Source organism: Aythya fuligula, chromosome 1 (genome assembly GCF_009819795.1).
Source record: "Aythya fuligula isolate bAytFul2 chromosome 1, bAytFul2.pri, whole genome shotgun sequence".
NCBI classification, from domain to species: Eukaryota; Metazoa; Chordata; class Aves; order Anseriformes; family Anatidae; genus Aythya; species Aythya fuligula.
In genome coordinates, this window is record NC_045559.1 from 188684904 (window position 1) to 188973261 (window position 288358).

General features: G+C 38.5%; 5 protein-coding genes and 1 long non-coding RNA gene across 7 annotated transcripts; 3 read left to right on the forward strand and 3 right to left on the reverse strand.

Moving 5' to 3' along the window:
* Positions 1 to 5510: 5510 nt before the first annotated feature.
* On the forward strand, positions 5511 to 47150 carry PSPC1 (paraspeckle component 1). Its single transcript, XM_032188067.1, has 9 exons — positions 5511 to 5981; positions 7817 to 8118; positions 10585 to 10680; positions 13040 to 13236; positions 18273 to 18357; positions 19258 to 19366; positions 37873 to 37930; positions 41990 to 42159; positions 45453 to 47150. The coding sequence occupies exons 1-9, from the start codon at positions 5598 to 5600 to the stop codon at positions 45636 to 45638; spliced, it is 1587 nt and encodes a 528-aa protein (XP_032043958.1). The 5' UTR covers positions 5511 to 5597; the 3' UTR covers positions 45639 to 47150.
* A 17067-nt stretch (positions 47151 to 64217) lies between these two features.
* LOC116497103 lies at positions 64218 to 68518 on the forward strand. The gene is made up of 3 exons (XR_004254081.1): positions 64218 to 64334; positions 68191 to 68302; positions 68426 to 68518. It is a non-coding gene; the product is annotated as an uncharacterized LOC116497103 (long non-coding RNA).
* A 1592-nt stretch (positions 68519 to 70110) lies between these two features.
* MPHOSPH8 (M-phase phosphoprotein 8) lies at positions 70111 to 95152 on the reverse strand. The gene is made up of 14 exons (XM_032207397.1): positions 94895 to 95152; positions 90637 to 90792; positions 88874 to 89725; positions 85448 to 85544; positions 84102 to 84353; positions 83544 to 83669; positions 83369 to 83457; positions 82159 to 82299; positions 81621 to 81707; positions 79544 to 79698; positions 75571 to 75725; positions 73986 to 74113; positions 73154 to 73237; positions 70111 to 72485 (listed from the first exon to the last, which is right to left on the reverse strand). The coding sequence occupies exons 1-14, from the start codon at positions 95150 to 95152 to the stop codon at positions 72444 to 72446; spliced, it is 2622 nt and encodes an 873-aa protein (XP_032063288.1). The 3' UTR covers positions 70111 to 72443.
* A 1758-nt stretch (positions 95153 to 96910) lies between these two features.
* On the reverse strand, positions 96911 to 144674 carry PARP4 (poly(ADP-ribose) polymerase family member 4). Its single transcript, XM_032195875.1, has 35 exons — positions 144528 to 144674; positions 140913 to 141045; positions 138171 to 138366; positions 137125 to 137245; positions 135965 to 136043; positions 135294 to 135407; positions 134387 to 134536; positions 132983 to 133120; positions 130769 to 130942; positions 129111 to 129271; positions 126057 to 126194; positions 125167 to 125265; positions 124769 to 124952; positions 123833 to 123995; positions 123179 to 123303; positions 121333 to 121464; positions 121006 to 121092; positions 120334 to 120498; positions 119407 to 119453; positions 117672 to 117753; positions 117095 to 117232; positions 115215 to 115410; positions 114908 to 114978; positions 113257 to 113444; positions 110600 to 110699; positions 109290 to 109460; positions 108793 to 108873; positions 106900 to 106980; positions 106041 to 106136; positions 104908 to 105048; positions 102464 to 103138; positions 101812 to 101913; positions 99802 to 99904; positions 98764 to 98896; positions 96911 to 97484 (listed from the first exon to the last, which is right to left on the reverse strand). The coding sequence occupies exons 2-35, from the start codon at positions 141036 to 141038 to the stop codon at positions 97334 to 97336; spliced, it is 4908 nt and encodes a 1635-aa protein (XP_032051766.1). The 5' UTR covers positions 141039 to 141045; positions 144528 to 144674; the 3' UTR covers positions 96911 to 97333.
* Positions 144675 to 146047: 1373 nt separating this feature from the next.
* CENPJ (centromere protein J) lies at positions 146048 to 162007 on the forward strand. Of its 2 annotated transcripts, none has more exons than XM_032180561.1 (17): positions 146048 to 146071; positions 146279 to 146422; positions 146927 to 147446; positions 148972 to 149095; positions 150847 to 150994; positions 152463 to 152568; positions 152904 to 154524; positions 155703 to 155835; positions 156707 to 156872; positions 157887 to 158129; positions 158877 to 158976; positions 159659 to 159753; positions 160436 to 160534; positions 160643 to 160783; positions 160876 to 160960; positions 161059 to 161179; positions 161755 to 162007. In XM_032180561.1, exons 3-17 carry the CDS (start codon positions 147012 to 147014, stop codon positions 161945 to 161947), a joined length of 3810 nt encoding a protein of 1269 aa, XP_032036452.1. In that variant the 5' UTR covers positions 146048 to 146071; positions 146279 to 146422; positions 146927 to 147011; the 3' UTR covers positions 161948 to 162007. The 2 variants fall into 2 exon arrangements, with proteins under 2 accessions (XP_032036452.1, XP_032036453.1); XM_032180562.1 differs by having other exon boundaries at positions 159659 to 159750.
* A 2663-nt stretch (positions 162008 to 164670) lies between these two features.
* Positions 164671 to 207866, reverse strand: RNF17 (ring finger protein 17). The gene is made up of 37 exons (XM_032207409.1): positions 207799 to 207866; positions 207017 to 207096; positions 206443 to 206495; positions 205399 to 205454; positions 203916 to 204006; positions 201735 to 201815; positions 200221 to 200321; positions 199212 to 199383; positions 197945 to 198021; positions 197221 to 197295; positions 196062 to 196336; positions 192059 to 192121; positions 190692 to 190853; positions 189364 to 189553; positions 189075 to 189240; positions 188414 to 188604; positions 187328 to 187467; positions 186705 to 186854; positions 185885 to 186000; positions 183858 to 183978; positions 183048 to 183165; positions 180193 to 180417; positions 179120 to 179270; positions 176452 to 176570; positions 175584 to 175674; positions 174666 to 174781; positions 174023 to 174330; positions 173329 to 173492; positions 172455 to 172574; positions 171440 to 171520; positions 170542 to 170667; positions 169932 to 170042; positions 168066 to 168216; positions 167121 to 167256; positions 165591 to 165780; positions 165096 to 165197; positions 164671 to 164724 (listed from the first exon to the last, which is right to left on the reverse strand). The coding sequence occupies exons 1-36, from the start codon at positions 207864 to 207866 to the stop codon at positions 165099 to 165101; spliced, it is 4734 nt and encodes a 1577-aa protein (XP_032063300.1). The 3' UTR covers positions 164671 to 164724; positions 165096 to 165098.
* Between the last annotated feature and the right edge of the window lie 80492 nt (positions 207867 to 288358).

A 288358-nucleotide genomic window follows, 5' to 3' on the forward strand; every position in this document is an offset into this window, starting at 1 on the left:
CGTTGTCCGATCAGATGTAGAGGAAACAAGAGAACAGAGAACGGACTACATACAACATAGTCACACAGAAAAATACTAACAGAAATCCGAACATTGTGACTAGCAGTATGTTAGTTGTAAATACTTTAATCAATTCTACTGTTGTCTCTACCTTCGAGCCCCACATTGGGCGCCAAAAAGGACTGTGGTGGTTTTACTCGGGTGGGCAACCGAGCTCCACCACAACCGCTTTCTCACTCCCCCTCTCCTCAGAGAGGAAGGGGGAGAAAACACAACACAGAGAGCTCGAGGTTTGAGATGAGAATGGTTTAATTAAAGGGAAAGGGAATGGGGAGAAAAAGAAACAAAAGAAACAATAAGGCTGCAGGGAAGCACAGAGAGAAGGAAAAAAAAAATATTATCTACTTCCCATCAACAAGCGATATTCGGCCACGTCCTAGGAAGGAGGGCCTCAAAACGTGTAGTGGTTGCTCAGGAGGAACAGCCCCCTCCCCCACGAGAGCCCCCCTTTTTATTGCTGAGTGTGACATCAGGTGTTATGGAATATCCCTTTGGGGTTGGTTTAGATCAGCTGCCCTGGCAATATCCCTCCCCATCACTTGCCCACCCCCAGCCTGCTGGCTCTTGGGGGCTTGGAAGGAGTCCTGATGCTGTGCCAGCACTATGCAGCAATAGACACAACACTGGAGAGATACCAGTGCTGTTCCAGCTATGAGTGCAGAGCACAGCACTGTGTGGGCTGCTGCAGGGAAAGGTGACTCCGTTCCGGACAGACCCAACACAGGTACTCAGAGAGCTGGCTGATGTCATCGTCATGAAACCTCACCCAATTATTCTTCAATAGTCTTGGGAATCTGGAGAGGTCTCAGTTGAACAGAAACTGGCAAATGTTTTTTCCACTTTTCAGGAAGGGCAAGAAAGAAGACCCTGGTGATTACAGGCCTGTTGGTCTCTCTTCAGTGCCTGGTAAAATTATGGAGAAAATTTTTCTGGGAGTTATTGGAAAGCACCTGAAAGACAACGCAGTCATCAGTCAAAGTCAACGTGTTCATGAGGGGAAAGTCCTGTTTAATGAAATCAATTTCCTTTTATGACAAGGTTATCCAACTGGTTGACCAAGGGAAGCCAGCTGATGTAAACTTTTTGGATCTCGGCAAAGCTTTCGGTACTGTTTCTCACAGTACCCTTCAGGACAGAATGTCCATCATAGAGCTAGACAAGTACTTGATGTGATGGGCGAATAACTGGCTGATAGGTCAGGCTCAAAGGTTTTAGTAAATGGGGTTACATCAGGCTAGCAGCCAGCGGGGTGCTGCAGGGCTCCATTTTAGGCCCAGTTCTCTTTAATGTTTTCATAAATGACAGAATCCTAGAATGGTTGAGGTTGGAAGAGACCTCTGAAGATCATCTAGTCCAACTTCCCTGCCAAGCAGGATCACCTAGAGCACATTACACAGGATGGCATTAAGGCGAGTTTTGAATATCTCCAGAGAAGGAGACTCTAAAGCCTCTCTGGGCAACCTGTCTCAGTGCTCTGTCACCCTCACTGTAAAGAAATGCCCTGTCATATTCAGATGGAACTTTCTGTGCTTCAGTTTGTGCCCATTGCCTCTCATCCTGTTGCTGGGCACAACTGAAAAGAGACCAGCTCCATCCCCTTGACACCCTCCCTTCAGATGTTTATATACATCTGAGGGATGAGAGGCTGGAGAACAGCCCCACGGCAAGGGATCTGGGGGTTCTAGTTGATGGCAAGTTGAATCTGAGTCAGCAGTGTGCCCTGGCAGCCAGGACGGCCAACTTGGAGCACATCAAGCACAGCACAGCCAGCCGGTTGAGGGAAGGGATTGTCCTGCTCTGCTCTGTGCTGGTGCAGCCTCACCTCAAGTAGTGCAGGCAGTTCTGGGCACCACAGTATAAGAAGGGCATAAAAGTATTAAAGAGCATCCAAAGGAGGGCTACAAAGATGGCGAAGGGTCTGGAGGCCAAGACAGGGCCAGTTCTCATCAATGTTTTTATCAGTGACCTTGACACGAGTTGAGTGCACACTAAGTAAATTTGTGGATGTTACTAAATCAGGAGGAGCCATCGATTCCCTTGAGGTCAGAGACATGTTACAGATAGATTTTCATAGATTAGAGTGCTGGAAAATCACCAACCATATGAAATTTAGCAAGAACAAATTTTGGATTCTACACTTGGGATAGTGTAATCCTGGATGTACGTATAGGCTACAGGACAAGTGGCTGGAGTGCAGCCCTTCCGGGGAGGACATGGAGCGTTTGTTTGATGGTAAACTCAGTGTGAGTCAGCAAAGAGCTAACCATATTGCTGGACTGCACTAAGCACAGCACAGCTGACCGGTTAAAATAAGTGATTGTCCCACTATACTTAGCATCTTTGCAGCCTCACCTCAAGTACTGCCTGCAGTTTTGGGCTCCACTATGTAAGAAGGATATAAAAATAATGAGCGTGTCCAAAGGAGGGCAATAAAGGTAGTGAAGGGTCCAGAAGTAAGACATATGAGGGGTGGCTGAGGTCCCTTGGTTTGCTCAGCCCCGAGCAGAGCAGGCTGAGGGGAGGCCTCATGGCGGCCTGCAGCTCCCTCATGAGGGGAGCGGAGGGGCAGGCGCTGAGCTCTGCTCTCTGGGGACAGTGACAGGACCCGAGGGAACGGCATGGAGCTGGGACAGGGGAGGGTCAGGCTGGGGGTTAGGGAAAGGTTCTGCACCTAGAGGGTGCTCGGGCACTGGGACAGGCTCCCTGGGGCAGTGAAGATGGCACTGAGTCTGACAGAGTTCAAGAAGCATTTGGACAACGCTCTCAGACAAAATAGTTTGGGTTTTGGGTGGTCCTGCATGGAGCCCGAAGTTGGACACAGTGATCCTAGTGAGTCCATTCCAACTCAGGATATTCTGTGATTCTATGATTTTATGATTCTAGGAAGTAAAAATAAATAAACCTGTGAGTCCAGAAATGTGTTGAGTAGTAAGCTACTACTAATCACCTGATCCAGGGCAATTGCTTCTGTTGAGAAGATGACTTTACCGTTAATGCAGCTGTCACCACTGAGGTGCTGTTATCACAGCAATCACTTTGAAATTGTCTCAGGGGTAAGTACATGTAGTTTGAGATTTTTATTTGAAGGTCAACTTGTATAACTCTTTGACTTTCATCAGGAAATGCTGAGATATATGAAATGAAAACTAGAACAGTTGCTTCTGACCAAGTCTCATATGGCACAGCTCTGGATGGTGCATATCTTGGAAATACATTCAAGCCTCTTGTTAGTGTTAAAACTTCAGCATACACCATGGAGATAAAATGAAAAGTACTGGTGATTTTCACAATTTTGCTTCTGTTTTCTGCAATTGAAATGTTCTTGTCATCAAAGGAATACCAATTGTACTATAGACAATATTTTTAGACAACAATTGTACTACTATAGACAGTAGTGCATATGCAGAATATTGTATTTCTGTTAAAAAAAAAAATACAGAACCATTCACGAAATCATAATATAAAGCTTCAGAAAAGGGAGCCTAGTAGATGTAAGGGCAGTATATTACTAATACAAGATGTTGTAAACTTTTTATAGTCTTAAATAAATTCCATGCCAAAACCAACTTTGTTAGTACAAAATCAGGTCTGCTCTGTCCTTTTGAATGTCAAGCTGAATAAACTTAGGCTTACAAAAAAAATCTGAAGACTTACAGAGGGAAAACAAACTGCCATGTAATCATAACTATTACTCCTCCATTCCTCTGAAATGACCTTCATGTAGTTCATCTGTATTCAGCATATTAAATATATTAATACCTAATTTACAGAGAGTGGCTGGAAGAGTTTGGCAGAACTCACATTTTACAAGCTGCACCTACTAAGTCATAAAAATGTTAACGAATGTTTATAACAGAAGGAAAACATTGGAACAAGAACTTCTAGGGATCCATTCTGTCACTTTCAAAATGTTTTTGGTTAAGTGGTGTCAGTGCCAAAGTGTAGCATTAATCTTGCCACAAAGACTCTAGACCATTAGGTACCAGATGAACTATTTAGGGTTGTCCTGATGAATGAGCAAATTGTTAAATGATACAGTGTAACACTGAGTAAAGAGATGAGTCAACACAGAAGAAATTGTCCTGTTTTTGTACATCACTCTACAACATTTGACTGTAGGGCATGTGCAAACAGCTCCTCGTCAATAAAGTCTTAAAAACAACACGAATATATGTGTTATAGTTGTACTGTGACTAACAAAAGCAGGCTATGGATGCCCGAGCATATTAAATCCATGCATATATTGAAGATATATTTATCATTTTCTTGTTTCTGGAACTTGGAATGTTATTGAGCTATTTCGTTAGACTATGATTTACTGTTGAGAGCTACTGTTGTTGTAGCTAGGGAAAGGTAAGAATAGCATGGAACTTGTAAACATGTCTTGTTCCTCCTATTGATTTTTTTATAGTGAAATCATTGATGTGTATTTAAATGGTTGAAGCCTGTGTTACTAAAGTGATTCATAAAACTCTGAAAATCATGGCAATTTTACTATACAGTGTTGGCAATAACAAGTAATTACTACATTATCTTATTTTTTCCTATCTATTGAGCTTTCACTGTCTACAATGCATTGTCATATCATTTCTAACATATGTTCCATTCCCTTTACACAATTATCCGTTTTTTAAATATATTTTGTTTTGCTACGAGTAGTTCCTTATTTCGACTCAGCATTTTTATTGAATGCTAAATACACTACAAACCATACCTCTTTGGATCCCCCATTGATACTCTCCCCTCGTGTTCCTACACTGCTCAACTTCCTGCCTTAGCTGGGAGTAGATACCCTCCTCCAGTCTGTAGTTTCTGATTTTCAGAGCTTTAAACCTGGGTTCATTTCAATGCTCTGTACCCAAGATTCTGCTTCAGAAACAGGTGGGCTGAGAAAGTGATTCCTGATGTTTGGGAACTCATGGGTTTTTGTTTGGTTGGTTGCTTGTTTTGTTCCAGATTTCTGGTACATGCTTAGAGGTACCTCAAATGGAAAAAAACAGATAGAATGTTCCCATCTAACATGGAAATCCCTCTGAAATTGGTTTGTGCTTCTCTGCAATACCACGCAGCGGTTGGATTCCTGGCTGAAGCGCACACATCAAACTAAACAACTGGCAAACCAGACGCACAGGCATCTGATAGACAATTAGGGGGGTTAAAATACACCCCTGTGCTGCAGCCCTAGCTACAAGGAGTGCCCCAACAATACAACGTGTGCCTTCATACCACGAGAATCAAGCCACCACCTTTATTTACAACAAAAGCCCTCCCCTCACCCCCCTGCTCCCTTCCCCTCCCGCCCCGCCTCGGCGGCCATTACAGCCGCCCCCTTACTCCCCGCCGCGCCCCACGGCGCATGCGCGGCCCCCTCCGGGCGCGCGGCGGCGGGGGGCGGGGCTCCCCTCAGGGACGCTGCAACTCGCCGAGGGCGGCCGCGGCGCCATTTTGAATCGGCTGCGGGTGGGAGGCGGCGGCGGAGCGGGGAGGCTCCGCGTCCCCCGGGAATCAGCCGGCCAGGAGGGAGCGAGGCCCCGGAGATGGCCGCGAATCGCAACCTGAAGCAAGTGAGGATCGAGAACAGCTCGCCGGCGGCGCCGCTGGGTATGGTGGGGGGCGGCGGCGGCGGCGGCCTGAAGGGCTTGCGAGGCCTGGAAGCGGAGAGCGAGGCGGCGGCGGCGGCCGCCATGGCGCTGGTGCCGGGGAAAGAGGCTGGGGACGAGGAGCAGGAGGGCGGCTTCACCATCGACATCAAGAGCTTCCTCAAGCCGGGCGAGAAGAGCTACACGCAGCGCTGCCGGCTCTTCGTGGGCAACCTGCCCACCGACATCACCGAGGAGGATTTCAAGCGGCTCTTCGAGCGCTACGGGGAGCCCAGCGAGGTCTTCATCAACCGGGACCGCGGCTTCGGCTTCATCCGCCTGGTGAGGCTTCGCGTGAGCCCCCGCGGGTCGCTTCGTGACCCGGCCTCTGCAGCTGGGAGCCCCCAGTCCCCCGCTCCCCGCCCTCCGCTCGCCGCTAGGAGAAGGCAGCAGCTGCCCCCCCCTCTCTTTTTTCCTTTGCTGCTCATGCTGCTCCCTCAGCTTCCTCTGGTTTCTCCTCCTGTTCCCTTTTTACCTCCATCCATCCAAGCCAGAGGCCTGCATTGTGAGCAGCCTCCCCTGCCCCTTGCCTTGGGGTTTCCAGGGCACTGCTGGGAACCCCCGCTGGTTTTGGGGCTGGTCTCAGGGTTTTTCCACCAGTTTGCAGTTTATGTGCTGCTACGGGTGCTCCCGCAGCCTGTAACTCTTCCAGACAGGAAGATATGGTTGTGAAAAATACATTTTTCATGTAATATTTGTAAAGATTTTCTTTATTTAATTGGGAGAACTTAGCATACTTCAGGACTGGAAATGTTACCTCTTTGTGTCACACCAAATTTCAATCTGTGCAGCTCACTACGAGGATAGGTTTGGCCTATGAAAACACAGTTAACTTTAAAGACTGGACTGGTTTGTTTTGAAATAATACTCTTTGCACATCTTGAATGCTACAAATACACAATTTCAATATTGCAAAGAATTGGGAATGTCGTTTGTCTGAATTGTGTCCAGATAAGACTAGATTTTAGGGTTCATACAATTCAATCAGTATTGTCTCGAGCATGCAGAAAAAGCATCCTAAAAGCTTGTGATCCTGCATTTAAAATTTTCAATTTAATGTGTAGGATTAGTTTTAATGACTCCGTGCTTAGAAGGCTGTTTCATCTAGTTCTGAGAAAAGAACTATAAAGTTTATAAACACTTAAAGTGTTTTGGGTTAACCTGGTTATGATTTTTCTGTATATTTTACTGGTTAGGATTTTGTATCTTTTTGGTTGTTCTAGATAAGTGCAAAGATAAGTAGCATTCTGCTATATGCTTTTGACCACGACAAAATCTCCCAACCTGAAATATTTTTCTGGAGGAAGTGTGATAGATTTGCATATATTACCCAATTTTGTATGTAAGGTAAATTAAATATAGTATTTATCCGAATGTCCCTTTTCTGTTATATTTAGGGAATATACTATTTTCTAACATTTCATAGTAGGTTGAACTGGAAAATTGCCTGTGATCTAAAGAGTTCTTTAAATACAAGGCTTTTGGGGTATAATATTTGGTAAGAATTTCTGGAATGAGGAAAAAAAGCAGCTATTGAGACAGATTTTTGTTGTGGATATGGGTGCAGAAAGGCCATAAATGCAAGAGGAGTGAATATATGAGCAAAGAAGGTAATTTTGTTTCTTGATGAACTTTGAATCTATTTAGAGTTCATCCAACAAGAGTAATGAGCATGTGTGATATTTTCATTCAAATAATATTTTCATTTATTAAAAAAGTAAGAAAAAACATTTTAGATTCTCTAGTATCATTTCTGAAAATATTGTTAACTAATATATGGATATAAAGACTTCAGTAGGCATATGTGAAAAACTGTGAAGTTTTCAATTCTACTGAAAGCCTTTACCGAAGCAGCACGTAAGTCCTCTAATGTGCAACAAAAATTTACATCCAAGTCATGTTTTAGATTAAACCACAGGGAATGAAAAATGCATGTTCTTTCATTCCGTGGTTAGGAAATTTTGGGTAAAAAAGAATGCTGAATGACCCTAATGCAAATGTGCTCAAATTAAGGGAAGAAAAATTGCTACTTTTCTGGGGGAAAAATAACCAATGCAAAAGCAATGTCTGTTGTCTTTGCAAATAAAATATATAAAATATTTTATATCTTGAAAAAGGAATCTAGGACACTGGCTGAAATAGCAAAGGCAGAACTTGATGGTACAATTTTGAAGAGCAGACCACTTCGAATTCGATTTGCTACACATGGAGCTGCCCTAACAGTCAAGAATCTTTCACCTGTGGTTTCTAATGAGCTACTGGAACAAGCTTTCTCTCAATTTGGGCCAGTGGAAAGAGCTGTTGTTGTAGTAGATGATCGTGGCAGAGCTACAGGAAAAGGTTTCGTAGAGTTTGCAGCAAAACCTCCAGCACGGAAAGCTCTAGAAAGATGCAGTGATGGGGCATTCTTGCTAACAACGTAAGTTCACAGGTTTTTGTTTGAATTTGTGTTGAGTATGTATTTCTTATGTGAAAGAAAAAAAAAACTTAGGCATTCCCTACATCTTATTATCAAATGATGAAAGTAATGAGGTGAGAAATTAAAGTGATTTACACGAATACTTGAAAATACACTCTTTTTTTTTTTTTTGTTTTAGTGTGGAGAACCACATTTTTCTGCTGACTATTTAGACATCTTTTAACTACCATATTTCAGTCCAATAGCAATGTTTTGTGTCCCCCCCCTTGTTTAGTAGGTCTTTTCCTAATGAGGCTTTATTTCCACTGATTGAGCTTTCTGATCCCAGTAACAATACGACAAAATATTCTTTTGTTTCTTGGCAAATGAATACACTACATTGCTGATATTTCTGTAAACTCAGGAAAATGTTTTTGTGTTTATTTCCATCAACAACTTTTATTTGTGGCTTGCTAAGCCATAAGTAATTATTATTTTTTAAATAAATTTTGAACAAGTTGATGGCAGTTTCTGGAAATCTTTGAAGAGCAAGCAAGCTTGCATATTGCATCACTTCTCTCTAACATCTCTTATTTCTGTACTTGATGAGGAGAGTTGTTAACGGCTGTACTTTCACACGTTAACTTGTGACATTTTCAAATGTTTTCTTAGAGACAGTGTGAAGTGATAGATTAACATTCCCCCTTATCATTTGGGAAAGTAAGGCTGTGATTCCACAGCATTGAAGCTTGCTGCCATCAAATCAGGGAATGTGTGGTTGCTTCTCTTCCTGCCCTGACTGTGCTGTTGATCTCTTAACTGCTGGAGGACTGTTTTTGATGCTTATATAAGCCATTTGTGCTTGCTGAAAAAACATAAAATATTCAGTTGTTTTTGTTAAGTTCATTTTTGACCGTTTCAGAAAGTGAAGAGATTGTGGATGGGGGGAAAAAAAGTTTGGAACTCCTCTTTCTGGTGATAATCTCATAAATCTTGTCGCTTAACCAAATCCTGATAATCCGACCCAAGTAGATGCGTAGTAAATTCAATCTCAGGAAGTCTTTGTTATCAGTGGGCACCAGCAATTGATTCCTTTTTGTTCTTGTCTGGATTTTCTTGGCACTAGTGGTTGAGTGGAAGCCTGGTGAGCCAAACCAGGCAACTAATCTAGTTCAGTGAATGCTATAGAGTTACATGAGTACTATTCTGGGTGTGAGAGATGTGGCAGGGAAAAAGAAGCTAGGATACAAGGGAGGGTAGTCTTGATTTAGTAGCTGCTGGATAGTTTTGTTTGATGGACGTGATCATCTAACCATGGCCCGAGTGAGGAAAAAGTACTTGATCTTTGTCTTGCTTAAGTGGCTGACATGTCCCTTAATGCACAGTTGCAATCATAATTAGTATGTGTCTGCTGCCATGCTATTTTTTTAACGTTTTGCTTCAGAATCAGGAATTTCACATTTTAGGTGAGATTCCTTTGCCTGAATAGATATAATTTTTTTTCAAATCATGGGCCAAATGCATCAAAATGAGGCATTTGAAATGTGAATTTAGAGATTTAAAATTGTTCTTTTAAATCATCAGCTTGTTACCCCCACAGATCACTTGCATTTAAATGCTAGAACAGCCAGCAATTGTCATGCAGATAATTTTAGGAAAAATAGTTGCTAAGTTGTGCTCTGTGATTAGACTTTTTTTTTGAATTGCCTCAATACCCAAAGGTTTCTTTTCCAGCTGTCCATGTTGTTAAAACACATTTTTTTTCCCTCCCTGAAAAGATCCATACATGAAAGTGTGGAACAAAATGTTACGAGCTGGTGTTCTGAAAATAGCAGCTTTGTAGCTCTTTTGTTACAATTTTAAGGTCTTGTTTGGGTGTTTCCAAAAATGGTACAGAGTTGTTTTTTTTTTTTTTTTATTATACAGTTCAGGATTTTATTCTGCTATCCTTGCATTAGCTAACACTTGCCTCTGATCACTTATGCTGATACTGAGAATTCAAAGAACGAGCTTTAAATAATTTATGCAGAAGTCATTTTCTAATTATCATTGGAAAAATAATGCCAAATTACCAAGCCTATTTAATTGCAGAGTAACTTTCAAAAGTAAAATTGGTAAATATGAATAGGGTGAGTGCTCTGATTTGGGTTTGGTCATTTCCAAATGTAATCATGCCTTTCTGATGAAAATGTTTTTGAGATTTTAAGAAATATTTAAATATTCCTATACTTCATAATTAACATAACTACATAATGTAAATTGTATTTTATAGGTAGAATAGCTAGTTTTGTGTGTAGAACCAATAATCACTTTCAAAGATAAAATTCCAACAAATCCTGATTTTAAAAATTATTATGTAAAGGTTTGTAAAACTTAGGACTTAAAGATAACATGCTATTTTTCTAGAGAGCATCTTCAAAATACCAAAATAAGATCTTAAACAGTTTCTTTTATGGTTTTAATTACTGAACTGAAATTCTCTTCCAGAACACCTCGACCTGTTGTTGTAGAACCAATGGAGCAATTTGATGATGAAGATGGGCTTCCAGAGAAGCTAATGCAAAAAACACAACAATATCACAAGTAAGTTGTGTTTAACCTTATTTTAAAAATTTATTTAATTACTTTGTTAGCTTAGTAAATATACACTCTCTTTAATTCAAGTTTGTGTAATTGGAAGCAATATTTTGTATGCATATTTTATACAGCCAAGAGCAAAGGCAGACTTAGGTCAATTAACTTCCCACAAAAAGGTGCCATGTAATTTTGTATTCAGAATTAGAATAGTTCAGTTGGAAGGGGGCTGCAAGGATCATCACATTCAACCACCTGACCTGTTCAGGGCTAACCAAAAGTTAAAGCAGATCATTGAGGGTGTTGTCCAAATGCCTCTTGAACACTGACAGACACGTGGCATTAACCATCTCTCTATGAAGCCTGTTCCAGTGTCTCACTACCCGCATGGTGCAGAGACTTTTCCTAATGCCCAGTTTGGACCTCTCATGACACAGCCTCGTGCTGTTCCTGTGCGTCCTGCCATCGATTCCCAGGGAGCAGAGACCGTCACCTCCCTCTGCACTTCCCTGCTCAGGGAGCTTCATGGAGCAATGAGGCCACGTCTTCTCTTCTCCAGACTGGACAACCCAAGTGTCCTCAGCCTCCCTTCACAGGACATGCTTTCCTGCCCTTTTACCAGTTTTGTTGCCCTCTTCTGTATGCTTTCAAGTACCTTAATGTCCTTTTAATGTTGTGGGGCCACCCATGCTCAATATAGCAGGAGAATCACCTCTCTTGACCATTTCAGGCAGTTGCAGAGAGCAATGAGGTCTCCCCTGAGCCTCCTCTTCCCCAGACCAAACACCCCCAGTTCCCTCAGTCACTCCTCACAGGCCTTGTGTCCCAGGCCCTTCACCAGCTCCGTAGCCCTGCTCTGGACACGCTCCAGGGCCTCGATGCCCTTCTTGTGAGGGGCCCAAAGCTGAACACAGCACTCGAGGTGCAGCCTCACCAGAGCTGAGTACAGGGGGACGATCACCTCCCTGCTCCTGCTGGCCGCACTATTCCTGATGCAAGCCAGGATCCCTCTGCAAGGTCCTACGTTCCCTAAATAGAGTCAGCAGCACCTCCCTGTTTAGTGTCATCAGCCAACTTGTAGAGGATGCATTCCACTCCTGCATCCAGATCACTGATAACAGTGTTGAACAGAACTGGCCCTAGAACTGAGCCCTGGGGGGAACACCACTAGTGACACCAGCCAGGTACGGCCCCATTCACTACAACCCTTTGAGCTCTACCGTTCAGGCAGTTTGTCACCGGGTGTAGTGTGCACCTGTTGGACTCTGCAGTCTTTGTAGGTCTCTTCCAGCTGAACTGTTCTTTCACACAAAACATTGTAACATTTAGGATTGAATAGGACCTTTCTAAGTTCTCCTAATTATAGTAAAATTGAGACTTGAATCCTTAGTTTAACTTTTTGTGGTTTTATTAAAGTCAGTGGTTTTCTGGTCTCCACTGAAACCAACTGGAAATTATTGATAGTCAGTGTACATTCTTTTGTGGACTTTCTCCAGAGAAGCTGTGGATGCCTCGTCCCTGGAAGTGTTTAAGGCCAGGTTGGATGGGGCCCTGGGTGACCTGGGTGGCATCCCTGCCCATGGCAGAGGGGTTGGAACTGGGCGGTCTTTAAGGTCCCGTCCAAACCACTCTGATTCTGTGACTTGGGGTGTGATCTGATTCTGCAGATTTGTACACCCACAGACATTATGTCCTCTGATTAGCCCTTTAACTGTTTGTAAAGTCAGTGGAATGTAAATCTTGGCAGCTTCTATGCTTCAGATAAAATTTTGAGCATAAAAGGAAGTCTTGAGCACAAGGTGAAAGAAGAGTTCCATCATCTCATTAAAAAATAATTGTTGATTTTGAGATTTGATTACCATTTAGAAATCATGTTGCTTGAAACTGAAACCCTTACTCTATTAAGCAGGTAAGCCTGCAGAATAACACTTAAAAATACAGCAGTGTTACAGTGTTCGCTGCTAGAATGTAAGATAAAATGTTGGCTCCTTTATTAAAGATTCTTGCTGATATTCTGATCTGTTCAGTAAGCCTTTGTATGCACTTAATTGCTTGTGTGAATTGACCACTTTAGAAAGCTGAACAGTTAATCTAGTATCACAGCTTAATATTTGGTACCATTATAAATACGATTTTTTACCTTCAAATTTGATAAATTGAACAGATTTTTATTTAGACAGTTTCTCTGCTCAGGTTAGTTATATTACCTTAACAGCTGAATTAAACATTGTCAAACTGGTTTACATTATAATAATCTGATTTAAAGTCAGGTCTACACTTGAAGTGATTCTTCAGAAATTCTTTGGCTGTTACAGCTGTTGATGGAAATGTGTCCTTCTGTACATTTTAACTGCAAAATTTTTATTAGGGAAAGAGAACAGCCTCCGCGTTTTGCTCAACCTGGAACATTTGAGTTTGAGTATGCTTCACGTTGGAAGGCTCTTGATGAGATGGAAAAGCAACAGCGTGAACAGGTTGACAGGAACATTAGAGAAGCCAAAGAGAAACTAGAGGCAGAAATGGAAGCAGCTAGACATGAGCATCAGCTAATGCTGATGAGGCAAGGTAAAAACCAGATAATCTACTAGTATTAATTTTTTTTCCTCAGATTTTCTTTCTGTAGCATATTGAGCTATATGTTAAATGCAGAGATTTTTGCTAGGCACTATTTAATTAAATGCATTGAAATGAGAAAAAGGAAGACGTTTTTCCCCTTACACATGCTTCTTGATGACTGGCACTGATGGATTAAGAAACTGAAAAGGGAGATTGCCTGGGTCTGTGTCTTCACTTAAGTTTGTCAAATGTAAGTAGTTTGTGTAAAGAGAATGAATGGTAGCTTCACGTTCATCAGTAAAATTATTGTTCTGGTTTTGGTGTTGCTTATGGTACAAAGAAGGACTAAGCACTGTTTTTGGGCCCTGTGCAGGAAGAAATTCAAATGATCCCTCCTATTTATTTGGACTGTCCTGTACACCTCTGATACAATTTCAAATGTTCTAATAGCTAATTTTATTTTTTTTCTTTTGAAACCCAACCAAGTAGTCTTATGTATGATCCTACAGGTAACCATTGCAACCCAACCATTCTTAAAGTCATTCTTGAAATCCTGAAATCATGTGTCCCTCTTCTGTAATTATGTGGGCTGGCTTTCTCCCTGGTCTTGCAGGAAAGAAAGCCCTTCAGCAATTGTTTACAAGCCCTACCTTTCAGAATGGAGTTGGGTGAAAATGGCAGTAGGAGGGCAAGTACCTGGTACTTTCTGCTTATTAGCCTTCTCTCCAAAACACTTCCCAAAATGTTGTAGACATGCAATTGCTACTTTTTGTATTGCTTTTCAGCTGAGGTCTTTTGAAAACCATTTGATTTTAGTTCACATTACAAGACTTCTGAGTCCTGATTTTTGATTTTGCAAAGACTTTAGATTTTGAATTCAGTTTCTCAAGGTTCTTTGCACAAATGCAACGCTGAAGTATTTTAACTTGTTAAAAAGTCTTAAATGAAGGGAGATCGTGGCTGACTAAAAAGATTCTTATCCTTAGCCTTAAATCATGACTGTTCAATAACTAACTTGAAAGTCTGAATAGGCTTTGTCATTATAAAGGTATTTGAAGTTCTTGAGATTTTAAGTAGTAATGTTTCAAAATTTAAACCCAGGTAACTCATGCAAACTTTCTGTTGCAATTATTTGGTGTTACTTAGAACTTTACTCTTAACATTTTTTTTGTTGATAGTGCAGCATCTCTCTGTGAGAATTGTTCATCTTATTTTTTTTTCTGCTGACTTGAATGGCATTAAAAATACCTGCATGAGGTGGACAAAGATATTCACTAGATTGGTGGCATTAAAGTCACCTACATTCTTTGTTTGCTTGGTTACATTGAATATAAATTCATAGTCTCTTAAAATCAATTTTAAAACATTATCTTAACTGGAAGAGAGTTTAAAGAAGCGTATTGTGTTTTCTTATTTAGTATTCCACTATTCAAGTTCTGCTGCAAATGGAAATTGTCATTAGGAAAAAGTTTATCTAGCCTGTTTTTTCTAAACCAGTGTGCTGGTATTTAATAAGAATGCATGTTTTTATGAGAACTTGTACTGAAATACAGAGCATAATAAAATCAAAACCAGTTTTAAAATGCCAAATAGTTGTCATAGCACCTGAAATTGTCATATTTTAGATAAGGAATATTAATGTGATATAACAATGCACATAATACATGGTGCTCCCCCATCCTTTTTTAATCAAGCCTGCATTTATTAGATACTTTTTTTTTTTTTTAATTTTGTGTGTGACTATTTGATACTGGTGAAGATGATTCAGTGCTGAAATTCAGTTTAGATATGTTTATCATTGGCTTCACTAATTGTTAGTTGGCAGTGCTAATGATCCAGTTCGAGAGTTATTACTCATAACTTATTTTCAGTATTCATCTACCTGTTGCCTGTAATTGAGGGCAAGGTTAGGGATATCTTTCTTAAATATCATGCCTGAATCATGTTCTAAACTGAGATAAGACAGTGGCTTGTTATTAATACAGATCTTAATGGTAAAAATCAGGAGAAAAAGGTTTGGTGTGTTCCATGGATAATAGGGTTCCTTTTAGAGACAATGAAGGAAAAATTGTTTCATTTTTTGAATAGATATTAAGATCCACTTCTTTATATGGAAAAGAAAAAAAATTACTCCTCCTGCTAAGGCGCCACTAGAATACAAATAGTTTTGGTGCTAATATTCCAGTGAGGAAATGTGCTTTTTCTTACTGTGGGAAGAGTTTTTTTCCGTCCTCCTTGATTAGCAGAGTGCTTCTGCTTCATACTAAACAACTTGGAATTTTGCTAAGATACTTAGATTTCTGCTTATTGACATGCAGGTATATGGCTTGCCAAGCTCTAGTGGTTAGCAAACATTAGTTCCATTTCTTTTTCTCTTACCAGCTTCAGGGTATATGAAAATCAGCTATTTTTTCCTGTATTTTTACATTAGCTGCTTCTGAAACTTGCTGGTCTGAACTGTCTCTGGGAGTAGGTGGTTCAGACCATAACAAGAATATTTATTAGCAATGAGATAATTTTAAGAAAGGCACTTAAACAAAGATACAGTGAGACTTGAGGCATCAAAACCTAGAATTAATGTTTTTGTATTGATTTCAAAGTGTGTTGAAACAGTTATTCTGAAATATGAGACGTAAAGCTGCAGTATAGTAGTTGTCAGGAGCGAGAAGGATGAGTTTACTCCAGTCCATATACTTCTGCAGATGAAGGGAAAAGTTTTATAAAAATTGCTTTATGAAAGCTATGAGGACTTGCACTAGAATGTGCTGGCTTAAATACTTGGGTTTTCATGGTGTGGTATTAACGCTGGAGAGGGAGACTTCATTCTTTTGATATGTGTAATTTTTCACTTTTAAGTGTCATGTTTTGACAGACTGAGTCAGAAGTGGTTTGTAAAGCAGAGTACATGTTTCCATGTGTAAGTAAATTGGCATGATGTTTCAGATCTACATATTGCTGGCATGCTTCAGGCTTTTGTAAATACTACAATGGTGGTTAAGTAGTTCATCAAAATAATGGAAATCTTGACTAAATGTAACAAGAAACTTCATTCTTTGTTGGCTATATGGAAATCAGACATTTGTTTTCAATTCTTAGAATCTGAAAAAATAGCTAAAACAACCTAATCTGTTTGGATTTGTTATTCTTGCTTGCAGGATTAATTCCTCAGGTGAAAGTACACTTTAACCTTTCTATAACCTTCAGTCCTATGCTCTGCAGGAAGTTGAATATTGAAGACTTTTTTTTTTTTTTTTTTTTTTTTTTTTTTTTTAGCACAAGAAGGTACTGAAGCTAATAGTCATGCTTTCTGGCTCTTCTATCACAGCTATCTGCTTTAGTGCAGGTTTATTTCTGTTCAGGGAAAGGGCCCGTCCCCAACATATGTCAGCTCAGAATTACCAGCATTGCAGATCTTCTAATATGAGTGGCTCTGTGCACAGCCTGAACATCCACATCTGGATTTTCATTTGGCTAGTAAAGCTTTGTGCCAAGATTCTGCTGTTGACAAATGGTACTGAATCCAATTGTTCTGCTGACCTTTAAAGTACAAACAATTTTGGGGACGGCAATAATCATAATTATGCCTTGAAAAAAATTTAGAGACTGGGAAAACTAGGACTATTCAACTTAAAGTAAAGGGAATTAAATAATAAATTCATAGCAATTAGTGATAGAAGGCAAAAAATCTAGTTTCAGTGTATTAATGTAAAAAAAGAAAAAAAAAAGAATGCTACATGAATAGGAAAGAAAGTAAAGACAACTTACAAGGAAATAATCTTTTTCCATGGTGGGCAATATTGAATGCAGGACAGGACAGATGGATTCTTGATCTTAGTTAAATCATGAAACAATCTAAAAATTAACTAAAAAAAAAATCAGTTGTATTCCGAAACAATCTGAAGGTTATTTTAAAAAGTTTGTGTCACTCCTTGAATACAACATTGGCCAAGTCTGCTGTGGCATGTGCTGTTCAAAAGACACAGCCCTCAGGCTTTGTGATATGAGTGAATCTTCATTCTCTGTTGATTTTTCAGAAGAAATGGGAGAAAAGCAAGCCTGCAAAATTTGCATGAGAGAAAGGACTTCTATTGTCAATAAGGATATTATCTAGTAAAAATCGGGTAATCTTTGTTAAAAGAAAACAAGTAATATTTTGGTAAAGTACTGGTGTGAAAGATTAAATTGTAATATATGCTGCTGCAAGTTTGAAAATGATTTGTATAGCTAATAAAGGTGCTTTAGTTAATGTAGTGAAGAAAAACATAGAAATATGTGGAGTATTTGATCTGAAGCATAAAAAACATGTAATAGGTGGTAGGGTGGAATTTTCATCATGGTGTCCGTAAATATTGTGGCCAGTGTTGTATGAAGATAGAAAAAGCAAGCAACTGCTTTTATTGTAATGAGTGGTAGAACTAATAGTCATTGAAGAATGTGTGAATTTCCAGGGAGAAATCAGTATTACCTTTAGCTGGGACCTGCTTTTTAGACCATATAGCTATTCTCTCTGGTGGCGTTAAAGATCAGGCATTTGTAAGTCAGTATAAGCATGGTCAAGTGATTAATCTCTATGGAGGCTCAGATCCCATGCACCTGACATACACTTCATTTTTTTTTTGATGTGCCATGCAGTTGTTTGCAATGGATAGTGGAGAGCATGTACTGTATTTGTTTTCTTGCTAGTGTGACTTTAGCAGTGCACAGCATTGATGCCTTGCCAAAGATGTAAAAGCAGGACATCTTCTAAGTGATTCATTTTTCCTACTGTTTGCTTTGTTTGAGGGCTTCAAATTTCTGTTTCCATAATCTGCTTTGGAAGCATTCCCAGTCCTCTACTTTTCCATGATTCTGTGAGACTTGAGTCTGGTGTGGTTTTTCATATGCTAAACTTAATTTTATGGGAAGGAACTAGTTAAATACACCGAGAAACTCCTTTTGTTTTAAAATTGAATACAACAAGGATAATCTGATGGCAGTAGTGTTTTTTAAGTTTCCATATGGTAGATTAAGAGCTTTCATCTTGATTACATTTTTGATCCTGTTAGATCTCATGCGACGCCAAGAAGAATTGAGGCGTTTGGAAGAACTTCGGAATCAAGAACTTCAAAAACGCAAGCAGATACAATTGAGGTATTCTGTCTTGTACTGTGTGAAGTTGTGGCAGTAATTTAAAGGACACAGCTGATGTCAGCCTGCATGAATTTAGATACTGTAGAGTGTAGAACTTCTAATATGAAATACAAACATTTCTGCTATTTAAAAGTGTTTCAAAAGCATGATGTGGTACGTTTCCGTTGATGTTCTACCACAGAAAAGTGGTGATTTATGCTAATATGAAAGAATGATTGCAACTATTTCTAGTACTTTTCATTTCATTTCAGCTCTGCTAGTTCTGTTGTAAATATCCGAGCCTAACTAGCTTGGAAATGTTTTCACATAAATGTTTCATATCATTATTTGCTTTGAACATCTGATGGAAGAAGCATAGCTGTGTAGTAGAACACACTTGTAAGATCTAGCGGTGTTCATGTGTATGTGGAACAGTAGCATTGCAAATTTATAACATTTTTAAATTCATAAAATTTAAGAAAATATATTAATTGAACATGTGTGTTTGGATTTCTACTTAAGCACTTCTTATATTAAATATCAGAAATATAGATGAGAGAAGAACAAAACGCTTTACAGAGTTAAAAAATACGGCTTCCAGCAGTATTGAAATAATTTAATTTGTAGTAACTTGTTAGGGGGCTGGGAAGGAAGGGACGTGTTTTAACCTGCTTAACAGTTAGAACAGGTAAGCTGTAGCTGGAAGAACGGTTATAGAATATACTGGTATTGTGAATACCTGTAAACCAGCTGAACAAAAATATTTCAATAATAAGCCTATCAGGCGGACTGGATTAGTTCCTTACACTGAATAAAAAAGTAAATAATGACTAGTTTTGTTTGTGCTCGATGTTAGCTCCTGAGACTGAGTGTGAACAGGTCATGAGTCTGAGTTGACATAGTTTTTGAAAAATATTCTAGGCATGAGGAAGAACATCGACGACGTGAAGAAGAGATGCTACGGCAGAGGGAACAGGAGGAACTGAGACGACAGCAGGAGGGAGGATTTAAGACAAATTTCATGGATAATGTAAGTAAATTTTACCTGACTAAAGTCAAATTTGAAAATACATTGTACTTTTTTATATTCAGTCTATCTTATCAAGCTGCCCTCTTACTTACAGTCTTTCCTTCACTATTCCATCATTCTCATGAATGGAATGGTACAAATTTAGCAATGTAGTTACTTTCTTGTATGATGACACCACACTTTTCCTACAATCTGGTGAAGCAACATTTCAGTTAAGTGAAGGTATTCAGATAATCATTTGCCTTTTTTATTCAGGAAACTATTTTTTCTTGTAAAATTACTGAATTTAAGTGGGAGTCATGGGAATACCTAATGCTTCCATGAGGGGGTGCCCTATTTGGACTGAAGATTTTAAATTTTAAAGCAGTTCAAACTGTTAGTTTGTTTGAATTGCTTATTTTGTTTTATGCTGAATTTATTAAGTATAATACACTTCAGAAATAAATTGGGCGATGTTAACTTCATAAGGAGCCTGAAATCCCTCTCCCCTTTGACCCTACTGTAAGACTGAAGATGAAAATATGAAGATCTTTACCAAAGGAGACCAAAAGATCGTTTAAGAATGTTCTTCGCTATAATTTCTACATTACTTATATTAGTAATTTAGGTCTGTTCTGCCTTTGAAGATTCATCCTGAAGGACTAGCAAAATAGGGATATCAAAGTAGTCAGTTTCTAAATATTCAGGATGATCTATATTGGGCAAGGGTATGATTTCTATCAACCAAAGCAATTAAATAAGCACAACCTGTATTAGGAATGCTTTAGTTTCATGTAGGAGGGATACCTTTTACTGCTAAAGCTACTTTTAGAGAGGAAGCAACGAATAAGTGATCCACATAATACTTGTTTATACTATTTTAATTATAGTCACTGGGAGAATTCTGCTCCTCTTTACAGGTACAACTTGATGCATAAAACAAAGTGCTAGTTTCTCAGCTACTTTCTGATTTTGGGCTTTGTAGAAGAACTAATTGTTCTACTTTTTGTACAGTAACACTTCCTGTAGGACTGAGAAGACTATATTAAATATGTTCTGAGGCATTCTAAGAGAAGTAGTTAGAAAAGATGATTTCCTGTTTTCTGCAGGACTTCTTTTCTTAGCGTTTTTAGTAAAGATAGTGGGGAAACAAAAGTGTTCCTTTGTGATATTACTAACTTACCACTTGATTTTACTGATTGTGTTTGAGAAACCTGCAGTAGAAAAATAGTCAATCTTCTCTTTCCGTATGTGCTCACATTGTAAAAAAAGAAAATCGCTTTCAAGTATGCAATTCCTTTGGGGGTGATGAAGATCAAGAATTCAATACTTACGTCCCTTAGTGCGTTCCAACCTAATAGTAAACTGTCATATTTTGTGAAATAGCGTGTAATGATCATCTGATGTAATTTACAAGTGATACTCTGTGATCCCGACTTCTGCAGTGCCAAGTATGAGATTTCATGGCATGTTAATATTCTAATATAACATCTTCTGGGGTAGTACAACTTCCTGACCATATAAACTGTGTGTCAAAATCGTCCTGTGCCAGAGCCAGGAGATCCATGTTGCTCACTGCAGAGAGCTGCAGGAAGAGGAAGCTGGGGAGCCATCCCACAGGGATGAGATGGGATTAGCTCCCTTGGATTCTTTTGTTGTCAGGAGGTAGTGGCCTAAACCCTGCAGTTTAAGGCACTGGGAGAAGCAGGTAACATTGGCCACAGCAAGTGCTCTGCTGGTTTGCTTCTTGCAGCTGAGATAAGGTTACATGGTTTCTGTGCTTGGATTGCTTGCTACAGGTTGGCCATCCTTCAGCTGGTGCATTTTTAAATTCCTAAGTCTGCATGAATAGAAACTGTTGAAGTTTTTGTGCCTAGATGGGGCAAAAATGTAGCATAAGTAGGGAAGAGGAATGGTTCAGATGGAAAGCACTTCAACCACTATGCATAATTTTTGTGACTTTTACCTGATGAAATTTTTGAGCAGAGAAGTAAAGGTGGAAGAAAGCTTTGGAAGAGTGTGTGCAACTCTCCCACAGAGTTGATTACTGAAATCCTTCATCTGGAATTAATGCACTGCAAGAACATATAGATGCAGCGGTGCAGTGAAAAGCTTACTAGAAGTGGTACAAGTTGTATACAAGAATATAGAGTTAGCTGTTTTATTTTTAACATAATGCAAACTTGAAGTGGCATATACAATAAGTATTCTGGTCTTGTATTAACTTCTACTTTACATGTAGTGTCCTTTAAACCTTAAGATGAGGAATTAAAATTGGAAGTGATATATTTTTACTTTAACAATTATTTCTAACAAGGACGGCCTATCATTCTACAAGCATTCATTCTAACATATCTTTAGACAACCATACTTAAGTCGTAATGTATGAATGGGAGTTTGAAAAAGCCTTTGTGTTTTGAAACAGATAAGAATTTTAAACCAGTTCTGAGATTGCACAATGATACTTTTTTTTTTTTTTGATTTAGTAGAATTTCTAATACAGCTGAAGTTTTTGATGTATTCTTAACTTTATTTACTGTAAACAGACTTCATCTGGTAGTTTCTCCTAGTCCCATTGTTACCATTGTGCATACAGTGAAAAAATTATTCTCTGTTTTAAGGGTTTAAAAATTGTTTCTTTCTTAGCAGTGCATTTTATGATACTGGTGGAATGGTTTTTACCGTATTGGATCTCAAACTCTTTTGGCATAACTTCCATAACGTATTAGAATCTTCTGCCAACCATGTATTTAGAAAGAAAATGATAACTTGCTAATGCTTGTTTTTATCTCTTAAAAGCTTTGAAAAGTAAGCTTCCTTCACTTATATCCTATCCCTTTTTACTGTTCAGTATGAAAGGAGGACACATGGTAAGTGCAATGGCAAACAGATGTGGAACTTGTCATATAAGGCTGCTGTATTAGGCTTTCCTGTTTAAAGTTTCTTTCTGTATCTTTTTTCTAATTTTTTAAACTTTTATTTTCAGTATTACCTCTTTTGAAAAATGTCTTGTGGTCAGCTAAGCCAGTTACTTGGTTTAGTTAGTTGATTCAAAGAAAAGAGTTTTTTTTTTTTTTTTTTTTTTTAAGTGTTTTCAGTTGCTAAAGCATTCTTTATCATGTTGTATATTAAAAAATACACTATTACTGTATAGTGAACAGCCTAGTGATGCCCAGGCAATTTATCAAGCTAGTTGAGTGATCACTAGTAGGTAAGTTACTTAAAAACTCTTCCATATTGTTTAGGGTTTTCCACCCCGCTTTCTAAAGTTTTGTTAGTTGAAATCTGCTGCTAAAGCTCTCTCTATATCCATTCTAATTCCATGATAGCTTAGTCAGGAAACTTTTCCTGCAGTATTTTGTCAAATTTTATTTTGCATATGTATTTCTTGCTAAAAGAGGAGCTTGCTGATAGAGATTAGAAACGATATTTTATTTTTCAGCAGCAGAAATATATTTTAAATTAAAACACAGTACTTGTAAATGCTGTTATTATGGTTAGCAAATCATGAATGGCTTATGGAGATATTGTTAATTCTGAATCAGAGCCTTTTCACTAAATAATTCCAGTACCAGGAATTATTTTTAGTTGATGCCACTGATTTAGAGTGAAAAGGGAATGATCTATTTTAGTGTATTGAAATAGTTTTCAAGTCTTTACAAAAAGAGAACAAAATATGTAGAAGTTATAGTCTTAGAGTTTTTATGTAGCTCATATTTATTTCCCTGGTAATACTGCAAAATATTGTAAAGGTGGGTATTTTATGTGATGAAACAGTAGCTAGACTACTGCCTGACAGCTTACAGCTGTTCCTACTGATGGTTTGAAGAGAGTGGTGAGATTTTTTTTTTCTTTCCTCTTTGCTCCCACCCCCACAAGGAAACTTCCCCCTTTTCAAGTGTAACTTGCGTAGGTAAGAAACTGTTGCAGGGTTATCAGTTTTAACTTCTAAAAGCTTACTGCTCTTTTGTGTAAGACTTCGTATATGCATAATTCATTTTTTACTCATCTAGTTTTTGCAAACTCTAGAAGATTGGTTTGCTTTCCTTTTATTTTCTTCGAAGCTTCACTGCTCAGGTATGTAGCAAGTACGAGCATAAAGTGGCAGATGCTGAAGCAGTGGAGGTTGTTTCAACAGCAAAGACGAGTGGAGAAACAAAAGCTGCAAGGTCATGGAAAACATAGAGATAAAAAAACACATCTTAAAACGGCATTCAAGTTCGTAGCTTCAGCCATGCAAGAAACTTGATTGATGTAGTTCGATGCATTTGATGTATTTAGTCTAAGAATTTTGTCCTCCTTCGCAGGAGTTCACAAATGAAGCTTCCCTTTTATTTATTTTTTCCAACTACTTTGAGCCTACAGTGATACATCTTAGGGATGCCCCATACAAGTATTAGATACTTTTGAGAGGAGAAGAGATTAGATTTCCTTAGTCTTCCATAATACAGCAATAAGTTTTTGTTCCTGGGGACTCCTTAATGAATCAAACTGTGTTTTTTCCATCTTCTGATTCCGTTATGCTCCAAAGTCCCAGTTATATAGGAAATCTGAATTCCCACTGTATGCAGAATTCTTTCTTTGTTAAAAACAAAACAAAGGCAGATTTCCAGTAATAAATTCACTGATAACAATTTCCACACGTCTTTTCAATTTTGATCTGTTCCCTACTAATAAATTTATTTTGTCTTGACAGCCTAGTGTACTTGGTGAAACTAAGGGTGGTGAAATTTTGTCAGGTTATGTGATTATAATCTGTTTCTAAACGAACTGCTATAGAATTAAGCTGCATTATAAAAAGAAAAAAAAAACTCTTTTATAAAGTTTGTTTGGGAGAGCTGAATTGCCTCTTTTGCAATCCAGCATACATACACTTGTGGAAAAAGAAAGCAGTTCATTTGGCACCTTAAAAATATTATAAGGTGAAAGAAACTAGCTTGGAGAAAGACAAATCCTTAGAACTAAGAAAAAAAGCTGACAAGTGATTCCTGCTTTCTTGGCAGTGATTTTACTTCAGTGATCAAGTTTCTTCCTGTGCACAAGGCAGCATAGGCCATTCAGCAAGCAGTTTATAAAAATACAGCTTGTGTTTTTGTGGGTGGTCTTGGTTTTGGCAGTAACACTTTTTTTTTTTTTTCCAGGCTGGCAATGATACGTATTCTTAGATAGATAACACAATTTTGCATTCCTTCTGCCCCTTGGTGTTTTAGATACATATTTTGTTGCCTTAGGTAGGAATTACAATTCACACATTCTGAAAAATTATTTCCAGCCTTTAATTATAATGTTGGTATGGAAACTATTTAACTGTGATATCTGCTTTTAGTACAAAAAGACATTGCATAAAAAATCAATGCAGAACTTCAGTCATCTTAATGTAGTATACTATGTGCTTATGTACATATACCAAAGCTGTTTGTGGAATAAGTTATTTTTTGATTTTAACTGGCATTTATTTTATGACCGTTTTAGGATGGTTCATAATTGACTTTCTAGATCGATTTGTATGAAGGATACCACTAAGGTAGTTTTCCAGCAATGGAGCAAAAAATCATTGCAGTGTTCCATTTCATTTGTAACTTTATATTTCAGTAAGTGTGAACTATGAGTATTTTGGGTAATGTGGTAACCTTAACTGTGCTGAGTTGTGTTATAGATTTTTAGGAAACTAAAGTTTTTATCTTCTACTCAGTTGCAGTCAGCTTACCATGCTTGCACAAATCACTTTAGAACATACTAATGATTACTCCAAGTGAACTTGCAAACAAAACAAATGACCATTCTTAATTTTTGCTCTTTAATGTGCTGTCAAATGTGCATAAATCTCCAGTGCAAATTCAGGTGTTGTGGTACTATTCCTTGTAAGCATTCCCAGTTTTGTTCTCTTCTGCAGTAATTGATATGGACTTTTTTCTGATTTATAGATTTTTGTTTATAAACTTTCTTTCAGTAAGACTGATGGATCAAGAAACTTAAAATATCTTCAGAAAAACATCTTTTTTATACAACAGCAAAATTCTCATCAGTCTTAGTTTGTCATGAGGCCTTAGAGCAGATGCTTTTTTTTTTTTTTTGATGATTCACTAATGGAAGGACTCCAGTTGCGTTCACACATGCTTATTTGTACAATACTCCATTTGTTTACCTAGTTTCTCCCTATGTCATGGTTTTTACAGATGAATATGGAAAAGATCTTTTAAAAAGAAAATTTAATAAGACTATAATCCATGTATTTAATGTAGTTTCTGAAAACTGTCACAGCTCACAAGTTTAAAAAAAACTACCTAACAAAGTTTCCTAAATACTGCATTGTTCTTCAGTTTTCTGACATATCAGAATGAGGCTTTGGTAAATATTTTTTTTAAAGTCATGCATTAACATAATTGTTTTGTTGATAAATGTACATATTTTGAAGAAACTAAAATTAATATTTGCCTTAATCATTTTCATTTTCTTTTCCTCAGCTACTGGATTTAAGTTTAACTCGGAGCTTGTACATGTATTTATACAGACTAAGAAGAGATTAACTATCACTTTCAATTGTCTACTCAGTACCTATTTTGGACTCATCCACCTGTGTGAATCCTGAGATTCTACTTTGTGGCATTGGGACTTGCAGCCAAAATAAGTTCCTGTGCATAGAAAAGTTGGTCTTTATGCAAAGGGTCTGTATTAAAGGAAGAGCAAAACACCAAAGGAGTGAGAAGTGAGTCTGTAGAAATAGTGTATTTTGATGTGAGGAAACCTATTAATGCATCTGATTGCTGAGTCTGAGGAGAGATCATGTATAAGAGATGATTTTTCTCTCTCAAAGTGCAGTGCCTTCTGAGTAGCTTTTTTCTGTCTTAGTGTGAGCAGAAAGCCTCTGACCGGCTTAGCCTCTAAGGCTTTGGTTCAGTAGCTGGCAGAGCAGCGGACTGTAACAATGGTAATTCAGTAAACTGAGACCTGGAAAAGTGCTCACCTTGGTGAGGTTGCCTGTCTTTTGATATCAGGCTGAATGCCTTTTTTTTTTTTGTTTTAAAACATGTACGGTTTCTCTAATGAATCCTTGACAAGTTTCATTTCTAAAGTATAGGCATTGAGTTGGTTTACCTCATTACCTAATGCTTGTTTTGGATTACTAAATCTTCCATGAGGAATATGGAATCTAAGTAATATTTCTGTCTTCTATCAAAGAAGTTCAAAGTTTTATCAAAGTTTTTCTTAAAGTTCTACTTCAGTTTTCCATAGATCTGTTGTAATAATGTTAGATGAGTTAGCTTTTTTTTTTTTTTAAGTAGCGGTGTTTTTTGGAAAACAAGAGACAAGCACATTTTCAACTAACAGTTACCATCTTGGTTAATGGAAACTAACTTTTCATGGTTTTAAAAGGGTGTTGATGAAATTTTCTTTAAGTGATAAACCTTAAATAATTTTTTCCAAACACAGTTTCCTGCAACAGGTAATGAAGGACTCTCTAACTTAGCTGTAGTGTTGTGTAAGATGAAAGAGCATTTGTATTAGCTGTGTTTTGTACATGACAAGAAGCACATTGCCTTTTCTAGTGGTGCTGAAGGCGGTTCTGGTGATGGCTACGCCTGTGACAAGTTAGCTTGTGTCTCTTCTGTGATGAAGAAACCTACGTTCTGAATTATTAAACATCAATTTGAGAACTCGTATATTGCTTAGGCAAGAACCAGCCATTTTTGTTTGTCCCCATTATAATGGCATTCCTATTGTTTCTTACATGATTTTGAACTCTAGGTCTGTAGTACGTATTAACAAAACTTTTGATGAAAGCAGACTCCGTAGCTCAAGGGTTACTGTATATGGAACTAGAAGGCAATATTTTTCATAATCCATTTTGATTTGTTCAAGTGAATAGTTTCTTAAACTTTTGATTAAAATACTAGAATTGTCAGGTACCAAGTATTTAGATTTATTCAATCAGAACCTTCTTTATTCAGATGATTAGACTACCTCATCTTCCTCTAGTTTCACAGTAAAGGCTTCCAGGTAATAAAAAGAGAAAAAAAAAAAAAAAAAAAAAGCTCACTGGGAAGCTGTGGAGGGATATGGAGCCTGGTTTCATGCCAGGAAGTTTCATTGATGCTTTTTTGTTTGTGTTTAATATACCTTAAGTGCTGTATATGTGAATTGGCCAGAACTTTGGTGATAAGATCTTCAATATTTAACTATCCTGAATGTAAGGAACATTGATAATACATACAAAAGATGTGCATGTGTTTTTTAGAAGTTTGTCCTACAGGATCTTTTTCTAGTGATGAGAACATGCTTTTGTCTTGGTTTAAAACCTTGCCATTCTACTTTTGTTTTGTAATTATTTGCATATCCTAGTCACCTGGTAACTCAGATCAGTTACTGAATAGCATCTACAATTGGACTTTGATTTAATCACAATTTAGTTGGTGAGGAAAAACACGTTAATACGTAAGTCCAGAAAAGAATAATAGTTAGAAAAATCTATGGCTATAACTAGTACTGCTTTGGAAGTGTTTTAAGGTGATTTTCCAATGTTGTATTTCAAATTCAAAGTAAAAAATAGTTGTTTTTACATTGAACACATACTTCATGATACAAGTATGTTCTTGGCAGGTTAATTTTTCTTCTAAGTAATCTTTGGCTTCATCTTATAATTCATCTTGCAATTAGGAAGAATTGCCATTTTGGGACATTCCAGTATTCATTCTGATAATTTGGCTGGTTTTGTTTCATGTGCAACAAAAACTCGATATATGGGAAAAGTAAAATATAGCATTGGCTTAGAACACCCAACTTTTGGTTAAATGCTTGTGGATTTTTGCATGATGGTACAGTTAGCCCAGACTTTGTTACTGGTTAGACAGCCCTCCAACTCCACACCTGCCAGGGTGAGTTGTGGAGTACTTGTTAAATGTAACTGGTTCTGTAAAAGTAAGTGATCTTTCATGTTTCCATGGATGTATCGTAGTCTGTTTTGATATTTACCTACTCACATGCAATTTCTTTAGCTAAAAAAGAGAGTAACTCAAAGACAAGCTGCACCATAGAATTCTTTAATAAGGCTCTGGAACCGTTAATATTTTGTGAAGTGATTACATGTAACAATTGTAAACTGGGAGGTACTGGTCGATATTGCTTACAGAAGGTAAGTAAATAGTTAAGTGCCTTTAAAAATAATAATAGTAAATTGTTGATGTTGAAATGTATTTCATGTTTTCATTTCATTACTATTCAAAAAATGAATGTAATAGAAAAAGGAAACGTTTTAAGATATTAGTTCAGTGGAACTGAAGTGGTTCTTAGCTCCCATGAAACCAAAGTAATCAACAGAGTTGTAATGAGGAAGTTGATATCAGGTGTAATATATAGATTTAGATAGATGTCTTCCCTTTTTTCATGGGGGTGGGGAAGGATTTCCAAACCTGCTGAAGCAGTTACCTTCTCTTAGCATCTCTGTTTTGTGAAAAGTATTTCTGAACTTTACCTTTAAATGCTGAGAAGCAGAATTTTACCTTCCTTGTGAGTGTTAGTTAGATCAAGGGCAGAATACCTCTATTCCTGCTTGTTCTCAAATAGTTTACAGATCTAAAAAGAAATCTCTTTGCCGTTATGCCTTCAGCACTTCATCTGTGTAGCCATAGACAGTGAAGGGATTTGGTAAGCTTTCCCCTAACTGAACAGATAAGGCGATGGTGATTGATTAGAGCATGTAATTAAACTCTTTAGATTTTCTTCCTAGCTATTCTTGTTTACATGCAATTTGTTTGGTGCCAGATTTTGCCATCTGTATACATTTTTTTAGTTGCTGAATAACACTTTCCACAGGTTGTGAGAAAATGAGGAACTACAGTCAACTTTTTATTTTGTGATGCTGTTTAGACAGTATTTTATTGTATAACAAATGGAAGTGGGTGTGGGCAGATCTGGGAAATAATGATATATCAATGCAATGTTTTAAATACAGTATTAAAATGCAGAGAAGCAGCAAGTAACTACAAGACAAGCAGATAAGACATCTCAATTTGGAACGAAGCTGTAGAATCAGAATACGTTCTGTTGTACATCTTTGCTAGTTTTGGACTATTTCCTGGTTTTGGTAACAAGTTCAGTTTATCACTTGAAATTTTTGGCCTGTAATAAAGCTTTCTGAAAATATGAGTTTCGTGTGAAGCAAAGTTGCAGAACTTATGTTTATAAAATATAAATATGTAAATACTTCCTTCAGATATTTTATAATATATCTTATAAAACAATCATATTTAAAATATGATTATTTTATCATATAAGATATCTTATATGATAAAATACCTAAAGGAAAAACAGCACAAGCTTTTTAATGAACATTGTTGCTTTATTTATATTATATTTATTGGTGCTTTTATTCAAATTATTGAAACTTTGATTGGTAAAAGATTGCAGTTCTCAAGTTTAGTGTGTAAGATCACAAGATAAAGACATTAAAAAAAGGTATAGGAACGTAGACAACTTCTGTAATCGTGATTTATGACCAGTTTTTAATATCAAAGATGTGTGAATATCTCAGCATCCAAATCAGTGCCTGAATTATCTGAATTATCAGCTGTCTTCATGACAAACTCCAATAAATGTCTTAGGAAAAAAAAGTCTCTTAAAAATCTTCTGAGCCTTTTCTGTTTCAGAAGCTAAGTATTCTTTTTCTTGCTCTGAGATGGAAAAACAACTATTCATTTTTTTTTACTTCATTTTTTTTTCTGCTTCATTTGCCTTATTTCACATAGTTCAGGGCAGTGGTTATTTTCTGCTTCTCGTGACGTAGGAGTGAGAAAACTTCTCCTTTGTGTAACAGTTGCAAGTATTTTTGTCTCTTTCGTAATCTGGTTTTTAACTTTCTCCCCCAAACTTAAATTTTGAAAAAAATCACTTTCTGACAGTAATTTATCTAATAATTTACTGACAATGACTCTTTACTGCAGACATGTTTCAGTCTAAGATGTTATCCATTTTCAGTTGACTTTTCTGAAACAACTTCAGCTCCTGGGTTGCCTTCTTGCATCAATATTTCTTTATAAGCTATCTGAGTTTTCCTTTCTGTAATTGTGTAGTAGTAGCTGAAAAACTTTTCCAGTCTGGAACAGACCCAGTGTGCCATATGGAGGTTGTTGAATAGCAGGAGTGCTGGGGGAGTTCTTGGTGTTGAGGGGGAAAAAAAAATCCCCTTTTTATGGTGGTGTTTTCATCCATGTTTTTGATACATTTATGTATTTGCTTTATAATATAGTTATTTGAATTTTACTTTTGATTGTATAAGTGTATATACTCATGTTCTGTAAGCTATCACAGGTTTGCTTTCTTAGAGATGGGATTAACTAGAAAATTTTGGATTTAAAAAGAATCAAATGAGAGAAAGGGACACCTGAAATGTAAGTAAAATCTAGTAGATAAAGTATTGTCTCTTCTGCATTATAAATTAAAGAATATGTTTTCTGCCGCATCTTATAAATAGCAGGTGTATTTGGAAAGTATGAAAAATTTCCTTGGCTGAGGAAAAAAATCTTACAAGTCACGTTGAAACTAGTCTTACATTTTCTTGCAGCAGTATCTGAGATCTGATAGAATGTAATGGTTGTGCATTCTTGAATATTTTCAACACTTAGCAGATTGCACTCATAACTTTGAAGCTGCTATAGGTGACAGTCTTTGAGCGTTAACGTGTACAGTGAGATTTTCATTATAGTGTCTAGTAAAACATTACTATATTTTTCCAGTCTCCTCAGTGCTTACATATTTGAGGGACTTTTCAGCTAGTTTGTGGACCAGCTAAACCTGTTTTAAATTAGCTAGTGGCTGTGTCCTTTTTATTAAATAGTGGTTTATTTCAGGGGTTTATTTATTAAATGTGATTATTAAATGGGTAATTTGTCCCATAAATGTCATAATGTGGGTAACATTAGTGACATTAAACTCTCTTCTAATGTAGGCCTGACTTTAACATCACGTAAAGATTGATGATTGAAGGAAGTGGACTTCAGATTTAGTTTTGAGCCCAGCTGTAGGGGGGTGGCTTAAAAAACAAAGAAACTGGGAGGATCAAAGTGACTTAACACCGTAAGTCCTGACCAAAATAAATAAACTGTGTGGTTTGGAGAGTAGGAGCTAACAAAGGAAGGTCTTGTTACCTAGACAAAGGAAGACCTTAAACAGTCTTTCATCATCTTCTTGTAAAGATCAGATGTTAAAATAAAGGTGGATTTACAAGAACATGTAACATTTTATTTTAAAACATTTTTTTCTGAATCTGAACCATAGAGGCATGTGTGCTTGAACAATTCTTCCCATTTCTGTCTTCAGTTTTTCAGCCAGCGCTAATGTATATGTTACAGAGGTAATGAGGTTCCGTGATAAACTACTGTCCTATCCACTTCAATCCCATATAAAATGTTCTAGTATACGTTACAAGGTATGTTAAGGCTGGCAATTTTCATATTATGCTGTTAGCCTTTCTGCACATTTTGTAACATAATTTCAAGAGCATTCATTAAATACCCAATATTTAACTAGGAAGTAATTTAAAAAGTTGTTAGAAATAAAACATTTGAACACTTTTTTAAAGAAAAGCTTCATCTTAAAAAGCAGTAAATATTTTTAGCTTACTTCAAGTGCTTTTGTTGTTTCTGTGGGATTTAAATGCTGAGAGATGCCCTCAGATACTCAGTGTTGTGTGAGAGATGTAGAAGGGAAGCAAGGGAAGGTCATGCAGAAGTTGAAAACCTCTCGTTTGTTCCCAAAAGAGAAAAGAGAGAAAGATGTAGAGCATGGAACTTTTTTCCTATGTGAATACTTAGTAGAGAATCGATCAGATTGTAAAAATGCTGGTTTAAATGACTTATTCCTATCCTTTTGCTGTTCATTAGTTCTTAAAGAAATTCCCCTGTTTTAATAACACTTCACAATATTACTGAAATAATGGAAGTACTTAAAAATGCACTGAATTAACCATGTATCTTTTTTTTCCATAAGGGAAATTGTAATTTTTTGCTCAACAGCCAAATACTCATTTTTGCTATCATTAGGAATGTTTTTCCAACTTGCAGCCTTTACTGGAATAACATGTTTGCATTTATTTCATGCAGAGCACGTTACTGTTTTTACTGATTCTTGCAGTACATATTCTTTAATAGTTTAACCTAATGAGTCATCTCCATTAACTCTATTTATGACTTGACTTGCCAAGGAGGAAATTGGTTTTAATCACCTGCTCTAGCACTGTTGCTTTGTTTTTCACAAAGACCAAGTCCTGTTGACAATTGTTAAACGTGATGAAAATTCTTTTCATTAGATTCTGTATTTAAAAATTACTTTTTGTGGTGTTTTTTTTTTTTGATGTAGCTTCATGTATACTGTATGCTTTGCAGCTGCATAGACTTTTCTTGTTATCTAGTTTAATGTATTTACATGTATAATTCTGTGTAATGGAAGGGAGCTTTTTTATTATTATTATTACTATTATTTTCAATTGCCTGGGTGGGAGCTGTTTGTAGAAATGCCGAGTTGTTCAGGCTCCATGCAATCACCCAGTACAGCTCCCATCTCAGAGGAAGGACTAGCTCTGGATTTAGGCCACACTGCTGAGGAACACACAAAAGTCTTGCGTTTTGAAATAAGATCGTTTTTCATGTGATAGAATAAAGTGCAATATTTTGTGATATTATAAATTCCAGAATCTTGTGCATAAGTCTTAATTGATGGATAAACCTCAGAGGGAAAGGTTATAGGGGTTGGATGTGGGAGAAAGCTTTTCTTTCTTTAATTCCTCATTGGCAATATTACTTCCAGTGAGCTGAACATTGGAATCACTGGCTTGAAGTGGCAAAACATTCTGAGGAATGGGTGAATAGTGTATAGTCAAAAAGTGTTCCATATGCTCTTATTTTTGAGTGCCTATCCAGTGCTGTTAATCACTTAAATAATTTGTGTTTAAAATATGTCTTTGTATAAATTATGATTTTGTGTAAGGGTTAAGGAAAATTATTCCAAAATTACTTATGCTTCCTGGTGAAGACTTTGGAAATCATTTTTGGAAATGAAAGTTTTTCTTAAACTAGAAAAAATTTAATGAAAGAAGAAACTATAAAAGAAAATTATTTATAGGAAGGTACAGAAATGTCTTACCTGGTTTGTCAGATAAAGTTTGTTAGGGAGATGAATTCAGTTTCCACTTCAGTGAGAACAGATAGCAACATCGGTGTGAATTATATTTTGCTGTGTGCACTCGGAACTTGGATAACTGTGTATTAGGTTAATGATTATAATATGCAAACCTAAGTTGATGTGGTAAGTGTTCTTTTTTTGATAAGGCATTGTTTTGATGCTGTGCCTTACTGTTACTTTGGTTACCATTCCTTAGCCCCTAGCTGAAAGGTGAGTGCATACCTCTACCCGAATTTGGAAGTGTTTGGCCACTTCTTAATATTTATGTTGATACCTTGCTTTTTGCTATTTTGTAATATTCAACCGTACAGACATACATTTTTGACAATTTGTTACCATGAGTATTGCTTCATTTGGAGAAAAAGTCTAATTTCTTTAGTCTGGCATAATTGAAAGTCATGTTTCCAGAAAAACAGAAGTAACAGTTTATCAGTTAAGTTTAATATGTATATTATTTTTTATAACTACTAGTGGTTTTATTTTCAGTGTGGGAAAGGAATTGTATTTGGTACATTCTACTGTATCTCATCACAGGTGTCTTTCCAAAACTGTTAGTTTTGTGTTCTTATAGTCTATTTAAGGCTATACTAATATCTTTTAAAAAACTGAAGCATCATCTTGGCAATTTTCTATATGCTTCTGACTGCTGCTGTCAGTGGTTATTGGGGTGCAGGAACATTGCACGTGATAAACATTAAGTGCTCAAGAAAATCTTGTTTATAATACCTAGAAAAAAAACAAATTTTATACTATATTGAATGCACAATGTGTATGTAATTTGAAAAAGGTATTCAGTATTTTTGTTTGGGTGTAGTTAATGTTTAAAGGAGTTGGAAAAAAGGAAATACAAATTTTAATGCTTGCATCTGAAGTAATTGGAAAGTATGGTGCTCTAGTTGCCATCATTTTTACTAAAAGCCAATTATTCAGATGAATGGGACCCTTTTGAGGTTTGTTTACATTAGTTGTGTAATATGAGAATCATGCAACAGGCTTGGAAAACTTTGTTTTGAGTTAAAGAAAAGGTAAAAAGGGTTTATAAAGGATACTATAAAGAATTGTAATTTGAAAACAGGGTATTACTCATTGTTTTAAAGGCTATTTGTAAAGATTGCTGTACCTCACTACACATCTGTTGTAGAACTGTTGCCCTCGTAACTGTATGTCACCCATTTTTCTTGTTCTCTTCCAGTTTAAGTTGTTTTCCCAGGTACCTGCTGACTTCAGAGGTTAACTGCTTCCCTATGGATTTCTCTAGTAAAAAATTAACTCTCCTTTCTCTTGCTGCTCAATTTTAACTCCCTGTAATGGGTGGTTGGGGGTTGGCTTCAGGGGAGGGGCTGAAGCAGGCTGCTACTAAACAAGACGAGTAGTCGTGGGGAGGAAAAGAAGCCCTACGAAGAAAATTCCGTTCTAAAACTCTGTTCTCATTGTAACATTCAACAATATCAGCCAGCAGTGGTTCAGCTACTCTGTCAAAACCACCTGTTGGCATTTATTTCTCTGTTAGTTTAGGCAAATACCAGAGAACAGCTGACCAGGCTTACCTGCACTCCTTCATACTCGCATGTTAAAAAACTGTTAGGTCACATTTTGTGTGGGATAGGGCTGTATTTTCTGTTACAGGGATTCCTTCAAATAAAAGCTTTAGTAAATGTAAAAGTACATGTTTTAACAGTTAGCATGTAAGCATTTAATCACATTCTTGATATGTTCTGTCAGTTACTGTATTTTCTCTAACAGGAGATTTATCTTAAATGTGCTAATTCTGTGATAACTACGTAATAACTTCCCCATGCTGAAAACGTACAAAAATGCTGTGAATTGTGAACATAAAACAACAGAAATAATACTTATTGTAGGCATGTTGATAGGTAGCAGAGACCATAAGGCATGTTCATAGAAACATATTTGTCTATAGTCTACCATTGAAATATTTTTATATGGTAAAACACCAAAGTTAAAACTACAAAACACCAAAGTTAAAGCTACAAATGGCAAGTAATAACTTTGTGGGTTTTGTTACAAAGGTCACACGAGAGTAACAACAAAACGTGAGTGTCAATTCCACCCTTCTTGCTTTTTTATTTTACTGCTAACTGAAGACCTTCAGAATTTCAAGCTAAGAAAAAAGTGGTTTATTGTGTGGAGGAATCTTAGTATATATTATAGCTTGCTCGTGCTTTTATTCTTTGCAAAGAAAACTAGTTAAATTTTAGCAAGTAGTAGAGTTTTCTAGCTCTGTACTTAAAAAAAAAAAAAAAAAAAAAAAAATCCTTTAAGTGGCTTTGTACTTGGCCCTGCCTTGTATGGCATGTTTCGCTTTAGGGGGGAAAAAAAAAAGCACACAAACAAACAAAAAACCCCTGAATCTTCTAGTGGCATCAGTCCTGACTTTGCATTGCAAGAATTGGAAGCCCCCCCAAAGTAGGTTATGTGCAATAATTCAAAATCCAGTGCATTACTCATAGCTAAATAATATTTCTCAGCTTTTTGTGTTTTATCTGAAATCTGTTTTCACCCACATTTATGGCCATGCACATGTGCATGCACAATCCAACTGATATAAACTGGTAGCTATGGTGTCTTTCTGCCATGCTGGTTGAGTGATTGACATTAGGGATGAAATCCCACTTTTTCCTTTTGCCTCTTGATGTCAGGGCTGAGGTGTAGTAACAGACTAATATCACATACGACCCTGTTGATTCTGCAGCTGCCTATGTGACTGATCCAAGTCCAACAGACATTAAGTGAAATCATCTATGTGACTGATCCTAGTAGGATCAAGTGAAATCAGATGATTTCACTTCATGTCGGTTGACGTTGGAGTGAAGGATCTGACAAAGTCATTGCATGTTCTTTTATAAATGAAATCTACCATAGGTTCTAGTGTCAGAAGTCCTGATTAAAGTGTTCAACAACTGCCTTTTGTAGCTGGACCTTGAATTCAACTCATGTCTTTTAGTTACAAGGCCTTATGTTTCTTCATTTTCATCTCCACGCTAAAGCATAATCCTTCCAAAAATCTTAAGTACATTTCCTAGGTTAATACAAGTTCCCAGAGACAAAGTCACTGACTCAAGATCCTTTTGTCATACATCTTATGATAATTTCCTATACCAGCATATTTTTGCAAAACTATTGACCCTGTGCTTTCAAATGTTGGATATTGTTGCTTTAGATGTGCAGTTACAGAGGACCTTCAATTTTTGACATCCCAAAACACGTTTCAACTAAAACAAGTTTTGTGAAATTGATTTTTTTAAACAAACAACAATAACAAAAATATGAATGCAGTTTGACATGACTAATATTCAGTGCAAAAATTCAGTTGGGATAACAGAACAGTTTCCAAAATGTGTCTGAACTTGTAAATCGCAAGTGGAAAAATTTTCAGAATCAGGTAAATTTATTTTGTATACGCTTGTTCTTAATGTGTGTATATTCATTTGATGATGGAATATACTTTAACATTCTTACAGAAAATTCATTACAACCTCTTTTTGGTGCATCATTGTTTTTCACAAGCTGTGAAATTTCTATTTCATCCTTCTGATAGAAAGAGTAATACCAAACTTCCTTGGAATTATCTGTGCTGGGTGTGCTTTGTTTTCCCTTAAGTGATAACTTTTGCATATTGTTTCACAGCAGGACATGGCTCATGATAGTAATGTCAGAACTTTTTTGCTGTTGGATAATTGAGCATTGATTAAATCTGGATCAATTTCACATGTTAATTGTCTATTTAGTTTAAATGCATGATATGCTGTAAGTTCTTATGCTAGTTTCAAAAACACGGCCAGTGTCTGTACTGAGACAGCAAAAATGTACCACAATTGAGTTAAGTCAAAATTTTTTGAACAAAGTTGAATTGGCAGATTGAATTTATATACCGTAACACATCAGAGCTTGGTTTGCAGTCAACACCATCAATTTTGAGTCATAAAGACAGATTTGACTGTATTATTAAACCACAGCCTCTAGGCAACAGTGTAGTAAGATGTCTTTATTGATAATATAAATATACTGCTGATTATTGAAGAACATTGAATGAAGATGGATTGATTTTCAGTTGGTTACATAACTTTAATGAAACTTTAGATTGTATCTGATAAGTGAAACTTGTGATATTTAACCTTTAGCATTATGCAAAAAAAATGTACTGCATTGTAATATTGAACTTCTACATTTGATATTTATGAAAATAGGGCAGTATATTTAACTTTATTCCTTGCACAGTTCTGTAATTAACGGGAACTTTAGAAACTTGAGATTTTTTATTTTCATGGAATATATGGGAATGTTTTAAGTTCTAAGAATGATAGGTTGATCATGAAAACTATGTTTACTTTCAGAGAGAACAGGAAATGAGAATGGGTGATATGGGTCCTCGTGGAGCAATAAACATGGGAGGTAGGGATCTGAAGGAAAAGGCTTCTGTAATGTAAAATTTGTTTTTCTTTGGGACTGTACATGTTACTCAAGCACTATTCATTGGTGACAACTACTGGTAAAATCGAGTAAATAGTATTAGGAAATAAGAAAAAAAATGATACATTTTTATTCAAAACAGTTGTTTTTCTCTGAAAAGTATGTTTTGAAAATTGGTAAGAGAAAGAAAATGATCTTAAAGTCAAGAGAAACCATTAGGCAGGGTAATGCTCTAGAAATTATATGATGCAATACAGTAATGTTCAGTTGTGAAAGTGCTCAGTGTTCTTCTGGAGGGACTACATGATCAGAAAAGTTGGGACTGTAAGCGTAAGCAGTAAAATGATTTACACCTTAAAATAGGTCAGTTCCTGGTGACGTACTTCACAGAAGTTTAGCAAATAAGGTGGTTGGTGTCCTGTTTGCTTACTGCAAGTCTCTATTTGCAAATATTCTCAGTTCATTTTCGTGGTTTAGAGTACTGTCACTGCTAAAAACTGCTACTGTGAAATCTAAAAAAGTATGTTCTTCATCATCAGTATTTGTTCTGTATCTGCAGACTGAAACTATTTGAAATATTACTAAATCAGAATATCTGCTTTTAAACAAGACTGAAATTAAGAATGTTTAAAAAATGAAACTATTAACTATCAATATATATCTATAGGAGGCTCCCTGATTTATTATAAAAAAAATAATAAATTAGTATTTTGTGTATTTTAAACTTGAAAGTGTATATAAAGCTCACTAAATGCTGCAGCATGACTTTGAGTAATGTAAATTTATAGACTAAAGTACTTTTTCAGTCCCCATTTCAAATACGTTATCCACCACTTGCATTCACTGACTGAGAAACATTCATAGCCACAAAATGGCAATAGGCTGTTTCATTTGCAGAAAATGAAGAGGCTAAAATAATTCTAACAGAAATTCTTGTAAAGATAAAATTATCTAGAAATAGTAATCTGAAGCATAAATTGCATTTATTTGATAGCTGCATTTTTACATTTTTTTTTACATATTGTTTCAGCGCATTCTACTTGAAAATTTCAATTAGGAGGCTTTGTAATTATTGATATTGTGGAAACTGCTAACACCAGTTTTCCAGATTCATAGGGTATGCTTTTATTATACAGATTTAAAATATGTATTTTTAGTAAAATAAGTATTTATAGCAGTCGTCAGTTCCCAGCCCCTTACTTTTCTTGTCAGGTTTTCATAGAATCACAGAAAGGTTTGGATTGGAAGGGACCTTACAGATCATCTAATTCCATCTCCCCCTGCCATGGGCAGGGACACCTCCCACTAGAAGGAAGTTTAAATGCTTAACTATGATATCCGTCATTGTTTTGGTTTGTAGGTTTCTTGCTATGACTTCAGATTTTAAACTTGTTAGAAATAAATATGTAGGTTCAGAAGGAATTGCCATAACAACTAGCAGCTATTTTAAAAAGGGAGAAATAACCCGTACTGAATAGGTGAAGTGTATAGTTTTACAGTAGCTGGATTTTAGGAAAACTCTGCATAGAGACTTTTTTTCCAGACCATTAGCAACCCAACCACCAAAAAACCCCAAACTCAAAACAAATGAATAATTACAAAGCAAAACAAAGCAACCTTTGAATAATGGATGTTTAATCTCTGATCTTAACTTCCTTCCTCACGTAACATTTCTGTTGGACCTGTAACTTAATTTTAACTGGTCTTTCCATGTGCCACTTAAACCTTTTCATAATGTGGGACAGTGGCGAACTGGAGTATCTTTAGTAATGGAAAAACCTACATGATAGCGTTATTAGAAAGCAAGATACCTCTGAGATGGGTTTAACTAGTGTTGGGTTGATCTGTGCAGGACCACTCAGTTTTACATCATCTGCAGCAAACAAGTTCTGAGAGGCTCTGTGAAGCCACAGCACAGCACTTAACTAGATCTGCAGTGCTGGGAGTAGTTAATAAATCTCTCTCTAACCTGCAAAAAATAGCTTTTTGGGAACTATTTCTGCATTGCTGAGGGCTATTGACTGTGACTTATTGCCAGCTGTGCCAAACCTTGGCACATCTGAAGATCAAGGTGCTCTAACAGCCTCTTCTGAACTTGTGCAGGACCCTGCTCTCTCCCTGTATTTACACTCCCAGCCTTCCTTCTGACAGAACTTACAGCTTGAAAATGGCTTAATAGTGCAGTGAGGCTTACTGTTATAACAGTATTGTGAACTTGATGTCACCCTGGAAGAGGTATGGATATGTTTGTGTGGTATAGAGGGTAAAAACACTTGCAGTTGAAGGCTAGTGAACATCATCTACATATGTAGCTGGCTGGCTAAGTTTAATTAGCAGGCTGGTAAGCCATAAAAGGTAATTGAGCATTGACTGTCTCTAGTCATTTTTCACTACCAGCACTGAGTACTGCCAACATGACAGTCATATTAGGGCACTTCTAGCCTTTGAATATAGACGTTTCTCCTTATTTTAGCAATTTAGATTCCTTTTCCTTCCATGTGAGGTCCTTGAATGGTTGATGCTGAAAAATAGTTTTATTGGCTATTCAGCTATAATTTCGTCTTGTATTACAGCACAATATTTACTTGCTAAATGAACTGTTCACATTTGTGGGTAGTTAACGATCTGGGTTGAATATGCTGGTATTTTGGCTCCATGTTGTAGGGAGAGGTCTTGATGTATTTAGGACTAAGCTCAGGCAAGTACTGCTTTTTAAAATACTTTTCCCTATTGCTTCTAATAAACTTGTGCAGCACTTTCTGCAGCACTTTCTGATATAAGTGTATGATAGAGTCTAAGTTTATGATTTTAGCAGCAGTATCTTGATGTAGTGATCTCAGTGACTGCTGCGATGGGTGCTCAGTGCTGGTAATACAGCTGCAGTTTTGCGTAAGTGCAGATAATCCTGGTACTGTGTTTGTGCTCAGTGACCAGCTTACAGTGGTGGACATGTATATACATTACTGAAGAAGTTATGAACAGAGGTGAGAGGCTGATTTTTGAAATAAAATGACAATTTTTTTTTAGTCTGGCAAACACGTTTGATTTCTTGATTTATTTTTTTTATGTATGCATTATCATGACTTGAAATATACTCTAGATTCCAAAGGCATGGTTTCTTTTATTATCAAATTTCAGATGCGCACTTCTGGTTGAAGAGTGTGCATAACCATTGTGGGGACAAAAGAGTGCATCGCCACCAGTCTTAAAGATTGACATCTCATAGTAGCAGGCATAAATGATTTATATAATCAGACTTTTTCTTACAGCATGAAAAAACGTTTTGAATGCAGTTCACTTAAGTGTGTTAGTGGGTGCTGGCAGTGGTGGTTTCTAGCTCAGTGTTGTGACCAAATGACCTCTCCAGAAGAGCCAAAAAGGTTTTTAAGCTTTTCTGCTCCCTCCTCCAGCGAATCAGAATTTTCAAGGAATTTTATCTGTGACTTTAAATTCCAACAAAACTTCCTTTATTTCTGGTACTTTTACTATAATAACATGCATTTAAATGCAAGATTTCTTTATATCATGTTACAAATATTTCATTATAAAGTTGAGTGCCACCATTGATATCACTTTTATATGGTATTGCAGTGTATTAGTCTAGCATCAGCATGTAACATTAATACTGGTAGAACAGTTCTTGTATATTTACTGTTAAAATCCTGAAAGGGCCGAGTTGCCTTACAGCTATTAATTACTGCAAAATCACTTGAGATTTTTTCTAATTTGTGGTGTGTATAGTGCATATATATGTGCTATATGAACAGTTAAATTCCTGCACAGAAACAGTACAGCTATATTTAGCTGCAAAGTTCAGGCTTCTCAACTATGGAAGGCAGATTATGCAATGTGATAACAGGGAGTAATTAATCTGTTTAAAAGCAGATGATTGAGGTAAATGTACAGTCTCAAAGAATATATATCTTTTATATTTCAAGTATTGGAAGTCTTGTACATTTGGCTTTTTAAATATTGTAAATTGTTTGTTTATTCTTGTAAAATTCAGATAGGACAGCTCTAAGTATAGATTGTTTTGCATAGATGCGTTTAGCCCAGCACCTGCTGGTAACCAAGGCCCTCCTCCAATGATGGGTATGAATATGAACAACAGAGGAACTTTACCTGGCCCTGCAATGGGTCCTGGTCCTTCCATGGGACCAGAAGGAGCTGCAAATATGGGAACACCAATGATGCCAGATAATGGAACAGTGGTAACGTATCACAAATTTAATTCCTTTGAATAGATGTCATGTCTCATGGCACATATTCGTTACCAAAGATATTTTCACACTGAATAAGAGCATGCTAAATGGTTTTGAGTCTGTTAAAAGTAATTGATAAGACTTGTCCATGAACAACACGCAGAGAAAACCACTATTTGGTCTTAGAAGACCATTATGAAAATCCCACTTCCAGAAGGGTGACTTCTTTGTTCCATAACCAGACTTTTAGAATTGGGATTAGGTTTCATATTATTCATGGTAAAACTTTTCACATGTAACCTGTCTTGAAAAACTTGCTGATAACTTCTCAAAAGTGTTTTCTTTTTAAGAGGAAACCACATACCGGAGTAATCTGTAAACTTTAACGTTTGCTATTTTTTTGTTTTATGAAACTAAATCATATGTATTAGTTTGATTTTCCATAATCAGATGAAAAACTAAATGTTGGAAGTTATGCATAGTGTGAAGATATCTTTGTGTAAACTAGATTTTTTTTTAAAGTGACTTCAGTGTTTTTGTACTACTTTTCTAATGGTATTGAAAAAACAAGATTGACAGTAAACACAGAATAGGTATGTCAACAGCTGCTAGTCATAACTGTCATGTCAACACGGGAAAATAGTCTTGCCCAGTTGCCAAGGGTACTAGGAATGAATGTAGGGTATACATCTGGAATTTTTTTTATCAATAGAGGATATGCTATTGGGCTCCAATTAAAACACTGTCCATTTTTGCTCTGTTCTTAACAGCCAGTCATTTTTCCTAGCTGTAATGTCTTTTGTAGAGAAACAATTATAGCATTTTAAACCTGAAATTTATGTATGTTTAAGTATTCTTTTGTAAGCAGATGTTCTGGCAGTGGTGTGATATAAAGGAGTATGAGGTATAAGCAGTGATTCCATTATAGTTTTATTGGAACACTGAGGCACTTTGTAGCTGTAAATTTTATCTATGCCTTCTCAATAGCATCAGTCTCTGAGCTATTCTATAAAGAAATTTTGACAAAATTCTTTGATCCTTAAAGGAAAAGACGATTTTGATTAAGTGCTAAATGCAGAATGAGTCCGGTCTTCACCAGTGCAAGAAGACGACCTTATTTCATGTCATAGTGACCAGCTCATTTTGTGTGACTTCTCACAAGGATGGGGATGTGTCCGCTCAAAACTGGTGTTACTGACTGGTCACCTCTGGAACATACTTTTGTGATTTTATAGACACTGAAAAAAGAGGTGTGTGTGTGTAGGGGGGAAAGCATGCTGTCTTGATATCATGATATCAATCTCAAATTGTTTTTCTACAAAAAGTCATTCCAGTTATGGAAATGTAGAGAACGGAATCTACTGACACTTCAAAATGTGCTTTTTAAAAACAAAAATTTAACTTGCATTTTCTACTGCACACCACTAAAGGGATGAATTAATTGCTTCTCTTTTTTCATTTTGTAGTTTCAAGGTTTTTAATTTGGGGGCAGGCCCCTACAGAAAGGCATGCCCTTCTTGAGTTTTTGTTGCTGCTAGAAAGACACTTCAAAGAGTCTGTGAGGGCTGTCTACTGAAACACAGTTAATTTCCATTTCTGTTAAGAGAAATGGAGAATACAACTTACAGACCAGAAAGGTGGTTTTCATCTTTTAAAAATTAAGCGTTTTTATAAATTATATAGGGAAAAATGGAGTAAACTGCTTTTTTTGTTCTAGTTTTACTGCCATATTTTGAAATATATGTGAACATAATGTTTTTAAAATAGCTTTGTTTTCCTCATATCTTATTGTAGGTAGTTTACTACAGCAGATTTCTCTTTAACTGGATAGAGGAGTCTTGTTGGAAAGAGTTGTTTTTGTCCAAAAGTTAAATGGTAAAATTTAACAGGAGTATGCGATGAGCTATTTTTTAAATTTCATATCCATCACTAGCAAGCTGTAAGCATTTAAGACACTAAAAAATACGTATTTCTAACCAGTGCTGCAGATTTTAAGGTTCTTTGAGGGCAGTAGTAGATCTTTATACAGCTGTTGAATAACTGTTTTTCTTATACAATGTGAACTTTTAAATAAGCACATATATATATATATATATATATATATATATATATATATAAGTTCTAAATTCTATAGAACTTCATTTATATAGATAAAATACTGCTTTTAAATAAAAATATGCATATATACTTATGAATTAGGTGACTTCTGGAACTCTTGAGCTCTACTACTATTCCTGAAGTTAGACTTCTGAAGAACTATCTGATTCAGGCATATAAATAGCGAGACAGTCTTTAATGTGCCTTTTCAACTCTGAATACCTGGGCAGTTATGTAGCACTCTGCTCAGAAGGAATTTCTACTGAAAGTAACTGTCCTCAACAGCTGAAAGATGAGTTATTTAAAGATCTGCTTGTACCATACATCCATGCTTTTAATGATTTAACTTACGTTGAGGTAATGTTTTAAATTTCATTGTGTAGGGTTCTGTTTTTAGACACACAAATGCTGAATTATTAAGTATTCAGATGTATGTTTTCAGTTTTGAGTCTGAATTGTTAATAGTCAAGACTGTTTAAGCACATACACCTTAATGTTGAGTATGGAAATAAGGAACGTGTGCAACATTAACTGGATTTTCATCTTCTATTGATGCTTCAGGTTAAATTTCACTTTTAAACTAAGCATAGTCCAACTATGCATTGTATCACTAGTTACACTAGTTTATTTGAATTGGGATTTAAAAGTCTGTTTAAAGATCCCTGAAGTGCCATACAAAAGGCTGACACCAGGTAGTATGGACTGAAATGCATTTAATCTACACATTTGTGGAAATGTAAGCCTTCAGGTTATTTCACTGTTAAAAGAATAAACCTGCAGTCTCCAGAAATACAAAAGCTCAACTTTTTTTCTAGTTTGACAATATTTCTGTGTCTAACTCCTTTAACAGAGAAGCATTGTAGTCGGTATGTTAGGACTCGGGTATGAAATCACTGTTTGCTCTTCTGTTACGTAGAGAATATGTATTGTTCAGATGTGCTTGAAAGGATGAAGTTACATTCAGCACCAGAGTTGGTTTGCATACTTAAATTTCTAATTTTTCATTTACTTTACAAAGTTGGAGGGTAGCATTAGCAGTCTTTAATTTCCAGCTCCTTTTTGATAATAACTAATTGAATTGCTCCTTTCTTCCCCTCTATGTGTGATCCTGATTCTGCTGGACTATCTGCTGACCTTCCTGCCAACATCACTTGTGGGTTTTGTTGTAACTTACATTTGGCACGTTCCAAATGGACTTGTATTAGCATAATGAGAGATTCCCTCAAGGAGGTCCATCACAGATGGGTTCACCTCTGGTTAGTAGAACGGGCTCTGAAACTCCTCAGCCGCCAATGAGTGGTGTAGGTGCCGTGAGTGGTGGACCTGGTGGCTTTGGTAGAGGAAACCCAGGGGGCAACTTTGAAGGACCTAACAAGCGTCGCAGATACTAAAACTTATTTCATTCCTTACTGTTAAGAAATTCCGGTAAAAATATACGGTGATATGCCTTTATAATTTTAGCTGTTATCTGGAAACGGTTTTATTGTTATTGTAGTCTTTAAAACGGTTTCTTTTGTAAAACTTTTTTGTATTCAGTCATAGGCTTTGTAGTATAGAGCAGAAATGATGCAGATCATAATGTAAGGCAATGTGTTTGTGACTAGCAAAATACAATGTGTGACTATGCTGTAAAACATGCAGTTATCTGATTACAATAAAATATAAAAATCACTTGAAAGGATTTTGGGAATGTTATTACTAATACTGGGTGAGAATAATTTTATGCTTAATTATAAGTGGCATTTTCATTCTTAGTATGTAGCTTCTACTGTGTGTCAAAAAAATCTATTAATAGTGAACGTATTCAGCTAGAAGTGCATGTTGCAGTACATACTATGAGAACTTACATTGCAACTGCTTACCTTTGCTTCAACTTTTAGAGCATCAAGTTTTATACAAAGTGTTTTCTTAAGGACACTGTGTCCTCTTTTGTTTCAGTCTCCCTCTGCAAACTTAGTCACAGCAGACTTACAGTGTATCTGTCATTCAAATCACTGAAAAAAATAACTTCGGAGGAAAGAAAAACTAAACGAAAAACATAAAACCTCTGGAAAAGGAATCTGTATGTTTACTTTATTCATGATGGTATGAATGAATTTACCTAAACTATACTTGTGCAGAAGAAAAATTGTTGTGACATGAGTGTGTTGTACTGATTGTTAAAGTATCCTGTCATCGAAGGGAGGAAACACTTGTTCAAGCTGGTTTAAAGCCTTCCACTGATGTACGATGCATTATTATAGATATATATTTCCCCCACTGGTTGCATTGAAACAAATCTGTTATCATCAATTAACTGTTTAATTCAGAGGCAAATAGGGGTTTTCTAGTTAAAATGGTTGTTTGCTTATAGCAGAGGATTCATATGCATCTAGAAGGACTTGCACATAAGTATTCTTGAAAAATGTTTTGCAGAATGATAAATTTGGAAAATATCCATTCCCAACACAACACACACTAGTTTTGCAGAATGAGTATTGAGATTGGAACTAATGATAAAGCTGCTTAAGAAGCTTATGTTCAGATTTCAGCAGTCATGGAAGATGATGGAAAAGGCCTATTGGTTCTATTCCTGTAATGGCAAGAAAGTAGGGATATGTTTGGTTACTATGGCTTTTTTTTTTTCCTGTGAAAGTGTTTTGTTTTGCATCTGTTCTTATGTTTTCTCAAGTAGAAATAATTAAAATTTATATGCATGAATAGTGATACTAAATTGCTTCAGAACTGATTTAAGATAACATTGTGCCCTAATTATATTGGAATGGTATGTATGTAGCTCAAAGCATGGGATGCAAGCAGCAGAGAGCATGTATGTGTTACTCTTTAATATAGCAGTGATGGTCTTGGTGAATTTAACTGTGAGTAAATGAGTAAAATTTAAAAAAAAAAAAAAAAAAAAAAAAGAGGCATTGCTAACATTTTGGAAGAATACTGTTTGAATTGCCAATGTTGTATGGCCAAAGGTAATGCGAGATCGTTTTCTTAGAATTCAAGAGTTACCATATGAATAAGTCCTCACTTGTGACATCTCTAATTACTAAACATTTTCTTCTTGACTATCTTTAATACTGCCTTTTTTGCTCGGAGACGCATGCCACGTTATGCAATAGCGAGTTAGGTTTAAAGTCTGACATACTGTTCCCTCCTTGATACACGTATCACGTTACAGCACTCATTCTTCCAGAAAAAACACCTGCAACTGCTTTTCTTGAGCATACTGGTCCTGGAAATCTAACATTTGGGAAAATCGCTGCTTTTTCACTAGGTATAAATTAGTATTTAGAGCAATTACTTAAGATTTCTGCTTTCATGTTCTGCATTCAGTTGAAAATGCAGTTTACATTAGTGTGTATTAAGGTGTGTAAATACTATTTTGTCCCATCTTTTCAGGCCTTGTTTTGAACATAGCATTTTTATGGGGATTGAGAAAGATAGGTGAGGTTATTAATTCCAAACTGCAAAGCTGTGAGGGGAACATGTTTTAAACAATGTAACCTGAACTAGGTTCAGGAGGCTTGTTCCTTTTTTTTTTTTTTTTTTTTTTTTTTCCCCAAGGAGAAGGCTGTGTCACTTGGCCCTTTTGGCCAACTCCTGTGTATTCAGGTAGATAAGCTAGTATCTCTGTAGTATCTAAATGTGTTTCAGAAGTTCATTAAGCATACCTAATCTGCAAGAAGTGCTTCCTTCTTCCCCAGCCAGCCTCAGACTGTCTTAAGTGCATATGTTTGCACTGCATTTTTTTTTTTTGCTAACAAACCAAGCTATGTATTTACTTGAAAGTTCCTGTATACTTTAAGTGTAACACTGGTGATTTTCACTCCATACTTAATAGCCACCATCAATATTAAAACTTTTGGTCATAAATGGCTCTGCTGCATGCTAGAATGCATGTTTATCTGCTGTCCTTACTACAGAAAATCATCTAGTCTTTAAATATCCATGTAACAAGCCTTTAAGTCTGGAAAGAAATATAGAAATGTTGAATTTGGATGCACTTTAAACATTTTATGAATTCCTTTTGTAGCTAATGACAGGCTGCTAAGTTCTGCTCTGAATAAAATTTTTCTTAGGACTGTCTGGCCATGTTGATTGTATGCAGCTCAATGGTAAAGGCAGTGCTTTTCATTTTGCCATATGTGGTAGTAACTGGCTAGCTCTTCAGCAAACAATTTTGTTAAAAAAGGATTGGTCCTAATTAAATTGTTAAAAATGGTAGGGAGATATGGCCGACCAGTGTTTTTGCTTGAAGATACAGCCCATATGCTGGAAGTGATTTATTTTTCTTGTTCCTCATCAAGCTTAGTAGTAGTTTATCAGCTTTTCTTGTTCCTCATCAAGCTTAGTAGTAGTTTATCAGCTTTTCTGTGCACACATATACTGAAGTTCTGAACTCTTACCATTTTTGCTGGGGCAGTGCAAATGATCTTGCAAAGGATATGAGATTGTAATGGAATTACTTCTGGTATTTTCTGAGTTTTTAGATTATTCTTGAAATCTTGATATAAATTGCTTAATTTTTTTATGAGATACAACTTCAGTACTTGAATATAGTAAAGCTTAAATATTTGTATTACTATTCCATATAAGTAAAAAGCAAAGCTGACCTTAAGTTGTTTATTGTCTACATCTATATTTTATCCAGTTCAATCTAAAGATACACCAGACTGGTGACTCCTATTAGAAAAGGGGTTATAACAGATGGCAAAGACACAATATAAACTGAATATTATATGAACTTAATTTTAACCATGCTCAACAGGATTTTGTAGTCTGCACTCATTGAGATCCATAGTATATTGTCATAGGTTAAAATTTATACCAAACTCATTGTTCCCTCTTTAGTGTCTTTTCTCAAAGTTTAAAAAAAAATTACGTATTCTTTTAACAAATGATGACACAAAAATGCATCAACTCCATGAAGTACTGATTGATAAACAGTTGCAATCTGCCTAGAGATAACTTGGCCCAAAAAACCATGAAGTAATTGATCTAAAGGAACATTCTGAAGTAAAAAAATAAAACCACAACAACAGCCTTATGTTTTGATGAGAGATGCTCAGCAAATAAATGGTGTGCTCTGAAGGCATGAAGGTCATTTTACTTAAGCATATTGAGGGAACAAATTTTTTTGGCATACGATTTCCAATAAAGAAAAAATGTATATTAGATAAGTCTTTTCTCCAATTAATATACAGCAATGGAGCTATTAAAATAGCAGGGAAGGCCAGGTGGTGACTAATGGGGTCAATTTCCATTGGGCCATAGGTGTGGATGGACGCTCAGTGCCATTCCTAGGCGTGGAGTGGTGCCAATCCATACGTAATCTCACACAGCCTGCATCCAGAGTGTCTCGTTAGCTCATGCTTTGGGCTAGGACTGGGGGACTTGATAGCATATTTTCCAAATGCTCTTTAACTGTTTCCTTAGGTGCCCTGAATTTATTGATTTGGGCACTGTGCTGCCATTAACGTGAAAAATTATTTTGGGATTTGGTGCTTTCCTTGGGGTGTTAGCTTAGCTCTAACATGAGGGAGTATCAGTCCAACCTGCCTCATCCTTCAGTAGTGGGGAGGCAGCGAGTGTGGCCTGGGAAAATACAGGGGTCGGACATTGCTCTGTTAAGTTGTTGGTTATTTCTTTCATGCTCTTTTGGCAGCAAACACAGGACTGCCTCATCCCCAAAGTATTTGTTTTCATTAAAATCAATTTGATGAAATGTGAGAATTTAATAACAGTAGAATGATTGAGTTGCATTATTTAGTCATGTATAATGTTTTTTTCCCATAGGATTGCCTTTTTGCTGCCTTTTAGGATACACCATAAAATATACTTAGGTGGCCTCTCAGTTTGGCCTTTTGCTGAAGAAATTTGTTGTGTAAATTTGTATTTTTTCCCCATAGAATGTTTTTAAAATCATAGCTGAAGACTTTTTTTTCTAAAAATTTAAGTTGTAGAATAGACTGAATATCCAATTTTCACAAAACAATACTTTCATCTTAAATACACATGAAACAAGCCTTCTGTGTGTTCATTTTTCATGGGATAGATTTAATAGGTCTTTTCCATCTTGAACTTCCTTAAGCTGTGATTAATTGGAATTTGGAGGTATTCATATTAATTACTTTAGCCTGATGTCTAAAAGTGGCAGGAGGATGACTTTCTTCAGAAAAGCAATTAACAGCAACCTTTTTTTCTCATTGAAGGAAAAAAAAAAAGAAAAATCGTTTGGAGATAAAAACAGCATACATATTGGTAAAGTAATTTAAAAAACTGCTATCATATAATGATTTTTATGCCCATATTGCATTAACAGGGAAAAAATAAAGCTTTATGAACCTGAGTAAAAACAATCTGAGTAAAATCGTGCTGGTTTGTATGTAGTCCCTTAAATAGGGGACAAAATGCCTGTAATAAGAGGTATGAGATTGAAAAGGAACTTCACTGTGTTACTGCATCCAGGTGTTGATGATTTCTATCACTTTGTGTTGGTAAACAGTTTGTCTAGAGCTTCTATTGTTTGTAGTTCTTCTAGTGTGCTTTTTTATATCTAATTTCTGTAGAGTAAAACATAGCTGTATAATTTGAATTTACATGCTAAATGTATGTGAGACATAAACTGCTTGACTTAAGAACAGTGAGAATAAAGATGTTGTCCTTGCCATTGATTTCTCAGTAAAAAAAAAAAAAGATTGCACACAACCTTGAACAGGAGTAAGTGTGAAGTCTTGTATGTAAGTTGAAAACAGGGGAAGGGGGGAATAAAGAAACATAAAAATAGGAGAATTGTGGTTTACTTTTGTATCTTCACTAGATATACAACAGTAACTTGAAATCTTGTTCTACATGAAAATCACAAGCTCATGGTAACGGAAAACAAAGAAATACCAGTTACACTAGTGTTTTTGATTTTTTAAACCTCGAGTTTAGCATTTTGCAGACCGCCAAGGAAAATCAGAAGAATTGAAATGAATTAATAAATGGATTTTTTTTAAATACTCATGAGTTACAGGGATGGTCATTGCAATAGGCTATGTTCTGTGTTACTCTTGAAAAGTTCTTCTGTAGGACTTGAATTTTGTCTGGTTACAGCAACTGCCTACAGTGCACAAGCCTCATGGTTTTGTAAGTATGAAACAGCTGATTTTAGAATGGTTAGCTTCTGGGAATCCAAACTTACACTTAGGTATTATAGCCAGAGAAGCAGCAAACAGTGTAAGGGGAAAGAATACTGAGTATTTCCTGGTGTTTATGGAATAGAATTAGGGTATTCTCCTCAGTTTCTTTAGCCCTAATTTCACTGTAATAATTTCTGCGGAAGGGACAGTAGTTTTAGTGAACATTTTTGGGAAAAAATGGTTTTCTTTAAATAACCACATACTGTACTGGTGGAAATAGGAAACATCATCAGTCTCAAAAGATGCAGAAACCACAAGCATTTATTATAATTCCTTTGCAGATGATTGTTCTTCGTGTTTTTGGCATTTTAACGTGCTTCCTTGTTTTTTTAAGCTCCAGTATGGATACTGCTGTTCCTCCATTATTTGCTGTAAAAGGATTTATTCTGCAGTGCTGTTGCTAAGCTTAAATATTTGATCTAGTGTAAAATTCCAGAAAAACCTTGTGTAAACCAGTTATTGTAGTACTGCAAAGTGCAGTCTTTGAACTACCAGCTGGAAGTGGTCTTCTAAGCTGCTTACAAATGTTTTACATATTTGTATGCTGTTGGGAAATCACCAACAAATCTGAAATCTATGTACATTTTAAAAAACGGTAATTCAGTACAATTGCTGCAGGTAGGAATAGTCATTTGCCCTCCTTGCTGCTTGGTCCTGCTGCTTGCCTGCTTTGTGCCACCCTTGCATCTCTGTGCCCCGTGCTTGGTGCAGTGAGTAGGATAAAGAGAAATCCCAACTATAGGACTGATTCTGCTCATCTCATGTGGAGGGAAAGATCAGCAAGGAGGGGGCAGTAGAACAAGATGCTCCAGAACTGTGGACACAGGTTAGTTTGTGCTGTACCTGCAGAGAATATAGAAAATATAGTTTTATGTATGTCTTCATTAAGTGAGATTGGATACTTTTTCAGTACTTCTAGGAAATATATAGCTTAGAAATAGGTAAGAAATATATTTAGGGTTTCAGATCTCTTGAGTGGCATCATTCCATTTTACATTCTTAGTGATAGTTGACCTAAGAGGGCCACTATTTGAAATAATGAAGAATCAATTTACCACTAAAATGTTGAGCCAGATTCAGTGAGCTTGGCCTGTCTGTTCACTTCCTGCAGTTTCCAGAAAGCTATATGCAAGTCAATAAAAAATGAAAAAGTGTTCTTCGTGCTTTCTCCAGGAAAGATGATATGTATGGTTTTGGAGAAGCAAAACTATTCCAATATATTTTTTCTTTGAAGAAAACATACTCTGCAATTAGAAAGATGGAAAGCACTGTCTTTTAAAAGGCCGACATTCTTCATTCTTTGATAACAATAGCACTGCATTGTTTCAAATATTCCTGTAAGCACTTTTAAGTGATGAAGGATGAAAGGTAAGCTGCAGCTCCAGTTTCAATCAACTTTGAATAATAAAAAGTCTTTCCCGGAAAGCACAGGAAGAAAAGTCCAATAATGAAACAGCAGTTCATCTCATGTTTTGTGCCAATGTAGAATATTTTGCTTCTAGGACTCTCAGCATGATACTGGTCTGAAATGATGAACCAGGGCTGTGCCACGTAATGCAAAAGTTGTTTTTGACTTAACCTGTGACAAATGCAATTACTACATTTCCAAAACTGAAAATTCAGAGTTCTGAAATAAATTGTTTAAAAAGAAGGGGGAAAAAACAAACAAACAAAAAACAAACAAACAAACACAACACTTACATATTGCATCACATGTCTATAAATGAAAATTGTCAACTTGGCAGTTGAGATGTCCATGTTTTTAGAGCTATTTAGTATATGTGCCAGTTTCTTGTTGCCATGTTATGCTTTCCATGCAGCTTTTGTAGTACCATTTAATGCATGTTTCAGCATCATTAATTCTCGCATCTCAGTTGTGTATGGTTTTATCTTGTGTTCACGCTGCTGAATGCAAATGCCTGTAGAAGGGGGGTACTAGAGCATTTGTTTACTGTGATGTAACTATTGTTTAGTAGTTTTTCATTGCTGAGCTTGCTTTATTTTGTGTTCACTTTCCATGTTTTGTGCAAAATATGCTTTTCCTATTGCATATGAGGGAAAAACGTATCAAGTCATTTAACTGTGTTTATTAAGTGTGTGTGTGTTAGCAGGTTAATTTGTAGTTATTCATAAACTGAAATCCTGAAGATGCATCTTAATGTTTCTAAAATGACTGCTGGCTCAGTAGAATAAATTCTCTTGGAATACTTTTCTGCATGATTACGTGTAGAGTTTTTATGCTTATGGGCCACATCTGTATTTATTTAAAATTAAAAAAAAAAATAAATCAATGTCCATAGGTCATTTCTAAAATTACAAGTATGTGTACAAAACAGTAATTTAATCACAAATGACTTGATGTTTGCTCTAAACAGTACTGTAATGCTCCAAGTTGTATTGAATATAAAAAAGGTAATTAGTTTGAGTTACTTCATTTTTAAAGTGAAACTTAAAAAATTGTATTCAGAGTAAAAGAGTGCACGGGGGGGAGGAGGGGGGAAATAATACAAACTTGTGGAGAAATGATGCTCTTGTCTGAGTTGCTTTATATGTTACTGGCCTTGTATTTTCTACTATTTAAAGTGAGATCATTGTGCAGAACTATTTGTTATAAAGACTTATTAACAAAAAGAATTACCACTTGTCTTGCTTTACACAGTTATTAGTATTAACTCATGTTAGCATCTTTAGAATAGTTAAAGTAGAATTGGTTGGGTTAGGTGCATGTACTTTACTGCTGATGATGCCATGCAGTGTGAATATCAGAAATAGGGTAACTCAATGATGGTAGATACTGAAGACTGATACTGTGTTTTGCCTTTAAGTCCAGTTGGATAAATGCTCACCTTAAGCATTAGTTGTGCTATCTTTGAAGTGAACTCTTTCATGTATCCTATTCCGGTTAACCATTAAACTGATTTTCTTAGGTGTCTGATATTTTGGGGAAATAAACACTGATTTTAAAAACTGCCTGCAACCTCAGTAATCACACTTACATCATTTGTGTCTCTACTTTATTGCTGTAGTCACAAGTTTTAAAGTGTTAATCTGTAGATTATTCTAGGAGAGGGCAAAGGTTGCTTAATTATTGAGGCCTTAGGTGGGAAAAAATATGTAGAATCTTAATATTTACAGTAAAAAAAAAAATCTTTAAAACTGCAGTGTCAAGGAAGCTGAATGGTGTATCTTTCAAGAAGGTGCAAGAGCTTTCTACTAGAGATTTTATATATTTGTGAAGTATTACACCTCTAAATCTTTCACTGCTCTGACATGGAAGACATTGTGGAGCCCAAGCCTTCGATTTTATGGTGAAATATTACGGTGAATTACTTAAATATTATGGTGAAAATTCTGCGTTTTCTCCCTTCCACAAAGTTTTAGAAGTGATGTGAGGAAGTAATGTGATGTTACTGACTGTACTGTTGGGCTGAATCCTGCGTCTCTGAAGATTGTCATTGGCCTCCTCTGGGTATCATTTAGGACTCCTTTCCTTATTCTGTATTCCAGATTTTCTTTTGCTATAAAAGGTTTTAACTTTTCTTAATGATATGATCTGTATAAGACTATTCAGGGGTTGTAATACATAAACTCGATACAAATAGGTTAGAGGAAAGGGAAGATGTCAAATGCATAGGAAAAACAGTTCTTCCTATCACTTGGCAAGTCATTAATCCCCTGTGCTTTGTTAGTATATGAATATCATGTGTATGATATCACGTATATGTTTTTAACCTGTTGAGTGTTTAAGAAGAGGATTAATGGTGATTCTTGAAAGGAAAAATGTATTTCTTTTAATTAAATTTAAAATTTTCTCTTGTAAACCAATACATAAGTAACAAAATACATTAGAACTTCAGTAGCCTTCCTTGTTTCATAAGCGTGTGGAAAATTCAAAATAGAAAAGAGCTCTTTGTGAATTTACACACGGGGAAAATGGTAAGAAAATGGTAACATGGAAAAGCAGGAAGACATGTTCTGGCCTCATCTTTCCGTTCATTTCATCTAAAATTCTTGTAAAATTTTGGAAGCTATGATAGAATTTAAAGCGTTATATACGAGTCTTGGTAAGCTTTCTTTAAATTTCCTGAATGCTGTTTCAGACTTCTGCAATAAATGATACTAGTTTATTGTAAATATGTAAATAAAATACATGCTTTAATGGACAAAATAAGTCTGGAAGCCTGTGTTTCATGAAGATACGGAGGAAAGTAATGTCCATGAGAAGTTTGCTATGTTTTCTCATATTTTTATTTTTTGCCTACATTACCTAAAAGGAACATAAATGGAAATTTATGAATGATGTATAAGGGAAGGCTGAATATATAGGCCAAAAACATGCTGGGGGGAAAAAAAAAAGTTTAAATATGTATAACTTAATTTGATGCTTCTTCGAGTAGAGAAATAAGCTCCTGTCTAAAAATAAGTGCTGTACAATAGAGGTCCTGTTGATTACAGATTTACTCTTTGCCTTGGTTGTGGCAAGACAACAGAAATAGGGCTTCCAGGATTTTTTTTTTATGATTAACAATGATGCCACAAGGATGCCCTTTAAAGTTTTCATCATCTTCCCTGTGGCTTAGTGAGTTTCAGTCACACAGTGGCAGCTACTGTAGTCTGGGAGTTCAGTGGTGTAGTCATGATGACTGAAGTACATGAAGTTCTTCATACATGAAGTACTTCAGTCACCATTTGCTCATGCCACAGCTACATTTGACTTGGCTTACACCTCTTCAGTCACTGCAATGCACTTCCAAACTTTACCTTTTATGAAGTATAGATGCGATTTTTCCCAGTGAGGTGTAATACAAACCATTACATTTGTGCTATCAACACCACAAATCCCTTTGATAATTCAAGATATGCCAGAGAAAAAGAATCTGGCTGATTATTGCAGTCTGTTTCTCTGATTACGTGATAAAGGTGTGAAGTCCTGGTTCTACTTTTGTCGCCAGGTGCTGAGTATCATCTTTAAACTATTTGGATATCTACATTTATTCTAGTTTACACACTTCAGTGTAAACTAAAATCACATAAATCTATATACCATTAAGCGTAGTAGTCAGATGCTGATCAGATGTAAGAGCTTGAAATCTAAGTTGGCCAAAGTAGGCCTAGCATGGTGATAAAGTTTTGAGAAAGCAGGAACAAGGTCGAATGGACTAAGGGAGCTCTTTAGTAGTTGGTCCATAAAAAACAGTAGGAGAATCTGTTAACTTTCCAAAGAAATGGATGCATCAGACAGTTGCACAAGTTTGGCTTTGTGATACGAATTTCCTTGAAGAAATCACTGCTTGCTTGTGTGGAGTTTCTTTTCAAGACATAGAAAATGATGTTTATAGTGTGTTAGATGGACATTTTGTCATTGTGTACATCAAAAGTTGGAAACAGGTAACTGAGGTATCTTCTGTGTTCCAGCCTGTGTTCATACATGTTTTCTCATTAATGTGTTTGGTATTTAGAAATTTGTCACCTGACATGCTTTTGATAACTTACTTTTAATATGTGAAAATTACAGTATGAGCTTACATCTCGAAAACTGAGTGAACTCCAATGAGAAACATAAAGTCAGTCTGTCTTTGATTCAAAATATTTTAGTTATGAATATGATGCCAACTGACCTGCCCTTGTGTGTAAGCTGACAAAAAAAGGAAGCTCCCCCTATTTCTTTCTTGTGTGCATTTGTTCTGGTCAAACCTGGTTTCATCATTAAAGCTTTCATACTTCATTGTTTCCAAAGTAAGAAAAGTTTAGCCAACTGGAGAGTCATTCAAGGGCCAGGGGGAGGGGTTAGTTTTAATAATATTTCTAGGACACAACGAGGTGTTCAACAGTTAAATCTATTACTCAATTACTGCTAGTATCATCCTCTTTGGTTCTCTTCACAACATATTAGCAGATGCCTCCTTAGCTGTGTCTGAGAGCTGAGGCTTATTGCTTTTTTGTTTGATTTTCACTCAGCTGTTTCATTTTGGGTAGGAACAATATCTTCAGGTAGGAGCTACCTCTGTTACCATGCTACTCTGTCTGTTGTAACAAAGTTGAAAAATCTTAATTAGTATCAGCATTATGTCCAATTGTACTGTTAACAGACAAAAAAAAATCAAGTTTCAGGTTTAATTTGCCAGATAATAAATCTTACTTAGCAATAGCAAGTTGAGAATCTGCTCTCTGATTTTACGTAGTGTAGTTCATCATATATTCGGCCTTAAGTTTTTTTGCAGGTTCTCTGGTGTTACTGTGCATAACTGCTAGCCCTGGTTTGAGTAGTTATCTGCTTAGACCGGGCAAGTGCAGGCAAGGACTAGTTATACCATGTTGAAACAGATAAATGTCTTCATAAAAACACATTTTTATGAGATTTGGTAGTTTTATTCCACATTGGTTTGTTTTTCATAAACAGGTAAGTTACTTCAGTGGACCAAGAGATAGAACATTTGCAGAATACCCTGCAATTTGTTAATGCTCTTTTGTTATCTTTGTCCAGAAATACAGATTATATTTCCTGTGTTCCAATCTAATGTAAGATTCTAATTTTTTCCTACCAAATATGGCTGTATTACACTGGAAGGTAGAAGTAGCTGTTCTGTGTTTGTCACAATAAAGCAATCAGAAATCAAAATTGTCACTCAGCAGAATTAAAAGCATAGGAAGGAAATTCCAGGTAAAATATTTACAAGACCTTTTAATAGGACAGGAGGCCATGGGCACAGCCGGGCACCCAGGAGGCTCCCTCTGAGCACCAGGCAGCACTGCTGTGCTGGGCGGGTGACGGAGCCCTGGCACAGGCTGCCCAGAGAGGCTGTGGGGTCTCCTCCTTGGGGATCCCCAAAACCCCCTGGGCAGCCTGCTCTGTGTGTCCCCTGGTGCCACCCCTGCCCAAGCAGGGCCTCCAGAGGGCCCTGCCAACCGTAGCCATTAATTTAAATAAAGCTTTGACTTTCTTAATCTATATAAATTAACGTTAAAACCTATTAAATCATTAGCTGCTTGATTGCTTCCTTACTAGGTTTCCTTTTAATAAAGAAGTATCTCTTGCTTAGTATTGCTACGATACGTTTTCAAATGGAGTGCTTCAAAGATGAAAGCTCTTTGAGTGAAACGTGAATTGTTTCTCGTTGTAAAGACCATACAACCACAGCCCTTCCCTTGTACCCTGGCAGTCTTACGGCTTCGGAAGTTGTAGCCCCACAAAGATAACTAATTCTTCTCTTTATTTTGGAAGAGGAAGTTAGGACACGGGCCTAACTTGGCACCTGCTGCAAAAACGACAGGTAAGGAATCTTACAGGAGGGAATGGGGAATGTTGTGTAAAGTTGTGTAATGCAGCATTGCTATAACATGTCACAGGTGAATGCTCTCTATATCAGCTAGTTTCACAAATCCTTAGTGATACTGTCTTTTTTCCTTTTTTTTAAAATATTAAAGAAACTTGGATTTTGCAAAACCCAGGAAGTTTCCCTTGAAACTAGACACCTCCCTCCATTTTTTTTTGAAAATCTAAAATATTCTTAAGCTATTGAGATCATCACATCTGAGCTGTATATAAATTCTTTTCTATAATACAAGGCTTTTGCTAATTTTCAGTGGTGTTAAAGTGTAAAATCTGAGTAAACTAGTTCCTAGGCTTTGCTTATACGCATCCTTAGTTTCTTTAAACAGCGTTTTAAAAAAGATTTGTAAATCAGGCTGAATTAACATGAATAAACTATGCATATTTCTAGAATCTCTAGATTTTTCTAAGTGGTTCTCTCATCTCAGCATATTTGTAAACTCACTTTCAGAGTGCATAGTACAATAACATCCTGACTTCTGGCTGTGTTAGAGTAGTAGCGGAATAGTGATTGTACTCAGATACCTGCTAGTTGAGCTGGTGTAACTGTCTGGTTTACAGCAGAGTTAAGTTCCAAGCTCTGTATGTAAACAGGTTGTATGTTCCTGATACTTGTTGAATTTGCTCTGAAATTCTACAACCTGACTTAAAGCAAGTTCATGAAATTTTAGCTGTAACTTCAATGCTGAGTGATAGAACTGGTTTAGATGCTAGAGTTTTCTTTGAAGTCACATCTATGCATCACTTTGTAGGGGAAAGAGATGTTGAGGGTTAAAAGTTATTCCCTTGTTCCTTTCAACAGCTCTGTATTTAGCTGATTGTGATAAGGCGAGGTATGGTAAAGCGCTCAGGAGCTTTGCATCTGTTTTAAAAGGCACATGAGTTCTGAGTGGAGAAAATGACACTATGGCTTGGGCAAACTCTTTCAAACTGCTCAACATGAATACAGTCATTGGAACTAGAAATCTGGACACCAGAAGACTTCACAGCTGCATTAATGGTGATGTGTAGGATGGCTAATTGTGAAAGTAACCTTCGGGTGGGCTAGCTCTGCTGCAGATTGCTTGGCCTGACACAGGAAGGTTAGTGAGCAACACAGGGGATGAGCCAGCAATCCAAAATGTAGGGTGGAGTTGCTGTTTTATATAGGAATATTTTAATGACTGTGTATGACTATGGCCTCACAGTTAATTTTTGTTTTTGTTAAAATATATATGATAGACTACTTCGTGCAGTAGGGGGTCTGTGATGTTAAGAACTTAAGCACCAAGTTCCCTTCTGCTGATCAAATCCAAAGTTCTTGGAGATCTTAGGGAATCTTTACATTTTACCAAAAAAAACACCTTCCATCTAGAAATATAATGACTCCCCAGTGAAGACTTTTTTGTAAAGTTTACTATGTCCTTATTTTGTTTTCAAATTTGGGCCTTGCTGAAGCTGCACACATGAAATCTTTGTCCTTTTTAAGATATTTTCAGACATTCATCGTTGCCCAAATACGGAAGAAATAATTTGCATGAGTGCAGTTTTATTATCCAGGCAAAACAAAAATAAATCCCTGGATTACAGTATTGTTACTGGTAATGGCTTTATTATCTAGTCACCTAGACTGTAGTAGTAACTAGTAATTCTAGTAACTGTCACCACCTTTTCTTTTTGGAAATGTGATTCCAGAAAAGAAATATTAATACTTTCACATTCCTTATTCTGTGTAAGTTGCTAACTTCAGATACCCTATAATTTATAGACTGAAAATTGAGAAATAGATAAAAATGCTTTAATAGTCAAGGAAAATGAATGACTTGCTGGATCGGTTCAAGTACTATTTGTCCTTTTCTTTCTAGGAACTTAATCTTCCTGTAGAGCCTTAATTTGGTAATGCTCACTGTTTGCCTTAAATTCTTTCTTACTTCTATATTTTTGTAAGGCTGTATGTTCTTAGGGACAGAATTTTGGGAACATAAGATTGGAAAAAGTTGTATTGGATTCATCTCCTGTAGTCACAGGCAGCCACACCATGATGTCCAATTAATTACTGGTTTACTCTTGGTGTTTTATGATGTAAATGTATGTTTCTGTCCTCAGTAGTGGCTACTCGTGATAGAGGTGAGCAAGGCTTGGCCTGACTAGAGTAAAATCTAAGAGAACGAGGAGGATAAGATCGCTTGACCATTTAGAAATGTCTAGCTCTACCTTCCATTAGTACTTCAGCCAATGTTGTTATCTGTTACCTTTTGATAGGAGAACCTGAACCAAATGCAGACATGAACACAGCTCTGCGGATCGTCTCACTCAGGTTCCCTTTGGTAGCCCCAAATACATGACCAGAAGGGATCGTGTGTTTTCCTGAGAAAAAAGCTCGGAATCGGGAGTTCTTCCTTTGTGTGATGGATGGTGGCTGTGCTACTCAGGATGGTGCCTGCTGGTGCAAAGTGCCACGTGCTCCACTGCACGGGAAGTCAGAGTTTACCTATGCTGCTGTTCTGTGTTGCTAGGTAATTTTTAACGTAGATGTAAAATAAAGGGGGATGGGTTCTCTTACAATACCACCCCAAATCCTATTAATTTAAAAAAAAAACAAACAAAAAAAAACAGCCAGTGTGTGCTCTGAGAAGGAAGCACAACAGCATGGGTATGTAAGGTAAATGTGGAACATCCTTTAGGGCCACGGGCTGCCATGGCTGTGTCTGCTTGGTAGGAACAAGGCAAGTCTGTATTGGGAAGAGGTTGTGGAGAGCACCCCGGTAAATGAAGGCATACAGCTTGAGATGGGTTGTACCGAGGAGCTGGTTTTAATTTTTCCTTTATAATGACATAATATGTGCATAGTATTGCTTTAGTGTGTGCTTGACACATCTGTTCCCTTCAGGATATGCCTTTTTGCCATGCTGTTGGCCATTTAGAGTATTTTAGATACATTTTGCCTGGCACAACACTGACATACTGAACTTTACTTTAAAGAAACACTTTATCATTCATCTGAAGGTGATTTGGAGTCTGTTCTTTGAAAATAGCGATATGTTTTGCTTCAGCATTAGCTGCCGGGGTACATCACGGCTAAGAGTAATCACTGTTAACTGTGGAAGTCTCCGACAGCACAGAGAGGTTGGAGGGGTCTCTGTTGTGAGGACAGCATTCTGAAGAAATAGCGTGGAGGATACCTATTGCATCTAAGAAACAAACCCAAACCACTATAATACGATCACTTTTTAGTATGAGTTATGGTAAATGGGTTATTCGGTAACACTGCCATATGGTCTTGCTGCCTGGTTTTAGGCATGGTCTTCAAAAACAAAGATGTTTTCTGGGAGTTTGGCTAAAAACTTGTCACTAATACCAACATTTAAGTTGCCAAGAATCTGTCTCTGCTTTCTCTTCAATAAATTTGAGTAGTCAAGAAAGAGAACTTGTACGTGCTGGCTGTTACAGGAGCCGGAGGCTGCTAGGCCTCGGGGGGTTTTAGGCTTGCTGTTTGTAGACAGGGAAAAGAGAATAAAGAAAGGCTTATTAATTAGTGTTATTTTTTTCATAATATTAAAATGTAGACTGAAAAAATGGCAACTGGTAATTAGTTTCCCTTTAAGATGGGTACATGTTTTTCAGTAGCTGAATTAGTCTCACCATACGGAGGCCGTGTCACAGGGCACTACCAGCGTTGCCACTAGTACTTATAGAGACAATTCAGGCCTGGCCTCTGGGTCTGACAGTCATAGCCAACTTGTAATTGAGCAGTTAAAGGATTTTAGTAGTAGGGCTTGCAAAATTAGAGCTGTAGCTATCGAGGGTTGGCAGGCTGTGCTCCGTGCTGCCTCGGCATCTGTCTGCCCGGCCGTCATGGAGATGGCAAAGGAGTTTTAAAATGGGACGTGTAGCGAGCTGCACCGTGGGCAGGGGGAAGAGATGGAAAGGAAGTGGGGGAATTGTTGAAGTTACCAGAACTTTTTAGAGGTCTTGGACATAAATTTTACCACCTTTGTGTGTAACCTGAGCTGCAATTCTACAGCTGCATCTGATCAGGTAAACACTACCTCTACTGTAGATGCTTGTGGTTGTGTTGCAACTTGCACTTGTTACTCCGAGTTGCTTTTTGAGGCTGTTATCTAAGTGAAGACAGCCTAAAAAATGCAACCTGTGTGTGGCTTTTGGAAGTAATTCTTTCTGTAAGAAGTATTTTTCAATGTGCTGAGTTTTCTGATCATCAAACAGGACCTCAAGATGTCGGTAAGTCTTCTAGGAAGTCTGTATCTAAGAGAACAGAGCTCTTCATCCTGTTGTGCTGCTGTAGTTGGGGTTTTCCCAGTCCGTCTTGCTCTGTACACAGATTTCTGTAGTGCTCCTTAGCTCTGCAGCATGCTTCTGTTTCCCCAGCCCGAGCAATGGGCTGTATGTTAACCCTACCAAACACTGCAGGACTTGGGTGTTGTTTGAAATCTGAGGCATTTGTATAGAAGAGACTATTTTAGCTGGGGATAGGGGAGGGTGGAAATGTGTGTGCATGTGTGAAAGTTGTTTTGAACCCCAAACAACAGGGACAGGGAGCTGCTGGGTTTTATACACTGACTTGATACATTATTTTGTGTGTGGATGCTAGAAGAAGCCACACAGAGCTCAAGATGGATACCCTGATTAACACGGTTTTGATCTTACTCAATTTTTCTATTATATTTCAAATAATTTTAATATGAATTAATAGGAATAAAATTATACTGACTTGCTCTTTGTTCTTGTGACTGCACTTACTGCAAATGCAAGCACACCTATTACAGAAGTTTTGAAATGGCAAGTCTTAAACTTTTGCATCAATTTCTACTATTATTAGTATTAATTATGTTTTAATGAGATTTCTATGTAGTTTTGCTCCAAGATCTTAAAGGACATCTTACTCCAATTTAGTTTTCATACATGGTTTTAAACCTCTTCAATGTCTGTACCACAGCAGGCTGAGGAACGTGGAGGAGACTGCACTTTACTTACCTGATCTCAGCATGACAGTGAGAGTAGTTATGTCACATTTAATTAAAGACACTGGGTTGTATGCAGGGATCCAAATTTTCTTAATGGCAATAACATGCGAGGGATGAAACCCAGCTTTGGCCTAGCATTTGGCTTAGCAGAAAACAGTGGTTTGTTTGAGTATGTGTGTTTTAAAACCCTACAAGGAATGGTGACAAGACTCGGGAGCAGAATTGCACTTACTCTACATCAGGGTGAAGTATGAAATTTGGGAGCCTGTTTATGCCTGGAACCAGCTGGTTTTTAACTGCTACATGGTCAAATTCAATTTAAAATTTTAAGAATAGAGAAATCCATGGGAACAACCAAGTGGTAAGAATAGGTAGAGGATAAACATTAATGAGACTTTACCACAAAAATCCATTTATTTCCTGATATTATATATAAGGGTATTTAAAAAATGGGTATTTGAAAAGAGAAGCTACTGTTTTTCCAGTTTGTGTCATTGCTGTCTCTTTATTTTTTTAGGTTATCATTAAGATGTTAAAATGCAGATGAAGACTGGCTTTTGTAGAATCTGGCTACCTTCTGAATACAAAAGGGAATCCTAAACCGAATTGTAGTACGAGGTATGTATTGGGATATTTGCCTTTATTCAGCCATTACTGAAATTAGGAGCCAGCTTTGCTTTCATGCTTTTGATTTTATGTAATTCTGCTTATATGCTTCAACTAATACTTGCTTTCAGATAATACATGACTATTCATTTCGTAATTCCTGTCACACGTTACCATGTTATTAAACAACTTGAAATGTACGTACAGAGCATTCTGCAAATAGCTCAAAATCTGGGTACTCATAGTGCTTCTTCCAAACAAACGCCACAATGCCACATTGCTGCAGTGCTGCAGTGTGCAGGCTGCTGGATGTTATTCACAGAACCAGCCAGGTTGGAAGAGACCTCCAAGATCACCAAGTCCAACCTCCAACCTAACACTAACCAGCCCTCCAGTAAACCGTATTACTGAGCTCTACATCGAAACATCTTTTAAAGGCCTCCAGGGACGTCACTGCATGCAGACTCCAGTTTGTAGATCAATACAATGTAGTTCCTGATTCTGAACAGTCTTCAGGATTAGCCAGCAGGCTTTTATCCTACAAGGCTGTGTCCACGTCCTCTGTAAAACCTGGGGTTGAGCTCAGTTCCCGAACATGCAGGTTTGTTGTGTCTACCCTAGGTGTTGGTAGTGGGACTAACGTACACCATGCAGGTTTTAAAGGGAGGTTGGTTCAGTTCTGGAATTCCAAATTATCAGTAGTTTTTATAGAGTACAAGTCCTGTTAAGCACTGATGGGATTTACCTGAGATTTTAGCTGTACTGATCAAGCAAGAGGAATTTGGGTTAGTTCTCATGGGTGTTCTCCATGTTTGGCCTGGTAAATGAGAGCTGTCACTGTAGTTATGTTTACAGTAAAAGAGAACTAATCAAGATATACTAAGCCCTATCAATGGATGATGTCATTTATTGCTAATCAGAGATCCTCTCACTGATTTCCATCAGTAATTGTGTGCGAAGTAAGCAGTAAAACTTGAGTTGCTTGGGGAGTATAAACGTGACAGGGACCTTTTGTTATTCTGTTTAAAAAAAAAAAAAAAAAAGCATGGGAAGGGCAACATGAGAAAGTCTTTCTGCAGTAACAAATCTCAAACTGGACTAGGAATTACACAGTACTGCAAAACTGCCTCTGTAGTCTTTGCAGGCAGAAATAGTTCAAAATTTCTGCCCAAGACAGACATTTCCTATTATTCCACAGCAGCCCTCTCCTTTTTTTCTACCTTTTACTCTATCTGCTACATCTATTTAGGTAGCACTGTTTTGTAAAGGATTTCTCCAAAGAAAAAGTTTCTTCTGTACATGGTTCAGATGAGGCGTTGGAGCTCTGCTCCCTGGTGTTCTGGTCACCCAGCGAGGAGCCAGAGAGCTGCGTTACTGCTGCTGCTGGAGCCCTGTGGTGCTAACCTCACCTCTGCACTGAAATTGGGGCTGGATCTTCACATAATTACAGAATATCCAAGGTTGAAAGGGTGCCAAGGAGATCTTGTGACTGAACACCTTGCTCAAAGCGAGATGCCAGGTAAAGCTGGCTGCCCAGGCCCACGTCCAGGCAGCTTTTGGAGCTCCCCAAGGAGGAGACCCCACAGCCTCTCTGGGCAGCCTGTGCCAGGGCTCTGTCACCTGCCCAGCACAGCAGTGCTGCCTGGTGCTCAGAGTCACTTACTTTGGAAAAGGTCCTCATCAAGTCTGACCATCAGCCTGAGACTACTTTCACCTCGTGTCCTGTCACTGGGCACCAGCAGGAAGGCTCTTGCTCCGTGGTCATTCTGCCCTCTCATCAGCTGTTTGTACATACTGAGGGGATTCCTCCCACCCCTCTCCAGGCCGAGCAGTCCCAGCTCTCTGGCTCGCCTCCATCAACCTGCTGACAGCTTCCTGACACAGCACACGATGCTGCTGCTGCCCTTTGCTGTGGCACAGCTCCCTTGCTGGCTCATTCAGCTCCCCCAGGGCTCTTTCTGCAGAGCTGCTTTTCATACTGCTGGCCTCCAGCCTGTCCTGGTGCCTGGGGTGGCTCCTCCCCAGGGGCAGGAGCTGGCTGTTCCCTCTGATGAACTCCATGAAGTCCTGTCAGCCCACTTCTCCAGCCTGTGACTGTGCCTCTGGATGGCAGCACAGCCCCCTCACACGCTCCTCCCAGCCCTGCATCTCCTGCACACGTGCTGTTAGGTGCATTCTGTCCCAGCATCCAGGTCATTAACGAAGGTTTTGGAAATGATTGGCCTCAGTGCTGACTGCCTGGGGCGCACTGCTGGGTACCAGCCTCCAACTGGTCTTTGTGCCACTGGTCACATCCTCCTGGCTCTGTTCAGCCACCTCTCAGCCCACCTCGCTGTCTACTCACCCAGCCCGTACCCCTTCAGTGAGGCTGTGAGGGCAGAAAGTGTCAGAAACCCCCTCAAAAGTGAGGGTAAGCAACACCCGCTGCTGTCCCCATGCCCACAGAGCGGGTCACCTCATCACGGGAGGCTGTCAGGGCAGGTTGATTGAGGAGTTGCAAATGGCCCTTCCATAAATCTGTGCTGACTCCTGTCAGCTGCCTTCTTGTCCATGGTGAGTGGCTTTCTTCAGTGTTCCCTAGCCTGGACATCTTCTGCTTAGCAGATGTTGAAGGTGAGGGGAGATGGGGAAACTCACACATGCATTGTTTTGTGGCTTTGCCTTGCCTTTATGAAGTTGTTCCCTGTCATTTATAGGACTTGTAAAAATCACAATATAACGTACACCAGGCTAAAGAAATAAGCTATAGGCATTTACTCATAAAATATAAAAAAAAAAAAAAAAAAAAAAAAAAGGTAATACAGGTAAAACTGTTTCTGCCATCAGAGAAGAAAAAGGAAAAAAAAAAAAAAAAAAAAAAAAAGGAAAAAAAATCCAACCACTTATTTATGCTGTTTAAATCGTGTGTTTTTTTTTTTTTTTTTTTTCTGTCCACCTGACTTCTTGTCTTGACCAAGTGCTGTTGGGAACTCAGCCTTCTGGCTTTCCCTTAGGTATCAGACCAGCGCTGTGCAAAAGGGCTTTTTGGGAGCCTTGGCACTTGGCAAGCTTCCTGGGTGCTTCAGACTCTGTCTGTCCCCGAGTTGCTCTCCTTCCTTCCTGCGAAGGGAAGAGAGGATGGCCAAGGCTCCCTGGAGATACAAATGTTCCTTTGACTGGCTAAATAATGAGTTCTTGTCTCAGCGGAGTGATAAAACCCTTCCCTTCTCTTTCTCCCACTATTCAGTGGTGTGAACCTGGCTGGCAGAGCCTAATGGCCTAATTAAATTGCATTAAAAACTCTGAAAAGATTAGATTAAAATGTGAGTGGCTCTCATTGTGCTTGGGGCATAGTGTGCAATGGCAAACTGAAACATGTTGCAAAAGACTCTGAGTCAGCCAAATCAGTCACTTAAAAAAGAAATAAGAACAAAATTACACCTGTTCAGTTTTATATCAGTTTTCTGATGAGCAGAATTTTGCAGAGATTAATGTTGTCTTTGTGCATTTGCCATTGCAAGTCCCTTCTTCAGCTCTCAACTTCGAAACAAATTTCACACAGTTCTGTTGTGCCAGCAGAGGTACTGGGCTCTGATTTAATTCATCGTGAGGTCAAAATGTTCCATCAGTCTTCCTGCCACTGGGGTTCCTAGGATGGTGGATGGCAGCTCAGATAACCTCTGATCCTGAGATCTGGGAAAGCATCAGCATTTCCAAGCTCTTTGTCCAACTGTACTTGCTGTAACGCATCACCCTGTAGTTTGCTATTTGAGTTTTGCTGCATGTTGATTACAAAAGTACTTTTTCAAGAATCAATTGAATCATTTCAGTGTCTAACTCTTTGGCCTGAATTATATTTATGTCCTGAAAATATTCTTCATTGGATCAGGTTTTGATGAAAGATGCTGGCGGCCACATAGCCTCAAACTGGAGCTGACTGCCTGCTATGCCCTGTGTGCAAAATTCTGCTCTTCAAGTTGGAATTGAAAGGACCACTGGAGGTGAGAAACTAATCCATTGGAATGCGTGATGGTCGGTGTGATTTGGTGATGTTTCCTGTGTGCTAGATTAATGATCAGTCTCTTTGTGTCTGACTGTTGTCTAATGCGTTCTTTCTCCCTCAGTGTTCTCTGGTTTTGGGCACAAGAACAGCGCTGCTATCCGATACAACAGCAATTAAAGCTGTGGCAGGGAGCTGAGCAGCAGGGATGGATCGCTCTCACCCAGGCTGTGCTCCTGCTTGCAGGCAGTGGCAGCAGCCCCAGACCGCGTTCATCTCATTTACCTCTCCCTTTTCCATGTTGGGAAAGAGGCACCAGAAGAAATCTGCTGTCTCCTTATTCAAGAAGCATTTTCCTGTATGAGAGGGAGGCAAGTTCCAGGTGCTGTGATGGCTTCAAGTTCCAGCAGAGGAGATGGGATCCAGTGTTCAGGAGAGTCAAGTACTGGGAAATGGTACTGATAAAAGTTGTGTTTGTACATGCTGTAACAGGGCTCTGAGGAAATGATGTATTGAAGTACCACTTCTTGATTAAATGATCAGTTTTGGACTAAAACCTCTTAAAGCTAGATGAAACAAATAAGAAAATATTATCAAGCACTAAAATATGACAAAAGATGGGAAAGTGTGGTTAGTCTTGTACTTGAATAAAGAACAGTAGTGGGGGTTGTATTTAAGTTGCAGTACTGAGTTTGCAATGTTGCACAGAAGCATTAGCTACCTGGAGAAAACTGTAAGCCAGCAACAGGCTAGCTGAAAACTGAGGAAATACTCACCAATAGCAAAAATTAAAACTGGAGAAAGATTTCACCATCTATGCAGTTGAGCTTGATGTTATAATATTAAATGCCTGCTAGAATAATGTTGCCTAATGAAAAATGAAAACCAGTGACGGAAACAAACAATGAAAAATGCACTTCGATGTCATGAGGTTTTCCCATTGCACTGTAATTTAGCACTGCAGATTTTTTTCCCCTGGGATTTCTGTTTCTAATAAAACTGTTTCAAATAAACTTCCTGTTATTCATAGATTAATTTTCTGTTTCTTGACCTCAGAAAGGCAGTGAGGCAGTGACCATGAATAGAACAGAGCAGTTGCCAAGAATCTCACGGAGTTTAAAAAAGGCAAAAACTAAAATCTGATTCTGGGCACAGAGTAAGTTCAGGCAGTAGCGCAGCCTGGACATAAGACTGGAAGTGGAGCAGCTTTGCAGGAACTGGGTTTTGGGGATCCCCAAGGAAGAGACCCCACAGCCTCTCTGGGCAGCCTGTGCCAGGGCTCCGTCACCCGCCCAGCACAGCAGTGCTGCCTGGTGCTCAGAGGGAGCCTCCTGGGTGCCCGGCTGTGCCCATGGCCTCCTGTCCTGGCACTGGGCACCACTGAGCAGAGCCTGGCTCCGGCCTCTCTGCACCCTCCCGTCAGGGATTTAGGGACACGGATGAAATCCCCCTGAGCCTCCTCTTCTCCAGGCTGAGCAGCCCCAGCTCTCCCAGCCTCTGCTCACAGCAGAGATGCTCCAGCGCCTTCATCACTTCATCATTCTACAGCATCTCCCTTTCACAACATGGATGCAGAAAGCTCAGACGACTTGTGAGAAAGCCACCTCTGTCACCCACCAGCCTCCAGTACCTGTGAGAGACGTCAGGACCACAAGTGCTGCTGTTGCAGCAGTGAAATATGACAAATCCAAGCCATCAGGACAATTGCCACTGCCATTCATCGTAAGGCCAGCTGCTCAGCCTTGCTGATTGATAGCAGCAAGAAAAAACACACAAATACTTCAGAAGTATTTCTGCACAGTGTCTACAGAAGTGATTTTTATTATAGCTACCTTCTCTTTCTCCTTTGTCCACCAAAACCTTTTACTTAGCAGTTGGATAAAAACAATGTAGTAAAGTCAGACAAGTAACAGCTTTAAACATCTTTTCATACACCTTTTACACATCTTAAATAGGGATCTAAATTTTATATCCCCAACCAAAAGAGATGGCTGCAAAATCCATCCCTCAGTAAGAGCTTTATGAACTCAGGTTTTATTCCCCAGTCCTGCAGAACTCCTCCCTCCCTCCCAAACACCTCAAGGGAAGGGAGGAAAAAAAAAAACACAAAAAAAATCCCCCCCCAACACCACCTTTGACAACTATTTGCTATGCCAACTCTTGGAGCAGTACTAGACATTTTTAGGTTAGACCGTACAACAGGTTCTAAATAGCATCTAAATATTATATGGACATTTGTTCACAAACCCTTTGTCCCCGTCTTCGCACAGTCCTTGAACAGCTCCAACGTTTACCACCGAGGTGTGCTGTACAGCAGTCACCACGCACGCACCATACTCTGAAGCGTACAATGCAGGGATAGTGAGGAAATGGTAGCCACGTACATGACAGAGATCACTCCCATGTAAGGAAACACTTCAGAACATACCCTACCCTTATTAATCTTCCAGGATTATTTCATAATATGCTTAAAAGTTCGTTAATAGTGACGAAGAAGAAACGCAGCTACACAAAATTCCCAAGTGCTGGTAGGGACAAACCTGATTCTCAGCCAGCGCTTTTTGTGCATCTCAGGCGTCGAAACTTAGCAAAATGAGGTATCTCACGTGTCTCAGAGGCGGAGGTAACACGTCTGTTCAAAACCCAGACCTGTTAACATCTCATCAATACTGTTTGCAAAAAGACTATTTTAAATCCAAACAGAAGCGAGTACGTCGTGCTGCTGTTCTAGTTTCATAGAGCTTAATGTGACATTCCACAAAATTGAAATAGTGTGCTTCGTTACGATAATTTGGCATCTCTCATTATGAAAGTTTTAAACTTTCAAGAACCAAAAATTAAAACCTGGCTAACTGAACTTTTTCATACAAAGTCACAGTTCTTAAAAGGATACATCTGCACCATTTTGATGGTGAGCACTCAAATACATTAAAGAATTTATCCACAATAGTTTTGTGAGCAGTATAGGCACATAGTGGCATGTAAACTACCTGTGGCAACCAGAACAGCAAAGGCACAATCTGTTTTTTTTCTCCGTTTTTTTCCCCCTTTACTTTCCAAGATGTTTAATTTACAAAGAAAAATGCTCTGTACCTCATGCAGAAGTGTTAGATTTGTATAGTATAGCACAGAACCATCACAGAACTGCTGTCATCCGATAAAATGAGGCATTTAAAAAAAAAAAGATAGCAGCTCTTTGCACTCAGGAACTGAACTTCTGAACTAGAGGGCAATGCGTGTTCTCACCAGGCTGAGAACACCTGAAGCCCTCTGTACCTTCTCGTCTACAAAAAGCACTGCCTGCACACTGAAGGTAGGTTAATGAGTTTTCTGGTTTGCTGTTTGCAGCTTTTGTTTTCCCATATGCCACTTAACTAAAAACTCCCCAGTTAAGATGCCTGTAAAACTATCAGTTGCTTCTCTAATACAAAATTAGTTTTCAAGCACTGACCTAAGGAGGAATCTGACCGCAGCCCTCTGCAAACTGGGCCTATTTGGATGCCTTTCTTCATACCTGCACATGGACTTAACTGTGTGTCCGAAGGGAATCCCTCTAAGCACACCTGCTTTATCATCAGGAAGCAACATAAGGAAGAGGTTCAAACCAGAACGCAGCCCCTAGCGATTCGAGGTTAAGTCTAATGCAGTAACTTTAAAGTGTAACTTCTACCCATGGCTCTAATACATCAGTTCTGCATTTTACATAGAAACATTACAGTTAGAGTAAGTAGAAAACTGTAGTTTACAAATGGAAAAGATCCTTCTATTAAAAAACATTTTACTTAGTTACCTTAAATAGTTCTCATATGCACCATTCCACATTGTGGAAAAGCTGAAATACGCAGTCTGGACTCCACAAGTTAAAGAAAAACAGAATTGTGTGTATTGGCACAAATACTTACATCTACATCTGTACAAGGTAAAAAAAATGCTGACAACCCTGTCCCAACCAGTGTAGCACACGCAGCTGCTCTCCAACACATCCTTTCCTATATGAATGCCAACAAACGCCAGTGAGATGGGAGCTTAGTCCTAAGGGTGTGGTGCCAAAAAGTTCCAAACTGCTTTGTCAGTCTCTGAGCAGAGGAATCAGAAGTATTTCCAAAAGTGTCGGTCCACTCAACACGTCTGCAACTGTGAGGTCACTGCAACTGCACTCTGTACGCTCCTATTAGCAGCTTTACCTGAAAAAACAAGCAAAGGATTCATACACAGCTTGTTCACGTGAAGCTGTACTGAACGCTTCTGCTAATGTAACAGCATGAGGAAAGGCATGTATGAGATTGCTCAGTCATGAGCAGAAGAGGAAAAAAAGGAAAAGTATGAACTAGACATGCACACACGCTTTCATACGAACATGCTTATTCATAATGGATTAAAAAATTGAAGAGCACAATAAAATATTTAACAATCTAAGTCTTAGGTATGAAGATCTAGAAAATTTACTGGTCCATCTTCCATTAAAAGCCCCACTACACAGGATCTGTAACTCCTCTTGCAACGTGCAGTGGGACGACTGCCCAAACCACCTGGAAGCACACACAAAGGACACCACAGGCTGTTTAACAGCACACTGCATATTGGGGTGAATGCTTCCAAACTCTAAAGGCACACAACAAACACCTGTATGCAGATGACAACTCCCTGTAGTTGTCATTAAATTCACAGTACAGATGTAGAAAAATTTTGGCTGTACCATTAGTTTATCCCAGCGCACAAGTTCCTGATAAGAAGTGGGTTGAGAAGACAGTGGGGAATCCTTGGTTTTACATTTGCAACACACAACCAGAAGCACTCAGACTACAGAAGAGTTAACTTGTTGTACAGCACAGTATTTGAGAGCATTTGGTACCTTGGCAGTAGGAGCTTCTGCTAACCGTATAAAAAGCTTGTTAAGGCCTGCAGTAGGGCTGAAGGAATAAATAAAGTGACTATCCTAAAAGGAAAAAGAAAATCACCAAAATTAGTGGCAGGATATGGTTAAAAGTGCGGAGAGAATTGAAATAACAGAACATGACATTTAAACTAGGGGGTGTGTGTCTGTTTCTTTGTTTTAAAGTTGCACATGCTGCAAATAACCTTTGTCATAATTGCAGGGAAAAAAAAACAGTGCACAGTGATGCGTTTAACAGGAAAAAAAACACCAAGAAATTTAAATTAATTGGTAGAAATATGAGGGAGTTCATTAAAACAAGGCAAAACAGTTATATTTAATAACAGACTCGGGTGAAAAATTGGAGAGGCCAGGGGAATTTGGGAAGGGAAGCACCTTCAGATTCAGAGTTGTCGCCACCCTGCTCAAGCCCTCAGTCCTGAGGTCGCAGTGTCACAGGGCAGCTGAGGTTGGCGGCACCTCTGGGTCCACCTGGTCTGAGCCCTGCTCAAGCAGGGACACCCAGAGCAGGCTGCCCACAGCCATGCCCCTGGCTTTTAAGTCATAACTTTTTAAGGAATCTAATATTACAGGGTTGGCAGTTCTTTACACACACACCAGAAAATTCATTTCAAAAATTAAAAAATAAGTAAACAGCAACAACAAAAAAAACACACACCAACATCACCAGCCACCACCACCACCACACCTGCATCGTAACACTTGAAATCCAAATTAAGGCTCTAAAATTTCCCAGGCTGTTCCACAGACTTTACAGAGCAGTTTTACAGTCAGTTATATGGTGACTTACCAAAAATACAGGGAGCTGGAATTTGTCGTTTAAAACCACAGCTTGTACACTGCATGGTCCACAGAGCCGAGCAATGACTTCTTTACCAAAGAAATTTGAATGGAAAACGAAGAGAAGGATTCCAGATCCTAAAAGGGAAGGCAACTCAGTCACATAAGGCTGAAACAAGAGCCATTATTTAGAACAACCACATACATTGAACTTTTGGATACGAACAGTTAGGCACCTCTACCATTTGTATAAATATTAAACTCCAACGGAGCACTGAAGCAATATGAAAAAAAAGCAAATATGCAAAATCTGATCTCCCTAGCACAACCTAAACACAGAACAACTGAGCAGGTCACAAAGCCAAGGTCTTTTGGCAGCAGGACTAACTGCACGTGGCTATTACAAAGGAAAACAAAATGGATCCAGTAATCCTCAGGTACAGTTCACTTCTGTGTTTTTAGATTTATCTAAAGTGTCAGGGAATTTAATGTAGCTTGGGCTGTCTTTTTTCTTGGTAAGGACAACTGAGCTCAATTAACTACAGATTTTTAAGAACTGCACTGAAATTCATAAGCAACTGTCTTCAATACCCCCAAATGCCTCATTGTAATAATGTATAACATTTCCTAATTCTACAAAGCATATTGCATCAAAAAATGGGATATATTTTAACCAAACAAATAAAAATTGGATAGACATAACCACTCACAATCCTAGTTTTAGTAGTATTTCAATCACATCAATGCATTATTTTGAAAAAAAAAAAAAACAACAAAAAAACACAAAATAACAAAACACACACACAAAAAAACAAACAAGATCAGCATCAGAAGGTATTTCCCTGATACACTCAAAAGGCAAGAAAAAACGACTCAGCTAAAAAGAGCATCAGATTGTTCTCTGGATTCCCAACAGAATGAAGAAGTATTCCTAAGTATCTTGGGAATTTGATCTTCAGCTTGTCAAAGGGGCTCAGAGGCAAAACAGAGTTGGTTGACACCGGCTTCTTTTATTTACAGCCTTTCTAAGTTGGGTTTGGGTCACAATAGTGTCATGACTGCACACCAAGATACCAGTGTGTTAGGCACTGTATACAAAACAAGGTGATCCACTACTAGATTCTCAAAGTACTTCTACGTTAAGATGTCTAAATATTAAAGTACTCTCTTAGATTAATATTTCTAATTATTATTTGTCCTAAGGTAAACCTGTCACATAGGCAACCCCTTCCTTCAATTCATGTGTTGCATAAGCTATGTGGTGACCCAAAAAAAAAACAACCAAAACCACCCACAAAAAAAAAAAGCCAAACCAAAAACCCCCAAACCCAAACCACCAACACATATACACAAAACCCACCCACAATGCATTAAAACATGTTCCTCCTCTCCCTAAAGCAGGGCTTCCTTCTTTCAACTTCCACATTCCTTAATCTGAGTATAAAGAACATCCCCAACGTAATGCACTCTATTATAATAGGTGACAAAAACAATTTCACCTAGCAGATACTTAAGACATCCTTAAAGGGCAGCTTCTCAATGCGCTATTTTACTTTTTAAAAAACAGAAAGTAGGAAACACAACAAAATCCCTACCTTCTGGGACATTTTGTGGGGGTTTATAGTTAAAGTCCGTAGAGAAGTCTGGCCCTTCGCAGAGCCGATGACACGCAATTGGGAAGACTGGCTCCAGTAAAGCAAGACGAGCTTCAAAATAGTCCCTGATGGTATCTTCTGCTACTCTTGAGAGCCTGGAAGAGCGAAGAAGTGAGGCCTGTACATCACGCAGTAAATTACCTTACCAGACGCAGACTTGATCAGAGCCGACACAAAACAGGATTTTAGATCACCTTTCTGAATTCCCAATTTTCAGGGCTTCATTACTAACGTTTACATGTAGATGAACCCCAGGTCCCAATATTGTGGGAATTGAACATTTTATCAAGAGATCTGTTTGTGAAATCCATCCATCAGGTCTCTGCTGTCTATTTTTGTGGACAAGTCCACTGCAGCAGGTACCATGAACTCTCACCAGCCACATGCTTCTTCATGTAGGAAGATGTTGCTGAAACATCAGGCACGTACCAGTTGACTGAACAGGGACTGCTTCCCTAGCACGGCTGACCCACGGACTGCAAGTACAACACCAGGTAAATCAGACACTCTATAATTTTATTGGTCATACTGTTAGAGGAATGCAATTCCCAATTATTCCCAGCTCTATTAAAACGCCATGGAAAAAACAGCAATTAAATAGCCCCCAGGCAATAAATAAAATGGGTACTTGGGAAGGGCAGGGGCTGCTAAATTAAGCATGCAGGCTGTCCTTCAACAGAGAGACCCCATTAACCTATGGTATTTGGCACTCTGACAAGCCAGCTATCAAGTAATCCTCTTTGGAAAGCTGTTTTGACATAAATGAGGTTTAAATGCCTCTGCAAGGCAAAGGTCCCGACTCTCTGCTTTGCAGCTTTCCGAGCCATGACTCAAAGCACAGCTCCCCTCCACGCCAGCCTGAGATTATCACCCACAGAGCCTAAAAACCTGAGGTTTTTCACTGGAAAGAAACCACCAGAACTGCCATACCAAAGCAAGCCCAGAAGCTCACCTAGCCCAGTTTCCAGAGCTATATAAATAAGGGAGATTGAACAGCAGTCTTTGAGGTACGCTGCCCTAGTTTCCAGCAATCCCATTTAGAGGCATCCAAAACCAAACCGCACCTCTCCGCAGATCCGCTTAATCCCTTCTTAATTCCCATGCAATCGTGACCAGAGCATTTTGCAATGAAATCCGTAATTCAGCTTTCCTGCACAAAAATACTCCTCCGTTTCCCACTTATTAATCATTTAAATGGACAGCCTCTAGAACCTGCCTCATGTTTTTTTTTCCCCTGACAACTGAAAAAATGAAATTTTGAGCTTTCAAACTGCCCCGGGGGGAGCTGCTTCTGCTCTGTCTCTCTGACCATTTCTACTTCACCTTTTTTGCTTCATCTGTTTTTGAAAAGAGGTGAAGGGAATGGGACGCGCTATTTAAGACCTTCAGGCAACATGGATTTAGATTTTATTTTCAGCTTCACTACTACTGTATTACCTTCCTTTTTGATTTAAAGGCAGCACTGAGCTGGTATTTTCAGGTAATTATGGTGAGTGCAGAAGCCCTCTCAATTCACAAGAGCTGTTTTACTCTCTGTAATTCACATTATTACAGCGAAACCCCACAGACATCACTTTGCATTTACCAGTACTTCATTTCACCTGCCTTTTCACTGGCAAAATTACATGTTCAAGATCTTACAAAACAGATCATCCAGCATGGCCAAACCTGAAGATGGCAGATTTTAAATATAAAACAGTCTGGAAAGGAATCAAGCAGTGAATGAAAGAAAGATTCAATATACTGAACGGCACGTGCCAGATCACATTTGTCTGTGTGTTTGCTGTTGCATTCAAAAAGCTAACTCTTGAGAATTTATCTACTTCACCCGCCCTTGCTCACTTAATTTTTTTATGTTTGAAATTTTATTATTAGTTTTTATACTTTTAACACTTAATTAAGTTAAATGCAGTGATCTACAATACCTCAGACAAACTATGGTGCATTAAAAATACTGGTGCCACAATACTGCTTCACCCCCTCCAGTATCAAGCCGGATTTGAACAAGTTACTGCAGCAAAAAGACAGCGTCGGGAAGTTTAGCTGGAGACCAGTGCCCATGGTCCAGTCCTTCCCTTCTCAGCACTGGTGGGGCCACACCTGGAGTGCTGGGTCCAGTTCTGGGCTCCCCAGTACCAGAGGGACCTGGAGAGAGCCCAAGGCAGGGCCACCAGGACGATGGAAGCTCTGGAGCTGTGAGCAGAGGCTGGGAGAGCTGGGGCTGCTCAGCCTGGAGAAGAGGAGGCTCAGGGGGATCTCATCCGTGTCCCTAAATCCCTGACGGGAGGGTGCAGAGAGGCCGGAGCCAGGCTCTGCTCAGTGGTGCCCAGTGCCAGGACAGGAGGCCATGGGCACAGCCGGGCACCCAGGAGGCTCCCTCTGAGCACCAGGCAGCACTGCTGTGCTGGGCGGGTGACGGAGCCCTGGCACAGGCTGCCCAGAGAGGCTGTGGGGTCTCCTCCTTGGGGAGCTCCAAAAGCCGCCTGGACGTGGGCCTGGGCAGCCTGCTCTGGGTGTCCCTGCCTGGGCAGGGGGGAACCAGGGGCCTCCAGGGGCCCTGCCAGCCTCAACCAAACTAACTTCATAACTGAGTTCCTTTAGACATCACGGGCAAATATCCCCTAGCCTTGGAAATATACTCAGGTTTTATTGGTTTGCAATAAAATGTCTTCTACTGACTTTTTACAAAAGAATCCACAAATTTCTCTGCCTTACAGAAGGGTTCTGTAATCTCCATTGTGAACACCAGCACAACAATTGTATGGGAGCATTTGCTTATATTTGCTTAATATTAATTTTTTAGACTTGGTGTTCTTAAATGGAGCATTTATAAGGTTATAAAGGAAAGACTACTACTAGTTTCATAACAGAATAAGAGCATTAGCAGTACTACAGCAAGCAGCAGTGACATTTAAGAGGCAGTTTCTGTCAAAATAGATTTAAGAAGTTAGTTGATGGGAAACAAGACCAGAGATGGAAACAGTTTTCTGTGGACTAAAAAAGAAGAGAATGACTACAAGGCACCTCATACGTTGGTCTTCTTGAATTATACATAAAAACCACAAAGAAAGAAAGTCATCATAAAACAAAAAGACCTGCACTGAGACAGCACTCCTCTGGCACTCCTCAGGCACTCATGGCAATACTTCACCTGCTGCAGAAGCTGAGACCTTCTCTAAAGGTCACTCAAGTTTGGAGATGGTAGGTTAAGAACTTCTGCTCTGATACGCTATCAGTTAGCTAGTGATTCTTCCAAACTGGCATTCGAAGAGCTTACTCTTTCTCTCCACTTTTATTCTTGTCCCTACTTTGTATCACTGTTAATCCGTTCTGAGTATTTCACCACACACCACATACACTGCACTGCTCTTTGGCCATTCTGTCGCATGATAAATGTTTGCATTTCCATCATTTACTGGAACATTAGCTGTACCTACCTCTCCAGCACAGAGTTCTTGAACTCACCGCTCACAACTGACTCTTAAGGCTCAGCAACACCCTCATTATTTCCTATCTGCAGGGATTTTTTGTCTTCTACCCCTCCTCCCTCCCCCCACAAAAGACTGCTTTTTAAAAAAAAAAAATTAATGATTTACCTTCCATGCCCTAATAAGATTTCACATTCAACTGTCCAATACTTAGATTTTTTCTGATTACTTTCTTTCTACTCTGAGGAATCTTTCACTTCTACTAATTCCCTTTTTCCCCTCCCCACCTTTTTACTCGGTGTTTAAGTAACTTCCTGCAATTGTTAGCTCACACAGTTTGCGTTTCACATGATTTATCAGTTAGCTTTGTGCCCAAAGCAGATGCTTTCTTTCCAGAACTCTTTCTCTTCCCCATGACTTCAAATTATGACAGGCCCAGTGTTTCCAGCTTTGACAGAACAAACTTCAAAGTACAGTTTACTCACGTTTCCAAATGACTCTTGAGCTGCTCGTATACCAGTATGTTATTGCACTGCTTAGCAAAATGAAGTGCGCTGTTCTGATGCTTTGACAAAATATTGCAGTCTGCTCCGCTCTCGATCATAAGCCGCACTATGTCAGAATTCCCTCTTTTACACGCCTGTGCAGAGAGAAGGAAAGGATGGGCAACAACAAAATCCCATTAGAACAGCGAAACACCAAAGAAAGCAGCACTGCAGAAACAAATTAAAATCCAAATTTAGTTACAATTCAGAAAACAAGTTTAAGTAGGCATCCAGGGAATGCTAGCACAAATCCTGCTAACTCAGGATCATGCCACATACATGTAAATACTTCACCTTTACCCAGGCAATACTATGCAGCTGATCCCACAGAAGTAGCAACACTCAGGGTTGCCAAAAGGATTACTAAAAAGACAAAAAGAAGTTCTATGACAAGATTTAAGCTGCTCAAGGACAGTTACTGTAAACTGCCTCCACGCCTGAACAAACAGGCTTCTGCAGAAGCATTCAGGATGACTGATCTAACACTCCTAAACGTCCATTACTTCAGATTTCCAGTAAACGAGTGGAATTTCCCCCAAATTATTTAGCCATTTTATACAGATACTATTTCAACTGTGTAAGTGTCCAAGCCTGATCAACATTACATCCAGCAAGAATTTAATTTCAGGGCATCTCAACTGAAGACTGGACAAAGGTACAGGAAAAGCTAAATAAAGCCCTACTTTGAAGGACGCAAACTTACTCTTGGCAGCTTGTTTTCAAACATCTCACTCAGAATTAGGGAAAGGCACAAGAGATATAAATTTCTATCCTCACGAGGCCTTTCAGAAATGAACATCTGAAATTTGTTTAAGGCCTGAACTTTCATATCCACTTTCAATCCCTAATCTTCCATAAATAAACAAAACCAATACACCCTTCCCCCCTCCCAAAAAAAACCCAAACAAACAAGAACCCTACAACACCACAAAAATCACGTATCACCTCTGAGAAAAATGAACTGCCAAGACTTCCCTCCCCCCGCTTTCAGAAGTAAGATCCAGCTCCTCAGGTTAAGAAAGAGTGACTTGATAAACACATCGGTATGTTTATCCACACATGGCTAAACTTGTTTCAGTAAGTTACAGGAAATTAAGACCCAACTCTTCATATCTGCACAGCAAATAAATACAGGGAATAAGTCACTGTAGGATGCCAATTAGGAAGTATGCACAGCTGTGTATCAAACAAAAATATTGCTGAAGAAATATGAAGCTCGAAACTGAGATTCATGGAGGTAGACAAACTGCAAAGAGATTTTGGATGTAAGTGACTGAGGAAACCACAAATGTGTCACCACTTTCTTTACAGAAGATACGAACTCTCTGAGCCTTGCAGAGGTTAAAACAGAAACAATATGACGTTGTCTTGCACAGAAAACCTCTTGTAATCTCTTCTGTAAACAGCCTCCATGAAAACAGAGCAAGTTTATCAGGAAGAGGAACTTCAGCGGAATTATCCAATACAAACCAGAAAATATTAAGAGGAGCACAGGCTGTTTTAAGAGTCTTAGAATTTTCCCATTAAAACAACAGTAAATACATAAACAAATTATTTCCTTTGTGATTGGAGGAAATAAAGGTGCAGAACAGGCCGTGGGATGGTGACTGTAAACCAGTTACTTTATTTCTGGCCAGCGATTATAAGACAGAAGTCAACATTTCACAGCAACATTCTGTGAAAGATTCTCCTTTGTGGAGTTTTTGATCTCCCTGCTGACAATCAGATTATCTCAGTTTAAAGACCACGTCCACATTTCTTTGACCCAAACAGTGGAAGAGACGAGAAGCCACATTTAACACTAGGTTGATGACATCTGGATCCATGGTTTAGATATAATACCTTAAAAAAAATGGATCAAAACACTGCCTCAAGTAACTATGAGTAGTGTTTGTATTTCAAATGCAGTATATGTCCCCTGCCTAAATCAACTCTGCAAATGCACTTTTGTCTTCTATACTCTATTAGTTTCCCAAGTATTATTGTTAAACTGCATCAGGACAAATATTGAATTTACCTTCATTAAAGCAGTTTCACCACTGCTCTGCTGCATGTTCACATAGGCCCCAGCTTCCAGAAGAATAGCGACCGTTGTAAGAAAATTCTTAAAAGCACAAAACAAGTAAATATAAAATATTCAGTTTTCATTTTCAAAATATAAGCACGTCACAATTGCAGTTGTTCTCTCCCATTGCTCATAAAACTCATTTAAGACTCTGGCAAATAAAGAGCCATAGGCATTTAATTCTTACTTTTTACATAACTTGGTATTAGTTATCACTTAAGGGGGAAAAAAAGCCTGCACTGACCATGAAACTGGAATCAAGCTTTCCTTTGGCCTTGTATCTCCTGTACTTGGGAAGCTCACAAACCAACTTGAACAAAAGAGAGCACCATGAAACATCCTTTAACTTTAATCAAGCTGGACTTTGTTTGGGAAGAGCTTAAGGTCTCCCTTTTTGGGGATCAACTAAAGGGGCAGAAAAAAACAGATCCCACTTTTGCATGTACATAAAAGAGCCAAGAACTGCAAATACGATGGAAAACAAGCCAACCTTTTCAGCTGCATGTATCAACGCAGTTGTTCCATTTTTCTGTCTGCCATTAACTTTGGCTCCTTTCCTGATCAGGACCCGCAGGAGGTCATCGTGCCCACCAGCAGCAGCAAGCATCACCAGGGTCATTCCACTCGAGTCCTGCAACAACAATCATTGCCAAATAGTTGAAGATAAATCAAAGCCGCAAGACAAAGACTGCAAGTGCATCAACAGGTTTCACAGAGATTCTCCTCCCCAGCAGAAGAATTCACACATAGATGACTGCCAGATGCTGACAAACTATCACCTCCCACTTCCCTCGCCCACAGGCCTCACACTCGGCGCTTCATAAATCTAACGAGCCGAACAAGAAGGAAAAACAGAACGAGGCAGGATGAAAAGCAGCAAGGTATGTGACGGCGGGGAAGACGGCAAGACAGTGGAAAAAAAAGGAGAACCACTGGAGAAAATTCACATTGCCTTAAGCCAGTTGCTACCACAACACAGCTTTTGGATTTTATCTGAGGAAAAATACGAAGAGATTCCTGTGGGCAGCCAGTCTCCTCACCACTCCTTGCATTGTCCATCAGACACTACAATTCAAAAACCATGGGCTTGCCTCAATAGCTCATTTTGCATCTTCTTTTCTCCCACACTATGAAAGTTTTAGCATAACATATAGTCCTCAAAATGCTACATGAGTGCACAAGGTCACTGGTTAAAATCCTGATGTCAGAGATTTTAATTCTCGAAAACGGAGTTGCAGTACTGTTTAACAGGAAAATAGACCCCTGAAGGAAAAAACAGTAAGCACACAGCTGACAAAAAAAATTATTCATGGGGTGAAGTTGTCCCAGTCTGCTGAACAACAAAAAAAAAAACGACTTTTTTTTCCATGTATAGACATTTTACATGTTTCAGGCACTTAATCTGCCAGCTATCATCATTCCTTATACCACTTAAAATTCTATGTTTATTATTCAGTTCAAATCCAGTAGGCAAATCCTTTGCAAATCCAGCTAGTAGGATGTTTCTATGAAACTTCACTTTTTCTTTGGATGAAATGGGAACAAATATTGAAACCTTGTATTCTGTGCTCCCTTTTCTCCCACTGTGCTTTTTCCAAGGTGAAACAGAAATCTGCTACTAGCAGGACGTAGCCTTTCAAACAATCCACATTTGTACTTCCCACCCACCCCCCTCAACAGCTCTATTACAGAGCATTTACCTCTTGATCCAGATTATATTCCTCGCTTGAAGAAAGTGCCATCTTCACTGTCATATAATCCCCGCTTTTGACAGCATCCCTCAGGAGTGCTAGAAAATAAAGTTAATGCAGCTATAGAATATTCCACATTGAAATGCCAGATCAGAAACATCCGTTCCTCCCAGCAACTACTCACTGCTGGATATTGGTTCTGTTGAGACGTGATTCTCATCTTCTCCATCGAGATGCTTCTGGAAGTCTTCTAGTGTCAGCCATTCCAACTGCATGTCCATACCCAAACTCAGGACTTGTTGCTTGCCATCTATCACATATTTGATTTCACAGAAGAAAACAAAAAAATAAGTAACTAGTAACTTATCTGTTTCCAGATCATTCACTGCTTCAATGATCAGCAGCACAACATGCTACTTTTCATTCAAACACTCTGGAAGCCAGTGTGAAATGGTTCCAAACAACAGCAGCCACGTTACAAGCAGACACTTGAAAGAAATCTCTTAGTTGTTCTACAGCATTAGGCTGAAGGGATCAGAGATGGTGAGCGGTGTTACAGCAATAGCAGGAATACACTGGGAACACACTGATAAGCTGAGAAGTTATCAATGAGTTTTCAAAAGAAAACATTATTATAGCCAGCAGGGGAAACAAGAATTGGAGCACTGAAAGATGCAAGCAGGAATGGAGAGTACTAAATGCAAGTGCTCAGCTTTCTCCTAGATTTGCTTCTACGGCTCACCAGAGTTCTCCTCCATTTGACACACATCCACTACTTCTCGATCACCTTCTGCAGCAATGTAATTCCATGTTTCTGTTTCATCTCTTATGCTCCTCCTTTCCTTGTACACCTTGCTGTCCTTTGATTTTAATTCTTCTATGAATTTACATTCTAGCGAAGATTCTTCTCGTTTGCGGTTATTCTCAGAATAGTCATTTTTCTCTTCTGAAGCTACATTAAACAATTCAAATGCACTTTTGATGTCTTTAAAGCCTAGAATATTAAGACAGTTACCAAGAGTGACTACTTGAGCCACTAAAGACTATCACATAACAAAGTTTAAGTGAGTGACCAGAGTCCATTCAGAAAACTTAATCATTGCTGGAGCATAGCAGCAAGCTTAAGTATAAGCCAAAATCAGGGAAAGCAAGTTCACCTCCAACTACCCTGGAAGTCTGGGCTCCGGCTGCTTTCTACATAGTACCACCACCTTTTTAACAAATTTGGTTTAGAATCAAGCACAAATTATTACTTTGAAAATATGGTTCAGTTCCTGTGATAAACAAAGGACACATGCTGTATGTGGAACAGTAATTAATAGTCTGTTACCACTTTTCTTGAGCACTGTAAGCATCTATTATCTTTTAAGTGAACAATGTTCCTCTGGCAATAACTATTTGAAGTACTAGAGCTCCTCCTATACCTATTCAGAATGACCAAAGGTGGACTACTTTGTTTTCCTCTCAGTTTATCCTTGTCAGAGTAGCAAGGAAATTTATCCTGAACAAAATCATCCAGAATTTTACTGAGATCAAGAGTGGTAATATCAATACTCTATTAAACAGCAAAGAACAGAAGCACAACCTAGAGACTTTTCTTCCTATTTCAAAGCAACCTGTTCTGTTATTGAACAATAACTCAATGTGGCTAAACCACCAGGTAGGAAGTTTGTCTGAAGTGAACCTCTCCAAGTTACTCTAAAAATAGAGAATGTGTATATCAAGTGATAACAAAACAATTCTGGAAATAGAGAACCATTGGATGAATTCATCCAAAAAGACTGCTATTAACAGCATGATTATGAAGCATAATTGACAGTACTAAATGAAAAAGGGCAAAATCCTGACTTGTATAGAAGGTTCTCATGTTTTTATAGACACTTTCACGCCTCATATATGAAAGCACATACAGCATTCTCATGAAGCATACGTTAACAAAGCCATAAAAGGCTTTTGCTTCCTAAAATAAGAACAAAAAATGGCGTTTCTGAAATGTGCTACAGAAATACACTGTATCTGCTCTTGTAGTTATCAGAAGAGAATGCCTAGAAGGGTCTTCCCCTTCTCTTTTTAGCAATTAGCACTTACTTTTTAGGCCCTTCTGTTCTTTTCTGCTTTTTTCTTCTTTTTCAGGCTCCTTTTTCAGAGATTTGTCTTTTATTTCGGTTTTCTTTATTTCTTTCTCCTAATATCAAGAAAAAGATAAAATTAAAGTGGTAGGGAGAAAAAGGGAAATAAATCTCCTTTCACTACTCCAGTGATCTCATGTTACAATTACTACTACTGAAAACTGTATATAGCAGGCTTGTAGACATTCCTAAGAAAAGGAATTAAATGGGTGAGACAGGAGTTACTCTGTGAAGGCTTCTTCAGTAAGAGAAAAGATGTTATTTCTAAATTAAGGAAGTTCATTTCTGACTTTTGCAGCATCCCAGTCATGCAAGGTGCTTACATATGCCAAAACCAGCATATGTTTAAAATTTTTGTGCTTTACAATTCATCAAAATGAGATAGACAGATATTCACACATGCACATGTATATATATAAAGCAAAGACAAAAAAAAGGAACACGAAACTTTCTCTATTTAACATTAAGTCTTAAACGTTAGCTGGTAAATCACTTGTGAATACAGAGCAAGTAGAAACCAGAAGTCTCTTAATTTTAGAAGTATTCTCTCTACTAAAACTGGGACAAAACAACTAAAATCCCTTGGTCCAAAAATAAGGAAATTACAGATCAAGGAGGCACAAACATTCAAAGTACTTTAGGGATCATAAAACACTTATTTGCAGGAAGGAAATTTGAAGTTGTGAACCTCTCATTTGTTTCCAATATTTAACTTGAATACAATGCAATCATTTCTAAGTATTTAAGACCTTCGTAGCACCATATTCAAAGCAGTTATGACACAACTGACTTTGACCATAACTGAGAAAACTTGACATTTGTATACAGAAGGTTTCAGGGTTTCCACTTTACACGTACAGAACAATGTAGCAATAGTCATTTGTGGAAAATGCACAATCAAAAAAAAAATCCACCAAAATCTATTCTATCCGCACAGAAGATTGAGCTTAGCTTTACCAGTATCAGATAAATTATGGCAGATGGAGAGATACAACCAACTGCATCAAAAATAAGAAACCAACTGCCTCCTCCCAAAGGTTGCCTTTCTTCTTCTCCTCCAACCTCTCTTTACATTCAGTCAGCAACCTCCAAACCATAGAGTAGGAGGGAGGTTATTTTTAGAGGAGGGAGGAGCATTTTATCAGCCCCAACACTAACTGGGTACATGGAATAGCACGGGCTTTCTGAAAAACTGCCACCAGAATAAGTCCACCAAAGCACTACAGACTGAATTCATCATTAAATGCTACCACTTCTTAGAAAGGTAAAGAATTAAAATAAATTAATTTAGCATACGATAACGTGTTAGCAGAGCTGTAGCACTGAGCCCTCCTTTTCTCCCCCTCCTTCCCCACAAAACTCCAGCTTTTAATCACAGACATGATTAACTGGCAGCACAGGCAGCTGTTGTCCCAGGCAGATGCCCAAAGTAGGAGGGGACAAGTGATTTACCAAAACCATTACCAGGTATTTGCTAAACACAAGGGCTGTTATAATCAGTTATCCTGAATTCTATTCCAGATTTCTAATACTGATTAGATGCACAATGCACCCTGCATTTATTTTCAGAGGTAAATCAAAAGGAAAGGAGGGTTCAGCATACAAAATGACTTCAAACAGAATATCGTGCTACAAATTGACACAACAATGTTCTGTAATCAGAGCTGCACAATCACGGACAGGTAGCTGATAACGATGCGACAATTTTATCCGAGAGGAATGATCTGATTGGGCCAACAGCTTTGTGAAGCCATAAAAAACCCTAAAGCTCTCCACCAAACCCACCCATGCAATGAGTCCGCAGTTGCTCTGGAGAACAACTAGCCAGTGACAGCAAACATTGTCTGAGGTCCCTGAGAGCAAAAAGCAGCATGTTTTCCATGATTCCTCAGCACACGAGAGACATACAGACATTTTATTGACAGTGCTGGCTGAAAAGCAAAAAGAAAACACAGGCTTCCACCTGCTAATTATTTCTTCATATTTAGCATGACAGGATTTTTATGCTTTGGTAAATAAAACAGGATTCCAAAGATGTATCCAATTACTACGACCAATGTTGCTCTCTTATGAATGCTGTAGCCTCAAACATACTTGGAGTACTACAGGGCCATGCCATTCCAGTTAGTTAACAGTCTAGAGAGGATTATTTAAAGAGCTGTTTGACACAGCTATGCCTCGATGCTATTAACCTTGTTTACAAGAGCTTTCACCACTAAGCTCCTGCAAAAATAGTACTTTGTGTAGCTCTGCTCCAAGATTATTCCACGTAATATTTCTATTCTCTATCCAAAATCAACTTGATCATGTTTAAGGTGGCCTACTCCATACATAAAACAGTCTGAAGCAGAGGACCACAGCTGAATCTACAGAAATAAGGCACTTGCCACCATGGAATTGTGGTCTTAGAAGGAGTGGGATAAAATCTATTAAGTATCAAGGGATTTTGGCTGCAGCCATACCAGAAAGGGGTATCTCTGGGCAAACAATTTTTTAAGAACTGCAAATTATATTAGAATAGCCTCAAGAAACTGAACAAAAATCCTCCAAAAGTAGCTTTTTCTCAGAAACTTTCTAGAAATAATGCTTTTTTTCCCCCCACTACACACTTTTTTTTTTTTTTTTTTTTTTTGCTTTTACCACCCTGGTTTCCTGATTGAATTAAATAAGAGAAATTAAATATTCTATTAGTATTTGATTAGTTCATTTGTTACAATAGGTAGAGCATTGGCAGTTACCATGACACCAAGCCGTGCAACTCAGCATCTCCTGTGCACAGCACAGGAATTCTAACAAGACAAGACAAGCTGCACAATTATCTCAGAGACTTGGGTTTTGAAGCAATTTCAGCATTCCGATTCTTCGGAAGGTGCTAATGCATGTAAAGCACAACTGAGTGGCTGGCTTTTGAGACAGATCAAGTGTTCGTCTTACCTCAAAAATGTGCTTCATTGTGCGGCATTGGATAGCTGCTACAAGACTGAAAGCATTACTATGCAAGAAGAAAAAAGTCAGACTGAGGCCCTACTGTTGAGGCTAGGGGAAACAAGAGGCTGAAAACGAAAGCACGTGTCTCTGGAACAGTAAATTTTGCCCTAAGTAGGTACGCAAAAAATCAAGGAGAAATTCATATTTTCACACCTAAAGACACTCACTCATCTCTCCTACAGCGTTCCCCGTTTTTCCAGTGTTCAGAATCCAGAAATATTTCAGCCTGGCCTACAGATTGGGCACTGAGACTTTTTTATTCACCTCATTAACCTTCTGATTCGTATTTTTCTCTTTGCCATCATAAACAGTAGCCTTTTGAAGTACCTCAACCACCTCAAATGTGTTTGATTAACCCCTTCCTCCCCCACCACCCTAATGTTGTAACATTGCTTACCTCCCCAGCTGAATCCGTGGACTTGCCTCCTCTTTCATCAGTGCTCAACTTCAAACCTTTCTGCACTGGTGCAGGAGCAGCTGGCACTTTCTCCAACTCCGCAGCTACGGTTTTTACTTTTTCTTGACCTTTTTGCCTTTTGTGCATGCTCTTCTTCTCTAAATAGTTATCTTTAGTTTCTACTTTTCTACCTTCGTCTTTATAATCTTCAGATTTCAGATTTTTCTTCTTCTTTCTTTTAACCTTAACCTCAACACTATCATCTTCATTACTTGCTGATCCATCCAGATGCCTGTCAGCAATGGAATCTTTTTCAGCAATTTCTTGTTCCAATCTCTCTTTTCCACATTTCACCTTTTGTTTCTCCTCTTTATTTTCAGAATATAAGTCTGAGGTTTCATTATCAGTTCCTTGAGAAAGTGCATCATCTAAAGTACTTGACTCTGAGTCAAACTGAACATCTTGCTTCTCCTTCCGTGATTTTTTATTTTCTTTAGAATCTTCTTTTGATTTTACTTTTACATCTTTAACTTCTCCTTTCTTTTTCTTGACTTCTTTACTATCTTCTTTCTTTTGTTTTTTAGGATCCTTTGAATCTTCCCTCGTTTCTGAAGTCCTTTTTTTTGGTTTTGAATCTGAAACCACAATATCTGAGGAGTTTTCACATTCTGTTCTGGGTTTTTCTTTGAGTTTTGCAGACTTAGACTTTTTCTTCTTCGGGTCATCTGGGCTTCTATCCTCTCCATCTTTTGACTTCTTCTTTTTCTTCTTTGGTGAAACATCATCTTTTGTTTCACTTTGCCGGTCACTGTCAGATTCTGCTTCAAATACATCATCATTTAAAGAGAGTTTCTAAAACGCAGGACAGAAAAGATAAAAAAATATATATATATATATATATTTCCTCATTAAACTGTATCACTTTAGCATAAGCCATCCAGAAATGGCAGTGATGATGCTTTTTGGAAAAGTCAATTGCTGTTTAAACATTACAAATAACATTCCTTTCTGCCAAATTGTAAAATTTGTAAACACAATTCTAGCTCACTTACCTAAATCATATTTCTAACTGCCTGAAAGAGAATCAATACATAAACAAGGAAACCAAGGCAACTGGAGATCCAGCAGTCAGACTCCAGAACAGAATTAAATCACAAGCCTTTTACACCAAAAGCAATTAACCTGATTTTGTAAGATTTATCCACAGGTTTCTCAGAAATAGCAGCTTTCAGATTCCTATACATGATTTTGAAAATGACTAAACAGTTAAACAAAAATGAACAAGAAAAAAAAGAGAAAAAAGCCATATGCTGCCTTCTTGCAGTTCTTTTTTTCTGTATTCCTATCTTATCTAAAAGGTTTTGCTTGTTAACCATTAATTTAATCTGCTACACAAAGCAGTAGGGTGAAACAAGCAGCATCCAACTTCAGTGACAAGAATAAGCCTGTGGGCAGGCAAAGGGGTTGGTTTTGTTGTCAAAAGCAAACCACAATGACGATACATCATTTATATAGTCTCATTAGAAATTGAAATAAAGTTTTAATGAATTTCGACTCTACAAGCAAGCCTGTCAATTCAAAAAAAAAATCCTTAACCAAATAGCAGCAGCAACATTCAGTTTCTGCTGAAACAAAACAGTTTTAGATCAAAGAGAATATTTTTAATTCCATATCCCAGATGTCTTCCATTCTTGTGTCCTCCATTAACAGAGTCTAGATAGGGAATTTGTCTTCATTTTAAGATAACAGAAAGAGAAACACACCTGCACGTCTTTTTTAACAGGTTTAGGCTTATTGTCCACTATTTTTTTTCTGAATTCAAGCAGCACTTCCTTGCAGTCTTCCAAATGCACCTCTGGTTCCCAGGTATCATCATCAGAGGTATATCCCTTCCACCGGACTTTATACAGAATTTTACCCTGCAAGAAAAAAAAAACAAGCAAACATTTAATAAAATACAACACTATGCAATGTACTCAGTTCTTGTGGGTAATCAGTGGATGCATCATTTTGCGTATGTGAAAATGAATATAATGGGAATTCAACCTCATGCTGAGGTAAGAATTCCTAGAATTATTCCCATCTGCATCACATGCTGAATTGAAGAGGTTGTAAAGTTTCAGTAGTTGTAGTGGTTTTAACCCAAGTATTCGTATTACCTGATTTTTGTCAGAAACACAGTTTCAATGCACATATGTTCCCAGACATTTTACTGAAATTGATTTTCTGACAGTTACAAAATTAAGTTAATATTTCTTCTGTACAAGTTTTAATTGCTGCTCTTCACTGAAGAACTTAATTTAAAGCCTAAAGATTTATAATGCAATAACACCATTCACACAGTTCTTAACTGGAATTGATAACGTGTTAGATTTATAAGCAATGTCACTTTTGATAAACCGAAATGGTAACAATTGCTCAGGAAAAAAGCATCTTTCAATGAGATCAAGTCAAATCTAGATGAAACCTGATTGTGCACATCCCAAAGTTGGTTACAAAGACATCGGTAAAAGATGCTATGACAGCCCTAGACCAATTGTTTCAACAGTATCTGACTTCATTGGAGGATGGTATCACAACTTATAGTCTCCAAGTTTTTCTACTTGATTAGAAAGTCTTTTACCATTCAGGGAAGGAGAAAAAAAAGAAAAAGATGCTTTTCACCCAAGTCTCTCTTGCTTTCTCCTAAGCAAAGCAGCCTGAATCCTGATATTTCTCAATACAGACTCATTTTCTTGCTGCAAGACAAGGCTTATTGGTCCAAGCATAATGCTGCCATAGTCAGACAAGTGGCAACTCTGGGCTGTGTGCACCGAGCTTAACCAAAAAGCAGAGTCACATCCCATGAAATCAAGGGGTTCCTTTCATTGATTAAATCTGCATTCTCTTTAAGCCCCTGTATAACAAAGACCAGCAGCAAATTTAAGAAAGTCCATTTTCCATTAAAAGGGTAATAATGAGTATAAGGCAATATAACTTATTTTATAAACTTATTTTCTAAAGAAGTTCACAAAGCTGCTAACCAAAACACCTTCAGAGAGGTGAAATAATAGTATCTCTTTCTTTCATAAACAGATTGATGATGCTCCCAAAGATCCTACACTGCTAACTAAGCCTGGAGAACAAAAGTTTCAAAAGAACTGCTATTTGACACTTTGTATTAGAAATGTTTATTTCTGTATTTTTCTATTTTTGCCTGAGCACCACTGACCTTTCAAGAAGTGTATTCATATATACAGCACATATTGAAAACTATAAAACTTCAGCAATCAAATCTGCTTACAACCTTATTTTGCTTCACAGACAAATAAATAAATGAAAAAGCCTATATTCAGATACGTTAACATAACACTTCCTCTTATAATTTAGCTTAGCCATACTCTTGATTCAGGAATTAGCTTTAAACCTAATGTTCACCTGTCTCTTCCTCTCTTCTAACATGGTTCCTCATGAAAGCAGCAACTCATAACATTCTTGTTACAAACACCGGCATAATTTTGGTTGTAAGTGATCTCTGGAACTAACAAGCACAATGCCCTGCTCAAAGCAGCTCCAGCTAGATCAGGCTGCTCAGAAATTTGTCAAGTTTTAAGGATCTCCATGGATGGACATTTCATAACACCTCTGAACTCCTCCCACTCCCTCAAAGCAAAGAAATCTTTCCTTTGTATCTCATCAGACTGCCCTGCGTGCCCTGTGCTCCAGGTCCCCACGCTGCCTTCACAACCCTCGCGGGGTTCACTCTGCTGTGTCCATGTCTCTCCCAGAGCTCGGCGCAGCACTCCTGGGGCATCTCAGCAGTGCTAAGAGAGGAGGAAGCATCACCCTCGATTCTCTTCATGCTGCTGGCCTTCTTTGCTGCAGGAACAGCTCACTCTTGCTCAACCTACCTGCCTGCAGGGACCCCCAGGTGCTCTCCTACAGCCTGTCACCCTCCTGTCCCACAGCACAGGGTTATTCCATTCCTTCAGCTCGTTACTGCCACCATTACACCTCATAACTCAGGTACAAAAGCAGTCAGAAGTTACTTAATTAGTTGAGAAAGCTGAATAAAACAAAATCTTACATAAACGTAGGTCTATCTGTTGAACGACTACATCCACCATAAGGCAAATAATAGAAAAAATGCAGCGTAAGTGAAGGCAGGAGATGGAGCATCATATTAAAGATGCATACACAGCCTTTCCCTTACCTGCTGAAGTTAATTTATTCTACACTATTTCTCTCCTGTCACTTATAAATAACAGAAAACTTCAAAACATTTTTACACCACTGTAACTTCCACAAGAGCCAGTGATAGGTTAGAGCTCCTATCACCACCTCATTAAAGAACAGAGTTAATGTTACCCATTTCTACAGGGAAATGTCACAGTTTCCCTTAGTACCCATTATTTTAGTAGAATTTCAGTGTGGTCCAAAAGGCTTTCTAAATATAACATTTCCAAATTTTTATTGCTAATTGCCTCAAGTAGGACAAGTTAGTGTCTCATCTACCAGCAAGTCTAGCTGCCCAGCCCGACCCTGTGCCCAGAGTGCTGCCCTGCTGTGCTGCCACCAGCCCCAGCAACACTGGGACCAGAGGTGACAGGAGCTGCTCTGTGCCATGCACACACAGCACACGAAATCAACAGCTGGTTCAACATCTCCTTGGGCTTCCTAACCTACCTGGGAATCACTGTCCCGAAGCGGACTACACGCTGTATGCTCCACTGAATGCTCCACGCAGCTTTTTTCCACTCCTTTCAGATGTTAGGACTAGGTGTGAGCAATTACCTGCCTTGCCCAGCACGTCTGAAGCACAGGAGCGTGGCACCCCACTGAATAGCAACAGAAAGGCGATCTGGCACAACTGCAGCCCATGCTACGAGGCCACAACGAGCACGCACTGGGTGAGGCACACGCACACGGTAATGCTCAGTGCTCTGACCCAGCCTGGCAACCTCCAGCACCCAGCATTCAGGGCCTGCAGCAGAATGGGCTGCCAGAGCCAGCAGACACCACTGACACGTTTAAGGGGGGTACTCCAGGCATTCCGGTGCTCTTTAGAAGCGTGTGGAACAGTACGTTCCTCCTTTTCCCCCAGTATGCTGATTTTCACTGCCATCACTGCAGAAAAAGTACTCTTGCTTTCAAGCCAGACACACTGTTTTGATTGACACTTTATACAGGCAGAACTAGAAATGCTGTATTACCTCTGGAGCCTCTGAAAGCTATTACCTCTTAAGCCATCAAGATTCTGCACCATGAAACTGCCTATTCGTGACAGCACCACGAACACGTGAGCAATTCTTCACCTCAAGTTTCCCTGACCTAAGGGCTCCAAAACCCTCACGTTTCAGACTAAGCAGGGCGCCTTCCGTGCCATCGCATACCTGACTGAAGCCTGAAACCGAAGACGTAAGTTAGCCAGAATGCACAATTTGCAGATACAAAAAGCACTTTAAAAGAGGCCATCTTTGGTGATTTTATTTATTTATTTATTTATTTATTAGTTTTTGCTTTAGAAGTTCAAGAAATTTTGGAAGAACTTCAAAAATCCAGTCCTGCTTTTTACCTTTTTAAGGTAAGATATTCCTTCCTAAACCGAACCAGAAGATCTCTAGGGCTAGTTATTTCAACTGGAAGCGGTCCCTCTATTTTGAGGGGTCTCCCTGCATTTTTTTCCTGTCACTTCTACTAAAATACACTCTGCAACCACCTCCAAGTTCCTTCTCCATTATGCTCCCCCCTGCCCAAACACCTTACACCAAGGCACTCCTGCAGCTCAGGCGTAGCAGCACGGCGCACCTCAGCGCTGCAGACAAAAAGAGAAGTTAGTAAGGAGTCAGGTTTGCTATTTTTTATAAAGCTGGAGCAGCAAGAGAGGGAAACCCTCGCTCGCAGACCGCGTTTCACGTAGCAGCGCCGCCGGGGAAGGCTCCTCGCCCACACACGAGGGGTTCTCCTCAGGAAAACCCCGTCTCGGGGCAGGCTCCGTGAGGGGAGGGCGGGCACCGCGCCCCGGCCCCGCCGCGCACTCACCCCCTCGCTCTTCACGTCGAGGATCTTCTCCACCTCGAACACGTCCTCCTCGTCCTCCTCCTCCTCATCCTCCTCGCTCTCCCCGCCGCCTCCTCCGGCCTCCCCGCCGCCTCCTGCCGCCGCCTCACGGCCGCCCGGCCCGCTGCCCTCTCCCCCCTCAGCGGCCGCGGCCGCCGCCGCCTCCTCCTCCTCTTCCTCCGCCCCCTCCCGCCTGGCCGCCGCCGCCTCAGCCCCGCCGCCGGCCGCCGCCGCCGCCATTTTGGGGCGAGCTTCAACCGACAACGGGGAAAAGCGGCTGCGACAGCCACCGCCGGGCGGGGCGGGGCCGCCGCAGCCAATCGGAATGCAGCCAGCCCCTGACGCACGCAGGGGCTGGGCAGACTGCGGGGGCCGCCCGCGGGGCTGAGGCGGGGAGGGAGCGGGGTTGGGGCCCCGGCGGGACGGGGGGACACGGGGACACAGTGGGGGACACACGGGGACAAACAGGGATCAACAGGGACCTCCATGGCGCTACGGGTGGCCAGAGCCCCCGCCGCTCGCCCTATGTCCGTGGAAAGGCGTGGAGAGGGGACCAGGAGGCAGCCACGGGTTTGGGGGGAAATGCGCCAAAAGGATGGCTGTGAGCACCTCAAGGCAAGGTCCCGGTGGGGAAGGGGGGTTCTCATAAGGAAAAAACAAGAAATCCCTTTACATTTTTTAGTATTTTGCACATTAACTTATTGCCTATAGGTGAGCACAATTTTTTTATGGTAACATACAGGAGAAAAAACAAACAAACAAACATGTAAGAAAGCCACACCTCATTTACCTTACATACCTTTTACATTTACTTTTACATACCTTTTTGCCTTATTTACTGTAACCGCCTGTGCTAGTGCCAGTATGTTAACAAAACTACCCAGGAAGCAGTTCCTTAAGGAATACACATCACCCAGATGAAACTTCAGGGCTTTTGCATGCAAGCATACTTGCATTGTAAAAATACCCACGTGGGATGTATCATTGCAACTGTGAAAGCAACAAACTATTTGAATAAATAAATGTAGCAAAGGAAAGTACAAATTGAGTCCTTTATTCATAGTTTTGCACGTGCTCACTTTCCGAGGTAACTCTAGTTACGCATCCAGTGCCCATGCAAAGACTTCACAAATTAAGAACCTGCTCAGTTTTCTAAATTAAAGAGTCTGCCTAGCTCTTAAGAAACCATTATGTGAGCTCTTATCAAATAGAAAATGTAGTACAACACTTTTCCTTTGTGTTATTCACTGAAAAGAGCCAGTATCTTATGTGAACATTAGGATTCCTAGCATCTCAGAAACACGAGGCTCTCAGTATATCTTCTTGGCAACCTCCTGTACTTAGGCAGGATTAATGGAATATGCTCCAACCTTGGCAGGTATTTGCTAAATTCTCAAGAAAACATCTATAAAAGAGATTTCACAGTTTTCCTTAGCGATGCCTTACAATGCTTCTTTCTCTCAGCAAATACTAGGAAGCATGTCCTGTTTGCACTGCAGCACCCTACCTGAAGTGGTTGAGGAATCTGCTGCTTCTGAACATTTTCAATGGTTGGACAAACAAGTGTAGAGTCTGTTCTCTACACACTCAATCCTGCCTCAGTGCAAGTAATTGTCTTATTACTCACTACCTACACTTTCTCCGATCACAGCATAGTAAAGAGTGACTCCACAGCTCCTGAATTTAAAAGAGTTAATGTGTTCATTTAAGCACCTGTGAAAAACACATTCAATTAAGATAAATCACTTTTATTCTGGATTTACTATTAGGCTTACGTGTTTGGTCTGGTATAAAGTAATCAAGTAGCTTTTCCTCAGGATAAAATCGGAATACAGAGCAATAGCTGACAAAAAGAGAGAACTCATACCTCCTAACAAAATTGACCAATGTATTCACAAACTGACATATGACTAATAAGAAAAACAGTGCAGGAGAAAAACAACAGTTCTGCTGTTTGCATTTCAAGGCACACTGTAGGAATCACAAAACCAACACTGATATGTTGTAAAGATGTTTATTAGATCTTTACTAATCATATTTTTGTATCTGTCAAAACATTCTGCAGTATTTAACTGAATTACTGTATTGCACTTCACTTGCAGTGCCACGGAAGAATAAAATAGAAGAAAGAGAAATATGAAAGATGTAAAAGTAGTAAGAATATGCAATATACTGGAAAAATAATCTCAATTATGAAATATGGAGGTTTTTTTTTTATAGTCACAGCTAAGTAAAACACTACGTATGTAAAGTTGACTAACCATAAGATCCTTTAATTTTGTCTGCATGTGAGAATTATTCAAGAATAATATACAATCAAATGTCCTCAATTTAAACATTTTAGGTAGAATCGCAAGAAAAGCTATTTCACTATTATCTTAAACAAAGGTTTAAATATTTTAAGTAGAAAGAAAATTGATGTTAGTTAAAGGTGATACCCAGTATCTTCTTGGTGGCAGAATCCCAGTCTTTCCCAAGTTCAAGTCGATAGTAAATAGCTGGAAACTGCTTGTCAACTTTTCTTACCCACTCTATTGCTTTCTTGATCAACTCAAAAGTCCAGTGAACACCACTGTGTATAGAAATGAAGCTTTATTATAATAAAATCTTGTAATCACGCCAAAAAAAGGCAAGAAAATCATTTATTCTGTGATCATTTGAAAGAGAAAATTGTCTATAGTACAGTGACCCAGCCTATGTAAAATATCACCTGATACAGGAATCTACATCATCATCTCCTCTGCCCCATCTTTTTGGAATAATCCATATGGGGCATATGTGGATCCATAACCATTACTTGCATTCATTTGCACTGTTCCTATCACCACGGTGAACTACTGCGCATTTCATAATGGCAAACTTGTCTCCTTCTTTGTACATTCACAAGTCAGAATTCTTTCACTTTTGTGGCCTATCCAAACTGCTTTCATCCAGCAGTCAATATGATTTTGTTTGCATTTCACACCAGACTAGCCCAAAGTATACAACCATTTTTCCCTCTGTCAGGAGGTTTCAAGAGAGGGAGGAAGTCTCTGCAGGGCTTTCCTTGCTGTTTCTTTATCCTGTCCTATATTCCCTGTAAAGCACGAACGGTACAAGCTTCCCGTTTGGGCACCACAATCTGTTTGTGGCTTGGGCAATCCAGATTCACCAAAGGCCTACTCCTTCATGCATCTTTTACAACTTTTGCTTTTCCTGTATAACAAAAAACTTCCCAGCTGACAATCGTTCTCTTCACCCCCAACAGAAGGGAATTTGCAGATGCAGGGACCCCTGTCTTTGAAAGATAACAGAGCACTAGGACATCCAGAAGTGAGGGGGCTTTGTCAGAATGAGCCAGTATCAGCATTTCCCAGGGCTAATGGAAAAAGTGGAAGTTGTGCTGTGATCTTGTGCCTTAACGATTTCAAAAGTATTGTATTTTATAGTGTTTGCTTGTGAAGAACACCAACCCATAAATAAAATGCTGAAAAAGGATGTAGACCAAGAGGAATAAGTTACATGCATGAAAAATCCAAAAAGGCTGAAGTCCTGAAAAGGTTGAGATGGTAGAATCTCCATCCTTAAAGATATTTAAAAATCAGCTGGGCAAGTTTTTGAACAACTTACCCAACACTTGAGTTGGCTCTGATTTCTCATTTTTTGTATCATATTTTGCAAAATACTCTCTCCTCCATCCACCCTCTTAGAAGCAGTCATGTGTCACCAATATCATTAATAATTCCCATTCCCTTTTCTACTGCCTCATCCTGTAGCATAGCCATTTACTCTCCATAATGAGATTAATCTCACATATGTTGAGAATGTTTACATTACTATATTAAATTATAAGATTTTTTTTAAAAGCATACCTTGAAGTGGTTAAATTATCCAGTTTCATCAGCGATTTGAAAACTATCCCATTCAGTTCCTTTGTGCAGCGTATGAACTGAAGCACAAGAAGAGTAGCAATCAACTGCAGTAGCTTTTCTTTTCCATTTGAGCCTAAGGAAGAAGAAAAGGGAAATCATTTAAATGAATTCTTGATAGCAGAAAAGGTACTTCCTACAAAGTTTTATATTTAAAAATTTTAAACTTCTGATGCTACTTAATTGTTTCACCACACAACCAGTACTATGAAAAATATTCACATTAGTGACCTGGCAAGCATGCTCCTGGCTTTCAAACTTGTGTCTGTTAATGCTTTTTTAGGATTTCTGCAGTTTGCTTTTGCTTGGGTTCTAATCAACTTTGATTTTAATTCATGGGAATGGGAATGTGTAAGAATGGGAAAAATGTAAGAGTGTTGTCCTTTGATGAAGCATTGCATCTTCTAATAATTTAAAAAGAATGAATTGCCTTTTTTTCCCCAAGTTTTCTGGTCTGCTGCCAGCAGTGAGCGCCAACTGACAGAATCAAACAGCAAAGTGTGCATAGACAGAACGCATACTGAATGTGCTGCAGGCAGCATGTGGGGAAAAGAATTGTAGAAATATTATTTGTGTTATCTGAAATGTGAAAAGCAGAAGTGGTCTCAGACTCTCTCCTAGGAGAGACTTTCCTCCCTCACACTTTTTTTTTTTAAATTAAAAAAAAAAAAGTAGATATTAATACAGCAGATACAATAGCTGAGATAAAAGAACCTCTATTGCTATTCCAGCTATTTCACATCCTCCACACATATTTCTCCAGGAGAGGTACTTAGCATTCAGGACACTATATTGTGAGAGAAGTTGAGAAGAAAATGTATTATTAAAATCAGATGCTTTTGAAAATTTTTATTTAAGAGATCCACTTAAATTCTGAGTGTATCTTATTGCAAGTTCTCCTAGAAATACAGAGTAATAGCACACAAAGATAGGAAATGTAATACAATGCACTGCTTTTTTAATAACAGAAAAAGTATTTACCAAGTGACTGAATGCCTTTTCTGATAAGGAACTGATTAATTAAATAATCAACATCAAATTTCAAGATTTTTCCCAACTGCGGACTGAGATTCCAAGAACCATTCTATGGAATAAACAAAGATATGGATAAGTGAGAGATTCATGGCACTGAAAATGTATTTGTCAGGAACAAACTTAAACATAGGATATTTATTTAAAACCATTTTAAAAGTGTACACAAACACCAAACTGAAATCCATGTGATCCATTTAGTTGATGCAAATATTAAACTTCCAAACCCCTTGATAAACCATCAAATGTTTGTAATTGATGTGGAATGTTGTAGTTAGGTTATATAAAAAAACAACTCAAACAATAAGAACAAGGAAATTTTGAACTGACTTGCACAATGACAACATTAACCTAGTCAAATTTATTTCAAAAAAAAATCTTTTGGAAAATTATTTTAAAGGTGCTCAGGAAATAAGCATTTGTCTTACCCAAAAGAAACAAACAAACAAAAAACTCTCTCCTCTGAAGGGAATGCAAAGTCTCTATAAATTTAGTTTGCTATTTATGTTGTTAAATACTGTATTAACAAGACCAATCCTATTTTATCTGACTTTCCCTGCCAAAAATTAGAGAACTTTGATTAAAACCATCAGTTTGCTACTCTCAGATAGATGGAAGACAGGCTTTCAACAGGATTTTCAACTACTTATTCATCAGTGTTAAATACTTTCAAAACTTCTATCTGTCCTTGAGGGTTTATGTCATAGATAACTATAACTGTAGACACAAATTCATAACAATTTACAGATTCATATAAGGTAAGCTAGAAGACAATACATGTTTCTAAATTACCTAAAAAGTAAGATTCTGTTAGATCATTAAACTTAGTGTAAAAAACTGTGGGAAACTTTTTCTTTCTATAATTCGACAATTGGCAATTCTGCTCAAAAAGAAAAGCAATCCTGAAGCTCTCCTTGAGAGTTAACTCCCATAAGAGTCAATCACAAATCTATTCCCCATTATATCCCCATGCGTGGCATATGGTAATGATTCAATGTTTAAAAATAATTTGATAAAAGTGACCTGTCAAAAATATAGGAAAAATAGGCATCTCTTCTTGACACTTACATCAACTATACTTTCCTACTTTCCCTTTCCTACTTTTGCATGCAAATGGACATGCTGGATCTAGTGTACCCAGGATACTCCCAGACAAAGGGAATTCAACAAAGCACCAGGCTGAATGGCCGATCTCTGCTGATAAACATCAGGAGTCTCCACTGAGGGAATACCACGGTGGCTTCTTCATTTGGATCATGTAGCACTACTGAAGACCTCCTCCTGTTTATTACATACAGATATTGGTTGTATTGGATTGTATTGGCCTACGATCTGATTGTTGATCACCACACCACCTCACCCCATCAATTGGTAAGCTCACCAGCTGGCGATGGGTTAGGTGAAGCAGTGGACATCAACCACAAGGATCATACCTAAGCAAGGCAAAACATTACCTGTTCTGACTCCTACTTGCGGAATTCTTGGACGATATTGCTTAATTCAGCTTGTCTTTAATTCACCAGCCATTCAGCTGGTCTGACTATCCTGAAGAAGTTCCTCCTGTACTCTGTGTAATCCTCTAAGTCCCAACTACTTGCATAATGTGCATTATTTGCACCTATGTCTTCAATCTGTCTCCCCATATATGGTTTTATACATGTCCCAGGAAGTCTCCAAGCTGCAAACTGGTGGAGGCTCTAAAATGGAGGTGTATTACTACCTGTTGGCCCTGATTTTACACTGTTCCTTAGGCACCCATCGAAGAGTTGCCCAGGAGAGCAATAAAACATAGCATGACCCTGAGGTCATTATATACTTTTTATGATCAGTTCAAAAAGTAAAGAAAATAAGTACATTTATAAAATGCTTATCTCAGGACTTGAGTAAAGTAAAAATACTTTTTCTTTCTACATGTATCTTCTTTTTAAATAATGCACAAATAGACTATGGGTACTGTACCTGATTTTGGAGCTCAAAAACTTCTTTCAAGTTTATAGAAGTCAGCTCAAGTCTCCGTCGAATCTTTTCTTTCTCTATTGCTGCAATGCTCTTTGATTGTTCCTGAAGAGGATAATATTCACAAAAAAATCTTATTCTACCACCATTATTCATTCAGCTACTATATCATGGAAATAAGTAATTTCATTAAAAGTTTTAAAAGGAACTTCCTCTTAAAAGAAACTTCTTTTTCAGGTTGAAATTGGAAGATTTTAGGTTCATTCTCTCCTACTTAGGAAAGCATTTGAAATTCCAGAGTTAGTGAGACCTTTTTTCTCCATTTAGAAATTTACTATTCTCTCAGAATAGTAAGGAATAAGCAGCAGAATTCAGACTGTAAATTTATAACTTTAAACAAGAACAACGAAAAAAATAATCAAACAAAAAGAATGCTTTCTGCATCTCGGGTTCAGATTTCTTGAATTGGAAAGCAATTTCATTACCACCCTTAACATATTCTTTTTGGGCTGTACAGGAATGCATCTTAGAACACAAATGTTTTTAAGGCAGCTTTCCTTTTTAAGGCAACTTTTCCATTAGATAAATGCTGCCTCGATTTCAACATGACATTTGTAGCATCCTGTATATAAAAGGCTCTCAGTTGAAGACTTACCAAAACCTTAGTGCCCTCAGTAAATTCTTCAGATGCTGTAGCACAACAATGAGCTACTCCTGTTTTCCTATACTTTCTCTGGGTCATTGCTGGTTTGCTGTCACATTGGAAAACAGGACATTTGGGAATAACTTGTTTTTCAACATTTGTTTTATCAGAAAATGTTTTGCCTATAGGAGCAGGTGAACCAAACATTCCCAAAGGTTGTATCTGAGAAACACAAGAAGAATAAGCAGGTTCCATGCGTTCTGCCAGTTTTTCAAGAGAATAGGGACGAGGAGGTGCACCAGCACTCATACAAAAAACTGGAAGTTTTGGAAGTGCAGAGGTCTGAAGTGATTTTTTTTCAGCCACATAAGATGCTCCTATCTTAGGTTCTGAACCAAATGAGAAAGTGTTGCAATAATCCAGCACGTGAGGTTCATGTGGTGAAGATGACGTTGCTCCTGAAGATTCCTCCTTTGTGATGCCATTATCAAAATTCAAATTTGATTTGAGACTGCAAGTGTTACTTTGAATTTCAGAAAAAATTCCAAAGCCCTGTGTTGTCACTTTTTGTGAGGTGCTCTCCTGAATAACAGGAAGTTCTTCAGACTGAAATTGGAAGCTTTCAGTTTCACCTCTGTCACTGAAGAAATAATCTGACCAAGCATCAGTTACTCCTGGGGAACATGCCTGTTTAGTAAAACGACAAGGAAACAAAATAATTCCAGACATATTAAGATATTTTCCTCTTTTTAATCAATCTGTTATTTCTTCTTATGTTGTGCACAGTATCATTATGTTGTCATTCTTATGTTCAAAATGAAAGTAATACATCAGTTAGACTAAAATTTTCTTACCCTATTGAACCTTACACCGGTCCAATTAAGAGTAAAACTTAAAGTATGAGCGGAGAGTGTTTTACGTTACTAAGATAAAAACGATGAATATCTGAGTGATAAGTGATAATTTGGAGCCATGGAAGTTCCACTGCTTGATATTGTTTTATATACACAGAAGATAGATCTATGTAAACTGAACTGTGCATCCTGCTTGTGCTTACTCAAGCTGGGATGTTCACATGATGCATAGCAATGCTGGTACATGTACTAGGTGAGGTCTAGTAGTTGCTGCATACAAGTTAGTGGGCTTGCCACCATACACCAACGTAGACTTCTAGATGTTCTGCTACCTAGGAGTTCTTGGTCCAAAGGATCAGAAAAAAAAAAAAAAGGCTTTATATGAGTTGACCTAAGTTATAGTACACGCATACACTGGGACAATTTAAATAGTCCACATTCTTAATACATTACAGACTACAGGTTAAGATGATGTTCCTCGGTTGTTTTAAATGCACATCATGGTCACTTACAACATAATTTAATAGACAAATAATGATTTACTTGATTCCCCTACAAAATTTCGAGATGTAAAGCCTCAACCTGTTACGACTTCATGGGCTAAAAGAATTATAGGTGCTAACTAATTTCTAAAGTCAAGAAGTACCATAACTAGCAAACATCATATTTCACTAGTTCATGATTCTTGCATTGCTCCCCCTCATCCCAGGGACTGGCCTGTTCCATGCCAGGAATATTTCCTCTTCTTACAGTTATGCTTGCCCCCCATTCCCAGTAATCTCTTTGCTTTGGCTGTATCCCTCTGCTAGTGGAGACTTAGGTTTGGATCAAAACCTTGATCTTCCTTGAAGGACCCTCCCCCCCAACTTCTTAGAGTGAAAGTGCCTCCATCCAACAATCTACCAGCAGCAGAAACAAAAGCAAGAAGCAACCATTTTGACATACTTCTTGCTTGTTATTTTGAGAGTTGTCTACCAGTCTGTGACATATGGATGAACTACAGTCAAGTGAAGCAAGAAGTACAGTTTGATCTAATGATCTGCAAATGAATTTCAGCTGAGGACTTACAAGAGGGGTAATAGGCAAGGTATTTTGTAGCTGAATGTGGGGTATTGTAGTGTAGGTAAGAGTGCATATAGTCAGCAAAACACAGCTAAGCAAGCTAAGATCAATATGACAGCTGGCATCCCTGTTTAAGACAGCATCAGCAAGGATGGAACTATGAGCCTAGTGCTATCTAAACTGTGGACATTTAAGAGTAGTTCAAGCAGTGCAACAAAACTATTAAAGAGTTCTCTCATAAGAATACACTAGTGTACATAAAGCCTTGAATTCAAGAAGGGTTAGTTTCTGCTGGAAAGTAGAAGAGTCCTATACGATATCTTCTTTCAAAATTTCTCATTTTATTTTTTAAAACGTACTTTATTTTTGGGACAATAAAATTCTACACAGTACTTGTCTGGAGTTAATGACTTTTAAAAAAATTAAAAATTGACCTAATTTCATTAACAATTGCTGTGTATTATCACATAAAATACAGCAGCACAGCTGGATAACAAATGAGAAATATTAGCCATAAAAACATATATTAAATATAGTTACCTGGGAAAATCCTCCTGAAAATAAAATTTCAGATTCCACTGGCTTTTGGTCCCAGTCCATGTATGGTAAAATATCTACATCTTCTTGTGCTATAATTTCCGGAATGTTTGGAACATCAGCAGGACAAATTTCATTAGCATCCTAAAACAAAATTTATCACAGTTATGAACTTGAAAGTTCTCTTCAATTTTTAATTCTTAGTTGTGACAGATGTTGTAACAGAAAATTCTGTCATAACAGAGAGTGCATTTTTTTCTGTGTGAGTATGGAATGTGTTGAAAACAGAAAAAGTGGATAATGCAGTACATTAAAAATCCTCAGTGTATACCAATAAGCAGCAAACATAACTTCACAGTTAGATATTTAACTTCAGGATGAGATGAATCAAGCTCTAGAAATATCTATTTATTTCAGGTGACAATAAAAAGTCAAACATGACCAATTTATCACGAAATGTACATACACATATATGGTCAGATGAATTCCCATTCTTTTTGCACCATCTACTACTTACTCCAAGTGATACCATATTGCTTATCACGATACCATTTTCCATTCGAAAATTCTTTTTACAGACTTTCGAACTTCAAACTTGTCATTTGTATGTATTTGTTTCCATTTGCTGCAAAGTTTTGCTTTTCCTACCACTGTTCTAATTTTGGAAACAAACAAAACTTTCCATAGTTTACCGCAGTATTAGAAGATAGTTTTTTCAAGTTTTGATTTACTTCTTATTACCACCTGATACAGACTGTCCCGGAATGACCTTTGCCAGTCCAAACCCATTACTTAAAGAGTATTTTTCATCTGGACTTTTCCTTTGACCCATTTGGCTTCCACAGCACTAGCACAAATTACAAACCCTTGTAGCAAATCACAACAGGAGAATACTGACTGTTTGATGTCTGATTGTAAGGTAAGGACAAGCAATATATGAAATAGAAAACAAAAATAACTTGCTGTATTGCAGAAGGAGCCAGAATCATTTCAAAAAAACATAGTTCTAGCTCTATTTTAAATTAATAAACATTGTTTATTGCAAAGGAAGACTGGTTTTGATGTGTGCAAGGTTACAGAATTTAGAGTCTTCACAGAAAAGCTAGTGAGAACAAGATATTTTGTAGAAAACATACCCTCTTCTCAACTGCAACGAAGCTTGTAAACTGGGTTATAATTGAGTTCTCCAAGCTAAGATGAATAATCTTGTTTTTCAAGACTTGTTTCTTCATCTATATTGGCAAGTATTAACAAATGAAAGAGGCAGAAAAAATATAATCAGGTAAAAGAGGCAGAAATGCCAAAACCGAATATATAAACATACTTATGCACTCTACATAGGGACATGTAAAAGGAAGGTCTCATGAGAATATAGTGGCCTGACTCTCTGCTCCTTCTAACTTTTTCTACGTCCTCACTTAACTTTGGTAGAGACATGTAGTTACACACTTCTTTCAGTTCTGTACTTCCTCTTGTGTAAGAGAAAGCTGTACCTTTTTTAGGATTAGTTTGAAGCCCTAGGTAAGCCAAGATGACAAAGTAATAAGTTTTTAAGTAGCTAAAACTTAAATCTGTTTTAAAAGATCATTAAATCTGTCTATCTGTAAAACCGAAGCCATTATCTTCCACCCTATTCTATACAAAATCCAAGAATGCAAAATACAAAAACCAGTTATGTTTTGATCTTCTGGAGACAAAAATGTTATATGCCAGGGAAAGAAGAACCACCAATGGCCTGCAATGACAATCTATAGATTAGGAAAAATAGGTACATGTTATGCCAATATTCTCATAATGGGGAAGAACACAGTTAAAACATGTTTAACTGCAGTTAAAAGGAAAATGTATTCCAATATGGTGACCTTAACCTTAAGATGACACTGGAACTTCAACCTTAAAGTTATGTTTAACAAAGGAAAAAAAAAACCTCTATTCCATTTAAATGTTTGCTATTTGTCATTTTAAGTATATACTTTTGCTTTTAGATTATCAAACCTCATGTTCTGTTTCATTCTCGTGAAGAATTCCATCTTCATAGTCCCTAATGAAAGCTCTTGCTGTGAGTTTGTGTAGCACCTAGAAAGAAATTAATGGTGTTGAAAAAAAAAAAAATAATAAAATATTCCTTTTATTTATGAGATCCAGGCAGTTAGCTTCCATATTTACACAGAATCTAATTTTCTAATTGTCAGACTAACCTTTCATTTAAAAAGCAATCATAACCTGCACATAAGGTACATTTTTATTTCACTTAACTTTAGCAAACTAAAAGATACCCAGGTCTTTTTCTTGTTGCACACATTCTCACTGGGGTAAAGGATGAGAAAAAGCAAAGAAATGGATGAACAGAAAAAACACCAGGCAATCCATCCCATCTTGAAAAAGCTAACTAAAACAAGTAGGAAGCTTCCCTCTTCTGGAGGAACACATTTCCCCATAGTGACTGTAAATAGAGCCCAGACAATTTCCTCACTCTTAAGTAAGAATATCTAGATAGCTGAAGTTAGGTAAATTAGTCCTGTGCATACAAATACAGAATTTGGGGGAAAATTAAATTGAATATAGAGTGTTTAACTTTGAACAATTCATTAGGTCTATAAAAATCAAGTCATTTCTGACCTGGGGATTTATATGCAGAAAAAGGGAATACTGAAATCTATTAACTAGAATTTGCTTTTTAAAATGGAACCAGTCTTTCATGGGAAAGAAAAATACTTTCAGTCTGCTCAATATTCTAAAGCTAACAGAGGGAGGGAACACTCTCTCTGTGTGGCAAAGTTTTGCTGTATTCCAGCTCCAATTGCTCAAACATTCCCACTAAGTCATTTTTGGAAGAAGACTGTAGATGCTGGAGAAAGGCACTACAGTGGAACACCTCATAAGCCAGTATTTATTTTTTGTGTTAAGGTGAAATGACAAAAGAAACGGGTAAGAATTCTCAGAGTTCATCTAAAGCATCAATAATTAAGAATTTGTGTCTAATTTTGGCCCTTTAAAAAATCATTTTACCATTTCAGTTTACACCTTTCAAAGCCCTATTTTTTTTAACTACATCTGGAATTTGTAGTATAGGATTTCTTTTTTAAAGCATTAATTCTTTATGGCAAGCAATTACATTGCTTCTGCTCACCAGCTTTGTTTGTCTGTAGAAGGGCATATCCATGGAAACCAACTGTCCTTAGACTACAACCCACAATAGTAGCTTTCAAAGTGGATTACACTAAATAAGGAACAAAGTCATTTCTATTTGAAAACAAATCAGCTCCTTAGTGGGGAAAGGGTGAGAGTCATATCAGAATTATTACTGAAGAATGACTATTCTGTTGATTTTTCAAGTGTAGACACCTCTTAGATCTAATAAATGGTTCTTTTCAGCTTGTTTTCCTTTTCAACACCAGTGCAGAGCTTTCCTATATATAAATACTCTGAAGTTACTTGGTTACTGAAGCAGCTAAAAGGCTAGTACTACTTTAATATTTACAAGTGTCTAAAATGAAAGACTGATGACAAGATTCTCACATAGTAACAACATACAACTTGAAAAAGAATGCTGCAGCAGCTCCTTCACACAAGTCACCTGAAGAAGAAGAGCAAATGCAGGGACAAAACTAGAGCCCAAAGAAGTTGCTGGAATAAGAAGCAGCACTTCCAGTTCTGAGAAGTTCAAGTTTCGTGCTAGAAAGTACAGAGAAATGTGGCACTTCTATGTAAAATAGTTTCTCTTTAAAAACCTGAAGATGGGAAGTGTGTTGAAACGTCAGAAGCAAAAATAATAGTGCAAGAACCAAAAACAGGGGTTTTAATTCATTCAAAAGAGCCCAAAGCAGCATGTTGTTGTTTAAAGCAGCTTCTCTCACTATATGTGCACGTAATGTTGGCCAAACTCACCGTTCCAGTTGTCTTCTGTAATTCAGTGGTTGACACCACAGTTTGTAGTTCTTTGTCATTTATTATTGCTTTTAAGGTGGCCTAAAAGGGGGAAAAAAGTTTTATTCTCTTTGTCATGTACTGTGTTACTTGCACACATACATGCTGTTCCATGTTCTGAATGCAACTCAAATCTGTAACTCTCTGCATGTCCGTGTTTAAAAACACTTCCCCTTACAACAAGGGGACACTCGCAAATAAAGAAATCTTGTATTTATTAAAGTATAATGACATGCACATTAAATAAGGTAACCTTTTCCTCTCTACTTCTTATTGGGAAGACTAATGATATCATTTAAATAGTAATTTAATTATATTTAGCAATGAAAATGAAGCTAAGTATATACTGCATAAAGGATATATAATACAAAATTAATATAATAAAATAGAATAGGACCTTTTCAATCTTTTTACATGTGAATTTCTATCCAGTAGTAAGTGTATATCCCAGTCTTTACCTGAGTACAGTGAGGGACAAATCCGTAGACAAGAAGCCTCTCATTGGTAAATAAAGACTGTATTTGAGCAGGAGCCTGCATTGGCTCCGGTTCATTTGTATTAAACTGTTGCCATTTAATAGAAACAGAACTGCATCCTGGAGAAAATATTCTGGACACCTGGCGCTGTATCTGTGTAAAGATAGAAAACAAATTAGCTCTGTTTCCTTCTAGGCTTTTAAGAGAAAATACAATCTCTTAATACAAAAATAATAATAATAAAAAACAAACAAACAAACAAACAAAAAACACAACACCCATACTTCCCATGTGAATTGACCTAATTTCCTTTCTTTTTTTCCTTCTTTCTGATACAACTAAAGCCACATACTTCTAAAATTTTTGCCACTTACTGGTACAACTGAGTCAAAGGATAATCACTCAGCTCTTACTGTACCAGCTTTGGGAATAATGAGACTTCTTTTAAGTGAAAGCTGAGATTTCAGAGTAAAGTTTCTATTCATCAGGGTTGCCAAACAGGCTAGGGAATATGGCCTGCTAGACACAGCACCTCCTGCATGTGAACTCTGAGATGTGTGAACAGTTCTGCAGATCTCCATGGTCTGCTTAGGATAATTTTCCATCCTTCAAATGACAGCCAGAATAGCCAGAAGATAGATCTTCATTCTTTCCCCCAGACAAAAACATGTCAGCTATTAACTGTGCTGGAGCCCCTTCTCTACTAACACTGTGTCAGGAGGGACCAGATTCAAGGCACAGCATAGAGCTGTAGGCACATAACTACTGGGAAACCCAGAAGCACTGCACATGGGGTCCTATGTTGCCTGAAACTTCCAGAGGCACCAACAGACCAAAGTTACAGAATGCAGTTGCTACAGGCCTCAACATTACAGCAAGGACAATGTTGTAGATCGCCTGTGACATCCAGGACAGAAGCAAAACTCTGGTTTTCCATTCAGAGAGAATTATTTACGTAGTTTGACACCATAAACTTTTTCTAATTTGGTGTATTTGCAATCACCAAGAAATACAGATCTCTCTCAAAAAGAATAGAAAAACTAAAGTAAGTCTTGGTTTCCTTGGTTTATATTATACATTAAAAGTGACCAATCTGAATGAGAAGGTGGGGCAACTGCAGCAATAAATTCCCTCCCTTATCAAAGAACTGGGGAAGCTCCACAGCTCTCTATCCCTTCTAACTCATGTTCCTGCTGAAAATAAGGCATGCACACAAAAGACAATCACTATCAGATATTGATAGGTCAGACAATGACACACATGTTGAGTATATTAAGGATTTGTAAGCGTACCTTTGTCTCCCAGTTATGCTTTGATTTTGGGTCAAAATATTCAAACGCTCCAGCACCATACTGGGACAAAGACCTCAGCATGTGTCGATTTGCTGCGGAACTAACAACATAAAAAATTCTTCATGTTAGTAGTGAATTAAATCATTAAGTAACCTGATACCATTTCTACCTCTGATACCATTTCTAAATATCTTGGTTTTAATTAGTACTGCAAGGCTTGTGAATTTGATTTTTTAAATTTCACCCCTTTCTCAGAGTATAGACCAACAGGAAGCAACTGAGCCAATGAAAATGATGCTGTATTACAGATTTCCCAATAACATTTGAGCAAATTATATGGCTTATGAGCTTTTACGTGTCCTACTGCAGGGCTCTGCGGAGAAATTAACTTATGTCCCAACACCACTAAGGCTGATCAAAATGATGCTAATCTTGAGTAATTAACCTCAGTCTCAGCAGAGCTATGTAGTATGGGCACAGTCATGTTACAGGGAGTGTCACTTTCTAGACAACATGGACATAACCAATATGATAACACTTATTAGCCTGAAAGAACAGCAGGCTAATGGTCCGACGACTAGGAAGCTATCATAGGTATACAGACAAATGAGAGCTTCTAGAGGATTACAGGAGAACAATTAAGCAGATGAGAATTCTCGTGGGTGAGAAACAGCACGCTCTCTCTTGGATCTTTGTCAGACAATAGCAGATTCACTCCTCAACAGGACCACACCACTGTCTTAGAGAAACCTACTGAATCCTCACCAAATCCCTTCCAGGCAAAATTAAACAGTACAATTGTATTTTATATCAAGAACACTTAACGTATTGAACTTAAAAAGGTTTACTGCCCTTTTAAAAGCTTTTTTTTTTTTCTTTTACAGATTTGCTATTTATACAACTCTATCAAGTACAAATCTTGCACTATTTAAAAGTATTTGTTCAACCTTTCAACCTGATCTAGTGGAAGGTGTCTCTGCCCATGGCAGGATGATTGAAAATAGATCATCTTTATCATCCCTTCCAACCTAAACCATTCTACATGTATGATTGTGTGATTTTTTTTCCCCACTTACCTGCTGAGAATTATCAGAGATGAAACTAATGTAGTATTCTCTGTTAATTCAACCTTCTAGAAAACACTCTGTCTACACAAAAGTATGAACCAGAGAGTGAGCTTCTCTTTTACACCTCTTTCCCAATTATTACTTTACCAATGGAACATATTAAATAGATCCTGCCTCATGAAGGTAGACTTATACAATAATGTCAACCATTAGTGTTATAGGTCTAGAGGAACCATTAAAAACCATGCCCTCTCAGACTGTCAGCACTAAAATAATCTGTCCCCAGGACAAGTTCAGTCATATCAGTAATATTAATGTAAAGTATGCTGAACACAAAATGACTGCAAATACATTGGAAAGGATTTCAGCATGTTAGTGGGCACACACCATATCTGTTCTTTGTTGTGTGTTGATGCAAAAGATTACACTGCCTGAGCAGTGTGCTCGTGCAGTGCTGGGAGGAGGCCTGCAGCTCCCAACCAGGAAACGCTGATAGAGCCCTGATGAAGTTATCATTGAAAACATTCTAGAAGAACATGACTCTCACCACTGGTCTTTATTTTGATGTGTCCTTGCCAGCCTCCCCAGGATACAGTAAGAAGCTAACGCTCTCTGACTCCTTCCCATCTAAGCCTGGCAACCTGAAACATGCAACTGTAACCCGTTATTTTTATTTTTAGTCACATCTTTCCAGTTTGTTGTTACTATACAGTTAAACTAAATCACAACAAATTTCAGTGAGGTTTTGCTTGTTCCTGTGATTGCTAAGAACTCTTTTTAACATAGATGGCATCTTATAGCCAGCCATATACCAGAGTTTATACCAGATGTTTCCAAACTTCATTCTCTCTACTATTGCCATCGCTGTGACAGATCTGTGCTGAGTCACAGTGGCAGCAGTTGCTCCTGCTCCCCCACTCTGGGTAGGTAGTCAGAGAAATCATCCTTCCTGCCTGCCATCATTTGAGAAGAGGAAGCATGAATTTGGCTGTTCAGCAAAAACATTGACTGTGCTGGAGTAGTTACTCTCTGTTTTGCCTAATGAAAGGCAGAGGCTGGTTTTGGGTTGAGGAGGTTTGTCTTCACATTATTGTGAAGTCTGTTACATTCCAGTAGTGAAATGTATCACAGGTTTGGGAAGCTAGTGCTTTCATTGTCTTTAAGTCATTACATTCATTACATTCATTGTCTTTAAGTCATCACCTTACAAAACAAATGAAAATTAAATCATGAAATTATACAACTATTAATGTTAAATTGAGATTCCACTATCAAAATGAGACTTTACAAAAACATGAAATGCTAAGTTTTAGAATGTTAACTCTCATATTTTCCAATTATATTCTTAGATAGTAGTTGTTATAATGAAGAAAGATATTAATAGGTAAGGCTACCTGCACATGGAATTAGGTTTATTGTAGGTACCTTATCACTGAAATTCCTTATAAACATTTCTGCATTTAATCTAAACTCATACATACATTTAAGACAGTACACTCAATCATCTGACAGTTCTCAGCTTATTCACCTCACATTTCAAATTAATTATCTGTCACTTAAAATAAAATTGCTGGCTAACTTTGTACTTACCCAACACCACATGTAAATAACCTTGTATGGTAGACATTATCTTTCACAATCTGGAACGTCACACTCTCATTCTGAATGTGTCCATCAGATATAAGAAGAAGGTTTCGCTGTCCTCGAGAAGGAAATAGCAAACTTAAGTAACGTAAGGTCTTCCACAGGTCAGTGTTTCCCAATGTTGCAGTAGCTGACTGAAGAGTAAAGTATTACAATATTAGTTTGAGCTTAACTTACCTTTTTAAATAACATATAATGTAAAATTTATTATTTAGTATACAGTTCTTCTAGTTCCCAAATATAAATGGTTAATTCTTAAATTTTATTTTGTTCCTGCTCTTCCATAGTTATGCTTAGAGATGGAGTTTAAGGTTCATATCATGCTGTATTCTCTCTGGCTTAGGCAAAACAATGCATAGGCAAGATATGTAAGAAAAATTATAAATTCTTCTCCTACAATATTCTCAGAGCTTTTAGTTATCAGTGGTTTGGGGATGTCCTGAACAATTTTCATCCAGATTACTCCGTCTAAGAGCCATCTTTTAATTTGTTTAACCCACTTTCTGAACTAACTACAGTTTACCCTCAATAGCAAGTGTGACAAGGAGTTCCTCTGTGTATTATGCTGTTTTTCAAGTGACTTTGTACATGGACAGAAAGTGGTAGGACAAGGGGGAATGTGTTTAAACTAAATGAGGGGAGATTTGGATTAGATTCTTTACTCAGAGGGTGCTGAGGCAAGTTGCCTAGAGAACTTGTGGATGCCCCATCCTTGAAGATGTTCAAGGACAGGTTGGATGGGACCCTGGGTAACCTCATCCAGCAGGTGGCATCCCTGCCTATTGCGGGGGGGGTTGGAATTAGATGATCTTTAAGGTCATTTCTAACCCAAGCCATTCTATGATTTGATGATTCTCTTTAGTTTCCCTTTTAAATCCACCAACTGATCATTTTGTTGGATAGCCTCTGATACCTAAGAGGTGAGAAACAGCAAATAATGATCCAAAAGTATTTTTTCTTGTCACTGAAATTCCTTTGGCCTAAATGCTGGCTTCACTTACAAATTATAGATTTCCAGAAGGAAGTCTAAACATCTGAAAGCACTTCTTTACTGTGCAGATGAGGGAGCCCTGGCACAGGTTGCCCAGAGAGGCTGTGGAGTCTCTTCCTTGTAAACCTTCAAAAACTGCCTGGATATGGTCCTGGGCAGCCTGCTCTGTGTCCCTGCTTGAGCAGGGGTTAGGACCAGGTGACCTCCAGAGGTCCCTTCAAACCTCAGCCATCCTGTGATTCTGTGATTTTGTGAAGGAAATAATTTCCTCTCTTGTGCTGTGAGCAGGCAATGAGAGGCATGAACTCCAAAAGTCAAATTTAGGAGGAAACACTGAAAAAATGTTCTTACACTTATATCTACTTAGCTTCAAAATAACAACTTAAGCAATCACCTTAAACTAAACAGGAATTAATATTCAGATGTGGCTGTGCTTGTTACTAGGGAAAATAGGTCTACATTATAGTCTAAATTATATAAAAAAATAATATTAAAAGCTGGCTTAAAGAAAAAGAAAACAGGATGAAAAGTTGGATAACTTCTGCAATGATAAGCATTCCTTTTAAAGCAACATTCTTTAGAATACAACCAAACTGATTTACTTACTGTAATAAACTCGGTTAGTGATGCCAGATCCTTTATGATGCCCTTTGAAAATGGGGAAAATTCTATGAAATCTGTGAACAAAGATTGCCGTTAGGAACATTAAAATATTTAGCATGTGGCAACACAGCGGAAACACAAGTTTAAGTTTTATGACTAGAGTATCAGAGCAGAAATATAGCATACTGCTACACGTTCCAGGTTGCAGTTCAGTGTATTAAGCTGGTCTGATAATAATGATGCACATAAAATTAAGTCTTGGCAAGAAGGTAAAAGGGGTCTCATAGTTGAAGAGGAAACAGAAACTCACTTGTGCCGAATTTGACTACATTCACATTTTGTCTGAAACGAAGTTGTTTCAAAGCGTGTAAGGCAATCTGCTTTGCTTCCCGTAACATTGCACCTGCCATGGAATTTGAGCAATCTAATAAAATAATAATTTCACTGGACAGCTGCTCATCATCAAACGCTGCTTCAAACTCTGGTTGGAATACGAGCATGCAAGCCTACAGAGACAGAAACAAAATCAGTGCAGTGAGCAAATGCTATTGCATTCGAAGTGTACTCAAGCATCTTCATTTTTCTCATTATGGAATGAGAACAAAATACAGCCATATTTGAAAGTTTGAGTTAATATATTTAATTTAATCGCATTTAGTGAGAAGTGCAACTTCTCTATCCTTTACATATACCTCAAGCCTCACATGAATAACTGAAAAAGGAATTATGATGTTCAGTGTTTTTATCTGATTTACTCTCCGGCAAACAGCATTGGACTCTCTTCTCAAAGTTAAAAAAAAATCACAGATATTATTTTTTATAATCATCACTGCCACCATCAGTTTGTTAGAAGGACTAGAATTAAAAAATACATATATGCAAAGCAAAGAAATGCATATTGTCCTTGCTAAGAACAGAGATGCTATAAAACACAAAGGCTTTCAAAAGTGGAGCAATGAAATGCTGGAAGGAGTGAAAATGTTTCCAATAGCACAGAAAGGTTTGTAGTCTGGAAGCACAAACAGAAATGTTTTTCTTTTTCCTTTCCTCAGGGGAATATCTGTATTATTGAAGGCATGAAACAAATGTCCCTGAACTAATCCTTTTAAACTAAACAATTCTTACTAAAAGAAGAAAAATAGGAGACATCATTGTCAAAAAGAAAACAATCTAATCTGTCGTTTTACTCCTTTTACTCAATTTCAGAATTGGATTGAGAGATTGTTAATACCAAGACTTTACATTTCACCTCTGCAGCATTTTCAAAATCAAAAAGCATCTGAAAATAGCTAGAAGTGCCACAGACTTCACTTTTATACCAGAAAAGAACAGCTGTGGTCACAAAAAATGGAGGAGGATGAAACAGTTTCTAATAACCTGGAATCACATATTTTAAGATATGCTCTTAAATTCTAAATGTGTTTATTTCTCAGGCAAGGAGTGGATGAAGGTAAAAAGAGGTTAAACTGTTTTTTTCTTTCATATTCAACCTTTTGTTAATGTTTTCCAGTTGTAATAATGAGCTCTTCTGTGACACAGCTATTTGTCACATTCTGTTTGTAGCTGATGCCTTTGAAAATAATCACTGCAACAGTAATAACCACAGCAGAACACAATCTTCTAAGAAGGCCATGTGCCTTAAAAACCCACTGCTGGGTTATATAAATATTTGTGTGAGAGTTGTAAATATTATTACAAATATTATTGTAATATTATTACAAATTTAATGATTTAAAATGTTATTTATTTTCTAGTTAGAATACAGACTGCATGACTCTGAAGCTACTTAGTTCCAGCCTCAGCCACAACTTATTTGTTCACTTCCATTTCTGTAAGTGCAACATCTGCATCAAACAGTGTAGTCACATTTCTATGAAATACAAACAGGAGCACGACAGTTAGAAAAAAAGTGTTTTAACAGAAATATGATTGGACACTGCATTGAAACAGTGCCTCAACTTTCAGTTTATTACAAGGCAAAGGATAAAATAAAAATCAACAAGATTCTATGGAACTGAAAACTAGTTTTTGAAGAATACTCAGCTTAATAAGGAGATTAAATAGAATACTGTCTGTGGTGTGAAATTGTTCTTTCTTCATGGGCTACCCACCCAAATCAAACTGTGTCTGTTTATTATGTTTTAGCATATTCAGTATTATCTCATGAACAGTGTAACAGTTACGCCATACCTCACTGTTTTGGTTGGGATGCTTCTCTACCCACATTCGGGGTAGATAGGCTTCAGAAATCCATATATCTAGACCAAAGCCACTACTGTCCAAGCGGCTGTTTTTCACAGTCTTAATTACAGCCTTGCACTCCGTTTTCTGGAAGGGGAAAAAATAGGCATTTAAATATTTGTTTAATAACAGTACAGTGAATATTTTTTACTTGTACAACATAAAATTGTCATTCGTGAGGACAGGGAATGATGACAGCACAGTTAATAGGGGTAGTACCAAAAGTCTTTTCTAGAAAGATTATATAAAATTTAAAAGGTACAGTTGCTATGTACATATTATATTATTTAAAATATCATTCACTTTCCTGAATGTGTTTTAAAATATGAAAACAAATGAAACAAAAAGGATTCAAGCACAACAGATATTTTCATCTGAGAAAAACAGAGAAGCTCTCAGTGTTCAGAATGAACACTGCACAAAGCCACTCAGATCTACAACACACATTTCCTAGGATTAAAGTTAATTTTCAAATACACAGCAGAGCTCCTAAGGCAGACGCACAATTTTAGTGAAATTAGTTTACCTTTATTTTAAGCTTATGTGTCCAACTATATAGGCGTTCAATGCTATATGGCATCTCAATAGACATATCCAAGGAGAATCCACTAAAAACAGAGAACAAATGAATGGTGGTCCAGGGAAGACGATGATTAATCTGCATGCAACAACATCTCCATGAGAATGAGCTATGTTTCCTGACCTTTTAAACTCATTGGATGAAAGTGGAGAATACTAAACTATTTAGACAAGTTTCTGTCTCTGTCCCCACTGTTTTTTTTAAGGTATTCAGATTGTTTTTTGCCAATTTCAGCCAATCTTGTCTCATAAAATAAGATTACCTGCTCTCTGCACTGCTTCTTGGTTTGTGTATCTTGGGACTGAATTAGCCATTTTTGCCACACTATCACAATAGTTATTTATTCCAGGTTGCTGACTCACCACAAACCTGGGTTATTGGTAGTCACTATATTGCAGGATAACATCTCCCAGACTGTAGGTGTGTAGGGCTGCAAACATTTCCTTTATGTGTAGCCTTCTATTGTTCAGTCTTACGTTTTGGTAAATAGCCCCTTTTAAAAACTGTCATTGACTACTCAGAGTCCTAACCTCAATATTATTGAATGCACCATGAAACTGTGTATCTTCTGCACAGTATATGAGCAATTATTTTCTATTTACAGTCACATCTCCATTATCTTTTAAGATGCTTGTGGATAAAATATGCAATAGGTATGCACAGTCCCAGAGCAGCTGCAGAACCAGAGTGAAGAAAAAATTATTATATTATTAAGCATTATATAAATGTTTGCAGCTAACTCGGATATCTTTGTGTTGCTATCTCTAGGATCTGATGTTGAAAAGTGAGGTAGTAATACCTGACCTCCATCCTCACACAGTAACTATTCTTAAGTATTTCCCAATTTTTATTCACATTTTCTGGTTGAATTGTCCCTTCACCTTAAAATTAAATTGTATTATATTTTTAAGTATATTTTCTACAACTGGATGTGTATTATATGAACATGTGAATTTATTTCTGATATGCGTATGCCAGAAATAGTGCCAAATCTTTAGTTATCAGTACAATATTACTACCAATCAACAGTAACTGTACTGAATAAAAGCAAGGTAACAGTATGGAGCACTACTTCAGGATTAAATACAGTTTGAGAAAATTACAACAGATGTTGTTTGTGCCAGCTTTGCAGCTAGAACAGAGGACATGCTCAAGAAAAACACTTCTCATTTGATTTTAATACGGAAAATTCAATTCCCTGAATAACATAAGTTTTGACACATTTACTGCTACTGCTACCTACGTGCCTTGCGATTCCAGTTGAGAACAGCCACATGCAGAAACATTATCGGGAATTAAGTTATCATATTCTGTTTCCAAGAAGTCTTACTTTACCAGCCACATTGTCGTTTCAGGTAATTGTATTTTTAAATTTAAAATACAAGTGCAAAGAAAGGCTAAAATGTTAAGTGCAATGATACTGCATATATGAAGATCAGGTAGGCTCATTAAATTGGGAATTTATGTATAATCCTTAGTAACAGAAATGTCTCTGAAACAAAAGGAAGTATTTATGATAATATCTATCTAAGGATGACAGATTAGAATTAAACATTAAACTAGTCTCTTGATAATGCAATATTCCATATAAGTAGAAAAACATTAAATGCAGATATTTTAACTTAATGTTTTAAAAATATTGATAATAAATCAAATTACAGTATTAATGAAAGCAACTTACTTCTTCACTGGTTTTATTTGTCTAACACAAACCTTCTTTACTGTATCCTACAAAAGAAAAAGAAAAAAATCTTATACTGCACCAGTTGTGAAGTATTTGTATGTAATCCCTGACACTTCTATCCAGCTGGAGCTCCTTTCTCTTATTCTGTCACTAAGATGGGACTGTCTGGAACCCTGTTTACTTCATTCATTCATATGGCTTTGTCATCTGAGCATCACTGCAGCTAAAATTCAGATGAGCCTGCATATGCTGCTCTCCCAAAGACACAATGAACTTCAGAACTTAGTATAATATATCTGAAGCAGAAGGCATGACTGTTGAACGGTCAGACATACGACACAGCTATATGATCTCACAGGGAGTAGGACCACAAGGACCACCTTTGGCTCTTTGCCAGCATTTAAACAGAGATGACCTCCCCTCCCACCTGAACAATTCCTGAGCCATCAGGGACATCCAAAGAAACAGATGGGAAACCTGCTCAAAGGAGGCAGAGAAGGATAATAGCAGCGTTCAGCAGATGCTCAGCTGCTGTTTCATGAGGGATATACAAAATGCCTATTTTCTTGCAAGCCAAAGGAGGAACAGCAAGGACAGAAACAACAGATAACTCAAAATACGAGATCTAGTTTAAATGTGTTCCAACTCAAGTCAACTTTTCAAGTACCGCAAGAGTAAATAAATCCTCAGAGATACTACAGGCTTTCTACTGATCATGGCACTCCTAAGCTTGTGTTCACATTGCTTTTTAAAAATCCTGTTATGACAAGAATGATAAACACAATTATCTTTTAATAAAAAGAGAAGAAATTAAACGGAAGATAATCATGATCTTACTGAACTCTCTTGTGTAACTGCAATCCCCTAGGTACAAAATCCTTGCTTCAAAAGAAGATGCTATTTTAAGATTGTATTTTAACAAACCTGCGTGTTTTCATTCAGTGCTTTGTCCTGTTGCCATGGTGATACAGAAGCAGGCATATGAAAAGTGATACAACCATTCTGACAACTCAGTTCGGTGATATAGGTGATTTTGATTAGAACTGTAGAGTTTGGAGATAAATTCCCAACACTTATTACAAAAATATCCTAAAAAAAGAGACTAGATTTAATGTCATTGTTAAAGCCCTTGTTTTCCAAAACAATAATTTAATTGGTGATACAGCACAATCAATTTAAATGCTAACACAGAAAACACTACTTGGTTTTTGAGGTGTATAAGGAAAAATGATGCTAAGACCATAAGTATTAAACTTTTGATATCTTTTCAAGATTTCTAGGCAAGACTGATCAGTAATAACTAAATAAATCAATCTTTTATTAAAAAAAAAGCTGTGATTTCTTTAAAAATGTAAGCTCCTAAAAGAAATATTTGTTTTATATAAGCCGTGGAACATACTTGAAGAAACAACAGCAGTTTACTAAAAGGATCAAATGTATGCTCCAAGAAAGTTCTAGTAAAAAGCAGCTTCCCAACAAAGACATAATTGAGCAAAGATTCTGATGGGAATATTCACACATGCCCAGATAACCTATCTGTAATCTGACAAATGCAAAATTTTCAAGTAGGTTATGAAACCATGATATTCAACATACCGGTGCATCTTGGTCCATTAGATAAGCTCCATCGCCCTGACTGATAGCTTTACGATATTCTCTGTGTGCTTGTTTCTTTTCTTTAACCTATGAAAGATTTTCCAAAATAAGTGTTTTCATCTCTATAAACAGAACACTTTCATCTCTATATACAGAACACAGTATTCTCTTACATGACATTACCGCATGACAGTCAAGTGGTAATAACAAAGAACTTGAGAGAAAACAAAATTAATTTTGGTGTTGTATGCTTTATTACTAAGTAAGTTCTTTCAAATCTTGAAATTGAAGGACCTACATCAAAGGCAGTGTACAGTAACATCTTACCTTTCCAATGATGTGTTTTCCATTGATAAAAGCTTCAAATCCACAAACAGCAGCTTTATCATCCAAGGGAAAAACATATTTAGCTTCAATCGGACTACTGCTTTGATTGGTGTAGGTCTGAAATATTACTACCTGAAATGAACATCTTTTTTTATAGCTCCATAACATTAAAATGTGATTAAAACATCAATACTGTAAGAGAAACAGCATTACTGCATTGCATGGCAAAATTTCAATATGTATGCCACAGCCTGATGATTTATTTGTACATTAGAAATGAAGGTATAACATTCACTGGTGCTTGGCAAATAAATATCTCACAAAAATGCAAGGAGCCGTGGAATTTTTACTCTCTAAATTATTAATCAAATCTCTTCCAGAAGAAGAGTAATCCGTGACTTTACAAAGGTTACATGATGCAGAGCTAGAGCTGTCAAGCTATTGCCTGCAAAAGTTGTCACCATTGCAATATGTCTGTAATAGTTTCAAGCCAGTAATGTCTAAACAAGAAGGAAGAATAAACAGAACTAAAAAAAAAAGTTTTATTTAATATTATGATATATTGAAAGGGATGTTTGTATAAGCCTGTATGTGTAGCATCTATTTTCTACTGACAGTATTTCTGTCTCTGAGGTAGCAGATTGCATCTTTCTTTTCACATCTGCTCTTCTGTTTACTTCCCTTGCGTCCTAACAAAATCCCAAGAATTCCTCATTTGCCTTTGCTGCTGTTCTTATTGTCCCTTGCCATCACATCATTTCTGGTTTATGCTCTGTAGCTCTGCTTTATAAACTGCTTTCTGCTTTGGTGGACTGGGTCGTAGCACAGATGCTACTGTGCAGTAATTCATTCCATAGGAAAGCAAACCAAAATATAATGATGATCCCTCATGAGAAGAACAGTTGTTCAAAGGGATCAGACTGATCAGACAACAGTGGTGAGTGTCAGAACAGTTTAAGCACAGACTCATCTGACAACAGTTCTTCTATCTCTTTACTCTCCTGTTTTTGCTTTGCTTTCTTTTTTAGGACTTCAGCAACAAATAAAAACATGAATTGTTCTTATGAAACTACTTCAGCACTGGACACCCCAGGATACAGATGTTTGTGCACAGAGACACATATGACAGAATCCAGTAGAAACACAGCTTTTGCATGATCAAGACTGCCCCAGACAGGACTCAGTTGCAGGGGGAAAGAGATTGTGGAATTATGCCCCAGGACAGAAAAAAGCCTGCGTCTTGACAGGATGCGTTCTTAGGGCATATATACAAAACAACCAAACAAAAAATTTAGCTTGCTTGGCTAACTTTTATTAGCTAATTTTCGCTAACCTTTAATAGCTAATTTTCAAGCTAGAACAGCAAGTTCTTTTGTACTGACTGATATTTTACTTGTAATAGCTAATTTAGGTTGTCTAACCAAAGTTAAAAACAAAACACACAAATATATTTCCAGAAATTTTTAGTCATCCTAGGTATTTTTTACTGGTTTATAATTCAGCTGGCAAACAGCTGAAAAAGAAGGTCTTTACACGGAAACAGAATGCATATGCTACTGCAGTAAGTTTCTCTGCAGTGCTGATTTGATTGCACATCAACAGAAACAGACTGAAAAATAAAGCCAAGCCTTTCACTGACCAAAGAGCTTTTGGCACTTGTTTGATTACACACCCCTACAAATAAGAACTTTTCATGCAGTTTCAAGATTTTCCTTCATTTAGAGATTGAATTGCCTTTTTATTTTTTTTTCTAATTTTATTTTTTAATGATTAAAACACTACTTAACAACTGAAATAATTTTTCAGGACTGACTTATAGGAAGGAACAATAAATATCATACTTTACCTGTGCTACAAAGTCTATTATCTTTGCCTTAATATGAAAGCCTTCCAGAGGAACAGGATTTCCCAGTTTGTCTTGAAGACCAGTTCTTACTGTATTTGAAATATTTGCACTTGGTAACGCATAGCCTAAACAAAGAGTTTACGAAATATTAGAAAGCTATTTTTTAAAATGCACATTTGAGAAGCAGGTTTGAAACTAATCCTATATCAATGACCCAAGTTTATTTATGCACCTCAGAACACACAAATTAAAAGTAATCTTCATTTTTGTTATGAATACTTGTGTTGCACTGCTTCTGCTGACTGTCACCAGCTCATGATAAGTCTTCAAGGTCTTACAAGGTCTTTGTTTAAAACCTTGCATTTGAATTATTAAAAGACCATCTCATGATTTATGCAAAAGTGCTTCTTGTGCTTCTCTTGAAACACACTGTGACAGGAGGAGTTCCAACTATCATTGGTAATTAGGCTTACAGGAAATCTGTTAAACAGATGCTACATGGATGCCACATAACTAATTTGGTAACATCCACAAATAAACTTCAAATGATTTTTTAATAAGCTAGCTGCATACAAGAACTTTAAAAAGCATTCTGATAAATATTTAGGGAACTTTGAAAGCAAGCCAAGAGTACAAACAGAAAATATTTCTTACTTTCATTCTGTACATGACATTGTGACTCTGTCTCACTGTTATCTTTCACCAGTTCCACCCCAGTTCCAGGCTGAAATGGTTTTATTTGATCTTCAGGAAGACAAAACTTAACAACATATCTAATTTTAACCTGTGCGGTTTTGTACACAACAAATTCATCATCCTGGAAGAGCAAAGAAAGGTATTTCACAATTAAAAAAAAGCTGTTGATAATATTTTAAAAATGCAGATTTATTAAGAGATGAATCTAAATGACATCACTTTTGATAAATACTAAAAATATGACTTTTTTTTTTTTACTCCCCTAATCTCTCCTTATTACTACCATTTACATCTGTTATGTTTGCTTTCTCCACATTCCTTATATTTCTTACTCACTGTAACGCACAATCATTCTTCAGAACAACTAAGAACAAAAAGAAATAAAAAAAATTGGTGGATATCTAGCCAGTGACTTTATCTGTTTGTGTACCAGTAAGGCTTTCATCATCACCTTTGAGTATCAACCTTTAAGGACCGGGATTTTACCAGTTGGATTCTATTATAAAACAGTGAACCTTCCATGGTGGTGATTTCTTATTCCATACAAAGCACTTTTGTATGGAATAAGATGGTAATGGTGTAAAGAACACCATTTCCAAATAGCAATTTCAATGTCATAAATCAGATATTTATAGGATGATTCAGTTATAATAAAAAAGAATGCTAACATACTTCTTTTAAGTATTGCTTTCTTGCAGAAATTTTAAATCTCCTCGTAACCAGTAACTTAGAACCTTAGATGTTTTATATGTACTTTACAGGCTGTAAAATAGACAAAAGTGATTCTGTGCATTACGGTCTAGTGATTTAGTGTCTGAACTGGAATATACAGGTTATACTAATTCTGTTATCTATCACTGGTATAAATAAATCCTAACACTGCAGGATCAGTACCTCGAAGTCTGAAGAGATGTCTGCTGTCTTACGGACTCCATGTACACTGTTATAACCTGATGGTGCATCATTTAATGAAAAATCTCGTTCATACAAATCTAAACAGGATCCAAGTGCCACATCACAAACTGCAAGGAGTCGGCTTCCATCCATTTCACTGGGTGAAGAATACTTAATACTGGCACTATATGAAAGAAAAGATCATACACATTTTATTAAAATTGATTTTAAAGTAAAGCTCCTAGGAGTTCAAGGATACACAAATACTTTTGAACAGATGATCAGGAAAGAAATAATAATTAAATTACCTTAAGAGTATTAAACATTTTATCTATTTAATTTGCAAAGCAAAAAGAATACACAAGGGATATTATCAAAAGATATTGTCTTATTCACACCTAACAGAATCACTGAAGTAAATGCCACTTCCCAGATTTCCAATGTCAGTTCTTTCCAGGCCATGATCTTCAACAACCACTTTTGGCAAGAGGAGTCCTCTAGAGGGAAAAAAAAAAAAAAAGTCACAAAAGTCACACAATGAATGAAGTTCAAAATACTTTTGCATAAAATATGTGGGCTAATACATGTTGTGCAATTATGAACCACAGAGGATTAAGTCAAATACACTTTACAAAAACCATACATAGAGACTCAAGGAAAATCAAGTCTATTCATCAAAAATAAATCCCAAAGCCATATGAATCACCAAGACATTGACTACATAAGCTATTGAGACTGTTTGCTTTTTTCATTTAGCAGAAAAGCAACACATTTCCCAGACTCATTACTATGCCTGAGTAAATCCATAGAATTGTCATAAAACTAGATATTGCATTATTCCAGGAAATTACGATAATCTAAAATTATTTCTGATAAAATGGTCATAGGTAAATAATGTGGAAGTGGACGGGAAGACAAGAAGTGGAAGGACGACATCATTAATGGAATTCGTTCCTAAAACAGAGTAAATTATCCATGCAGCCATTAATCTCCCATTCTCTCCATTTTGTCATCTTTCATCTGGATTTAAACTACAGCCCTCCTCATCATAACCAAATAGCTCCATCTCAATGCTAATCCAGCTGGAAAGTAATCACATTTATCATTACAAAAGAATGATTTCCCTTCCGGGGTTCTGCAGAAGGATATGAATAGTTATATAAATGTTAACAGTAAAAAAATAATGTAAAAGTTTCACAAAAGAAAGCATTTTTTAAAATCCAATATATTTAATTATATATAATTAACCCTAACCCAATGTCACAAAAAATGGAATGTAAATTTTTACCTGGAGAGAATTCCCATGAAATTGCGCACAGATGATGCATGGAATAAGGATCGAATATTTCCAAGACTGCCCAGAAATTCTGCTGTTTCACTTACTCTGCCAACACTATACACTTGTAAAATTCTCACTGGACAATCACTGCAAGAAATTTGAAATGATCTTTGACTTCAAAAACTTGTTTAAGAACAATCTACTGCCAAGAGATAATGCCTTGTAGTAAATCTCAAAGTAACATTAAATCTTTGGTTTTGGTGGTTTTGGTTAGCAATTTGCGAGGCAAAAAAATATGATAACAGCAGTAAGAGACAAAAAAAAAAAGAAAAAAAAAAAAGATAACAGCAATTACTGAAAACACCAGAGATATTTAAAACCTATGACAAAGTTCAAGATTTATTCAGACATTCAGGGAGAAATAAAATACGCAAAGACGTAAAATGTAAAATACGTAAAGTCAGATGAAATTATCTCATTTGATATTTTGGAACCTAAATTCACAGATGTGATGTATAAAGCCCATATAACTCCATGCACTGCAGAGTCTGGCATTATATAAATTATTGCCAAATCTATCTTGTACTAAAAATTCTCCTACTGCGAAGGCTCATATAACTCACCATCTTGGCTGAACCCTGAACATCTTAGCATATTCAGGCTATCTGAATGTAGCAACTTGGACTTCCCAATTAAGAAATACACTTGAGAGGAGGAAAACTTAGGTTGCAGTCCCACCTCCAGCAAGATTTATGTGTTTTTCATACAGTAGTTACTGGGCAGAGCACACACCAGGATTTACGTCCTTCCCTTGTGATTACACTAAGCAACAGATTCAGACTTCCAGACTTCTTTCCATTTTTCTTACCAGCTGAATGCTTTATTTAGCTGCTTGTATAGAGGCCCAAGTGGGAAACTGTGTGCTCACCACCTTCCTTCTGCTTTACCAGTCTGCTATGTACACGTCTTTGGAACATGCTTCCTCTGATGACAGAGCCTAGACTGGGGACTGGATTGCTCAAGAGTGGCAAGGTAGCAATGCCTTAAGAAATACCCAGAAGATAGTATGAGGATTCTAGGATTCCTGACTGTCACACAGTGAGGAACCTTAGGATTTACAAAACAACTAAGTAGAGGACTTAGGGATCACAATTTTAAATTTAGATAAATAAAGTAGGCAGTACACTTGGAAAGTAAAAGCAAATCAAGCCTTTGCTTACAAGTCAGAGCTTCATGCTTTTAAGATTTAGTAAACTTCAGTGAGTCTTGAGTTCCTAAATGCTAAAACAATATTGGTAAAACAATATGCTAAACAAAATGCTAAAACAATACTGGTAAACAATTTATAAACATACTATATGAACTTCATTTTTTTTTTTGAGAGAATTTGGACCCTGAGCCTTTAGTATGTTTCTACTGCAGTTGATTTTTTTTTTTGAGATTGCTTTTAGTTAAAACACTAAGTTTGCAAGTGCAGAGACTGAAAGGCACTAAATATGCTCCAATTCTTGCAATTTAATTATGCTTTGTTATCTTTCATATAAAAAAAAAAGACAAAATTTTGGGTGAAAAATCCCGTGCTTGTAACTAGTTAGAAGATCATAGAGCCTATTAATTAGTTTATAGGCCCTAAATTTGATAACTGTGATCCACAAAGAGCAGTCCTGTGGGCTCACATAACAGCTAATTTCCAAAAGGCTTACTTAATTGGTTCTGTCTCAAAGAACTTTAAGGTGGAATTGAGTCACATAAACTCTTTCTATTAATTTTAAATGACTTCATTTAGACAAAATGTCAAGTATCACAAGTACTGAACTTTGCCAAAAACCAGCAGAAGGTTGCATGTTTGAGCACAGCGCTCCTTCCATATTTGAGCAATTCATATTTGGGTACAACTGCTTAGTAACCAGCAGTTGCTAGGGTTTAGGCCTTAGCAAGGGCCTGAGCTGCTTAACGCTACATTTACTCAGTAAAAACAGACTTGAAGTGAAGTGCTCACTATATAACTACCTGAAAGGAGGTTGCAACAAGGAGGGCATTGATCTCTTTTCTCAGGTGACAAGTGATAGAACACAAGGCAATGGCCTCGAGTTACACCAAGGGAGGTTTAGATTGGGTATCAGGAAGAATTTCTTCATGGAAAGGGTGGTTAGGCATTGGAACGGGCTGCCCAGGGAGGTGACAGAGTCACCATCCCTGGAGGTATTTCAGAGCCATGTGGATGTGGTGCTTAGGGACAGGGTTTAGTGGTGGATTTGGTGTTAGGTGACGGTTGGACTTGATGATCTTAAGGGACTTTTCCAACCTAAACAATTCTATGATTCTATATAGCTGAACTGAAGCCCACTCCATTCTACTATGCATCAATGATTATTCATTGATTATTCAATTTCTAGAATGACATTCTCTTTAAATTTATTTCTCCATGTTTATCCATTTTTACATTTCATTAGTTAATCAAAAAACACAGGGTACCCAGTCAGAAGCCAATGTCAAGAACATTAAATAGAATAGTACGCAAATCCACAGAATAGATTCCCAGAAATACATGTTTTTCATACAACTGAAAGCTACCTGAAAAGGGACATCAAGTTCTGTAGATAATAAAAAGATGACCAGGTAGTCCACCTCTCCTCCCCACCTACTCCATCATATTTATTCTAATAATACACATAAAGAAATATTTGTTTTTCTCAGCAACCCCCCAAGTTTTATTTTCATGTTCGCTTTCCCTGTATTCTATGAAATACCTGGTAATAAATATTGCAAAGCAGAATGAACAAGCCTAAAAGCCATATATCTTCTTGAAATAGCTCCTATATATAGACAGCTTTTCACAATCTGAAAAGGGGAAAAAATTAACAATCTCATTTTCAGTTTTCTGAATTTACTTCCATTGGTTCTAGTATAGGTTATGGCAAATATGCCTGCTCTGCAATCCCATTAGTTTGACACTGCATAGTAACACTGCATAGAACCTAATAATTCATTCCTTTTTAGAGGTGTTTTGTGCACCATACCTTGCATGTTGCTAGAATCATTGCACAACTATTAAACACTCACTTGTAATTCTTTTTTAACACTTGCTGTGCAACATAGCGATATTCATCACTTATTGGATCAATAGCTTCAATCTTGCACCTCAGGGCTTGGTATTTGGCCAAAGATGTTGGGTTTGGGCATGACATATTTGTTTCCTGTATATTAAGCATGTCTCGGATGAGCTACAAAATAAAGACAAATTTATAAATACTTGTTAGATTTTAATTAAGAAACCACACAAAACAGACTAAATTAGATAAAGTGCCAGTGCAGCAACAACAAAAAGAATATGGAAAAGAACATTTCCACTGGCTAGATAACAAGTGGAACACGAGCAAATAGCTGTAGAATCCCATGAAAACAAAACAGAAAAAAAAACACGTATGCAGGTGATAAATTGTTTCTGTACAACTGCAAATCAAGTTTTGCATCGAGCCTGCTCATAACAGCTCCAGGGACCAGTATTTGTGCTTGGATACCATTTTGATTTTGCTTTTGAGGCAATCCTGACTTACTATAATCTTACCATATTGTCCCTGATGCCCCTGTCCAGTTAGGGCAATAGCACAAGGCATCCATGTACTTTTCTCAGATCAAGAAGGACACCTAACTTAAAAAAAAAAAAAAAAAAAAAAAAAAAAAGTAACGCTAAACTTCACTGAGTCATGGGAAAACTTTATGAGACATAGTAGTTTTTTGATAGCAGAAGGCTTCCAAGGTTAAAAGTGCTATTAACATTTACTCTTTTAGAATGATAGAGAGCCACCTTCTCTCTACCTCTCCCCCTTTATTTTTTGTAACTTACAGAAGACTGACTTCTGGATATCCTTTGCCAAAACCAAGAAGTATCTCCGTTGGAATCTACGGAATTTACATTACAATTGTAATACAAGGAGAAAATTTGAGTTTGCTCTACAGTTACAAGTATGATGTAGTTGTCAGGGCCATGAGTGCCTCTCACCTCTCCCGAAACTCTGGCTGCTTGAGTTTTGAGCAGGCTTTGACTGTGAAGATTTGGGGCCTGAAAAAGAGCTGTGGGAAAACTTAGTGGAATCCTGCCCCTTCTCTGCTCAAGAGATGCAATTACGCTAAGGCTCTTGTCCTTGGTTTCTTGGCTGAGCTATGTTGCAGACGTGTCTACATCCAGCCTCGTATGTCCTTGGTTCTGACTCAGATCCTGTGAACCTGAGTTCCTAGTTAGACCTTGGACCAGCTGGAAAAGCCCATGATGAGGCGGCAATCTGGACCATTGTCTGACCCTGCTAACTGGCACCAGCAGTCACTATCTGCTGCTCTGCTCCTAACTAAGTACCTCAGTACTTCCCTGTCAGTGTTTTGTATGTAGTTTATGATAGTGAATAGAAACTGATTATGTGTATGCTTGAGCAGTTGCCAGGGTCAGCAGGATGATAAGATCAGTTTCATGTGTCTCATTTAATCCAGCTGAAGATACCATTATAACAATAATTGCAGTTGAAACTCTGTCACAATCTGGATGGCAATTGATCCTCTTCTTCAACATGTTCAGTACCTGCCATGAGCATTACTTTATTCATAAAATTCCAGTAAATGACTTTTTTAAACTGACAGTCTGTGACTGTTGATTTATCTACCGAGTGTGTTCAAAACTCGTGTAGCACATTGTAGACTGGGGCTTACTATCAGTCTGGAAAAGTTACCTGACACAGGTCCTGTTTTCTAGATAACAGCTTTTTGGAAACTTCGTAGTCTATTTCAGTCTTGTGACGTATAAGTTCATAGAATTCCATCATCATCTTTTGTAGCGCTGCCTCATCAGCTCCCTCATCCAGTGCATTCTTTACCTGGAGCAAAATACCTTCTGCTTTGCTCACCTTTAAGAGAAGAGATTATTAAGCTGAAAGCCATCACAAAATTACTGGTAGAACACAAAGCAACAAATACTGAAAACGAAAAATTTGATTCCATGTTGAAATAAAACTTGAACTGTTAATGCAATATCCAGCAAAAATATACTTGCATCTCAGATATGAAAATAGTTTTAGATGTCAGACATTATTCTACCCTTATACTAGGCTACTTGCTAAGTACCTTGGAAGAGCTAAGAGGCAGTAAAATAACCTGTCTGAAATAAAACAGAATATGAATCAGATTGAAAGATAGTGATACTTGACATCCTGTTGATTCACATTGTTAGCTTTAATATATTGATGAAATAACTACATATATTAGATGATAATAAATTTCTTACTAAATTTCTAACTGCAATAATTTATCCTAAAATACATAAAACAGAGTAGAAATACTATTTATAAAATGCAACCTACTGATCAAAAGTAATGAGTCATTTTAGACAGTTTCTCTAGACAGATAATCTATATATTTGCTTGTGTCTGCATATTCATTCTCAACTGGAAATTTTTCACAGAATGCTCTATGTTACTTTTTATTCTTGGGGCAGGAGGAAAAAGGCAAAGTGCTCTTTAATTTACATGAGCCATATGCAACAGCTAGTAAAATGCTGACACTAGAGGCTGCATAACAAAGTCTTACTGCAGTTCAATATTGACCCAAGGCTGGTCTCAGTCTCACAAAGGCCTTCAGAAAAAAATGGAAAGTTAATCTAATTGAATAGCAACCCACTTCTTTGTTTCAAATATCCAGAGATTTTTATTTTTATTTTTATTTTATTTCTACACAAATGCTATTTCTCTTGCAAACTAATTATAAGTGGGAAAAGGTAGTGAAAACACTTTTAGCATATTCTTACAAATCTCTGCATTGGGATGCAGAGTCTTTTAGGTCTATGATTCAGCTTTCTCAAAAACTACCAATGATTGAACATTATTTATCAAATTATCAACTATTTGTCAAATTTTACCTACCTATCCTATGGTAGGAATCTTGATATTGAAACAATTGCATCTCACAGAAAACATCTACAATAAACAGAATTTCCTTTGTCTTTGCTGATTTATGAAATGCACTCACTACTGTCTTTGAGTTAATGTATAAAGCATCACTATTGTATCACTTACCCATCACAATCTACATGAGTGTATACTTCCATATTAAAAAGTGAAAGGAATATTCTCCTACCATAGATCAATTGATCAAAATTCAAATCACAAATCAGAAGTGTCTTATGTATGAAGATCAGGGCAAAGTCATTCCAGAATTAGGGAACTTCTACTGGCAAAGCTCTTCCAATTTAAAACCAACATAATCTCCGAATATTTTTTCCTCCAGTACTAACAAAGATGAAAAAACTTGCTGTCTTAAGCAGCCATGACTTAAATTATACAAACTTAAATCACATGAATAAACATTAGCCTCCTAACTGTTTAGGAAAGAAAGCAAAACCACTGAGGTAAGTGGAAAAAAAAGATTAAATGAACCATAGAGTTAACAGAGGGATGGATAGGCAATTTCTTTCAGTAACAGTTGTAATATCCAAAGGCCTTCATGAGATGCCACATGTTAATTATATGTGTCATCTGATAATACAGTCATGGACTATAATTAAAACTATTTTTACTAATACAAGAGAAAGTCTGACTGAAATACAGTTGAAACATATTGGCAGAAGACAACAAACTACCATTATGCACTGTCTTCTACAACTATCTTTTTATGGGACTTGATAGAAGGGATCCTCCCATAAGCACTGTGTACATTACTATAAAATGGAAAAGACAGCCATCTGCTCTAGGGAGTACAGCAGGTTTTTAGTGTCATAATTCAAAATCAAAATTTGAGATAAAATTTCTGAAGCATGGATATGTTGACGTATAGGAGTACCCGATGTAATTACCAATTCCGATCTGAAACAGAACATTCTTGTTTGCTGGGTAAAAAATACTTATAATAGCATTTATGCATGGGTCCTCGTGGAGTAACAAGAATTAACTTACATCATTTAGACTTATGTTGTTTACTGATTCAAACAGTAGGCTATCCAGGTGACCAACAGCTTCTGCCCAGATCAGTTCCACAAAATCACTAACTTGCTGAGATATAGCACTTGAACTTATGGATTCTTCTAGAAGTAACTGTAGTAAAACAAACACAATTCAGTGGAAAGACAAAGATGCAAGAGGAACTTTCCTATTCTCGTCAACCATACAGTACACAATACACATTCATGCTTAATATAATTTCTTCAGTTCCATCAACTTGAAGGGAAGTTTTGCCTTTTTAACTCTTTCAGGTGGAGAGCATGGAAGGCAGGTGGCCATGATCTACCTTGAAAATTGGGACATAACATCTTGGAGAAGACAGAAGTTGATTTGTTTGATATCTTTAACATGATATTGTACTATCAGGTATGAGGACATAGTAGTTTTACACAGCTAGTAAAAGAACAGATAGTTCAAACCATCAGTGTTATAAAACACTGGAGATACTGTAACTATAGATGTAGTTCTCTGTAAGAAAGCTCTGGTGGGAAAGACATTATTACTGTGAAAACAAAAAATTGGAGTAGTAAAGCAACAGAAGACTACAAAGGCAATGAGTATTAGTGCAATTCATATATTCAATAAAAGTTGTGAAAACATATTTTCTCATCTGAGGAACATTCTTAAGTATTTACTTAGGCTTTTTATCATTGTTCTTCAAGTCTAGCACCTTCCACTAAACTTGATGACATTAAACAATTAGCACACAGTACATTACTTGTTTATACAGCATCAGCCATACAAACTCCTGAGATCCCTAGATGATGTATGTGGGCCACTGCTGGATATATTCTCTATTCCAACTGTGCCATAAAATGTAAGTTACATGGTGGAAGAGAGAAGTAGATGAAGTACAGTGAGAAAGTAAATGGGAAAAAAGCTTTCTCTCACAGTGCAAATATTTTAAATAGCAGTAAAACATTGTCTGAAAACTACTTTAGGGAGCAGAATCCAACATCTATTGCCACTGGAGGGAGTCCTGTCACTGATTTCAATAAGATCTATGCCAAGCCTATGACATCTGTATAGGGTGCAAAATAATGATGACAAAGTCATACACGATGTAATAATTTTGGTTGCTGTATTAGTACACCCTTCTTTAAAAAAAAAAAAGGTGGTGATAAACCTACAGAGAAAAAAATATAGTGAGTATGACTGTATTCACTTTTACTGTGTTTAAGTGCTTTGAAGATTTTCTTAATAGTCTTAAAACAATTTCAAAACATTTATCTATAAACAATTTATCTTAACCTATGACTGTATGACTGTAATCTAGACAGTGTTTACCACATTCAGAAATTTAGAAACTAAAACAAATAATTAAGGACAGAAAAGTGTAAACAAGTGAATTGTACAAGCCTTTTGCAATTTTGTAGAAGCTAAAAATCCTGCTTCTGGTGGAAAAGTTTCTCTGAGCAGGAATTCCTGGCTCTTCAGGTTCGCCACCAAAATATCATAATTTTCTCTTATTTCTTCAGCAGTCTTATTTACTATGAATTGTTTATTATTCTGTAAATTGAAAGAGCAAAGTTAGTTGGAGGAACTATAAATAGACGTATAGAATCAATTTTACCAGACACTGTGCTAACAGCTGACAAATCCACGCTCAACTTTTGGATTGTGGTTTATCAGGCTTCTGGCCAGGCCTCTTCCATGAGGGTTTGTGGGACATGAAGAACGAGCACAGGGCTCCGTATACAAGTTTCACAGTGACAAGTTGTTTAACCTAAATGTGTGCTGGAATAACTTTTTCTATTGATTGAGATATCCCAAGTTCACCCCTGATACAGCTCCTTTGATTTGAATTTAATGTTGCTACAATGACACAGACTGTCAGCGCTATACCAGAGCGCATACATAACTCATAGGCTGAGACATATCCTGAGGCTGCCCTCAAGACAGGCTTTTCTGTCTCTCAAGAGGATGCCCACACTATCATTCCTTATCACATTTTTGCAGTTAAACATCACACGGTTTAGATGTTACCAGGAACATGCATGTATCTGAGGCAGATGCATCCAGGACCATGCTGTGTTGCTGCTAAGCTCCAAAGCAGCTCTTTTGAGAGTTGTAAGCAAACACACAGAGTAGAGGAGCCAAATATGAATCAAACTTCTTATGATAAAGCTAATAGAAGGATATCCTACTATCTTTACGTAAGAAATCAGCCTGCAGGTAAGAATGAAGAGCATGTAAAGCTCTCTGGGACAGGAGTGTTCAATGTGCATAATGAAACAAACAGGTAATGTCAATGAGTGGCTCATACCTTGGTTCCATTTGAAGCACTGAAGTGTGCACACAGTCGAAACAGAAAGTCATACTGTTCTTGGGTGCACTGTAATTCAATAACTACAAAATCTTTGCTTCCCATGGAGTTAATCTAAATGGAGAGAGAAATAAAGACCCCGCCCCCCATTTAACGCTTAAGTATGTTTCATTTAGGTGATATTGCACCAAATGTTTCCCCCTGTCCTACTTATTTTTTTCACCCCACTTAGAACCACAAATTCTAGGGCTAAAAAAAAAAGCAAAATTACTCATTATTTGTATCATCGTAATGAGCAGAAGCTCCTCTCAGGGCTTCCTGTATGATTCCATCATTTCTGTGTTTTGAAAAGCTTTTTAATAAAAATGACTAACATTTACATTAGATTTAACACATAATAGCCATAATAATATATATCTAGTCACAAGCATATATGTGTCACTCTACTGCAATACTTTGGTGAGAACACTACACCAATAACAGAGGAGCTTTATTTTGGTAGAATGAGGCTGCACCGAAGGACAAAAAGTATTGAAGTACTTTCCAATACTCCTCTTTGCATTGCAGAACATGGTAACATAAAAGAATGATTGCTGATGTGTATAAAAATGCAAAACTTGTACTCATCTACCGATCATCCTACATTCTGTCACAGAAAGAGAAAGGCTTACTTTTTCAAGGATGTTGTATTTTGCAACTTCAAAATCTTGAGGGAAAAAAGGAGCATCCCGATCATTTTCAGTGTAAAATCTAGAACGGAATCAGAGCAATTGAAGTCACGTATGCCCTGTAAATACTGTGCTGTAACAGGCTGCAACATCACACTACAGCAAGAATTTATATAAGAACATAAATCTGGTTTTCAGCAGCAAAATAACAACAGAAAAGTTTTGAGAAATAAAATCCCACAGTGATAAACTGCTGACCTGCACTAGTAGGCCCTAATGTCTGATGTGAATTTGTAGATGAAGACTAGATTTCAACCTTCATCCTTTATAAAAACTATGGAAGCAAGAAAATACACAGATTTTCTTTGCCTGATTGCATGTTAATTTTTTAACACCTTGGTCAGCATTAGTCACCCGTGCTCCCTGATATTAATTCCTCTCTTATTCTTGATTTTCACATTAGGGTATGTTCTTGTAGTCATATCCTTCAGCATCAGGACTTTTAGACATAACTTCTAGTACATTCTGTGAGAGTAACTGAACACCTTCCCTATCACTGAACTGCACTCTCCGAAAGTGAAAGCTGCATTTTATTAATTCATTTTAAAACATGAGTGTTGGAGCTGGCTTTGTTCCTTTAAGTCAGTAATTAGTAACAGTTAGAACAATACTCTTTCCCTATCAAATAAGGGCAATCTCATGACCTTGATTTTCAGCTCTCCCAAGAATTTTCACAGGAGAGAGAGATGCTCAACACTTCTAAAAACAATGAACTGGACTTGAAAGCAAATAAAAACATAGGTGAACCAAACTACTAGAAAATAGGTGATGATAAACAGCTGCTGAGTTGGTAGAAGGTTTGCATCCATTAATGGGCTGGATTGCAGGTGTTTACTACAAAGACACTACTAGATGGAAAAATGTAAAATCAATTTCCACAGTCTGATTCAAAGGTACAAAAGGCAGAAGTAGTTATAAATTCATACAGATGGTATAGAAAGTGAAGAAAGAATAACTTTTTCCTTCACTACACTGTTGTTAAGGTACTAAACAATCTCCAGAAGAGATCTTGACCGCTGAAACAGATTGGAAGGTTTATTTTTAATTTTACATAAGTATCAACATAGATGTATCAAAACACATATTTAATTTTATCATTTTACCTGAGAGTCCCTACTTTGAACGCAATTTTGTTGTCACTTTCTTCTATAATAGTAGGATTGAGGTCATTGCTTTCATTTTGATTTGTGGCATTTTTGTTTTCAGATGATAGGTCTTCCAAACCTGCAATCAAAACATTTATTTACTTGGTAAATTATCTGGGTTCTCTAATTTAACTTACCCTAGGATCAGCTCTCTTGACCTGCTGGCAATGCTTTGCCAAATGCAGTCAAGAATGCTTTTAGACTTCTTATCACCAAGGGCACTATTGGTGGCTCATGTTCAATTTGGTGACCCCCCCAGGTCCTTTCCTGCACAGCTGCTTTCCAGCTGTGTGGCCCGAGTGTCCTGGTGCCTGGGGTTGTTCCTCCCCAGGTGCAGGGTTTAGCACTCCTTGAGGTTCTTGTCAGACCATTTCCCCAGCCTGTTGAGGACCCTTTGGATGGCAGCACAACCCTCTGCTGTATCTGCCACTCCTCCCAGTTCTGAGTCCACAGCAAACTTGCTGAGCGAACACTCTGCCCCATCATTCAATGAAGACATTAAAGAGGACTGGACCCAGTATTGACACCTGGGGTACTCTACTTGGTGCTAACCTTCAGCTAGACTTTGCATCACTAATCTCCATCCTCCAGGCCTGGCCATTCAGCCAGTTTTCAATCCACATTGCTGTCTGCCTCTTCAGCCCATAGTTCAATAGCTTATCTATGAGGATCTTATGAGATACAGTGTCAAAGGCCTTCCTGAAGTCCAGGTGGACAATCCCCACTGCCCACCCCTCATTTACCAGGCCAGCCATTTCATTTTAGAAGCTTATCAAGTTGGTCAAGCATGGGTTCCCCTTGGTGAATCCATGCTGATTGCTCCTGATGATTTTCTTGTCCTTCATGTGCTTCTAAATGGGCTTTAGGATTAGCTGCGCTATCACCTTTCTTTTCAGAAAAAATTCTTACTGATATCAACTTTATTCTCAGTATCCATGGTTGCTGATTTCTTAAAGCTTGATTTGAAATACTTATTGTGCTTACACCACGCCAAGTGTACCTACCGTGTCTGTCTGGCCATTGGTTCAAAGTGTCACCTTGTGATGTATTAACCTCATATGCATCAGTCGGCAAAAGCTTCCCATTTTCAACCGATTTCCAAATGATATCTGCATGTACAACAGGCAGCTGATATTTCCGAATAGTTTTTAGATCGTTACAACTGAGGACGTCAGCTGTATCCACAAGAACATGTGTACACTGAAAGACAGGTTACAATTACAACTGTTATACACACACAACTACAAAATTAATCCAAACTGTTTGCAGTCCATACTGGTAAAATCCTAGTCCAAAGGAAATATTTTAAACACAACCTTTTTGGATCACATTTCTTATTTAGAGACATGATACCTCTGCAACTCCTCCATAGACATCAGGGAGACTAAAATATGGCTAACTTCAGAGCGTGCCCATCTTTCTACAGTAATCACAGAGCTATGAGGGCAGCCAAGTGCCTAACGTTCTGTAGACCTTTTAGCAGTACACAGCAGGTCCAATAACAGGCCAAGCTCTATAGTGGCCAACTAGTTATAAATCCAATACTCTTTGGGATAACAGTATAAAAAAAGGCTGGACAGAGTCCTGAACAATCATAATGTGCTTTGTTAGCCTTATAAAGAACCTTACACTGCTTTACTGGAATCATATACATGATGAAAGTTTAAACTTTCTGCACAGTTTTGATGGTGGAGCTCAAAGGGTTGCAGTCAATGGGGCTGTACCTGACTGGTGTCACTAGTGGTGTTCCCCTGGGCTCAGTTCCAGGGCCAGTTCTGTACAACACTGTTATCAGTGATCTGGATGCAGGAGCTTAATGCATCCTCAGCAAGTTTGCTGCTGATACTAAACTGAGGGGTGCTGATGACTCCCTGCAGGGATGAGGGGCCTTGCAGAGGGTTCTACATACATTGGAGCACTGGGCAATCCTCAACAGCACAAAGCTCAACGAAGGAAAATGCTGGGTGCTGCAACTGAGATAACGTAATGCCAGACATAGGTACAGACAGAGAGAAGAGGCTGGAGGGCAGCTCAGCAGAAAGAGATTTGGAGGTGCTGGTTGACAGCACGCTCACCATGAGCCAGCAGTGCGCCCTGGGTAAACCACATTTTGAGATGCATTAAACACAGCATAGCCAGATGGTCAAAAGAGGTGATTCTCCTGCTATATTGAGAATTGGAGTGGACCCACCTCTAACATTGTGTGCAATGTTGGGCCCCACAACATAAAAAGGATGTTAAGGTGCTTGAAAGCGTCCACAGGAGTACAACAAAGCTGGTAAAAGGGCTGGAAGGGACACCACCCACTAGATCATGTTCTGCAGGGCCTCATCTAACCTGGTCTTGAAAGCAGCCTAGAAGATTCTGAATTTAGAGGACAAAGAAATCCACCATGTCTTTGGAATACTCTTGCTAGACCTCAATATGTTGTCCATCAATTCTTCACTTTCTTCCCTAAACAGATGTGCATTGTCAGAGTTACCATGAAAACTGTTGAGCTCCAGACAATATAATGTGCCTATGATATTCCTTTGCTTCACACATTCCTGTGCATTCCTTTTCTTAAAAAAAAAAATCAATCAATTTGTGCATAGATTGCACAAATCAATCTATGGATTCTTGAGGATATCAAATATTTTTTTTGTTTTTAAAATAACAGTCACCTATGGAAACTGTGTGTATTAACAGCAGATTTTAAACTAACTCACTCAGTGCTTTATAAGGAAATGTTACACAAGAGTGAGGGGGAGAAATTAGTTTGTTAATCATACTCTTCTTAAAATTAAAAAAGTATACAGAGAAAACAAAACAAAAAATCAAAATATGATGCATTATCTTGTTCCCAAGGCAGATTAGAAGAGCTCTAATATTTATGAGCTTGTTGCAAGTACTAGCTTCGTGGGGGGAACAAATAAATGTCATTTTCAAGTGGCAGAAGTGACAAAGCATTATGCCTTCACTATTAAGTGAGATAATTCACTCCCTGTTGCTGGCATGTGAATACTTATATTGCTTTGGCATTAGCATGTTCCTTGGCACTTCTAGACTCCACCAACTCACTTCCCCCAGCTTCCATGCATGGTTTGGAAGAGGAACATCACCACAACCATTCCCATAAGGCAGGCTGGATGTGGCCACTTAGCCCTGACGACCAAGAAAGTACACTAGTACAGACATGGGCCATGTCATGCTGCCTGGCCACAGTCCCTACAAACACTCCTGGGTGCAAAACGTGGCCTGCTGATTTCATTCCTGTGTGTGTCATAATTTATCCATGCTGCTTGTTCAGTATATACTCAAAACAGAAACCTGTATTTAAATTAACAACTGCAGTATCACAGACTTCTAACTCTACAACCATCTTTTCTCTGTAATCAAATGCTTGCATTAGTATAAACAACAAGCCCAAAACCCAATTCAGGGATGTGTCTCATTATTCAGAGCTTCTGCTCCCTGATGATGCGAGAAGAAAACCAACATGGCAACTTTATTCAGGAAAAAAAGCCTCCCTGATTCTTTTGTAGGGAGCGAATATTGCTCTTATTCTCTTTCTCTTTTTTTTTTTTTTTTATGAGACATTTCAGTTCTACAGAGATAGATGCATTAGAAATCTAAGCAGAAATACTGAACAGAGAAATAATCTCTACAATCCTTATTTCTCGGCATGAGGCAAGATTAACACTCAACAACACTTACACCACTTGGTATTTTCCTTCTGAGATCTCAGAAATAAATCTAGAACTTACCTTGCGATTAATCACATAATGAATTTCTCCACCATTTTCTTTTATGCATGCTCTTAGCCTGGTCTTCTCCTGAATGGGCAAGTTCCTCACTTTAACAAAGAACACACAGTCTGCAAAAATTGTCATTGCCCTCCTGTTAAGACAGAAAAAAGGAGTTTATTTTGGCTAAGAAATCTTTCATTTCTACTACCTACCTAAGTAGTTTCTCACCAAATATTCCCTTTTCAACTCTAGGAAGTTCCACAACAAATCCCATTTTATCAGCATGGTAATCAAATTGACAAAGAACATCTCTTAATCAGTTTTATTCACTTAAAAAAATAGATACAGAAAATTATTTAGTGTGACTTACATTTTCAGTCAAGTCATGGCTTGAACTAATTGTCAAACTCATACCTTGACCTTTTGCTGTTAGTATCCACTGTTAGTAAAGTGGAACGATCTTAGTTTAAACTGGAACAACTCTCCTTCTGGTCCCCTTTCACATGGTATCCTTATAAAACAACTGTTTTTTCAAGAATATGAACTATTTTTCATGTTTCTACTCAGTGCTGTACATGTAATCTTTAAAAAAAATAAATTAAAAAGAACTTCAGTAAATTGATCCAGATTAAACACAGCCTAACTACAGCAACAAAACCCACAAAAGGATGCACCAAGAAACAAAAAAACAACCCAGAACAAGAGACATTTAATCCAGATCTGTTTCCTGATTGAATTCATTTCTGGCCTAGGGCAAAGATTTACGCAGGCACAAAGGAATGTAACAAAAATTTACTGTAACAAAGATTTACACAGGCACTGAAAGTGATGGAGGAGCAGGGGAGAGATGGATGTGGGGTGACTGCTGCTCTTCTCAGCTGTGTCAGCCTAAATTGTCTGTAAAATAAATCGAATGAAAATTGGCTGTATGTCATTTGTGACAAACTATGCCAAGATATTAGAGGCTGGGAAAGTTTTATTTAATCAGAAGCAGAATTTATGATAACAAAATGTAAAGGCAGCGGCTAGTATAAACCACTACAATGCATATTAATTTTCCTGGAGACTCGTGAGTGTAAAGTCATTCTTATTTTAAAAACTGATGATGAATGATAAAGAAAATGATAGTGTAAATGAGAACACTATGCAGAGCACTGAGCTCTTTATACAGCATATCACAGCTTCAGCACATCACAGCTTTTCCAGGGTTTCAGAGCCTTTCACTGGTAAACAAAAGGGTAAAACTAAGTGTGAGCTAGAGGACTTAGTGACAAAGTGAGTTCACAGAGAACCCCAAACTAATTTCCCCACTAAACATATTTGAAGCATCGTGCCCAATTTAGTTTTCTTGGAAAGGCATTCAGACAGTATGCCACAAAACCACTTTGGGAACTCCTGACAACCAAAAGATTTGCCTTAAATTTGCATTGCTGCTCCAAGCCAAACTGCTAATGCTACAGGAACTAATACAAAGAGAATATATGCTTGTAAAGCAAACTATTCAGATCATAAATTCTTTTTTTGAATGATTATTTGGTTGCCAGTAAGCCATGGCCATATTTCAGATGGGGGGGGGGTTAGTATCAGTGTCGCTGGTAAAAACTTGTTTTTACTCAAATTGTTTCTATTTCTGGAAGGGCTATTTGATAATGTAATTTTTTCCACAGTGACTTAAGGACAAATACTTTTAACTGTGGGATAACTGGAAAAAAAAAAAAAAAAGAAAATCCAAAGTATTTGGCCTCTCCAATTTCATCCTGGAATCACAGAATGAGGCAAAACAAACAAGAGCTTGCTTGTTTGAAAATAAACATACTTCTTGTGTTGGCCAAAAATGTCCGAAATTAACTGCCATCTCTCTTGGACAAGCCATTCAGAGCAAAAATGACATTTCTCCAAATTGATGAGAGCTCCCACATACATGGCAGATTGTGGTTAAGCTCCTGTCCTTCTACTCCTAGAAACAAACAACGATGTTAAAAACCTCAAAAAGGAAAGCAGAAGCTGTTTGAACTACTTTCATTTACCACTTTATATTTTTACGTGCATTGTTAGAACTGTTTCTCTAGCAGTCTTTTAGGACTAAAATCTAACCTGTCACTGAATTACCCAACAGGTTCTTTTGGCTTAGAAATTCATATTGATCAATTGCACCAACGCCTTTACAAGGCCAACAAAGCTTTTACATCAAGTCTGTTCATTTTTGATTTAGTGTTGAGAGAAAACAACCCAAAAGATATTAACAAGGCAGAGAAAATTTTTAAGTGGCACTGACCATGGCATTTCAAAAGTGGTGTGTTTTTAACTCTGGTAAGCAGCTAAGCTTACCAGTCCCTCACTGCCTCTCACTCTCAGCTGGATGGAGGGAAGAGAATCAGAAGGCAAAAGTTAGAAACCTCCTGGGTTGAGATAAAGCCAGTTTAGGAAAGGAAAAACAAAACCAACCAAAAAAAAAAAAAAAAAAAAAACAAAGATGGAATATGTGTATTTTCTTACTCTATGGCATATTGGATTTTCAGTGAATGCAAATAAAGCTGTTCTTCACTGCAGTAAAAACTCTCAGATGGCAAGAGAGAGGGGGCAACAAAATTCATTTGAATTTAGGGTTTCAGGAAAACCTAGAAAATCCACACTATCAGACACAATTATATATATACAGAAAATCTGATCTCATAAAGGTAATCTATAGAAAGGGACTCCAAATCATCTACTACCCTACACATCTGAGAGAACTGGCAACATTGCAGTGATGATACATGTGTTTAGGTGAGGCAGACAGCAGATTAAGGATCAAAGGACACACGAAATCACTATACACTTGTATTTTGTGACTCTTGTGTTCTGCTGTCTGGCATTACCAGTGTTTTTGCCATAAAAGTACTCTGCTCACACACACAGAAATCCCCTACCTCTTCTTCCTGTATTTTAACTAAGGGTTTTTTGCAAGATACTATGTTATCTGAGGTGGCAATGATCTTTTAAGATGCAGCCATATGATTTGGCTTGGGTAGATTAATTTGTATCATATATAAAGGCAAATGTACCATTGCCAAAAGTTTCCCTTATTAAAAGCATCGTATTGGTCTGGGCACTGCCTCCCTTTGCACTGCAACACTGCAGGCACCAGATTTCTCAGCGTATTCTCTACAGCAGTGTCTGGATATTGCTCAAGTTTCCAGAAGTTGTCTCCTCAGGAAACAATGAATTCTATTCACACAGCCTAAACACACAGCTTATTAGGAGGGTAATGAAATATGTACAAGCTATCGCAAACATCATTCCTACCAATACATCCCTCTTTCACACAGAAACTTGAGAAGCAACTGAATTTGTAGCTCATATGTGGTACAAAACCCCACAAAATATTTTATATTGTGCTGGCTTATGAAAGCTATACAGCTAGGAACAAAGAAAAAAAATCTTGAGAGAAGTGATCTGCAAATAAACCGTAGTGTCGACCAGGAAGCAGAAAGGAATGCAAAATTTTGAGGGAACGGCAGATTCACTTCGCTAAGTTTGTCTGCGAAGTGGAGACCCCCCTCACCCCTTCTCTGCTCCCAGCATGACAGCTGTTAAATGGCCCCGATCCCACTCCTCTCTTTAGGATTTGGGTGAAAAACTGTTTACACTCACCCTCTCTGGCAGTTCCTCTTCCTGAACGATCTTCCTGCTTCCTCAACAGGGCAAAGGGCAACCGGAGCGCTGGGTGGAGGGAGGTAGGAAGGGCTGGGGCACACATATGCCTGCCTGCAAAATGCCCGAAGGGACCGCTACAGCAATCGTGACCCTGTCAAATAAAGAAACCAAGCAAAGTGCAGCCAACAGAACAGTAAGGAGCAGCAGCCCTCGCTGTGCTTGAAGGAGGAAACGCACTGTTAAAGTGAAAGTGAGCTTTGAAATACCTTACAGGCAGCTGGAAATGTAGCTGGAGCCTGTGCTGTCCCTCCTCAGCAGTTCTTCCCTCCTTTCAGTGAAAAGGACCTTATTCTCCTTCTTTACTGACCTCCGAATATCAGCCTCTCTTCTTTCTCCTATCTCCCTAGAGGATCAAGCATCATGGAGTTTTAGCAAAGCGTTTGGCTTTACTCCTTTTGAACTGCAAACTTTCCCAAATTCAAAATCCAAACAGAGAATGATTATAATTAACGTGTGTGTTGAGAATTAACAGCTCGTAAATACTTTCATAGCTGATAAGAAAGTTATGCAAAGGAAAACTGCTGACAATTGCTTCTGGCTTAATTCTTACAGTTTTAATTTAGCTTGGTGGAGATCCATAAGGCCCTAACGACCTCAGAAGTCGCGTGAACTTGTAGTTATATAGTTGTTATGTAGCTATGTAGTTAATTTGTAGTTATCAACCTGCAAGCTAGGGATCGTTGTCAGCAATGGACTGTGCTCCTAGCATGGAGAGGGAGCCCAACGTAATTTTTTGTCGACCAAAACCAGACCATGAACAACCCTGAGCCCTGTCAGGCCTTCAGCGTGCAGGAATACTGAAAGCAAAGCTTTGTTGTATTTTCATGAGGATGTCAAGGGATTAAACACGATGCTGTGCTTTTAAAAGGCACGGGTAGAAATCCTCTTTCCCAGCTCAGTAGCTCCCCTTGTTAAGGCAGAACCCAGCCTCAGGGCAACCATGCAGGTGATGTGTTTAGAACCACAGAATCATGAAGGTTGGAAGAGACCTCCAACACCATCTGGTCCAACCATCCCCTGCCACCACTGTCACCCACTAACCCATGTCCCCAAGCACCACGTCCAACCTCTCCTTGAACACCCCCAGGGACGGTGACTCCACCACCTCCCTGGGCAACTCGTCCCAGTGCCTGACTGCTCTTTCTGAGCAGAAATGTCTCCTCATTTCCAACCTAAAACTCCCCTGGTGCAACTCGAGGCCATTCCCTTTAGCCCTATCACTGGTTATCTGCGAGAAGAGCCCGACCCCAGCTCTCCACAACCCCCTTCAGGCAGCTGCAGAGAGCAATGAGCTCCCCCCAAGCCTCCTCCTCCCCAGCCAACCCAGCCCCAGCTCCCTCAGCCGCCGCGCGGAGCCCCTCGGGAGCTGTAGTTCACGCACCGCGGAGCCACCCGCCAGCTGGGCGGGGAGGCCGTGCCTCGGGACTACAACTCCCGGCATGCCCGGCGAGTGGCGCCGGGAGGCCGTGAGATGGCGGCAGGTTTGTAACAAGACGGAGGGGGCAGCGCCGGGGGGGGGTTGGCGCCGTGAGGGTGCCTGAGGTGGGGGCGCAGCGGCCGCTGTGAGGGCGACGGGGGCAGCGGGGCGCTGGGCGTGTGGGGAGGTTCAGCAAGGGTTGAACAAGAGTCGCTGTGATCTGATCCCTCGGGAACGAGGAAACTTTAAAAAGTTGTTCGCTGACCCGCAGGGCTGTTGGGGACTCGGGCTCCTGCGGTCGCGTCCTTTGTTCTGTAGCCCTACCTCTGTGCTCCCTGCGGCACGACAAACGACACAGCGACAGGACACACTGTGTGTGGAGGTGGAGAGTTAATCGCCCTGGGACTCGTTAGAGGTAAGCAGAGCCGAGTGATAACGATAAAAGATGATGGGAAGGGGAGGGGGAAGCTAACAGGCAGCAAGGGCGCAGAATTTCCATGAGAATGATGCGAAGTGTGCATCGAAATACTCACAGAAACAGGATCGTGTTTATATGGACATAATTACAGCATGGCTTTCACACGAGGATCCGATAATGGACATCTCTCACCACATCAAATCCCTTCTCTCCTGTTGCAGACCCTCTTAGATTCAGAACCCCTCTCTGTACTACTGAACAGGATATCATACACAGCTCTGTAATATTTGAGGCATTATTTATTTGAGCGCAGTTGCAATTAAGATTAAATGTTGGATTGTGCTGACTTCCTGCATAGGAAGTTCATTAGTAATTGTCCGAATTGTTTCTATTGCCTAGGGAAAAGTAGACGGTGACTGATTTTTATAAATACTTTAGTTATAAGAGAGTAACTTTCTGCTACTGTAGATTTCTCATTTCGTATATCTGCTTAATTTCTAGGTGCTAAAAATAAGTAATCATCCACGCCAGGTGCCTATGGCTTTGAAAATTTTGCTGTCCTAACACTCCAAGATATAATAGTGTTATGTTGTCGCTACATCAGCAAGTAGATGTGAATACCAGTTACAAGATGCCAGCTGTTGAAGATCTGAGTAGTGAACGAAACTTCCTTGCACATTGCATGTTCGATAGTTCTCGTGCCGGAGTCTTCTTGGATCCTACTTTTGCTGGTTTGAAAATCAACACAGACAATTTATTATCTGGACATGAAAACATCCCGGCTTTCCCTGCTGAAGGGTTGCATCTTTCAGAGAGCTGTTCTGTAAGTGATGACTCCTTGTGTGAAGAACAGATGCTGGAGCCTGGCAGCTCTTGTACACTTCAGCAGGATACCGCTGAAACATCTCTCCCAGCAGCAGCATATAATGTAGAAAGTTCTAAAACAGACTTTGTCCGTGGTGAAGTGGATGGTCGGAATAAATCCGATTGCTGTGATCCTCTCTTACAGAAGCTTGAACAGGTAACAAAAAGTTCTAGAATTCTTTGACATATATAAATTAGGATTTATGTTGGTCCTATATATGATTCTTCATACCTGAAAGTATGCAAAATCTTTTCCATGTATGGAACACAGTAGGCTTAAAGAGCAAGCCCTTGGTCAGTTATGCATGCATAAAGGTTGGTGTCCTCCTCACGACATGCCAGTTTAACTGGTTTTCACTGGCACAGGTTCCAGTTCAAAATGAATTGTATTTAGTGCCAGCATATTTGTTCTCAAAAATATATGTATTCTTAACCAGGAAAGATGAACACAATTTTACAATATTCCATTATTTCTTCACTTAAAAATGTGGCAGTGGGATGCTGGTCGTTACAGTGGGAGTGCTTCAGTGCAGAAATTCACAAGACAGTGAAGTTGTGTGTTCTTGTAGCTATAGCAACATCTGCCGTTAGTTCTCATTGTATGTGTGTCTGCACCCTTATACCTGTTTCTGTTTAGCTGAAGAGAGAAGTTGGTGTTGTATATAGACAGATCTGAGACAATAGGACAAAAAGGCCCGGAATTACAACCCTGTGATGTTACTTTTTTTTTTTTTTTTTTCCAAAGCAAGCCTGCCAGCTGATCCGCTGTGTCTGGCAATACATTTGCTTATAGCTCTCCCCAATAAGCAGATATAAATTATGTTAGCTGAAGGTATTAAGGCGCACTTTAATAGGTCTTGCTGTTCAGGATGAAGAACTCAATTCCTTGTCCACCCTTCTAGAAGTTGCCTCAGTGCAAATCTTTGTTTGTGCAAGTGAAAGTGTGGGGGGCAAAGAGTGAATCTCTAGAGTATAATTCCACAGCTAAGCTTATAAAAGGTTTTTTCATCCCTGTTCTACATGTAAGAAAAATTTTCATTCACTGTTTTTGTTATGTCAGCAGTATCCAGCAGTGGCTAACTAACACACATTATCTGGTTAAGGGCATCTGTAAAGGAATTGTTAAGTCTCCTGTCTTGGAAAGTCATTGACAATCTAATATATGTTAACAATTATTTTAAAAATATATATAACTTACATGTAATGTTTATTTCCAAGATCTCAGATAGACTGAAGATTACTGATACGTTCATATAAAGAATACTGATATATATACATTTTTAAAGCTTTCTTGATTTTGAGGTATTTCACATTTTAATAAAACCACCACATCCAAGTTATGTTAAAAGAGCAGAATTTGAATGTTTTTCTAATACTATAGAAATGATTGTTCTAATTCCTTTTGTTTGCAGGTTGGTCAATTAAAGATGAGTGGATTTGTTGACTGTGCAAACTGAAAACAGTATGTGCAATCTGTAGATAGAACTGAAAATTGTGTTCATCAAAGCACTTTGTATTCTTAATTTCCATCATGTTGCACTTAGCTAATGGAACGTGATTAAAACAAGAAATACCTCTTGGCGTGATGACTCTAATGTTGCGGTGCATTCTAGGTATATTTGTCTTAAGTACAATAACATAAATAAATGTCCTCTGGTACATTTTTTTGTTTGTTTGAAAAGCTGAAGGAATTGCAACAACAGAAGCAGGAACAGCTAAAGAAACAACAGATGGAGCAACTTCAAAGGCTGATGGAAGAACAGCAGAAGCTACTTAGCATGGTGTCTGACCAGACAGCAATTCTTGGTAAGTTGAGAAAGAAAGTATAAGGCATACTTCAGTAAACTGAAGAACTTGATCTCATTTCTTCATTAAAATCTGAAAGTGTATTCAGTGTTCTTCACCTTAAGACTACTTGATTAGTCAAAGACAAACGCTGCATCTTTTGAGTGGCTGATAAATGAGTGCTACTGTAGAAGGACTGTTATAAAATCCTTTTATAAATTGCCAAGAGTAATTGTAACTTAATCAATGATGGGAGCCTTGTTTTGAGGAATATATTATAAAAGACAGTGTAAAATAAGCAGTTGATTTCCTCTTTGATTAGCTGTTTTGCACAATACTTTGGATTGCTGTAAGCTGTCAGTGTATCCAAATGAAGTAATACCCTCCCTGTTTGTGCTCATGCAGAACAAATTTGTTCAATCAGTGATGAACTGAACTAGACTGGGGAGCTGATTTGTACTGAAAAACAAACATTTGTAAACAGGATCAGTTTTCCAGTCCAATTTGCTGTGTGCAAAGGGAGAGCACAGTGCTGGGCTGGAAAAAGCTGGCAGAGTTGAGGTAGGGGGATCTTCTTTTGCAGGTAGTATCAGTCTTACCTGATTTAATGGTTATCTTTCTTTTACTCTAAGAAAGTTGAACTAGGGTTTAGTCTTAGAACAATAACTAGATTGCCTAATGAGTTGTGTCTGATTGGGAATGTAAAAGTAGAGGCTGGTTCCTGCCCTTTAGTGCCATTTCTTTTCTCCTGCGGAACAGCGGTGTGTTTTTCTTGTAATTGCAAGCTCTACTCTGATGGCTGAAAATCAAAAGACCTAGGCATTCAGTGGGCTTGACAGCTTTTCACTGGTTGTGATCATCTGGGTATCAGAATCACAATGAAGGCAGAATTTATGCCTTGAATAGTTGTTCTCCACATACACAAAACGGTGATTTTTTACAAGTTAAGTAACTAAGAACGTATCTCATTGTTGAGAGTTGTGCTGATTGAACCCATGTTTTCATGTGGCATACTGAAATAATCTATACAGGGATACAGAATGTCTCCAGTCCAACTCCACCGTGAGGGTTAATAACTGAACTGGTCAGGAATCAAGATGGGTTGGCAAAGAGATGCCACTGCATGACTATTTTACCTGTACGTAAAAGAAATGCATTAGAGTTCTTCACCTTTTCTGTTCATAGTTCTACCATTGACACCAGCACAACTACTAAGCTGCTATAATTGGAATGGGGTTTTGGTTTTAATCTAGCTGTTTAATAAGATTGCTGTAAACCTGTAGAGGTTTCAGAGAAAAGGTATGAGATAGCGTTTCATCGTATTTCAAAGCTTTTAATCCAAGGTCTTGGTCTAAGAGGTTGCAAAAAGATGAACTGATCTTAATTTTTACATTTGTACAAAGGAAACAGAATCTTGATACGAGACCTTTTCAGTAGAGCAGACATTCAAAATTGTTCAGTTATTTTACCTTTAAGCAATACATTAGCAAAGATAATGAACAATCAGAATGGGCTGTTAAGCTGTGTGGAAAAAACTTATACATAATCGGAATGTTCCTTTAAAAAGAGAGCTCAAAACTAAATAAGAATTGAATTGGGGAAATTTTAGGACTCACTTTGTGTGGGAATCCTGAATACGTGACCATGAAGCTCCCTTCTGGCTTTAATCTGATCTGAGTGCTGCTTAAAGTATGAGCTGAAAACGGATTTGTTTGCTTTGGGGAGGAAAAAAAAAAAAGCACAACAACAACAGTATTCTATCAATTTCATAGGAAAAAACATGTGGTGCCCAGAACAAAGGATGGAAAAAATAACGGAGGCTGAAGATCCACACAATGATCCTTTATGTGTGGAAGGTGCAGATCTCTCTGAAAAGTCCAGCAGAGGAAAACAGTTGTGGGTGACTAATACAGAGGAAAGGTAATTCAGAACATTATTTTTTACAGTTCTAAATACCGAACACAAGCTTGATTGAATTCCGAGTCCTGATTAATTAAGAGTCTAATATTCTCAGTTTGTATAGCTTTTTCAGCCAAGGATTCCATTTTGCTAGGCATGGTGGAGACCAGTAGTAAGAGAGGCTCTGTCTTGAAATTGCGTGTGCTGTGAAAGATGTGACATTGTGTATTGGCTGAAGAGGTGTGTGAAACGTGGAGTAATCACAGTTCAGAAGCACATCTTAGTATAGGCTTAGCATATTAGCAGTTATAATTACTGTTCCCAATTTGATGTATTACAATCTCCTATCCATTATTAGATAGCAAAAAATGTAATGTGAAGGAGGAGTGTAAGGCTATGACTTTTTAGTTTATTACCAGGAGTTGTTTAAGCATCTGGGTATGGCTAAGAAATAATAATAGTGCTTGTGGGAGAACCCTTCTCTTGTGTGGTAGGAGCTTTGTTTATGGAGTGGATGGACTAAAAGTAGTGGTTGGTGCTGTTTTGAAACTCTGCCTTGTCTGTCTGGTCATCACAAGGACCAGAAATCTTGTTCTAAGCTGTGGTAGGTTGACCCCAGCCAACAACTAAGCACCCAGGCAGCTGCTTGGTCATCCCTCCCCCCCAGAGCAGAAAGGATGGGGTGGGGGGATCTGAAAAGTGAAAGTGTAAGAAGTTGTGGGTTGAGAATAAAGACAGTTTACTAAGTGAAGGAAAGGGGAAGAAACCCAAGTGTTACAAAGGCAGTCACTTTCCACCTCCAGCAAGCAGACTGATGCCCAGTTGGCTGCTGAACAACAGCTGTTTTTAGAAAACCAAGCCCAAAGGTTTCAGTGCTGAGCATGACGTTACCTGGCATGGAATATCTGCTGGGTCACTTTGGGTCAGCTCTTCTGGCTTTGTTCCCCTCAATCTCCTATTTGCCGGGGGAGAGAAGTGGCCAGTGTGAGAAACCAAAGAAAGCTTTGATGCTATGCAAGCAGTGTTCATCAATACCTAAAATATTTATGTGTTATTAACACTGTTTTAGTCACAAATCCAAACCACAGCACCATGTGAACTACTGTGAAGAAAGCTTACTCTGTCCCAGCCAGACCCAGTGCAAGGTGATACTGCAGAAACGAGCAGTGTGACTAAAATCCAAGCGAAAATTCAGTGGTTCAGGCAGAAGAATGGGTCAATGAGAAAAGCAGTGAAAGAAAAAACAGCAAAGCCTGCATAAAGGTGCTTCTAGATGTGTATTAATTATAGCAGGGATTTGATAACCACTTATCAAAAGATAAGCGGCTAGTGGTATCATTTCTCAGATTAACTTTGCCACTTAATGACTAAAGTACTTCATAATTCGTCATTTTTTATGTAATTGCGCCCTAGGCCTTTGAATAGTTGGGATGCTAAACGCAGTTAAATTATGTAGAGACGTAAGACTTGATTTTTTAAATTACTCTAGACCTATTAAAGCTGCGATTCAAGAGAAGAAACAGACATTTGAAGAATTTCTGGAAGAACAGATACAGATAGAGGAGCAGCGTCTGAAGCAAAGCCAGCAATTACAGGTTTTTAAATTTCTTTTTTAACTTTTAACTCTTTTTTTTTTTTTTTATTTAATACAGTATATAGTGATGAATGCTTTAAAAACATACAAGGCAGATTCTAGCATCAAAAGCTAACACTGATTGCAATATTCACATTTGAAGATTTTACTGTAAAAATTAAAAAAAATCAAGTCCTGACTACTTCATTTGTTTAAGATGTTTTTAGAAACCCAGTAGAAATATGCTATGTAAGTTCCTACTGATATGTGGGGTTTATTTGGAAAAAAAAAATCTTAAAACTGTGTAAAGGACTTTTTAACATTCTCTACGTGTTAATTTTCCATATCCACTTTCAGGAGACAAATGGATCAGCCATTCAAAAACCAGTGATCAAACGACCCTTTCTGAAAAGAGGAGAAGGTTTAACAAGGTTCACTAATGCCAAATCTAAGATAACAATGCTTGGAGAAAGCATGTTGAAACCTCCACAAAGGGTTTCAGATGACAGAAACGTTAGAGTGGACAGATCACAAATACAAAAGAAAAGCCTGCCTCCTAGCAAAGAGCTCGTTTCTGGGAGCCCTCTTATGCCACGTAAAAAAAATAACCAGCCTGATAAAGCGAAATATTGTCCTATTCAGAAGACCCTTGTACTCAGGAATCACAATGGAAAAAATACCGTGCCATTAGAAACAAGAATGCAACCAGGAAAAAATCTTGATGGACAGATGAGAGATTCTTTCCCATCAGAAATTACCCACAAAATAGAAAATAAAGAGAACGTAGTGGAATTTGCTAAGTCTAATGCTGGCAAAATCAGAAAAAAATTACCTGGCATGGAAAAGCCTCAGTTGTCTTGTGAGCTGGCTAGTGCCTTTTCTAATGTTAAATGTCCTGCAGGTCACCCTGTAAAAGATTCAGAACTGTCTTTTGAAGTTTCATTTCAGAATAAGTTGGAAAACTGGGAAAAAGAAAAGGAAAAAGAAAATCTAGAATTAGATGAATTTTTGTTTCTGGAACAAGCTGCAGATGAAATATCTTTCTCAAGTAATTCCTCATTTGTGCAAAGGATCTTAGATCAAGATCAGCAAGCCTCAGAAGGACGTAGAATGTCCTCCACCCCTATCAAGGCAAAACAGCAGCAAGTGAAGGAGCTTGCAGTTAAACTTATAAATGCGAAAAATAAAAAGGCAGAGTGTATCACACAGGGAAATAATAAAGCAGTTACACATGCAGTCTCAAATTCAGGAACAGCTTCTAGACTGAAGGATCCAGTGAATAAAACAGACAGTGTGATGTTTTCAGGTTCTTCCTTGACAGCAGTTCCTGCTTTAAAAAGTATTCAATGGACTCTAAATGAAGATAAAGACGAGGAAAATGGTGATACGACTACAGATTCTGAGCAGGAATTTGAGACCACGTTAAAAAATGAAAATGAAGATGTTAAGGGATCCTTTCAGAGCAATAGAGAAAGTGATCCAGGGTTTTTTGAATGCGGAAGTTCTACAGATACCAGCAAAGAAAGCAAATGTGGAGGTGACTTGTCAGACGAAGACTGCAGCACAGTGTCAAAGCAAAAGATTAGACAAACTTCAGACCATCAGAGAAGCGTGTCTTGTATAAATAGGAGTAAGATCGAGTTTGATGACGAAAGGACATGGAGTGATCTTGATGAATATTATTTTCACAATGATTTACCTGACAAATATACTAAAACATCCTTACAGACAGACTTTTTCAGCAAGAATGATACAGCTGTCCCAGACAAAGCAATAAAGAGAAAAGTTGCCTCGAAGAAGGGAGATGAGCTGTCCAAACAGCCTGCAGCAGACAGTGATGCAAACGGGCCTCCGGCCTCAAACCTCATGATGAAACTGTTTCCCTCGCTGAAACCGAAGCAGAAGGCAGGCTGTCACTCAGAGCATGAAATCAAATCGAATGTGGAACAGGAGTCGGGAGCTGAGAGAACAGCAACTGGTAGGAAATGCTGAAGAAAACATGTTTTTCTTTCCAAGGCTTATTCTGCAACTTGACTTTACACCAAAAAGTCTAAGTACAGACTCCTGCTTCAGGGAATGGCATTTTTCATCTCTTCTGGTTGTGTGGCTGGTGCAATCTAGCCATTCTGTAGCTTGCAGAATGAGTCTGTGGAAGGGCTGCCTCTAAGAGCTCCTGTAGAAGTTGTATTTATGCAAGATTGCTAAAAATGCAGTTGTTCAGTGACAACATGATGGTATAGCCTAGTATGCCTTCTCTGGTAGATGATGGTAGGTGGTAAATTCATTGCAGCAGAGCTTGAACCCATTTAGCATTTTTTTTCTGTTTAGAAATTCATATAAAAGCTACTACATCTACTTACTGCTTTGCAGAGAACTGAATTTGCTGTGTTGTTTGTGGGAAGTAATGGTTGGCAGCTTTTAAGAGTGAACGAAGCAACTGACTGCACTGCAGTGTCAGTGCTTAGGCTCTTCACTTGCATACTCAGAAGCAGACTGTTGAAGTCCAATGAGTGTTAAGCTGTGGCTGATCAAAAAAATGGGATGGCAAAGAAGCCCACAGATATGATTATGGGCCTCTTAAAGATATTTCAGAGGCAGTGTGAGCAGTTTGTGTTGTGACTACAACTTGGAAAATTCAGAGCCATGAGTTTTTCCTGTTTGATGTTTTGCCCTCAACACACCTTAATTAACTTCTCTAGCTTGACATGAAGCCCTTCACGTTCCAATTCCTAATACAGACTTAGTTCTACAAAGGTGATAGATGCACTTGGTATATCAAGTACTTACAGAAACATAGAAAGGTTTGGGTTGGATGTGGGGATCCTTATGGATCACCCAGTTCCAGCCCCCTGCCATGGGCAGGGACACCTCCCACTAGACCAGGCTGCCCAAAGCCCCATCCAGCCTGGCCTTGAGCACCTCCAGGGATGGGGCATCCACAGCTCCTCTGGGCAGCCTGTGCCAGGGCCTCACCACCCTTGAGTATATAGCACAGGGTGCTTTTAAATGTTCCTTCTATGTTATTTCAGTATTAGCAGTGGTATTGCAAGAAAATTCTATCTATAGAATAGTATATATATTTTAAATGGCCTGTGGTAATTGTTCACTTCAGTCAAAGGCTGCTTAGACAACTTGCACCTGATTGTCCTTTGGTAGGAAACGCTGTTCCATCCCAGATATTGAGAGAGAAACTCATTGAATTGGAAATGGAAATTGAGAGGTTCAGAGCTGAAAACACAACTCTAACTAAACTCCGTGAAGAAAGAGAGCACGCCCTGGCAAGTATCAGGTAATTTTTAATTGAAAATCAGGAAAGTTTTAATTGAAAACAACTTGGGGTGTTCACTAACAGTATGTTCCATGTTGTCCTGTTTGTACCTAAATAGTGTTACAGTGATAAGGATAAATAATTGGTGTGTTTCAGTAACTGGAGACAGGTCAAGAAACTGGTTGTTGCTCTATGGCTGTATTAAACCGTCAGTATTACTCACAAATTGCCAATCTTGGAATAATATTAAGAACTCCTACTGGTTTAATATGATATCCTTGAAGGCTACACCTGGGAGAATTTCCTCATGTATAACTGAGCGGTGTTCTGAGCAGTAGCACAGTCCCAAACTGGTCTTGCAAAACAGATTTCATGCTGATGTGATCGATGGTTCTTCCTATGGAGTGAATATTCAAGTGTACAGAGTTTGACTTCATTTCAGTCCCCTGGTGACTTCCAGGTGGCAAAGAGCAAAATAATCCTCTGGTGACTTAAAGGAAGCTCCCTACTTCCTACCACAGTCACATTTATTTTGTTTGGAAACAGCATCGTGTTGGTGGCTAACATGTGGGACCTGGTAATGGCTGATTCTTTTTCACACTGCTTTTGGGGGAATGGTGTTCTGCTGCTTTAACGACTATTGGCAGATTTTGGTGAAGCTTTGCTAAATTCAGGGTAACTTTTGTGACTAGAAGATGGAAACAATTGGACTTCGAATGCTATCTGTGTGACATTTCTTACTGCTTAATACTCTTTATAGTTAAACCTTCTTGGGGGTAGTAGATGCTGGGTTTTAATCAATGACTGCAAAATTCAAAGTTTTTTGATTTTCTCACTCCAGACTTGTAGGAGTCGGGCTAAAAAAAAAAAAAGCTTTGTTTTATAATTACAGGAAAGAAATTGCAGACTTTCAACAGCAGAAAGCCCAAGAACTGGCTGAAATAGAAGAATATAGGAAAAAAGAAATGAAAAAACTGCAAAAGGAGCGTAAAGTTTTTGAAAAATATACCACAGAAGCTAGAGCAATTCCAGACAAAAAAGAACGTGATGAAATTCAGGTATAAAAATGATAATTATTATTCTTGTCCACACAGGAAAATCTAAATTAATTTAAAGGGAATTGAGAACTAATTTATAACTTAATTTGAAAGGTTGCAAGTCATTTCAAGATAGGAACTGTAGACACAGCCTAACTGAGAAAGCAGTTATGGTCTTCACAATGTTATGTGATGGTTTCAAGGCAAAAAACAAACAAACAAACAAAAAAAGCAAATCGTTTTGTCACATTTCCACAATAAAAGCTGCACTTGACTATGGTACAATTTCCTTTGTCTTTGATACAAAATTACTGTAGCTAATATAACACTGCAAGTTTTTATTATGGTAATGGATCAAAATGCAAACTAGAACCATACTTGAATTTTACTCTGTTTGTAACTGTTCCAGGGTAAAAATAGTTACCTTCTACAATTTTCAAAGTTGTGTTTTGTGATTACTTGTAGTTTGTTAAAGGTCAGAAACATACAAATGGTATGTTTCTTCACTGTCAGGATTTATGGTATGTTAGGCATACAGACAAGTTGTTTGAAACTTCACATGTGGGTATGTCACCTTCCTGACATTACTTCAATAGGTCAAAGTAACATTTGCTAAACTGGCCAGGCAGATTTATGTGTATTTTGTGTGTTTGTATCCTCCCTATTTCCAGTGCCAAGACTTTTAAGGGCCCTCTGGAGGGTAGCCTTAAAGATAACACATTTCTGCCTGAAGCGTGTTTGTGCAGGCCAATCTATAAAGTGTAAAGGATGCTCAGAGGGGAATGAAAGACATCCTCTGATTAAGTTCAGCTTATAGAGTTGATACCTAAAGTTGATCCTACCATTTTCAGGGAAGAAAACTTCCCCTACTTTTCATCGTCTCTATTACACAGATCTTTCTTTTTGCTGCTAAGTACAAGTATTTTTGTATGTGTTTTTCTTCGTTTTGCTTGTACGTTTCTTCCTAGAACATGAAGATCTTTTGATATATTAAAAAAAGATCTTATTTCACTTATAAATGTGCATTTTTCTAAGGCTTTAAAACAGCAGATTGCAGAGTTACAGGAAGATTTAAAACGAAAAGAAGCAAAATGGTCAACCACCCATAGACGCCTGAAGGATCAAATAGAAGCCTTAGTAAACGAGAACATGGAGCTAAAAGAGGAAGTCAAAATTATGGAGAGGTTTCGTCTTGAAGCCTGGAAAAAAGTAGAAGCTGCTGGAAGCAAGAAGAAAATTGAAAATTCTGGGGTGACTCTAAAAAGAGCAGAATCTGTAGTAAGTTTTTCATCTCAGTGTTTTAAGTTGGTGGCTGTGAATACTCTGGGTTTTGGATCATAAAGTTGGAATCCAGTAGCCACAACCTAGACATCAACTTTTAATTTACTAATCTCGGGGAGTCTACTAGTGGTGCCAGACACAGAATTTGATTAATCTCACGTTCTCTCCAACTGTAAATGTTCACAGAACCATGGAATGGTTGAGTTGGAAGACCTCTGGGGGTCACCTGGTTTAACGTCACTGCTCAAGCAGGGACACCTAGAGCAGGCTGCCCAGGACCACGTCCACACGGCTTCTGACGATCTCCAAGGAGGCATCATTATGTGCAGTATCTGTTCTGTTGAGAAACTTGTCATCTTTGAAATTCAAAATGATGCAATTATAAGAGGAAAAGTACATAGACAGGATATAACCTGAGAACTTTTGTACCTCAAGGATCAGCCAGGCAAATCAGGCAGTTCATTGTCTACAGAAGTTATATTGAGTTTTAAAACTATTATTTTGGATTGCTTGTACCAAATTAACATTCTGTAATTGGTGGTAGGGAGGCAGCAGACAGAGGAAGAGTTCCAAAACATAGCTTGGGCTACATCGTGCAAACCCTTCTGCTGACTGAATCTCAAAAAATGTAGTTCGTGAAGAAAGCTTGCAGTTAGTTTCATGACAAATGGTGTATAAATTTTATTGCAAGTGAACAGTTATTGAATAAAAGTCACATAACCCACAAATAACTCTTCCTTCCAGAGTCTACCAAATAGAGGCCTGAAAAGCCAAACTGGATCTTCACTTCTTCCAGCACAGAAGGGTGGCAAGATAAGTGGCAAAAATTATTCACAGGCAAAAGGTATAAATGTTTGTCTAATCAGCAAATTCTTTAAGAGTTAACAGAAAATAAATGTAGAGGGAGCAGTGCTGCTGTTCCTTGGTTTCCTTCTTTGCAGTTAGCTGGCAATAGCATTTGTTGCTATATCCCTTCCTAATGAATCAGCAAACATAGCAAGCAACTGGAGGGTTGTAGGTTTTGTTTGTTTTTTGACATCTCTAAAGGCAGATAACCAGGATGTTACCTCTTAGAGGAGTACAATCCAGAATTGAAGCCCATGCTGTTTTTACTTTGATAATCATTCTGGAAAGCTAGGGAAGACACAGGAAAAGTCTGCCAAAGACTGTTCTTGTTGAAAGATTGTCAGTCCTGCTTTATTGATGATAAGGTATGGCTAGTAAGAATGTTACCAAGATCCCTAGGTGGAAAAGAATCTCCTCTATAGATCTAGAAATGAAATAGGAGAGAAAGTGCAAGTATTTTGTTGGTTGCAATGATTCTTCAGTCAAGCATGTTGCTAATACGTGAAGCTAATGACTTGCCCCAGAGAGCTGAAATGCTGTTTTTTCATAAATGTACTGCTTTCGTTTTCTGCTGCATTAAAGAAATGTAGGTGTCCTGTACAACTTCATCTCATATATAACACTTAAACTGTACTTTAATTTTACTGGCCAAATTAACTTCCTTACGTTTATCTGAGTAGGAAAGCTTTCTAAAATGCCTGCCTCAGCACCTGCTAAGGACAGAAGCAACTCTGAGACAGCGGCACTAGAAGATTCTTCTAGGACTTTTATGGTAGTAAGTCTTGTATCTCGATTTTTAAGGGGAAAGAACAACACAAAACAAATAAAAAACCCCATGAAGTTATCTGTACTTAAATGAGTACTTGGAGGGTGACCTGGAAAGCTGTTGACTCATTTTTTTTATATTATTTTTCTTGGTAACGAAATTGCAGTTAAAAGCTATATAGTAGTCAGTGCTTTACCTCTCTCTAGCTGTTGCAGCATTCTTTGGCTGAGGAAAGGAAAGAAAGTAATAATCTACTCCCTAGAATTTTGCAGAATGTTTACCTTTTTTAGAGGAGGGAAAAACCTGACTATTTATGTTCCCTGCAGAGAAACCATCCAAGAATTTTTTAAGAATTCTTAATTGCTGTAGGTAGCATTTAGGTTTTATAAAACCTCATCAGCTGTTTCACGCCTTTGTATGGATAACTTCAGTCTGTTGAGGACCACACTACAGCACTGAATTCCATTACAGCTTGGACAAAAACTGACCACAGACAAACTACTGCTAGCCAGAGTACCTCATATAGTAGATGTTGCATAAAATCCAGATTGGGTTTATGACTTCCCAGACCTGTCTTCCTACCCTCATGCTTCACATTTCCTAGAATGCTTGTCAGCCTAGGGAAAACAGTTGCATGATGACAACTTAAGTTTCACTTCAGTTTATGCTTATATTACCGGTGTCATTTCAGGACAGCTCTCCTAATGAAGCTTTTGTGCCAGCACCATCTGGACCTGAGCATACAGACGGTGAAGAGATAGAGAGAGAAATCGCTTATCCTGATGGAAAGGTAAAATGAGAGTGTGGCATTTGAAATTCTGTGAGACACTTGCTGTGAAAGATGAATGGGTACCTGAATGGGATGGCTAAATATTGATCTCTGCATTCCATTCATTAGGTTGAAAAGGTTTTGAAAAATGGCTGTCACCTCATATTTTTTCCCAATGGGACATGGAAAAAAGTGGGTTCTGATGGGAAGACCGTAACAATAACCTTCTTCAATGGGGATGTGAAGCAGATTATGCCTGATCAAACAGTGGTATGCATCCTACACCTTCTCCCCTATACTTATACGTGTGTGTATGCACACAGTTCCTGACTGGATACGTTAATTTGCACTGTTCACTGCAGATTTATTATTATGCTGATGCTAAGACTACTCATACTACATACTGCGATGGCTTGGAGGTCTTGCAATTTTCAAATGGACAAATAGGTAAAGAAATCATCCAACCCAGCCAACCCTCAAAACTACTACATATGTATGCAAAACACTCCTGTACTTACGTAATATTGTCTCAAAATACATTTCAGAGAAACACTATCCTGATGGCAAGAAAGAAATCACTTTCCCTGATCAAACTATCAAAAATTTATTTACGGATGGGCAAGAAGAAAGCATCTTCCCAGATGGCACTATCGTTCGTGTTCAGCGGTAAGCTTTGTTTTCAAGTACCCAGACTGCTGACAGGGAAGCAGTAGTTAAGAGCTCCCTGCCAGAGGCAGTATAGAGTGATGTATTTGTAAAAGCTTATATTTGAATATACTGGACTGAGAAGGCTTGCTTACTGTTTGCGTTTTCTTGTATCATAGAGAGGATGGAGAACTGAATGCCTGTATCTATTTTCTAGTAAGAAAAAAGTTACTTAAGCATTCTCTAGAATTACAAGTGAGAAGTTACTTAAGGCCTCAAGCAGGTCTGACACCCAATCTGACTGCTCAAAAAATTATTTTAAACTTTTCCTGGACCTTTGCAGAAATAGATTAAGAGCAGAGAATGCATAGCAGACACTCTTGAGTATAAAGAAGCCATGTCAGTTTTGGAGAAACATGTTTGAGTACCAACCACCTGGGATGGTATTTAATAAAAGAGGCCTTTCAAAAATACTGTATTAATTTCTTCGTTTAGGCTTATGTATTTAATGCTTGTTCCAAGAATAAATCTAAGCCTACTTACAGTCCTTATAATTTTTACAAAAAAAATCACTTATATACATGTATTTAATGCAGAGATGGAAGCAAAACTATTGAGTTCAATAATGGCCAGAGAGAGCTACACACATCACAGTTTAAGAGACGGGAGTATCCAGATGGTACTGTTAAGACTGTGTATACGAATGGACACCAGGAAACCAAGTATGTCTCTGGGAGAGTAAGAGTAAAGGACAAGGATGGCAATATCCTCATGGACACCAAAGTGTAATAAGTTCATGCTGATCCTGTTGGCACATCAGCAAAACTATTGTACATTCCTGTAAACAAAAAGAACCAACTTTTAAACTTACGTTTTGTATATATTGTTTATAGTTTTCCTGAAATAAATTTATTTTTCAGTTGGTATTACTACATTACTACTTTCAGTTGTTTTGCCTGTTTCTACTTTTCAGAAGTTGTTTATTCATTGTGTTCTATGAGGTATAGTTTAAAGGGTGTCCTTTAAATCCTTGGCTGCCAGTGAAAATTCATCAAACAGCTGCAGATGAACTTATTTTAAAAGTCGAAGAGAAAAGCCATTCCATCTAAGGTGAAAGTTGCTTGTGTTAGAGTAAATCAAGGGCGTGTTTCAGTCAGGCTGAAGCTTATTCTTTATTTTGCTTTCATCTGAGTTGGGAAATGAGCATCATCAAACCCAAACTGCATTTTGTAAACTGCTCGTCTTTAAGGCTAGCAAAGGCAACTGTGAAATAGGTTAATTCTCCATGCTGTTCAAAGAAAAGGGGGAGTAAACATCAGAAACCACCAAAGGTAATCTTCTCATCCCATTCTTCCACCTCATCCAGTTGCAGACTTGTAAGCTGGCTCATCTTTAAAAATTCCCCAGCATGTAGAAGTCTTGTTACTGCTGCTATGTCTGCTGCAGCGGATGCTGACAACGTAGACATAGTAATTCTTGTTGGTCCCTTCCAATTCGGCTACTCTAAGTTTATTTCACTTGCTTTTTCCTCCTGCCCCTACCCCCCCAACTGCCCTTTTCCTTGGGGAAAGCAAGCTCTGTAGTTACTGTGCTCTATTTTACTGAAGGAGTAAATTAACTTGCACTGGGATGTACACTTACTCAGCTAGAAGGTGGGTGGTGGGCTGTAGAGGCTGGTCATGGCAGTTCTGGCAGCCTGAAATGGGGGTTCTTAATGTAATTCAGGCCCATGTCTCTGTCACGATGGTTGGATATGATTTTTAATAGATACAAGAACAACATTACATTTGAAAGATGATTGTAACACCTCTGGTATTTAGAATGGCATGTAGGACATTTCAGCACCAAAATACATACTAAACCCATGAACTAATCCTTCCAGTGCTAGTATAAACTGGCAACTTACAACACTTAGTGCACAGACTGGCTGTAAACTCTGTAGTTAGGTTTTGTACATGTATTCATGTCAAACACAGAAATGCACAAGGGGATGGGTGGTCAGGAGGTTCCCCCTGAACGTAAAGAAATGGCTACGCAGGTGACAACACTCTGTGATTCAATGGTACAAGCCCATCTGCTGCAACAGCCTGAACTGGACAGTGCTGCCTTCCCTCTAACTCTGTTCATCTTGTTAACTTGGCAAAAAAATGAGCAAAATGTAACTTCAGCAAACCGAGTTCCAGCTACTACCACAAAGAAACAAGGGTGGAGCTCAAGCAGCACTTGCTGGGACAGAAACACACCTCTTCTGATCTTTACAGAGGGCAGAAAGAAGAAAGAATGGTTTTGGTCATAGATATTCTGGTCACACTTAAGTAGCCATTTTCAACACCATCCGAGCAGGGACTCAACTGGAGCTTACTTCTGAAAATACTTCTACCAAAAACAGGAACTTGCACTGAATGCAGGACTACAAAGTTAAAGATGCCCAGCCTCCTCCACTGTAAGGGCTACGGTCAAAGTAAGAAACCACAAAAGGTCATGCCAAAAATCAGGGAGTACCAAATAAACAAAAAGAAGCAGAAGTCTCACATTGTCACTACCAGATTTCTAAGACATACAGAGCACCTAAAACCCAGCTGGTTGTAATGAGATTCAAGCCATGTCCAGGGGCGGACACAAGCAATCCAGGTGAATTTATCTATTTAGGTATTTGTGAGAAAGTGAGTGTAACAAAGACCTCTAAGAGAATGAGAGGCTGGAGTCAGTTTAGTTTAAAGAGACTATCACCTTCACTTGTGTCTGATTTCAAGACTTGTATTTTGCTACACCGATTTCCTCTGTTTTCCCTTGATAATCTAGATCAAATTCTCCATGGGGTGACTGAAGCACCTGAGCCCTGAATATAAAGGATGCACTACACTAAAAAGGTTTCTTTGAATGTCTCTTTATAACAGGAAAGAGAAGAAAGCTTTCAGATGTATGCTGAGCAGGCTCCAGTTTATTCTAACACTTTGAGTTGAACGCTACAGCGCCTGGAGTAGGAAGGAGGCGCAAGGACACCCAAGCCAAAAACAAAACACAGCAACAATGCAAATGTGTTTCAAAACAAAACGAGTAACATTCCCCACCTCCCAGCTGTTCATTCCTAGCTCCAGACTGGTACCAGGAAACTGTCACCAAAGATGCCTGAAATATGAACAAGAGTTACATCACAGTAATAAAACTATCCTCTTCTCAACATTATTTCTTCATCTATTTCCTTACTACTACACATTCATTCCAGCTACTCTTATCGAAGAATTATCACAAAACACCACTTAATGCTGTATGTGAACAGATAGCAAAGCTATCTATTTACATCTCAATTAAGAGTCAGAATTGTAAAAAATCTATAAATGCAGATTAGGAGAGTGCTTCTTAAGTGGGAGGGAAAAGAACTACATAACATCAAGTTGGTTAAGGAATCTGAAAAGCGAAAACCCAAACCAGTCTTCAGCATTCTCTGTAGACACCACATGGTGTAAAGCTTTTCAATTCAAGTATTCTGTGTTCAGAGGGATGGACATCCAGGAGTTACAGAGCCCAGTATGAGAACCACTGGCCCAGGACGTTGAAAACAAATGCTGAAAATTAAGAAAATAATTTATTACTATGATTGTTTGGATAGAGTACACTGCCACTCACCTGCTAGGAACCTTCTTCAATGACTACCAGCAGATGCTCCTCTTATTATTGCCTTAAAACTCCTAAGTTCCAGTACCTGTTAGTCATTAAAGCTGTGTGTGCTTCAGTTATGTGTAACTAACTAAATTCCATTTTTAAACAACTTTTATTTAATTAGAAGAGTGGAAGTGTGGACAGAAGAATTTTTTTTTTTTAAATCTAATTCTGTTTGTGGTCAATCAGTTAGCATATTGAGACCCTAACTTAAAACTTTTGAAACAATGCCTCTTCGTGATGATACGAATTTGTAATTCGTATTCACAGTACTCACATGTCACTCCTCCAACTCTGCAAGTCCCATTTCTATCAGTTTCATATGAACTAGTTTTTGATCATCTTCATACAAGGAAATGGTGACCTCTGGTGAAGAAGCCTGAAAATCAAAGTTTTAACAGTTTTCAGAAACATGACAATGATCTGTTTAAACCTCACAGACCAACTAATAGTAAAAAGGACTTTGCTGGCTATTCTCACTACCAAATGGAACTGTGAATACAGAGAGTATTTCTGTAAAGGAAATTAAAGAAACTTTTTTTTCCCCCCCAAACCAGGAATGCTCAGCAATTTTTTTTTTTTTTGATTGCAGACTTCAGGAAAGAGCCACATGATTTTTTCACTTCAGTAGCAGTTCCTTCATGGTAAATGGTTCAAGATTTTAAATTATGAGTGTCCACAGGAGAACAAGTACTCAGAAATTATACAAAGATTGCCAGAAAGAATTTTAGGCTGAGCTGAGCAAGAATGAAGAAAAACTGCTGTTTCTCACAAGTATGGAAGCAGAGAGCTGTTTTCCTTCAGTGCAGTCCATCATAGCCCACAGTGCTTCCATGCTCCACTCGGGACAATACGGGATTCTTTTTGCATTTGTATCACTTAACAGAGGTTTAAATCCAGCCAGCAGAGCTCGCACTGCCTGAACGGGATACTGCAGCAGGTGATGAGGTATGCAGCGCAGCCTGCAACAAAAATGAAGTGTTTGTCTGCAAGAACCTACCTGTCAAGCAAAACTGTCACTGGAAACAAAGAGACAGTTTTAATGGTTCATGGGACAGTTTTAAGGTGTGGAAATGGGGTCAGGGGCCCTGCTCTACAATAGCCTGCTGGTGTCACGCTGAACAATTCACCATGTAGGGCCGCGCTCTCTGAAGGACTTTGGCATCCTAACTATCATGAAGTAGGCCAGTGTCATACACCAGGCACGCTGGCTCCCCATTACAGCACCCACAGAGGAGTCTCAGGTGCCCAACATAGACTGGAGTGAAGAAGAGAAGAGCAGGACTTCCAAGAAAACCAAGGGACACAATGCAGCCTCTACACCTGGTGCATCTGGACAGTGATGTAGATCTCTGCAGTTCAAACTGCTTCACTCAAACGTCCTAGTCCGACTACTTGATGTAGTACCTTAGATCTGTTTTTATCATCTCATCATTCACCTCCCTCTTTCCATCCCAGAAATAAAAGAATAGGGATGCTGAACAAGAAGCACAACCCTGAAGTGTATCTCCTAAGACTGTAACAGCCCAGGAAGCAGGAAATCTGTTCAAATCCCCATTAAGTAAATCTGTAGCTGCTCCAGTGAGCAGCTAACAAAACTGCTACATCAGTCTACATCAAAAGCAAGTCAGTGTGACTTATTTATATAAAATGCAAGTGCTTCAACAGAAATAATTCAGAGAAGCTTAGGGGACCATGAAAGCCTAGTGTCTGGGACATCTACGCCTGTGCACTGGTGCTTGAGGAGTAGTTCCTAGCAGCTCAGCATCAGGCAAGAACAGGGATCTGAACTTCCAGCTTCCTCATAAGCAGCGTGGGGCGTGCTTTGTTCAGTCACTTCCTTATCTTATTCCCGAGCTGTCTTCTACACAGGTTGAGCTGCAAAGGGTCAGAGGATTTATTTGTACAGAAACCAGGGACTAAGCCCTCCAGGTAAAACCTTCTTGGGTGTAAAAGCAGATTGTGAACCCAAGCCTACCTCACAGGGTATGAAGTTCAGTAACCCAATGATGGAGAAACCTGGTATTATAGTAACGGGCTTCTCCCAACTACCCCAGAGACAGAAGCAGGTGCACACCCTAGTGCTCTGCAGGCAAATTGTGTAACCAGCCACCTAACTTTCTCTCCAACTGAAATCTAATGCTGCACTATTACTTACTGTGTATCTATAGCTATAGACATGTGATTAATGCATTTGTGAAAATACACGCACCTGTAAATACTTATGATATAAGCACATATATACATACATACACATGCACACACATCCACATTTTACATGCATTTTTTTCTGATTATTTACTTGCTTGTTGGAACAACTGAAAAATTGCCATAGTCAACAAACTGAATCAGGATCTTATCAGGGTTGAGTTCTTCAACAGAGAGGAGCTTCGCTCTATACCACAAACCATCTCTGTATTCTACAAGGCAAGGCATTTCTGCAAAAACAAAAGCCCCAAAATACACTCAGTGCCATACAAACTAATTAATGTCATCAATTCTGCTTTGTGACTGCGATTCTATTCTTTCTCTAATTCGTAATATTCTCTCTGAAATTCAATTCACAATCACTAGGATGTAATTTTAGTCAAGTTAAAAACAGCCAAACTGCTTCATGTTGGAAATTTCCACTTTGACTCTCCTGTACACTTCAGTTAGCAAACAGATCAGTCTTTTAAGGTGGATACTGCATAAAACCAGAACTTTACAAGTTACTAGAAACAAGAACTAGCACTAAGTAGTTTCTTCACAAAGTTCTAGATGAGTGCAGTTTATTATTTTAGGCCCTCTAGCTGTGGACAGGAGAACTGCATTATGTCATGCCTGATCTGAGAAATTCAGAATTAAAGTGAGATGACACTCTCTAGGGTTCAAGTAATTTCCAACTCTAGATTTTCAGTACACATCTTATGTCTTTTGAGTATTTAGTAGACTTCCAGAGCCATAACTTCAGGGAAGAATTTTATTATTGCCGTATTCAATCTAAATGCTATTCATCAGCTTCAACACACAACAAAAATTTGAATTATTTTCATCATCCCACTGAAAAACAGTAACAGAAAAGTCTCCCTTTCATGCAAAGAACGCATAGTGTATCATATGATTATCATACAGATTTGCTTTTTACTCTATTAGATTTATTCAAATATCCATAAGTAACAGAATTATTTTGATTCTTTGAAAAGAATTTCAGGCTTTTGTTTATACACATGGAAAAACAGGTGGGAAGATAAATAAACTAACATACCTGTTCTGAAGTTTGTCAGGAGAGGAAGAGAATCCAGATTTTTATTGCACCATTTGAGGGCTTCATTGAGGCTGTCCAAGTTGCAGCTAGCATCTCCCTCTGTGGCAGACGGCTTGGTAACGTTCTCAGAAGGATTAAGACAGATGTATACCTATCCAAAGAAAAGGCTCCCATATTACAATTTTTGTAGGCTTTTTATGACCTTCAAATTCCACCACTAATCAAGGATTATTAGAATACCACCTATTTCCATCCTGGAAAGGTTTCAGCACTTACCTCTCCCCTTTCTTCTTTCCTCAACTTACAAATAACTTTCTAGTTACACATTTTTCCCCCCAAAGTAGAAGAGAGTAACCATTTATTAACACCACATTTCAATATTAAAAAGAAAGAAGCAAAGGAATGCACTTCATAGAGAACATACCCATGTGAGATTTCACAGGTGTCCCTCATTAGGGTTCCTCCCTCCTACCACTTGGGGTAAAGAATCTCACTTTATAATGGCAAACCAGATTAATTTTAAAATTAGTGCAAGAAGTTCTGAAACTGCATTTTATTTGCTATGCAAAGACATTCCATTCATTTGATTTCTAACTGCGTCATCAGTATAAGGCTGCAGGTCCAAGAAAATGAAACTTTAACCAACACACAGACAAGTCATTCAGATTTTAGATCACTTAAAATGTCTTGTTTTTTAAACAGGGACATCGCATAACATTGATATTCTACAGATAGTCCTAGTAATTAATGAGTAGGCTATCAGTATTTGTAAATTCAGCATTATGATTCACCAGCCAGGAAGAAAATTAATTTTCATTTTCTTACTTGTACACGGATCTATAACCAAGCCACAACTCCATCATGCAACTGATACTTAAATATATGAGTCCAGAGCAGGGCCTGGTGTCTGTGATTATATACCATGATCAAAAGCACGAGTTAAATAATTTGCAAAAAATGAACCAAATAAATGTTGGTTATCTCCTTCCCCTCTTACAGGGGAAACATGAGGAGAATCCAATAAAAGCCCTTTTCTAATGTATCCTAACACTTTCATCCTGTATTTAGTCAAAACAATCGTCTGCATAGAATATACATTTTCTGGGGAAGATGCATGTAAGTAAGTTAGTGTAGTGACTTTGTAACCAAACCGTAATACTGAAACTTAAGGCAACTGCTTCTATACTGTAAAACCTGTTATTTACAGATTTACCAAAACAATACAAGCACTTCAACATAAATCAACCCACTCAAAAAACATTTTTGAGACAATCATCTTCTCGCTGCTTTGTTTTCCAGTCTCATCCAATATTCAAAGTCCACACAGGAATGTTTTTTTTTTTTTTTTTTTTTTTTTTTTTTGATCATCAGTGTTACATTTGCCCTTTTGCCTGGGAGACTGCACAGGGCAGCTGTGTGGGTATGCACAAAAAAATCAATGACCAGTCATCGACCGGAGACAGCCAGATGACTGTAATAGCCACAAACTGTTCACATTATTAAACAATATCCCAGAAATTTAATTTTTGGGAATAAAGAATATAAATCCTTAGTGTTCTGCTAAGTTAAAATTCAATGACCCACTTCCTTATTATACAAGGTGAATTAAGTACCATACTACAAACCTTGCAATTCCGATTTTTTTAGGGCAACAGGTAGTATTTATTTCACTATCCACCTGCTCCCCCGGGTTATTTGAAATGAGCTCATATACAGATAGCTGCAGTACTTGACCACCTGTATCAATACATAAGTAGCATTTTGTGACCTATTTTTCTATTATCTAAACTTGTTAGCTGTGATCATCAGCATGATGAGACCGCAGCATTTTCTGTCTGCAGTGTATGAGATGTTATCAAAACTCACCTCCTTAGGGGACACAAAATGGGTAACTCTGACAGGAAAAGTATCTCCTGGAACAGGCAGTGGTGGCAATGTGTACGAAGGCAAAACTTGAGCACTTCCTTCAAGCAGCTCCTAGACCAAGACAGACTTTAGTTAAGAGTCAGATTTTGTAATAAAATGCAAGCTTGGCTTGTGTGTGATTTCTGGTCAAAGGAATTATCTAGCAGCAACATGTCCTTGATAAACATATAAATCAAGTGCTATGAGAGACTAATTTATAATTAGGTTTTCCATGGTTATTCAGTCCTAATACACACAAATTCCGTGAACTGTATCACAACGATACTGGCTCGCATGCTACAACTTAAACGAGCAGTGACAGCAGTATACATTGTACTGCAGAATTGTTTTCTTTCCAGCATGAGTCGCTGCTTCAAAAAAATATACTATCAGAGAAATACCCTGACGAAATCACACCTACACTTGTTATGCTCAGGAGCAGTGTACTTGATCTTAATACAGTTTATATTTCTGTACGGTTTTGCAATATAAAAAATAGCAATCAACCGAAGGTCACAACAAGAAACTGGGTACTCTTTTGAGTAACAACAGCAGAAGCCCAAAATCTCACCTGCTTTGGTATGCCCTGACAGTCTTTAGTGACACAGAACTGCTGGTAGGCCATGAAGGAGGAAAGTGACATTCCATCGAAATACAGGCTGACAGACAGCTTGCCCCATGGGTTATCCGGTAGCTGCTACTTACACAAGGCAGAATAAGATTACAACAGTAATAACACGACTGATGTTTTGGAAGTACTGACCAGGAGATTCTAACCTGCTACTCCTAATGACACCACACTCATTCCCTCAAAGAGGCAAAAGCAGTAAGGATTTCTTAACACCAATTACGGCACAAACTGGAACGTGACTGCATCTGTCTCTGGAATGGCAGCACCACCTAACCTGTGTAACACTGAAACATCATCCCAGGTTTGCTCGCTTAACGATAAACCCTTTCCTTTCACAATTTACCACTAGAAATTATTTGAAATTGCATTTTTTTTCCCAGACAATAGGTATTTGTTTTCCTATAAAGCTAATATATGAATTTAAGCATGCCCACATTCAATTATCATAGAATCACAGAATATCCTGAGTTGGAAGGGACCCAATAAGATTGAGTCCAACTTCTGGATTATGTTCAAATTATGTCCAACATTCATCACTTAAAATTGTATTTAGAAGAATTTACAATGTTGGTAGGTAAGATGTTGACAGAATACAAACATCAGCAAAAGTGTTAATACCTCTAAAAGATAAATTTAAGGCCTTGAAGTCACTGGAGAAATAACTTTAGCTTTCAATTCTTCCCTCTCAGAGGACGTAAAGACTAAGGATAAAATGTTTTATCTAAGAAATACATTTTTTGCTACATTCCTTCACCTAACAGTCAAAATAGAAGTTAAAAAGAAAGCAAAAAAAAAAAAAGGTAAGCATTTCTCCACATCTATGAATAAACAAAGTTACCTGAACATGTATTTCAACCTCTTCGTTTGTAAGTAGTTCTTGAAGGATGTGCACTGCATCCCGCTGCCAAAAATTTCCAACCTATTTGGTAAAAAAGCAAGAAACCCCTGAAGAGTGAGGTGCTTATAAATAATACTATTATTCTTATAAGTAACACTATTATTCTTAAAAGAGATGAAAATATGTGTCTTATTGAGCAACTTCTTTGAAAGCACACATAATTAGCCTGAGTTGTCTACAACAGTTTATACGCTGTCTGCTATTTGGTACACTACAGCTCCTTGTGTAACAACGCTGACCAGCAATTTTCAGATCTTGTAGTGACTTAGAAAGAGATGCTGCTTGCCAAGTCTAACCTGTACTACATACAAATTGTCATGTATATGTGCAAATTACATGAAACATAACCAGAAGATACAGAATTAAACTTGAAGATAACAGAACAAAGATACTGGGTACTTTCAATACTCCGCAATATCCATTTGCCTGCCAACCCATAGGCCTATCTTTCCCCATAAACCTCTTTTTTCATCCATCTGAACTGCTTCTAGCAATAAAATAGTTTTCTTTAAAAAAGTATAAGGTAAGCTAGCCATTTCAGTAATTCACACTTACTAAATGCACCATTCTCAAATTAGAGTAACAAAACTGACTCGAGAGTTTCCAATTTTCTGGCCATTCTACATTAAGAGATCCAGGACTTGCTTCTTGTTGCTGCTATTGTAAAAAACAAACTGCCGCTTCAGAGTATCATCCTGCCACTGCCAGCCACTGTGGTGTCCTGACTCAAGGATTTCATTCCAGTGACAGCTGCTTTTGAAGCATGATTGTTTCGTAAAGCAATCCATTATTTTCTGATAGAAGACTGCCTTGCTGAAGTGATCCTTATCAGCTATTCCCTGAGTTCTCAGAGGAAAACAAAAACACCAGCAACTACTCTCAACCTTTGTATGACTGAGCAGTATCATCAATTGAGTAAACACCTAAAAAGTCTTCAAAATTTAGCCTTACTCACTGGTACTGTCTTGTAGAGCTGACATGGTATGCAAAATGGAGGAGTATCAGTATACAACGTAGTTGGATACAGATGACACTGAGGGACCTTCTCTATATATCCACGGTCGATGTACTGTACCTACACAAAAAGGTTTTTCTAAAATAATTCCTGCTTTTAAGGTCAAAAAGCAAAGGGCTTATTTATAGCATCATTTTTCCAGAGGAAGAAAATAGCTAAGGAAGAGACTGAAGAACTGCTAAGACATTTATCTTTCAAGAGATCTGCCTCTTCTGAAGCAAGCTACAGCAGTTTAAAACTGAAATAAAAACCACTGTAAGCTCAGAACTTGTCAGAGCTGAGAATCTATAACCAATAAGCATGCACAGACTCAGGAAATTAGATAATACTAACTACTAATAACTGCTAATTGGAAAAAGGAGCTCTATAACATAGCAACTATAACAACATATAGCAACTATAACATAGAAACAATTCACAGTCAAGAACTACTTGCTTGGTAGGTGCAAGCTAAAGCAAAAATATTTTCAATGCATTCTGCTTATGATCCTAAGAAAAAAGCAAAAAAAAAAAAACAAAATTGGATTACCTACAGGTAATCAAGGGATCAAAGACAGCTTTATGCTTAAGAACATTTATCATCAACAGGATTACTATGGGAAAATAATAACAACTGAAATAAGCAGACAGAATTCAACTTAAGATAAATGTAAAATCAGCAGTGATCAAAATTTAAAGCAGAATGAGCAGCTAGGCAGTGATATCAGCTGAACAAAAATAGAAGTTATACATTTTAGAGAGTCAAACCAGTTATTTATATTTACCATATACGTGCAAACGTTCACACGCACAGACAAAATACAGTCCAACTTACCTGGAGAGTACCACCGCCAAGTTCTACAACTTTACCTCGATACCAAAGGGTATCTGACCCTCTTATAACACAAGCTTCTCCTTTTTTCCAACAATAGGGTTCTAGAAGACCAAGGCACTTGAAGTTACTTTGTATTTCACTCATCAATTCCTTTAGTTTACTTTCTGGAAAAAAGCAACAAACAAACAACAATACAACAGTTGTCTACACAAAATTCAGTCTAACTTTCAACCACAAATTATTTTGATCACTTGAAGTCAGCATATTCCATGAAGAGACGTGTAAACATAAAATACATGTACTGCTCCAAAAAATGTTTTCAATACTGATACAATAGATATGTTCAATTTCTAGTAGATGCAAACATGACCACTTAGACATTGTTTTTCCAGCAGTGAGGCCATCAGTGATTCTGGATTCCAGCCTCTTGTGGTGCCATCTTGTGGGCATCTTTTTTTTTTTCCTTGCCTGAAAGCAGTGCAACCCCTACCCAGCTGAGCACAGCCCTCACTCCCAAGCTGAGGTCCTCATCCCATGAGGTCCCCATCCCAAGAGCAGCACTCCCAAACATGACCCTTGTGTAACAACGTTCTGATTCAGAACATGTCTAGAAGAACACCTATCCGGTACATTCTGATGTACCAGTGTGATCAGGTTCATAGACATAAATGTATTTTCTTGCATGCAATCTTACCAAATAATTTTGGTATCACATAAATAGTTCCATCATGTCCAACACAACTCACTACAGCTTGAAAAATTTTCGCTTCAGGTATGATGGGGGCTTTATATATTTCATGCATTTCCAAACGAACCAATGACTTGTACGTTTTACGTGGCTTCTGTTCACTCTCTGAAACATCCCCATCTTTCTCTTCAGCAGCGCTGTCTCTTACGCATGCAGTTTCTGAATCACAACTGTTCAGTTGTGGGTTCTCTTCCTCTAGACGTACTTCAGGATGTTTCTTGGGGACTGCACAAGCCACAGCAGCTTTGTGAGTTCTAGCAGATTCAATCAAATCACAACACGTTAACTGGTAAAGAACTTGGAAGTGTGAAATAAGATAATGGAATTAAAAAAAACACACACAGAAGATAGAAAATGCTTCTTTACACAGTGTTAAATATCTCACTAAACAACTTAAAGAACTGAAATGTGGAATGGGAAAACATAAAATACTCAAGAAACTTCACTTAAGATGGTGTTTTGTTGCTATATACACTGTAGAACATCCAGTTTTATTTTACTCATTAGTTTTGCACAATGTAGATCAAGTCTGAAAGAATATGAAAGTCTGAAGATCAATTCTGAAAGAATATAAAAGAAGTATCCAAACCTGTTGTTTCTAAAAGCCAAACCCTTTTTAATAAGGTGTTCTGAAATATCAATTAATTGTCCTGCTTCAACCTTGCAAAAAATTTTCACAGGCAACGCACAAGCCGTGTCACTTTCCTGCAAGAAGTTTGGAGAGCTTTAAAACATTGTTATAGGCATTTCCACTAAACTACTGGCACAGTTTTTAGTTCATCAGACTGCAAATCAGACTTAACAACTGATGCTCCCATCAGAGCACACGTTTACTTACTCCATATCACAGTTCTCGTCATTTTACCAACTGCTCTAAACATGACTTCAAATGAAGTAACAACAGAACCTTGCTTCTTCCCTTATCTGTTTTGATAGAATTAACAAGTAATTAATTTATTCTACAGCAGGAACCCCCTCATGGGTAACTTTCTCATCACTGCTTTTATTTCTAGACACATTTTAAAACCTGAGTGGCAGCTGCCCATAGACATTAAAAAAAAAAAAAATCCAACACTCATGGTAATTCAGTTTTGGTAAGTGATGGAAGTACAACACTGTACCTAAAACCGACCCACTTTTCAACTTCTGAAGCTTGAAAACTAATACAGTAGGTGCTAAAGTAATTCTCCTCAAGACCGTGAGTGCATCTGACTGAAAAGACCATCCATTACGTTTATCAGCAGCCAGTGATCCTGAAGATGTAAATGCTATTCTTCATTAAATAAGGATTATTTAGGATTATTATTTTTTTCCCTCCACTGGGTAGTCAAAGTGCTCTAATGCTCCAGTGAAGAGTGGAAAAAAGCAAAAGCATCTTTTAATTTACCAGTGAACAAAGTAATTACTTTCAGGACTCTCTGAAGAGTGTGAATATCCAGAAAAAAAAAGGTAACGAACAACTTGATACAGATTTTATAAATATGGCAAAAATATTTTGATTACAAACCTGTATGATTATTTTTGCTTGTGCCCCAGTCAGGTAATAGGATATACAGTCACACACTGTTGCTGTCCACTGCGTGCTTCCACCTGTTGGACTAACAAAAAAAGATTACCGCCTTTAGTACAAGAGAACTTACCCTTTACTGAGGTTTTAATATGTTTTGAAACTGCCTGCACTGTCAGGGAAAAAACAAAACAAAACACCACAATCTGCATTACAGTCAACAGTAAAAATAAACTGTTATTTGTTTCTCTATCTATAGTACAGGAAGAATTCATAAATATAAGCCCTAAAGTTTTAAACTGAGGAGAATGATCAGATCTAGAAGTATTTCTCGATTCTTTTAAGATAGGTGACAAATCCAGACTTCGCCTGCAAACTGAGCCTTTTATATTAATTTATGGAATGAGTATTACAAGTATGTTTTTCTGCACATTATAGACAAAAGCACACAAATGCGGAGAGGAATACGCCAATTCCCTCTTCTATTGTCTCTATAAAAAATCCTTTACATTTTCATGAGCTCTGATGCACCTCAAATTTTCAGTCAAGGCAAGAAACATTCAGTGAAATAAGAAAACCCTGCATTATCTATCCAGAGTTTTGTATAGTTCATCCCTTGAAACTTTAGTTCTGTATCACAGCCTGTTTTTACTGGTATGTAGCCTAACTCTTAGAAAACAAACAAACAAACAAACACACAACAAAACCTTTGCAAAAGAAATGACAACTCTCACTGCTCTTTTTTTTTTTTTATCCAAGGAGCAAACCATATCCAGATCTTAGGTCATCACCATTAATACAGGAAAATATTGCGCTATGTCGTTATCAGGTTTCTAATGCTGCAGCTTCAGTGTAAGGGAAAGGCTACCTTATGTCTACTAAGGAGCATTCAATTGCTAATGTCTTAATTCTCTTCATGCTTTCCTCAAGTTTTCTTAGACAGCTGATATCCACTGTTTTTTCAGCTCCAGAATCATAGAGCATTACCTGTTACAAACAAGAAACAAAACAGAAACCTCTCTCTTAACATTGCCTGTAACAACATGATAACTCCAAGCATGCCTGAACAGGGGAAAGAAAATTTAGCCTAACATTACCAAGATTTATAATGGAGTGAAATCATCAAGGTACACAATGATCAACGACCTTCTCACAACAAAAGTGGCAGTAAGAGATCACTGACAGGACAAAACACAAATGCTTTCACATGTAAACAACTTTACAGAGACTGTTAACTTGCTTAAGCTAATTTATTTTCCCTTAGTTGTGTCAGTGTATTTCTATTTCTAAACCTATGAACGCTGCATACCTTGCTGAAGTCAAGACAAGACCCCTGCTCCCCCCTTACTGCTGAGCTAATCACCTCACCGCGAACATGTTTGTCAAGCACAGTTTCCCACTTGAAATCCATGCTCACTTCTCACTTCCTGCTGTATATTTTGAGAAGGGTTTTGAATATTTTCTCTATCTTATTTCCAGAGAGTGAAATGAGGCTTATCAGACTGTAGTTCTTCAGATCCTCCTCCTTGACCTTCCTCAAGATTGGAGTGGCATTTGCTGTCTTCCAGGACCCCGGAACACCCCCCCATCACCATGACCTCTCAGAGATTGTAGAGAAGCCTTACACATTGGCCAGCTCCCTCCCTCAGCCCTCAGGGGTGCATCCCATCAGGTGCCAGTGGCTTGTGTATGTCCCCCTTATTTAAGGGTTTTCCATACCTGATCCTCATTCTCTTCTGTCTTTCTTGCTCCAAACTTTCTTACTGGGCCAAGCTTATCCTGAAGGTGCACCTTACTAGCACAGCAAGGTGAAAAAGGCATCAGGTACCTTGGCTGCTTCCATGTCCTTTGCACCATGCCTCCCACCCCATTCAGTGGAAGGCCCACATTTCCTCTATTTCTTTTATTGCCATTATACTTGTAGAAACCTTTCTTGCAGTCTTTCACATCCCACAAACTATCAACTCCAGGTAGGCTTTGGCTTTCCTGACCTTGTCCTAGCATGACCAGACAGCATCTCCATGCTGCTCCTGCCCTCCTGCTTCCACCTCTTCTATCCTCCTTCCCATGGTTTGTCACGAGTTTTGTCAGGAGCTCCATGGTCATCCAGGCAGGCCTCCTACTGCCTTTGCTTGACTTCTTCCATGTGGGATGGATCCACCTTGACCTTGGAGATGATGCTTGAAAATAACTCTTGGACCTCTCTTCCCTCTGGAACTTTATCCTATTGGATTCATTCAAGCAGATTCCTGAAGGAAGCCCAAGTTGGCTCTCCTGAAGTCCCAGGCTGTAATCCTGCCCTTTCCTTGCTGCTTCTTCTCAGATCCTGAGTTCTACCACCTTCTGGTCACTGCAGCGAAGGCTGCCCACTACTTTCACATCCTTGACCAGTTTTTCCTTGTTCATCAACATCATTTTTAGCAAACTACTTCCCCATGCCAGCTCTTCAGTCACCTGTGTTGGAAAATCATCATCAATGCACTCCAGAAAACTCCAGGATTGCTTCTGCTTTACTGCATTGCCCTTCCAGCAGATAACTCATGAGGACCTGAGCCTGAAAACTGGCTTTTTCCAGTTGTCCTAGTAAGTCTTCTGCTTCCATATCAGGTGATCTGTAGCAGACATTCACCACAGTACCCACAGCAGTTTGCCCTCTAATTCTAACCCATAAACTCTCAGCTGGCAAAAGTGCTGTGTTTTCCAGCAGCTCTCTCTCGTAAAGGTTGACTGGCCCTTCATGCAGCTAACATTTCATGCAATCAATATAACAATAAATAATTGCTATCTGTAGAATCGTAACTTTAAAAAGTTGTGGTAATTCCAGCATTTCCAACTGACATGGTAACTGACATGGCTTTTTGAGGGCTCTCCGCCTCAGAAAGCAGGTGATGATGCAAAATAAGCATAGGAAGTCCCGCTTTTCCTTCCTATGAAGCGCATCCCTGAGGCGTAATGTGGTGATGCTGGGGAGAACCAGCTGTAAACCAGCCCTGGATAATCGGTATTACTACAAAGCCAGGCTTCTGAAGGAAGCAGTCATCTACCCGCATCTAGGACTGTGTGAGAAGTTACACCTCCATGGCACAGTGCTTCGTCACCAGCACAGGGTTCAAGGAAGAGCACGACTCCATGTTCCTGCAGCGTGGCACTTGGTTCAGCTGGCCCCATCTTCCAAGCAAGGCTCATTAGGTTTGACTTAACATCCCCCTCAGGTTTGCACTGCTTCTGGAATCTGAGCTGAAGTGCTGGGCTGCAGCTGGGCAATCTGTGCTGTGCTGCCAAGTGCAGCATGAACAGACACAAAGTCAACCTCGTGAGCCTTTTTTGACTATCAGGTTCCCTGCTAAATGCGTTTGAGCTTTATGAGGCAGTAATCTCATTTGTAACAATGTACAGTGCAACTTAAAAGGCTTGACTAAAGCAAAAAGCCATACGAGAAAATACTAGCAGAGAAGCAGCTTAAGTTTTAGATTATTTAATCAATGCATGATTATAAACTTAAAAAAAAAATGAACCCTCTTATGATGGGAGCTTACCTCTGCAGTTGTTTCAGAGACAATCTTGCTTATCTGACCTCTTTGCCACTGTTTCAATTCGTGTACATACACAGCACAGTGCATATTACACTCCCACTTCACTGACTCTGGCTGGGATTCTTTGTAGAAGGCAGCCATCTTCTCCTGTAAACTAACATTGAACAACGCACATTCCTAGTGGTAATATTTTATCGGATGAGTGCAGGGTATTATTTAGTCAATTACTAGTTAACTAGCATACACTAACAATTTTAGAAGTTGTTTAACAGACGCATAATGCTACAGTTTTACTTTATGGCACATTAGGAATACATGAAACGAGGCTGTAAAAACAGATGCAATCCATTTAAGATTCTTGAACAGCACTTTCTTGAACAGATGAATTTATCTGAGGGATTATGGACCTTCTGTATGGCACTATTTGAAAAATGGACTGTTTTCTCTTTACGACTTTAGTGTGTGGCATTCATTTAGCACCATGACTAATTTAATGGGAGTCTAGATAGGCAGATGCAAGGAAGTAAAAAGAAGAAAGGAAGGAAAAGTAAGAGGCAGCAAATAAGGAACTTGCACTAGGCACTGACATTGATTTCAACATCTTCAAGCAGCAGGTAGCGTTACCTAAGCAGACTGCTTCCAGGTACCCAAGTAAAGTTGGTATGTTGTTTAGAAGTTGCTTTCAAGCTTTTCTAACAGCATATTAGAATCATGGAGAAAGAAATAATTTAACTGAAGTTACAAGACTTAAAAGATATTGCTATTTAGATTTCTAACAAAGAAAAGAGGAGAAGAAAAAGCAGAAATATTTAGTCTTTCTGGATAGTGTACTTAGTACATGAAGTGTAATTTGCAATAGGAGTTAGGTCATGTACTTAATTTGGAATCACAAATATTTAATGAATTACAACATAGTGCGTATCTGTGTTTTGTTCCTGTACTTTTTTCAAAGCAAAACAAATCAAAAACATTTGAAGAGTACCCACTGCTAAATGCAATCCTAAGCAGTTTGCTCTAACTATACCTTCATCCATTTATAACATAAACATCTCTCTAGAAAAGCTGCATGCGAGTACCTTTTCAGTATACTTCCTGATGACAGCCACTGTATAAAGATTTTACTGGGAGACACCACATGGCTAATTCTCACTTGTAGCTCTTTCTTAGCAAGCGATCTGAAATCCCTTTCTTCCTCCAGTGGTCTCATGTTTATAGGATTTAAATCTTTCAAGTTTTCAGCAGTTTCCTCTACGGGAACATCCCATATTTCATTGGGCCTTACAGAAGTACTTTCAACGTACCTGTAAAGAACATAAAATAATCAGAATCCGAATATCAAACACATTTTCAACAATCAAGAGGAGCTCAATGGTTACAATTAACCACATTAAGAACAAAGAAAAAACTTAGAAAAGCAGAAAAAAAAACAAACAAAAGCATTTGTGAAAAGTCCTTCAACACTCATGATAGTAGCTTTCTTTTAATGTTCCTTCAGGAAGTATCCTTGCAAATTTTACAGTCAGATGTAGGCTGCCAGAAGAGAAGCAAGCCTGATATAAAACAAACTGCAAAAGATTAATGCTCATGTCTGGATAAAAGATACCAAATTGCTTTCCAGAAGCATGCTATTAGTAATGTTGCCTCTGGGTGAAACTTGCAACATCGAGATATGTACATAACTGTTTCAGAAGTAAGGAAATACTAAGCCCATGAAACCTTTACCTTTCTAGCATTCCCTGAGGATACAACTTAACACCTTTCCTAATTAGAGTACTCCATGAAGCTGGTCATGTGAATACCCTGATGAAAACTTGTTTTAATAGTGTGAACCAGACAGAATAAAGCCCAAAAGCAATCAAGCCTTGGCTGGTACACAGCAATCCATTTGGGAAACAGCCCAGCCTACAGCTTGGAAAATCATCTGTTAATGCAAAAAGAACTGGCTTATTGAAAATACCACAGACTGAGGGAAACAGCAAGCTTAACTGCTTACCATTTCTGGGCCTCCAAGAAGAAAATTCCAAGTTTTCAGAGATCTACTACCTCTCTTTTCATTCACAGGAATTAAACTATTGGAGATAATATTCCTTACTATTTAGGTATTGAGTCATTCACAACATCCTGAAATGAGCACCACAATTCATCTATACGCCTGCCTCATGTACAAGGAGTCTGAACAATCACATGGTCCCCACCCAGAGGCAGTCTGCAGTGGCAAGCACCTCCAAATTAGAAACATGTTACACACCCTAGAGCCCCCTCTGGTAACTCCAGTATAGCATTATTATTGCAGACCATCAGAAAAAAAATAAATTTGGAATGAACTTCAGAGTTCAAGAGTTTTTCTTTACCTTTATGTACTTAACTCAGGAGTAGGGTTACTGATGTTTGCTAATTAATATTGCTTCTCAGCAAGTACTCTTTACTGGAGCACTGTGCTCTCCTGCTTACACCATCTCATACTCATTTAGAGCTGACGTTGGTGTTCCTGAACATCACTGAACAGAGTAAGCGTTTGACAGATGTGATTCTGGATGTTCTAAAAATAGGTTTAAATTCATCTCCAGTCTCTCGCTTTGTTGCAGGCCATCTGTCTTCACAAATGTAAAATTCAGGGAGAAAAGTGCAACAAATTATCTATGGAGGGCCAGAGCCACAAGCGTAAAACAACGTAAGCCAAGACCCTCTGAAAAAAACAGAGCAATCCCTTTACCACCCCCCACTAATATAAGGATCATTCCAACTAAAAGGAATATTGAGTATAGAAGTTAAAGTGTTGGTGGTGCAAGGCAAGGTCTGCAAGGGGAGCTTCTGTAAGAAGGGACCAAAGGAGGGAGGAGGAGTGAGGTGTTTGAATTGAAGTAAGATTAGGAATGAAGATTTAAAGGGGGAAGACAGGAATTATGTTTGCCTTCTGTTTTCCAGTACCTGAATCTATTAACAATTGTTGTATTAACAATTTATGTTAATCAATAATGAATTAAGTTAAATTTCCCAAGTTGAGTCTGTTTTGCCAGTAACAGCACTTGGTAAGTGCTTTCCCTGGCTTTGTTTTAAGCCATGAGTTTTCTTGTTCCTGGTTCTGTTTTCCCTGCTGTATAAATATGGAGGTGTGAGTGAACAAACAACTGTATGGCTGAGGCCAACCCACCACACATAGTTAAAACCCAACAGATCACTCAAGTTACCAAAGTCTTACAGCATCTTATATGAAGGTAACATATCCATTTGTTTGCAGGCTGACACCAGGCTTTTAAGTATAGCTGAACCACAACAAAAGAAAATACCCTAGTGACAACAAAGCAATCCAACAGAAACAATTCAGGTTTAAATAAAGCTGCTTAACTTTACAAAAAGCTATTAAAAATGTCATCGGTACAATAATAGTGTTCTTAGGATTTATTTGTATTTCTGAACTAAGAGATGAAAAGCCAATTACTTGCTTCCTCTTGAAAAAAGCAGAACTTGAATTCCACTTTCAAAACAAAAGCTATTTAACAATCGTTTTATTCTCATCAGCAGTCAGAAGTTATTAAGGAATAATTATTGATCTTCACGAATATACTCATAGATTATATCTTTTCTAAAAGCCAACAAACTACATGGAGCAGGACTGTCTCCAAAGGCCTTATCTCTTCCCAACTCTTCTGTCTGTCACTGTTGTAGTTGGTTACCCGAGAGTTTCTCTTCTAGTAGCAGAACTTCCAAAGAGATGAGTTACCTTAAGTGTACTTCAAACATGTAAGGGTGGATATTTCTTTTCTTAATACAAAAGAATGGGAACCTTAATAACCAGTTTGGGAAGATTCATCACAAAAGTGGCCAATTCCAGCCACTCAGGTGACATACTAAAGCCAACAGTTCTGTTTCACAAATCCAGTATTTCCAAAGACTTTTGAGTTATTTTGTGTTATGCAGAGCAAACACATACCCAGGTATGTAGGATGCAAGGTTCTCTTTAACCAGCTGGCAGTTAATACTGGAGCCTCTTCCATGAAGAGCGTGGGAGTCAAAGAGTTTAACAGATAAAATGTTGTTCTTCAAAACCTCTGTGAATTAATAACAAACATAGTAGTAATCAATTACAGTAAAGACCACTTATTCTTCCAGAGACACAGCAAATGGTATGAAGCAACAAATTTTGTGAAATTACATATGATTTATAGAATTGATTCTGAGCCATCAACAAGATAGAGAGGTTTAGCTTTGCACACATCTGTAAAATCAGAAGACACTAATTACAAGAAACCAACTGCTGCATGTAATTTCAAGTATTAGATAGGCTCCAAACCACTGTTCTGTGCATATTGAAAAACAACTACCTGCATATTAACAATAACTGGTATTGAGAAAAGTTCTACTAAGGCATACATATGTTAATCAAAATTTGTTTTTGGGGGTTGGGGATGTTTTAGAGCAACAACAATCACATTCACAGCTACCATTAAAGTCAGGAATTGTTGAGGGTTACTGGAATTTTGGAAACAAGGTCATCTTATAAACCAGGATATTTAAATCCTGTTCCACCAGCATGGCCCACAACAAGAGATGTAACAGAACTTTCATCTGAGGTTGTGTCTTTTACACCTCCTTCAGTTAGTTCATGTCTGGATGTGCACACTCCAGGCTACCCATCACAAGTACGGATATAAACGTTTCAAAGACGTAATAGTACATGTTTCTATATTTGAGTTCATTTAATAATACTTAAGCAGAAACCAACACACTTGTGATAACTTACCAACAATTGAACACACCATAAATTTATCTTCAGTCATTTCTTCAAATCTTCTTGTGGCTTCTCTGTTCCACTCATCTGCTGCTTTGTAAGGCTCAATGTAAGCCAGCCTACACTTGATTGCCTGAAAAACAACTCAAATTATCCATTTGCCATCACGTATCAATAACATCCCATTAGAATAAAACCAAACAACACCTTGATTTTGCACCCATGCAGGACAGCATGACCAGGATTCGACAACATTTGATCAGACTTAAGACCCACATGGTCCCCCAACCCTGTAGCCTGCAGATGGACATAAAGCTCAAACTCAGTAACAGTCTTGCTGAAATAGAGCTTACTTCTCCTTGCCTCCCTTCATGGGTAGGTACAGAATTGGAGGCAGAGGACAACAAAGGTTATTACAGAGAGATTAAGAGGAAAACTTTAAACCTGTTTTGCTTAACTTAATGTAGCGACACAAACTTAAAACATTTAAGCCTAACGTGACTACAACAAGGATTTTACAGAGATGCCAGAACACCACAGAACTTATGTCAGAAAACTTCTGGAGGTTTTTGGAGGTTTTGGTAAGGTATTATGATGACAAAAAAAAAAAAAAAAAAGACAAATCTGATGAGATGAAGTACTTTGTTTAAAATAATTCCTCTTTAGCATCTTTACTTCAAAGCTTGGTACCTATACTACAGCTCAATTTTAAGTTAGTTAACTGAATATTACTATTTCTTCCTTCTTGTTTATTGCACAAAAAGTAAGAAGAGTAACAGAGGCTGGGAAAAAAAAGAGAAAGGAAATAAGGGTAATGGAAATAAGCATGTTTGGGAGATATTCTTAGGATACAGGCAGTCAGGAATAAGAAAATAAGACTGACTGACAGGTTAAATAACTGTTAGACAAAAAGGGCTGTGGATGCCAAAACCAACAATACTTTAACACTTCTCATTCCAGTTTTGGCACTATTTCTGCAGTACCAAAGTCATTTAAAATGAGTGCAAACTGCATTAATAGGCTTCTCCTTTAACAGCCTAATTAACATCTCTTGTAACAACCAATTCACACTTACGTCTACAGAATACATGATCGTGTATTAAGAGTTAACAATGCTTACGTGCAACAGGACAGACCTGCACACAAGCAGCTTCACTTCTGATACTCCTACCTTCTGAATCCTCGGTTTTGCAGTGTTGTATTCATTCATGTTTCAGAGGATTTTAAATCCTTTTTTTTTCTTTTAATTGAAGAGATATGAAACCATAACAATGCAAGCAAATGCAGGCCTGCGCATCTTTCTACTACTTGCCTTAAACCTAATAGCGATAGGAAGTATTTCTTAAGTTCCTGCAACAGCAAAAGCATTTTGCCATTTTCAGTGTTTCCTCTCCCTTGCTGTCATTATAGAACAGCTGAATTATTTCTGTTGAAACTCTTCCCAGAAACATCTGTTCAAAATATAAACAGCTAAATCCTGTTTTTTGTACAAGATGCCAGCCAATGTTAGTTACAACAGTCACTACTTCCGTGGCCTAAAACAGGCTATAAAACCTATCAAAAAACACATCAAGTTTTAAAGCTTAGAAAAATTAGGATTGACAACCAGAACTATCTGATGAACAATAGAAGTTTTTTTTTTTTTTTTTAAACTTGTGTGCATTTTTTGTTTGACAGAAATACTTTTTCCCACCCATTTTTTTCCTTGCCAAGAGGGGAAACTCCCTTCAAACGAAAAGTTTAGAAAATACCCAACTTCAAATGCTTTAAAACAAAGATACAGTTCTATTAGATTACTGTTTGAAAATGTTACAATGTGAAAATTAATTATGCTTTCTATGATGGAGTAAAAGGAAGTATTTGAATAAACATACACACCCACATACACACCCCAACCCAAGGTAACACTGGATTTCAATTGAAACTGACATCACTTAATTGACATTTCATTTACTTGATAATCTTAGCAATTCTGTATTTCCCTTTCCATCCATCTGCATTTTATTTATTTTCAGTTGTTAGTTTGAGCAATAACTTACCTTTTCTGGAAAGCTGAGAATCTCATCTTCTGCTTTGCATATGTCTTTAAGAGTTACATTAGCGACGCTGCCAAGGTCAACGTACTTGACCACAACTTCTTGTGAACGTGGCAGCCCTTCAAGAAAAACAATCCAGGGACAAAATCTTCAAGTTATTACAAACAAAAAGGAGTATCAAATCCAAGCAAAATCATCAGAATTTCAAAGCAAAGTCCACATTTACACCCTTTTAAAAATATCACATTTTCACATGATCTACAAGCTAATGATTTTTTTTTTGTTTGTTTAAATGTAAGAGTCAGCTCTTTTGGATTCTTGACTTAAGTTTAAGCATTCTGAACCCGATACATCTCATCATTTTAAGAGATGCTGGCATATTAACTACATGCCAAGGAGACATGCAAGCACACATCCATGCACATTAAGTACACTGCCCATACAGGCATCTTAGAGGTCTCCCTCTGCCTCCAATACTTTGGCAATTACTACAGGAATTACTACCCCATACTAATTACAACCAGAGGTTGGATATAATAGACAAATCTGTAGCTGAAGCTAATGTGAAATATTAAAATATGTAATAGAATTTCAATACCAAAAAGTAATTGTACCATTTCTTTTGCGTCAAGGGATATGAAGCACAGAGTAAGAAAAAAATACAACAAACATCAGCAGTATTGAATTTATGAACCTAGCTGTTAGAATGACTGCCTAATAGATGTAACGGTTGGTTTTTTATTCATTATTCACATCCAATGGGTGACTGATCAAGCGGGACATCTGATTTTGTTACTTAGCATTACAGCAGAAGAACCAGAACCTGTAATTTGTGCTCTGTACCAATTCCCATCTTTGTGTTTTGCAATACAGGGTTGGCCTTCAACTGGGCAGACAATTTGCAAGTCTTCGCTATCCTGGTATTTGTGTCTCTCTTTGTTTTTCTTTGGAAAAGCTGAAGTATCCAGGCTATCTACCTAAATTAAGAGCAACAAAACATTCTGTAACACATACAGATCAGAATTCTTAATTTTCAGCAGTATTTTTGTTCTTTTAAAGGAAATTATTTCTGGCAGTGTATTTTGTACTCCTTACCCCCATACTGACGAATAATTCACTTCACGTGTTCGTAACTAAAGACCCTAAAGATTATTGAATATTGCCCTGCTCAGTCACTATTCTTAACACCAAACTACCACACACCCCCATGGAAATTAACCATGTAAGCAAACTGTCAAAAAATTTGAGGGCATTCCAGAAATTCCTGCATTTAATTAGGATTAATCTAGAATTCTTACAGCTAATCTAGTATGTTAATTCCAGAAATCCTATGACGACTAACATCAGAAAATAATGGAAACTGTAACTCATTTGTTGTGTACTCCAAGTAGCTCAACAAAAAAATACCTGTACAGAGTTCTATTTAAACAGACCTCATTTCTAAACTTACCAATTGCAGATAGAAATCACTCGGACTATTTATGTGGCAAACTACAACAAAGACTTCTTTTTCTTCTGGTATCTTAGGTGGTTTATACCGCAAGACCGTATTATTTTCTAAGTGATTAGGAAGATGTGACTTAAACCTAAGGTACAAAAAGAGTTTGAGTAATTTTTGTCAAAGTTGACTGAGAAGGAAGACTTATATTCGTATGTCAGTTTTACTATGAAAAAATGAAAGAAAACATTTCAAAAGTAACTTGTTCCACATTTGTGTGAACAGCTTGAACTTTCCTTCTTGCAGTTTGCACAGCCAATTCTAATTTCTCCCCCAACAAATCTACCACAGTAGTAAGATATCTGCCAGCTGTCCCCTTTAAGTATTTTATTTGGGAAACAGAAATGTGCATTTAAATTGTCCCCTCTCTACCCCCCAAAAAGGCGAAGCCCACTATATTGACAGGACATTTTTAAGTCTTCTTTCCCTCACTTATGAGAGGAAAACAATTACCAGAGGAATGCAGATGCAGCAGAAGTCATCTCCCACATATCATTACCATCAGCCTAATAACCACCAAAGCACTCACTGTTCTTTTCTATCTCCTGTCTCTTTTGTTAGTCCCTCCGAAACAGCCCCCTTCTGTCCCAATGCCAACGTCAAGCTCCCCCTTATACCCACCCTACTGTGACCAGCCTGGCTGTCACTGCCTCCCGTCCAAATCAAAGATACAAGGCTGGTTTTGGCATGCTTTTCTCTCAGCAGGGGATGCTGAATGACATGGGGGTAAAAGGAGAAACCATTGTTCTCAAACTTACACAGAAATTTAGATTTGATAGTTTTCTGAAATAAAGTTCATTGTCCAATTAAAGTTCTGATTAGAGAAAACGAACATGTTTAGTGTTTATTAGCGAAGGCAAAAAAGGGCATCAACAGATATTGTTGAACATGAACACATCACACACTAACACACGGAACACTGCAAAAACAACTTGCTCAATCAACTTCACTTTTTAAGTTCCAGTATCATTTATGACATTATCATTACTCCATTATCATTTCTGTCATAAGAGCATAGACCAGATGACACTTACCTTGCCAAGTCCAAAAAAACTAACGCATCCTTGAGGGATACGGGCATGTCACTGCTGATTTTATTATGTGGAGGTTTTTTCAAATCCACAATGAGAACGCCATTCTCTTCTCTAAATATGGTCATTAGAACAACTTTATTATTGACCATCCCTAAAAAGTTTGTCTTTGCTTCCTCTCCCCAACTTTCACTCTGTTAGAGAGAAAACAAAAGTCCTGATGATATCTGAGAGTCAAAGAAGACAGAAACAAGGAAGTGAGCATGGATGCATCTGAACAGAAGCGCATTCAGTATTTCCTAAGAGCACAGATTGTTTAGTTCATATCCAGGACAACACAAGATAATACCATTTTGTGATAGACCATTAAGTATTTTAACTGCATAAAACTAAGTCAAGCTGATATTAAAATCTGAAATGTATGAGCATAAACCCAGAGGCTTTCTAAAGGCAGACTGCTGTTAAGTTTGTTTCCTTTCCAACTAAAGCAACGCAAGCCATCTTTTAATAGATACACATATACTTTAAAATATACTCTGTATTAGTAAGTTTTATTCTGTTTAGACTGGAGTAAGATCGTGGTACATTATGCACTCAAATTCTTTAATGTAAATCTTAAAATAAATAAAATTCTCCTGAAGTAGCAGAGACAACTTTTACTTACTGCATTTTTGGGAACAATATCTTTCAATGAACACTGGACTGCTAAAGGAGGAACAGCTCCAAGTTCTGCCTCAATATTCTTATCTGGCTTCCTTACAAACAAGCAGATGTCATCAGGTTCAATAGTTTGCAAAGGAGAAGGTTCAGGTTGTTCAGCAGCATCATACCTATTGCCAATGAGGAAAAAAAAAAGCTACTGAAGCATATTTGCTGACTGTTTCTTAACAGAAAAACTCTTAAGTGTCAACTCTCAAAGGACAAATGCAGAGAACAACTCTTTGTGAACATACCCTGAGAAAATTAAAGCTTCTGAACTCCCAACATCAATCAGAAATACTTCCATCACTGCCACATCACAAACTTTGTATCTTATTGGATCAGAAGGCTTCTCTTCTTTTTTACTTTTTACAGGGATTAGTTTGGTGATAGTTCCACGACACCACATTCCAGTTTCCTTGCTCTTTATGAAAATTTCAACACCTACATGGAAGGAAAAAAAGCCTAAATTAAGAATTAATATATATTTTACACTCTAAGTATTATTTCTGTTCTGCCTGACATTCCGTTGTTGTCCATCTTCCACACAGGTAGTAAGATCAGTGCTGCTAAACAAAGACACAAAAACATTAATAACCTTGTCTTAGTATCTGTGTCCCCTCATTCATTTACACAATGTCTGTGCAGCTAGGAGACAGTTGGCTTATATTAACAAATCATTTCTGGTAAGCCTTCTATACCTTTTACTGAAATGCCATTAAAGTCTAGTCGAGTCACAAATAGTTCTGTCAAAGTCAGATAAGAAAACTGTATGAAAAAAAAGTCTACTCCACAAACATCAAAACATTCAAAAATATACATACTTCACAAGTTCCCTACGTCTGCATAACATACCCAATGTTCATCAATTTTCAATTGAAAATTTTCAATTTTCATCTCCAAAATTCAGAAAAAACACTGTAATAAAACCACCTATACTTTCCAATGTGATTTTTGATTCTGCTCTGTATTCAGGATTGTAACATACTTTTTATCACTTTTCTGAACACCTTCTAGGAATAAGTAACATTGTCAACATGTAAGGCCGAGTATTTTTTTTTTAATTACTTAGCCATACATTCTTATTTTGTCTTTCATTTTATTTGCAGAATGGTTTCTATCCAGTCAGTGAACTGTAAACATAAACCATCTACCTACCAGAAGTGGCACGTTGCTTGCATAAGAGAAAGCAAATTTACTGAGGTAATGAAAGAACAAGTCTGTTCATTACAATCAGTATTCTAAAAAAAGACCTTAGCAGCTAACAAGCATCACCTAACACTGGAAGACATCAACATTTACAGCCAGGCGTGTTCCTGCTGTTAGTTTATACACTGGATTTGGTAAGGCCAGTTAGTGAAGAAACTTTTTTGTGTTTCCGTAATTTCCATTTTTAAGATTTAATACAAGTCTACTTTACAAAACAGTTTTAATTGTAGATTCCAGAATACACTGAAATACTTTCCTTGGAAAAGGAATGGGAAAGGAAAAAAAGAAATAGAGAAAGAAAACCTTACTGAAGAAGATATACTAAAGGATGGTAATTTAAGCTAGCTCATGCATTTAGAAATGATTCATTTACCTAGTTCCAGAACATCTGAAGGCAAGAAATAGGAACTTTTACAACAACAGAATTTATTCAATTTCTCCTCCAAAAAAGCACCTTCTTTCTTCTGCGAGTACCGACGAATATAGAAGTGGCATGGATTTACAACATGGCTTACAAACACTAGCTCTGTTGAACCTGAGCAAGACAAAAAAACCACACTGATCAAACGCTGTCCAAGTGACTCCAGTGAGACACTATTAGACATGGGATTAGTTATGTTGCAATCGTGTAATATCTCATTACCTCAAACAGCTTTCAATGTGAAGTCTGCTTGCACTTGTTTCAAGCGAGTTACACATTTGCCTCCTGATTAAGTTTGTTCTTTTTAATGAGTAAGAACTACCTCCTCTGAGCCACCCTGCAAAACTGAAGGCTGTCTCAATACTTACAAAGTGGCCTCCTGAACTTACAGAGGTAATTCAGAGCTTTTATTCCCTCTACTTAACAGAGAAGTACAAAGCTCCTAGAAAGTAAGCTGGAAAGCTTAATACAGCTGCTTCTGAGAACAGAAATCCTAAGCACTTTTGTACAGCAATTCAGCGTTACTGCATCAGTCTCTAGCTTGTCCCAAGTAGACTAGGAAAAGCATGCATTTTACTTTGCTAGACCACTGATAAGGCTTTGAACTGTCCTTTCCATAATCCATAAAGCTCTGGAACACTTATTTCAGCATATTACTAATAAAACTGATCATAGCAAACAATTCTATGATAATTTCAACTCTGGGATCTGATTTTCATAGTGTATTCATGACAGAAGCCCAAACTTAAGAGCCTGGGAAGGCTCAGATATAACTGATGTTTATCCACAAAAACTCTGCACTGTAACGAAGCGGCAGCGAACTCTACAGTCCAACTTCACTATGGGCATTAGAATTTCTCTATGATGTACTTCCACAGAAGTTACGAACTCAAACTGCTTACATTCCCTACTACTGTGCCACAACTCTGACAAAGCAGCTAGTGAATGTACAAGTTATTTGAAAGCTAATGCGCTGATGCCACCACATCACGTATCTACCACGTGCTGAGACACTGCCAATATTGAGTTTCTGAGAGTTGCTTGGGACTTAGCGTATTACATCTTCTAATCAAGTCATTCTAGAACAAATGTCAAAAGTGGGATAATTTTTACGTTGGTAAGGAGAGCTGATTAGGGAGCATTTCTGCTAAGTTACGCTGCTAGTGCTAATGACATGAGCAGTATAAGCACCTTCCAGACTAATGTGAACTCGAAGGAATTCAGGAGCCTGGTGACTGCTCTTACACACCAACAAGTATGTGTTAACTAGCCAGAATCTCTAGAATCAGAATCTCTTTCTACACAGGAAAATCACTAACCAGCTTTGTGTTCAGAACGTGTTTCCTTCTTGGAAAGTTTCTTCCTCCATTCATTGTGGCGTTCTGGGGAAAGCTCTGTTTATTGTTTTAGGAGAGAAGTTTAGTCAATTAGATTAGGTGATTATTTACACATATGCAGTAAAGCAGCAAGCACGATACAGAGGTTACACATATTGTATTAACACTGCAGACTGATAAAAACTTCCTAACACTCATACCCATCATGCTACTACACAGTATTGGTTTGTATCACATGCTACCACTCAAGTTCTGCTGAGGATTTTGGGGTTATACACATCTGGGTACGCGAGCTGAAGGACACCAGGTCATTGCAAGGAGAGCCCAGCTCTGCAGGTAAGGGCTTTACTATCAGGATGGCCAATAATTAGACTTGAGGGGAAAACAAGGCTAGTGCTCGCATCCCTGCCCCTCTAACTTATCCTTGAAAGCCTTCCCAAGGTCTGTTAGAGTAACTATTAGCTGACTCCAAGGATGCCTGGATTAAAAGGCAAGGAGCTCCTTTGACAAGTATTACTGTAATTCAATAGCATGGATTAATTAGTGATGGGTCAAGTTCATTGTACCCACACATCTGAAAAGTCCGGGGCATTTCATGGACACAAATATTTATGCTTTTAATTCCCCACTTTGCTTCCTAGGCCCTCTCTGGGGTTGGCACAGACCAGCTGGAAATTTGCTATCTTTTTTTGTGTGTAACCATTTTCATACCTGGTGTGACTGAAATAGATGTACTGAAATAGATGCAGAGGCTATGTATAAATGGCCAGCCCACATACTAAATCCAGTGTTACAATCCTATCATGAAGACAACTGAAGACAGGCCTAACTCATTTTACACTGCTTCTTGAAGGATTTTTCTGACCATTTCGTAAAGTCCACTGAGATTATTGAATATGCTCTTTTAGACAGCTGGATCAAGAAATTTACCCCACCCTCAACACAACATAGGCTTCCACAAATGCTCCTACATATCATCCCCACCTTCTCCAAGTGACCAACCACAGACTGTTAAACCCAGTATGTTTGTGGAGTAATGAGAAAAAGAACATGCTGAAGTTAAACAACTTCATTATGGAAGAATCCCACACTATCTGTTGACAAGAACACAGAGGAAACAAGAACTCAGGATGGACTGGCAATCTGCACTCTCCACTGTGAGAGTGCATCTGTCTCACACTAGGTAAGACATTAGGTAAGAGGTTTTCTGCCCTTGCAGCACTGACAACATCTGTATTTACTCTACAAAATTGGGATGAATGTGCGTATGCCCTCCTGGAAGACTCCAACAGCATCTATTTACACCAAAGCAGGCATCCTCTCAACTGCTTAAATGCTTTGGCAGTTCTCATGTTTGAGAATCAGCAATGGTGTATGGTGCTTCAACAGATGTGCAGAGCTCCAGGAATGATACTTCACCCAGGTACAAGCAGCTGGAAAGGCCACTAATGTCACCTGCCTCCTCTAAGTAGCCCCATGTCACTGCTGGTGGTAGTTTCTCCCACTTTAATATTACAACCTTCCAGTATTCACTTCGCCTTTAAATAAGCTTACCCTGTACCTAAGGCTTTTGAATATGTGCATAAATAGGTGAAAACTTCATTGCAAGCTGAAGGAATTTATTGTCTTATTGTCACATTTCAACTACTTGGGGAAAAAAAACTTAAAAGTAAGCTCAGGGAGAAGCCTGTCACTCCTACATGCAATGTGACAGAAGCACCCCAGGAATGAGTGCTTTTGGAAGGAACCCTCTGTAGCCTTCCATGCTTCAGACCGAGTATGCCCACTGATCTACAGCCCCTCGTTTGGTGCCTGATCTAAAAGCTTTCCTCTACCACCTCATCTGCCCTTGCAATGACATCATTTGAGCAACAACAGGTAGATGGCACATGCTAAAATCCTTTGTGTTGAGTGACAGGAGCACCTAAATTTATCCTGAATTCAAGGCAGTGTGAATACAAGACAGCAAGCTTCATGATTTCTGTTGTTTCAGAGAGCACAGATTGTTAACACAGGCAACAACTCCTTTATTGAGAAATAGATACTAGGATCTGAAGACACGAATATTCCTTGACAAACATGGGATGAATTAACAACACTGAACAAAAACATAAAGGAGATCACCATTATCCCAACTTTTCACATTTCCATCTTTGCAAACATTATTCCTATGGACAGAGAAGTTGCCATCAGCTCAGACCAGGTGATTATTTAAGTCCAGGTCCTGTAGAGAGGCCAGATCTTTCACTCATACAGCACATAAAAACTTTTGGAAAAAAGCTATCAACACATGTTGAACAAAGGCTCAAATTTACAATTAAGTGCTGAAGTGCACCAAAGAAACCACTATTATTCAATACTAAACAGTTCAGGACATCTTTGCTTTAGGAGAATCGCATCAAGCCCAGACACAGAACTTAACTGGCTTAGCTAGAATAGCCTCTAGGAACAAACCCTTCCCTGGCCTTAGACAAAGAACAAGGTTGTTTTGTCAGTGAGAATAACGCAACATCTTTATCATGAGGTGGAAAGCAATTGCATCTACCAGTGTTGCTCTTTTCCAGTCTATGAAAAGGTATTCAGCAGTCAGACTGATCACCACAAACACTGATCAATTTTCCTGAAGATCTGCCATCAGTATAGTTGTTTTCCACTCTGATGTTTTCTGCTTAACTGAAACATAAAACTCAATACATTATCAAACTACAGTCCATTTTTCCATAAGCACTTCTGAAGTGCATTTGGTATCCTAATCCTGACCCAATCTTAACAGACTGCAGACTCAATCCCTAATTAGTACTAACTTCTTTGCTACTAAATGCAACATAAATCTGTACTATCAAGTTGTTTTTAAAAAAAAAATATTTTAGGACCCTCCCACTTAAACTGCAAACCATTTGAAATGCTCTCTTGGTACCCAACCAGATCTGAACCCACTTAGGTTTCATTTAGTACCACAACAGTAGGTGTGTGCCAAAGGAGTGAGATCCATCACCAGATAAGAATGAAGCCTTTCTATCTTTTTCCAGGCAGAAATGTTTGATGGGACTTTTTTCCCCTCACAAAAACAGCAGGGTGAACAACAGTCCTCACAAGATCAAGGAACAGTTCATTAGTTCTTCAGACTTCTGTGAGTGAGAAGTAAATTACCAGTTCCCTGAGTTGTTCCTTTATTTCAAAGCAGGTATGGCAGTAGCTGAAGTACCACAGTATTAGCTCTTGTCAAAGCCAGCCATTGTTGGTTCTGAAGTGGCTTCATCCACTTTAATAGAACTGGAGAATGTGAAAAATCCAACTTCCCTACAACTCTATTGAGCTTACTTTTGTACCCACTCCAAGCAGAGATGTTGCTCTTCTCATTACAGGTGCACTGGTCACTGACCACCCCCCATAGTCCTCTTTTTCCCCCCTTAAGTGCTATTTCCACGTTCCGAGTTATTCCTAATGCCTTCTGCCCTGCCACCTCCTGGACTCTACCTTGGAGGACTTTGGAGGACTCATTCCAGTGTGCTGCTGACTGCCAGTACTGCAGGGTCCAAGACTGGGCACAGCGCTCTGGATCCAGTCTTGTCGAGCACCAACCAGAGGGGCAGTACCACTGGCTGGACCTGTGAGCTATACCAACACTGCCCTGGGAAAAGCTAACAAGCTGAAGAACTTAACTGCTGTTGCCAGGTAAGGTATGACAATGCCTTCAAAAGATGCAGAAGCCCAGCAAACTGCAAGAACAGAGCCAATGACACACTCTGAAGGGGACTAATGATTAAGAGATTTGAAGAACCATCCAGGCAGACATGAAAAAGCTTGTGAGAAACATCTTCCCTAAGGCAAGCTAAATGAAGTGAAAGATGTACTACAGGAGTTCAAAGGAAAATAAAGTACAATACAGTTATCACTGCACAGCTTGCACTAAGCTAACTACAAACGTAAGTAACATTGTGCTTGCCATCTGAACATTGTAAGCATCAGGTATTCAGGAACTTACTTTCCAGGTCATCTTCAATTATTTCTTCTATGATGACATCTGGGCTGGACGGGCTCTTGGGTGGAGCAGGAGTGTTCTGATGAGGTACCACAGCAAGTGATTCTTGTACTTGCACATTTTTCACTGCTTTGCGAACACCAGGTTTATTCACCCGAGCCTTTATTTTACTTTCTCTGCAAGGTGGTGGAATCGTATTGTCTACAGAGAGCTGAGTATCAGAGCTTGGCATTTCTTTTTTGTCACCAAGGCTAAGAGCATTCTGTCCATTATCTTCACTGTATTTGGGAAAAGGTTTATTTTTAGACACATTAATCCAATCTGTTTTCAGAGAAGCACACAAGTCAAACCAGAGGTTTTATTAAGAAAATATCACTGTTCTGAAAACACCTCGTGAAAGCTCATTGAAACAAAACTGTATTATGTAGTTTTTCCAATACCAAGACAGCAGCACAGGATTTCTGAAACCTAGAAAGAATTGGCACAGAACTGGTACACGTTCTTGGGCACAGCTGAGTACACAGAATTGTCCCTGCTTCAATAATCAGACAGCACAGGTATGAACACAAAGCACTTGAAAAACATCAGTAGTGTGAGATGTTCACGCAAAAAAAAAAAGACATGCTAGATGTCTTACTACTGACAGTTACAGTCAGTAAATCTTTTTAACATAACCAGTGCTGACCAGAAGAGCCTTCACAACAACTCCATTCCATTTTTCAAGTTTCTGTCTAAGAGCACAGGAAAAAAATGAAAAGGACAAATATGAAAGCAATTTTAACTTTTTGATGTCACCTGTTCTGGCATACATGCTCAGTATTTAGATCATGAAGCTGGAATACTACAAATTCCAGTATTCGTTGATCTGAGATTTACACTTTCATGAACCAATTTTCATATGCCAAAGTGATAAACACTTCTATTATCGATCAACGTTAAAGCTCATAAAACAGCATAAAAACTAGGGAATATAGTTAAGTGAAAAACAAGTAAAATTGAAATGAATCAACTGGAATGCTAACACAAGCATTTAACAAAAAAGTTTTGGTTCTTTACACAAAAAATAAGCATGGACTTTTAAAAATTTAGTCTCCAATAAGTATTTAACTATTAATAAACACTGAATTACTGTACCTGTTCCTCTTCATTAAGAAATACTTACTATCCAGATGCTCCCCATTCTATCTTCCCCAGATTCTTTAAAAAAGATGTGATCTCATCAGTGTTCAGGAGAAATCTCGAGAGAAGAAACATTACAAATACCTGTATCACTGATGTATGACACCTATATATCAAACATGTCTTGTGTGATACATGTCTTTCAGCACAAAATTCAATCTTTTACTCCATGTCATATGTGATTAGCTACTCTAATTTCACTTCTCCACGTCTATGAATCGATTTGGTTGCTCATTTGTTTTCACATTCACACTTAGAACTCTCCTGCCTCTTGCTCTACTTCTCATACAGAGTGGTTCTACATTACTTACTGAGTTTCTGCATCTTAACCTACCACCATGAGTTTCTTCTTACATACTGGTGTCTTTGTTGAAGTTAAAAAGTTTTATTTAAAAAGAATTAAACCAACATTTTCCCTACTTTCTAGTTGGAAGAGTGTTTAGAAGTTGCACAGGTCTGTCAGAATATATTAATGCATGTATTTGCTTATATAGCATCAAATTTTGTGCTTTCTCCTGACACCTCAGATGAAGGCAATCATGCCTTTTCAGCAGTATGTTTGTACACACCTGAACTAGCAGTTTCAGAACTATTTAAGCCAGGCAGCTTAATTAATGCCACTTAACTGTTAACCAGACAGCTTTTGTAATTAAAATAACAAGCACACCTATTTATCTGCCAGTATACCTCCCACTCCAGTCATTTACCTTGGAGATGTTTTTTCCTTCAAACTATTCACTGCTGAGAGCTCAGCATCAACCGGCAACTTCAAATCATGAATAACCTGAAATTAAGGAGCGCAGTCTTAGTCTGCAATATACACAGAGAATTATGCAGGTGCCTATTAACTATGATATGACGGTCTGAGTATAACATTTAATTCTACCAAAACGTTTACTCATTAACAGCCAATAGCCAACTGTTAATCTTATATAGTCAGTTATGTCTTGCACTGACAAGGCTTTAACACTGTGGTATTTTGTAGCTGTAGCATGAGACTAGAAGCAGGAGTTGACATTTCCTTTTACATGAACAGCCACTGGGAAGGTAAATTCTGAACAAAAAGGTGGGCACCAGCCTCCAGAGTTCACACTGAGCAAACAAATGCATGAAGAAAGGAGGGATTGGAATTCCTTCCTGGGTCAGATGAGAGAGATCAAGTTTCTTCACATAGAAAGCAGTAAGTGACTGCAGGAAACATGAGTTTAAAAAATCAAGCTGCATGCAAGAATGGCTGGTGACCAATTGTTACTTTTTTTTTTCTTAACACAAGGACTACAAAGCCTCCAAATCAAAGAGCCAGGTGACAGACTTAGAATGACAGAGGGAACAACTCTATACACACCTCATTACAAGTACCAGAACATGGAACAAGCTGTCACCACATATGGCAAAATACAGATGTACACACATACACAATGAAAACCCTTAACCTCTACATGCCCAGGTTCTTAGATTTTCCTCCAAGCACCTTCTCTGTTGACACAGACAGGTTATCTCAGTGCCAGGAGCTTTGCTCTGATACAGTACAGCAGGTATCATGTTCCTATAAGTAGAGGCTATGACAGGGAACAAACATAGAAGCAGAGGCCTGGACCAGGAGAACAGACTGAACTCTGGTGTCGTTCATTCAGTGTGAAGGCTGGAGAACTTTACAATGGGGAAGACTTGAGCCTAAGATCTTGAGAACACTGCCCTTTCACACACTACTGGCTCAGTTTCCTGTCACTCCCCTCCATTTGCCATTGCCAATAGCAAGCTATTTGAGACCAGGCCCACCTTTTTTGTTTAAAAAGAGTCACAAGACTGATTTGTGACCAAGGCCAAATTTAGACTGGCAGTGCATGTGTAGAGATGGGTTGGCAGAGTACATGACTGTAGAAATTTCAATATTTAAATCGAACTAAAAAACCATCATGGAAGCTTTCAATACAAGTATGAGTTTGTTCTTCACAAAAATTTCACAGTAACTACCTGAGTCAGATCACAGTAGGTTATTACAGAAGGTGTAATTTTTAATTCCCTTGCTATCCTAACGGCACCATTCAAGCCTTTTTTCTTCTCTTCAATTAATTGCTTAGCTTTTGCAACATCAGCACTGTAGTTGTTGATGCTCTCCACCAATTCTGCACACAGTTCCTTTTTCCTGTATGAAAAAAAAAAACATTACTTTTCAGAATTCAGTAAGCACTCAGCAGTGCAAATTCCAACTTTGCCTACAAAGTACAATTGCCACTTATACCACAAAGTGGATGCATCTCACAGAAATACCATTATTCTTATAGTTAGGTGCAGACAGCACAGAAAGCTAAGATAAATCAGGGGAAGCAGAACAGTTCACAGCCGTGAACCTTTTTCTGTGAAGAAACTTTAAGAACACGTCCACTGAGGCCTACAGGTACCTCCATATGCATCCAGCTGATAATCACAGAAAGTCCTGAGTTGGAAGGGACCCACAAGGATCATCAAGTCCAACTCCTAAAAAAAATAAGCTTAATGGTTGGATTAAAGATTAGATGCCCCTTGCAGAGGCTCTTCTGTACTACTAAGCTTTGCAACAGACATGCACTGCTTAAAGTACTGCTTTAATGTATAAAAAGCTGAAGACAAATATTCTTTAAAAGAATGTTTTTTTTTTTTTTTTTTCAGTTTGAACACTTGCAGAAAGCCTTTATTCTTCAAGTTATTCTCCTTAAACTGATCATTCCCCTAGTGGCAGCATCACCCCCACCCCCCAAGCTATTTCAGGAAAAAAGTCATTAATGCTATTCTGAGATTTTCTTTGAAAGCAGAAGCTGAACATGCTACTGGTTTCCAACCACACAAGCTAGCTTCAAGAACTAGATACCACTATGAAAGAACAAATACTGTGTAAGAGTTAAATACAGGTATTATGAAGTACTGTAGTAAGAAATCCTGGACTGTTATTCTTTTTATCTGAGTAACTCACCCATTGCCCCTATCTCACAGATGAGAACATTACCTTGACAGGACAGAAGTTACAAGCTCATCAAATTTTCTATCTGCAGTTTCTGCAACTTTGTCTCCTTCCTGCTTCATTTTCAATTCGAAGCACTTCAGCATCTATTCCATTCAGTATAGAGTGAACATGTTTATTCATGATTTTTTAAACTCAAAAAATAGAATAGAACCAAAGAATAGCCAGGCAGTGATGAACACTCCAGCATGAGGAATTAACACTAAACTGTGCTGTGATTGGTACAAAGGAGAGCAAACCAATCAGAGGATCGTTACACAAATACAATGGAAAAATAGCTATAGATCATTAATCATTTTGTTTTCTTTAACTTCTAGTCAGCTTGCACTGTCTGGATTTTCATGGCCACTGAAGTGTCCAGATACAACAGGCAAAAAACAGGAACTGGAATACAAGTTCCGCCTGAGCACCAGGCAGCACTGCTGTGCTGTGTGAGTGAGGGAGCCCTGGCACAGGCTGCCCAGAGAGGCTGTGGGGTCTCCTCCTTGGGGAGCTCCAAAAGCCGCCTGGACGTGGGCCTGGGCAGCCTGCTCTGGGTGTCCCTCCATGGGAAGGGCTGGCACCAGGTGACCTCCAGAGGTCCCTGCCAACCCCAGCCATCCTGGGATCCTGTGACCTTGGGCCCACTGTCTCACTTTCTTCATGACATTCTAACACAGCACCACACACAGGTAGTTAGCAAGCTAAGGTTCCTACTGTTTAAACTAACTGTGAGCACCTAGAAAAAGAAGTAAGTTTATTCCTGCAGCTAAGCAGGTGGTTTCTGTTGCTATAGCTACATCTAATGAAGATATTATTGGGGAAAAAAAATCTCAGAAATACAACTGCTTTGGCAATACTCAGTCTTTGCTGACAAGCTGTTAGAAGACCCCAGTTGTAAATGCATGAGTTGTTGGAGCTGTTGAAATGCAAGGATTTTACAAGACGCAGTTAGTATCCGAAGCAGGTACTTAACCTAACTTTGCTTAACTGGCAGATCAGCCACTGCAACAAAACAAGTTAGAAAGGGAGTAGAAAATGGGTTTTAGTGACTCTCCATGCCAAACAGAATGATCCAAAAGCTTAAAGTAAAATCATTAAACACCTCCATGCCTGTGTACCTTAGAATACAAATGGAATGTAAAATGGTAGACAAATGCGAGCCGTAACAGCTTTTCTTTTCTACCTTTAAATCCAAGAAGCAAGAGAAAACACAAATTAACTTAGCTGCCAAAGCAAAAGCAAGTGTGATTTCACCCTGATCTGAGGAAACAAGCTCAGTACTTTAAGTTTTACTTATACATGGTTATGTCTAATACACAGATATACCTAGGAACAGGTACTCCTCACAGTCCAGAGTTACATGCTGTGTATGCACAGAAACAGTCCAAACTGCTGAAGTAAAGAAGTTTAAACATGCTCTTAGTGCCTTTAACAGTACATTTCCATGAGTACTCAAGACAAAAAGCTTTAATCAAGGCTAGCACATAACATTTCAGGATTTCAGTATTTTCACCTACCTCATCTGCATCTTGCAAGCGGCTGAGATTACAAATACCAATCCACAAAGCTTCATCGATGCCTTCCAGAGTTTTGTTTTCCTGGGGAATGAAAGCAAGTTGATTGGAAAAATAGGCTATACACAGTTCCAATTTTGACAGACTTGAGGTAGGTGACCCTGGTGAACTTCAGATGTCTCTGACTAGCTCCACAGCTGCTAACAGGCATGGAATAGCTTGTAAACATAATTCAGGTGGGCTAAGAACATTACTTTGGAGTATCTGACTGACTCTGTATCAGATTTTGCTAAATACATAAATATTTGCATGCATACACAAAAGAGTAACAGAATCAAAGGAAGCATACAGAAAAAACAGGACAAAGTTCCAAATAAAAAGCAAAGAAAGCATGCAGGAGAGAATAAAGGAAATTCTGTGGCTTAGATAGACATGCTGCACTTAGGAGTTTTACTTGGGGAAAAAAACTGCAAGGAACTGTTAAAACTCAGTGTAATGCTGATGCAAGAGAGTGAAATACTCCGGTATGAACTGGAATAGAAGCAAATGTATACACATAAGTGTGTTCTTCCACCACTGTCATTACTAAAGTTAGTGTTAAGAGGGCTGGCATTTCGCTAACTGATCATCATCAGTTGAAGATGCCTCAGAGTCAGGGCTGGTGCTAGTGAAGTCTGTCACTATTGGGAAACCCACTTCCATTACATGTCTGTTAAGTTGCCTTTGGCAAATATCTTCATTTCTAAAGGGTTACTTATCAGTTAAGAAATACAAGCTAAAGAAAAGTTACAGCTCAAATTTGAAAACCTGGAACAGTTCTGCCTCTGATCAAACAATCAGATAGGTGGATGAAAGTGCTGCCACAGCATGATCTGGAGTTGTTTTTTTTTTTTTTTTTAAGATGCTTGTTAATACGTTCATCTCTAGAACAGATACACAACTAATGGAGCTGATCAGCTCAGATCAACTGTCTCCTCTTCAAGAGAAAATTAAGAGCAGAAAACCCTCTAAGTGTTTTGCCCAGCACAGTTAACCTCCAAGTTACAAATTCTGATGCCACCCAACCTGAAGATACAAAATATAAGGAGACATAAGGTTAAAGCACATGAAGTAACATAACCCATCTACTTCATGGTTATCATTATGGTCAGTGACAAATATCCTTTCAAAACATGGATATTCTCATCCAGTGATCTAAGAAGTGATCCTGCCAGACTTTGAAGTCACCAGCCACAAATAAAGTACTCTGGAGAAAAAATGGAAAAACACAAAAAGGAAGCAGAAGCTCATCAAGATTAGACTATGATCTCAGTGGAAGTTACTTTTCCATCCTTTGAACTCATGATGCCGACACCATTCATTCTCAACTTTTTCAAACAGACAACTTCTGTTCACAGAAGTTCAACTACCATCAAAAGACTGCTTATGACCTCAAACATGATATACTCTAAAGATGACTTCAGATGATTTGGTTTAGTATTTTATTAACATAATATATTGAAGTTTAAGGTAACATGATGCAGATTTCTGATAAATCTCCCAAAGATGTTCAGAAAATAACCATTTTCAAACTTTAACAGGCACTAACAAAAACTGTATTAGGAAACAAGCATATGCAATTAAGATACTTTCAAGGTAACCATACAGGATAGTCTCCATCCAAGAACATGGGACTGGCAGAGGATGTTCCATTAATTTCCATTTTGTTGCATGTTTTAAAGTTCCAATAAGTCAGCTTATTTTTTTGCCTTGAACTTCACAAACCTCTTTCAGGAAGATCATGTTAGAAAACCTAACAATGTTTTCAGAGATCCATTGTCCCATCATGTTGCCTTGATAAACCACTAGACTGCTTTAAGGATGCCCTGCAGTTGTTTTCTATTTGAAAAGAAAACCCCAAAATCAAATACTGTGAAACCTTTTTATTTTTATGTTCAAAACACCTGATAGCACAGCCAGCTGAACAGTCTTCCTCAGCTACAGCCTGGTTGGGTGTGAACAGCATTTTAAATAAAATGAACAAACTTTAGTCAAATTATTTTGTTAACACCATAGTTGTACATCAAACCCATAACAGGATGGAAAAATAGCACTTAATAGTTAAGATTGCAGGTTTGTTTTAAGAAGTGCAGTATTATGCTTACTAAAAAAGTGACAACATAAAGAAATTCAATATTAACACACCGTGTCTGCTGATGGAGCTACACCTGGTTTACAGCTATTTGAGGAAATCAGGCACTGAACATTTTTCTCTTCAGTGTTGGAACTGGAAGGCCTGCAAAACAGAACTTTAAGGAAAAACCCACTCACATTAAATAAAAACATACTTCCCTGAAAGATGTAAATACACTATTTGAGCATTTCAGAATTTGTCATTAAACACATGTGCACAACTGTTCTTAAAACAGTTCAGTTTACATGGCCATGTTCTAGACATACCTCATTCTTTTGTCAAGGTCCCTTCCTAGCAGCATCACCTTAAAATTCAACTGTATTATCTACTATTTTAGCTTACAATTCATCTTAAAAAAAAAAAGACAGGAACAAAAGCTTACAACGCAGTAGTGATTTTTCACTCCAATGAAACTAAAATGCATGCCCATTCATATTCCAAGATTCACTTTTGTTGCCCATGTATTTTCTTTTAGCTATCCCATCAGGTACTAGGCTGTTTAAGTTCTTCTAATAGAAGGCAGATTATACCAAAACAATACGGGAAGCCCCTTCAGTTCTGTTGTCTGGTCACACAGCTCTCTTATGAAGTATATGGTAATAGTAAACAGCTGTCAAGACCCTCACAAAAACAGCCTGCAAAGAACAACTAAACTGCAGTAAGAAAGCAGCGTTGTTTCTTCTACATTCCATTTCCTGTGTGATGGACTGTGAGAGGACTTGGCAAACACTGCTGCACAAGCTGACACCCATACACAAAATCTTAAGATTTACCTTATTTTGGTCAAGTTTTGACACGTCTTACCATCTTATCTACACCTATCACAAAAGATTAATTCCCATGCATCCCTTACACTCATGTAACAAAACCCTAAGAATTACCTGGAACTATTCTTATTTATATGAAGATGACTCTCCATGGCAACAACAGTAAGGGAAACACACCCTCTTTAAGACTTCAAGTTCACATAGCCTAGATAGCTAAGTAAATGTAATATGACAATACCAAAGAACTTTGCCAGCATCTAATTTTGATATTTCTAGTAATTGGTTACCTAAGCAGTAGGTGCAATGGTGCCAGGAGCAGCTGGAGATGCACTTTATGTAGGAAGGACTGCCTCCAACAGGGTGTTTCAGTGGTTCTGTCTCCCTGACCCCTTATCACAGAGTTACCGTGAACAGCATTTAAAACCTTCAGTCCCAAGTATTTCAAGTTAAACCAAATCTGTTTCCCCCCCCCCTTTCAATGAAATACTACTCATATTTAGATGTTAGAAACACAGGAGGCCCTCAGTGCTTGTCTGATGCCCTCAATTAAGTTGTGTTTTGGTTGCACCAGGCAGCCATCCTGAGAACACATTGGTAAAGTTTAAGTCACATTAAAAAATAGAAGCAAAAAAATCAGCTGGAGAAATTTCTGGAATTTCTTACTCAGTCAATTCCCACCCCAGTGTGGCATCTAACCACATAAAAAAGTTGAGTTATGAAGGTTTACCTTCCTAGATCTTCTGAGCTGCTACCACTCAATCCAAGTTTAACATCCAAATTGGGCTAAATTCAGAGGGAAAAGTAAAACAAATTCAAATACAGGGTAAAATCGAACTCCCACTGTAAACAGCCTACAAATCCCTTCTCACCTTCAGCAAACCACCCCCCACCCCACATATTCCAATGAGGCCAAGCTTCAAAACGAGCACTGTTGATTGAGCAACCAGTTGTGCAACAAAACAGATTCCAAGCTGAAGTTCGTAGTCAACATATCCTTGCAATAGTGTTTCTAGTAAATGGAATGGCAATTTCCTGTTTGCTCTTAGTACTTTTCCCCACTGTTACGCAAAACTAGTAAGTGCTTCCAGTATACTGCAACAGTGAACTCGATTTTTCAGTAATTTTACTGAAATAACTTCAGTAGAGTTTAATGAATTGGTTTAGTTACCTTGAATATTTGTGTTTTGCAATAGCAGCTGAATTTGAGTTTCACAATGGAAGTACCAGAATGGCCACACCCCACCTTTCAGATTACATTAAAAATACCTTGAAAAAAATGCAGTTTGTCCAAAATGGCATTAGGATGCTGTAACACGAAGTATTCACAAGCAGAGCAGTTTTCTTATGTTGAAAGAGAGAAACATTCGTAAGGCACACGGTACTGTTCAAACAGAAATTGTCTTTTAGAGAAATCTTCTCTTTACTTGGGAACTGACAGGGAGACTTTTTTAAATACACATTTATACCAGTTCTTTTTTGCACATTTATGTGCAGATGAGAAGCTAGAATGGAGTCAGCAACAAAAGACAATAATTGTAAAACAAATTTTTCTAAAACCAGACTTTGGACAACAGGTGAGCACTTCACAGGGATACTGCACTGCTGGAAATGCTAGCAAAGACTTGCTGGCAGAGCACAAGTCTACAAAGGGCACACACTTGTCTGACTAGAGCCAGGCTTTAGCCACTTTCAATAGAAGCCTAGAGAATTCTGTAATACCATTTTGGAGCACTGCAGTGATTTCAGAACAGAAAGATTTACATCAACCTACCTCTGTAGAAGAGGAACCAGAAAAATCAGTCTCTTCATCCCCATCACTGATCTCTACAAAAGCAAGCACAGGTAACACTCGACTGTGAGTGTTTAAGCTGAAAGGCACCTTAACTAGTGACACAAAAAGGAATACATGATCACTACAACAGTCTTCTACAAATACATTACACCAACAGTAAGCCCAGATATATAGATAATGAAAGTTTACACAGAATTACAAAAATTTACCTACCTTTAATGATTTAGGGCATTATTTGCATGATATGTATGTTATACTGCTGCTACATGAGGGACAAGAAAACCACATGGAAGGGAAGGCAAAAAGGCAAAGAAAACACATTGAAAATGTGTAGCTATATTGCAGGAAAAAACAGTTTTCATAAAGCCTCCATAGATACTAGATACTCAAAATTTTACAAACCACCAAGCAAAAAAAAATCAAGTTTGGCAGCTTGTTTATTATCTTTGGGAGACCACCTGAAACTTAAGTGAGAAACCTGGAACAGTGAATATTGCACAAAACAGAATTGCTGGCAATAGAAGTCAAGAACCAAAAATCTCACCTTTCACACTCGTATCATTTAATATACGACACAGATCACTTCTGTGACTTTCTTCTGTTAAGTCCTCTTCCAGTATCTTAAGGCACTGCCTTCAGAAATAGAAGTAGAGGTTTAAAATCTTTAGGGACATAAACCAAACATGAATTCTAACTCCCAGCTCTTAGAACTAAGCTCACCCGCTTTTTACCAAATGACATTATGCAGAAAAAAGGTTCAGTTAATGAGACATAGAGCACTTGCACAGAATAATTATCCTCTTCTAACTCAAGGCAGATCATTACCTCCATGATACTGAGTTTACTGCCCATGAAGGTGATACTGAAATTTTTAAGCAACCAGAACCAGTTTTCAGAGTCACTAGAACCACCACTAACTGGCTATATAACAATTTAAATCACATTTGTTTTATGTAGTTATTTAACCAAAAGTATGTGGAATGTATCAATGCCTTATTTACTTGTGAAATACCTAGATCAATAGAAGATACTGGTAACCTAATAAGCCAGTATTTGAAAACATCCCAAGAATCATTTAAAATATCTTTCTTTAAACCTTTACCAAATTCTAAAATACCAAGAACTCTGAAACTCTAAGTTCAACCTTTCCTTTCCCAAATTTTAGAACTTTATGCATGCCATTACTGTACATCTTCATACATAGTACATAAAAACTCATCTGCAACACACGATTCAAACATTACTTCTATGCTTCTTCAGTGCTACTTCCTAAAAATTACAGAGGCAGAACAGAAAGAACATGAAATCACTAAAGTAGTCTTAATATTTACATGCCTTATAGCTTTCAATTTTCTTCTTGTAAGCTCTTCACTGCTGCCATCCATCAAGTCCTTTCTACTCATCGTGTGCCTGACTTTAGAAGGAAAAAAAGAAGAGACAGACCTACTTCAATGTGCACATTTCCTCACTTAAGCAAATACAGATTACTTCCCTTTGTAAGGATTGAAAGGAAAATAAAGAGACGCGGAATTCTCGTGAGGTGTGTTTTCCTCAGAAATCTTTTGAGATTAACAGAAGGCTGGTCCACCTGCCTCGTGCTGCCCAGATACCCCACTACACACCCCAACCCTTACCAGTACGGGCTTCACGACCCTTTCCTGATGGTTTCCTGCTGGCACAGCCCCAGCACGGCCGCCTTCCCTGCGGGCCCCACCGCTTTATAACGGGACCGCACCGAGGCCGCCGGGCACTGACCGCCACCTCCTCACAGCGCCGAGGCAACACCGCCACACGCCGCCCTTCGCGCGCCAAGATAGCTCCCCTCGCCGCCAATCAGCGAGCGTCTCGTCAGCCCTCCTGCCCCTTTCAGCCAATCACAGAGAGGCGGGAGGGGGAGGGCGGTGCTCGCTGCGGCCCGGGCGGGCGGGCTCTGCCGCCATGTTCTTGCTTTGAGGCGAGGCGAGGTGGGGCTGGGGCGAAATGGCGTCCCAAGGGCTGGGCTGGAGACCGATTTTGAAAATGGCTTCTTCTTTTCTAGAAGCTTTGGGGTTACTTTATTCCAGATTTCTGTTTAATTCACCTATAGTAAAGTATAGTTAAATACACTGATATTCTCTCACAACTTTTAGATGCTTTAATTGCCAAATCATGAACCAAGCCAGCTGTCAAAGAAGCAGGTGTCCTAACAAGCCTTAGGTTATTTGAATCTTTGCACTATTCGCACAGTAAATTTAGGTTCTACCCCAAGACCTTAACAGTGCTAAAAAAGTGTTTGTTAGGTTGGGGTTTTGACTCAAAAAGGCAGAATTCAAAAGGTCATGTGAAATTTGCTTAGGCTTTATTCACAATAGAGACTAGTTCAATGGAAAAAGCAAACAAACATGAAGAAAGGATCAGTAGAGTTCAAAATTACCCAATTCTATGGTGCTAGCTCCTCAACTACTTTTAGTAAATTAATTAATTGAATATTCATACTTGAGTATGCTTTGCAGCGTGACTTGGTTGAGAAGAACAGAAATTTCTACAAGTTATCCTTAAGTTGATTCAGTGCTTTCCCTCAGAAGCCCTCTTTGTTAACCAGGACCTGATTAAACTCAACTTTGTATGAAATTCTCATAGAGACTTGTAAAATTTTATAGCAGTGCCTCGTGTCCAGTCTGCATATCTTTGCTGTGGTTTGGCCTACAGAAAATTTGATCCTTGTAGATTTAGTAAGGCTGAAGGCTTCTAGGAGGTTGGGAGGGATATTTGTGAAAAGATCTTCAAGTCTAGGTCCTCCAAGTAGTGACTGATCCAGCAGTCTATAGTAAATTTGAACTGCAGACAGTGCATCAGCGAGGCTAACATGTATCACCTGCTACAAAGACACCAAAACCTGTTTATATTTCAATTTTGAATAAAGATTCCCAAATACATTCCCTTTCCAGACAGCTCCAGCAACATCAAACTGCTGCCTTGACCCTGGGGTTTTCCGTGTGCTCCACCAGATCTGCTGGCCATGGAACCTTGCATTAACCAGTCCCACATCTCTAACTCGCAGATGGTATCTTCTATACTTAGACTCAAAAAGTGGACTCTTAATAATTTCAACGCTGATTAGGTAGCCACCACCTATTCATCAAGATTTTTTCTACACTTGGTAAATAGCAAAGTGCATAAAAAATAAAGATGCATCACTGCAAGAACAAACTCACACGTATTACATCAAAAAGGCTGTGAGGCAGAAATGGGCCCTTAGATATTGTCAGATTTGTCAAGAAAAATACGGTGCTGCTCACTGAAGAGGGCATTTGCCCAGTGAGGATACTCCCCAGGGAGGTAGATGACACCATTGAACAAATTAGGTTCAAACTTTCTTTAATACAAAAAGACCCACCCCTGCTGATTGTGCAGTCCCGGTTGCCATTTACCATCCTTATTGGGATGGTATTTTGAAACTCGATTACAACCAGCACTGAGAGGAGTCCATTGCAAAATTGCCCCACAACCTACATGACAGACTTTGACGAGGCATCCAGTCTCTTATTAGGTGAACTCTAGTGGGTTGACATGTTTAATGGAAGTAACCAGGACTGAACAACAAATGTGACAGCTACCGATGGATTTCCACAGCTACTACAGTGACTGTCATACCACAGCTGAATCAGTGGCAATGCTACAGACCTTGCAGATGTACCTCACCTAAAATACTCATCCCCAGCTTGTTCTCTGTGAGACTGCAAATCAGTATGTACGAGGCTGAAGTTGCACGTGTAATACAAATTCCTGTTACCAGTGTTTTTCAGAGTCAATCTCCAAAGTAGTTCTACAAAATATCAAAAGACAGGGATGAGAACTGAAATTCATATTTCTCCTTGACATCAAAATTCATAGACTCAATTTAGATACTGGTTCCATGGCACTTCATCATTTTTGCATCTTCAGTTAATTCATGTTTGACAGATGACAATTAACCCTCTCGTTTTCCGACCCACAGGAGCTAATCCCCCTCCTCCTGCACGGTAAATACCAGTTGCCTTTTCCCTTTGATTGTCCAACCAATTATCTCAATGAAATAATAATCTTAGGAATTTTCTCAGCTTCAGTTTAGCTTTGAAAATTGCTTCCTTTGTTTCAAAGGTGACAAAAGGCTTGTGCACACAAGATTTTGTTTTTATGTTCCACACTCTAAGCTAATTCCTGCTTAAAAAAATACCTGTATTAATGTTACCTAAGAACATTGTGAATAATGACTGAAGTGTAAAATGTAGGGTAGGTGATGATGGACTTGTTTTAAATGTAGCCGAGAAAAGGAAACTATAGGAAAGATTATCTGAATTAAAGGTCTAAATGAAATTTTAAACCAGCAGTGTCTAAGATTGTCTAGAAAGTAGCCTAACTGTCTCTTTGATGAGAAGCCTCATTAGTCCTAATTAGCTCTTTGGCGAGATGATAGCGCATCCTTGCTTTTATTTTTAGTTGCATTTAACAAGTGAATGAACAATAACAACAAATGCTCATGATAGTTAAGATTTTTCTGCTAATTAGTTTTAGTATATTTTTACTATTTTCTGCTGCTAGCTAAAATTCATAAAATATAGCCATGCATACTATCCTCTACACCTCTCCCACAAATTACAAGGAATTATAAAATATATACATACATGTTATTTTATCTATCATGCGTGTATTGTTTGTATCTTTGTCAAAATATACATACAATGACCATAAGCTGCACCCCTTCAGTTTTAGGTTCATACCACTCTGAGAATCTGATCACAAAAATGGCGATTTGGTTTAATATTTCAGAAAAGACCACAGTAAATCTACAGAAAAGAATGGAGATTTTCTGTCTGTGCCACCAGCTATTGAGAGAACATTACCATGGTTTCTGGATTTTACAAGATAATATTTAAAATTCATTGCAAAACGTCAGTGCTTCTATTTGGGAGCCACGAGATGGCAGCATGGATCAACCATGGGTGGGCTCACCGGTACTGATGCCTTTCACTTGTGTGATCTCAGCCGCTTCTGTAGCTTTGTCTATAGCAGAAAGGACACTACGGCAAAGACAACACTGAATAGACTGTCTTCGGTGTGAACAGCATAGTTATATTTAAAAATCATCGTCAAATATAGGTTGAAAATGCATATATATTCTGTAGATCAGCTTCCAGCCAGGAACATGTAGCAGTTTTTATTTCTTCAAATGCATCCTTTTTTTTTCTCTTCCTCTATATCTTTCCCTTTCTCTGAAAGAATTTCTGCTTTCAAAATTTAACCATTAAATGATTAAATGCACTAAAAATGGACTCTTTAGACTTTTTTTTTTTTTTTTTTTTTTTTTTTTTTTTCATTTAAATGACAAATTCTGCAAATATGTGTCTGAGTTAATTGGTATGTAATCATTGGATTTTTTTCTGTAGTACATCCATGTGATTACATGGTAAGTAGAAAAACAGTTTTCCCCTAAATGTTATGGGAGGGGCTGCACTTGTGTTAAAAGAAGAAAGGGGACCCTCTATCTTACACTAGGAAGGGCCAAAAGCAGTGTATGTAGATAGTGGATGTGCAGGCTTATTGGAAGTAGAATTTCATCAATGATTTCATAGGCTTAACAGTTGAATTGTCCAGTTTCTAAGGTTTACACAAACTAGACAAATAATCTTAAAACACTGTGGTCTAACAGGAAGACACTGGTACACGAGGGAGTGCACCGTACTTGCTCTCAGCTCCTCACCCACAGTTTCTGGCTCATAATATTTTTCTGAAGTATCCCAGGTTTAGGTTATTTATACTACAAAAGCAATCAGGCTTTTCAAGAGCATCAGGCATTTTGTTAGCCAGCATGTACATATCAGTGATTTCTAAAATGACCCAATTTGCATAATTTCTGCTGTAACACTATGGTTAGTATTTTCTTCTGTGAATCTTCTTTTATCATTGTGAGTAGTTAATTTTCTACAACAGTATTAGCTGGATACTGTCATTCTAGTAAAAGTTTATGTTTACTCATCTTCAGCTAATGTGTTGATCTCATCACTGTGCCTAAAATGACTTTTTATGACTGGTTAAGGTTGACTGAAACCTGTGGTGTTTCTGAAAAGGTGTGCCTGGCCTTTTTCTGGTCCCAGCTGTGTGTTTACTCTTCCCCTGTGTTACTACTAGTGCTTCTGGCCACGAAGTGAGCTGGATCCATTCTTACCGAAAGGGTTGTGAGGCATTGGAACAGGCTGCCCAGGGAAGTGGTGGAGTCACCATCCCTGGAGGTCTTTAAAAGACGTTTAGATGTAGAGCTTAGGGATATGGGTTAGCGGAGGACTGGTTAGTCTTAGGGCAGAGGTTGGACTCGATGATCTTGAAGTCTCTTCCAACCTAGAAATTCTGTGATTCTGTGATTCTGTAATTCATGCAGACTTTCTTGCATTTAACGATGCAGTCAGTGGCTGTTGTTACATGGGCATTTCCTCATAGTAGCTGTTATTCATTGCTTACATGCAGAAGCTACTATTTATCTGATTCTCTACTCATGAATTTAATTGCAGAGTGTGCCAGGTGCCTTTTCCTTACCCACCCTGATGGTTGAAACCAACAAACCATCTGTAAATGTGATGGTGGACAGTTTGGTCAGAGGTAGTTTTGTGGCATCAGTACTGAAGTGAGGCTGCTTCCATTACATTTTTTTGTTGTTCTGTCTTACAACTTGTAAGAAATTTGCCAAATCTGTCTTCAGATATATTCATAGTTAAAATATTACATGAAAATTCATAGGTATCAAAGATCTTGATGAAAAGTATTACTGTGATTTTTGTAACACAACTTTTACATTCGAAGCAAGCTTTCATCCTCTAATACTCATCTTTCAAGCTTTTTAGTGCGACTGTTCCACTGTCCTTCTTGTTTAAGCTCCAGCTGCTTGGCTGTGCAGGGAAGTGGCAGCCAGAGGCTGGACTGCGAGTGAGCTCTGCCCGTTGTGTTCAGTTGCTGACTTCGGGAGCCCAGCAGAGGTGAGGCTGTTGCGGCTCTGTGCCTCCAGGGCCAGCCACCAGCAAGGCTGAGCACGTATTCCCAATTTTATTTACTTTTATTGAAAAGACTATGACCACGTAGTATGAATAGAGAAAAGATAACTGGAAATAAAGACTCCATAAACAAGTAGAAGACATTTTTCTGACTTCAGCTTTCAACTTCTGGAACACAGCATTTTCTAGCAAGGCACAGAGTTGGGCCCTAATATAGAACTGAGTATCACAGAGAGAGACTGCTGTATTCTGTGAGGTCTGACTGAAGGCTTTTGTAGGCACTGAGCTTTATCTGGGGGCTTTTCAGTTACATTTATGAGTATGTAGATGTCTAAAAGATGTTGACATCTTTCTGAAACGCGTGTTATAGATCAGCCATTCTTACACTCACTGAAAATGAAATTCTGTCTCTAGGCAAACCAAGTTTTCTCTTTGATTTTAAAATCTTAAAGAAACTCGGTTTCCCAGTATTTTTTTTTTTTTAATCTGAGATTCTTCTTCATGAAATATTCTTTTTAGTCAAAATCTTTGGAATATAAATTACTGTTTAGTTAGTACAGAATAAAATGTGTACGTATGTTCTTAGGTTCTAAACACATAGCTGAGAGGAGCATGCTGGTGAGTAGGCTTGTAATTTGTTTTTACTCAGTCATATAATGTATCTTTAAGCTGCTCCTTTATCGTTTAGATGATTTTAAAACATAGCTCTAAAAATACTAAAGGTACACAGAGCCTTCAGGAAACTTTACTAGAGCCTACGGAATAGCAGTATTTGAGTAACATGTGAACCCAACACTGACAAATGCTAAGCAACGCTTTTTGGAGACAAATATTTCAACTGCATACATGCATATGTATTCCAGAACAACTAGAAGCTCTCCAGGAAAGAAAAAAATAACACCAAACAACAGAGCATGGCTCTGTGCAGCTGCTTTCAGAAACCAAGTGGGATGAGACTACATTAATGGTGTTTCCATAGTCTGTGGAATATAATGTTGCAGAAAATATTGTAATGCACCATGCTGAGAAGACTGCATGTAGTTTTGACTGCCATAGATCTGCTCATGCATGGAGGAACAACTCGAGCCATGTTTCACACAGCTTGTTTGCAAGACAGTGAAGACACAGTAACCTGGGCAACCAGATGGTCTGGTTTACAGTCCACAGTGAAGCTTGCAGTGTTGTCTTTTTTTTTTTTTTTTTGTGCATTACTGTCCAAACTAACTGGATCCAGGGTAGTTATACGCAAATTGTAACCACATGCCACACTGTAGCATGTTTGTTTTTCAAAGATGAAAATTATTAGCTAGTCAAATTCAGAGGTCTTGGAGGCAAAGGCTTAAGAGAAACATAACCACTCTGTTATGTCTGTGTGGTCTCTTCTTCTATCAGTAGAGATTCTGTATGAAAAACATGCTAGGAGGGAGATTTGGTCATAACCTGCGCTGCAACTTCGTGTGCTAAGGCTATGAGTAGTCAGAATGACTCACCTGAAACGGGCAGAGAAAATATTTATTCTGTTTTCTTTCAAGGTCTTTCTGGTCAACATCTATGCACTATACATCATGATGGAGGCTGAGATAAATGCCATGATCTGGTCCTATGATTAAGAGAACAAACATTGACTGGGATAGTAATACTGGTTTTATTTGTGAAAATGGGAAGAATGTGAGATACAAAGCTGTGCCAGGGGAGGTTCAGATTGGACATTAGGAAAAATTTCTTTACCATGAGGGTTGTCAGAACAGGACAACCTGGAACAGGCTGCTTAATGATACAGTTGATGCCCCTTTGTAGGTGGAATTACCCTGGAGACACGGTTCTGCCATGACCTTCATCCAGTAAGCTATATGCCTAACTTTAGGACTATTAAAATTTTTCTTCAATCAGTTTGCATCTTTGAAGCCAAAAGGACTATTCATATCTCTAGGCTAGGTATTCATGTTTAGATATCTTGTTTAGCTATGATTTTTGTATAGTGCACCTGATTTTCATTTCATTAGTTTGTTTGTTTGTAAAGGCACATTCAGGATCTGGAACTGTGATTATAAATTTGTGAATCTCACTTTTGTTTTTAATCAGTTTCCGGGCATTTCCCAGTTTTGATTTTCATGTTGTAAAGGCTGAGGGCAGGCACATCATAGGAGATGCTAGATGAAAGACCTGAATATCAGAGCAGGTCAAATACCATGGGGAAGCTGAAATTCTGTTAGTCTCAGTGCATTTGGCTCTATCTATTGGGGATGAGACTTAGCAGATACTACATGTGACATCAAATCTGTCAGCTTCCCTTACTTCCCTTTTGGATTTTAGTAGTTCCTATTTCAACAGTCAGTGGTGCTAGAGCTGGTGCTGTATACTCTCTTACATATCTAGTTTTCAAACAGAAACTGTGTCAAATTTTCATTTGTTTTAATTTGTGGGAGACTGACCATTGTAAAATCAATGTGAGAGCATAAAAGGAAACTTTCCTTAGTAGGAAGAACATCTCTAAGAACAATCTGAACACATGTGATGATACATGTTTTCATCTCTTGAAGCAACCAGAAAATTAAAAATTCTTGAAGTTAAAATAGTCCTGTATTTTTCAGAGTCTGAAATGAGGATTCATTTGGACAAATGCTTTTGCATTATTAATTAATTCTCAATTTCTTCAATAAATATAATTGCGTCTTTATTCATGCGTGGGTTTCCTTTTGTAGAGGACTAAATTTTGAGAAGATTATAGGAATCACACCTATGAAAGATGAAAGTGAAAGCATCAGCAGTACTCTTTCAGTCTTTGTACAGAAAGAGAGTTTCAGCAGTTCAAGATGCAAATATGCAATGAGGCTCCCTTCACAGCAGATTGTTCAGGATACGATTTACCACGTGCATAAGCTTCTCAGCCATCACACTGGGCTGCTCAGTTTTGGCCTCTCCTGCTGGAATTCTCTGGAAGTCAAAACTACCAGCTTCTTTGTCTTTTATAACCAACACACATAAAATAGTTGATTTCTTAATAAGGCATTTAGAGGATTTACTAGTTACGATTCTTCATATGCATTGAAAATGGGCATTGATGAAGGGAGGGTAAGGACTATTCCAATGGTTAATAAAGTCGTGTCTGATGGTTTTGAGATTGGATGTTGAAACTCCTGAAATGAGAGTTCAGTACAGTAATCCTCCAGTAACTCCTTGTATGACCTCGAACAAGTTAGTTATTCTGTCATAAACTCCCCTTGCATATTTTGTCTGTTTTGTGATGTTTTGTCCAAAACTGTGGACAAAGGAGTTGGATGGTTAGTAGGAGTGGTAATACCCCTGCGAAATAGCACATAATTCTGGCTCTAAATTCTGTTGCTTTACCAATAGTCATGATGTTGCTTAACTGAACAGGATTACTTCCCTGTTCCACACCCATTCCAGTCCCTGGCATTGTAATTACTATCAATTCTGCCTATGCTAGTAAAGGTATTTATGTGTTTTACTACAAGGTAGAGTTCTTAAGGTTTTTGTTTTATTCATATGTAAAGAAAAAACAATGAGTAATGGAATCAATGACAAAAGGAAAATGAGAATTTAAAGAGACTGCTAGGCAAGTGAGACATATTCTCAGGACTGAGCACATTTTAATTTTAAATTTGTCACACCCTACATAAAGTGTATTAAAAACACAATGAACACTATGTTTGTGGTCCCAGAGAAAGCTATGAGTGCACGCCTCCTGTACCTACTGTTCCCAGAAATGATCGTTGTATTGTTCTTTTTTTGGGTGCACATCTGCTGTTTGAGTGTTGCTACTGTGTATACAGCATATGGGAATTAACACACCGAGAGCTTTTGTTGAATCAAAAAAAAAAAAAAAAGATCTGTATTTTAAGTTTCACTTTCGAAGTACAATAAGAGAACATGAACAGAAATTCTCTTTGTTTACCTTGGCTGGTACTAATGGCTGCTTCCTTTTTCGTGTAGCTATCTGTCATTGTTTTTTTCTCTCTCTCTTTTTTTTTTTTTCTTCTGGAATAATGATTGAAATATATGGTTAATAACTTTTATTGGTGAAGAAAACTATTGTTTAGTACATTCATATGATGCTGAGCATGAAATTGAGGTTCATAATTGCCATACAGAACATAAAAGGAAAAATGACTCCAAACCATGAGCAGGAACATACTCTTGTTCTTTGCAGTTGAAGTCAGAGATAAAGATCACCGTGAATGATTAGAAATATACGGATATTTCCATTGGGAAAGGCTTACATGGGCTATAACTCTGAAGCTTAGGATGGATGTCGCCGAAGGAACAGAGTATGTGATAGTTTTTTGTAGGAAGGCATGATTGCTCATTCCTTCTAAGTAACATAAGAACCAGAAGGGACGTGATAAAATGATCAAGTGACAGACTTACATTAAGCAAGAAGTACTTTAGAAAACAATCCATAAGTTAACAATAAAAATTAGTTCCTACAGGTGAATAAATGTATTAAAATACTATCAGTCAATTTTATGGTCTGTGAATTAGACCAGAAGAACTATTAGACAGGATGATACAGACATAATCTGTCATAGCTCTTTTAGTCTCTAAGTCCTGTTAGCTAGAGAGTCTACTAAAAGAAGCATCATTCCACTCTTGCCCATATTTATGTTTTTGCTCTAACCAACCATTTATGGCCAAAGAAAGACATAAGGCCACTTTAACTAATTGTCTTTTGGTATGGACCAGTATATCTTTGCTTTTATTTCCATACCAATAGATTCTAACCCTGGTGATCAAATGAAGGCCTAATAAAAATTTAATATTGTAGAGTGATAATGGCATACAGTGCCTGTATTTTTGGAGAACTACATCCAACCACAGCAAGATGATTCAGCATGCATACCATAAAACTTGTACACGCTTATTTCAGATACATGATTAGCTGTATGTATGTTTTAAATCCATTTATGATAACAGTATTTAAGTAGTTGTACATAATCTATTTGATAGCACGAGCAAAATACGTTTTGAGTGAAAAAATCCCAATTAAAATTTTGGTTGATGCCTTAACTTTAGCAGCGATGACACTGTTTGGACTGGGAATGGCAAAAAACTTTCCTTTACATTAAGATACAATCCTTCCACTGTAGTCTGATGGAGAGCAGTGAGAAATTTTGAAGAGCAGTTGAAGTACATGCCTACACGTCCTATAACAGGCATTCTGGCACCTTAATTCAGACAAGAGCTTGTTTCATAGAATCATAGAATCATAGAATATCCTGAGTTGGAAGGGACCCTTAAGGATCATCAAGTCCAACTCTTGACACTGCACAGGTCTACCCAAAAGTTCAGACCATGTGCCTAAGTGCACAGTCCAATCTCTTCTTAAATTCAGACAGGCTCGGTGCAGTGACCACTTCCCTGGGGAGCCTGTTCCAGTGTGCAACCACCCTCTCTGTGAAGAACCCCCTCCTGATGTCAAGCCTAAATTTCCCCTGCCTCAGCTTAACCCCGTTCCTGCGGGTCCTGTCACTGGTGTTAATGGAGAAAAGGTCTCCTGCCTCTCGACACCCCCTTACGAGGAAGTTGTAGACTGTGATGAGGTCTCCCCTCAGCCTCCTCTTCTCCAGGCTGAACAGGCCCAGTGACCTCAGCCGTTCCTTGTACGTCTTCCCCTCAAGGCCTTTCACCATCTTCGTAGCCCTCCTCTGGACACTCTCCAACAATTTCATGTCCTTTTATACTGTGGTGCCCAGAACTGCACGCAGTACTCGAGGTGAGGCCGCACCAGCGCAGAGTAGAGCGGGACAATCACCTCCCTTGACCTACTAGCGATGCCGTGCTTGATGCACCCCAGGACACGGTTGGCCCTCCTGGCTGCCAGGGCACACTGCTGGCTCATATTCAATTTGCTGTCTACCACGACCCCCAGATCCCTCTCTTCTAGGCTTGTTTGTGAATACGTATCACGTGTCTCAGATTTGTACCATTCCAGAGAATATTTAACGAGAATTTATGACATACATTAATCACGAGACAAAAACCTCAAGATTTTCCAGTGTCTGTTTGTCTTGTGTGAAGGTAAGGCTTTGCTGGATTTTCTCTCCATGTTGCTTTCTCCATTTCTACAGTCCCACTTGTCAGGCTGAAATTATATGTGGAAGCTCTTCCCTCTAAATCACATATATTCCAGGACTCACTGGATTTCTAAACGGAAAATGCAAAACCTGTTCTTCCAAACTGAATCACATACACAGCCAGATTGGAGCAAAGAGAAGTGGCTGGAACAAGGAGAAAAGCAAATCCAAACTTTTCAAGCATGCCTTGATTAAAATAATGGAAAATACCAGGAAATCAGAAATGCTAGGAATTCCTCTGAGTACATTTCCATGTACAAAGGGGCTCAGTCACATTCCAGGCAAAGCTGATCATTTCATCCCTGGCCAGTTTTTTTCAGTCTTCCCAAACAGGTCACCAACAGTTCTGGATATGTTTAGAACCCCAAGTCAAGTTGTTCTTATCCTGGAGTTGCTAATGAATCCAAGAAAGAGCCTAAAGTTTGGCTTGAAAGTTTATGCCTTTTTTATTTTATTTTATTTTATTTTATTTTATTTTATTTTATTTTATTTTATTTTATTTTATTTATTTTATTTTATTTTTTACTTCTTTTGGGTCAAGAGCTCTTAAAAACCATCCTTCCCAGACAGAGTTCTGTGTGGTCTGTTCAGTTGTGGCATGTCATTAAGAGGTTGGTTCAGCAGTTTCTGGATGTGGACTTCAAGGAAGATTATTGCCAAACTGAAAGAAAGGAGATATGAAAGAAAACACTAAGGAGAGAAAATCTGATAAAAAATGTATTAATCCCTGCCCAAAATACTCTGTTGAAAATTTTACCTGGTTTTATTTACCTTGTTTATTTTTTTCTGCTAACGTAGCAGTAGAAGCTCTTCTTAGGACTGATAAGAGTTTGTAAATTTTGTTAAGACTTGAGGCTAATAAGAACATTGTATTTTCCAGGTTCCCTGTAGTAATATGAAAAGGTTTGACTTCAAAAGGATTATCAACTTTTATAGATAATCCAGTTAAACTATGTCGTTCTGCATTATAACCTACCTCTGGCTGGGAAAAAGTAAAGATGGCAAAACAACAGCATGGCTTCATCAGATTCCTCCTGGAAGATTCACAATGACATCACATGAAATGTTTTGAAAACATTTACAGGCCCTACCTGTGAATAAGCTGGCAAGAATGACATAGGACCCAGGGAAGAGCAGATTACCGTCTCTCTGTTACTTGTGATCATGTCTGCAACCCTAGCAGGCATTTGTTTTCCACTCAAGAGTCAGTTTATAAGCACATGGATTCCTAGACGTTTGCAATGTGGACATGATTCACTGGACCATTCTCTTCTAATTAGTGAAGAGGAACAGGCACTTTTAGAATACTGGTCTCTGACTTCGCAAGGAGATGTTTAAAGCAAAGCAGATGAGTCACTGCCTATCCTTCTCTGTTGACCATAATGGGAACTTGCAGAGACTAGCTGAGATAGAGACATCTACGTTACAAACTTCAGCTGAATCCCACCCAAATGGTTCTGTCTATTAATATGCCTACAAAAGTTTTCTCTTCAGTTCAACCTGTACAGGTTCTCAGGCGTTCTGTCCATGCACATTAACCATGTACTAGATTTAGGATTTATTAATGCTTCCTGCTTGACTGAGAGAAGACCAAAGTGTAATTATTTACTACACATGAAGGTTTGAAGAAGTGTGCAGAAAGTGCATTTTTCATGCTGCTGCATTAGAGACCATCCCATGCTCCTGAAGTCACATTTTTATCCACCTTGGTGGCAGACTTCAGATTTAGTTGAGCTCTTATAAAAATTTACTGTTTTTCTTTTCTTTTCTTTTCTTTTCTTTTCTTTTCTTTTCTTTTCTTTTCTTTTCTTTTCTTTTCTTTTCTTTTCTTTTCTTTTCTTTTCTTTTCTTTTCTTTTCTTTTCTTTTCTTTTCTTTTCTTTTCTTTTCTTTTCTTTTCTTTTCTTTTCTTTTCTTTTCTTTTCTTTTCTTTTCTTTTTTTCTCCACAAATAAAAGGGATTGTGGTGCCATTACTGGTTTCTCTTCATCCAGGTTAACAACTACCGCCTACACTGTAAAATGTATTTGCAAATTTCTGTAAATTGAATTAATATAACTGCAGTTCTAGAAACATTCAATTAGATTAATAATATTAACTGAAATTACATGTCAGCCTTTTTCCAAGATTATACAAATGAGTGCAGTCAGCTTTTATTTTATTTTATTTTATTTTATTTTATTTTATTTTATTTTATTTTGTAGCTATTGCTATAATCAGTTGATAAAGGTTTAAGGCAAACAATAAATAAAAAGCCATTGATAAGAACAAGCTTGTTTGTGTTTTTCTAATAAAATACAGCATTTACTTTCTGATGATTCAAGTGGCAGGTTACGTAAACATTTCTATTTCTGATCCTTTTAAGGCTTTTGTCTTTGACTATTAAGTGTTTTGTAGGGGAAAACATGATCATCACGTCGGCAATCTGCCTAGGATTTCAGAATGGCATGAAAATAAATAATTACACACGATGAAAACATTTAGGATATTACATTGTGATCATTTCATATCACTGGCAGATGTATTTCAGGAAGAAAAACAACATTACATAAAGTCTAGTGGTACAGTAAACAAAGGGATTTAAAGACTGATGGATATTGCTCTCTTCTTTCCCTAGGATAAAGTATCAACTGTAATACTTTATTATTATTTTTTTTTCTTCTTCTTCTCCACAACAGAAATCTGCAGGTGGCTGGTAATAACTAATAAGACTTTGGCAATCTGTAATAGCTGTTATTGGGAAGAGTAAGCTAGAGGGACCAGAAAACCTAGTTTAATAGAGGGATTTCCCCTGAGATCACCTACCTGGATTTGTAAATATGGTACCTCAAACACCTGCATAATTATTATGAAGAGGAAGAAGGCTACTCAGTTCCACGTTCCAGGTTCCAGGCTTGAATAATACAGTGTCTGTAATATTCATAATTCCCGTCAGAATCCAAATGCAGCTTTTATTGCCCCTTTATTTATTTGTCCTTGCTCTGACTACAATGCTAATACTGGCTTGAACTTCTGCCCAGAAGGAAAGGTTGGGTTATACACTGCATCAAAGGAGGAAGTGAAAATAATCATTAAACTGCAAGATGACCTCATTTAATGTAATTAATCTGCTATGTTAAAAATGGTTTAGACATTTTTGATTTTCAGAAGTGCCACATTTCCACAAGGCACTAGCACTTTCACAAAACAATTCCTATGCCCAAATATACATGTACATGAGATCATAAGCTTTTGATAGGTCATATGGAAGTTTACTGGTTTCTGTATTTTTAAATATTTAGCTTGCCCTGTGATCTTGTAAGCTGGATCTACTCAAAAACAAACAAACAAACAAAACACTTGACGACCTTTTTAAACAAAGTTCAGAAGTTGTTACAGCCTTGTTTTCTGTCAGCTCTTGTGCTTGAAACCCTTGAAGTCACTTCAGTGGATCTTCTGTGTGAACCTGCTGTTGTAGCAAAGGTGTTCCCGGGGCCTCTCCCACTTGGAAAGCTGTGTGAGCTCTGTGTACTATTGATTGAGTGATGCAAGGTCTGTTTTCAGATTGATTTTAGCCTGGATTAATGGGAGTTTGATACAGAGTAAGTAGAATGACACTGAACTAATTTTGTCCTTCAAAGAAACAGAGGAGCTGTCTCACCAGTAAGGAGTCATGCAAAACAAAAAGCAGGTAATTCATAATGGGGTATTTGCACTACTTTGCAATAAGTAAATGAAGACATAGAGCTTTTATTTCACAGGGGTGGCTGTGGTGGTTTTACCCAGCTGGGCAGCTGTACTCCACCACAGCCACTCTCTCACTCCCCCTCCTCAAAGGGAAGGGGGAAGAAAATTTGATGAAAAGGGCTCAAGGGTTGAGATAGGGACAAGGAGAACACTCAATGATTATCGTCATGGGCAAAACAGGCTCAACATAGGGAGATTAAAATGATTTATTGCCTATTACTAGTAGACTAGAGCAGTGAAAAACAAAGAAAACAAACTAAAACCACCTTTCCCCCATCATCACACTCTCCTACTAACTCCCCCTGAGCAGCACAGGGGAACGGGCAATGGGGGCTGCGGTCAGTCCCTGGCGCTTCGTCTCCGCCGCTCCCTGAGGGTCCCTCTCTGCCCCTGCTCCCCGTGGGGTCCCTCCCACAGATGCCGTCCTTCCCGAACTGAGCCTGCGGGGGCTGCCCACAGGCTGCAGCTCTTCAGGAACTGCTCCCACACGGCTCCGTCCCACAGGGTCCATCCCCTAGTCCCAAACTGCTCCAGCACGGGTCCCCCACGGATGGGTGGCAGCTCCCCCCAGAGCCCCTGCTCCTGCGTGGGCTCCTCTCCACGGGCTGCAGCTCCGGCCCGGGGCCTGCTCCTGCGGGGGCTCTCCATGGGCCACAGCCTCCTCCAGGCCACATCTGTTCCACTGGGGGCTCCTCCACCCATGGGGGGGCTGCAGCGTGGAGATCTGCTCCATGTGGGACCCATGGGCTGCAGGGGGACAGCCTGCTCCACCAGGGGCCTGTCCATGGGCCGCAGGGGAACTTGTGCTGCCTTGTGCCTGGAGCACCTCCTGCCCTCCTGCTGCTCTCCCCTTGGGGGCTGCAGGGCTGCTGCTCTCTCAGCTCTCACCCCTCTCTCCCAGCTGCTGTAGCACAGCAGATTTCCCCTTCCTTCCATCTGCTCTCCCAGAGGCGCAACCAACATCACTTACTGACTTGGCTCTGTCCAGCAGCAGGTCCCTTTGGCACCAGCTAAACTGTCTCTTAATCTAACATGGGGGCAGCTTCTGGACTCTGCTCACGGAGGCAACCCCTGCAGTCCCCTGCTACCAGAACCTTGCCATTTAAGCCCTTGCCAAGTGGCCCTTGCATGCTTTATCTTCAATAGTAACATAGAAGTTAATAGATACCATACACTATGTTCATGCAAGGTGATGCAGTTTAATACCCTTCAAAGAAAATTAAGGAGTCTTCAGAGTCGGGCACTTAACTGTGTTACAGGCTTCTGGGAAAGACAAATGCTTTGCTGAATAGAAGCAGCACCATCTTCATCTGTCTTTGTCATGTCTCCTCTGTGACTGCTATTGCACCCATGTTCTGTAGTGGCAACCTTTTTCAGCCATTGTTGGGAGAGGTTTTTCCCCAAGACCAATAAGTGCCACTTTCTTCCATCAGACATTGTATTGTGAAGTCCTCAGCCAAGATGTTAACTGAGCCTGTATGTATTTTATGAAAGGATTTTAAAATTATATACTTCAGAAGTCATGAACTAAATGTGAGTCCATAATGATATGCTTTTGTGAACAAGTCAAGTATCATCTGAAAAATAGTTATCATACTTTTTCTATTTGTTAGGCTTGACTGCTCTATTACACCAATTTTGGGGAGGCATGCCAAGAAAATAGTGGACTGGTCAGAGAGAGTCCCAAGGAAAGCAGATGGGTTTGTCAGGGAACAGGAGAGCACAGCCAATGAAAAGAAAATTGAAGGGATGGGGCTTGTCCAGGGATGTGAATAACGGGGGAGATAGGATGCCTTGAACTATATAACACATCTGTTAGAACAGATGGCCTTTTAATGTTCCTTCTCTACCTATTACTTATGAATTTATGGTAACTACCTACAATATTGATGCTGAAAAGGTAAAAACTCAGAAAAACACCAGTTTATTAGAGTGGCCTTATAGGATCAGACCGAAGATTAAACTGAGACACTAGATCAGCATCACCAAGTACCTTTCTGTAGTGCCTGTATGCTAGTGCATGCAGTGTCAGGAGCAAACAGCAGGAGTTACAGGTCTGCATGCAGTTATGGGGCTACAGATTCACTGTGATCACAGTAGTGTGGTAGGATAGCTGCAATGAATGGGAGAGACAAGCTGGGAAGACAAGGAAGGGAGTATGAGGGACATACTGGAGCAAGGCCAGTGAAAGGCCATGAAGATGATTAAGGGCTTGAAGCATCTTCCTTAGTGAAGAGAGGTTTAGAGAACTGGAACTGTCTATCCTGGAGTTAAGAAGGGTCAGGGGTCCTTATCAGTGTGTATAAATAAGAGTGTGTAAAGAGGATGGAGCCAGAGAATTCTCAGTGGTTTCCAATGACAGGACAAGAGGCAATGGGAACAAATGGAGTAAAAGGGAATTCTGTTTGAACATAAGAAAAAGCTTTCTTATTGGGAAGGTGGTCAAACACTGGAGGAGGTTGCCCAGAGAGGTTGTGAAGTCTTTCTCCTTGAAGATATTCAAAACCTGACTGAACATGGCTATGAACAACCTGCACTAGGTGACTCTGCTTTAAGCAGGGCTGTTGGAGTAGATGATCTCCAGAGGTCCCTTTCAACATCAGTGAATCTGGGATTCTATCAAGCAGTGGTAAACAGTGGATGCGTAGGGAAACATTATGGGTACAGATTGCCTCTTCCCCAGGTTTGTCCTTCTAGCTTCTGGAGTAAGTTAGATATTAATCATGTTTAATAGTTATTGACAGATCTTCTCTCCATAATGTGTTTAATTATATTAAACCTATTTATGCATAGAATCTCTCTGGCATGTTGTGCTAATGAATTCCAGAATTCAATTAGGTGTAACATAGTTCATGCAGCCAGGACTTTAACATCAGGACAGTGAATTACACAAAGCACAAAGCTCTGAGCTATTGATATCAGCAGGGAAGTTGCATAGAGGGCAAAGAGGATGGTATATATGTCCTTATGATATATTCAGTGCCTTTTGTTTACATTTGCAATTCAGTAAGAAAATCTGGTCCACTTTAGGCTGTATTGTGTTTTGTTCACTTTTTTCTCTCTGCACCTGCTGCAGGCCAGGGTGACAATGTAAAATAGTTCAGCTGGATAGGACCTCCAATGGTCATCAAGTCCAACTACCTGGCTACTTCAGGTTTCTTTCCCTTTCCTTTCCTTTAAAGGCTTCTCTCTTATTTTTGTATGTGACCCAGCTCTCAAGCGCTAACACAACTATTTTCACTCCAGTGCCAGCCCACCCGAGCCAGTATTATGATTGGTTCTTGATTAGGTAGTTTTGATTCCAGATGCCTTTTAGGTACTTTAAGACAGATAGTCCATCAAAGAGGGACTTACAGCTGTGTACTTAGGTAGGTATTCCTGGATGAACTTGTCTCTTGCTTGTAAGGGTCTCTGCGACCATGAGAGAGGCTAACATGTTAAAAAAAGGTGGTAGATGGATTTCTAGAGATCTTTATACATTTCTATAGCTATCTAAATGTATCAAGGCATCTCACACATTGCAAAGCCTTTCTATAAATTCATATGAATTTGTCACAATACAATGCAAAGACTAATATTAATACTATCTTTTGTAGTTTGACAACACTCAGTCATACATTGAATTACAATCCTATAAAACTTTCCCCAAACATTACAAAATGAATGACTAATGAATTTTCAATAATGTAGAAAATAACTTGTGTTTTTAAAAATGCTTGAAATACCATTTAAATTACTAAAGCTATTTTTTCACTGCTATGGTTACTGCTACCATTACCAAAAATAACAAAGCTTTGTAACTGGTCCTGATCCAGTTGAAGTAAAGATTGTTTTTGTGTGTAAGAGAAAACCTGGTTGAGGATTAACTTGAGTTATATTGGATGCCATCCATATTGCTTTTTTTTAAAATAAGGTACCATTATGAACTTTATTTCTCGCTTTTTTTATAGCCTAGTACAGAACATTACAGTGTTGGACTACTTAAAATACATGAATCTTACCTCATTTTTCAAAGACAAGCATTTCTTCAGTGCTGTTTTGTTTTAATGAATTAGGAAATACTCCAGTTCTTTCCAGGCCATTTTGAAATTACCTGAATTTAAAAAAGCTTTAGAAAAATAAGAAACAAAGGTGTGAAATAGAGCAAGACAGAGAGATGATGTTGGAAAGGCTGGACTGTGGATGAGCCTGATTCATGATGTGTGAAGTGCTTGGCTGGCTGTGGAAGTTAAGTCTACTCACTTGGCCTTTGGCTTGGACACAATTCTATAGCCACAGATCTCATGGGCCTGAGTAGTGCAGGCCTGTTTACTCTGTACGAAATTGTAGCTTTCTCCGTCTGACCCCATGTTATCACCTCGGCTGGATGTTTATGATACCATGGGTTGGGCAGCAGGTGTGATACTGGACCTGCTTCACCTCCCTTCTTGTTGCATTCAGATCTGCTAATTCCTCTCTTTGAAGCCAATGCTAAGAAAGGCTGGAGGGCTTTTATGCGTAGGGTGACTGTGGAGAAGGTTTAACTAGTGTAAACCACAAAATCAGAGGAACTGGGATTAGGAATGTTTCCTGAGGAAAGCTTTCCCCTCATTGCATTGACGAAGTGGTGAGGTACATATACAACAGAAACCAGACATGGAGGTGGTAACCTGATGTCTTGCTGAGCAACAGAGAATTAATAGAATTTCTTCTCTTTCTGCTTCCTTCGGTCCTTCATGAGTCTGCTGAGTTGTAAGTTAGAAAGATGAAGGGTGTGCAGGGAGGCAGCATGGCTTTCCCATTTGTCGCAGAGCTCAAGCAGAAGGAGCTTCCCATCACAAGGAACATGGTAGGGCTGGAATAACCATCCTGCTGGATGCGTATGGAGGTCAGAAAGCATCCTTCAGCATCTCCACTGTGGCAGCCTTCCTCTTGGGAGCTCTGCTGCTGGCACTGAGCACGAAGGCTTGCCTGCTGTGCTGGGAGGGAGGGGAGAGCATGCAGAGGTCAGAAACCATGTAAGCACCCACATCAGTGCTGCTAGGGCTCGCTAGGAGCTACTTGCTATACACTTGTGGTTCAGAAAGGTGAAGCACATTCCCTAAGAATACTACTGTGCACAAGGCCCTGGTGAAGACCCTTGTGGAGACAAAAGTTTTTAGGCTAACTGGGAGGTAGAGTAAGTTAGGAAGGATCAGCACTGAGAACTAACCCACTTCCTTTTTTTTTTTTTTTTTTTTTTTTTTTTTTTTTTTTTTCTCCAAGAGCTTTATTTTTAAAAGCTGTTTAAAGAAGGCATTCCACAATGTCTCTGTGGAGAAGCAAGTCAGAGGCTTTTGAATGATTGCCCTTTTGATAGCCTTTCCTCTGGGAGCTGGTTTAAACTCTATTATGTTGCTGTGGCAGAGTGCTTTGAGCACTCACAGCTCATTGAAGGAGAGGGAACCAACACACAAGGAGATGGACTTTCATAAGTGCATTCTCTCACTTATATCAAATGTTAGCAAAATCTAATTAATCCAATCTAATTTAATTTAATCTAATCTGATCTAATATAATCCAATCTAACCTAGTTTTTAATGTGAATATTTCACTAAAGAAATGGGAAGAAGAAAAATACCTTTATGTGACATTGTCAAGCATGCAATGAGAGACTGGGTAAGAGAACGACATTGTTATTGCCAAAAAAAAAATGTTTTGGATTAGTTTTGCTTATTCTGCTAAGAGATTTCCTATATTTTATTCTCTGTAATATCTTTTGTCAACTCATGTAACTCACATGAAACTGTTTTAGTCATGATAAAAAATGAATACAGCTCTGAGACAGAAAAGGTTCATCAGGAAAAGTAAGTAACCCTGTAATGTTAGGCAGACAACATTAAGTAATAACTATAGCAGAATAAATAAATTATTTACAAATGGAGCATCTTACTTTTTATCATTTCAAGATGAAAAAGATCTTGAAATTGGGTCTGTCAGAGGCTACAAACCACTCAAGATCTAACAACTGCCCTTCAGGTAAGTGTGTAGTGAACAAAGATATGCAAAAGATTGCCAGCTTGCAGCTGTGCAGAATACAAACCACTGGGAGCAGATCCTTTCTGGACTAGTGCTTGCGATACAAATTTGAGTCTTTGTAAGCCAGCAGGGGATTTGTCTCTAGCAGTTTAACTATAACTGTCTCCACCAGGTTTCTGAAGATGACTGGATTCAAGTCCATGTTTTGATATCGTATGGCACCCTTCTCAGTGGGCTGTTGTCTGTGGTCTCAGTACTGTAGAGAACTTAAGAGTTAAATTTTCTAAAGTGTTCTCCATACACTGAGAATTTAGAAAAAAATCTTTTACCAAAGTGATAAATTTGGTAATCAGCTGATTGAGTGTCCACATCCAAAAACAAGACAGTCTAGCAAGTAAGATTTGCTGAATACATGCACAAGAACACAAAGCTAAGCAATGAGATATATACATGTTAGCAAGATCTCACTGTTGATTGTGCAGTGGTCAAACACAACACTGGATCTGCAATTTTGCCATTTGGTGTGAGAGACAGTGCTGGAATGGATACTTCAAAAATAATGAGAGAGAATAAAAGTGTGGGAAAAGAAATTAATGAGGAAAACAAAACAAAACAAAATCTTTATGCAGTTATTCACTTCATCATCTAAAATGTTTAAAAAACTGCACTTGGAAGACATTGTATATTTCTGTCTCTTTTTACTAACAAGTGATGGAGAAGGGGTTTCTAAAAAGCATGCTAAAAATGAAGTAACACACCTACCAGTGGTCCAAATGCTTCATCATATGGCTACTATGTTATTATATGATTTACTGAAGCGTTTTAATAAATATTATAGTTACTGATTCTTGGAATCATTATTTCTGTGTTCATCACCATATTAAATCACAGATATAAATAACTTAAGCTTTTCAAATAAAGTAATTTTTAGGTCAAAGATTATGATATTACACGTGATAAAAAACAAGTGATGCTTACACCTTGATATCATATTAATGTAAAGCATCATTTATCAGAACTACTGTTTGTTCCACACAGGAGTGATTTGAACAGATCAGGCTCACTATACAAGAGAAATGCACTTTATTTAAGGAAGCAAGGAGAAGCTACTGCCCACAGTTCTTGCTTTTCTGAAGGCTACATCTCAGTCTGCCTGACTGTGATATCTGTGTCCTGCTGGTCTGTGTCCAGCCATTGGATAGGTGAGGTGTTGCATCAGACCAGAAGTAACTTGCTTTTCAATTTCTTCCTCTTTATAGTTCCTCCTTTGCTTCATCTGCAAATGGCCATCTTGTTCTCTCTATATAGTGTGATTTCTTATATTCTAGTGCTAGGAGTTAATAAGAACAGAGAAAACCCTTTTAAACAGTTGCACATGGGAAAAAAAAATAAATTGTAATGTGTGATCTTCTTTAAATGATGCCGAACCAGTGGTCTGGTGAGAGGGGCCAACTGGAAGTCAGACTGTCCCAAATAAGTCAACAGATTTAACTGTAATGCTTTGGTTTTGAAAGTTCTTGCAATAATACCTGTATATTGTAAATGTTGTTGGTAGTTACAGTGTCCAGGTGTAAACATGTCCTGAATTAAAGAAACTATTCATGAAAAATCACTGTTATTATTCTTCACTATCTTTTGTGTTAACTGTTAACTGCCATGATTGCTAATAGCCTTTAGAACCTCATCTAGTTTTGCTTCAAAGGTTTTGCTCACCTACTTTTAGGACAGACCCGTTTACATATCTACATGCTGAATCTCCTACTGTCTTTCCTCTGCTAGCTATGACCCATACGCTTTTAGAAATTCCTCTTCTGTGTAGATATCTAGACTGATCAAGCTCTGTTCACCTTGCATTAGATAAACTGAGTAGACAAAGCTTTTAATTCCTTGATAACAAAGCTCTCTCTGGATATGGAACAATTGTTTGAACTGCTTTCTGAACCCTTGTCAGTGTGACATGAGGACTGGACAAAAAACTATGTACAGAATGATTACCATTTCACCACTTCTACTGAAAGTGTCTGCTAATGCACTGTAAGGTTGCATTTTTGCTCTTACCTAGAATTAAATTGCTCTGAGCTTGCATTCATTTGGTAATGCTATCATACCCTTGTCATTTTCTCTGCTTTCTAAGGTACTTTCTCATTTTCCAAATTATACTTTTTTTTTTTTTTTTTCCACTCAAGGTTGCAAACACAAGTTATCAAAGCTATTTATGTATTTATGTGCATATGCATTTATTTAACTATACCTTTGAAAAGGTATTTAAAGGAAAAATGTCATTATGAGAGTATGGGCTGCATAAAGTTGAGATCTAAAAATTAAGTGCTCCCTTATTATTCCTTCTTTTTGTACTACAAGTTCTGAATCTAGTAATTTGATGTACCTGACAAATAAATAGAGATAAGGAGCCAGAGATTGTTTTAGCTTTCACTACGATGTTTTGCATATGCAGCAAATGGTGATACGGTGGATAGTGTCAGCACTATAGCTCCTCTAACTGTTTAAGTGCCCATATTGCTCTCATATTTTCTCCCAAGCATTCTGACCAAAAAAAATTAAATTTTTGGGGTGGTTGTCCTGAAGGACATGCTCCAATGTTTGTGGGTTTGGTTCTTTCTTTTATGCTTGCTCTTTTCAGTTTCTGCTTACCGATTTGCAAATGTCTTTCTGCAAGTCTAGTTCAAATTTTCAGGGTCATTTACAGAGGTACCAAACACCAGAGAAAATGTCAGTTTTGGTTTAGATCAGAAAAAAGCTCCAGACATTGTACTGTCTAAAATATTAGAGAATGGCTGAGTTGATTTCTTCCTAAATTATAATCATCTTTACAGCTCTTACAATACCCAAGATATTGTATAGACAGAAATATTCCCCACAGAAATTCTTTTTTTTTTTTTTTTTAACATTTTCATTAGTATAAGTGAAGTCAAACAGATATAAAGCTGGTGTGAGAGAATGGAACATCAGATCCCTCTGAGTGCCCTGATTGTTTTGCAATAATGTGTTGTGACCGGAGTACTCTGTTCTGACATTTGGAGAAGATAAAGTAGCTGTGAAAATGTCATGTTCATTATCAAGATCTGAATGTCAACATCCTTTGACCTCAGAATTCTGTAAGGATTGTTAACTGTATAAGAAAAAACTGTTGTGTTTTTCATCCCTATTTGTCTTCTAAGTAGGGTTTCCGGTGCTTTGGGAACAACACTGACATTTATTTGAGAAATTAGTGGCAGGCAAAATTTTTATCCTGGAAAAAAAAACAAAACCAAAAAAACACAAAAAAAAACATACAGAAATTCATTGAGACATGCTGGGACCTAGATACTTTCAACTGTGCTGCTTTTCAGAAGATCTCTGTAGGCAGATGTTTTGTAGAAAATGGGTATCCTAGAGGAAATATGAGCAATATGGATAAAAATGCCTTCTTGGTGCTTACAAAATTCTTGACTTCTGAGAGATTATGCTCTGAGCCTAGGTGAGAGTGAATGAGAGAAAAATTATGGGCACTTTATATGGCTGCATATCTGACAAGTGACTGACTTGCACAACCTATAGAAAAACTGCTGTATTGCAAATGCTAATGCAATCTGTGACCTTTGCATAATAAGAACATTGATCATGGATTTTCCAATAGTGCATTCATTAATAAAGCATAGGGAATGGGGCTTGTTCGATGGGTGTGGGGCACATATAATTAGTCAGCATCCTTAATCATCTCTTCTGGATGACTGAACTGCTTCACATACATTTACCTTGGAGGCATGAACTGGAATTATACATCAGACCTCTACAACCTCATTAATATCCAAGTAGAATTTAATAAGCTTTTCAAGATGATGGTAGACACCTTTCAACCTGGCCTAATGACTGAGAGGCCACAGGTGCTGAAATCTAACACAGACAGGATATGTTTAGTAGATTATCAAGTTTTCTGTGAGCATGAAGGGTTGTGCTGTACCAAATGTTCTCTAGAGCTCTTTCCAGTTTTAGAAGCCACTGACAATGATGTCCACTTACAGCAGAACCTGAAAGAATTAATTTTCTTTGAAATGTTCTGATAATGATCTGTTAATTTGTACTGAATTTTCCAAAGAATATTAACTTTGTCCTAACCTGGCAAGGAAGCCACTCTGCTGCTGGAATCAGTGCTGGCATGCTTACCTGAAAGAGAAGTGACATGTGTGTATTTTGTGAGGACTTACAAACTTTAGCAGTACTACTATATTTATTGTGTACAAGAGTACTGTGTATATTGCATACAAGTTCTGGTGGAAGTTGTCCCCACCCATGGCAGTGAGGTTGGATTTAGATAATCTTTAAGTTCCCTTCCAACCCAGAACATCCTGTGATTCTATGATTCTAGGAGAAACATCTTCAGGCATTAACCTGGATGGGAGCACTGGGCCATGCCAGGTTTAAGAAGGATCCAAAATTTAAGGCAGTAAATTAAGAAAACGCACTCTGCCATCATCATATGCAATTATGCTTCATTCAGATAACAATGAAGCCATCACTGGAGGCATCATAAATCCCACTGGTATAGCAATAACCCAAGAAAGTAAATATTAATCTGTAAAGTGCTGAACAGGCAACTTATTCCAACTACGTAAATACATGAGAGGGCTGAACTCAGACACTCTGCCTTTGTTAAAAGGCATTTGATGCTTTTTTTGAAACATGAACCTGAGAATCTTGGTATAGAGTTCTCTGGTCAATTCGTATCTGTCTTCAGTACAAACTTATTTTGGTAGTTCCTTAGCAATACAAGACTTACACTGTCAGATATTTCCTGGAAGGGGTTAGTTTTAAACAGAAGTCGAGTTCAGGAGTGGATTGAGTAAGTATTTGAGACTGGGGATGTTGCTAGCAATTTCTGTGTTGACAGTGTGAAAAAGTGTAATTATTATTTTTGGAATTAGTTTTGATACTGTCAATTTGTTGCCAGTGCAGCATGTGCACTGTTTTTTAATGAAATAAATGTTACCATGGGCACATGCTGAAAATATGTATTACCTGTCAACCCCCTAAAGACAGAAATGCGGTCCATAATGGGGAAAAATGTCCAAAGTAAAGGACAAAGAACTGTGCGAGGGCTTTCAGATGGTGTGGAATCTGCTCTGTGTTTCTCTAACACCTATTACTTCAGCTTCATGTTTCAATTTGCTATTGTCAAAGAAGTAAGATTGCAGAAGATCTGTATTTTTTGGTAATAAAATTGAGGGATGGTAATGGGAGCAGCTTCTTGTTTAGTTGAGGACCTAGAAGCCTGTAAAATGCATCTATATGAAGTAGATTTTTGTGTGCTTATTTGGTGTTGAAGGCGAGATGTATTTAGTCACCACCTGTTCTTGCATGTTTTGATTGAGTTTAACTTGTGACATACCTAAGTGTCAAATTGGGATACTGCTTTGCTGTAGAGAGAAACAAGAGAAAATCATACAGTTCATTTTGAAACAGTTTAACTGTATCGAGGAGAAATCACGCTGTTCAGAATGAGACCACCTGATTATTTGTGAAATAATAGAATATTCTGTGTTACAAGGGGACTGAGTGGATGTAATGATCAGATTGCAGCCTAGTACACAGTGTGCTGAAAAACACTTGCTCTTACTTCATTATTTCTAAAGCAATTTGAGTTCTTCCTGTGCTTACAGCTACAGGCCTCTGGCTTTTTTTCAAGAAGGGCCATTCACATTTATTCAAAAGGAAATTTTGCCTAAGTTAAGATTGCAGTTTCAGGGTGGGTGTTTAAAATTCTCACAGATGTCTTTGCAATGTGTAGAGACTGAAAATTACAGTGACACAACCTCTAGGAAATGACATGAGATATATTAGCCATAGAAAAAACATCTCTTAGGAATTAGAGAATAGAGAAAAACATTGAGAAACTGTACAGTCAGGAGCAAATGTGAACTGGCATAAGCATGAAATGTCAAGCATCTGCCTTTCGAAGTTCTACCATTTTGTTTTTTCAAGCTTGCATATATACAAAAAGTTTTGATAGATTAAAAGGACTTGTGGTAAAACTGAAATCACTGTCTCACCAGTTGCTAGGACTGGAAGTGTTCCTGGCACACTGCTTACTGGATTTGAAGCATTATATTACAGTAGTAGGAAGAACAAATTTTCTTAAATAGATAAATTGTAAGATACTAAAGAATAAAAATGGTATTCATTAGACAATAGGAGGCCCATGAAGCCTTGCCACCTGAAAGAGAGGTCAATAGCAGATGCTTAGGTAAGAATGTAAGAAATGAGCAGCATTTAGTGATTTTTTTCCTATCATTTTGATATGGAGGAATAAGAATTTCCCGCAGTTTTGTAGATGTAGTTGACTGCATTGTGACCTGTGATACTTTGCCCTCCAGTACTCTTAATATAATTGTTTGTATTTTTTATGAGGTTATCAAACTATTTAATGGAATTACCCAGTGGCCTTATTCCTGAATGGCAACTGCCAGCTCAGAGCTCAGCATCATAAACATACAATTAGAATTTCCCTCTCCTATCATTTTGAGATTTACCTGCACTGAACTTTTCTGCCATTTTGTGTTTCAGTCACTCGGTGGTAAGGGCCATCTACATTTCTGCAGTCAGCTGGCATCTTTCTTACCTGGCATAACTTGGTATTGTTTAACAAACACTGACAGCCCCCACGCATAGGGGAACGGTGTGGTCCCAAGCAGAGATTCAATGACCCCACAACATTAAAGCTAAGAAGGTATTCTTACCCTTTGTTTTCTAGCCATTTGGCTACATGAAGACCTTTCCTCTTGTCCACGTTAGTTTGCTTCTTTAAGAGCCTCTAACAGTAAACCTTGCTAGATGCATTTTGGAGTTGAAAGTAGATTATATCAAATATATCTTTTTTGGCCATATGTTTATTAAAAGTATAATCAGAGAATTCAAGTAACTTCATGAGACTTGACCCCTCTGTGAAGGCTGTGTTGATATTTCCAACTGGTAACTGTTTATTTTTCTCCCTTCATGAGTTCCTACCATCTTGTCCTGTCCAGTTATTCTTGCTCTTTCTTGTTTTACTCCATAACCAGTTCTATTCATACTTTGAGTTGAGACAGATCTTCCATGTGCTTACCAAATGTTCTGCCAAATGTTCTGGTACTAGTGACCAGTGTGCCTTTTTTTTTTTTTTTTTTTTTTTCCCCCCTCTAAAGCAAATTAAGTTAGAAAAGGCACTTAGTTTTAGTCTTCCTTCCTTCCTTCCTTCCTTCCTTCCTTCCTTCCTTCCTTCCTTCCTTCCTTCCTTCCTTCCTTCCTTCCTTCCTTCCTTCCTTCCTTCCTTCCTTCCTTCCTTCCTTCCTTCCTTCCTTCCTTCCTTCCTTCTCTCGTTCTTTCATTCTTTCTTCTCCTTCTCCTTCTCCTTCTCCTTCTCCTTCTCCTTCTCCTTCTCCTTCTCCTTCTCCTTCTCCTTCTCCTTCTCCTTCTCCTTCTCCTTCTCCTTCTCCTTCTCCTTCTCCTTCTCCTTCTCCTCCTCCTCCTCCTCCTCTTCCTCCTCCTCATATTTCTGTTGTAGATTCACCCTCTATTGTCCCTGCAAGTCTGATGTATTTCTTGCTCTTACTGTGTTTGAAAATTAATAATGCTTTTATTCCTTACTCTGGTTCAGTTCCAGTTATTTGGATTCTCTTCTCTTCTTACCTGAACTCTGACAAAGTTTTGCAGCTATCAGTTCAATTACTGTTATTTGTGGAGATATCCGCATTTGATTCTTTTCTCATTTGCAACAGGTCAAGCTAAGAACAAGACTAAAATCACTAGAGTTTGTCAGTGATACTTCTGAAGGAAAAGAAGAGCTAGAAACTGTGAATTTGCCAAAGGATTTCTGTGGCGTCTAATGAGAAAATCCCACATCTGTTGGTCTAGCAAAACCAGGACGTGGTCCTACATCAGTCTCCAGACATACTGTTCCTTTACATGAGATACATAAAATTTCAGCCTAATATCCTTTTAGATCCCCATTTAGAATATAACAAATATTTACCACATGTTCAAGGCTACAGTGTAAGTCTTGTGTCTCTAAGACTTTGTACTCCAATCCTCACTTGGGCCCCATGAAGACATGTGGGGGATCCATGCACTCTTTTACAAAGTCTGTGATTCAAATGCTCATGTGTCCTAACCGGAGCCCAGTCAAGTCTGTTCTTCTAGACCCAGAATTTTAGGAAAAAAATGTCCTTTGCATTCTTTATCTTTTAGTTTTTTTTTTTTTTTTTTTTTCCCCCCACTAAGATTGCCCAGATGATTTCCAAAACATGAGATACAAAATTATTGAAGTTTTAGGCTTGTAATTCATGCTTTTAGCTAGGAATACTGAAAAGAATAATTTTAATGGAAACAAAGCAAACATATCTGGATACATCAGATAAAGTAGGTAGCAAAATGTCTTCAGGCAATACTGGCATTTCAGGCATTCACTTTGGATGGCCTATCCATGAACATAATACTGAACTGGCTACCCTGGTTTGAAAGGCTGAGGCACGTGTCCTTTGCCTCTAGGCTTTTACTGCAAGCTCAGCAGTTGGACAGAGTATGTTACGTTTAGAATAACAAAACTGAAGGATTTGAGGTGCATAATGTAAAACCTTTTTGTTCTCTATCTCGCTTCTCAGACCTCTGGTACTATTCCATCTGTTCTGGATCACAGATGAAATCATTTAAATGCAGAAAAAGTGAGAATATAATATATGCTGTGTGAATATAAACAGACTTCAGAAATCAGATTTATGAAACTCCTCAAGTCCTAATTTATCACTTGCAAAATTTACAATTAATGAGGCTAAACAAGCAAAATTTGATTTCTTTTGCAATAATGAAAGCAGATTGCCTTTGAGCAGACTGGTTTCCCAGATCATCTTGGATGATTGACAGTGATGTTTGAGTGAATGTTGATATTTGAACTACAGTGAAATAAATCAACAGAAGTCTTTCTCCCCATTTTTAAGCTAATTTGGGAAAATTTTGCCCCCATGTTACAGAAAAAAGTGGGTGTAGGTGGGATATAAGTAAAGGATACTTATGACTTCATTAAAATGTAATAATGTAAATTTCTAGGAACAATAATTGTCATACATAATTCTACTAATGTAGTATCTACTTACAACATAAGTTGCTTTTGATAAAATTCTTCATAATTATATGCCTATGCAGAAAGTGATGTATTTAATCTCACAGCCCCAAGGAGATGCATCTTTGTCTCTTTGCATGAGCATTTTGGAGATGCATTACCTCAACTGTATAGCCTGGAATTCTTCACCATTTCTTCACCAAAACACAAATGAGACCTTTCATATTTATATTATTTACCTGACAAGTACAGGATTATCTTCTTACCCAAAGGATTCTAGTTGTGACCTTGGGCTGTGTAGGTTGCTGGAGCCTTATTCTTTATGCAGCGGAAGTCCCATTACATTTTCTCACCAACCAGAAGAACCATGTGAATCATAATTGCTCAGAACAGTTGGGATGCAGTTCATGACAGGTTAGTCAGTTCCTGCTATGAAAAAGAGGCCCCATTTTTGATGTAGCTCCACATGTTAGAACCCTGTTTAGAAATGCCAGAGAAGTAACTGTGGAACCACAGTGTATTACTACCTTTGGCAAAGGGAGAAGGGCTAGAGGTTTGATTATTTGGAGAGTAAGATGCATTGCACAGAATAGTTAAAACTTCTAGTTTAACCCAGCTGGTTCTCTCACTCCTGTTGAACTAGGATGGGGGAAGAATAAAAAAAGGTAAAAGTGCAAGAAGTCGTGGGTTGGGATAGGGAAAATTTAATAAGAAAGAAAGAAAAAAGAAAAAAAAAAGCAAAGAAAAAACAACAACAAAAAAGAGATGTATGACAACCGCTCACCACCAGCCAACCAATGCCCAGGGAGTCCTCGAGCAGCAGCAGCCTCCCCTGGCCAACTCCCCCCAGTTTTAATGACAAGCATGACACCACCTGGCATGGGGTGTCCCTCTGGTCAGCCTGGTTCAGCCGTGCTGGTTCTGTCCCCTCCCATCTCCCTGTGCACCTCCAGCCTCTATGCTGGCAGGGCAGCACGAGAAGCAGAGAAGTCCTTGGCTCTGTGTAAGCACTGCTCTGCGACAACTAAAATACAGGTGTGCAATCAACATTATTTTCATCACAAATCCAGAACACAGCACCATATCAATTACTACGAAGAAAATAAACTCTATCCCAGCCCAAACCAGGACAGATAGATACAACGGTGGTCATCCTAAACGCTCACATGGTAGAAAGAAAGGTTTTGTGGGAAGGAGAGCTGTTTTACTATGGAATAATTTCTAAAAGGAATGAGAAGAACATGGAGATCTTCAATATTAATAATTGGCATGCTACAAAATGTACTGAAACTGTAAATAAGAAAATGTAAATACAATTGTATAGTTGTTAGGAGGTAAAATTTGTCTTCCATTTAGTGTTCTTCGTCTCTGACTTCAGTGATTCTTGCCCAAGTTATTATTCTTCCTGTTATTCATGACCTAAGGATTGGTTCAGAAATTGAAAATAGGTCACATCAAGATGGAAGATGAGGAGAAATCGATGGCAATATGAGGACAAGATTTTTATTTTAAAAAATGGGTAAAGCTTGTTCCAATCTTATTTGACTGTTAACAGATGGGAATGCACTCCCATTCTTGGCAAATTATTTTAGTAGGCTCTCTGAGCAAATGCATATGGGGGCGGAAGTTATGATGCAGTTCTAAAGTAGAAAAATCACTTTTAACTGAAGCTTTATATATCTTAAGCTATTATGAGCAGCTGTGAAAACATGTATTTATTTTGACTATTTGCCTTAAAATTTGTAACTTGAATGAGAAATCACAGGGTGTTCCCTTTCTATTTCCTTTTTTTAAGGATTTGTGCACAGAGCTTCTCTACACCTGTGGATTCCAGAGCTATAAGTAATGCAATTAAAGCGTGATCTAAATTTCACTGAAATCAGCAAGTGGCTTTCTATTGGCTTTACGGGGCTTTCTGGTGGGCCTTCTCGAGCTTTGGTTCAAACAAGATGCATTACTGCTTTTACTTCTGTGTGAAAAAAATGTCCATTTTGAAAGTCTTGCTTAGATTCTGGGGCAAAAAGCTCTGATATGCCTGAGTCCAAGCTGCACATTGCAGAGTTTCAACTCCATCTACTGGGGTTTAAACTGAAGTAGAAAGGAGAGCACGAGGGGCCTAACGTCTGGACTGCAGTGGATTCTAGGAAGATGCTGAGCTCTTGGATTGAACATGCACCCAAACACAGGGTGCCAAGAGAACTTGGTATCCAATCTATTTAACTAGGGAGTTTTGGCAGTAATAGACTAGAGCTTTCTGATTTGGCTCTTGGATTTGGAAACATAAGCTTCCTCCACAATCCCAGTATGATCACTTCTGCATCTTGTTAATGTTGTGTTTCCCTCAGATAGTCTACCATCTGCTTTACCCCCTTTGTTTAGCAGAAGATGAAAAGAGTTGTTTTAAAATCTGAAGTGGGACTACACCTCTTGACTTGCTATAACAGGAATAGTTCATCCTTAGTTCATTTGAGAGTTTAAGTTTTGAGAGCACCTTTCCAGAAAGCACAGCAATTTGAAAATTCAGATCATCAGAAGAAATTCATACCATAAAAAACAACGAACTGCAGACTAAATTTTAATGTTGAGCAGTTCCATGCAGGTGCCTTCACCACTTATGAATAAAAAAAAGGAAAGTTGTCTTCTGCCAGTATTTCCTGGGACCTTACAGGAAGCTCCATGGAATGAAAGCTGATAAATGGAGCTGCTTGGAAACTCTTGCTGTTGCTGGTTGATTGACTCTTTCTAGTGCCGTGAGGTTTCCCTTTGAGTGCTCAGCAACTGTAGGCTTTATTCTGTTCAGCTATAGGCTTTACTCTGTTTTTCTGGTCCTTTTCATGGGGAAGAAAATATCTCTTTTAAAAGAAACACTCTCTGTGGTATCCATGGCTATAAGATGCTAATCTCTCTGATCATAAACCACTGTGAAACACTACTTACATTTTGCCACTCAATAAGAAAAAGTTTATATTGCTTAGCTATGGTTGCTGAGATTAAATCTCCAGCCAGTGGCTCCAAGGGACTCCAAGGAGGTTTGATTATATCCACACAATGTTTACTTTAAGCTCATTAAGTTGCAATTAAAATGGTATCTAGGAAGTTTGTTTGAAAAATTAAATTGCTTTTAAGGTTGCTATGGGCTGTTTCAAAATAATGAAATTTTGCTTTGTAGGATATAGCATCTAGTTTTTAAAGAAATCATATGCTTAAATCACTAAAATGAATCTGATAACATATAATGCTATTCTTTTTTTTTTCAGCAGTAATGAAATATCTTCACATGTATCAGAAAGATTTTTTTTGTGTTTACATGAAATTGTGAAGGCCAACTATTCCACTCTGTTACATCAGTTTTGTTCCAGAAAAAGTCTAGAATTAGAGAGTCACCTTTTCGTTAAGTTATTTTTTCCAGCACTATTTGTGAAGTGCTTAATTCCTACTTAGTCTGCTTGTGCCTCTATTGAAGATTCAAGTTCATGTTTTCCTTGATTAGCAATAAGATTGGTACAAATATGGAGATCCATTTAAGTTGCAAAAGCAGTAGACCTGTATTTACTCAAAAAATGCAGGAATTGCATATTATCGTCTTTAAAACTGTCTTTCATTTAAGTTACTGACAAGATGCAAAATGGAATGAATTAGGGTTGACCATGCTCTCTAAATCCTGACATATCCTGTCTTTCAGTCATAATTTAGGCCACAACTTCAGGCATCTTAATTTCAGAGAATAGGGTGATGGGGCCCAGGTTACCATTCACATTGACACCTTTCCCATATGTAGTTCCCACTTGCACTGAGAGTGGAGTGAGACAGGAGCCTTCTTGCAGATTAAGCTTTCCACACCTTACAGGAGGACCTCACCCCTCAGTGGGGCTGGAGGCTCTCTCCAGCGTGGATTTTTCTCTGGTCCAATCTTACAGGCATTTGCCTGCAACATGGGATCTGAATTCAAGGCTGGGGGGACTTCTACTTCAGCCTTCTTTTTTCTTCAGCACTGCTCTAATTTCTATATCCATTTGTACAAAAAAAACCCCTCTTAGACTCTTGATTTGCTGCCTTTATTACCTCCCTCCCTTCATTGTTCTCCTCTCCTGTCTCTCCCCATCAGTGTCTATCCCCAAATGAGGGTGTTGGAGTCCTTGTGAGTGGCAGCTGGTGGCCATGGACAAAATGGACAAAATTCTGAATATGAAATACTTTGACCCTAGCTGTATCAAGATTCATGATGAACTGTTTTTGGATTATTTTTTTTCCAAATTAAAAACAAAAAAAATCAACAAACAAACAGGAACAGTTAACATACCTCCCATGAAATAACTGAGATGAAAAAGTTACTTCATACCTCCATGACCCATAATTACTTTCAGCACAGTTGTGATAATTTTTTTTTTCTTTTATCAAAATGGCTTCAGTAATAGGAAATATTTTAGTTTTTAAAATGTAATCTGTGAAAGTAGTTTGTCTTGAAGATTAAACGTACTTTGCACATTTATTCCATTACCACAAAGTAGAGAATTTAGTGTTTTGATATGAGGATTAAAATTGGCAAAACACATAAAGCCTTTGGGCTACTGTTGATAACAGTTATGGATAATTTTGGCCACTGGAGGATAACTATAATGTTACCTCTTCCAAATTCTGAATAATGTACTGAAACACTTGCATATGGCTCAGTTGTCCCACACTTTTATTCATTAACATCACAGAATACTCTTAACTCCCTTTTCCAGAAGCATCCTGAATTAGTAATTTTTCAGTGCTTGCAAAACAAATCCCTTTATGAGACTTTACAATTTTCACAGATGTATAATATTAGATAATTTTTGGATGTAAGTGTTTTGTTTTGTCTGAATTGCTTCATGTGTGGTAGAGAAATGACACACAAATGCCCAGTTACATTTTTTATAAAGGAAAGAGTCCACAAGTATCTCAGATTTGGTTCTCCATTTGTTATGAAATTCATGTTTTATGATGTAACAAAATCAATTTCAGGCATTAATTTCAAAAATGTCTTTGATTATTATTATTTTTTTTTCCTGGAGCTTAGTTACTTTTCAAATATAGTATGTTATGGATGTTTAACTGAAATTTCAATACTGTCTCAGAACTTTTTCTGAACAAAAAGACAAGCATTTCTTTTTGCCCAAATTATCTTTCAGTAGGTTTGTAATATCATATCTGAGGGGGCTTATTCTTTTGTAGTGGTATCCTGCTGCACATTTTGATGCATTCAATACTTTTAACCTGAATTTTCAAAGAATGACAGAGTAGAAGACAATATAATTTCTTCTATGCACTCCCTGTCAGGTAGCAGCTTTCCCTGCTGAACAATAGAACATGCCACTTAATAGTTTTATAAAGAGTAATGTTAGTTTTAGTCCCTGTTGGTGTTCATCCTGTTAAAATGAATTAGAAACTTTGCAGAGAATTAGAAGCAAATTAAAAAGAACTCTCTTTAAAAAACTCTCAACTCTTCCTTCCTCACAAAGTACTGTAATCTCACATTCATTTAGACGAGTTGATTATTTCCTAAGCATGGTGCTCCAATAATAAGGTTTCTTCTTTCTTCCACTTTGAAAACTTTTTTCTGTGATGCCTTTCAAAATTACAATTAAACAATATTCTACAGTATTTTTTATTTTTTATTTTTTATTTTTTCAATAATGATTTGCTCTGCTCTTTCATTCAGTCACTATATGCTTGAATACCTATAATTTTTGGAAATATCTACTGGCACTCAGTTTTACATTTTTACCTCTAGGCCTCACATTATGAAGCCAAACAACTTGGGTCATAGTCTATGTATGTAACACTCCACACCCCTCAAACTTTTTAATGCCCTTTGAACTGCATTTATCAATCTACTGTCCCAGAATTTAAATAATAAAGTCAATTGCATCAAGAGAGTCAAGCAGGTTGCTTCTGAAAGGGATGCAAGTGGGGCTTGGCACTCACTGGTGCACAGGAATTGCCCCTGAGCTACGCAGTTCTACCAGGGAGTTCACTGCTTCCCTTCAAAAAGCTTGCATGCAAGGAGGCTTTGTAGGGGTATGTTAGAAACAAATCCTTTCATAATAAGAAGTGCTGTAGGTATTATTTTTGGTGCCCACCCAAACCAGTGTCAGTGGTTCTGGTGTTTCATCAATACTGGCCCAGATGTCTACCTGGGCTTTTGTAGCTCTGAAGTGGGGTGTCTGGAATAGAGGTACATAAGCTGTCCACCACCTTTCTTCCACTTCTCTCTCTCAAATTTGTTACAGCTCTATTGCTGCTTGTTTTCCATTTAATCTCTGGTGTTGTTCATCCTATCTTTTGAACACTCTTCATCTTTGCATCACTTTAAATGCCATTCTAGTTCTACAGTCATCCTGCTCAACCACCTTTCTGTCTCTCAAAATAAACTTTCCAGGTCACTTAAATAAGACATTGCTAACAAGCACTGCATTTTTTATTTATTTATTCATCTTTACAAAAGTGAAGTCTTCAAGTAAGTATAAAAAGATAAATCAGAATGTAAATAAATACACATTCAGTAAATGGCAATTCGTGGCACTGAATGTATGGTACTGAGCTTGCAAATAATTATCCTACAAGTTTCTGAGGCATTAAATTGGTGAAATTTTAGCTGAAGTCCCTTACTTTAAATAGTGACTGATGTAAATCTAACTAACCAGAATCAGGAATTCCCCAGAGCTGATGTCAGCAAGGGGCTTTCAGTAATTTCAGAGAGGAGATAGTTGTAACCTAAAAAAAAATATTTTTACTATGCTTATTATGAGGATTAAGATAAATACTCTTAAAACCTTTTTAAAAATGCAGTTGCAAAGTGTTAACAGCCAAAACTGAAGGAGACCTATGTGAAGTAACAGGAACTCTAAATGCCTTCCTGCCCAAAACCAAACTTGACTCTGATACCTGAAGTACAACTCCCTTGGACTGTTGTCTATGACAGCAGAAGAAAGTCTTTCTTCTTACGCCTTCAAATACACAGATGGCCTGTGTCAATGCAATCACCTTTCTTGCTTAACAGAGAATGGAACAGATGACAGAAGTTAAATTTGAAGTGGAAAGTGCTATGTAAGAAAGTGCGAGAGAGAGAGCTGTTCATTTCTCTCACCTCCAAGTCTGCAATAGCCTCAGTGTGTAAAATACTGATGCCTGAGGTCTGCAGGAGGGCAAGGTGTGACCGGTGGAGGGGCTGGAGGCTATGAAAGGGCAAGCTGGGAGGCACTGACTTCCAAAGGACCTTGATATGTCGCACAGGAAGAGTAGGATAATCTTCAAAATTACAGTAATAGAAATGGAAAAAAAAAAAAAAAAGGGCAGGAGTGCAGTTAGGAAGTAATAGAGAAACATCTTCTGCAGTAATGTAGGAATTCATCACTAAAAGAGGTCTGACTAAATAAAATATTTAAGTTATTAAGAACTGGATGTAATTAGCAGCAATCTTGGGTTCACTATGAGCAACAACTGTATTATGGCCATGAAATACACATATCTGTTCCCATAATGAACAAGGCAAGATGTTTCCATTGGGTATAGTGTCATCAACACGTGCTCCCCTGGAGTGTTGTGCTCTGCTCTGACAGCAATGCTGAAGGAAGTCAGTTGCAGAGGAGCAGATACAGGGGAGGGTTGTTTGCATGATGGAGGGAGTAGAAGGAATCTCCTTTGAGAGAAAATAAAAAGGGCTTGGTTTCTCCTAGTGATCTGGATTTACTGCTTTCTGTAATTTAACTGGATATGGCAGAAAGAAAGGGAGGAAGGAAATGAATGGGTGATATAAATGCTAGAGGAGAAATAGCATTATCTAAATGGTATTGATAGTTTTGGTACAAGACCTAGATTGACCCTGAAAGCTCTCAATCACACAACTGAAGTATTATTTTGTTCCAAATGGGGTCCTTAAGGCATTAATTCACTTTTGCAGTACTGGCAGAGTGGGTGCCACAGGAGAAGAGCAGGAAAGGATGGGGGCAGCAGGAGAGCTGAGGGAAGGCACCAGTGTCTATCTGGGAGGAACTGGTTAAGTTGGGAAACTGGGAGAGCTAATCATACCTTGGCAGGGAACTATGGAGGTAGATAAGGTGGTAGAAGACATCAACTTCTGTAGCTGTAGAAAGCTTTAGTTGTAGGTGGGAGATTTTTGCCTTCATCCTCCTGTGCTCTTCAGGAGAAAGGAAGACCTTGGCCCACCTCACTACTGGGTATTCACAGACCTGCCCCTCTCTCCTCAGCTACCAATCTACTCCTCTCCTCTACTCCTACCCTGTTGAAAGAATTGATTCAAGTGAGAAATGAGAAGAACCTTTTTTTTTTTTTGCCATCATAGAAAGGAAACTCTAGAACAACATTAGTGGAGACAAAATACCTTACAAAATTAAAGGTAAAACTTGTTTACTTCATGACGGTCTTTATGAAACTTTTACTGCAGAGCAAAGCCACACCCAGTGATCCTGTACATCCTTTCTAGTTTTGTATTTCCATAAAACATCCTTTTAAATTCTGTCATTTGTATCCTTAAATACAAGTTTTATGCTCGGAGAAATAAAAACAATGAGAGCTTTGCTAATATCTATATGTATCAGTCGTTTCTACAGAAAAATCACAGGGCATAGGCAGCCCAAGGTGTGCACTGGAAACTAAAACACTTTTCTGAGAAGATCTGAGCTTCTCTGTGGTCTTAAATCTTGCTTTACTACAAATCTAACTTATAGACCCTTTCTGTGTAAGTTTGAGCAGTAATAGAGTAACACAGTTGAATAAAGTGATGCTACCTTGAGCTAAGTTTTCTGTTCATTCTATAGCAAAGGAATGAAGGACTGGCCCCTCACCACATCACTTTTTCTCATCACCAGTTCATTCCAAAATATTGCTATGATATGTATTTGCTTCAGATGAAGAGGTACCAAAAATTCCTTTAAATTCAAATTCCTCTGATTTTCATTACACAAAAACCATGAAGCACTGAAAATTCAGGGTGATTTTGTCCATGAAGGTAAATATTAACTGCATGAAACTGAACAACAGCTATCAGTCAAGCCTGTCATCTTTATCTGCATCATTAAATAAAATGTTTTTTGTCAGAAAGAAGGCTTTGGCTGAGTGGTTATGATTAAAGCTTTTGACATCCATTCTGATGAATAACTACCCCGAATTTTCAAGAGACAGCTCTTTTCTCCTGTCAGACATAATTCTTCCAGAAACAACAAATGTGCTTTGAGTATATACTGTGGAGGGAGGTCAGCTGTGATGTGAAATAGCAAATGCTGCTAATGCTGGACTTGTCTTCCCTCTGTCATGCCAGAAACAGAGGTTTATCATCTACAGACTTCAGAAAAGACTCTTTTAAAGAGGTTTTCAGGTTGTTTTCATAAGGAGGTCTTCTCCTGTCCCCAAGGAAGTTCTCCTACCCCATTTAGAATACCTGTCCAAGTATAATTTAAGCATCCTTTAAGACAGAAGAGCAAAAGCTGCAATGGGTGTTGAAGCATTCAGCCCTTCCTAAGCCAGAAAGCTTTCCACAAGGCAATTGGTGTTGGCAAAAAGTGCAGCCTCCACCCCAAAGCTATTCCTTGCACAGTTAAACAAGCTTTTGGACTCTTTTCCATGCAGCATATACAGTTTCATTTGGAAAGAGAAAATCAAGGTCAATCCATCAAGACCATGATCAATCAGTAGTGGATTTTCAGGCGGGGAGATGTGCTGGGTGGTTACAGTGCAGCACCCCAAAACCACAAACTTCATACCAATGGGGTCAACACATTTGTTTTATTTTACTTTTTTAAAATGAAGAGGGAGGATAAAGGTCATGGAGAGATCCCAGCTCTTCCCTCATGTTTATGAATGCAATCAATAGATCTGCTTTAGATTAAGGAACCAGTCCTTCCCTTCTGCTGTCAGGGATTAATGTCAACATCAATGAAGCCAAGCTTCTCTCTGGAAGAGAAAGTCTCTCCCAGATCAACAACAGAGATGTGAATCAAACCCACGAGTACTTTGAACTCCAGTGACACTTTTTACCTTTCATTCTTTGAACACTGGAGAAAAACAATCTGATTGTGTGCTGTACATCAAGGAACACATATTTAGATACATATAGACATGTTGTGTGGCCAGTATGGAACTGGGTTGCAAAGGGGGAGAGCATCCATATCACATATTCAGGTCGATGTGAAAAAATAGCACTCAACACCTCCAAAGAAATCAAGTCCAAGTTATTTTAAACTGAGCACTTCTCTACACGAATGAAGTTCATGAGAATTAGTGGTTAGCCTGAAAATGTGTATGTCAGTAATTTTCCCATGCGCAGACTGAAGCTAATAAAGGTTTTGAAATACCAGGAACATTATAGTCAGTCTAGGAATGTAGCTGGTTCTTTCTCCTTGTCTTTGTTTTCTATATCTCTTGTGGGCATAACCTTTAATCAATCCCCATGAGGGGATGTAAATATGAGGGTAGTTCCAAGAAGGTGTTTTTTCAAGGTATCTTTGTACATCTTAACAGGAGACATACTGAGTAGGAAATGTCTGTGGTTTTAGCGTAGGTGTCAGCATAACACGTGTACACTCACATGACAAGTGCCAGTCCTGTGCTGGATTTTTCTGCTGAACAGTAGAGTTTGCATTTATATTGCTGAAGGAAAAATTACAGTGGACAACACAGGCAGTGACCAGCATTCAGGCCTGTCAAGATTAGCCTTTGAAAAAGAAAGCCAACCACCTGTTTTCTCACATTGCCAGGAGCACAGTAGGAGGTTGGAAGTAGGTGCTCCCCATGTCCTGCAAAAGGTATCTAGAATAAGTGGGAACAAATATATACAAGTCTTTGAGAGCAGCTTGTGCTGCTGTATGGCAGAATCTGCTGTTGCCTGTGGTTAGACCGTAAAAGCAAAAAGATGCCTATTTGTTTGAGTAGCTGCAGAAGTACTAAAACACAGCCACAAAAACATCCTTTATCTGTTTGAACAGCAAAGACTGTTCCAAAGGGCAATAGTCATGACACCAGATCTCATAAACCTTGCTCTCAATCTGTGCTCTCTGGCTCAGCCATGAATATTAGTGCTGAGCACTACAGGAGCCACAGCCACAGTCCGGCACTCTGCTGATTATTTGTACTCTAGGGTCTCACCTGCACCTGACGTTCAGCTGGTGGGACAGCAGTACTGAAATACAAGTCACACAGTGATGGCTTACCTGACAGAGTCATAGTTATACCAGGGGCTGCAAAGCCAGGGTAGATATGCCTCCAGACAAGAGATGAGTTACAGATATGTGTGACCTCCATTCATGGAGCTGCCAGTTTTCAAAAATCTGTGTTTTTTTTTTTTTTGTCCTGACTGGGACATGTGCAGCATGTGGTTCCTTCCCGTTGAGCATTAATGCCCCATTGGACAGCATTAGCCTCTTTCATCTCAACAAACATGAATATCAGTGGATATGATGAAGCACACACAGGGCAAAGCCCGTCCCCTCCCTCCCTGCTGATTCTGCCATCCCTGGAGAACTGTGCCCCATCTCACACGCAGCCATCCAGGCGCGGGCTGTCCCGCTTTCTGGGGCTGTGGTTGCTCTCGTGTAATTCTGCATAGGCATCTTTTTCTGGCACAGAGCATTTTGAAGCTTGTTTTACATTAACTTGCACCATGCTCCTTCAATCAGCAGTGTGCAAGACAAAGAAACATATGGGCCTTTATCGTTGTCATCAATGTAATGATGATTACCCAAGGAAAAAGGGAAGATGGTTAAGAGCAAAATCTACATGACAAGATTCTTATATTAACGTGCCATTCTAATCAAGTAATCTGGTTTAAGTAATTGCATTATGATTACTCTGAAGGTATTCATTTTAAGATCCAGAAGTCTAAATTTATGTAAGACTGAAGCCCTATAGCATCTGTGTTATTACTGCAATACATATCTTGCTGTACGGACTAGGTGTAGGAAGTTTCTTTCTAGGGTATTTGTTTTGCAGTGAAAGCAGGTTTCTTTAGTATGTGTAAATAGCTTAAATCAATCCCTTCTTGTAAATTATGAATTGTCTTTACTTCCTTTTAGATTTCAAAGACAGATGTATTTAACTCTCTGTGTCAAATTTCTCTAATTTCTTCTGTGTGAAAAGGAAGATAAGTTTTTAGAAATAACTTCTATGCAAATCTGCAACAATTAATGATAATCAATATTTTGCCTAATGTATCAATATCTTGTAAATCATAAAGATTAGCTAATGACTTTTCCTTTTATGGTTACACGATATGCAATGCAACATTGTGCAATGGCTGAATAAATTTAATTTAGTGTTGCTCCACTGTTTTTGAAATACTTATTTACTAGCAGTTTGTCATGCATTTCTAATATGACAGTCATAGTAAATTTAGACTGTTTTGTTCTGTTACTATCTCATCTAATTAGTTTAAGCATACAGCAACGAACAGAACCCGCAGTTAGTAGGACAATCAAAAAGCAGTTCTGGGTTCACAGCTGCATACTTAATTTCATTTATTGCTGCAAAAATGCACATATGGCTCATCTGCCTTTACCAATTTATGTCAGATGGATTATTTGAAAAGTACTTTCCTTGTAATTTTACTCTGTTTCATCTGAGACCTCGTCTTCAGGTACAGCTAGCCAGCTTGATCTCCTGAGAGCTTCAGGCTGCCCTCATTCCCAGTGAAATGTCTTTCAAGAAGTATTTGGTGTGATATAAGGTCAGACCATAGGTTTGGTGCTCCTGCTGAGCTTACATGAACCATTTCCCTGGCTTGTATGCAGGGGCTCTTCCCTAGCTGCCACCCCTCTCGCTGTGATCCTCTGCAGTGGCTGTCTCCAGGAATACCTGCATCTCTGTCTCTTTAGTCTCCAACTCCCTGCTGGCCTTTTTTTTTTTTTTTTTTTTTTTTTTTAATTCCCAAACTCTGCTATTTTCCTCTGTATCTGTGTATTTACTTCAGTAGAACTTTTTGGACACAGCTTACATATAAAATGTTAGACAAAATAAGTCTTTATTGCATGAAGTTTGGGCTTGCTTTGCATCCACAGCTGGTAGTAATAGAAAAACTGAAACATTATCAAGTTTATTGTGATACAGCTTGAATAAAGAGCTGTGATTTCATATAGACTCTCCATGTTTTTTTAATAGAAAGCTCTAACATGTCTTTCTGTGCAATTTCATTAAAAAAGCACATGCTTCAGTTTTGTTTGGCAGGAAACAATGGGCACTAACAACCCAGTGACCAGCATTTGGCAAGTACCATGTCCAGAACACGTATTTGCTGGGTAAACAAGCTATATGGAGTTAGGAAACTGCTGATTTGGTGGTGCAAAGACTGTGAATATCTTCTCATGTAGAAAGCATGTGGTGCCTTTCTCATAAACCCTACAGGTAGAGTATGTGTCATTCTTTAATGCTGCTACGGGGAAAATTGCAAAATGGAAAAAATACTAATAAGCTTTTCCAGACGGCAGTATAAAAATATTATTGCTTCTGCTACCATGTCTGCTATTTATTATATCTCCCGTTACGCAAGCATGGCTTAACTGTATCATAAGTTTCCCTTAGTTCAATTCTACTGGAAATTCCTAGAATGGAAATATGAAGGTTTTCTAAGCAAGCTTGAGAGTATGCTGCATTTTCATAATTTTGTTTTAAATTTTAGGATTTTTTGAGACTGTTTATCAGTTTCTGAGATTGGAAAGTAACTTTTTTAGTTTGATTTCAATTCACATATTTGTTATTTTCCAGTTTTGACATCAACTGTGTAGAAGGGAAGGAAGGGAAAGGGGAGAAAGGAAAGGAAAGAAAGGGAATAGGAAGGGAAGGGACTAGGAAGGGAAGGGACTAGGAAGGGAAGGGAAGGGAAGGGAAGGGAAGGGAAGGGAAGGGAAGGGAAGGGAAGGGAAGGGAAGGGAAGGGAAGGGAAGGGAAGGGAAGGGAAGGGAAGGGAAGGGAAGGGAAGGGAAAAACATAAAACATACAAAGCATCGAAAGGCAGAGACACTGTTTTAAAGTCTGCTTTAGTTAAGCCGTTGAACTCAACTCTTATTGGTATGCCAAGATGTGATGATGCCATTATGTATTCTGTGGACCACTAATGTGTAAGTGCTTTGGAAGATGGTTTCTCAATGCTCAGTCAGGGGTAAATAAGGGAAAAGAGACTTACCCTGGGTAGTCACGTTTAAAACCATTGCAGAAGACTGATGCCCAGGAGGTGCCCTGTGAGGGATTCAAGAGGAAGCAGAGAAGCCTAGGCAGTCTGTAGGGTGGATCCAGCCTGCCGTAGAAATTGTTGCTATTGTCTGAGCCTGCAGCCTCCTGCTAGACTTCCCAGGAGCCCCTCAGTCATCTTTCTAGTACCTGGAAGTACCTGTTCACTGGGTGTCCCAAATGGAGCTGTGCCCTGCTGCATGATAGGTCCACATACACATCCACGTTAAGTGCTGTGAACATATTACAGCTGTAAATGGTGGCCTAACCGTGCTAAGAATTCCTCCCATAACAAGACACTGACCCAGTCCAGAGAAGTAGCATCAGTTTGCTGGAAACAATACGAATCAAATTAATTCTGTGGAAAATCTGTGAAACCCTATAGACAGATTTTGGGGTCACATCAAATAATTAAGCTTGATTATTATTTTTTTCCTTAGAGTCTTTTTATTACTGGGAAAAGACTTTGCTCGATGGATATGGAGTGGGAACAGCTAAGCAGGAACTAAATTTAGGCTAACTATGTGCTGTTTAAGAAGGTTAAAATCTGAGTTACCATTTTGCCACGCAAAAGGCTCATAAGCTGTGTGGCCTAAGAGGATACAATTTTCTGTTGTTATTAGTTACAGCTAAGTGGAAATTTCATAAAGAGGGAAGTGTTGTGAAGGCGTTGAGGGGTCAGAGACTAGTGCCATGTAGGTCCCCAAGAGGAATGGAGTTGTTGCTTGCACTTCACAGAATGAATCAAAGTGTGCTGGCTGGTAGCCCATCTTCAATCATAGAATCATAGAACCATTAAGATTGAAAAAGACCTTCAAGATTATCTGGTCCAACCATCACCCTATTACCAATATCACCCACTAAACCATGTCCCTAAAAACCATGTCCAACTTTTCCTTGAACACCCCCAGGGACGGTGACTCCACCACCTCCCTGGGCAACCCGTCCCAGTGCCTGACTGCTCTTTCTGAGAAGAAATGTCTCCTCATTTCCAACCTGAACCTCCCCTGGTGCAACTTGAGGCCATTCCCTCTGGTCCTGTCACTGGTTACCTGTGAGAAGAGGCCGACCCCCAGCTCCCCACAACTTTCAGGTGGTTGTAGAGAGTAATAAAGTTTCCCCTGTGCTTAGAGAAAAAGGTCACTAAGGAAGAGTTTCAGGCCAGCAAAAAGGCCTTTGCTTGTAGGTGTAGTCTTGTAGTCTGTGAGATCAGTGGTTGAAGACTGCAAAGACAGTTCACCTGTTTTAGAGTATCTCTATGACACTGTTGTAAAAATGATATCCTGAGCAAAGTCTGATTATTTTCACCCTCTGGTATCAGTGAATACACGGTATTACAAAAACTGACTGGAATTCTTCTTCCAGATTTATGGGGCTTTGCTTTTCCCAAGGATATGCTGATGTTATAAAGTATTTGGTGTTAATGGTTTTGACTTGAGTCATTACTGAATCTGAGAGCTGGCTCATCTGCATGTTGCTGGCTTGCTTGCTCTTAAACATTATGAATTGCTGGGCTGGATTTTGAGAAAGTTTATGGAAGAACAGCTTCTGGGAATCTAGTCATTGATATATCCCAGGGTAGACGAGTGTCTGGCATTTATAACAATTCTGTTATTCACCAATTCATTATTCTTTAAGGAACTAAGAGATACCTCTAGTTCAGCCACTGTTGACCTTATGGGTGTCTTCAACTTCCCAGGCATTAATTGAGAATGCTGCACTGCTGATACAAACAGGTCTAGAAGATTCCTACAACACTTCGATGATAACTTCTTGGTACAGGTACTAAGGGAGCTGACTAGGAAAGGTGCCCTCCTAGATTTTCTGCTTGTAATCAGAGTGGGTCTTGTGAGTGAAGTGGTGATTGATGGCCATTTTGGCCATGGTGACCATGAAGTAGTCAAGTTTAAAATCTTTGGTAATAGGAGGAAAACTGCCAGCAAAACTTCAACCCTGGGTATTGGGAGAACAGTCTTCAGGTTGCTTGGGGTACTACTTATTAAGGTAGCTTGGGAAACTGCTTTGAAGACATTGGGGTCCCAAAGTGGTCACTTTTTAAATACCACCTCTTAAGAGTACAGGAACAGACAATTCCAATATGTTGAAAGCCAAGCAGGCAGGGCAGAAAGTTGACGTGGCTGAGCAGGGATCTTCTTCTAGAGCTTAGGTGGAAGAAGAAAGTGCATGGCCACTGGAAGTGAGGTTGGGTGACATGGAAGGACTACAGAGATGCTGTTCAGATTTGTAGGGAGAAAATTTGTATGGCCAAAGCTCAGTTAGAGCTGAAGCAGGTCGGTGCTTTGGGGGACAATAAAAAGGGCTTTTAAAAATATGTTAACAGCACAAAGAGGACCAGGGAAAATATTTGTCTATTACTTGATGGGTATAGTCAGCTCACAAATAGGGACATAGATAAAACAGAGATAATAAAGAAAGGCCTTCTTTGCCTCTGTTTAACACTGGTGATGGGCTTGGGGACCTCTGGAGCCCTAAGTTGGAGGACCATGACTGTGGTAATAATAAACTCCCAGCCAACCCTGAACTTATGTAGGATTTGCTGCTCCATCTGGAAGCATATAAGTCTATGGGGCCTTATGGGATTCATCCCAGGGTACTCAGAGAGCTGGCTGATGTCATCATCATGAGACCTCACTCAATTATTTATCAAAGGTCTTGGGAGATCTGGAGAGATCTCAGCTGACTGGAAACTGGCAAGTGTTGTTCCACTTTTTAAGAGGGGCAAGAAAGAAGACCCTGGTAATTTCCGGCCTGTCAATCTCGCTTCAGTGCCTGGTAAAATGATGGAGAAAATTATTCTGGGTGTTATTGAAAAACACCCGAAAGGCAAGGTAGTCTTTGGTTACAGCCAACACAGTTCATGAAGGGAAAGTCCTGTTTAATGAAATCAATTTCCTTTTATGACAATGTTACCCAAATAGCTGAGAATGGGAAGGCAGTTGATGTAATCTTTTTGGATCTCAGCAAAGCTTTCAATACTCTTTCTCACAGTATCTGGTCTACCCGGAATGCATCAGGCTCAGCATGGCTAGCTGCTGGTCGAGGGAAGGGATCGTCCCGCTCTGCTCTGTGCTGATGCGACCTCACCTGAGTGTGGTGCCACCTCTGCTGTGTATGGTTTGGGCACCGCAGTATTAAAAGGACATTAAAACTATTAGTGTCCAAAGGAGGGCTACAAAGATGGTGAAAGGTCTAGATGGGAACACGTATGAGGAGCAGCTGAGGTCCCTGGGTTTGCTCAGCCCCGAGCAGAGCAGGCTGAGGGGAGGCCTCATGGCGGCCTGCAGCTCCCTCACGAGGGGAGCGGAGGGGCAGGCGCTGAGCTCTGCTCTCTGGGGACAGCGACAGGACCCGAGGGGACGGCATGGAGCTGGGACAGGGGAGGGTGAGGCTGGGGGTTAGGGAAAGGGTCTGCACCCAGAGGGTGCTTGGGCACTGGGACAGGCTGCCCAGGGCAGTGGTCATGGTGCTGAGCCTGCTGGAGTTCAAGAAGCATTTGGACAATGCTTTCTGACAACTGGTCTGACTTTTAGGTGCTCCTGTGTGGAGCCAGCAATTAGACTTGATGATCGTTATGGGTCCTTCCCAACTCAGGATATTCTGTCATTCTATGCTTCTGTGTTACATCCTTTGATGGATGAAACACCAGCTTAGGTGCCTGAAGGTGAGAGTTTGCATATGTGTTAGAGATCTTAACTGTGCTTGGAATTAATTGAGATCTAGTCATTACAGTCAGTGGAGCTAGTGGGATGCATTGGCTGATCCAAGGCAGCTCTGAATCTTACATCCCACAGCTGTGTCAGACTGTACAAAGCCAGTTTATTGGAAGCCAGCCTCTGCAACATTCAATCCTCATTCTTTGGTGTTTTTTAATCAACTTGGGTCAGATGGAGGAAGACTATTATACACTGAGTAATATTTACAGAGAGCAATGGAAGGGATCCCAGTTCTCTGCTGTGGCAGCACACCTGGATCTCTTATTCAGGGTAGTTTACATCTATCTTAGTAAATGAATCAGGTTAAGTACATTTCTGGGTGCTGCAATTTGACTATTTATATGACTAAGTGGTTAGAGCAGTCCCAAGTGCATTGTGTCCTCCAGTGCAGGAGTCAGCACAAATGAAGGACCATGACTGTTGAATAGTTTGGATGTATGTGAAGAATTAGAATTTAGTTTTGACTTCAGTGTCAGAAACTACAATTCCACACACACTCAATGTATATATATATTTGAGTATATAAAGGTATATATGCACATATACTCATATATGTAGTATCTATGTGTGTGTATGTGTAAATATATAGTCACTGAAAGCACATCACTCAAACCAGCATTTTTTACTGAGTGTTACATGACCAAGAACAGGTCATCGTGTAGATGAGTGCACTGACATTGCTAGTGTTTCTGTCCATAATATACAAGCTGCTTGGGCCTTGCTTTCCTTTGTCCACAACTGCATAGAAAGCAGCAGCAGCTGGACAGACAGAGAGACAGTATGTGAAACACAGAAACAAAGTAAAAAGACTTGCCTTTGAGGAGTGGGAACAACTCCGCCCATGGACTTGTAGTTGCTAACTCCAATCATATGCCTTTTTGATGTGATTAATGGCATATTCTTTAAATGTGCTCTGCAAACTGGTCCAGAATTGGCAAGTGATAAAATGTTATTCAGTGGCTTATCAGGGTCACTGCCAAAATGTAAGACTGTTAAGGCAAAGCAACCCTTGAGATAAATAACTAAATGGCTGTCTGTGCCACTTGGGGAGGATGCGAGCATTTCTTCCTCATCAACTTTGACTTTTCAGAATAAGCTGCCGGCGTGGTACTCACTGAGGCCTTGCTTGAGCTACGACGACAGCACGATGCGGGTTGGTCTCTGCCTGCTCCCAGGCATTTTACGAGAATGATCTGGGACAAGGAAGCCACCTGAGCACCGGCTGTCAGTGCTGCGGTCCTGTTGGCCACGCTAGATGCTGATCTTCACCATGGCAACAGTCAAGTTGTCTCTATTGCTTTCAACCTTTTCATATTCTTGCTGTGCTTTCTCTTGATTTTCTGACACATGCTGTCACTTAGCGATAATAAAGCTGTCAATAGTATCAACAACCTATCTTTTAATATGGCATCAAGAAGTCTGACAAGAGCAAAGGGGGTGCCAGATTTCCAGTGACAAGTTCATTTATTCAAAGAACTCTGAAAATTATTTCTGTTTCTATGATATGCAGATGATGCCCAGCAAGGCCAGTGTCTGCTAGATGGGATGCAGGCTGCAGAATGATTCGGAGTGCAGGAATCCTGTTAGGTAAGTGATTTAGCTACAGATCAGGCTAATAACTAAAAGCTGTTTGCTCAATATCCTGAGGCAGAGCCTGTAGGAATAAGTGGAATTACTATTTATTTGAATAGGCTATGAATCAAGTTTTCAATTCCCAATTCTCAGCAAACAGATAAGCTGTTACAGAAGTGCCAGCACAGCATTGGGCCATCCTGGGAGGATTGATTTCCAGAGGATCCTGGGACCAGTATCATGCTGAAGCATGCAACACAGGGCTTGCTCTAAAGAATACATGTATGTTTTAGATCTGGGATTGATGGCAAGTGGACCTCTTAGGCAATTTATTGAAATGCAGAGCGAGAAACCAGTTTTTAAATGGGCCTTCCAACAAGGCCTTCAGAAACAGTCTTCACATTAAAACTTTAGCTGTAACTTTTTTTAATTTTTATTTTTCATATATTTTTAAAGTTACCAGCAATTTTGGGTCTATCTTTTATCTTTATCAAACACATAAAACACCTGGTATGTAGAGGGGAGAGATCTTTGCTTTCCAAAAGAGAAGCATCTTTAAGATGAGGCATTGAAACCTAGTAGTCACTTAAAAAATATAGAAAAGCATACTTAAGAGATGACACAAAATTTGAAAACATTCTAAATATCAGTTGAAGACTAATGAGGAATTTTTTTCCTGAGGCTGGATTGCAATCATTAGAAAAATCAAGTAGTTATCTGTAATTCTTAGGCAGCCCTCACTGATATTTTAACACTCCTTTGATGAGTTTTCTTTGTCACTAAGGAAGGCAAACACAGTGAACTGTAATGGCTTTCAGCTGAAGTGAAAGGCAAAACATAGACTGCATTTTTAAATGGTGTAAATTTTGCATATTTGTGTAATTTTTTTTTTTTTTTTTCTGGAATCAAGAGGGTACTAGGGCAAGAATAATATGGAAAATGAGGCCATCCACAAACAAATACATGGGGTTATTAAAAAATGCTAGCAATTCTTATGCTTCAATACATAGGCCAATCACAGGATGTAGAAAGACTATTTCATCATCTGATTTCCTCTGAAGCGTTGGGTAATTAATTAAATTGGACCAATTTGTTCCACTGTGTCACCCTCTATGTTCAAGTGACAGAAAAAAAAATTGTGCATAGCAAATCACACATTTAAAAATCAACTTGAGGATTTAAGATAAGTTAATTTCACCTTTTAGTCTCTCCTACCTCTTGTGACTTTCTCACTGAATACCACCTTAACAATGTCCCAAGATTTTCTCCATGACCTGACCCTTCCTAATGTTTTGGTGTCTTGGCTATGGTTACTGCAGGATGTGCAGTGTCTTGGGAGCGCAGCTGAAGATCAAGTAGTACAGCAGCACTGGTCAATCTGGCTTTGGCATCCTGACCTTTCTTTATGCTATATCTGAACAAGGCAGATTTACTGTTTGTTTCTTACTTCTCTTAGTGGCTTTTGACATTCAGAGGACTGTGGGTAGGATATGCAGAAGCATGGCTCAGGCTGTGCTGTCTGACCATGTACATTTTGCAGTATGCTTTTCCTGTCTACTCACCACACCATTATACATGTCCTAACTCTTATCATACCCAAGTCCCAGATGACATTTTTTTGTATGCCTGCTGGCAGGGAAAATGCTATTTTTGTTCCGTTTACAACAATGAAGAGATCTGGCTTCAATTATGTTGGTTTCTGAGGACAATCACAATTAATTTCTCTTTTCACTTTAGATATTCCTTGGGATGAAAGCTGAATTAACTCATTAGTATGAGGGGAAGATGCAGATCCATGCCCTGGTCTCCTCTCAGGACTTTCCTCTCCTGCCAGAGGAAATGCTCCAGCTGGTTATGTACCTTCTCCTGGAAGCCTGACATCACTTTATGTCTCAGAACATATTAGTTTGGTTTTAGAGAACCAGCATTGCTTCTCGTCTGACAAACCATCTATTTCACAGATCCTGTTACTCCTGACTAGTCACAATGAGGTACTGCAAGCTGACAGATTTTCTGCGCCCTTTCTTCTGTTGTCAAAAGCTCACTACATGCAATACATGGGACAATACCAATGTTTTTTCCATGAAAAAGAGAGTTACAGGGGAATTAAAAACAAACAAACAAAAAACCACTAACAAAACCATGGATTTTCAGAAGTGGCTTGCAAGCATATAATCTAAGTCTTCCTGAAGGGTCTGTAAAGATCTAAGATGTATAAAGGTCTAGGACTTTGACATCTGTCTGTTCGATACTTCTGAAAATTGTGCACATTATAACTGTAAGAGAAAATGACCTGACAGGTCTATTGCTATTAGCAATATATTTTGCTTTGTGGTTAGCTGTGTCTTTGTTTTAAGAACTGACTGAAGGCAGAGCCTCAGCAAGAACTCCTCTGAACAAATATGAAGAGCACTGAGGTCCTATAGTCAGTCAAGAAAGGCAATGGTATCGGTCAGTTAAGTAAGGTGCTAAAGGGCTTGAATTCATAGATACTGCCAACATCAGTACTGTGTTGTTCAAAGCACACACTTTAAAATCTTTTATATTCAGCAATAATTCCCAAGGCCATAGTATAGTAGAAAGGAAATTATGAAGTTATGGTGAAAGCTTTGGGTTCTCCTTATGATACCCAGCAACAAAGACAAGACGAGACTTTCAGCAGAGATGGAGAGTAGAAAATAGAGGTGGGGCTTCTGGGAACTGGTATTTAATTTGCTTCTTCAGTATCAGACTTTGTGCCATATATGAGCAAAGTGCTATTAAAAAGTCATTTCTAATTACAGTAACTTATTAAACTTTAATGAAAAATCATGCCTTATTTAACTGCTCCTATGAAGTTTATATTGCATTCATTCAAGGTAATTTTTCTATTGTCTCCTTGATCTGGGAAAAGATCTCTCCCAGACTGCAGGACAGTTAATCTTAAAGAGTAAGAGATCAAAGCATTCCTTTAAATTGCTTTAAATGGATATGAGAAAACAGTGAAGTCTGTTTCTCCTTTTCCTTATTCTTTTAATCTGCCAATTTAAGGACTTTTTGTAGACTATTTTCCAACTGGTAAGTGCCTAAAAATCCAATTATTAATTAGAAAGATCGCTCACATTCATTGTGAGGAGAATACACCTCTGTATTGGATATATTCTGTTGGGTTCATCTCAGCTATCGCTTTGTATGACAGATCTTTGAATTTACCTGGCTATTTTCTCTATAGTTTTCTACAAAAGGTAACGGCACTACAGCAGATGTACCAGATGGGCTTACTTGGGAGAGTTCCTACTTCAAAACACAAGTGGCTCTGTAAGATCCCGGATCCTGGTTTCCTGGGATCTTGACTTAGACATGGTCTTTAGAGCAAGAAGGATGAACTGGTGCAAAAGTAAACAGATTTCTAGCTGGTTTCCATTGGAACAGATATGAAATCCAGCCATCTTTGGGGACGTTTTACTTTCAACAAACTGACAAAATCTGAAGAAAAGTTGTTCCATCAGGACTCTTTATGTGCAGCTTTAATGACATGAATGGAATGGAATTCAGGAGATTTAGATTCAGTTCCCAGCTTTGTGATTATGAGATTGGATGAGTAACTTCACCCATGTCTTTTGTTGATTCTCCTGTTCTTTATCTGTGCTGTCAGACAGGGTGTCCTCTCTTTGGTGATTTCCTCCACTATACTTGCATGCATGGGGTTCCATCCCAGTAAAACCAGTAATAATATTCATTTATTAAGCCAGTCTGCTGCTGTGTTGTATCATTTGTTTTGCAGGCTGATAAATACTTCTCTATTTCACACCTAATCAAGTATTCATTTAAAATAAACTTCATTGCAATTCAATACATTATTTCTTCATTTAAGAAAAGCTATCTTTTTATCCTATCACCACTGCAGTTGTCTGAAAACTTAGTGTAAACTTGCTCTTCCTGCAGCGACATGTACATTTGCATCAGCAATACTATAGTACCTAACGGTAATTATGCATCCTCTACAGATTTAAAATACTGCCAAACTCTACATTTTTGGGGGGATTTCTTTTCTGATCAGTTCTGGTGAGGCACATGGTGTCCAGTGCTGGGCTCTTCAGCCCATGTTTCTCCCTCAGAGACACATAAACATATTGTAGGTGAGTTTAGCAAAGGGCCGTAAGGGTGACTAAGGGACTAGAGTGTCTCTCATATGAGAGAGGCTGAGAGAGATAGTACTGTTCAGCCTGGAGAAGAGGAAGCTCAAAGAGGGTCTTATCCATATCATAGAATCAATCATAGGATCATAGAATAGTTTGGGGTGGAAGGGACCTTAAAGCTCATCTAACTCCAACCCCCCTGCCATGAGACACCTCCCACCAGACCAGGTTGCCCAAAGCCCCATCCAGCCTGGCCTTGAATATAAATAAATACCTCACTGGGGGAGCAAAGAAGACAAAGCCACACTCTTCTCAAGTGGTGAGAAGAGTCAGCACTACTTCTTTATTTGTAGTTAAGAATCTCTGCTTACAGTTATGTTGTGAAGCCAACAAGAGACCTGTTAGAGATGGCCTTCCCCTACTTGAGGAGACACCATTAAACATAACCTCTGACTGTAAGACCTGCTGCTGGTGTAACCACCGTGCCTGGGAGATAATAATTATTATGAATACTTTCTATTTTTTCACTTACTTTGTACATAATTACTTCACTAAAATAGTCTGATTCTGTCTTTTCACATGTGGATCTCACTGCTTTCTTCCACTACTTTGCAGTGGAATACTTGTACTTACCAGTATGGATTCAGTGGGGCTTTGCCCTACATGTATGAAAGGAAAGATAGGCCTTCGTTCTGAACTTCCAGCAATGCTCATGAAAATGTTATTATGTAAACTTCAAGAGGTACTTAATTCCTCTTCAGGAGTAAAAAAATAACTGCTTTATTCCATATATGTAAATCTCATGTCAGTAATGGGGGCTTTCAGTCACACAAGGGAAACTTGAGGTATATTCTGCCACCAGGAGATGACGAGTCTTCATTTTCACAATAAAATGCAGCCTGTTGCAAGATGAAATGCTTCTGAGACTTTTTAGAATGAAACAATGATTTATTCTGGATTCTGTTCAGCACCAGACATATGCATTTCTAACATCCCATTCAGGCTCTCAAATAAACTTAATGAATGAGTAGGTTTTCTGTAGCTTTGGTCACAGGGATATATTTTGTCCTGTCAGACTGTCCTGCAGCTCAGATTTGTTCCTGAATCATTCCTATATATATCAGCAGAAGTGATTTCTCTTCATGGATTTATGCAGATCCTCACTGTTAATACCACAGGCGCCTCATAGGTGAGGATGTGCCCTTTGGACATTGTCTTTGTTCATGCCCCTTTGATCCTCTCTCTGTGTGAAAATGCATGTACTTACCTGTGTATATATTTTCTAAGTCCAAAACTGCAAGACAGACCCATAGTTGCAAAGCAAAGGAAGGTTAAACTGATATTGATAGCAATTTCTACAATCTGGTCCAACCCATTTCTCCAAGAGAGTGTCTTTCTGCCCCCTCAGACAGCCCTGTGGGCAGCAGGGACTCCAAGTAAATGTACGAAGCTGTCCGATGGATCCACACCTTTGCTCGCTGCTTCTAATGGCAGCCTGGAGGTCAGAGTAGATACACCGTCTGTTGCTTCATCTTGTTTCTACTGAAGCCAAAACCAAATTTATTTTGATATCAATGATTATTCCATTACCTGTGTTGCAGCCTGTGAACCTATGCAAACTGTCTGGGTTTACCCAGAAAAACTCTCTGACATCTATAATATATAAATTGTAAAGCCAGAAAGGGCCATCCTCTTCATTATGCCACCTTTTCATAATGCAAGTCATAAGATTTTGCTGATTTTATGTGTGATTGATATACAGAACCATTTCTGGAAAAAAAAAAAAAAAATCCCAATTTTTAAGTATCTATAGATGTGGACCACACTGTAACCCCTAGGGAGCTTTTTCTATGGTTAATTGCTCCTGCATTTAACTTCAACTTCTACCTACTGACTCTCATTACATTTTTTTTTTCATTATACTGAAGAAACTGTCAAAGAAGAAACTGTCAAAGAACCTTATTATGAAATTTCATATTAAAAATGTTGCTGAAGACTATCTAAGATGCCCTTCTTGGTAAATTGATAGATTATGCTTTCTACTGATTTGACAGCCTTTAGTCCAGACAATACATGCCATATTGACATTGTGTGATTACATTTTGTTTAAAATATCGTGGAGTCTCAAGTCAACTTGCTTACATAAGTCTGCTGTTATTACATCAACACCACTCTTTTTATCATCCAAATATATAATCCAGTGAAAAAAACAAATTCAGCTGTTTCATCAAATCTGTTTTCTATAAATCCACATTGATGTGTAGATTGCACTAACTTCTGTCATTCTGTATTAACTGAGTATATGTCATGTGCTTTTTTATTTTTCTGGGGATCAATGTCAAGCTGACAAGCTTGTGAGTGCACAGGCCATATTAACACAACTCTATTTCTCTGAATGTCAAGATGTCATATAAAAACAACAAAACAACCAGGCCTTGATATGTCCACATTTCTTAAGGACCAAATCGAAAACCTCAGCATGAATGATCCAGAAAACTCCTGGGCTGGCTCCTTCAAACTCTCATGTGATATTTATGAAGATATGCTTAAATAAATGTTTAACTTTAATAAATGGTGATTGACATTGCCTCTTGTTGTTCTTGAAATGAAATTACTTTGTCATCATTTGTTATTAATACTTTTTTTTTCTTTCCCCAGTGAAGAACAACAGCATTTATTGAAAACTTCTGCCTAGTTTTTGTAATTACCTAGGACTAACATTTATATACTGTATAGGGATTTAATTATTTTTAAAGTTTCTGTTATTTCTAAGATATGTAAGAGCAGATTTTTCGTAATTCTGAAGCTCATGTAAGTCTTGGTGGCTTTGATTTCCTTTTTAATTTTCTTAAATTTCTACCTTAAAATGTGAATATGCTTATTTGCATTACTCCTATTTTCCCTGCTTGAATTTCTTTAAGCCAGCCAGCTAACCAGTCAAACTGTACTTTTAATTAGGGCACTGCGGCCATTTGGGCATCTGAGGAAGTGTTCTGAACTCCTCTCAATGCTCATTCATCTGTTTCTACTTATTTTTCCTTAATAACCATAGTGCATAACAGCTTCTGGCTTTATGAAACCACAAAGCATTTTCAAGAGGCCAAGTTTAGTGGTCAAGACTATAAGAACAATAATCAATGCACAAGCACTTTTTCTGGAGCAGCCACTCCAACTGGAGCAACCTTTTCTATAATCAGCTTTATTTTCTGTGTCAAGATAAAGCCTAACATAGATTTTTTTCCACATTTTCCATGAGTTAGGAAGCTGAAATACATATTTTTAGAAATCTTCAGCATCACTTAGTACCAGCAGCATAAAAAACTGAGCATATGTCTTTCAAATCAAAGGCACCATCAGAGCATTTTTATTCTCACCATATAAATTATAATATTTTAAGAGCTGTATGTAGCAGGTATCAGCTACTGTCCTCCTATATATCTTTTATATAGTAGAATATGAGTTTTTAATTGAAAGTTTTTTGCTTCTGAGCCTTCAGAGCTATGAAGACAGATAATGCCATTTTTGGGCACACCAACTATAATACTGATTCTGTAGATGTTTGCATCTGCTCTAGTGATGTTTATCTTGGTCCTTTTGTAGCCAGCAAACAGGCACATTCAGGCCATGATATTTTCATCCTAAACTTGAAGTGAGTCAGAAGAGTTGTGCCTATAAAGCGTCTGTGTCTGTGTGCCCTTGGCCACCAAGGGAGCTGAATTTGACAGTGAGGAATCTCAATGAGGTTGTCATTCCCTGTTTGGAGGGCTTGGTCCTTCCCGCCTAGAAGGGTTTTGCGTATAACGCAGGTGCCTACCGTGGAAATTACGCTGGTCTAGCTGAGCCATACTAGGAGGGACTTGCACCGATTTAACCTTACCAAGGTAGTTAAAGCACTGTAATTTCTGGACCTGGGCACATGATAAAATCCAGGATTCTCTAACTACATCATCATGGCCTGGTCTTTATTGGAGTTTTAGTTGCTGGATTTTTAGGCTATGTCATCATGCTAAATAAGATGGGCTTTTGCTTTAGAAGATGTTAATTAACAAAGGCGGTCTACCATCATGGAGGCAAATCATCAGACCCTACCCTTCTTTCTGAGAAAAGGACTGTTTTTAACTAGATCTGGTTAATTAATGCCATCTGAAGTTCCTGTAAGGAGGGGGCAGTCTGCAGGTTTTATTGTCTAGTCATGCTGGGACAGACTCAGCCACTTCTGATCATCCTAATGGTAAAGGCCATTGCTTCGCCAGGAGATGTCCCCAGGTGCAGCTGGTTTGCAGCTGGGATGTGTCTGCTTTCTCCACGAGAAAAATCAACAAGCATCTGTCACGGTCACCAGGAAAAACAACGTCGTGTGTATAAGGTGTCACTAGTCTGTGTTACTGACACAGAGTGCACATTAACAGACAGGTGATCACTGACTTTCATAGGCTTTAAAGTTAACAGTTTTTGAGCACTGTAAGGTTTGAGCAAGAGCTTAAAATCTGCATCTTGACTTGCCATTATTAAGAGGTTTTGAGTGAGGTTGTTTTCTTTGTTTCTGAGTATTAAATCTGCAAGAGACACACAGTGCCTTTTGCTCAATGCACCATGTGGTGCAGTTAGAAACTGTGCTGTTTTCATATCCATTACTTTTATCACTCTCCTTCTGCTCGGATTGACTATCGAGAGGTACAAGGCTGTGATTTTATTTCCTGAGTCACTCCAGCTTTTCCTCAAAGAACATTTTCTTTCACTAATCCTTTTGTGCCTGGTGCTTTTCAGTGCACTGTGTGGTTATCTGCAGGGTTCAAAGTGCGCAAATCTGGTGAAAAAGCCCTGCTGTTAATTGTTAAAAACAAACAAACAAACAAAAAAAAACAACCAAAGTTATGGTTAGTCTTAATATTTCAGCTTCCCATATTGGCTGTTATCAGACAATAAAATCCTACTTGTTCCTTTCACCTCCTTTGACAAAGGAGGGCTTTCATGTAACACCCAGAGTGGTAAAAGGGTTACACTTGTCTTCCAAAATCCGCAGTCCTGTAGGTGGAATATTTCTAAATGCTTTGATTTTTACAGAGCAGCACTATGAGATGGCACAGCCTGTTCTTTACACAGTATTTGAGATAATAAATAATTCAGGGAGAGCTCAGGGCCTACAGCTATACTCACTTTCTTAATCCCATTGAAATCAGTGGGGCTGCTGACCGGAGGAAAGCTTGCTTTCTTTGGTAGGCTGTGGTGGCTTTGAACCTGTGAAGGACTGTGTCCTTTGGACTAAATTTTTCCTTACTCCCCTGCTACACTACTCATCCCCGTTTCCAGCTGGCTTCTCTTGATTTGGATCCTTACACCATGGTCCTCATGCCCTGCTCTCTAATTGCTTCCTTATTTCTATTTCCTTCACTCCTTCTCCTTCTTGCCCCAGAGAAACAAATCTCTAACTTGTTTTCCCTTGTTTGGATGGTCAGCCAGATACCTGCCTCACCTTCCCCTGTGCAAGGTGAGGAGCAGAGACAACCTGGCTGATGATGGAGCTGGGAGAGTCGCTTTGGGTGAGCACAACATTGACAGAGACACAGAGCTGGGGCCAAGGGTGGACAAAGATGGGACTGAGTCGAATGAGACACCAAAGCTGTGAACACTTAACTTATAAAACTGGACCCCACAGGTAAATGCTGCTCCTAGCAGCTCAGTTTATGCCCTGAGGAAAAGCATGACACTGTGTACTTGCTGAAGGGCAAAGTCTTCATCTCTGCTTGCTTGTACCTACTGAGTTGTACTGGAGAGGAATGGCAGAGCACGGTGTATAGAAATTAATAATTGTAATGATCCTGAGAACAGAGCTGTATGGACAATCTAGTCATTTTGGTGTTAAAGTAAAGTTATCTTTACCTATTTTCATGGTCAGTTTGGCGGCAGCTGCTGCTATTGTCACAAGAAAACTATGAAGATTAAATCACAAATGTACTGTGGATGAGTAATAACCTTCGTAGTGTCTAGCTCTTCTAATGTCTGAAAGTGCTTTACAGAGGCGGTGACTTAAATCCATTTACAGAGAAGGGGTCTAAGATGCAGGGGAGTGAAGTGACTTTCATTGAGCCACCCAAGCTGCCCAGGAGGAAACCCACATCTCCAGGGTCTCAGCCCAGCATCCCGCCCACATTGTGCTCCCTTACAGTGCATCTTCTTTTATTTGGCAATCTTGGCAGACCTTTTTTTTCCTTTTCTTGTACATTACCATAAACACCGAGCTTTTTCACTACCTTTATTGTTTCCTGTGATGCTTTGGAGTCCAATTAAAACAGAGTTGAAAGTGACTTCTTGTGGCTTTCTGGATCGTTGTCATCACCTCCCTGCTTTCCCAAATGGGAAACTGAAGGAAATGGCTTTAGAAGTCCTATTCTTAGCAGCTATTGAGAAATGTCAGGAACACCACAAAGCTGTCTATGATAACAGCCTTCTTACACCAGCCCACACAGAGAGAAATTTTCAGTACTGTGATTCCTGTGAGAGTGTAGTTGTTTAAAGCAAATATCTCAGCTGGTATGAAACTAACCTGGCCTGTACAAAATGACATTTTACAAAGGTAATAGCTGTAGCTATAAGTGAGGTAATATTGCAACTGAAAGCCTTCATTTTCCTAGAATTCAAGGTTGATGTGGCTGGACAGATAAATTAATAACCTTTTGTTACATAAAGAAGGAAACTATTCTCAATGCAGGTCTACTTGTATTTTATTAGTACTTAGATTTCAAAAAAATAACAGTATTTCAGAAAAATAATATTAAAGCTCATGCAATTGCCACTGATATACACAAGGCATGACAGGAAAAACAATTATTTATTTCCTTAATGAAATCATTTAAGAGATAGAGCTCTCCTGTAGCAAGGGCACAACAGTTTAAGATAGGAAGTGAAAATAAGGATATTATTGGTATCTGTAGGGAGGATTTGAGTTGGATAATTATACTGTTTTGAGTTTGAAATGAGGCAAACAACATTAGCTCCTCTCCTCTCCTCTCCTCTCCTCTCCTCTCCTCTCCTCTCCTCTCCTCTCCTCTCCTCTCCTCTCCTCTCCTCTCCTCTCCTCTCCTCTCCTCTCCTCTCCTCTCCTCTCCTCTCCTCTCCTCTCCTCTCCTCTCCTCTCCTCTCCTCTCCTCTCCTCTCCTCTCCTCTCCTCTCCTCTCCTCTCCTCTCCTCTCCTCTCCTCTCCTCTCCTCTCCTCTTTCCAGAGTGAATTCCTTAATATTTATTGTTATTAGTAGTAGTAGTAGTACTATTATTACTAGTAGTAATAATAGTGTTATTATTATGCATTTTCTGTCCTTTCAGTTTAATTTTATTTTTCAGGCAGTGGTTTAATTCTGGATGTTTGAGAAGATAACACAGATGTACATGGCTGTGGCTCTTTTTGAGGAGACAGTCAAGGAACTGTGGTCTGCCCTTGGAGTAGCAGGCAGAAAAGGCTGGGGACTGTCTTTAATTCCAGTACAAGTTCACTTCATTGTTTAGTGCTGTCTCCTGAGGACGATTTTTTTTTTTTTTCTGCCTGTACAGAGAAGTTTTTCCTCTTACTTTAGTAAGGCTTATTGTGCTGGGGAAATGAAGTGTCAGCCAGAGACTTCATCTAGAAGTAGGTGCATGCTGCAGTGTGCCTTAGGGACCTGCCTGGGATCTTGTTTCAGATTTATTACTCAGGAGAAGCCTAGGAGAGGCAGTGTGGGAGAGTGAGGATAGTTTGATTTGCTTCTTAGACTTAGCATGCCTGAGGATATCTCAGACATGAGCTAACTGGCATCTTCCAAGTCCTGCATGGTTCCTGTCCAATGTATTGCTTATTTAACACAGCTCATTAACAATATTGCTAATATTGTTACAAAAGCTATATTGTAATTCAAGAAGGTTGTATCAAAGCTGTAGAAGCCAGTGGCCAGACCAAAACTTGAGGGGAATGGAAGCTTCTGGCGAACCACAGAAAGTGAAGCCATTTGGGGCCTCCAGCACTTTCTTGTTTTCAGGAAATCAAGTTTTCATTTCTCACAGCAAAACATGACCATATTGAGTTTCTGGAAAGTTGAGAGTGGAATATATTTTAACTTTAGCAGGGAATTTACTATTGGTATCACATGGTTTTCACCATAGAAACTAGAAAAAAATATGAACTGGATGGAAGAAAAAAATGAACAATCATCCTTATCATGAAAATACCTTACATGTGCCAAATAACTTTGTTACTCAGGTAGAGGTAAACAGCTGCTTAAGAGAAGTGTTAGAAGAAGACTTGGCCTCACCATTCTTCTCAGTACAACGCTACATTTGCAGTGTATGGTAGGACTGAAGAGCTTGGCACAGACCTTGTGTATCTGGAAGAGGGTATGTGGAAACACGCTGCAGAGAGCAATGTCAAGCAGCACACTTCAGCTCACTTTAAAGACTTCACATCTCCGATTACTGCAGTGAGTTCAAACCTCAGAGCTGAAAATATTGCTCACACAGTGCTTGGGATCATTTCCTCTGAAAGACGAAATGCAGTGTTCAGGTTCCAGAAATCTCTTGAGTTACCTAGAGTAGATTTGAAAGCTGAAATGATGAAACTCCAGAAGACTGCAGCATTTAGATCAAATTTAGTCTATCTGATAAAAATCAGCACCTAATTTTCACTGAGAGGAATAGATAGTAGATATTGAAATGTTTTGCTATGAAGAATTAATTTATCAGATTGTCTTTTTGCCTAAAGCAGAGTTTTCTAACTGTGTTGTCCCATCAGCCTGGAGAAGAGAAGGCTCCAGGGAGACCTTACAGCAGCCTTCCCCAAAGGGGGGCCTAGAAGAAAGCTGGGAAGGGACTCTTGTCAGGAACTGTAGCGACAGGATAAGGGGCAATGGTTTTAAACTAAAAGTGAGTAGATTTAGATTAGATATAAGGAAGAAATTCTTCACTATTAGGGTAGTGAGACCCTGGTACAGGCTGTCCAGAGAAGCTGTGGATGCCCCATCCCTGGAGGTGCTCAAGGCCAGGCTGGATGGGGCTTTGGGCAACCTGGGCTGGTGGGAGGTGTCCCTGCACATGGCAGGGGGCTGGAACTGCCGTGGTCCCTTTAAGGTCTTTTCCAACCCAAACCATTCTGTGATTCTATGACTTTATAAGTCAGTGCTTCAAGAGAAAGATTTTCTATAAGTTTCTTTGACATGCTATTCCAATGTAATGAGCTTTCCAAACAGTTATTACTTGCTAATATTCAGGCTCCATTTTTCTTTCCAAATCTGTATGGTGATAATCCTAGCTTTACGAATTACAACCCAAGATTACTCAGAACTTCGGGGCTATTAACAGAGCTGGTCAAAACACAGAGTTTCCATCTGTGAAGCATTTCCTCACTGTGGTATTTATCTTTGTTCAGGGCTTGAATCTGGGGACATTCTGAATATACCTTATTATTTGTAACACAAAATCAAATATTATATTCATTACATGTTATTTTGAGACATATTATTATTTTTGTCTGCAAATCAAATGGTTTCCCATTCATGTTTTAATGAACAATGTCATGCTTTGAATAAGAAAAAAGCATAAGCGCTGCATACTCTTGAGTAGCGCAATTGTTGTCAGTATAGCTGTATTAGTCTTGGGGTGTTTTCCTCTATATTAAAACATTCTAGCACAGGATATGGTGCTTAGTGGATGAGGTTTCATGAACAAGGTTTGGTTTCTTCAAAACTGTTTTCTGGGAGAAGCCTACACCACAAGGTTTTGACCAAGATTTGTCACCACCAGAATTAGAATCACAGAATCACAGAATCATTTAGGTTGGAAAAGACCTCTAAGTTCATCAGGTGCAACCTAGCTTTGCCAAGTCTATCACTAAACCATGTCTCTAAGCACCACATCTACATGTCTTTTATATACCTCCAGGGATGGTGACTTAACCACTTCCCAGGGTAGTCCTTTCCAATATTTTACCATTCTCTCCATGAAGAAATTCTTCCTGAAATACAATCTAAACCTCTCCTGGTACAACTTGAGGCTGTTGCCTCATGTACTGTTGCTTGTTGTTTGGGAGAAGAGGCTGACCCCACCCCACTACAGCCTACTTTGAGGTAGTTGTAGAGCACAATAAGGTCTCCTCTGTTCTCCTTTTCTCCAGGCTAAACAACCCCAGTTCTCTCTGCCACTACTATATGACTTGTTCTCCAGACCCTTCACCAGCTTCGTTGCCCTTCTTTGGACACACTCCAGCACCTCAATATCTTTCTTGCAGTGAGGGGCCCAAAAGTGAACATACTATGTAAGGTACTGTACCAAAGCTGAGTATAGGGGAAAGTTAGAATTCAGATCTTTTTGTGAAGCAAAACAAGTTGAACCTTGTAGGCCAGAGAAATGCCATTCAGGTTTCTTCACTAGAAATGGCAAATTTGAAGTCACTTCAGAAGAAGTTTCTGCACTTATTTTTCTATCTGTAGCTCTCAATTGATATCTATTCATAGCACAAAACTGAAGATAAATCTAATCCTTTCTGACTTACACTGCTGATACTTAGCAATAGCTTCATTAAAATCAACGCAGTTATAAATATAAGTGAGTGGAGGTCTGGGTCCTTGTAACAACATCCTGAGCGATGACTTAGTGAAGAAGGTAGACGGTGGGTTGGTTTGACAAAGGATACACAGGTGTGGTGTCACTCTGTGTGGAAGGCTGCTGGGGGTGATGGTGGTGTAACAGCTGGTCTCAGCTGAACTGGAAATTCCATTCACTGAATTCCTATACTTTATATATTCCAGGATGTTTATCTAGATATATCATTACTTTTTTCAGATATCTTGTGTTACATTGAAAGCACATAGTTCATCCCTTTTTTGTAGATTCTGGCAGGTTAAGCAATCTGCTAACATTGTCCCTAGACTGTCTGATTGCAACAAAAAACTGTCTGGTCCAGATGGGTGACCAAAGGGAGAATCATTTCCAGTACAGCAGCTAACATATTAGTCAGCATTTAAAAATCCAAGATGAAATATGGGATGTGCAACATGAGTAACACCTATCTCTCATCTTTTTTTTTCTGCTGTTTGAGAGACAGACACTGATGATTGTTGTAGTACTTCAGGATCAGTGTAATCTGCTCGTCAAGGGAGAGAAACTATCAGCATTCAAATAATAATACATAATTTTTAGCAATTAAAAAAATTGTGAAGAAAATTATCAATATCTGGAGATTTCCTCACTGACCTAGTAATACTTCTGTAGCTGTGTTCATATTAAATGGAGAAGGAAATACTTAGTCATTCTTTTCAAAAGAGAACCAAATCTGCCTCCAAATACGTTCAGTGACTTTTTCACCGCTGATGTCAGTAAGATCAGGATTGACACCCGTACTCATTTGTACAGAAAATATCTACCTGTGAGGCCAGATTGGCATGATGTGTAATAAATTCCCTAAGTCCCCTTTTAATTAATGAGGAGTCCAACATTCATACAGAGATAATTGTGTGGAACACATTATTTGTATTTCATTAAATTAGACAGAGCCATTTTCATCTGAGAACAGGTTCCAAACATCTGCTTCTAGAAAGCATTATTACTGCTTGTTTGTACAGGACTAACCATGTGCCAGCTGCATAACCAGCAGAGAGGAGTCAGATCTTGGCTCCAGAAAGTTTGCAAACTCAGAGGACCAAAGGGGATTAAGGTAGATGAAAGACAGCAGTGCTGTTGAGACAAAGAGCTTCCTGTGATCCTGTCTCTGATTCTTGCAGTGATAGTGAAAAATGTCATTCATTGAGTATATACTATCTGTACACATATTGAAGAATGCCAGAAGTATCCTCACCCAAATTTAGCCACTTGAGGGAGAATCTAAGCATGTTGTTTGGTCTCTTCCTCTAATCACTGAAGAGAGACAGGCACTCCCAGGAGATGATTCATCCTACGTGAACTTTTTCAAGAAGAGTAAGTCCAGGATGCTTTTCTAGTCTGTGTGGTGCTTCACTCTCCATTGTCATAGCAGGTTACTGATGGCCAGCCCAGACTAGAGACCTAATGTGTATACTGGTGGAGTTGGAGGAACCAAGTCCTACCTTGAAGCCTCACCCAGTGAACAGTCCTCCCTTTCCTTTAGGAGCTGAACTGGCAAAATGGGCCAAACTTCAGGAATTTAACCTACTTGGTACACAATAAGGAGGAATATAAAAGTTGGTAGGAGGCAACACATTCTGTTAAATATTTATTTTAGTCTCTGAAGTGGTTGGAATGACTGCCATTCAACAGCCCTGTTCAGGTGTAGGGGTTTGCTTCCTCATGGCAAAAGGAAGGAAGTCACAGACAAGGTATCTGCTCCAGGTGTGCTTCAAATGACTGCTGCTCTGAACCTGGGACTGGAAGAGAGATCCCTGGGGAACACCATCAGATCCCAAGTCCCAGCACACACCACGTGTACCACTGGGGCTCTGCGCACCAGCTGGACACATGCTCCACATGATGATACAGCACTGAGTGTGGCAGGAGAGGCAAGGCCTAGATTTGTTTTCAGCTTTCATCATGCTTCCAGCAGTACGGATTTCTGGAGCCTCCTATTTCTCTGTGGGCAGCTGTCTCTGACACATTTATCATGTGAGCTTCTCCCTGAGTGGGAACATGTAGTGGAGCCGTGCCTCTGGCACCCACTGGCACCCACGCGGAGGAAGCACAGCTCTCATTTCACTGCGACATATGGCAGAGAATATCATGCAGCAAGAACATTAAAATAAACACATCAGGGACAAAACAGATATGAAAGAAACATGCTGGAGCACTGCCATACTCCAGTGTGAGAGAGGGTTTTGGAAGTAACACAAAAGAGACACCCAAATCAAAAACATCTAATTCTTGAGAGGGCAGATAGCCATTGCTACAGGGACTGAGCCTGGGAAAGTCTCTTAGCAGAGCCAGGTGGACCTTATTGCTGTACTGTGAATGGGGCAATGTGATGTATGGACTCATTTGGACTCAGGTGTTAATGGTGTGTGCTTTTGTCAAGTGGTTTTGTCAAGTGGTCAGATGCCACCAGACTGGGATCTGGTGATGTGCTGGCTGTATGGATATAATTCAGAGGGACCCAGCCAAGCTGGAGTGTTGGGCTGACAGAAACTTCGTGAAATTCAGCAAGAAAAATGCCAGGTCCTGTTCCTGGGATGGAAGAGACCTCTGCAACAACACAATCTGGACAGGAGTGCAGGTGGAAAGGCCCTGGTGGGAAGTGAGAGGGACACAGGCCAGCAGTGAGTCCTGGCAGCAGCAAAGGCCAATGGTGGCCTTGGCCTTGTGAGCAGGTGAGCGACTAAGAGACAGAGAGCAAGGGGATTCATTATCTTCCTCTTGCACACCCAATACAGGACAGATAACAATAAACTGGATCAAAGCCGGTGGTCCCTGAGAAGGTAGGGGCTGGAGAGCACCTGCCCTGTGAGGAGAGGGCTTGTTCAATCAGGAACAAAGCTGGCTTTGGGAGGACCTAAGGGCAGCCCGCAGTGCTTCTGTGGAGGTCATCAAGAAGATGGAGCTTGGCTGTCCAGAGTGGGGTTAGATGAGAGCAACAAACATGAACCAAAACAGGAAAGTTAATCCTGGATGTAGACAGAGAAACTTTTACCACATGAGGAAAGCCAGAGATGTGGTGCAGTCTCTGCCTTTGGAGGTTTTTGAGTTCCAGCTGGATGCAGCCATGAGCAGATTGGTCTGACCCCAGAACTGACCCTGCTGAGGGCAGGAGGTTGGACCAGAGACATCCTGAGCTCCCTCCCAGCCTGAGCTACCCTGCCATCCTGTGATCACACTGCCCTTGAGCGACTGCTGAACATGGAGCCAAGGTCTGTCCCCCATGACACACACCAGCTCACTGCATGCAGGCTGCCCTTGTTGGTCCAAGACAGTGGTGTGTGGTTGGTCCGATGAAATCTTTAAATATTTGAAGAAAAACTGAGTAAGATCAAATGCCATTAGGAGAAGCTGTTCTTCTGCCCACACTTGGAAAGAGAAAAGCATTCTTAAGAAGACTCTGAGTTCATCTATAACTCTAGATAAATGACTAAAGCCACTCTTTTCATTAAGAATAATCATGTGTTTGAGGTCTTTTATGAACCTAAACATTTTGCTGTTTGTTGCCCGGAGGCTTAATTCTTTTACAGACCCCCAGCTTTCTCCCTGTGAAGTTGCAGTGGCCTTTTCAGGTTCATTCTTGGTTAACACCCCAGTGAGTGAGGGGGAAACCTTTCATGTAAAAGTTTGCTAATCCTGCATTTCTAAAAGTGCTGAGCACCACATTAGGGAAGCAGAAAGACATGACCCAGATGAAGAGCAGTCATTAAAATCTGCTCTAATTAGCCCATTAACACATCCCCTGCATGGACTGTGGCTGCCTGTACTGCAGCCACAATCTTGTTCTGCAGATTGTCACTGGACATGCCAGCTGGGGCAATGCTCTCCTGCACTCTATTAACTGCATTATGCATTAATTCTTCTACCAGGGCACCTCTCTGGTAGAAGGGGACAATTTCCCTCTTCTATTTTCAGTTTCCGTATCCACATATGTAGGAAGCTTGAGGAAAGAGATTTGACCTTCAAAGGTTATCGCTGTGCAAGGAACATACGCACCTTTTTGGTCAAACATGAAAAGCCGCAGGAGCTTGAAGTTCCTTTTCAGGAACAGCTCAGTAATATTTTTTTCTGCATTTGATTTAAATATAAAAGATCATTTATCTCACATCTTGACTAATATATACCTTGACAGCCTTTCTGAGCCTGTTGCTAGAACATACAGCAAATATCAGACAGGTAGCTGCAGGATAGGAGCAGTGGAGGACTAGCACATTGTTTTTCAAAGGCTGGTTTTCTGCCAGGGATCAGTAATGCTACAGCCTGAAGTCAGCGTGTTCATGGGGCTAATGGAAGAAGTAGCTGTCCATTACTGGCAGAAAGCATTTTAGAGTGGGAGCTCAAAACCAGGCTGCAGTTCAGTGTAATATCTGCAGAAAGGCTATAGATCTGGCTCACAGACATTTAATTCTGGGGTCGATTTAGCCCTTACTTTCTAACACGACTTCTAGATGTTGCTTTTCTCTGTAGCCAATACCAGGAGGTGGGCACAGTCCTGGCTTGTGTGAGAGGGCTCAGAATTAGTAGTTTGCCGTGTTATCACGTGGCAGGAACATAAACTAAACCAGGCACTGCTAATGGAGGAGAGAAAAGCTGCATTCTTTACAGAGAAGAAAACTGGTTCTTTTTGAATTCTTTATCCTGATTACTTAACATGTAATGAAAATCAACACCATTACTTTGGTACAAAATGATGCAGAGCCATGGCGTTTTGAAGAGTAGCTACAACAACTGTTATGGTGATAGTGTGTTATTCTCCTATCATGCTGAATGAGACTGCCTAATTATTTTTTGTGTATCATGTATCTAACAGCTGTATTTTTTCTGCTTGGACTCTAATACCTTTGGCCTTTTTTGTTTGTTTTGTTTTGCTTTGCTTTTCTACTGTACCCAGTACATAACTAGTACTCCAAGCCCCTGGGATGATCTAGTGATTACTATTTTGGCTGCTGTTTCTTGGAATATCATCTCATATTTCATATGATCTCCTCTGAAATGAAAATTTGCCAGATTTTCAGTTCAGGGACTATTAAAATATTTTATTTCAATAGAATGATAGAATAGAATCATAGAATAACTAAGGTTGGAAAAGCCCTCCATGATCACCTGGTCCAACCATCCCCCTACCACCACCATCATCCACTAAACCATGTCCCTAAGCACCATGTCCAACCTTTCCTTAAACACCCCCAGGGACAGTGACTCCACCGCCTCCCTGGGCAACTCGTTCCAATGCCTAACCACTTGTTCTGAGAAGAAATTTCTCAGGGAAAAATGTCAGTGAAATGTTGACAAAACACTATGCAGTGTGGCAAAGAATGGGTTCATAGCCCAGATGGATAGCTTCTCATCATGATGTCTGCAAATCCTGTGTGCAGGATGGGAAGCTGTTGGTGTGTCCAGGAGGGTCATGATCATACTCTGAAAAGGCAAGAGAGGTTGGTGAGCTCAGGCTGCAGATGTCCAGCATGCCCTGTGTGACTTCTCTACTTTTATGGTCTTAGAGCACAGACTTGGCTTGTCCCTGTCTCCAGGGAGGTGTCAATGCCTGGGGCTGGGGCTGCCCCTGGCTGCTCCTCAGCCTGCTGGGCTCCCTGTTCGGTGGGGTGGGACAGGTCCTGACTGCCAGACCTCCCCAGGGAGCCCCCACTGCACCCAGGGCCCTGCAAGGAGCCATGATCTAGGTTACAAAGATTTTGTGATCAGACCCACTTCCACACACGTGCAACTGAAATCCATCTTCTTTGTCCAGCTCTGTCCCAAAGGCAAACTCAAATCCACTCCAGACTCACACAGAAATTAAATAGGAAGAGATATTTGAAAAGATTCTGGTCTGGAGTTAAATAAAGCGTAAGGCATCAAGTGGAATAAATGCTGGAGAAATCAAATTGGACTCCTGCTTGAAGGCAGAGCATGTCTGCCAGCTGGGGCTGGGGCTGGGATTTTCTCCCTGTGATGCAGCTTTGCACAGCAGTCCAGGTGCATTACGTGCTGTGTTTCTGGCTCCTCTGGATGGCAGAAGCAGGCGGCTGAACCAGATGAACCCCTGGTCTTTATTTTGGTAGAGCAATTTCCATGAAAGCATGTAATTTGAAAAACAATGCATTATCTCTTTAGGGCTCCCTAGTAAATAAAATCAATTGCTATTCATTATGTACTTCTGTATTTAGTTAAAAGGGTATTTTTCTCCAGAAGTATAAAAGTACAAATGCTAACAACTCATGTCTTCATGACTATCTCTGCTATAATAGATCTATGATTAAGAGGTTGCTAAATTATTTTAATGTTTATTTATGCTTTCTGTCAATCCCCTCTGGTCTGCACCTTCAGCCCATTCTCTTCTACTTTTGAGCTAATCCTAGATGACCTAATTTGCACACACAAATTCAGTTAATATTTATATTTTGGTGAAGTACAATAACCTTTCTATGGCTGAATTCTGTGTCTTTGTAAATAACTGTTTGCTGTGGAAGTGGCTTGGTGAAATTCTGAGACTGGTTTGTAAACTTTATTTTTGCCCTGGAAATCAATGAAGCTCCTCATATGAAGCTGGCATTTCATCAGGTATCTCTGACCTTTCATCCTTGGTTCAGATTCTTGTAACAGCTGCTCTGCTGAATTATTCTGGATTTCCCCTGGCACCCGAATATAGACTTAAAATTTAATTACTGTGGTTCTCTCTCAAACCTCTTCACTTCTTATACCCTGGAATGGGGCACCAAGTCAGCCAAAGCTCTCAAGTGAATGTGAAGAGGCATTTTCCACGAGGTAAGCATGATATAGGGTAAGATTGGACTTACTGACTCAATTTTCTCAACTTCTCTCTTTCTCCAGCGTTCGTCCCTGAACTCTGCAAGCTTACCAGATCCTAAGAGTCTAACCTTCTCTCCTCCCTCTTCTCATCCACTCTCTCACTTGCTTGTGAAAAATACATAGGACCCTGCTTAACTGCAGACTGACAGGGGGGGTTTCAGAGGAGGATCCATTGTTGCAATGACAAATTGCAATGATTTAATGATACTGAATTTCAGTTCAGCAGTCTATCCCACCTACTTGTTTTGACACATTTACATTCTTGGACTGGTTCCAGAGATCTTTGAAAATAATTTAAGATTTTTTGATGGAATATAGGCAGTGGTTTAAGTACTGGCTTTCCAAATGGCATTCAGAAGGTGCTAAGTGTCCATCTTTTTCTTGTCTGAGCAGAACAGAAGAAACATATCATTATCATTGTAAGGTCTGATACTTACAAGTGTGCTCCCTGAAAATGTTTCTATACCACCACTATGAAGCTTAAGAGCATCTGTTGAGAACTTACATGAAAGGTAGGAAGAGATTTTGTATTTGTCTGCTTTCCTTGGTAATTCTGGAACAAGCCGATTAAGCTTTCTGGCTACACAACTTCTAGATGCCATAAAATTTATTATAAAACCAACTGATGCTGACACATTTTTCATTCAGCTCTTACAAGTAGAAAGGTTACATTTGCATGAAAGTACATTTGCATTTTCCTATTTACAGAATAAATACAACTATAGACAAAGCAGAAATAAAAATGCTTTGTTGGTTATTTACCTCTTCCATATGTGACATGTAAGGCTTGAATAGAGTTGCTTGTAATGGAATTCTTAAAACTAAAGCTCTGTGGAATGCTTGAAAACCGTAAAGGTAGATAGGTAGAAAAATGAGCTTGTACATACCTAACAACAAGGTAAGAGTAAGAAGAGTCTTATTTTTATTTTTATTTATTTTTATTTATTTTTATTTTTATTTTTATTTTTAAATAATATTACTTACCTTTTTGTCTGCAGGAATCTGGATCTGACCCTTCCATCTCAGCACAACAAAGCAATGGGGGCATGGTATGAGACATCTCCTCAAACCAGAGGTTCACCCCGGATGAGCTATGAGTGTCTGCTGTCATTTATGGGTCATAGTTGACGTGGTTGTTGCACTAATATATTTGGCCAGCTGCATGGGTTACCAGCAAGTATAGAACTGGCTTCATAGACAGGGAGCCTTAACCTTCTACCAGTGAGGTCTCTTCTCCCTTTGTGCTCCAAGAAGACTGTAAAGCCTCTAAATGTTTCTGAGTGCCAAAGCTAGGACTGTTGTCTGCCCAGTTTCCCTGTACAATCAGTGGGGAGGCTGAGGGCTCTGCTGAAGGCAGTTTGAATTCTAGATGGGCTGGATTAGCTGGGTGCCTCAGACAGATGGCCAGAGTCTGGACCTGAATGTGGCCAGGAATCTGTCTCACAGTCTCATGTCTTGGGCTCCCAGTTGCAGTGCTGTGTACACTGTGCTGAAAGGCTGCACTCCCCTGGGGCACATTTGGCACAGCTGACCCCAAAGGCACAGTTAGTATTTCACTAGTTCTGTAAAGTGTTATGCTCTCTTATAGTCCTTTGGGCATAAGGGTGAACAACAAAGCATAAACAATGTTCTTGTAGCTCAAGAGACCTGAACATTGGCATCTACATGAAGGTGTCTACGTGTGTGCTAGGTGTCTAAGTTCTATTATAATCAATGGAAATCTAGTAAGGAATTAATTTCGGTCAATTTAGGTGCCTATTGCTAATTTAAGTGCCCTGGGGTATTCAAGAGAGCTGCATAGGGCTTTCAGACATTACAGAAGAGCTGTGAATAACTCCTGTCCTGCTGGATACCCAGTGCAGGTGCGATACTTAAGAGCAGCTCAAGATGCTTTTCTCTAGGCAAGAGTCAAGCCCCTCATCGATCCAGTTAGTGGAATCCAGATAGCCACGTAGGTACTGTTCTGTGATGAGCTGAATCTCTGCCTGGGCTCCTTGGCTGACTCGATTTTACCTCCTCTGACAACAATGGGAGCAGAGATACCTAGTGCACATGTAAACATCTAAATTTAGCCAAGTTAATCTGGGAGCTGAACCCTGCCTGAAGAATTGAAAACATAACTGTGACAGACCTGGCTTACCGAAATTTCCACAGCCAGTTTTCACCTGCCAAGGCAGGAATGTCTTTCTTTGATGTATGATTTTAACCAGAGCAGCAGGTGAAAAATTTATGGTGGGTCTATGCTAATTGCTGTTAATTCCTCATTTGTTTTCAGCTGGGATTTGGCTGCTGCTGCTCATTCTGTATTCTGACAATCCACAGATAATTTTTTTTTCCCCTTCACTCTCCCTCCATACACTGAGACCCCTCTCTCCAAACTTTTTTTTCCCTCTTTTGGCTCTGTTACTCCGTCTCTCTAACTCATATACATAAATGGATGGCATTTGTTTTAATTTGACACATATGTTAATAATTGCCAGTTGCACATATTGATTGGGATACCACTTATCATCTCTACCCAAGTGGCATCCAACATTTTAAAATACCATTGGGCTGCTAGGGGAAGATGCTGCCTGACAAAGAGCGAGTCTGCTAAACAGTGCACGGCAACATCTGACTGAGATCTGCAGAAACCATTAATCCACTGCCATTTTATTCTAAGCTTCTTATTTCAAAATACACGCTGTTCAGAGGAACACTAGGACAGATGGAGAAGAAAGGCTAGAAAAGCCCGGGGTATTTACTGTAGTGCTGTAGACACAGCCTCCTACCTGGTGATATTGCTGTCTCACTAAATGTATTTTTCAGCTTAGTGTTTGTTAAACAAAAACAGAGGCTCTTTTATTTAGCAGCTCATTCCACAGAGCTTTTTGTTCACAAGGCCTAAGGATGCTGTTGATGTCCTGGGCAGCATTTTCTCTGCCTCACAGGAAATTGCTCTAATGTAAAAAGCTGGGTACATGCTATTCCAGAGATTGTAATAGCTGTCGTGCTGGCTCACACAGGCACAGCACTATCACTGTAATGGTCTTGAAAGCTTCTTAATAGGTAATGCAGACCAAACTCAGATGTGTTAGATCCTCCTGCATTATCATTACAGAACACTCTTTGATCAGTAAGTTGGCTGCAATAAGTGAGAATAGGATCAAAATCCTACTCTGAGTTTTTGTGCTCCTGCAGGTTTATTTTGCCTTTATATAAAATCACTCCCCTTTGCATGTCACCTAGGCACATGAATATTGTGAATTTTGTGCAGAGTTATGAAGGCTTGCTTCATTTCTATATAACTCAATTTCTTCTCAGCTGCTAATGTGTGGAGGGAATTGTGTTTGTGCATGCATGCTCTGCTCAGCATATGGTCCACAGCCAGGAGCAGATAACATCTCCTAGCTGTTGTATCCTCCAGGAATGCTGCCAGGGATTATTTGGTCTCTTCAGAGGCTATTTTTCACAAAGCCCACCTGTAAAGAAGCGAAGACCCTGGTTATTTACAATGGACACAGCAGTAGGTAGCAAGATTTTTAAAAAATATCCATAACATAACATGCAAGTAGTTGCATGTAGGTACCCTTAGTTACACCGGTGTGAATCTGCAGAAACTCTGTTGATGTCCATCTAGCATCTATTTTAACCTTACTCTTGTTTGGTGACAGCAGGAAGAGCTGTTAGTTTGGCACTGGATTTATAACTTGAAATACAGGGTCCTTAGTCCACTGTGAGCAGGGGGAGTAGATTACCTTATTCCACCTTTAATTGCCTACTGTAACCCAGTTTTGACTTCTGTGAAAAGTGAGAACATGGGGCAGTTTTCCTGTTCCTTTTCCAGCTTCTACCTCTTTTCCCAGTTCACAATAACAGCTGCCAGTGACCAGGATGGCAGCTTCTCTGCCACAGAACTGCAGCAGCTGAAAAACAAAGTGACACCATGACACAATTTCTCACATGGTGCTGCCTGGTTGTCGCATCGTAGCAGGTTGCAGTCACTGCAGATTGGATTCAAAGTGGCAACTAAACCATGTTTTCTTCTCTGGTATCTTCCTTCCAAGATCGAGCACATGATCTTATGCATCATTTATAGGCTCAGCAAAACAAGCTTGTCCTTCTGATTTATAACACTTTTAACAGACACCAGGGATTTGGTAAGTCCCCTGGCATCCCACATTCTGCAGCTGCCTATTATGACTAACTCAACTTTGGTATGGCTCTCGCTGGCTTCCTTTGTACATTACTTTGTTTAAATTGGAGAGTTATATTACTTCTTATTGGCATGAGTTTACATCTTCAGAATACCGTACTTTGGCTGAGACTAATCCAATTTATTCCTTGTTGACAGGAATATGGGAGGGACTGTCACTTGCTAGTCTGTGTATGAAATGTGATTTCATGCTGACTCTCCCCAAAAATGCAAAGCCAAGCAAGAGTGTTACAGAATGGAGATATTTTAAAGATCATGGCAGTTAGGAAAGTTTTGCATTTTCCTCAGACTTTTTTTTTTTTTTTTCTTTCAGATTTTGACAGTTGTGTTGTCTTTACAGTCTTATTCTTATGGATTTATCATTCTTAGATTTAACTCTCCATGATCTAATATTTGCAAGCTTGGAGAGCCAAAATGCTTCAATAGCTGTTTTAACTGAAGGAGATTCAGCTTCCTGTGAGACTATAACAACCTGTTTTAAATATTAGGTCAGGCTGTAAGTGAAAATTTTAGCTTTTCTTTCATCACCACAATACATGACGCAGTAACAGCCTTCTTAAGGAGGGGACTTTCTAGATGAGCATCTCTTATGTGGTCCAAGGCATGCTTGATTCTCTTCGATTCCAGTTACATCATGACTTAAATGGGGAAGGAGGATTTGAGGAGATCAGAAATAAAACATAGATACCCGGTTACAGAACTACTTTATTATGGAAGCAAAACAAAACAAAACATAACAAAACAAAACAAACAAACAAACAAAAAAAACCAACCAAACAACACATATTTTAATCTACCACCAAGAAAATTAATTTAAAAGTTAGTATTTTACAAGGTAAAACCCAACATAGTAAAATTTAGCTTTATTTTTACTAAAATATTTAGCTACTGTTCAGGTACGGTAGTGTACATTTAAAATACATGTTTGCAGTACTTAAGAGGAAATGCAAGGAAAACTCGATGATTCTGGTATTTATCTGCACCAAATTCCCAACTATGTTGCTCCACTTTTTGTGATGTATACATCTCATTCAATGTTATATTTACATTATTATTGGCCTCATGCTAATAGCTATGAATTTGTTTCTTTTATAGTTGGTTATATAAAAATCTAGGGTGTGTGATATAACAACTGTTATAGGACTTGCCTAAACCTGGTAGATACCTAGACTGTGATGTCAACTTGTTTTGTTTTGTTTTGCTATTATATATATATATTTACAATTTGCTTTTGTTATGATAACATGTTCCTACAGAAGTATTGATCTGATGGAGAAAACTTATGAAAACTGCACTTCTGTGAGGAGACAAGAAGGCTGTCCTCATTCACCAAATCCAAAATAGTTCCTCACAAAGTGTGGGCAGAAGACCTGAAATACTCCTGCTTTGGGGGAGTGCTATGAACACAAACCTTCACCTCATGTGACCAAGTTTGCACAACATGTAAAAATGGTGTAAATATAGTATTGCCCCTTCCATACTTGCTGAAGCACAATTGCTGAAGGAAGTCTGAGGGGCTATATCCCATGTGTAGCTGCTTTTGCTTTGCATCTAGTATGGCACTGATTTCATTAATATCAGTACAAAACACATGGCAGAGCAAAAGTTTAATGCATCACCATGTACTAAAGCATGTGCTAGAAAGGAATTACATATATATATACATATATATATATATATATATAACAGGTTGTGCAGGTCCATGTCCAGTCCAGTTTTGAGTATCTCCAGGATGCAGACTCCACAACCTCTCTAGGCAACCTGTGCCTGTGTTCAACTGTCCTCACAGTAAAAAACATTTTCTTATCTTAAAACAGAATTTCTTGTATTTCAGTTTATGCCTATTGCCTCCTGTCCTGTCACTGGACACTGCTGAGGGGACTCTGATGCCACCTCCTTTGTACCCTCCCATTAGATAGTTACACATGCTCATAAGATTGCCACTGAGCCTTTTCTTCTCCAGGCTGAACTGTCCTTCAAAGTCCTTGCTTAAGTCAAGATAAACAACATCCACTGCTCTCTTCTCTTACCTGAGCCAGTCTACCTCCTGCAGAAGGTACAGATGAAAGCACTGTTTCCTACGTTGCGTAGGCCCAGGCCCTCCTACTGTTCCCTGCAAGTGATTAAGGGATGTGGATAGAGGCAACTCAGCAGAGAGGGAGCTGGTCCTGAACAGTGTGAATGGGAACGGTTCCAGACCACTTCTCTCAGAGGCTTGGACACCAAAACCAGCACAGACATAGCCTAAGAGGTGGGAAGCTCTGAATCTCCGCTGGGTGTTTATGGATCTTGACACTAGCATTAAGTGACTTATCTGCAAAACAGAGGTACCAGGACTTCATTGCTTTGTGGGACAAGATTCATTAGTTATGTACCAGGCTTATGTTTCTGTAATACCTTGACCATCTGAAAAATTAAAAAATGCATGTTTTTTTTTTTTTTTTCCTGAAGAAAGTTGAAGCTTTTCAAATGTACATCTCCTAGACACTATGAGAAATGAATAAGAACAAATCTAAATCATCCCACGTATTTGTATAAGAAGTTAGAACAGTTTTTTTTTTTTTTTTTTTTTTTTTGTCTCCTGTGTTTTCAGTCGAACTAAGAGCAGAAATCACACGAAATGAAGACTTGAAGCTTTATTTATTAATTTATTCATATTTGAACTGAGCCATAATTACCTTCCTATTTTTACTTTTATTTTCTAATATGAAGGTATAGGCAGGAAAGATTATTTTTCACCGAGAGTTTCATGTTATATTGGAAAGTATGTTGTGGTTCCTTTTATTTTGCAGCATCTTACATGATTGTAAAGTCACATCTAAATTGAGAGAATATCTCAGTTTCTGAAAGAGGAAACTGGTGTATAACTGCCAATTTTTAATCCACCAGTGAGAGAAGCCAACAAAAGCTTTGCATAAAAATTCTTTTCATGTTTACATTTATTGAATTGAGTATATTCAACCACCAACATACCAGCTACTTCCCTAGAAGTCTGTATGAGAGGAAATCAATTTAATTGTATTAGAACAAGGCTGGATTTGCAATCTGAAGGGCTTGGGTACCTGGAGACTAATTTTTCTCAAAACAGTTAATTTCACAATCATTTCTGAGATTCCATTTTGCATGTGGTTTGAGAGAGTGTGTTAGAGTGCTTTGGAGCTTAGAGAGCAATTACTTTTGACATGCTACAGAATGAATACTGTACCCATTGGAATATAAAATTATTCTGTTTGGAAGCATACTTGGCCCATGATTCATAAAAATATCAATATGTTACTATGTGTTATGTGAGGTTTGAAAATCACTGTTATATTGCCCCTACCATTTAAGGAATGTTTCTTGGTTTCAGAATACAAACAAGAATTATGGAGCTTTGAAACAAAAATTTTACTAGCCTTGACAGTAGCCTTAGGAAGGCGCAGTGACAAAGGTCAGAGTCTCTTGACCTTTATAAACATTTCCAGTTGTGATAGAGTCTGTGTGGTTGTTTTCAATTCAGAAGACCACAGGATGCTCTCACTTCACAAACTCCCCTCTGACTGGTGAGTGCATTATTTGTACGAGCAAGCCATGGCCTTCCAGTGCTTTCAGGCTAAAGCTAGATCTGCTTAATGTTGTATAAGGATCATGACTTTGGTTTGTACTTTAAAAGTCTCAAAATGAAATTTGTATAAAATACAGAATCTACTGCAATTTATCTATAACTGTTTCCTGAAGTACTGCCAAAGATCACTTAAAAATGGACCGAATTCTGAAATCTTCCCTCTGTCTGAATACATCCTATATCTTCAATAGATTCAATGTTTTTTTTTTTTTTTTTTTTTTAATTATTATTATTTCTTTTATTTGTCTTTGTGCTTTTGTTCGTTTGTTTGTTTTCAACAGAGTTTGGAAATTAGGTTTGAATTTGTCCAACATAATGAAATCAAGAAATACAGTGCATTCATATGTGTAAGGGCCTTGTGGTTGAAATCAGACCAATATTTCAAAGGAATCATGAAGTTAAGATTCCAGTTGTTTCAACTACCCAAATGGAAAGTTTATAATAAAATATTTGAAAACAAAAAAGCAAAACAAAAGCAAAATCCAAAACCAAACCAAAACCAAAACCAACCCCCCCAAAAAAAACTGTGAAAAAGGACTTAGTTGAAAGTACTATTTTTGTAAGCCTTTTGTAAGCTTTTCCTGCCATGTGGTTGGATTGATGGAGTACAAGATTTAAGCAAAGAAATCTAAGTAATTCAGGGCTGACATGTGGATTTAGGAAGAACATGAAGCTGGACGTAGACACATTAATAAAAAATTTACAGCACTGGGCACAGATAGGGACAGTCTCAGATAGTGCAGTGTCCAATATTTGGCACTTCTGAAGTTTTGGAATCACGTTTGCCTTGGAATTACATCAGTTTGTGCTGCCAGAGGACCTTGTCCCTGTGTTGTTGGAAGTCAGCAGGAATTTTGAGCAATGTTTTCAGTGAGGAGACACCAAATATTATTCAGTAGAAAGTTGCAGATTGCATGTAGGACACTGACAGGATTTAATCTGCAGCAAGTAACTGCTTGTATTGCTGTAATGCTGTCACCAGTGTCTGGTTGTTTGACGTCACTGTTGGCATACCAATTCACCTCCCAGCCACCAGGAATGACAAAACAGATCCCACACTCTCCTTCTGCAATGGTACGGGCATCTGAGGAGGTGAAGGGGAACTGCTGATGCCTGTTGGAGAAAGCCTATGACACAAAACTGA

Bases quoted from the DNA above. Each gene is read 5' to 3' on its own strand.
- PSPC1 (XM_032188067.1), top strand. From the start codon at position 5,598: ATGGCCGCGAATCGCAACCTGAAGCAAGTGAGGATCGAGAACAGCTCG. The intron at 10,681-13,039 runs GTAAGTTGTGTT...AATTTTTATTAG, and splicing joins AAAACACAACAATATCACAA to GGAAAGAGAACAGCCTCCGC. The intron at 13,237-18,272 runs GTAAAAACCAGA...TGATCCTGTTAG, and splicing joins GCTAATGCTGATGAGGCAAG to ATCTCATGCGACGCCAAGAA.
- MPHOSPH8 (XM_032207397.1), bottom strand. From the start codon at position 95,152: ATGGCGGCGGCGGCGGCCGGCGGCGGGGCTGAGGCGGCGGCGGCCAGG. The intron at 90,793-94,894 runs GTGAGTGCGCGG...TTTTTCTTGCAG, and splicing joins TCGACGTGAAGAGCGAGGGG to GGTAAAATTCTGTATAAAGT. The intron at 89,726-90,636 runs GTGTGTTTCTCT...CCTGCGTTTTAG, and splicing joins CTGTTAAAAAAGACGTGCAG to AAACTCTCTTTAAATGATGA.
- PARP4 (XM_032195875.1), bottom strand. From the start codon at position 141,038: ATGACAATTTTTGCAGACTGTGTGTTCTTTGTTAAAGTGAGGAACTTG. The intron at 125,266-126,056 runs GTAAAAATTTAC...TTTTCCCTCTAG, and splicing joins TTCATGGGAATTCTCTCCAG to AGGACTCCTCTTGCCAAAAG. The intron at 115,411-117,094 runs GTATGGCGTAAC...CTGTCTCTGTAG, and splicing joins ATCCCAACCAAAACAGTGAG to GCTTGCATGCTCGTATTCCA.
- CENPJ (XM_032180561.1), top strand. From the start codon at position 147,012: ATGTTGTCGCTACATCAGCAAGTAGATGTGAATACCAGTTACAAGATG. The intron at 158,977-159,658 runs GTATAAATGTTT...TTATCTGAGTAG, and splicing joins AAATTATTCACAGGCAAAAG to GAAAGCTTTCTAAAATGCCT. The intron at 161,180-161,754 runs GTAAGCTTTGTT...TATTTAATGCAG, and splicing joins ACTATCGTTCGTGTTCAGCG to AGATGGAAGCAAAACTATTG.
- RNF17 (XM_032207409.1), bottom strand. From the start codon at position 207,866: ATGAGTAGAAAGGACTTGATGGATGGCAGCAGTGAAGAGCTTACAAGA. The intron at 189,554-190,691 runs GTAAATGAATCA...CCTTCCATGTAG, and splicing joins TTCAGATGTTCTGGAACTAG to GTGTTGAAATTTTCATAAAG. The intron at 183,979-185,884 runs GTAAGTTATTGC...GTTGTTTTTCAG, and splicing joins TTCTCAGCTTTCCAGAAAAG to GCAATCAAGTGTAGGCTGGC.